This window comes from Eretmochelys imbricata, chromosome 1, assembly GCF_965152235.1.
Source record: "Eretmochelys imbricata isolate rEreImb1 chromosome 1, rEreImb1.hap1, whole genome shotgun sequence".
NCBI classification, from domain to species: domain Eukaryota; kingdom Metazoa; phylum Chordata; order Testudines; family Cheloniidae; genus Eretmochelys; species Eretmochelys imbricata.
The window spans coordinates 209,109,893-209,398,250 of NC_135572.1; the positions used below are offsets into that span (position 1 = coordinate 209,109,893).

The 288,358-nt window shown below is 43.2% G+C and overlaps 2 protein-coding genes across 4 annotated transcripts; both read right to left on the bottom strand.

Annotated features, from left to right (window-relative positions):
- Positions 1–42,048: 42,048 nt before the first annotated feature.
- TBX15 (T-box transcription factor 15) lies at positions 42,049–173,837 on the bottom strand. Of its 2 annotated transcripts, XM_077807349.1 has the most exons (9): positions 173,130–173,837; positions 111,472–111,494; positions 90,925–91,138; positions 81,644–81,745; positions 80,153–80,324; positions 79,536–79,703; positions 73,754–73,818; positions 62,263–62,360; positions 42,049–42,833 (listed from the first exon to the last, which is right to left on the bottom strand). In XM_077807349.1, the coding sequence occupies exons 1-9, from the start codon at positions 173,309–173,311 to the stop codon at positions 42,049–42,051; spliced, it is 1,809 nt and encodes a 602-aa protein (XP_077663475.1). In that variant the 5' UTR covers positions 173,312–173,837. The 2 variants fall into 2 exon arrangements, with proteins under 2 accessions (XP_077663475.1, XP_077663476.1); XM_077807350.1 differs by lacking the exon at positions 111,472–111,494 and having other exon boundaries at positions 173,110–173,837.
- A 26,606-nt stretch (positions 173,838–200,443) lies between these two features.
- WARS2 (tryptophanyl tRNA synthetase 2, mitochondrial) lies at positions 200,444–279,698 on the bottom strand. 2 transcript variants are annotated; one of them, XM_077823264.1, is made up of 7 exons: positions 279,567–279,698; positions 270,365–270,550; positions 243,692–243,949; positions 210,538–210,618; positions 207,360–207,445; positions 204,071–204,189; positions 200,444–202,395 (listed from the first exon to the last, which is right to left on the bottom strand). In XM_077823264.1, exons 3-7 carry the CDS (start codon positions 243,938–243,940, stop codon positions 201,947–201,949), a joined length of 984 nt encoding a protein of 327 aa, XP_077679390.1. In that variant the 5' UTR covers positions 243,941–243,949; positions 270,365–270,550; positions 279,567–279,698; the 3' UTR covers positions 200,444–201,946. The 2 variants fall into 2 exon arrangements, with proteins under 2 accessions (XP_077679390.1, XP_077679381.1); XM_077823255.1 differs by lacking the exon at positions 270,365–270,550 and having other exon boundaries at positions 279,567–279,677.
- Between the last annotated feature and the right edge of the window lie 8,660 nt (positions 279,699–288,358).

Consider the following 288,358-nt stretch of genomic DNA (forward strand, 5'->3'; position numbering starts at 1 on the left):
TGTTTGGAAGCCGAAGCTACATAGATTTGAAATAAAGTTCAAATGTTAACAGTGGGGGTAGCTGAACATTTGAGCTACTTAGCTAAGGATTTGGTGAATTCACCATCACTTGACGTCTCAAAGTAAAGATTGCATGTCTTTCTAGAAAATATGCATTAGTTCTACCACAAGTTATTGGCTTTGATGCCAGAATCACTGGATGAAACTCTCTGGTCTGTGTTATGTAGGAGGTCTGACTTGGTCGTCATAATGGTCCCTTCTGGCCTCAAATTCTTGGAATCTATAAAGATTATTTTTAGAGCTGACCAGGAACAAATTTCAGCCTATGGTTGTTTGCAAATAGCTCACTGTGCATTGTCACTACTGATGATGTGTGATTGGTCACCTGAATCAAAAAGGACCAAATGTAAATTTTCCATAAGAGAGAGTACAGTGTGTATGTATGTGTGTGTGTCCTCTGATAGTCTGTACTCTCAAAACAAAAATGGCTAGTGAATTCAGCAGAGGAAAAATACTGGAAACGTTGAAGACACAGGACCCAGAAAACAAAAGGCCCCAGTTTCATAACTATGTACACCTGCCAGGGACAGCTTTTAGCTCTGGATCATTTGAATCCAGGGGCACTACACCCACTGAGAATCTATCCCATTGTGTCAGATTGTGTGCAGATTCTGAAAGACAACTTTTCATTTGCTTTAACTCAGTTCTTGTTAAAAATGAAAATTGGATTCTACTGTACAGTTTCTCTGAAGCAAAGAGTGGAGTCTATGGCAAATTCTACAGCTACAGATTCTTGGAATACTTGGGCCCCTGCTTAAACCCAACTGTTCCATGATGTATTCTAGCTACGATGACCCTGCACAGCACAAGCCATTGGATTGGGAGCCTTCTAGTCTAGGTAAATTTGTATTTATCTGGCAAATCCCTACTGCTATACAGAGCCACTTACATCTACAGAACTGTATAAAATCAAAGAATCATCGAAATGTGGGGCTAGGAGGGACCTTAGGAGCTCATCTAATCCATCTCCTCATGCTGAAGCAGGACCAAATAAATCTAGAGCAAGTGTTTGTCCAATCTGTCCTTAAAACACTCCAATTACGGGGATTCCACAATCTCCCTTGGAAGCCTGTCCAGGGCTTAATTATCCTATTAGTTAGAAACATTTTCCTAATATCTAACCTAAATCTGTCTTGCTGCAGATTAACCCCACTAGTTCTTTTCCTACCTTCAGTACACGTGGAAAACAATTGATCACCGTCCTCTTTATAACAGCCCTTAACGTATTTGAATACTCATATGAGGTTCCTCCTCAGCCTTCTTTTCTGAAGCCTAAACATGCCCAATTTTTTTAACCTTTCTTCAGAGATCACGTTTTCTAAACTTAGCATTTACAATTTGTCCACAATTTCTAAACTTAGCATTTACAATTTCCTGAAGTGTGGCACTCAGAATTGGACACAATACTCCAGCTGAGGCCTCATCACTGCCAAGTAGAGGAAGACAATTAGCTCCCATGTCATACCTTCAACATTTCTGTTAATACACCCAGAATACTAGCCTTTCTCGCAAGTGTGATACTGATAACTACTCTTTGAGTATGGGCTTTCAACCAGCTGTGCACCTACCTTATCGTAATTTCATCTGGAATCCATTTCCTTAGTTTGCTTATGAGAATGTCATGTGGGACTGTGTTAAAAGCATTAGTAGAATCAAGATATATCACATCTACAGTTTCTCCCCTACCTACTTGGCCAGTGACACAGTTAAAGAAGGAAATTAGGGAGCCAGAAGATAAGAATAATAATAATTAATAATAAAAATTATTATTAGGAGAACCAGGTAGCGGAGTTATTTATGTTAGTTAGTTCATAAATAACTCCTCTACCTGATTCTCCTGTTCAGCTCCTAATCTGAACAAAGCCATTTTGTGCTGTTGCTGATCAGTCCCTCTGTCTGAAATGGAAGTTCATGAGCCTCAGAAGTCAACCAGATAGCAGGAGAATTCCCCACTTCTGTCCAATTATCCCCATTCCCCTTCACCCTAAAATCTGACCACCTACTGTCTGGGGGAAATGTGGTGTTATGCTGGAATCCACAACTCTTGCATTCCAACATTTGCTGCAGAAAAAAATGATATGCCAGTCCCCAAGTCTTTTATGTCGAGCTCCCCAGGTTTCCCAGAGAGTGTCCAATCACCTTTAGATTTGGACTCCTCATTTTAAATTTTAGCAAAGGCTCAGTGATTTGCCAGAGGTTTTGCTTTTTCAGCTTGGGCAAACATGCCTGCCAGACCTCTTGAGAGAGGATGTAAGATTTTCCAATTTCTGAATAAGCCAATGAAGCATAAAAATATTGAAACATAAAATAAATATGTTTTAAGAAAAGATTTTGTGTTGTTAGAGAGGGACTGGCAGGCACCTGAGGGCCCAAGGATCTTTTCTCCTCTGTGACCCAAGCCCGCATAAAAATAACCTTTACCAGCCTGAGGACGTAGGAATGCAGTGGTGCCAAACTTCCTAGTTTCATGCCCGGGAAAACTTTATGGAAAAATCTGTAACTGTTGCAGAATATTCTGAATTCAGACTGTCATGAATTGTTATGATGATGATTGCTAATTTTTCCAGATATAGCTACAGACTCTGCATATTTTATTTTCTATAACTACTTTTTTAGTAACTTTTTTTTACTACTGTAAATCAAGGTAAGAAAGATCTGAGGTGTTACGCGTACAAGCAGTACATAGTGTCAATGGTTTTGCATAGTAGTTTGAAGAGTTATAGTTACATTGCAATGATACTTCTACAGCTCTTGCTAATTCCTGCTTTTCCCCATATACTTTCTTTGGTCTCCCTACCTTCGTTGCTTGAACATTCCCAGTCTGTTATTCCTCTATCCAAGAGCTGCACAGTTACCATACAATTACAATTTCATATATTTACTCTGCATTTTATGACCCAAGGCCAGATTCTCAGCTGGTGTAATTGGCATAGCTTCAGTGCTTTACAGCAGCTGAAGATATGCCCTCCAATTCAAAACACCTTAGTTGGTCGTCCAGATTATCCAAACAAGGATCAGTTTCTGTGTGTGTCTTTGCCTTTGTTTCTGTCTCAATCTTGCTTTCTATTTCCATCTCTTTTTGTCTCTAACTATTGTTTTCCTCCTATATGTCTCTTTCACCCCCCCCCCACACAAACCCACTCTCCTGTTGGTAATAGCTTATCTAAAGTGACCACTCTCCTTACAATGTCTATGATAATCAAGGTGGGCCATTTCCAGCACAAATCCAGGGTTTAACAAGAACGTCTGGGGGGGAGGGGTAGGAAAAAACAAGGGGAAATAGGTTACCTTGCATAATGACTTAGCTATTCTCAGTCTCTATTCAAGCCTAAGTTAATCGTATCCAATTTGCAAATGAATTCCAATTCAGCAGTCTCTCGCTGGAGTCTGGATTTGAAGTTTTTCTGTTGTAATATCGCAACTTTCATGTCTGTAATCACGTGACCAGAGAGATTGAAGTGTTCTCCAACTGGTTTATGAATGTTATAATTCTTGACATCTGATTTGTGTCCATTTATTCTTTTACGTAGAGACTGTCCAGTTTGGCCAATGTACATGGAAGAGGGGCATTGCTGGCACATGATGGCATATATCACATTGGTGGATGTGCGGGTGAACGAGCCTCTGATAGTGTGGCTGATGTTATTAGGTGTCCTGTGATGGTGTCCCCGAATAGCTATGTGGGCACAGTTGGCAAGGGGCTTTGTTGCAAGGATAGGTTCCTGGGTTAGTGGTTCTGTTGTGTGGTATGTGGTTGCTGGTGAGTATTTGCTTCAGGTTGGGGGGCTGTCTGTAGGCAAGGACTGGCCTGTCTCCCAAGATTTTTGAGAGTGTTGGGTCATCCTTCAGGATAGGTTGTAGATCCTTAATAATGCGTTGGAGGGGTTTTAGTTGGGGGCTGAAGGTGACGGCTAATGGCGTTCTGTTATTTTCTTTGTTAGGCCTGTCCTGTAGTAGGTGACTTCTGGGAACTCTTCTGGCTCTATCAATCTCTTTCTTCACTTCCGCAGGTGGGTACTGTAGTTGTAAGAATGCTTGATAGAGATCTTGTAGGTGTTTGTCTCTGTCTGAGGGGTTGGAGCAAATGCGGTTGTATCGCAGAGCTTGGCTGTAGACAATGGATCGTGTGGTGTGGGCAGGGTGAAAGCTGGAGGCATGTAGGTAGGAATAGCAGTCAGTAGGTTTCCGGTATAGGGTGGTGTTTATGTGACCATTGTTTATTAGCACTGTAGTGTCCAGGAAGTGGATCTCTTGTGTGGACTGGACCAGGCTGAGGTTGATGGTGGGATGGAAATTGTTGAAATCATGGTGGAATTCCTCAAGGGCTTCTTTTCCATGGGTCCAGATGATGAAGATGTCATCAATATAGCACAAGTAGAGTAGGGGCGTTAGGGGACGAGAGCTGAGGAAGCGTTGTTCTAAATCAGCCATAAAAATGTTGACATACTGTGGGGCCATGCAGGTACCCATAGCAGTGCCGCTGATTTGAAGGTATACATTGTCCCCAAATGTAAAATAGTTATGGGTAAGGACAAAGTCACAAAGTTCAGCCACCAGGTTAGCCGTGACATTATCGGGGATAGTGTTCTTGACTGCTTGTAGTCCATCTTTGTGTGGAATGTTGGTGTAGAGGGCTTCTACATCCATAGTGGCCAGGATGGTGTTATCAGGAAGATCACCAATGGATTGTAGTTTCCTCAGGTAGTCAGTGGTGTCTCGAAGGTAGCTGGGAGTGCTGGTAGCGTAGGGCCTGAGGAGGGAGTCTACATAGCCAGACAATCCTGCTGTCAGGATGCCAATGCCTGAGATGATAGGGCGCCCAGGATTTCCAGGTTTATGGATCTTGGGTAGTAGATAGAATATCCCAGGTCGGGGTTCCGGGGGTGTGTCTGTGCGGTATTTTTTCATGCTTTGTGTGTATAAAAAGATCTTCTACACTTTCCACAGTATGCATCCGATGAAGTGAGCTGTAGCTCACGAAAGCTTATGCTCAAATAAATTGGTTAGTCTCTAAGGGTGCCACAAGTACTCCTTTTCTTTTTGCGAATACAGACTAACACGGCTGTTACTCTGAAACTAGTTACTTATGTTTCTGCCTCTTAGCACGCCCAATGCAGTCCCATGCCAGGTGTCCAGATGCCCCAAACCCCAGAGTGATGCAGAATGTGGGGAAAACACGCATTGCTCTGCCTAACTCACCTGTGGGGCTCAATCTGGTGTGCAGACTCACAGCTTGCCTACCAGAGTATGCCCGATATGTGAACACACACAAAACAGCCTCAGGATCTCCCTCATAATTTTTCGCCCGGTGGCTAGGGTCCTCTCTTGGAAAGTAAGACCCCCAGTTCAAGTCCCTTCTCTGTCTCAAGGGGGAGGACGACTGCAAGCAGGAACCTGCCACCTCTCAGGTGAGTGCCCTAGCCATGAGGCTATGCTGTATTCTGAGGTGGGCCTCTCTCACTCTCTCCTGTTGAAGCTGTTTCATTGGGAATAAATAATTTAAAAATTAGTTGGAGCAGGGGGACTGGAACCTCCCACCTGTGAGTGTGCTAACCTGAGGGCTATAGAGTCATTCTCATGCTTCTTTGCTCTTGCCCACTGATTCTCATTATTTATCCACGTGGAACAGCTTCAACAGGAGAGACTGAGGTAACCCACCCACCCCCAACAAAATATCCCATAGCTCAGTGAGTGCACTCCCCTGAGAGGTAACTGATACCTGGTCAAGTCCTTTCCCTCCCTCAGGCAGAGGGTAACTTGAACCAGGTGTCTCCCATTTCCTGGGTAAGAGTCCAGTAGGCGGGAGGTCCTTCCCTGGCCCACATCTTCTATTAGCTGGTTTAAGTGAAGAGCTGCCTAGCATGCTGGCTTTTGTGAATTCCATTCACTGTGTAGGGAACTTGTGCACCCAACCCAGGCTTTGTGAATCCCAGGGATTTTCTAGATGATTTTGTGAATTGAATCCTAAGTGCCTGGCCCAAAGTATCAGAGCCTTAACAGCCTCTTACACTGCTGCGGATAAGATATGGGCAAATCTAACTTGAACGGCCTGAGAACAATGCCGTTTGTTCCAAAGGTGACCTTGGAAAACACCAAGGCTGTTTTGCACTTTGGGAAATGGCCTTTCCTCTCCCCACCTTGAGAGTTGGTGCCAACTGTTCTTTCTTCATGGCAAGTGGAGGGAGAGACGGTGACATTAGGCTACTCTCAGCAGCTCCCTTTTCACAAGGAACATGCGTTCAATTAGAGGATTTTAATTAAAACGCTTTGCTGTCGCATCCTGTTTCCAGTCCCTGCTGTAAATTCAGCTTGACATTCTCCCTTTAACAGGTGGATGGGATTATTCTGAAAGCTGCCAGATGGAGGGAAATAGAAACAGGGCTGGAGATTGAGGTACAGAAATAGAGAGGCAGGGGTGTGTGTGTGTGTGTTTATGTGCATACACATGTTCTTTGGTGCATACCTTTCAATATGTGCTGTACGTAATACTACCCATTTCTACTAGGGTTCCATTTTTTCACAGGCCTGTCACTTTCTGCAATTCTCTCTTGTGGCTGAAATTCTCCATGCCCACTATCAGCCTAGAAGTGAATTGTCTTTCTTTTCTGCTGGATGAGATCAGTATCATCTAATGAGCTAGTAAACCGGGGCTTAGGTTCAGCCAGTTCAGGTGCACACTTTCAGCAGGGTGGCCTGACATGGAGGCTGTCAGTCAGCAGAGCAGCTGCAAAGGGCAGCCAGGTAAGCCTGAAGGCTTTGAGGAGCAACTACAGCTGTATCAGCACCATCTTATTGGTGCACAGAGAATAAAGAGCTAAGCATATGGGGATAGGTGGTGGTGATGTTACTAAGATGGTAAAGCTCAGAAGAAAGAATGGGCAGGGTTAAGGAGTGAGAAGGGTGGCCAGCCTGGAGAGAGGGGCTAGTGGAAAGCAAGATGGCTAAGAGGCAGAAAGGGACGGGACAACTGGAGCCCAGGAGAAGAAAGGGGAGGGACCAAGGCAAAGGAGAAGTGAAAGAAAAACTGAGGGGAGAAGGCAAGGGAGGAGCTCAGGAGGTGAGCAGAAAGGAGTGGAAATAAGGAAGGAGCAGAGAGAGGAACAGTGAGAAAACACAGGAAGTGAAAAGGGGAAGGGCAGATTCAAGGTGGGAGGATGAGGAAAAACGAAGCTTCTGATTTTTGTCTTTTCTTTAAAAACAACAAATGCCAAGGAAATAAAAAATAAAATACACATTCAGGTAAAGTGGTGTTGTGTGCGGATCATCGCTTTGCCTTGTGGGGCTGCCTTTTAGTGCAGTCATGATGTTGCTAGGTGTCTGCTACCTGAGGAAATGACTAAGTACTTCCAGTTACAGGAGAGGTGGAGATAAAGGGTATGTCTATGCTGCGTTTGGGGGTGTGATCGTAGCACAGGTAGGCATCCCCACGCTAACTTTAATCTAGCTAGTGTGGCTAAAAATAGCTGTGAAGTGCAGCAGCAGAGGCTATTGTACGGGCGGGACAAGCCCTCCCCAAGCCCTGGGTACATATTCATGTTGCTAGCTTGTGCCAGGGTCAGTCCCACTGCATCTTCACTGCTCTTTTTATCCACGCTGGCTACGTGAGAGCTCATGTGGGAACGCATACCTGAGCTGCAACCACACCTCTGATTGCAGAGTAGATGTACCCTAGGAGACAGTCACAGCTAGCATAGGGATGGGTAATTGGAGGATGATTATGTGTAAGCAAGGGTGTCATTGCAGACCCTCTAAAGGGTGGCAGTCAGGCCTCTCAACTATTTCTCCTCTTCATGGTGAAAAATGTTCCTTGTTTCAGGGCCGTTTTCCTATCTGCCCCACAAGAGCTAGGAAAGGTCTAAGAGGACTATCATTTATTGCACCTAGCAAGGAGTCTCTGATCTGGCTGAGGCCTTCAGAAGACACCACAATATAAATGTTCAGTAATAACATAAGAGAAATGTCTGAGGCAAAACCTAATTTGAAACACATGAGGTAGGACTCTCCTTGACACACCATGCAACCCACCATTCAGCCTCAGTCATGGACTCTGAGGAGGAGGCTCCCTTCATAGGAGCATAGGGGTCACTGTACTGAATCAGACCCACAATCCTTCTATTCCAGTATCCTATCTCTGACAATGGCTAGGACCAGCTGCTTTGAAGAATCCTGCAGTATGCAGTTACAGAATAACCTGTAAATATGGCCTAGGAACAAATATCAATGAATTTGCATTTATCTGTATTAAAACACATTCTGTTTGGCTGGGTCCAACTTACCAAGCATTTCATACCCTTCATTATCATAGATTACAAAGCCAGAAGGGGCAGTTATGATCATGTAATCTGATTTGCTTAATAACATAGGCCATAAAATTTCCTCAGAATAATTCCTTCTGAATTAGACCATACTTTTAATCCAATTTTGACTGAAAAATGGAGAATCTGCCACAACCCTTGGTGAATTATTTCAGTGGTTAATTTTCCTCACCATTAAAAATGTACTCCTTATTTCCAGTCTGAATTTGTCCGGCTTCAACTTCCTGCCACTGGATTGTGCTATATCTTTCTCTGCTTGATTGATGAGACCATTGTCAAATATCTGTTCTCTATATACATACTTATAGACTGTGATCAAGTCACTCCTTAACCTTCTTTTTGTTAAGCTAAATAGATAGAGCATCTTGAGTCTATCACTGTCACAATTCCTTTCTCAACTGTGGACATCAGAACTGGATCCAGTATTCCAACAGCTCTTACATCAGCTGCAAATACAGAGGCAAAATAACTTCTCTACTCCTACTCAGGATCCCACTCTTTATGCATCCAAGCATCACATTAGACATTTTCACTACTATGTTACACTGGGAACTCATGTTCTGCTGGTTATCCACCACAACCCCCAAATCTTTTTCAGAGTCACTGCTTCCCAAGATAGTCATCCATCCTGTAAGTACGGCCTACATTCTTTGTCCCTAAATATATGCATTTACATTTACATATATTGTTTGTTTATTCCCATTTTACCAAGTGATTCAGATCACTCTATCAGTGACTTGTCCTCATCATTATTTACCATTCCCCCAATTTTTATGTTATCTGCAAATTTTATCAACAATAGTGATAACTAAGTCAACGTAGACTTCTGTAACATGTTTGACTTTGTACTGCATGACACTTTGATTAAAAAAAATTAGAATGATACAAAGTTAACTGTTGGTTTAGCATATATAGACTTAGTACTATTCTTTAAATCAGAATGGCATATGCCACTAAGTCTACATATACTAAACCAACAGTTATCTTTATAACCAGACTTCTAATCTTATAAAAAAAGGATTTCAAATTTGAAAAGACTCATAATCCCATCAGTGTATCTAGCACTGAGATGAGGAAACTGAGGTATGGACAAAGTAAAATGACATTGACAGATCAAATATGGACAAACAGTTTATTTAAAAATGAGGTTTTACATCACTCAAGACTCATAGAACAGTTTTCATTAAATTGATTATTTAAAAAATTCCACTGGAAATTATATGTTATTTGAAACACAACAACTCAAACATAGCAGTGTTGGGCTAGTGCATGAAAACTTAAAAGTGAAAATGACTTGAACTTGACTAGAAACAAAGTGAAACTGATTGGTTCATTGTCTAAGTGTCATTGTTCTGCATCTAGTTGCACTGACTGCACTATATTACAAAAAGTAAACAAAGAGCATTCATGATGAAAAGTGCATTAGGAGCCAGATCCTCAGCAGGTGCAAATCACTGTAGCTTGCCCATGATTTTTAACCGCATTACCTGTATAACATTGTAGGTGTGCATGGTGCTTTACAGATACAAGATAAAGATAAGATCCTGCCCCAAGGAGTTGCAGTTTAAAATAAATACACTGTGACAAAGTTCCTCCTCTACCTTGGTGGATTTGCTCACCTTGGAGATTCATGGCAGCCTTCAGTTTGGCCGTTTTCGTGAACCCACAGTCCAGGTCAACTCCTCCTGTGTCTGACCAGGAGTTGGGAGGTTTGGGGGGAACCCAGGCCCACCCTCTACTCTGGGTTCCAGCCTAGGGCCCTGTGGGATGCACCTGTCTCGAGTGCCTCCTGGAACAGCTGTGCGACAGCTACAACTTCCTGGACTATTTCCCCATGGCCTCCTCCCAACACCTTTTTTATCCTCACCACAGGATCTTCCTCCTGGTGTCTGATAATGCTTGTAGTCCTCAGTCCTCCAGCAGTACACCTTCTCACTCTCAGCTCCTAGTGCCTCTTGCTCCCAGCTCCTCGCACGCATGCCACAAACTGAAGTGAGGTCCTTTTTAAACTCAGGTCCCCTGATAAACCAGCATTAATTGATTCTAGCAGTTTCTTGACTGGCTGCAGGTGTTCTAATCAGCCTGTCTGTCTTAATTGTTTCCAGAAAGTTCCTGATTGTTCTGGAACATTCCATGTTGCCTTACCCAGGGAAAAGGGACCTACTCAACCTGGGGCTAATATATCTGCCTTCTAGCACTCTCCTGTAGCCATCTGGCCCAACCCTGTCACAACACTTTTAACAATCGTGTATTATGGGGGTTATGCAATGGACTGAATTTGGACCTGAATGTAAACTATATTAGTAATTTTTCAAGAAAATCAAAAAGATGATAGCTAAAGAATGAGAGAAGGAAAAATGCAGCTGCAAACGTTAGCATGGGTCCTGAATAGTATGCTCACACAGAATGCCAAGAACATCCACTGTGGCCCAGTTGATATCAGGCAAATAATCTGAGGTATAAAAGATAGTAACTTGTGTCAGGGATCAGAAAGGCTGCTGTTGAAACAGGATGGCATATATAAATATCAAAGTGAGTTTCATTTTAAAGGAAGTTTTAAAAAAATAAAAGGAAGTGAGCTGGCTGGAAACTGAATTGAAAGCTACAAAACATTACACAAAATTGCTGATGGGGGCTCAGGGGTTTTGGTATGGAACAATTCACCTTCTAGTTATGGGTTCCAGTGCAGACACCAGCTAAGGGAGCCTGTATAGCTCAAAAGTTTGGGAATGGCCAATGACTCTTTCACTTCTAGGTCCTGAGTTAAAGTTCAGGTTTATATGGGAATTGACAAAGATTCCCCTCCACTCCAGTTTGGTGGCTTATGTAAATTGGGGGAAACGGGTCCCAGTTCCTAATTGACAGGCATCCACAGCATGTAACTAGCACTACTGCTGCTTCTTATGGTGGTCTCAGCAGTGAGGCAAAGGGCTGAGTGTACCATGGAGGCTGAACTCACCCTCTCATTCTAAAACTAGCCACTTCAGGTTCGTCTTGAGGCTGAGAGGTGCTGGTTGGGGCAGCATGTGCAAAAGTGTGGTCAGCTCACCCTGCCACTGCTCACACTGCATCAGCTCTATGAACAGGGGACTTCCCTTTTCAAAGCCCCTGCCTAGTACTTTTCATGAGTGCTATATTCACAAACCCTCTGAGTGCAATGTGCGTTGCAAAGAAAAGACTCCCCAGTGCACTGAGCCTAAATCACTGTGATTAATAATGCCACTCGTGGCGTATTTGTGAGGTTAAGCAATCGTGAGTCACTACGTTCAGAAAATTATGATATTACTTTTTGTGAGAAATGGTTACATTTTGCAAGCTCTGAGGCTTATTTCTGGAAATACCCATCTAATGTGAGTGGAAGTTTCTGAGGTTTCCTGTAATCATATTACTAAGTATGATCCACAGAATAAATTTGTGCCAAAAGTTAAATCAAAAATGGCCCTTGCAATCACACATGTTCTAAACAATTTGTTTCACACCACTAAACAGTTTCTTCAAAAGTCAAAGTCCACAAGCTGAATCTGGATCAGCGCCCAGTGCTAGAGGGTACTAAGGGTTCGTCTACACAGCAAACAAAGAAACCCACAGCAGTGAGTCTCAGAGCCTGGTCAACTGACTCGGGCTCGCTCTACTGGGCTAAAAATAGCAGTGTAGAAATTTGGGCTCAGGCTAAAGCCTGGCTCTGAGACCCTCCCCCTTTGCTCAGTTTCTGATCTGGGGTTCCAGGCCAAGCCCGAATATCTACACTGCTATTTTTAGCCCCAAAGCGTGAGACCCACATCCCTGAGTCAGTTGGCCCGGGCTCTGAGACTCACTGCTGTTTTGTTTTCTGTCTAGACATACCCTAAGTTGCTTGGGCATTCTGATGTGCTTGAGCTCTGAGAAGTGTGAACATACTTTACATCGCTTAACAGGTCATAATACTTGTCCCAAAAATGTAACTGGAGTTCCCAGTGGGAGATGATGCCACAGGTTCCCATTTGACTGCTTTAGGGGTAGGAATCGTAGCTGCCTGGAGCCAATCATTGGGGGATACAGTAGCAGCAGCAGCATCCTGAGTTTGGAGATCTGACAATGTAGGGGAGAATCACAGCTGCCATTAAAAGAAGAAAATTAATTTTCTAGCCTTTTTCCTGGCAAAACAGTCTTTAAAATATCACTGATATAAACTGGTCACTGCTGGAAGTGTCGCCAACTTTTCTTAAAGCTCTAGGTTATTCCTTGTCTCCTCCATCACTGCCCAGGGTTGGCCTTTGGGACCTGTCAGTTCCAAAGCCACATGTCCCTTGATTTTAGATAGCCTCACAGAGCCATCCATAGCTGTGCAGGATGGCACAGAGCTGGGTACCCCAATGCCTTTAGGGTCCTCTCAGTTAGCTGCTTGAAGCTGAGCTAGCTCTTCTGCAGTGCAATCAATGTGACTGGCAGCTCAACAACATGGTTTAAGAACATAAGAACAGCCATACTGAGTCAGACCAATGGTCCATCTAGCCCAATATCCTGTATTCTGATGCCAGGTGCTTCAGAGGGAATGAACAGAACAGGTAATCATCAAGTGATCCATCCCCTTTTGTCCATTCCCAGGTTCTGGCAAATAGAGGCTAGGGACACTCAGGCCATGGTGTTGCATCCCTGACCATCCTGGCTAATAGCCATTGAGGGACCTATCCTACAGGAACTTATCTAGTTCTTTTTTGAATCCTGTTATAGTTTTGGCCTTCACAACATCCCTGGCAAGGAGTTCCACAGGTTGACTGTGCGTTGTGTGAAGAAGTACTTCCTTTTGTTTGTTTTAAACCTGCTGCCTATTAATTTCATTGGGTGACCCCTAGTTCTTGTGTTATGCGAAGGAGTAAATAACACTTCCTTATCTACTTTCTCCATACCAGTCATGATTTTATAGACCCCTATCCTATCTCACCTTAGTTGTTTCTTTTCCGAGCTGGAAAGTTCCAGTCTTTTTAATCTCTCCTCATATGGAAGCTGTTCCATACCCCTAATCATTTTACTTGCCCTTCTCTATACCTTTTCCAATTCCAGTATGTCTTTTTTTGAGATGGGGCGACCAGATCTGCACACAGTATTCAAGATGTGGATGTACCATGGATTTATATAGCGGCAATATGATATTTTCTGTCTTGTTATCTATCCCTTTCCTAATGGTTCCTAACATTGTATTAGCTTTTTTGGCTGCTGCTGCACATTGAGCAGATGTTTTCGAGAATTATCCACAATGACTCCAAGATCTCTTTCTTGAATGGTAACAGCTAATTTAGACCCCATCATTTTATATATTATAGTTGGGATTATGTTTTCCAATGTGCATTACTCTGCATTTATCAACACTAAATTTTATCTGCCTTTTTGTTGCCTGGTCACCCAGTTTAGAGTGGATTAACCCCGACACTGAGGGTACGTCTACACGGAGGTGGGGGGGTCTGACTCTCAGCTTACATAGACATACTTACGCTAACACACTAAAGATAGTGATAATTTGGGTAGCAGTGAGCAGCAGCATGCCCCAAGTACTTGTAAAAAAGTGTTTCATAAGACAATTTGAATGCCTAACACGCACAACAGCTATACTTTCGTAGAAGGAGACTGGAAGGTGAGTGGGGTGGTGGAGAAAGATACCCCATTTGATATAAAATAAGTTTGTTACACCGGCGAATGCGCTAAAGAATCAGTTCCCTGCCATGTGATTAGGCTGCATTCAGTCCAGGTGCTGGCCTGGCTTGAACCCTCTGTTCCCAGACTCCTAAGCTAACTTATGATCATATGGTCCAGGTGCTGCCTAGTCTCTCTAGACTGTGTAGTCAAACTAGTGTAAGGGACCAGTTTGGCCTAGCAGTGACAGCTGGGACAGGTCAAGAACAGCCACAAGGTGGAAGTCAGTGAGCAGGGATGAGGGTAGTTGTTAAAACCAGGATTGATAAGTAAGAATCAGGGGCAGAATGAGGTCACAGTCAGAGACCAGAGATCCAAGATAGTATCAGGAGGGAAGAGTCAGGGTCAGGCTTGGTCAAAGACGGTTACCAGACTGAAATCAGAGGCTGGAGTTAGGGTCAGAGTCAGGCTGGGATCAGAGACTAGAGATCAGAAAGCAAGGTGAGGTCTGGAATCACGGAAGGCCAGAAATCTGTATGATTGCTCACACAAATTCCTGGGGTGCTCCCTGGGTTTAAACAGTGAGCATGGGTGAATCAAATGGCTGCAGGTTGTTGTCACTGTGTACCCTTTGGGCAGTGCCTAATCTCCACAGTGTACTTTAGATACAGCTCTCTATGACCTCCTGGTAGCAATGCGAGAACATCAGCGGTCCCAGGCTTTACTGACCTGGGTTCTAGTCTCCTGGAGCCTTATAACTAGGGTTGGGCCCCTCTGCATCTTTCAGCAGTAAACAGCCATCTTTTTCTTCAGTGGAATCGAGCCCCCAACCTGGGGGCCCTTTTAAAGCTTAGTTAAACTGACTCAGTGGCTGAGCCAGCTTGACAGAGTGTATTGCGTGAGATCGGCCCATAGCCAACCAGGTCAACAAGAAGAAAAAGAAGTATTCGTGTCCCATTCTAAGCGCTAAAACAGTGTGAGTCAACACCACTCAACCCCTCCCCCCTGCGAAAACTAATCAGGACATTGGCTTAAAAATCACAAGAATAAATAGTTTTTCCAGCTGCCTTCTAATTTTTGAGCCTTAAGGGACAAGATGCCAATACCTAAACTGTGTGGGATTATTTTCGGTTCAAAATTAATCATCAGTGCACATGTAAAAATACAGGCAGGCCTCACTGCTTGAAGGGGAATCCACATACCTTCTCCTACCTCCAGGGAGTGGAGAGCGGCCATTCTATCTCTCTTCTGTCTCCCTCCATACCCCACTCAGTCTCCTGCATCACATTCTCCTGTCATACTGCACCCAAGTTTCCTGATCCCTATCTACTCCCTACATTAACTTACCCCCATGTTTCCCTCCCCTTCCCTTCAGTCTCTTACTCACATTCTCACATTCCACCACCCCATTCCCGTGCTGTCCCTCAGCCTCCTACTACACTTCACATTCCCTTGTTGTCCCCTCAGTCTCCCTCCTACACCCCACATTCCTTTTCACCTCTCAGTCTCCTCTTACACTTAATATTTCCCTGAATCTTTTATGTTGTTCTTTGCATTAAAGCAAGGAGAGCTTTTAGCAATTAAATTATACATTTATATAACAGAATAACCAAAGTTGATGCTTGCTGCATTCTACCATTCTCCGATCTCCCTGTAGTCCTGAGGCCTATCTTCCAACATGGAGGATGAATCCACATTCTATATTCTAATATATCCTATAACAACTGTTCCACATAGCACTTCACTCTCCCTCCTAATGCCCACATTCCCCTGACTCCTCATACTTTCCTGTCCAGTTTACTAACACAGTCTCATTCCTTACCGCCCTCTCAGGTCTCATTCCAGGCTCCTCTGGTGATTAAGAGGTTGTCATCTTCTCTTAAGGACAGCCTGGTTTCAGCCCCATTAGAATCATGGGAATCTGATGGACATCTTTACTTGGGACAGCCACAAACTCTTGCGAGACTCATGATAAAATCATGAGAGAGTGTATCATGGATGTCCTTCCCCTTGTTCTCCTTTTAGTTGCTGCCTCAGCCTTCTTCCTCCCCCAACCCAATGGATGCTCATTTCTTCCCCTGTCTCTGGTGGCTTCTGCTTTTATTCTTCCCTGGTGTCTTCCCCTTCAGTCCCTGGCTTATAACTAAACGAGCAAATGGATGACATTAAGAAAAAAAAATAAGACTTGGAAAATCAGGCATAAATTCCTGATGGTGAGAAGTTTATCATGTTTCACAAACTCTCCTAAGGAAAGACATGACAGCTCATTTAGGGCAGTGGACAATGCACTGGAGAAACCACTGTTAGGAACATTGATCACAGGGGATATATAAAATGATCTCATAGGTCTTTTCCATCGCTAATTTCTATGATAGCCAACCACAATGGATGAGCATACTACCGTACCGTTTCTGCTGAAATGATGTGCAGCAACATAATGAACAATGGAGACATTTAAGTCACCCTCAATTGGATTTAGTGTTGATACCCATTAAGATGGATGGGAGCAATTCATGTCTCTTAGAATTAATGTTCAGTCCTTATACAGATAGAGGAAAACAGCCACAAATTTCTTTACCTTGGGCTCACATTTGGAAGTTTTTAATTGCAATGACAAGGGCTAGAAACTTCTTTTTAAATTAAAATTCAGGTTCCGTGGAAACTGACGGAGCCGCAAGAGAATTTCTGAAACAGCATTCCTGCCTATCGCTACTCATTTTGAGTCCTGCATCTAGTCCCAGGTAAACAGGGCGAATGTTCCTCCACAGCACCTCTGCCTGGAGTAGCTTTTCCATTCTCCAAGACTAGTGCTTAATTCTAGTATCCAAGCCACATTCCATCTCAGATAAGAACATTCTGCCTCCCTGCAGTTTCAAATGGATGCAGTATTCTTCTTCTGTATTTTACACTCTAAACTGCGGTGCAGCATTGCTGTTAAACAAGAAATGCCTTCTACCCCAGAAGTGGATGGCTGCATTTCAGTAAAGAATGAAGTGATCCCCATATTAAATTTGGAATCTTTTGGAATTGATGGTGATATGTTAGTAAATTATTTTTGCCATTATAGCTGTTATAGTGATCATTTATTTTAATTACTCATGTTTTTATTGTTCAAATACCAACAGGTTGGAGAGAGGGTCACAATTCAAGCTCAATGCCGTGAACCGATGAAAAGTTGTATAGAACACAGTTAATCCAGTGGGTGTATTTATAGGTCTAAAGCAGCAGATCAATTTAAGTATTTTAGTCAAGATTGTAACAAAGTACTGACACCAAAGTTCTGATGAGAATCCTGGATAAAGAACCCTCAGAACCAACAGGCATGTCTGACTTGGAAAGGGAGGGAGGGGTGCGAGTGGGGAGAAGAGGAAAGTGTATGAGAAATCCATGTGAGGAGCGCCAGACAGCTTTTGTCTGCACAGAAATGGTTTTATGGGATTTTCTACAGAAAAAGGAACCCAAAAAAAAAAAAGTTTGAGTTCAAAAGATCAAGTTGCATTTTCATTGATCTCAGACTTGTAAGAGCTGCTCCATCAATCACAGTTGTTTAAAAATTCCTATTAATGACACTGAGTGCTAGGGCTTCCCATATGGTTTGTCTTTATAACATTTGGGCATCTCTCTGGAAGCAGTATGAGAATCTGTCAGTGTCAGAGCCAGACGCCATGCATTCATTCTCACTTCCCTGCCAATGGCATAGGGGAAATGTTAACATGGGAGACCAAAGGGTCCTGCGTTCACTAAAGCAGCAAATAACTTCATATCAGACACGACAAAAGAATGAAGAAGAAGGAAACAAAAGGATGAAGAAGGCAGCAGGACATGTCCTTGAGGAATACCAGGGGAAGCAGGAAGACAAGGGAAAAATTCTGCCACATCCACTACCTCAATCTGCTCATTCCACAAGGTACAGGCTAGAACTTCAAGAATTGATGGTGTGTGACGTGGGAGCAAAAGTGAATACCTGCTTGTTCAGAAGAAACTGATGAAAACATGAAAAAGCAAATCCGTTCATGAGCAGAAAGGAAATGTAAAAGAAGAAATCTCTTCCTTACACTTGACAATGTGTTACAAACACAGAATGGGAGTAAAAAAGATTCTTTATATTACACCTGAGCCTGTTCTGGTAGTGAACAGTAAAACCAGCACTATGTTGGTAACCAAGTTACCATGTGGATGGTGGTTTTAGGAACCGCAACGTAGGCATTTGTAGAGTTGTATTACTAACGAAGAAGAAACTCATGCCAGACTGTGGCGCATCGGTGTAGGAGAAAGGCACACATCTGTGCATCACATTGTGTACTTTTATAGGGCTAAGGCCTGATGTCTTTACTCAGTCTTTATGCAGGATTTGGCGCATTTATTTACATACTAATATGTGCTGTCAACAATATGCTTGTTGCTGCACAAACTTCTAAGATGACCCAGTCCATATATCAGATAACTTACAATCTAGTTCCAGCTAGCCTAGCCTGGAACAACAGTTCTAAACTCTTATGCTGACAAAACTTGGAGGAAACTCAGATCTGGATCCAATCTTCACCACTCAACCCTGTCTCTGTAATGAGCCAAAACCTCTCCAAAGGGCTGTAAAGCTCACCCCACTGAACTTTGAAGAAGTTTTCATTCGGATAGATTTTTGGATCTGATCTTCACTATTCAAGTCTATGTCAGGTTCAAACAGAGACAAAATAGTTCAGACACATGATAAAATCGGTTGTGATACTAGCTTCAGAAATCTTGGAGTCTTGGGTAGTTCACAGCTGGAAGGCTGCACAGAATGTGTATGATGTGTGTGATATTGCGTATTGTGAACAATTATTTATTTAATTTAGTTATTAAATAACTAATGCAGGACAGGGGTGTCTTACCGTTAATATAGAGTGTTATTTCTGTGTAGCCAAATTCTAGTAGCAGCTACATAATCTATGCCAGTGGTTGCCAATGCATTGTCATGAGCTCTAGTTATCACTCACTGCCAATGTCAGATCCAATGCTGAACACAGTGACTGACCTTCCCTTTCTGCTGCCTGGTCGAACCTTAAACCATTCAGAGCCTGAAGAGCATAGATAAGAGCTGTCCTAGACCATCTTGTAGCCAGAAATGAGGCACTGCCACCTCTCCTGGCTGCCGGGAGGTGGAGGAGTCCACCCTCTTCTTGGCCACTGAAATGTGGGAAGGCATCAAACACTTTCTGCTGAGATGCTGGATGCACATTAGAGGTTGATGGTCATGTCATAATAAATGTGTTGCAAGTGTGTGTTATTATTTATTACTAGTGCCATAGATGTGCATGGCACTTTACAAAACATGACAGAGCCCCTGCCCTGGGGACTTTGCACTGTACAGAGGGAGAGGATGTAAAATATGATAAAATGACGATTGTCACTTTGCTTGCAAACCACAATATTTAAGTCCAGGTGGTTGGAACCCTAGAATTGTAAGGAAATTTAAGGGCTGATTCAAAGCACATTGAAACAAACAGGAGTCCTTCTAGTCACTTCTCGGAGAGGATCTGGCGTCCCTCTTGGTGTAAGCAGGTAGCTAAAGGCCAGAGAATCTCCATACTTTTACCTGGGAGTGAAATTAAAGAAACCAGCAGGATTAAACATGGAAACCAACTTAGTCGCTTGCACTCTCTCTCTCTTTAAGGCTATTTACAAGGGGAATGCTCAGGATGTTGTCCAAGCCTACTGCTGAAGATTACGCTCACCTCCTCCCTAACTAGGATCCTGGTGCTGAGTACATTTTTGGAATCTTTTTTATTTTTAAACTAGATAAATGCAGACTCAAATTCAGGTATACATTTAAGTGAACCACATGCTTAAATACTTTGCTGAATTGAGGTCTAGATCATGCTGCATATACAGGGTCTTTATTCCTACTCTCATATGCTTTTTTTTTTAACAACAAAAATCTGCAAGTAAAATTTAAGTCAAAGATAGTAATTCAATTGTTCACATGTTTCCATATGAAAAATGTTCAGTTTTCTGGATTTTTATGAAAATAATTTTAATGGGTAGGAAATAGTGAAAAGGTTGTACACATTTTTATAACTTTTATATTTGCCAGTTTTTCACAGCTCTATTTTGTAGCCTTTATTTAAGAGTCTGTTTATTTTGTCATTGTCAGTTTCAGTATGCAACCCATGTGTTCATGGGCACATATGCACTTTCTCCGGTGGCAGCCTTGGAAGCTCAGCAAGATGCCATGATTTTTGATGAATGCTCTAATGAATAAGGGGTCTAGATTTTGGTCTTCTAGTTCTAAATCCCACTAGAGTTTGTGTTTTCATTTCAAATTCTCCCCAAAATATGTTTTTCTCCACGGTACTGTGACTAATGACTTTATGCTTTGCCTCCTCTGATTAGTGTTCTATACAGAAAGACATGAGGTCACCTAATGCATTTGAAACTCACTCAAAAGACGAGAAATGAAGTCCAATAGTATGAAAGCGTGAGCTCTCCAGAAATAGACAAAGCACAAGAGAGTTAGACATAGGTGCTGGAACTAGGGGTGCTGGAGATGCTGCTCCACCACCTGGCTTGAAGTGGTTTCCATCATATATTGGGTTTACAGTTTGGATCAATGGTTCTCAGAACCCGCACTATACAAATTGTTCCAGCAACCCTGGAGTTAGGGCTATTTGACATGGCCAAGCTAAATAAGACAGAGAGCGTAACTTGGTTCCTTCCCCACCCTGCCTGAGGGCTCCCAAGTGTGGACTTGTAAAACGCCTAGGAGGTCCAGTTGGACGCCATTGTAGCTTGTTTAATTTGGCCATTAGAAGGACTAAATCTTTTGTGACTTGGCTCTTCCTCTAGCTCTTATACCTTTAGAGAAATGCTCTTTCCATTTCAACCTCTCCTTTTCAAGAGCACTGTATAGGTTACTGACTGCATCGGTAGCGCTGCCTGCACACAGACATGGTCACTGGCATGCATGCACATATCTTCGCATGCAGAAAAAAGGTAAACAATCTGACAAGAGCAAAGACACGTAACATACGTTTTAAACAGAGAGAGGTTGCTGGTGAGATGGTCCTAATGAGGAACTGGCAACTGCTGCCCTGAGTTCCCTACTGGCCAGCAGCATCGTTGTTGGTGTGTCTGTGAGGCAGCATAAATTAACAAGAGAGTTCTTCAGTCTGTGCCAGATACAACCTTGGCAGACCGAATGGGAAATGTGTGGTAGCTGGTAGTAATAAGAAATGTTGCCATGACTCTCTCGTAATACGATGAGCTTGGTGCCACCGATGTTGCACGTCTGACTAGTAAAGTAACAGCTGTGTGAAAAATATGTTCTTTGGTGGCTCTTCCCTGCTACTACCAAGTAATGTATTGCAGTAGCTTGAACAGGCGACTGGGTGTTGGGGATGCTAATCTTGGCTCTGCACTAACTCAGTGTGTGGCATTGGGCAAATCACTTCATCTTTCTGTCTTGCTTCCCCACCTGCAAAATGCAGATGACAATATTTACCTTCCTATCACACAGGGCTGTTGTGAGGATTAACTAGTTAATGATTGTCATGTGGTTTGAACATTTAAAGCACAATATAAAAGCCTAGCACTATGAAAATTATGCTTTAGGCCCTTCACAATCAAATAAAGCAACTAAAATTATCATTAATATTTCCTCAGCATACAATCAGAACTAGATGAAAATATGAAATTTCATACTTCTGCCATAGGAAAAGATTTTCAAACAGACCTCTCTAAACATTCTGTTGAAAAGCAGCTAATTCTACATCTATGGACTGGTGGGCAAGCATTCCACAGACACAGCACCAAGAAGCAAACATTTCATGGTTCCTGTCTGAGACGAGAAAAGTCAATGGAAGGTCAGGGCCTGGTGGAGGTGGGAAGCATGCCAAGATGGAAGGAACTTCAGATGACAGGGCATGGAGAGATGGTTGTTAGAAAGTGTCCTCATTTGTGCAGCTGCACATTTTGCACACACCACTCAGCTTCAGTCATTCTGAAGGTTTAGCCTTAGTGATACTCGCCAGTAGGCATTTTGTCCCCTTCCCCAGTATACTCTCCTGCTCTCCTCTTTGGACTGCAGTTGGGACAGAGCCTGTGATCTTTCAATCACACGCTACAAAGTTTCTCCAAGAAGACTCTCCAAGACAAAGCTCTATCTGTCTTCTGGGATTGAATGCCAACAGCCAATAACATTTTCATTTTTATTATTGCCATGTTAAAAAAAAAATCCAGAAGGAAATTTAAAGAGTGAAGTGTGAAGCTAGTGAGTTCAGGAAACGGAAATGAATGGATGGACACTTTGGGATTGTTACAGGCAGCTTCGGTTCATTGAGATTTGCTTGGCTGCTACTCTGCTAGCCTGGGAGATGCATTAGAAGATGATATTTAGAAATCATAAATAATCTTGTAATATTGCAGCTGTTAGAGCTTTAGGAAACATGGATAAAAGTAGCAGAGAACTGAATTAAAAAACCCCCAGTGGCATAACTGTGGCTGCAGTTGAAGGGGAAAAAACATAGATATTACGGCGGGGTGAACCTAAAGAATTTCTGGATTTTGGATTCAAGTTCAATTGAATCTCAACTATTTTGAGAAATTGTAAACTCCCAAATATCCATGTAAGGGCAGTCCAGTGGACTCTGTATGATGCTCCCTCTGCCAGGAATGGTAGAACTTAGAAATGGAAAATATCATTAAAGTTGGTCATCTAGACTATCTCCCAGCCCATGCACAATTGTTCCCATAGCACATTTGCCAGTGTTTTGTCCAGCTGAGTTTTAAATGTCCCAAAGCATTTTGGGAGACTATTCTGCAGCGTAATACAACTCACAGCCTGCGGATTTTCTCTGATGACTTAAATTTCCCTTCTCTTATTCCATCCCCTCTCCACAGCCTTGCCTGTGATACAAAATTGAACTGTTGCAGATAATGGGTGTCAGCAATAGGTGCAGCTGAACTGGTGCTGAGCGAGTATAAAGTGACTGTCTATAAGCACTGACACATGGATTGGAAAATGGCTAAAGAACCATGGAAAAGGATTATGATAAATAACAAAGTGAAAAAGCAGAGAGATGTAGAGAGGTGAGTCTCTTATAGATCCATGCTGTTTATTGCTCATGGTTCCATTACCATTTAGATGCTTAGCAATTTTCTCTCTTCATATTTGTTCCATTATTTTACTACTTATTAAAATTAGATTGACCAGATGGCAGCTGCCAGAATTACTGTTTTGAAAATCAGTATATTGTTTCCTTTTTTACAAATCTCTGGTTCTTCCTGAATTCACTGTGACTTTTCAAAATAAAGATCCATGGTTCAGAAAGTCTACTGGGTAATTCCGTTAGCATCCTACATATCATCCACACCCACAGATTCGAATGTACTATCATAGTCCCCCAGTTCCTTATCTGTTTTCATCCATAAAGTTTTTACACAGTCTTCACTATTTTATAATTGTCCAAACTTATAAAAAAATAATAATTTAAAGTCAGATTTTACAAAGCATTCAGATTTTTAGTAAAATAGGAGTTGATATTGATTTCCTTCCTTATTTCTAATTTCCACATTAGTGGGCCTACTTTATTTCTAATATTTTCTCCCATATTCACTTTCTCCCTTCTTTCTGTACTTATCTTTGACACCCTTAAATAATTCAATTCTCTTGTTTTGCTGCTTTCCTTTTTCTATTTGCAGTATACATTTTTTTAAAACATCTTTGAACAGTCTCTCCTGAATCACAGTTGGCACTGCAGAAGCCCAGCCTCAAGGTGAGAGATGAATTAATAACATTCTGCTGCAGCTTGTCAAAGGCTTTGAGCTCCTTGATTAAAGGTTATGCTCTATCTGTAAAGTAACTTATTATCTAGTCAAGTATAATAGCTTGGTAAAGTACAAAAGAAGATTAGAAATTTATTTGAATAAGAATAGCATCTGCAGGAAAATTAGCTAGTGTAAAATTACACACACTATTAATCCTTCAGCTGTGGGGCATAAAATGATCCCCAGCTGGGAGTCAGAAAAAAAAAATCCCTCACCTCACCAGAAGAATTTTATTAAAGCTAATGTTAAAAAAACTATATAATACATAGGTTGGGAAAAGAGTGTCTGTACATCTGGGTATAGTGCTTAGATTATCCACAAAAACAAAGTTTGTTTTTAAGTCATATGATACATAGAGCACATAATCAGCAATAACCCACATTTAGGTGAATTGGTTCAGCTTAGATATTAGAATCCGAATACTCGGGTACATCACTCATGAAAAGTTGTACAGAGATTTGGTTGTGGAAAGCAAACTATAACAATGAGTGGAGATTGTCCCTCAGTAATTGAAAATTAGATAGGTTGTCCATTTAGAAAATACAATCCATGAGGAAAGTATTTCAGTTACTTTGTACAATTTAAATTATGGCGGTTTTATGCTTTTCTTTGAAGCATCTGATATTGTCCAACATAAAGATCATATTGACCACTGGTCTGTTATGGTATGGTGCTTCCTACATTCCTCTGGCTGGGATGATTTAACTGGGAATTGGTCCTGCATCGAGCAGGGGGTTGGACTAGATGACCTTCTGGGGTCCCTTCCAACCCTGATATTCTATGATTCTATGATTCTATTTTCCACTCCATTCCTCAAGTCAGGAATTTTTGATTTTTTTATAATTGGACTACATACTGAAAGAGATATTATCTCATGGAGACCTCTCTTACAGTTTCTGATCACATAACATCCCTGTGGCAACAACAGTAGTTGTGTACATGGAAAAGTAATATTTGGAAAATATTTCATGTATTTTAGTTGTTTTTTAATATGAATTTCCAGCTGGAAACTAGGAGAAGCACTCGGAACACTATGCAGCCAGCTTTGTGCAGACCACCAGGAAAGGCTCTATGGACCACAAGTGGCCCACAGAACCTCTTCCCAAACAGACAATGGACCTTTATAGTAGTGTTCTTAATTAACGGTCCAAAACACACCATTTATAACCTTATTCCTTTCAGCCTGAGTGGTTAGCCAATGTATTCGAGGTCTTGCAGATTGTCTTATGATGATAGTCAGGTATTTCTTGGATGCAAGCGTGTGTATTTACAAAGAATGTGCACAAAGCCCAGTTTCCCTGAACAGAGAAGGACTCAAACCACAGAAGGCCGTTTCTTTGCTCACATTCCTAAGTTTCCCTTCAGCCAGGATTCTGCCCCAAAAATGCTTTCTCTTGGCTCGCTTCTTCTGCTGCTGTTCACTGGCCTTTTCACTGCTTCTCTTTGCCTGTTCTCTGGGCTGTTTCGGAGTGGTTCTGCTCACAGACACACACACATCTTCATCAAACAATACTCAGGGAAATCCCTTCTCTCACACATGTCTGTTTCTGACCAGCTTTGCATTGGCCTGTGTTTTGGGAAATGGCTCCTATTGGTTCACCTATCTAACTCCAAAAAGGAGCTTAACTACTTCTTATGCTTATCTTGAATGAAGGGTCATGCCATGCCCACTAGCTTCAAATCACATTCCATCATAACAATGCCCCCATCTTCAGAATGATAATGCCCTGTTTGACCCTCCCAAACAGAAAGAAAATAATTTGTTTACCAATTACAAACAACATGCTTACCTATTTACATATTTACATAGTATTTTTTTTGTCAGGACACTTTCACATCACCAACCCAAATTGGCTTTACTCCCATCCAAATATCCTTGGGGGTCTTTCTCTCTCTGCTCAATTTCCTTGCACATGGGAGGGGGGTCCTCTATCATGGAGCCCCTGAGGAATGACTCTTGTTTCTGTGAAATTGCTTTCTGGCACTGACTTTGGCCATTTTGTTCTAATGAACAACTCATTACTGTCACAACTCTCCCAGCCTCAGGCTCCACAGTTCTATTTTTAGTGTGGGGAAAATTGCTGTTAACCTTGCTGTTGAACTGACCCCATTCCATTCTGCTGCAAAATCTATGCACTATATGCAACATATGCCAAAACTGTAACGCAAGAGGCCTACAGGCCTGTATCCTGTAAGACTTGGCTTAAGCTAAAGCATTTACGTATGCTAGGCTGTGGCACTTGACCCAGATAATGGAGTAGGCCGATCTCTAACTAGAAAAGAAACAAAAGGGCCTCCGGAAGAGTCCCTAGCTGTCCATTACATGCACCCTCCACCCTGCAAAAGTCCCTAGTCAAAACGCTGCCACAGCAAACCACAGATCTTGATAAAATCTTGATAATAACACGGTACGTCAGCACTGTGCTAGTTATAAAACTGCCCTTCCATTAATTCCTTATAAGGCTTTATTAATAATACTTGAGTGGTAAGGAAATGTATCATTTGGCTTGAATTTGGACCTATATAAGTCTGGTATTATAGGGGCAGGGCAGAGAGAGACTAGGGTGGCACCTGCATGTGACCATCTCTATCTCCCTCTCCTTGCATGCTTGTATTCAATAAATGGACCTCAGACTGTTTGAACCAAACAGATGGTGTGACTCATTTTCCACAACATTAGTTTCTGGGTGCAGCCACACTGAAATTCTGTCCCCCTGGTAAACTCTTGATACAGTCCTTATGGATACTTGGGGTTTAGTCCTGGAACCCAGCTGTATCCTATATGCCACTTAATTTATTTGGGTCTGTACTGTCTAGGGTTCCTCCCAAGACTGACCAGATCAGGACACCTACCCTTCTTTCTCCCAGGGAATGACATAGGGGGCTCTGGGAAATACTGTAAGAGAATTTAAGACCTGACCAATACCATTGTTAGAATTCTTTTTGTTTCTAATAGACTTCAAAAACTCCTTCTTATTGTCCTTACCTCTATTGGCCATTGATGTTTTTGCCTTGTGTCTCTTTGCTTCCCTTATCAGTTTTCTAAAACTCCTAGCTTCTGATTTATATTCATTACTATATGAACTTCCCTTTTCCTTCATTTGTTATACATTATTCTTTGTTATATATTATTTTTATTTTTTATACCTGCCTTCACTTCCCCTCTAAACCAGGGTGTTTTTTTTTAACCAATATGGCCTTCTTCCACAATTATAGGATTCAGAGTAACAGCCGTGTTAGTCTGTATTCGCAAAAAGAAAAGGAGTCCTTGTGGCACCTTAGAGACTGCTCATGCTCAAATAAATTGGTTAGTCTCTAAGGTGCCACAAGAATTATAGGATTGTGGCTTTTGGGCCTCTAGTAAAGTATTCTTAAACAATTTCCAATTATTATTCATATTTTTCTAATTAAATTCTTCCTCGAGCTGAGTTGGCTCACACTTGTTTTCAGCTTTGTGCTTTATAGCACCATGTATATATATTACTGGTCTGGATTTTATTTCATTTGCACATAATAAATCTGATCAAGCCATGATCACTTCTCCTAAACTACCAATAATTCTTAGTTCTGGATCTGTTCCTCTTTATCTGTGAACATGAGCTTTAATATAGAATTCCCCAATGTTGTATGCAACACTTTTTGAGTGAGGAAATTTTCATCTATAATACTGGCAATGTGAGACCTGCAGCATACATCACTCAAATTGAAGTCCCCCATGATTACACAGTTTCCCCCCCTACACATTATAGATAGATGTGTAAGGAGCTGGTCATCATATTACCTAGTTTGATTTGGTTGTCTGCAGAAAACGCCAACTAATATCCCACCTTGTGCTTTATCTGTTAGCACATTGATCCATAAGAATTCAAAATCCAAGTTTTCAGTGACTCAGAAACAGGTAATGTCATTTTCTATGTAAAGTCCCACTTCCCTCCTCTTTTGCCCACTGGATCCTTCTTAAATAGGTTATAACCATTGATTTTAACATTCCAATCATGTGAATCATCCCACCAAATTTCAGTATTACCAAATAGATTGAATTTATGCTCATACACAAGCAATTCCCATTCCTCTTTTGTTACCCTGGCTCCTAGCATTGGTAAATAAACAATTAAAGAATGTCTTCTGTTCATGTCTTTGATTACTTGATTAATTTTGTCATCGGTATCTCAATTTTGTGCTAAATAAGTGCTCACATCTTACCTCTTTTCACCCTCCTCTTTTGTTATTAATGTATCACCCTCCTGATTACTCTAGACAGTCTGTCCCTGAGGAGATTGGTTCCCCTTCTACTGAAGTGGATGTCATTCAAACTATACAGCCTCTTCTCCCCATAGAAGGTGGGCCAATATTCCACAAAGCCAAAACCCTCCACCATTTACCTAGCAAGCAGTTCACTTCCAGAATCTACCACCTCCTGTCTTCCTTCACTTGTGGGACAGAAAGGATCTCAGAGAAGATCACTTGGACATTCTTCTTCTTCATTGTGCTTCTGAGTTCCCTGAAGTAACCTATTATTTGTGAGACATCCTGCAATGCAGTGCCATTACTGCTGATATAAACCATCACCAATAGATCCTTGCCAGTTGATTTCAGAATCCGAGCCAATCTTAGAATGAAGGGAGCACACCATCCTGTTATCCAGCTGTTGCTTGCAGAATGTGCTTTCAATTCTTCTGAGTATTAAATGTTTCATACAAAGTTGAAGCTAGACAAATTAAGACTGGAAATAAGTCATACATTTTTACAATGAGAGTAATTAACCACTGAAACAATTTACCAAGTGTCATGTCTTCACTGACAATTTTTAAATCAAGATTGGATGTCTTTCCAAAAGATATTCTCTAGGAATTACTTTGAGGAAATTCTGTGGCCTATGTTATATAGACTAGATTATCATAATTGTCCCTTCTGGCCATAGAATCTATGAACAAGGACCATCTGTCTTCCTTGGACATTTGGAGAACTCTTTATGGGCAAACTTAATTTTCTTAGAGGTTGGGCCAAACTGCCATGCACAGGTATGACCCCATATATCTCTCCATTCCCTTGGGCCAACTGGATCTTGAGAGCTATCTTCCACAGTTTCCATGTTGAGGACCTGCTATTGATTGGAAACTTCTAGCAGTGTGGAATTCCTCCTGGTACTCTTCTCTCTGGTGGCCACAGTCTGTCCTTACTCATCTGTCTCCAGCTGTGTCGAATGCCCCCATGACCTCTTGCCTCTGGTGATTGCAAACTGCCAGGCCTCCTCTCTGACTCTTTCTTTCGCTGACTTCTTGGTGTCCAGCTCCTTTCTTCCTTGAACCTGGGGTATCGATGTTTTCCAAACCTAGCTGCTGAGGAACTCATCAGCTTTTCTGATTCTCAGTATCATCTCTACTTGCCACTCCAATCTAAGAATCTTTTTCTTCAGTACAGTTACCAATTTAAACTTCATGCAAAGGAAATTCCTTCTGACTTCAGGAATAAAAAATAACATAGCACATTCATTGTAGGTCACCATTGCTGTTCCATTGCTGGTGTAATCATATGTATTATCCACACCATACATATATTAGTATGCATTAAGCACAAATGGCAATAAGTACAAATATTATAGCAGTTATACAGCCTAAATTGGTCTATAGTTTTACTTTAATCCTGGTCCCTTATCCTGAGTATTCTATAACACCTTGAATTAGCTGAAGTAAGTAAGGATAGCAAGAGGTAGAGCGTTATTCTCGCAGGCCTGTACTGGAATGTCCCAAAGGAAGAAGACAAGACATAGGATTGTCCTACCCTAGTATGAAGTAGGAGGTGCCTCCATGCCCCTTCATACCTGGAATGCATGTGTTCAGAACAAATTGAAAAGGGGTATACCATGGTACCAGAAAAGCAAGGTGGAAAGCTGATTGATTAAACCTAGTTTTGAATGACATACACTGTACTTATAAACAGGAAGGTTATAAAAAGATGGCTTTAGGGGTGTAACTTTGGGGAGCATACCTTCAGTGTAAGGTGAGTGTAACAATTCTGCATGAGACAGCATCCCAGAGATAGGTATTATATTGAACCTTTTTCCTATATTATATTATTATTGCCTTATAGCAATAAATCTGACTAATACTGCTATTTGGTCTCTTGAATATATTTCATAACAAATGAAAATGTGATCAAGCAATTGACTATACAATTTATCAACAAAATGGAAGGAAAAAGCAACAAAGGTTACAGGAGCTCATCAACATGCCACACTTCAGTGCCACAGAGAACTTCAGCTTTCACAGACCTTCACAGTGGACATAATGGCAGCAGTATTTTGCATGATTTTGAATTGCAAACAAGCTCCACAAAGAAACTGAGATATACTGGTATCTTCTTTAATTTATGCTATGGGGAAGCAAGCATATCTTTAAATCTTTTACTTTTAATGAAGACAGAAAAATGACCATGAAAGGGTTGTGGCTATGATTGATACATAATTTATACCTCAAAATTTTGGTTTATACAATACCATGTTTTCAGCAGATAATTCAAGAACCAGGGAAAATGCTGAATGTTTTATAAGACGTCTGCATACACTGGCTGAAAACTGATTTGGAACTGCAAAATGTGAACATATCAGAGATAGGCTGGTTATAGGGTTAACAGATTAAAAACCTTCACAGCAGCTATAATTAAAAACAGATTTAATCCTACACACAGCTAGCTAGATAACAAAGCAGTCTGGACTAGTCAAACTTGAAAAACCTGAAACAAGCTTAAAAGTTATAAACAGACACTTGACTGCTAAAAGTCCTTATCATAAAAACCCCTGAAGCAAAGAGAGAGAGCTCCCAGGTTAAAAGGAACAAATTCTAGTCTACAAGCACAAAGTGTGGAAAAAGTCATATCCCAAGAGATGATGCATGTCTAGCCAGAGGCACACAAAGTAATAATTGAACAAAATATTTGCTGTTTACTGCACCACAGTAGGAAGGAAATTGACCCATATTACAGATACTCAAGAGCTATTGTTTCTGGATGTATCACCTGGGATGACACGGAGCCTGCCTTGAGAGTGAAACTGAATATTCATGGCAAGACTATTGATTTTAAAACTGATATAGAAGCTGGCATCACAGTCGTCTCAGAAGGGACTTATACATACTCACCTACAAACCTTCCTAGAGCTGAAATCATCGGACACAGCTCTGATTAGCCCTGGAGGTATTCTGAACTGCATGGGTCAGTTCACCGCTGAAACAACTCATGAAGACAAAAGCTTTGCATTCAGAGTGTATGTGATCAAAGAACCACAGACCAACAGCCTTCACAGCCACAGTGAAGCAGCCAGGATAGGCCTAGGGAGAAAGGTGGAAGAACTTAATGGAATATTTGGTGATACTGAACTTCTGAAAGGAGATCCAGTAAAAATAACCTTAAGAGACAATCCTGAACAATATAGTGTACCTACACTTGGTAGAATTTCTATCCTATTACTTCATAAAGCAGAAAAGAGTTAAATTCCAACACATCTTGGCTATGGAGGCCAAATCTAGATAATGACTTCAAAAAGGTAAATGACATGATCTTAACACTCCAGTTCTCAAGTACTACCGTGTGAACAAATCCACAATAGTCAGAGCAGAGGCAAGCAGCTATGGTCTAGGTGGTATATTTTTGCAACAGCATGGATCTGAGTGGAAAGCAGTTGCATTTTACTCTTGCACACTCCCAGAAGCAGAAAAATGACATGCACAGATTGAAAAATTGTGCCTGGAAAGCTTATGGGCATGTGAGAACTTTTACAAAAATATCTGTGTGGATTGGATTAATTTAAACTGATATCCAGCCATAAACCACTTGTTATCTTCATCAACGGAAAAGACCTGGATCAAGCACCAATGAGATGCCAATGTCTATTGATAAGATTAATCTGATCTAATACAATTGCTAAATAAGTTCCTGGAAAAAATCTGGTAGTAGCAAACTCTCTGTCATGGAGCCCAGCATTGCATGCAACTACCCTTGAGCTTGAAGATGAAGTAAAGGTGTATGTGGAGGCTGTAAACACATACAGACTAATGCCAGAAAAGAGACTACTCCAGCTACAAAAAGCAACCTCACGGACATGCAATTTCAGAAAGTTCTAAGTTACCTTAGGGCTGGCTTGCCCAAGTATTGAAAGGATATGAAGGAAGTGAGAAGAGGCTACTTTGTGGTACAGGATTAAGGACAATTGCATCCTAATTCTAAATGAAATGAGAGGAGAAGTCTTAAATCTCATCCATGAAGATCATCAAGGATTAACTAAATGCTGTGAATGTGCCAACCAGTCAGTATGGTGGCCAGGCATCAGCAAGGCCATAAACAATGAAGTATCTGCATGTGAACATTGAAGAACTAACAGCCCAACACAAAGAATCTTTAATAACACCCCTACCAGAGAGACTTTGGAAGAGACTAGCTGCAGGTTTATGCAAATTCAGAGGTATATAGAAGTAAGATATAACATATTGCAGTGTTACAGAGAAATTGAAGTGCATGTTTACTCTCTTTGGTATTCCAGAACAACTAGTGACAGACAACTGACCACAATTCATTGCAGCTGAATTTAATACAATTTTGATCATACTACCAGTAGCCCACATTACCCACAACTGAATTGAGAGGCTGAGAGAATAGTACACAGAGCCAAGAAAATCCTACTGCTGAAAGATCAGTTCCTTGCTCTTTTGAGTTACAGAACAACACAGGACTGTAAGAACAGCCATACTGGGTCAGACCAATGGTCCATCTAATCCAGTATCCTGTCTTCTGACAGTGGCCAATGCCAGGTGCTTCAGAGGGACTGAACAGAACAGGGCAATTATTGAGTCCAGCCCTGTTGTCAAGTCCCAGTTTAGGTCAGTCAGAGGTCTAGGGACACCCAGAGCATCGGTGACCATCTTGGCTAATAGCCATTGCTGGACCTATCCTCCAGGAACTTATCCTGTTCTTTTTCGAAAACTGTTATACTTTTGGCCCTCACAACATCCCCTGGCAACAAATTCCACAGGTTGACTGTGTGTTGTATGAAGAAATAATTACTTATGTTTGTTTTAAACCTGGTGCCTATTAATTTCATTGGGTGACCCCTGGTTCTTGTGTTACGAGAAGGGGTAAATAATACTTCCCTATTCACTTTCTCCTCACAAGTCATGATTTTATAGACCTCTAGAACATCGACTCCATAGTCGTCTCTTTTCTAAACTGAACAGTCCCAGTCTTTTTCATCTTTCCTCACATGGAAGCTGTTCCATACCCCTCATCATTTTTGTTGTCCACCTCTGTACTTTTTCCAGTTTTACTATATCTTTTTTGAGATGAGGAGACTAGAACTGTTTGCTGTATTCAAGGTGTGGGCATACCATGAATTTATATAGTGGCATTGTGATATTTTCTGTCTTATCATTTATCCCTTTCCTAAGCGTTCCTAACATTCTGTTAGCTTTTTTAACTTCTGCTGCACACTGAGCAGATGTTTTCAGAGATCTGTCCAAGAAAACTCCAAGATCTCTTTCTTGAGTGATAACAGCTAATTTAGATCCCATTATTTTATATGTATAGTTGAGATTATGTTTTCCAATGTGCATTACTTTGCATTTATCAACATTAAATTTCATCTGCTATTTTGTTGCCCAGTTTTGTGAAATCCCTTTGTAACTCTTCGCAAACTGCTTTGGACTTAACTATCTTGAGTAATTTTGTATCATCTGCAAACTTTGCCACTTCATTGTTTACCTCTTTTTCCAGATCATTTGTGAATACGTTGAACAGGACAGGTCCCAATACAGATCCTTGGAGAACTTCTTGCCATTCTGAAAACTAACCATTTATTCCTACCCTTTGCTTCCTATCTTTGAACCAGTTACTGATCCATGACAGGACCGTCCCTCTTACCCCATGACTGCTTACTTTGCTTAAGAGCCTCTGGCAAGGGAACCTGTAAAAGGCTTTCTGAAAGTCCAAGGACACTATATACACTATATCACCTTTGCCCACATGTTTGTTGACCCCCTCAAAGAATTCTAATAGATTGGTGAGGCATGATTTCCCTTTACAAAAGCCATGTTGACTCTTCCCCAACATATCATATCATATTCATCTATGTGTCTGATAGTTGTTCTTTACTATAGTTTCAACTGTTTTGTCTGGTATTGAAGTCAGGCTTATCAGCCTATAATTGCCGGGATCACCTCTGCAGCCCTTTTAAAAAAAAAACATTACATTCACTATCCTCCAGTCATCTGGTACAAAGGCTGATTTAAGCAATAGGTTACATACCACACTTAGTAGTTCTGCCATTTCATATCTGAATTCTTTCAGAACTCTTGGGTGAATACCATCTGGTCTTGGTGACTTGTTAGTGTTTAGCTACTTTGTTCCAAAACCTCATCTAGTGACACCTCAATTTGGAACAGTTCTTCAGATTTGTCACCTAAAAAGAATGGCTGAGGCATGGGAATCTTCCTCACATCCTCTGCAGTGAAGACTAATGGCCTTATCTTCCTTGAATTCTGTATTAGTACCTTGATCATCCAGTGGCCCCACTGATTGTTTGGCAGGCTTCTTGCTTCTGATGTACTTTAAAAAAAATTGTTAGTTTTGTATGTCTTGTTATTTGCTATTCAACTTCTTTTTTGACCTGCCTAATTATTGCTTTTCCCCTTGACTTGCCAGAGTTTATGCTTCTTTCTTTTTCCTCAGTGGGATTTGATTTCCACTTTTTAAAGGATGTCTTTTTGTCTCTAATTGCCTCTGTTATGCTGTTGTTTAGCTATAGTGGCATTTTTAGATCCTCTTACTGTTTTTTTAAAAAAAGAAAAGGAGTACTTGTGGCACCTTAGAAACTAACCAATTTATTTGAGCATAAGCTTTCATGAGCTACTTTATTTAGGGGTATACATTTAGTTTGAGCCTCTATTATGGTTTTTTTTAAAATTTGTACATGCATCTATGAGAAGGCATTTGACAGCACAGAGACTAACCCCGTTCTTGAAGCTCTTTCAGAATAGTGCATCAGTGCGAAATATATCACATTACTAAAGGAAGTGAACTCTGGCTGCAGCATGGACATATCGCTGTTCGATATTCCCCTCCGAATCCCCATCGAGAAAGGTGAGAAACAAGGAGATACAGTTTCACCAAAATTATTCACAGCCCGTCTTTAACTGGTTTTTCAATGAGCAGACTTGAAAGGCGGAATTAATATCAATGGCGAGCGGCTAAATCATCTCAGGTTTGCAGATGATATAGTGCTAATAGCTGAAAAAACAGCCCAGCTTGAGAGAATGCTTAAAGAACTGAATGGGAAAAGTAGTCAAGTCAGATTAAAAATGAACCAATCAAAAACGAAATACATGAGATCAGATGTTCTGCCAAGAACCCAAAAAACTCTTGGAGGAGAGCAGATCCAAGAGGTTGATAAATACGTTTATTTGGGCCAGGAAATCAACATGCACCATGATCAGAAAGGCAAACAGTTGTGCAGAAAAAAAGCTGGACTGTGTGCATTCAATGACATCAAGGACATCCTCCAAGGAAAGATCATCAAAAGAACTCATGCGAATCTTTTTAACTCAACCGTGCTTCCAGCGATGTTATATGGCAGCGAAACATGGTCGCTGACAAAGATTGAAGAACATCAACTGTCTCTCACACAGAGGGCGATGTAATGAACATTTTTGGGCATTTCACTCTGCGATCACATTCCCAACGAAATAATTAGGCAGCAGTCTGGAGTGCGAGACCTTGTTGTTGAAAGCAGGCTCAGCAAAATGCGGCGGGCGGGTGGCCTGACTCAGTGACAACAGATGGACCGCAGCTATATCCGAGTGGTATCCACAAGAACAAAAATGGCCACGTGGTTGGCCTCCAAAGAGGTGGGATGATTTCCTAACAAGGAGATATGGACAAACATGGCGAAGGATGGCCAGAGTGAGCGAAGATTGGAAGATGTGTTGTGATCGGCTCAGTCTCAACTGATGAAGGACCGACAGTCTACATGCATCTTGTAGACATTTCACTCTTGTGACTTTTCCTTTTAATTTCCATTCAATTGGCTTCCTCATTTTTGTGTAGGTCCTCTTTTTGAAGTTCAATGCTACTGTGCTTGGTTTCTTTGGTATTTTTGCTTTTGTAAAGGGAAATCAAGCCTCACCAATCTATTTTGGTATTTCTCCCCACCCCCCAAGGATGTTAAATTTAATCACATTATGGTTGCTATTACCAAGTGGTTCAGCAATAGTCACCTCTTGGATCAGATCCTGTGTGCCACTTCCTTGTCTTCTGTCCAGCACAGCTATTGGCTATAGTGCAGCAGAACTCCTGATGGGAAGATAACTCAGAACTACAGTTCCAACTTTGGAAAAGAATCTGTCTCCAAAGTAATCAGACATGAAGAGAGTAACCTAGTTGGGTACAAAGGCTAAAAAAGCGTATGAACACATTTACAACAGATATCTTTCAGTTAGAGAACTGCTGGGTCTAGACCTTGGTGACTGTTCATGTCAAATGGGATGGAGAAAAAGGATGGACAACTCCAGCCATTGTGAAGAAAAAGAATTCAGGGTCCAGATCATATGCGGTTGAGACTGACAGTGGAATGTTCAACAGAAACCATCATCTTTGGTTTGTTCCTCAGAAAGAACAATCAACAGAGCAAACTCCACCGATATCAGAAGCAGAACAAGAAGATGACCCAAGGATTCCAGACTGACCACAGTCAGTAGCTGCAACTAATGAACAGCCAGATGACCACGTTGTTATGCATTCAGGTCGTGTAATTAGAAAACCAGTACGATTCAGAGACACTTAACAGATTGATAGGTAGTGAATTTCAAAGACAGTGTAAATAGTGTAAATGGTAGGAATGTAGAATTTAAAGGGAGAGATATAATGGAATGCTAAACTATAGCATACTGTTCAGTCAGTAAGTGGCGCTGTATTTAAGCTAACCTGAGCTATACCTGGCAGTGCATTAAAAGATCTTATGATGATCTGGTGTGTATCTTGCTCAGAAGTTAGCTCCATAGTCAGTGTATTTCTGATACAGGAACATAACAGCTGGCCATCTTGAAATTGCAAGTAAAGCTGAACCTAGAAGGAAAGCCTCTCACTCCTTCTCTAAACTCCCTCCAAAATTCTCCAGTTAGCTTTCTGTGACTCTCAAGTTCACCTAGAAAGTGACTTTTTACACTAAGTCTCCCTGCTTAGATCAGCTCAGCTCCACCCCTCACCACCAGAGAGAGATTAACCACTCAAAGATTTCAAATAGCCAAGCTGATCAAAACTCCAAGGCACCAACAAATAAACCTGTCTCAGCTGTTCACTCAGGGGCCCCATGCCTAGCTATGCAGCTCCTACACAGAGACGAAATAAACAGTCAAATAAACAAGCCACAGACAGACCGAGTGCCCCACTCACCAAGTCCCGCTACCTCCAAGCACAGTGAGCAGCTACATCCTCCAAAACTGTCCTGCTAGCTGCCTCTGTTTGTGTATACTAGAATCTCTGCTATTGTCACAACCTCTTGGTTCCTTGTTGGGTAAAGCTCAGGCCATTTTGTAAAGTAGTCCATGGCTACCAATAAATATTGATTGCCAGAGTCTGTCTCAGGCAAGGGCTGGGATCCAGCAAATAGCGCAGACAGGGACTAGTGTGTGATACTGGGGATAAGCCATACTTGGGCATGCCGCCTGCACACCCCTCCCCTCCTACACCCAACGCAATACTACATACACACAACCCCCACACACACTCCTCACCACACACACAACCCTCCTGTGCACACCCCTCACCACATACACACATGCAAACAACCCCCTCCCCCGGTCCCCTCACCACACACACAACCTCCCTGTACAAACTCCTCACAACACACATACAACCCCCCTGGGCAGACACCTCACCACACACACAGAAACCCCCTCTGCCCCACACAAAATCCTCACCACACACACAAACACATTAAGTTTAATGGCAAATTGGACATCCAATTCCTCTATGTGATTTTTGAAAGTCTCAGCCAAGTTGCTGTGGTTGTCTGTGGCTGTTGTCTGGAAGGTTAGATATTGGGTTTCCAGTGCTGTTTTTTTGGTGAAATTAGGTATTTGTTTAAATCAAATTTAGAAGATATATATTTTGGTTTTTACAGTTTAATTTTTTTAAATCAATGTTCAAGGCACTTTCCCTTTTTATCAGTTAAAAATGCTAGCTTACCAGGGGCTAAAGGGAGCAATTAAGTAAGATAAGGACTTAGCTTTTGAGCCATATGATGTTTTTGCATCACTCTTCATCACAGAAGGTATTGGAGACATATTCACGCCAGACCTGATCTTTTCTGGTAATAAGGGTGTGGTACATTCAGAGATTGACATGTAAGAAGAAATCATGCTGGAACAGACTGATAAATTAAAAAGCAGTAAGCCATCCAGCCCAGATGGTGCATATCCCAGAGTACTGAAGGAACTGGGCTGAGCTGGTAGAATAAATATACAGTCTCTTATTAAATACCGCTCCTACAGTGGAGGGTTGGTGGGTAGAAAATGTTGCACCTCTATTTTAAAAAAGGCTTTAAGGGTGACCCAGGAAATTACAAACCAATAAGCCTGACATCTGTACCTGGTAAACTGGTCAAAACTATAATTAAAGAATAAAACATCTAGAAGTTCACAATATGACAGAGTCTAACTAGCACTGTTTCTGCAAAGGAAAATTATGCCTCACTAATCAGTTAGAATTCTTTGAATGTATAAATAAAGTAAGGGATAAACAAGGTCAGGCTGACATGATTTTCAAAAGGCTTTGGATAAGGTCCCTCATAAAAAGCTACTAAAACCTATGTATTTATGGGGTGAGAGGCAAAGAATAGTCACGTATGGAAAACCGGCTATGAGACAGAAAACAAAGAGTATGCATAAATGGCAGCTCAGTGAAGACCTTGGCACAATGTGCAGCTGCAGTCGAAAAAGCAAACAGCATGTGAGGCTGGATAAGGAATGGGATTGAGAATAACGCATAAAATATCATCATGCCATTATATAAATACATGGTTTGCCTTCATCTAGAATGATGAGTGCAATCTTGGTTACCCTGTCTCAAAAAGGATATTACACAATTAGGCTTGGTCTACACTGGGCCGGGGCAAGCAAATCGGTCTAAATTATGCAGCTTCAGCTATGAAAATAGTGTTGCTGAAGTCGACGTACTTAGAGCTACTTACCACAGTGTCTTCACTGCGGTAGGTCGACCACTGGCGCTCCCCCGTCGACTCTGCATACGCTTCTCGCTCCGGTGGAGTACAGGAGTCAACGGTCGAGCGCTCGGTGGTCCATTTATCGCATCTTCACTAGACATGATAAATCGACCCCCGCTGGATTGATTGCTCCAAGAGAGTTCATAAATGAATGATGAAAATGATTAGGAGCCTGGAAAAACTGTCTTATGAAAAGAGATTGAACTTGTTTACTTTACAGAAGAAATGCATAGGACGGTCACGATCAAAGAACACAAAATAATGAATAATATAGAGAAAGTGGATCTATTCTTCCTGCTTCACAACACAAGTGGAAGGGGACAGTCACTGATACAAGAGTAGCAAGTTCAAAACTGATTATAGGAACTACATTTTCAGACAGTGCAAATTTAGACTGTGGAACTCATTGCCACAGGTGCCATTGAAGCCAAGGATTCAACAAGATTCAAAAAGGGATAGGAGATTTATGGAAATATTTAAGAGTTTTTGGAAAGGATATAAACCCCACTAATTCAGGGATTAAACCAATAGCTAACTATTGGGGTTAAGAGAAGAAACCCAGAGGAGATGCAAATATCCCACTTCTGTCTACTTGCACCTTCCTTTGAAGCATTTGGTGCCAGCCACTGTCAGAGACATGATATTACACAAGATGGACGACAAGTCTGACCCAGTGTGACAATTCCTATGTTCCTCTTTTAAAAATGTTTAGAGAATTAACTTCCAAGTGTTTTCCTCCTTCCAAGGAACAATCTGCAATTCAGAGAACATTTTTCATTTAACGTTGGAAAAGCTATGAACTGCAAAACTGCACTTTTCAGCTTTTTTCATTGCTTGAGGTATTATTTAACATGTCAACAACATAGGTGGGAATATAATGTCACAGAAAAGTTGACAAATGAAAAAAAATTGAAAGTTCAAACTATTTACAATCTGTCATTTTCTGTGTTCATTTAAAAATTAACCTTAAATACGGTCTTCATAAGTTCAAAGTTAAAACTGGAAACTCTTGTTACATGTAAAATAATCCTTCCTATCAGCACAGACAGCTCACAAATCCTATATGTTTGACTTTTGAAATCTTTTTGTAGAGCTCCAACATTTAAAAACAAAATGTTTATTGAGAAGTTTTTATTTTGTAAAGGAATTCCTGCTGTATTCCTATCTATCAGCTTATCTCATGAGACTAATAAATTCTTGGAGAAGTTCTAGTAGTTAATAAGAATCTGACTACGTCAAGGTTCTCATTTGTACAAAATTTCCTTGTTTGAGTGGAATCTTCCACACAAGTTCTTTATTACAATGACAGCTGCACAGCAATATCTTAACTTTGCCCACACTTCTCCTATATTCAGAACCAGTCATGCAGATGTGTGTGTGTATATTTGAACCTCCTTTAATTTCCATGTGTGGCAACCTTGTGTTTGCATTTGTGTCTGCAATTCCTGGGTTTTGCCCATAAAAGCATGTCAGCATTTTTAAAACTTGATGACCGCAGACTATGAATTGACTCTCACAGACAAACAAAAACAAAAGGAACAATTGCAAAGATTTATTTAGCGCAGTCTGTGCTTGGCACTTAGAAACAAAGTTCCGTGCATAGGGCAAATCTTTATACACCTTTTATTCTTCATACATATTTTACATACACTTTTTATTGCCCTCTTTTATATTCATAATATTGAATCCCCCACTAGGCACATAAATACATTTATACAACACTTCAAAACAAATCTCAATAATATCTGTATTCTGTTACTTGGTATTCGCATTTTCACACAACTTAAATGCTTAGCTCGCACCAAGCTACAATTGTTTTCTTATTTTTAAAGGACTTGAAGAAAAAGGAGAAAAAAACAGAAAAGAAAGAAACTTCAAAAGGCAATGATCTATTTGGTAAAACAGAGATCTAATGGCAGGCTGGGTGGAGAACACCTGTCCTTATCATTACTTAAATGCTAAAGGTTTTCTATGGCAACTCTTGCATGCAAGATAGATGAAGTTGGCCATACTATATATCTCAGGTCTGCAGAAAAGCAGAGCTCTCTTTTCTTGCCACCATTCACCATGAGCTGAATCTGGAGCTTTTTCTCTTGTTGAGTTGAATGCTGTGGGGCATATATGTTCCAAGCACAGATTTTCACTTCTTTTTGGCTGTGCTACTCTGGGTGACATCCACAGGAGTTGCACAGCTGAGACACCTCTCCCCTTCGGTATCATTCTAAAAATGCCCCCCAGCATATGGCAGAGGTTCCACCTCTGCTGACGAGGGTGTTCAAAGAAACATTTAATTTATGAGTTAAAAATCCTTGCTCTAGGCTCTCTCTCTTTGTGCAGGCATGGCACCATTGTGATCTAGACCCATGCAAAGAAAACTGCCTGCCAGGCACAGCCAGACTCAGAAAGTAAATATCTTTTGCGGGAGAGACGTTCCAGTTCAGCAATAATGTTCTGTTACTACAGCGGGGAGAAGGGACCACAGGACTTGTGTTAACTTCAGCAATATGCTAAACCACTCAGGCAGCAAGGAAAAGTCAGGGAAGGGTGAGGCCCTTAACGCAATGGCCTCTCATGGGCAGTGCAGCTCTGTAAGAGGAAGTCTTCAGTGACTTCTTTCCTTTGGTGTGGCGGAGATAGCACACGTACAAGACTCCCTCAACATCAAGAGTTCACGCTAATTGAGAGTTAATGCATATACTGTATTTTCTCAGATTCACTCCAGCTTCTCTTAAATGAGGCACTTCTCTCTAAAAAGCCCATTTGGCGCAGACGCTCCATTGCAGATGCTTAGGCCCCGGATTACAATGAGCAGCAGAGGCTGTCAGATCAGGGGCTTTCCATTGGATTCTTTGGAGTGTAACTTAGATGCCTTGTGTTTCCATTGATAATTAAACTACTAGTTCCATTATAAGTTTAAAGGCAAAAAGGTATTGAGACAGGATCGCCCATGGAGACAACGAGGGTCTTGCTGCCTTCAGTTCCAAGGAGACAAATCACGGGTTAAACCATGTGCACGGACATCTGTGAAGATGAGCCTGGAACAGCACCATATTGTCTGTTGTCACAGGCGTTGGCTGTTTGCTGGTTGCTGGATGGAGGACTGATCATGTGCATCCCATGATCCACCCCTGTTGAAAGGTATTGCCTCTCTCCAAAAGCCCCATTGGAAGGGGAAGAACAGAGTAAAGTGCTTTGAGGGGTGGTCAGTTTCTCTGGGCTTGCTGCCAGCCTAGGGGAAGCAGGGAAATTGTATCCATACAGGTTGTAAGGGTTGTGAAGGGAGAAGGCATTGTAGGAGCTCTGCTGCATGTGGCCACCACCAAACATATGTGAAGAAGAAGAGGTGGAGGCAGGGTTGCCTGCTTGCATGACATATTGAAACTGAGAGGCTGGGAACGACCCCAGCTGGCCACCAAAGGCTTCCATCTTACCATTGTTAGGCAGAGAGGAAGGAGTAGGCATTCCTGAGATCAAGGATGGAGTCCTCTGAGGCATGAAGGTTTCTGAGGGCTGAGTGGCAGAAGCAGTGCCACTTTGGAGTCGGTTGTACCCACTGTCACTTAGCCCTGGGTAGCTCTGTAAGGCAGCCATGTTGCTTCTGGCACATGGGGGATAATCGGACAGGTTGAGATTGCACAGCTGGCTCTCCCGGCAGCCAACGTTGAAAGTGTTGGGGGCCAAGTGAAAGGTTGGAGGGGAACAGGATGGAGAGAGAAGATGAGAGGAGGCAGAGGGCGATGGGGTCCCGGTGCTGGAGGTTGTTGGGGAGGTGCCTGTGCTGCCCCCTGAAAAACAAAACACAAAAGAGGATTTTAAAAGCTCCACAGCACATATGCAAAACAAGATGGTCCCCTTACAAACCAGCTTCTCTTAGTAAACAAACATGTAAGGCAAAATGGCCACCGTAAAAACTAGCCTCTACTAGCTTGCATCTTAGTTTCACAAACAAAATTGCTTGCTCCTTCTTTTGTTATTATTTGATTTTTAAACAGGTTTTCTTCCCTTCTGCAATAGGAGAGAGAAGCACCACACCTTACAGCAAATTCCAGATCAGTGAAAACAGCTGTGGGCAAACCCAGCTCCATCTGTCAAGAGATCTGCATTTTACAGGGATATTAATCTAGTGTGCTCTTATTTAAAGTCTTGTCTCACTCTCTACTAGTTTCCAGGAAGACCACCTATTCAGCAGTCTGTACTGCACTGCTGCACACGTGCTTTATCATCAGCACTGTGGGCCTGAGGCAGGAAGTGGCTGAGGGCATGTAGGATTTTTACAGCGTTCCATGATTTTCTGTGATGGCTCATTGTGGAGTCAATAGTACTGATTTAAGCCACAGGATAAATTACACTAAAAATGGACAATGGTTACAAGCTACAGTGTGTTCTGCACAGCAGATGAATGGCTTGTTTGAATAAGGTTCTTCCATCATCTGCTTTAACTTTAAAACGGTACTGGATTGCATGCCCTCATTTACTATTAATGATTATTATAATTTCTATTACAGTATTAACTATACTGCATAATAAGCATGTGCCTGGTGCCATACAAAGAAATAGAATACCTTTCCCCTTTGAGCTGATAATATGAAGAAGCTAAAAACACAATAATATGAGAAGAGAACATACCAGGAAGGGATGTGGGGAAATGGGTGAAGAACAACAGAGGCATGGCTTTGGGGAGTGCAATTTTCCACTGAGCACAGACTGTAGAAGATATTTTCTTTCAAATGCTTCTTTTTACATTTTACATATTTCTTTCTTTGCGGGGTTTGCATGGAAGGGCTTTGCTGAAGAAGTATAGGGGAGCTGGAGGAGTAATATGGTTAGAGGTGTGATGAGACCAGAGCAGAGGGAGAGGAAGATGATTGTAGAAGCTGAATTTTGGTCAAGCTGGAAGGGACCAGAGAAGAGGCGGGGGCACCAGAGAACAGGAAGACACAGTAGTCAAGGTGAGAGCTGACTAAGGTAAGGAGAAGGATTTTGGCAGTGAGTTTTAAAAGGAAAGGACAGATTCTGAGGTACTGTCATGGGAAAAAAATAAGAGGAGTTGGAGACTGCCTGGACATGGTATAAAAATGACAGAGGATTGAATACAGCCCTGAGGCTGGGCACCTGGATAATGGGGATAGTGTAGCTATTGTCAGTGATTGAAAGACAAGTTCTGTTTTCACCATGTTGCATCTGAGTGAGTGGTGGGACACTGATGATGCTACGTTAGAAAGTGATCGAATATTTGAGATGAAGCTGAGTGGGGGAGGTCAGAAGGAGCCATAGATTTGGAAGAAATTAATAAACTTGTTTCTGTTTTCACATCTATTTGGAATGAGAACTAGAAATGGTGAAATACAAGAAGAAAGGCTGGTCTTAGGTATTTCCAGCCAAGACAGCAAAGGAGGTTATGGAAATATTGAAGTAAAACCTGTTCTCATGGGATCTGCAACCTAGTTCTACAAACTCAGCCTGGATAGCTCTGATAAGCATCCAAACTTTTGGGTGATTATCAGAATTAAACTACAATTCTGAATAATTTTAATGTCCTCTTATCTGAAAATGCCTACCTCACTCTGAGTAAACTGCAGAAAAAAAGTGTCCTCAAATATTTATTCAAATTCAAAAGTAAATTTTGATTCAACAGCATTTAAGCACCTTCACTTTCCAAGAGCATTCAAGTATTCAAGCTTTCCTAGCATGTATACTCATGAAAAGCACATTTGAGCTTGAATGTTCAAAGATTCACTGTAAGTGAATTCAGAATTTTGTATTTGGTTGTAAAATTTGCAGTTCTTTGTGTGTTTGTTAGTTAAACAAGTCACTCAGTTAGGGAACAGATAAAATACCATGTGATATGTAATGAACCAACACAACACAAATGTCAAAATGTGATGAGCTGAAATGAATTTTTTGTGAACAATCCGCAGGCCATTAATTATATGATGATAGCATTTGGGAATAAATATGAACACAAATAATTTCTATGAATTTTGTGAGAATGTTGAGATCCATTTGTAGGAAAATTTGTTGAATAAATTATTCATTGTGACTAATTCAGTGACCTCTTCTTCTTACACTATGATGAACCTGAGAAAATGGTGTAGGAAAGCAGCATAAACTACTGGCTGCAATATAGGCTAGGCTTGAAATGTTTGTTCAGGAAATTGGGATAGAATCTTAACCAGAGTAGACATTCTGCTTCCTCAAAGCAAGGATGTAAAGATCTATATAGTGGTATTACAAAATGTAATAATTATATTGTACACCTAACATTGCACCTAAACAGGAATTAAAGTGGTTCCACCCCAGTCATCCCCATCCACTGACCAGCAGTGAAAATCCAGTAATTAAGACAAAGCCAACCTAAAAAGTTATTTTGCACTAGGCCCTAAAAATGGCCACGATCTGATGGACACAACAATGGAAGCAATTCCAGAGCTGACGACCACTCACCTCAGGAGTTCAACCCTAAGCATGGAACTCCAGAGTTTTCTGGCAAGTCCCAACTGCTACAGAAGGCATGAGGCTGAAGTAGTCACTTGAGTAGTGAGGTGCCAGGTGCTTTATAAAGGATAACCATTGAATGCCATCTGAAGCAGGATGGAAGACAACGTAGGGCATGGAGTACAGGAGTTATGTATTCATATCAGCTTGCCCTGCTTAAAAGACAAGCAGCGGGATTCTGCACTAGCTGAAGTTTCTGAGCTGTCCTCTAGGGTAGAACTCAAGTTAACCCCTACCAGCCAGATACTGTTAGTATTTTCCTAGAGTTGACATTTGTAGTGTCTGGTTCTTGGAAAGATGGTTAATACCCACTTTAGAAAGCACTGAGTCCAGCAAATGCACACCCATCAAACTAAGGCCTTGTCCATGCAGAGTTTTGCACCATTTTACTAAAGACATGAATTTAAGCCAATTTAGTTAAACTGGTGCAAAAGGCTGTGTGGACATTCTATTTCATTTTAAATGAGGCATAGTTTGGTTTAGCTTAAATCAATTAAAAATAGGTTTAAATTAAACCAAAATAAGTGATTTTTAAACTGAAATAAGAATGTCCACACAGGGATTTGCATCAGTTTAACTAAACTGGTGTACATTTGTGTATAGACGAGGCCTTACTCACACTTGACCTAAACCTTAAGATTTGGCAAGACAATTCTTTTAACACATTTTCTCTTCTAACAACTCCTCCTCTCACTTTTCAGAAGTTCCTCATGCCAAGACACCTGGTTTGCACTGAAATACATGTTTAAACAACTTTTTGCACTGGTTTCACTGAACTAGTTTCAAATGACACCTTTAGGGCATGTTTACATGGGCAGGTAATGCTTACTATTAAAGTGCACTGATGTGTTACACACTAATTGGTCCATGTAGACCCTGCTAGTGCACACTGCAAATTCCCTACGGTGGTTTAAAGTATCACTGTTTGAAACAGCACTATGCATACCAGCAGGGTCTACACGGACTAATTAATGCACAACATGTTAGTGCGCATTTCCCCACCATGTAGACAAGTCATTAGTCAAACTGGTGCAAATCTGCATATAGATAACTCCTTCGGATACAATTTTCAAAGACACTTGAATGACTTAGCAGCCTACTGCCCAGCTTCAAATGTGACACAGCTGTAGGAGCTAGCCAAAGAATGCATTTCTCTGGGCACTGACACTATTTGTGAATTCAGGTTGAATTCAAAATATAGTTTTGGCTGAAAAACATTCATTTTTTTCCCCTTGAAAAGTCAAAACAGTTCATTTCAACCATTTTGGAGTTCATTTCAAAATGGAGCGTTTTTTTTTTTTTTTTCAAAATTTAGCTATATGCACTTTTTTTTAAAAAAAAGGTGAAATTTCTGAAATTTTCCTCCCGAAAATTCCATGAAGCCTCCCCTCTCCCCACACCGAAATTCATTTCTGATCTAAAAACACCCTGAAAAAAACAAAATTTAATTTTGTTTCTGGTGGGTTTTGGTACAAAAAAAAGTTTTGGGGTTTTGTTTTGGTTTTTCGTTTTGGCAACAACACAAAACAAAAACGTCTGTTTTGGTTAGAAACAAACTGAATTTTTGTTTTTTTTGTTTTGGGGTTTTTTTCAGATTTTTTGGTTCAGACCCTGACTCAGAAAAACAATTATTTGCTCAGCTTGACTTAGGAGCCTAAGTCCCATTGGCTTTCAGTGACACTTAGGCTCCTAGCTGCCTAAGTCCCTTTTGAAAATGGGTTTGGGGCCAGATTTTTAAAGGTATTTAGGCATTGAAAAATGCAGATAGGAGCCTAATGGGATTTTAAAAAGTTCCTGTTTGCCTAAGTCCCATTGAAATCACACTAGATGCTTTTCAAAATTTTACGCTTTTAGCTGTGACAGTCATTAGACGACTGCATACATACAGGGAACGGATGTGTTGAGTAAGAGAACATAATTCCCTTCCCCCCATAAACACATGTGCATAGATGTGCACACACACACTTTTGACTAAAAAGGGCTCGAGAGCTCTTATTTCAACTTTCCAAAGCACTTTGCCTTTGCACAGAGAACAAGACTGAAAATGATAACCCAAAGGTGAACATTTCAGGAGGTTATGTATGGGTAAGTGAGGGCTCATGCAGACTTAGGTAACTTTAACCATATTGGTCACTTCTGAGTGGTTGCTATTATCTACTTCTAAAAAGAGTACCATAGTTAATATTTATTCTGCATACCCTCCACTGTTCAGAAGCCTTGCTGACAAGTAAGATTTTTTGTTTTAGCCATCCATTTATGGAGTATAATCATGTATAATACTGGATTCCTGCATTAATCAAACCCCAGTGGAGGACCTGAAACTAGTAGTTTAATATATGACAGATTTTCACTTGCTGTAACCGAAACTCTATACTGTGCATAAAAGGTCCTGTCCTCCCTTTCTGTTGTCCTTCCAAACTTTGCATTACAAATATGACTGACAAGCAACAGATTTCTCCTTCTCTTGCCCTCTCTGTACCTCCGTCTGCTTTTCCTAATTTTCAAGAACTCAATTGCATAGAAATCTAAAAATGGCAGAAAGCTGGGAAGAAGCGAGTCACTAGAGAGTTCTTCATCACATTACCCCTGCAACCTCTCAGATTAGTTTCGTTTCTTCTTTACGCCTGCAATACCTCCCTGTCAGTGGAGATGTTCAGAAACTACATAGCTTTGATGCCTCTTTCAAGGCATCTCAGTCCCAGCAGGTGCAGTGCTATGTGACCTTCCAATGGAAAAGAAGTCCGGAGTGTTCACAAAAAAGCAATGCCCTGGGCTTAACCGTTCCATCAAGGCTGTCATTCCTGTGCTGATTATCCTCACAATGCTGAGTATTGGATTTGTGAGTAACTGGAATCCAGTCCCACATTTCCTGAAAAAGTCAATGGAATTTTCCACCCATGGTTATCAGCAAGCTAAGAATGGAAGCAACACAAATTGCTTCCAAGATGTGCAATGTGCTCGACTCCATCCTGTTTCTTTCTTGGTTCCGGGAACTATATCTTCCCCTTTCGTGGGGTGATGAGACGGATCTATTTCTCCATAAAGATTTGCTCCATAAGAACATAACTGCTTGTTTCCTCACTACAATTTTTGGGCAATCATTGAATTATCAATTCATGGCACAATCTTCAAAAGGATAGAGATGAGGCTGAAAGGCTGTTTGCATAGTTGTTGCAACAGCCAGGATTTCTCAGAAGCTCTTTTCAGTCTCACGTATGAGTCTATTAAAAGGTCCACAGAAGGGCAACAAAGATGGTTACAGAGATGGATTTAGGAGGAGAAGGGACTCATTAGAGGACACACAAATACAAAGAATTAGACATTAGACATTCAGAGTTAGAAGGGTATAATGAAAGCTGAGCTGTCACTTCTTTTAAGATGCCTCCAAGTCTGAGAATCTGTAGAAATATTAGTAAATTTAGAACCAGTTACAATAATACTTTCCATTTCTATAGCATTTCTGAAGGGTCCCCCTATAGCTCACCTCGACCAACCGACATGTTAAAGCAACAACTTGCCCAGTTTACACCAGGATTTTAAAATGTGCTAGCAATCAGATGTTTAGACCAAGACCAAAAAGGGGATAAGAACCCACAGTGCCAGGCACCCAGTCATGCATGCTAATCACTAGGCCATGCTTTCTTAAAGGAAAAGAGACAATAACACCCATATGGATAGTCTGTCACACAATGGCTTGTGTCCATCATGACAACCATAGGATTTTCCTGTACTGCATCTACACTCACTCAACCAGATGCTCATTGCACCAGATTGTCAGCCTTCGGCATAGCCAGCAGTAATGTAGTAAATAGATCTCTTTCCTGGACCATATATCACCTACAGAAATTAGTTTCCTACAACCTCAATTCAGATACAGACGTATTAATCTGATTCATCTCTGTGGGCTGTTAGATCCAGTGAGCTTCTAGGACACCCTAGAGGAGAAACTGTCTAGCAGCAAGAATAGTTCACTGACCACTACAACAATCATTTGGACACAACCATTGATATACTGGCCACAAAATGGCCACTGCCCCAATGAAGTATATCAAACAAAGAATGGATGCAAATAATGAACACTTGTGGCACCCCTCTGTGTCTGATATTGAAATATGCAAGGAAATCCTGCAGTTTTGCTGCTAAGATTAATCAAATCTGAGATAGTCTCATCAGCACCAAAGAAACCAACCCGAGACAACGACTTGTGGCCCTTCCACCATTCTTGATAGAGTTCGGTCCAGTCCAGCAGAGACCCTGGAAACTCTAGGCCAGTACATGCTAAGCAGATCCCTGCCTCCAGGCCTACTGCTAAGCAAGATTTTTGAGTTGTGGGGAAAAATATATACTAGTACTATCCCAAGCCCAATACACAAACCAAGCTCCGCTCATACTGAAATGAGATGCCATTCACAGTAGATTGTGCAATTCTTCATAATATGACTATCCCTTTTCTCCCTTGTGTGATTTGATTAGCAGTGAAACTGATAACATTTAAATTCTGTAATAAGGATTCAGAGTTAACACCAGCGGTTCACCTGGAGACTCTGGTCAACTCAGGGGCCTCAGGTAATTTTATAGAGCGGGATGTGGCTAAGGCCCACGGGATCCCTGCAGTGTGTAAGAATTCTCTGGATCTGGCGGAAACCATTTCTGGGTTGCTCCTAGCCTTGGTGCTGGTCATCCACCAGACCACCCATTAGCAGTAATTACTCTTCTGGGGCACTGAGACCCTCTTCAGTTCAGGTTGATTCAGGGTCCCCCATGCTCTGGTCATCCTCGGAATGCTCTGGCTTGTTGCTTATGACCTCCCACAAACGGCAGCCTCCAATGGTCAGCTGTACCCTTGAGCTTTTTACTAGTGCAAGCTCACCCCAGTGGAGCAAAACTATGGCTCAGATCAGCCTTTGAGGAATGGCAGCATCTCCTGGAGGGTGCCAGATTCCTATCCATGTCCTCACCAACCACAAGAACCTTGAATTTCTGAAGATGGTTCAGCACCTAAGTCGGCGCTGGTCCTGCTTCTTCACACAAATCGACTCCATGGTGACCTACCGCCCCGAGACCAGGCATGGGAGGGCAGATGCTTTATCACAAAAGACTGACAAAGGTGGCGCATTTTATGCCACGTTGCAGTCTCCCCACTGCCCAGGAAACAGTCCACTGTTTGAAGACAACGTCTTTCGCCTTCATGGACTGCCCACAAGTGTAATATCTCACCAAGGGTTCCAGTTAGTTTCCTGCTTTTGCTGGGAATTTTTGCATCTACTTGGCACCGAACTTTGCACCTCGACAGCTTACCACCCTAGTATCAATGGCCAGGCAGAGAGAGTGAATCAGGTCCTGGAGTAACACCTATGCTGCTTCCTAAATTACCACCAGGTCAATTGGCTGGCACTCATTCCCCAGGCAGAATTTTCCTACAAGTCCACGCATGCCATCACCCACCAGACCCCTTTCTTCACAAATGCCCACTGTTGCTGACCTCACTGCACACATCCACTAAGAACATCAAGAACTCAGGCACTGGTTAGCACAGACTTACACAGCATTCAAGTGCTGACTGACACTGTCAGCTAACCCTTAACTTCAAGGTACGGGATAAGCTTTGGCAATATGTCCAAAACCCTTGCTCCCACCTGTCTATCCGAAAATTGGACCACAAATACTTGGGGACCTTTTGCAATCATGGAACAACTTAACCTGGTAGCCTTTCAACGGCAGCTGTAAGAATCCCTCAAGGTCCACCTTGTGTTCTCTCTACTGAAACCTTTCACTGAGAATCCCTTCCCACAATGCACTATTCCTCCCCCTCTGCCGATAACCAAACAGGGCAAAGAGCAAAACATGGGCCAGCAGATTCTAGAATCCCACCAAGCCTGGGGAAGACTCCAATATCTGATTGACTGGGCGGGATATGGCGTTCATGGGAAACCATAGAACACATTCATGCCCCAGACCGCCTGAGCACCTTCCACCAGACCTACCCCAAGAAACCTGGCCCAGGGTCTCCTGGGAGGTGACCCAGAAGGGAGAGGGGTGCTGTCAGGCACCAGACCAGCTAGGAGCAGCTGCTGGCCTTCTCCCTCACTAACTGCACTGCTAGGCAACCAATGAGCCCAGCTGCACTGCCTCAGAACTCTCCTAAGGGCCACAGCCCCTGATTGGCTGCTGGTGTAGCAGTCCTGCTTATAAGCCTGGCCCCCACAGCTGGTCAGTGACTGCTCAGCACACACCACGCCTGCAGCTGCGCTTGCCCTTCCTCCAGCCCTTCTTCCAGTCTCTGCTCCAGCCCCTGCTCCCCTCTGGCTTTGACCCCCAGCTCTGCCTCTGGTTTATGACCCTGGATGACCCTCAGGTTCTGACATTCAGCTTCCATCTCTCCAGTACTGATCCATGGCTCTGCCTCTAGTTTACAACTCTGGTTTACCCTCTCCAGCTCTGGCATTTGGTCTCTGCCCCTCCGGTACTGACCCTCAACTCATTTCCTGGACTCCACCCGCCCTGGATCCAGCAGGCCAAACTCTCACCTTCACCACTAGGCCTGATCGCCCACGGCCTGGTCAGCAATAGTATTGCACTGCACTACACTGGTTACATTTAAGTCACATATGGAAGGTTATCTTAACTTTTAATTATGAAATTATATATTCTGGAGTACCATACTGCAGCCTCCCCAAAAAGCAATAGTTTGTTAAGCTACCAGAAGGTGGCCCAGTTTGTCCTCATTTAAAGGAAGCAATGCTGGCCATATGAAGTATACAATAGTCTGACTTGCACTTAGGAAACCAGCACTTCATTTCAATAACTCTGCCAACAATTGCCCTGTTTCTAACATCTCTTTCTAGGGCAAACTAGTCAAGATGATAATGGAGACCAAACCCTAACATCTGACTGCTCCAATTATCCTAGACCACACACAAGTTCTAAATCTATTTCAAGCTCCCAGACCTAATCTTGAAGGCTATTAATGGGCTGTGGCATGGGAGAGAGATAGTCTCTCCACCTGTGACACAGAAGACAGCTGAGATCAATGGGGATACTGCAGTTATTGGGGATCAGGAGCAGATGGTCCAGTGTTCTCAGCAGAGGCCCATTTCAGAGCAAAGATATTCCATTTGAAAGGAATGGTGCCTTAAAATTCATTGTTTGGAATTAAAATTTTGAATTTTTATGGATTTTTAATGTGAAAATAGCTCTTTAGTGGACAAGTGAACTTTGAGGGGTACAACATAGTTGGAACACCATTTCACATGAATATTTTGCCAGCTTTGTGATTCTGCTCAGGAGGAAATCTCTCCCAGCAAGTAGAGTAATGCACAATTGGCTGGGTGCGTTAATTTTTACATGTTGCACAGTTTGTTTGATTTGATATGAAGCATCAGGTACTCATCATTACCACAATGCTGGTGAGATATGGGATTTACTGGTCCAATCCAGTTTGTTTAATCCTATGTTCTTACAATTATTGTTAAAGATCGGCTCATCTTAGTGTTTTGTGGGGACCAGACTAGTATAGAGGAGCCAGCAACAGCTCTTTCAATGTTGAAAAGTGACATAATCCAGAGTTATTGGAACTCTTATTTTATTTATTATTTGTTTTATGTTCTTTGTTAGAGTCAAGAAACCAAGCCACGTATTTTTTAATAATGAGAATCTGGCTCAGGTTCAGTCTAAATTTCAAAAAATATATTCCTATTAAAGAGTTTAATAGATTCTTGGCTTTCCCCCCATCTCTTTGCCATATGCATTCAATAATCCCAAGTCTTTTTTCCCCTGGTAATAAGTAGATTTCAGTGATGGTAACATCATGCTTCAAAAGTTCAGCTGGATGGAGATCTGTTGTCATTGTGGCAAACTCCACTTACTGAAAAACTGGGACTCATTTGGACTCTCTGCTGCTCAGGAAACATTCTGTGCTCAGCCCTGAAAGACATACTGGTTCTTGGACAGAAGCAGCATGCCCCTCACTGGGAGGTCCATGTGGTGACCTCTAAAGCACCAGTCCTGCACAGGCTTCCACATGCACTTAGCTTTCCTAGTGAGTAGTCCCAATGAAGTCAGTCAGACACATGTGTTTGCGGTATCATTTGTGTGATTTCAAATGCAAACAGAAACCTGTTATTTTTTTAAACTACAGTGTTGCTCAGTCCTTGAGTAGCGTAATGGAATCCACTGCACTAGATGTTTGATTCTGGGCAATGTCACTGTGGGCTCTGCTCTCAAAAAAGCAAACAATCCATTTTGGAGTGGGATGGAGAATTGTATACAGTAAATATTATAATGCCTTTATATAAATTAATGGTGCGGACCCATCCAAATACAGTCAGCAGTACTGGTCACCCCAAAAAAGTTATTGAAGAATTAGAAGCGATGGAGAGAAGTGCAATGAAAAGGATCCAGGGCCTGGAAAAATTTTCATATTAAAAGAGATTGAAAAGATTGGGATTGTATAATTTACAAAGGAGAAGACTAAGAGGGGAAATAATAAAAATTTATAAAATAATGAATGCTATAGAGGAGATAGATCAGCAGCTTCGGTTCTCCCTGTCTCATAACACAACAAGGAGACATTAAGTTAAAAGTGGCAAATTCAAAACAGACAAATGGAAACACTTTTTCACACAATGTATGATTAATCTGTGGACCTCACTGGCACATAAAGTTGTTGAGGATCTGCTAGGTTAAATAGCCCTGTAGTACCAAGTATTTTCTCCCCGTGAAGGAACCTCAGGAAGGTCTGTCATCAAGTCACCTCTCAATCTTCTTTATGATAAGCTAAGCCTCTCACTATAAGGCATTTTCTTCAGATCTCGGACCACTTTTGTGGTTCTTTCCTGAACACTTTCCAATTTGTCAACATTCTTTTTAAAACGTAGACACCGGAACTGGATGCAGTATTCCAGCATTGGTCTCACGAATGCCATATAGAGAGGTAAGATCACCTCCCTACTGCTACATGTGACTCCAAGGATCACACTATCCCTTTTTGCCACAGCACTCCATTGGGAGCTCATGTTCAGGTGTTTGTCCAGTACGACCCCTAAATCCTTTTCAGAGTCACTGCTTTCCAGGATATAGCCCTCCCCCACCCCTGGTATAGGTGTGGCCTACATTTGTTGTTCCTAGATGTATGACCTTGCAATTGGCTATATTAAAATACATTTTGTTTTAATAGGCCCATGGTACCAAGGGATCCAGATAGCTCTGTAGGACTTCCCTGTCCTCATCAGTATTTAGCCATCTTCCAAACATTGTGTCATTTGCAAATTTTATCAGCAGTGATTTTATGTTTACTTCCAGGTCATTGATAAAAATGTTGAGTAGCATCAGGCCTAGAACTGATCCCAGTAGCACCCTGTAAGAAACACAATGATTTCCCCATTGACTACTACTTTTTGGAGTCTGTCAGTTAGCCAGTCCTGAATCCATTTAACATGTGCTTTATTAATATTGTATAGGGTTAATTTTTTCATCAGAATGTCATACAAGTCAAAAGCCTTACAAAAGTCTAAGTATATTACATCTACACAGCACTTTTTATACTTTATCAAACAAACTTGTAATCTCATCAAAGAATGAAACCAGATTTTTTTGACAAGATCTATTTTGGTAAGGGTCTCTGGCCTGGATCCCCAACGCCTTCTAGAAAAATCACAGGAATAACACTGCAATCCCCAAAGCCTGAGATAGGTGCATAGGCTCCTTACTCAATGAATAGGGAGACAAAACACCTAGGAATGGGATCCACAAAAGCCAGCACTCTAGGTGGTGAGCTGCCTAAGCTAGCCAATGGGAGATGCCACTGAGAGAGGTGTGTCCTGAACTGCTCCCCTCTGACAGAGATAGCCGTCTAAATCCAGGTTGCAGGGAGCACCTATTTTTGCTCATGATCCACAGATAGGAATCCATCTCAGGGAAGAGTATAAAAATATTGCTCGGGGATGCAGGAGTGAAATTAGGAAGGCCAAATCACACCTGGAGTTGCAGCTAGCAAGAGATGTTAAGAGTAACAAGAAGGATTTCTTCAGGTATGTTAGCAACAAGAAGAAAGTCAAGGAAAGTGTGGGCCCCTTACTGAATGAGGGAGGCAACCTAGTGACAGAGGATGTGGAAAAAGCTAATGTACTCAATGCTTTTTTTGCCTCTGTCTTCACGAACAAGGTCAGCTCCCAGACTGCTGCACTGGGCAGCACACCATGGGGAGGAGGTGGCCAGCCCTCTGTGGAGAAAGAAGTGGTTTGGGCCTATTTAGAAAAGCTGGATGAGCACAAGTCCATGGGGCCGGATGCGCTGCATCCGAGAGTGCTATAGGAGTTGGCGGATATGATTGCAGAGCCATTGGCCATTATCTTTGAAAACTCATGGCAATCGGGGGAGGTCCCGGATGACTGGAAGAAGGCTAATGTAGTGCCCATCTTTAAAAAAGGGAAGGAGGAGGATCCGGGGAACTACAGGCCAGTCAGCCTCACCTCAGTCCCTGGAAAAATCATGGAGCAGGTGCTCAAGGAATCAATTCTGAAGCACTTAGAGGAGAGGAAAGTGATCAGGAACAGTCAGCATGGATTCACCAAGGGCAAGTCATGCCTGACTAATCTAATTGCCTTCTATGACGAGATAACTGGTTCTGTGGATGAAGGGAAAGCAGTGGACGTGTTGTTCCTTGACTTTAGTAAAGCTTTTGACATGGTCTCCCACAGTATTCTTGCCAGCAAGTTAAAGAAGTATGGGCTGGATGAATGGACGATAAGGTGGATAGAAAGCTGGCTAGATTGTTGGGCTCAACGGGTAGTGATCAATGGCTCCATGTCTAGTTGGCAGCCGGTATCAAGTGGAGTGCCCCAAGGGTCGGTCCTGGGGCCGGTTTTGTTCAATATCTTCATAAATGATCTGGAGGATGGTATGGATTGCACCCTCAGCAAGTTTGCAGATGACACTAAACTGGGAGGAGAGGTAGATACGCTGGAGGGTACAGATAGGATACAGAGGGACCTAGACAAATTGGAGGATTGGGTCAAAAGAAATCTGATGAGGTTCAACAAGGACAAGTGCAGAGTCCTGCACTTAGGACGGAAGAATCCAATGCACTGCTACAGACTAGGGACTGAATGGCTAGGCAGCAGTTCTGCGGAAAAGGACCTAGGGGTGACAGTGGATGAGAAACTGGATATGAGTCAACAGTGTGCCCTTGTTGCCAAGAAGGCCAATGGCATTTTGGGATATATAAGTAGGGGCATTGCCAGAAGATCAAGGGACGTGATCGTTCCCCTCTATTCAACACTGGTGAGGCCTCATCTGGAGTACTGTGTCCAGTTTTGGGCCCCACACTACAAGAAGGATGTGGAAAAATTGGAAAGAGTCCAGCGGAGGGCAACAAAAATGATTAGGGGACTGGAACACATGAGTTATGAGGAGAGGCTGAGGGAACTGGGGATGTTTAGTCTATGGAAAAGAAGAATGAGGGGGGATTTGATAGCTGCTTTCAACTACCTGAAAGGGGGTTCCAAAGAGGATGGATCTAGACTGTTCTCAGTGGTGGCAGATGACAGAACAAGGAGTAATGGTCTCAAGTTGCAGTGGGGGAGATTTAGGTTGGATATTAGGAAAAACTTTTTCACGAGGAGGGTGGTGAAACACTGGAATGCGTTACCTAGGGAGGTGGTGGAATCTCCTTCCTTAGAAGTTTTTAAGGTAAGGCTTGACAAAGCCCTGGCTGGGATGATTTAATTGGGGATCGGTCCTGCTTTGAGCAGGGGGTTGGACTAGATGACCTCCTGAGGTCCCTTCCAACCCTGATATTCTATGATTCTATGATTCTATGATCTCCTGGTACCTAAGCAGTTTCTTGTCAGAAGGACTTAGGCACCTGCCTCATTCCACACAAAACAGCCAGAGGAGGAGGAAGTGGATGCGGTGTTGCCCCCCTCCCCCTCCATAACCTTTAGCTCAGTAGTTAGAGCACTCACCTGGGATGTCAAACACGCATGTGCAATTCCCCCATCTGCCAGAGGGGGCAAAAGGATTTGAATTGGGGTCTCCTACTTCTCAGGTAAGTGCTCTAACCATTGAGCTATGGGATATTCTGGTGTGGGGCTCCCTCAGTCTCTCCTGTTGAAGCTGTTCCATTGCGGATAAATACTTAAAAGAGACATTGGGCAGAAGAGAGAGCGCAAGAGAGCCTGGTGGCTGGGCACCCACCTTGGAGGTGGGAAACTCAGGGTCCAGTCTCCCAGATCTAATGACTCTTTCATTATTTACACAAAGTGGAACAACTTTAACAGGAGAGAGTCACAGCCTGAGAGCACCCCATATTAGAATTTTCCCAATCCCGTAGCTTAGTGGTTAGAGAACTCAGAGATGTGGGAGATCCCTGCTCAAATCTTTTCTCCCTCTCTGCCTGAGGGAGGAATTGAGTGCAGGTTTCCCACTTCTCAGCTGAGTGCTCTGGTACCTAGTAACAGGTGATACAGTGGGCACAGGCAGCACCACCACCTCCTCCTCTGGCTGCATTTTGAATTGTGCCCAAACTCTTAAAGATGCTCAGAGGCCGCCTACTGGAATGGGCCTCTCAGGCAAGAGGGGTGGATGAATGCCTATCCCACCCCACAACATGGATCACTCTGGTCGGAGATAGGTGTCCAAACACTGAGATGGAGGTAGCACTGCACATGGTCAGAGGCAGAACCTAGGCGCCAAGGGAATTTGTGTGCCAAGTGAGTTTAGGCACCTACAGGGTTGGGCAGCAGCTGAGCAGGATTTTCGCGGATTGCAGTGGAGTCTAAAACCAGGAATTAGGGGCCAAAGTACATTTGTGGATCTGGGGCTCTGAGGTTCTAGATACCATTGCCGTCACAAGAGGAAATAAGCAAATGAGAAGTTAAAAATCACGCTGCAGAACTATAAAATCCATTTTTTAAGAGGACAGGCAAGCAGTGATGTTCCAGATGCAGGTAGCGTCTCATATGCCAGTTTAGACCAACTGGGAATACTGTTTTTAAGGGGTTTTATGCTACCCTTAACATATCTGCTGATTTTGCCCCATCATTGTTGCTTTTCCTATGCTCTGGAAATCATGACTCTTAACTTTACTGAGCAGTAAGTGTGTGTTGCCCGGAAACCTTACATATTAAAATCCACTATCAGAATAGATGGGCAGGGTTCTTGGTTAATAGAATTCTGTGGTTTGTATTGCGGTGTAATGGTGTAGAACAGCCATGGCACTTGGAGTAACAGGAAGACTCTGTGCCTGACCTTCATTCCTAACAGGAAGCAGATCCTGCAACAGCCACACTTTATTGCAATCACAGTTCTTACAACACTCCTTCCACCTTCCTGGACATTGACAGCTCAGCATTCTTGACTTTACACGCCATAGCAGAAAGTGTACATTTCACTGGTGTCACAAAGGGCCCCATCCCAAAACAGGCACTTACATTGCATGCAAAACGTGCAGCTGTGGGAAGTAAATGGATTCCTGCAATTTGTCAGTCTCTCTCACAGATGCCATACAATCACCCATTTGAAGAGGCAACTGCACGCTCTGTGCACAATTTATGTGCACATTTATTAAAATAATGCCCTAAACTTTCCAAATCTTAGATCTCAAGGTGTATAACAGAACTGCATTCAGCCCAAAATTTTCACCCTTGGGGCCTAAAGTTAGGCACCTACATCCATATTTAGCCCCCTAAATTATCAGGCTGGCTGATCTTCAGAAGGGCTGAGCCCAAACAGCTCCTACTGAAATCAAGGATGCTAAACAGTAACCATGGACTTACCTGTCACAACATTTACAAAACCCAAGTGGTTAATAGCAAGGAAGTAAATAGTTAAGGACATCATGTGGCTTGCTCAGCAGAAGTCCGAGAGGTGGCTTTAAACCCTGGGTCCAGCAACTGGGTCCTGCAGTCTGATCTATTTGTGCTAGCTGCCCATGGCCCTCTGGGTCTGTTCCAGCTGCTGGGGATCAAACGGATTCACAGATGCCACAGCCAGGCCCCCTATCCCACAGGCTAGGGAGAGAGGGGTGTAGAAACCTCGGAGGCTCTATGCCACTTGAGGATTCCCTTTGGTAAGGTGAACCTTTAGGTAGTGGGATTCACCAGCTTTAGGGTTGCTTTGTGTTGCCAGCATTGTGCAAAGCAGACCTAATGCTCCAGAGAATCAGGACCTAACACCTTTAACATTTTCAATTTTGTTCAGACTTCGCATGATTCTTCAAAGTCTTCATGAGAGCCCCAAACCGGTCAAGGCTGACGAACATCAGTTATGTAGTTTTAAAGTTATTTAGATATAAGATTGGCAAATCAGGGGTCCCAAATGGGGACAACTTATTTAAGACCATCCTGAACCTAGTGGGCTGTAGAGCAGCTAGTGGTGGGCTGCAGGGAGCTGGCCAGTCAAATGGTGCTGGCTCTCTTCCTGGTTTTTCAGCTGCCAAATTGCATTAAAAGAAGCTAAAAATATATTAAATACTTTCCTTTCCTAACATTACTTCACCATGTAAGCAACTGCTGTAGTTGCTACTAGGATGTTATTTGATAACCAGTGGGAGGGGAAGTGAACAGTGCAATCACAAATAGGAAGCAGGTAGTCCAGCCAATTGACAGTGATGGGTGGGGGTGGGGGCAGGGAAGTTGCTTTAATGATCATGAGTAGAAGGGGAGGTGTCCATAAGGCAATCTTTTTATTAAAATGTGGTCCGTATAAAGAAAATGTTTTGGACTCCAGGCATTAAGCAGTCTTTAACTACATGTTCACAAAAAGAAAAGGAGTACTTGTGGCACCTTAGAGACTAACCAATTTATTTGAGCATGAGCTTTCGTGAGCTACAGCTCACTAGCTCACGAAAGCTCATGCTCAAATAAATTGGTTAGTCTCTAAGGTGCCACAAGTACTCCTTTTCTTTTTGCGAATACAGACTAACACGGCTGTTACTCTGAAACATGTTCACAGGTTTTCTTAGACTTGGGTCTCTGAGGTTGTAGAAAACCCACTCTCTCTTATATTTGTACTATTTGAGAAATGGTTTGTGATCAGGAAATGAGCATGTATAAGGAGACTGACACTACTGCCAGATTCTGGCTCTGTGCCACTGGAAAGCTGGTGCAACAGGCTACCTGGGGATTACGCCGGTGCAACAGGAATTCCCAGGTGATGCAGAGCCAGAGTAGCACCTCTGTGCCAATGCCTCTTCTGACCCGGCCCCAGCAGTGTGCATTCCCTGGAGAAAGGGTATATGGCATCACTGCACCCAGACAATCCCTACCTATCGGAACAGCCCCTTTAGGCCATAAATAGCAAAGCATAACTAACAGCAGGCTTCAAGATGCTCTAATTTATGCTGGGGCTAAGTCCGTTCCTGACCTAAGATCTTTGGACACCCTTTTTGGTCTTGCGCCAAGCACAAATCAGACTAGAGAAAGTGGCCCTAAGATTGTGCATTCAATCTCACCATTTGCATTTCTTTCCTTTTGGTTGCTTAACTGCACAACCTTAACATGAAAAGACGGGGGTTTTTTTGTTTGTTTGTTTGTTTTGCATTTATATCTGAATATAAAGGACCAGTTTGTGATACCTTTACTCACAGTGAATGGTACCTTTTACCATGAGTAGTCCACTGAAGTCAATTGTAAGAAACTACTCAATGTGAGATGAGGTATCACAATCTGGCCGAAAGCAATGAGAAACTTACATCACCACTGTATTCATAAAGGGGTTTTCACACTGCAGAAAACTTTTTTTAAGGGAGCAGTGATAAAGAAATGGCCATGGCTCCTTCTGTTCTGTATTTCTATTAGCTTGCAGGGAAATGAAGTCACATTCCTGTACTTGTCATATCACAGTCTGTTGCATGACAGAAGAGTCTGAGTTTTAATCCCGTGTGTTGCTAGTATTCTTATGCCACTGCAGAATCCAGTAAAGCCAGCCAGTAACAGCTATGTCTTCACTGCACACAAAAAATGGTGTGTTTTCACACTGAGATAGCTAACTCAAGATAGCTATGTCAGTGCAAAATCTAAGTGGAGACAAGGCACAGGAAGTTTTTACCTTGATGAAGCTAGAGATGAAAGCCCCATTTAATGCACCGAGAGATATGGCAAGCAGAAACTGTAGTAAGAAACAGTATGAAGAACCTGTGAAAAGGGTATGTCCGGTATACTGGACAATTTCCACAAGTACCACTTCAACACAAAGGATTTTCTTGAAAGTGAGACTGGGTTTCATATGACAGGTGGTGTGATTCTATTGGCATGTACATGATGATACAGGTTCATGGAATCTTCTGGTTCAGAAAAGGTCCCCAGTGGATCACGCAGTCCAGCCTTCTCCTTCCTCCCACCACATCAGAGCATGACTCAAATGGTAAACATGTAACAGTGCCCTTTTCTGTCACCTTCTCCTCAAGCAGGCGTGTCTCCACCACTTCCCTTCTGTACTCTCCTCACATTTGCTAAACTAATGTATTTATCAGACTAGTTCCCCATGTACCTGTGTTCCTCCTCATTCTAGCCCTTATATATCCCAGAGATCCAAGGGATACTCAAGTGGCTTCACCACATCTCCTAAATTATAAAACCTCCATATTTCTAGAGCTGGTTGCTTCTCTTTTCTGTTTTATATCTCTTCATGGCAGTCAACAAACTCTGTGACTCAGCTGGACAATATAACATGGCTTTTGCCTCCCTGCCACCATTTTTTGCCCTTTATACAATGGCTCACCTTGCTGTTTCTGCATGGTAGTGAAATCTTCAAAAGTGAGGGTGCGCACAGGGGGCCTCCAGAACGCATATGTTTCCATAATGGCCTCCAGGCCAGTTCTGTGGAATGAAAATAGAGCAAGGAAAGAAAATGTCAAACAGCTAGCAAGTATATCAGCTTCAATAAAGAAATAGTCCTAACCTCATTTGACAAACTGCCAATGGCCACTGTAAGGTCACCTTGACATCTGTGAATTCCTCAAGCAAGCCCTACTGCACAGGTGTTGTTCACAAGAATAAAACTGAATTTTCCCAGTCCAGGATAAGAATAGATTGTATCAGTATTCCAATTATTTTTCTTTTTAACCAGGACCCTAAAATCTCTGTACTTTTCATGGGCAAAAGTTTTGATGTTTAGTTCTTTGCTGCTGACTTTTCCAAGCTGTGCAGCATGAAATCTGTGTGTGTGTCTCTCTCTCACTCACACACACACGCAAGATGGGATTCAGCCTAGTGAACCTCAAGAAGATGTGAGGAAGGAGGATTTTTTATGAAATTCTCCCTCGCCCTTTCCCCCATATTTTGGATACTTATCTGAACCATGTTCATTTCAAAATCAGCCTGGAACCCTAGCCTAAGGAGGGGCTCTCGGGAGATCCCCACTGCTTTCTAGTTTTGCCTGGGTCAGAAATGCAGTGAGAGGCCTTTTCTTGGGATGGCTGGCACCTCCACTTTGGGTTCCTAGCCCAAAACAAACGCAGAAACAGACAGGAAAAAAAAGCAAGCTGAAATTTTCTTGGCTTCCTAAAGTGGTTGGGTTTTACCTTGAAGGTGTCAGGTGGGTTATTAGTTTACAGCTATCCCTAAATGCCTTGATTTTAAGTTCCTAGTATACAGTTAGGGCTATGAAGAAGAGTTAGCAGGAAAAGAACTGTATGGTCTTTATGGAATCCTCCTCCCCAAATATGTTCTCCTTTCTAGAGTGAAATCTGCTCAACTCATCCCACGATTGCTTCATTTCTCTCTGTCTTTCAATGGCACGTTGGCTCCCCTGTACTGATTAAGCACAGCTAAGCGATGCTTCATTAAATGTGCAAATGCATCCCCTTTCAGTGCAAGTGGCTCTAACATCCCCAGAGCCTCTCAGCCCACTGACTGCTGATACTGTAGCTGGCTTTTGCCTTTGAAAATGTCTTCCTGCACATGCCTCCACTCACTTAGTTAACTTTTCATAGTTGCCCCGGAAGCTTGGATGCTTTAAATATATTGGAGTTGGCAAACCAAACTCTCTGTATTTTAAGAGGAGGTTTAGAGGAAAGATTGTTGCCTGGTGTTTATTAGCTGCTAAGCTGTTAGAAGTAGGAACAGAAGACATCTCCACATAGCAGGCTCGCACCAGCACTGAATATATTACAACACAACTATTTGGTTAATACGGAGGCCTTTGGCAGCTCATGGAGCTCAGAGACAACAAGACAAAATAACCCGTGAACCGAAAAGCTAAGCCTAGAACTGTGTATTGAAGCTGCATGTAAGCTGCTGGCATCCCCCGGACCTTACAAATGTCTTCTCTCCTTTGCTGAGAAATCAGCTCCCGTGTCACGCCAGTGTGTTAGCTCTTTCTGCTTCTCACACAGAAAAGTGAAGCTGTGGAGAGACAGGTACAGTTTCTTGGCCTCATGAAACCATCAAAAGCCCAAACCCTGAGGGAAGATTTCCTGTCACATGAAAACTAAAGGGAATAAAGGTTCCAGCACTGTTAACTTGGCTGTTTTGAATGTCCCATACCAAACAATAACACGTCAACCCACATTACTCACTAGAAAAGAGGATCTATTCACAACTTGGCTGAGTTAATTGTGTTCTTAAACCCTTAGCCTTTTCATTCTCTGCGCCAGAACCTGACCTCCAGCGCCAGTGTGCCAATGTGGTCTCCAGTCAAGCTGTGGCTCAGAGGAGCAGAAATGCCCCTTCCCCATCCTGGGTCCTGCACCAAGCATGGCTCAGCTTGACCCCGGGCTCTAGCTCTCCGAGTCTAACTGTATAGCCCTTCATTGTAATTACACAGGTTTTGGTATTTCGAGGGAAAAAAGGGAATAATTTGGAACAAATGAAAAGCAAAACAGAACTAAAACGCAGAGCTCTTTGGTGAGTAGCGCTTTCAGTCTCAGAACTAAACTGTGCCCATTAGGTACAGCTCAGAGTAAAGGACCGTGTGGAGCTGCACCATACCAGGGGCACCATGGGAATACCCACCTGTAGGGGAAGTGAGCCCATCGATACACAAGGTCATCCCACTCTGTGTGCCAGTGTAGAGGGGTGGGCAAGGCCAGAGCCCTGCTTCCTCTCTGTCCCATTTAGTGTGCTCCAGTGGGAATAGGAGTAGTTGCTTATGCAATGCATCTAACTATAAATGCTCAAGTCATGCAAGCAGTGTGTGGCAGAAATAGAAATGTAACCTAGTTCTCCTGTGTGCTAGTTTACTGTCTGAACCACAAGGCCATCCTTTCTCTTCCCGTAGTCCCCTGCCTCATTCACTGCATAACTACCAACAACTGCAACAAATGAGATAGGATTTCTCCACACAACAGCCACATTTACTAAACAACTCTGCCTTATTCACCTTCCATTCTTTTCACTGAATGAGGTGGGGGTCCTCTGGAAAAAGTAGTATGTGATCGTGTAATTAAAGAGTGTATCATACATACGCACAAGGGGGCAGAATTAAGATTTCATGAGCTACTTTATTTCCTTCTTTCCCTAACTTTTGAGTCCTTAACTTTGCAACCTTAATAATATTGTTTTAGTGCGGTTTTTCTGTGTAGATTTTCCTATTTTTATTTTTTTAAGAAAACTGAAGAAAAAAATTCCATCATTAGCAACTCTAATGAACATCCCCCCCCAAGAAAAGATGATCAACTGGGTTTGACCCCAGGATCTCCAGAGCCATAGCACTGACCTCTACCACTGGAGCTAAATCAGTTACTTCATTAGCTACTATCAGTACCAGGCTTTTATTTTGTATGTGCACTAGCCACTAGAGGGGGAAATGACAGGCACTCTCTAAGCAGGTTACATAAATGTTTGCAAGAGGGCAGCGATAGGGGAGTGTTGTCTAGTGGTTATAGCGGGGGATCAAGAGTGCTATTTGTTAAGGATGCTTTTCTTTTACAAAGTGCTCTTTCACTGTTGGGTTGCAAAGCTCTTTGGCCTTGATTCAGCAAAGCACTTAATCATATACCCACATGTTATTAAAGTAAATGGGATTAAGACACACTTAAAATTAAACAGGTGCTTAAGTGCTTTTCTGAATTGGGATTACTCAACATGCTGAGCTCCTCTGAAATATCTAACTACTTATTTTGGTGCCTGAAGGGGAGCTGCTGTGCTCTTTTGAAAACCTGGCCCACAGAGCACTGGAGTAACCGCATAATCTCCATTTTCCTTTTCACAGGACCGCACTCAAAATTCCAACTCTCTGTCCAGCCACAAATCCTCCCCCTCTCACACCATCTTTATGAAGTAGCGGGGGGAAATATCTGAAGAGGATTCATTGCCAGCTTTATTTTAATAAGGTTGGACCCTTTAATAGGTATCCAGAATTTGCTCTCTTTTTTTCACTTGATTTTTTGATTTTCAGTGCTATAAAGTTTTAATACTGGGCAATAAATGAAAGTTCCATTGTCTGAAAAATGAAAAAAGATGTCCCAGCTATCTGTGTGTGTGTCAATAATCTATTCCATATGGCTGGCCCGGCCATGCCTGCTGCACACAGAATTCATGTCACCATTTCATTGTTCACTCAGGAAGCCAATCCATAGGCTCCAAGTATCCTTCCTGCGTCTCCTTCCCTATCCAAAGACTCCGATTGCTCCTGGCAGAGCCTACCCTTGTTCATCTCAGCTGCCAGAGATCTAGGTAAAGGGAAGAGCCATTGCATACCCATGGCTTAGGGTTTTCTTTCCTTTTGTCCTCTCCCCCTACATTTGTAGATTGTTACTTTTTAACAGGTAAGCTGCCTCTTGCTGGTTGCAGGAAATACCACATCCCAGAGGAATGAGGAGCCCATGCAAAAGGGATTCAAGCAGGCCTCCAAAATATGTCTTGCAATTTTGCATCTGTAGATTGGCTAGCTAAACATTCAGCTACCTGATCTGCATGTGCAATTCAGAAGCTATTTTAGAAAATTGTGGTTTCCACGCTCCTGCCACTTTTCAGGAAATCAACCAAACCATACCTGAGTCTAACTATTTATCTTAGGTACTTGTCTAGCCCCCATCACCCTGCTATCTGTTCACCTCACTTTTTTTCATTTATTTACCCTCACAACATACCTGTGAGGTAAAGCAGTATCTTATCTTATCACGATTTTACAGATGGGGAATTGAGGCACAGAGAGACTTGCCCAAGATCACACAGGCAGTGTGTGGCAAAGGAAGGAATTGAATCTAGGTTTCCTAAGTATTAGGTTATTCCCCTAATTGTCCTTTCAAAAAATAGTAAGATCACTAGCTACCATCAACTAATATTCTTTAAATGCTAAAATTTTTAAAGCCAAGCTCATCACACTGAGCTCTTGGGCACACCGTTTTTTCCTCCAAACTGTTTGTTCCTCTTCCTCCAAACACATTTCCTGGTAACCCAGGCAGTGAGCTGTACAGGGATCAGTTCTTTCATGCAAATGGCCTAGAACCTGAGGGAGACAGGCAATGAAGTAGAAAAGCAGGGAGCGAAGAACATTCCAGGCATACGGCCATGCTAACCCAAGTTTCACCCCATCCTCATTAGATCTATGGTTGGCTTGTTGGTTCATGATTTATAATCTGCCTGTTGTCTCATTGTTTCTGAGCTCCACAAGCAGCCAGAGACCACCTTACAAACCACAGAGCTTTGCTGTAATGTATTCAGCATTAGGGCGGGGATTTTATGAGGCGAGATCTTCCTCAGATGGATTTGGATAGTCATACAATCATACAATTTCCCCAAGGCAGCAATTAATTCAGTCTTGCCTTGCACTATCAAGCCAGGTTCTGCCCAAATGGAGAGTTTGGGGGGAAAGTTATGAGCAAATGAAAACCAAAGGTTTATAATGGAGACCCATTTTGCAGTTTTAACGGCAATATCTAGTCCCTGTGGATGCTGCAGGAGGGAATAAAAATGAAAATGGAACAGTGTAAGAAACATTAAAAAAAAAGTAAAGGGGCAGCTTCTATTTCACAGTCATGGCCCCACCGCCAAGCAGAAAGGCAGTTTCTATGGGGAAAAGCTCAACAAAAAGAGGAGGCAGAATATTTTCCTCTTTTCATCTTGTGCTAGTTTTCCCTTTGCTTTATTTGTTCTGCATCACCTGTTGAAAAACTTTAGTGAAAGACATGATAGCAAGATTCAGTGATGCTGACACAGTTCCCATGAAGCTTGCAGAGAGGAGCGCAGCTTCACAAGTCATTCTGTAGCTCCCACTGGTGTTTGTTTATTAAAAGGGAAAGAGATTTTAATATGAAATCTCAATGAGAAGCTGTGTGTATTCCTCCTTCAGAAATGGGCCTTTCTCAAATTATGCCAGTTTATTTTTCAAAAAAAGACAGCTACATTTTAAGGGAAATGTTTTCCAGCTGCAACCTGGATGCTGCAACTGACAAAAATGGTTGGGGGACAGAGGAGAAGGCACAGAATACCACATGATAGTTCTTCCTGTCAGCCCCCTCCAAGATGAGGCTGGAGCTGGGGGTTGAGGGAAGGAAGAAGACTTAGTTAGCATAGTTAAGAGCCCCACACACTCAAAGGATCCATTCCACACTGTGTTCACTCCAGTTCTCTAGTTTTCGCACAGTTTGGATCTGAATCCCTTTTTCTCTTGTGTGTGTGGGGGGATGTACATGTGTCTGGGTATGTGTGTGCAGGGAGCAGGTGTTTGTTTTTTGGAGAAACGTTCTAAGTGTTACAGAAAATTTCTCAACCTGGCTGAGAATTGTAGTAAAATCTTGGCAGGCCCAGCATTAGTAGGACAGATGCTTTCATGTTATATGTGCTCTCAGATTCCTTCCCCTGCCTCTTCTTTAAAACTCCAGGCTACTCTCTTTGATGTGTAATACCTTAAAGATTTTAATTCCTCTTTACATTAGCAGAGAGCGTTATGAGTTCTACCCACAGCTGCAGCCATGTTACAATTTCTTGACCTTCCTTAAGTCAATGAGCCACAAGATCCCAACCTTTTCAGCGAACTGTCCAAATTCACCAGACTAAGACCTTGTCACTGCCCTCAGTCTCCCATTCAGCTATGCACTGTGTCAGGCATTATTCTTGCCACTGTGAGCAACTCAACCTCCACTAAGCGGAGACATGAAGCAAGATTGCAACAGGAAAAAGGATAAACACTCATCATTAAGAAAGGAGACCAGGAAAACAGTCGCACTCCTGAAGTATCAGAACTGCTATGTGTGCCCTGACATGGGAATCTCTGATCTAAACAGGGATGGTGTTAGCTCACTTTCCCTAAACCTAATGTGAGATGAGAACATAGGAAATTACATATCTGATCAGACCTAAGATCCTCTTAGTCCAACAAGATGTTCTGTCTCCCCACAGTCACCAGCACAATGCTTACCCTATATATTATTATTAACTAAAATCTACATTCAAAGGATATTAAGGTTACAAAGTCAAGCACTAAAAAGTTAGGAAATGCCAGAATTAAGATTGCCTGTACCATCGTAATTTGCCACCCTTGTGCGTACGCATTATGATACAGTCTTTAATTACAAGATCACACACTGTTTTTTTCCAAAAATGACACACACACACACACCCCGTCGCCTCATTTAGGAAACTTGGGAACCAAAATTGTGTGGGCCAACTGGGGGCATTGAGAATGACTCATATCTTGTCCTGACAAATTTTCGATAAGACCCGAAGTAGAAGTGGCAAGAGAGGGAAGGCAAAGTTCAGATGGTCAGACCACAGAAGGAGGAAGGCATCACCCTGAGAGTGACGTCCTAGGGCTCCTGCGTAGCAGTATATTTTGCACTTCCTGTATGAGAAGTGAACAGATCCCTGGTGGGTGTTCCCCACTGAGCAAAAATACTGCTCACTGCTGAGTTATTTAAAACTCACTCTTGATAGTAAAGTGTCTGTTATGGGTGTTGACCAACATCTTTTGAGTCCCTGGAAGATAAACTGCTGATAGGGTGATTTGATTCCTGATGCACCAATTCCATAGGGTGACTGCTTCTGCACACAGAGGAATATATCTCACTGCTCCCTGTTTGTTGATGTCAAGGACAGTTTCATATTGTCCAACATTATGGGTATCTGGTGATGTTATATGAATGGGAGAAAGGCTTTGCAAGCCTCTCAGACAGCCCGCAATTCTAAAATGTTGATGGGCACCCTGGCTTTTCAGGGTATACAAGTGCCCTGTGTCTGTTCATGTGGGCTCCCCAGCCCAGGAGCGAGGCATCTGTGATGATCGTCCTGTCTGGTGAGAGGGAAAGGAAGGGAATGCCTACACATGCTTGATGCGTATTTTTCTACCACAGTAGATATGATATGCTTTTGTATTGCAAACACTGTTTGAAGCCATGCCTGCAGGCATCCAAGATGGAGTCTGGCAAATGGCAAAATGTAAGAACATGAAGCTATATGTCCCAGGATTGAAAGACAAGTTCTGACTGGCGCTCGAGGGTTTTGCGTGACCTGATCTATGAAATCGTCCATCACTTGGAATCTGTCCATTGGTAGATAAGCTCTTGCAGAGACTGAATCTAGAGACTGATGAAGTGTATAGTCTGTGTTAGAGTGAGGACAGACTTTTCCAAGTTTACACTGACCCCTAGGGAAGACAGGAGCTGAAGCATTAACTTGTAGACTTGTAGACTTCTTGATGTGTTTTGGCAATGAGAAGCCAGTTGTTGAGACAGTGGAAGACAGCGCAGTCCCCCGCACATGAAATGGGCAGCTACTACCAAGAACCCGGGGGCAGTTGCAATGTCAAATGGGAGTACTCTGTGAAACTGAGAAAATGTTGTGAGTGAGGCGAATGTTCACCTGAGAGTACGTGTCCTTCATATCGAGAGCTGTAAACAACATGTCCTTTTCCAGGGATGGGATTATAGATGCCAGCGTGACCTCGCAAAATTTCAGCTTGCACATAAAGCAGACCTCATGGCAGAAGGTGCACTCTTTTCTGAATTCGGCCAACGTACACGGAGGTCCCCTGATGTGGGTCCAACCATGGCTCATGGCTTTGTCCATGAGGTGATTTTTGAAACAAAGTTCCTGTCCCTCACAAGTTCAACTGGAGAAAGAACTGATACTGCGCCTTGCTGCAACACGTACTTCCCTGGGGCAGTATAGGGATCGTTGTTGCTGACCAAGAAGGAGCATGGGCAAGAAGCAAAGATTTTGAACCTTGGGATTCTGGGCATAATCAAATACCCATAATGAGGTGGGAGTTCCCTGGGATGGGGAATCTATTTAACTATATAACTTATCTAAAACTGTAGAGTAAAAAATTCTAAATTATTAGATGGATATAGATACGGATATAGATATATAGATGAAGGTCCAGATGCTGGAGGTTCCAATCCTGGCCATCAGGCAATAAGAAGGAACTGGAGAGGCAGTCAGCCCACTCTGCTATTTATGTCCTCAGCTGGATGCATGAGGAGAGCAAAGATGCACACATGGACCAACAAACGCTACTTTCAAGAATTCTGACTCAGGGCACATTGAGGCTATGCATACCCACAGAAGAATAGATACAGGGACCAGCACTCAAAGAAGAATCCCAAGTTCCATTACAGGAGCTGGAGAGCAGTGTGCTCTAGCGTTCAGAAACCCTTCTGCCCCTGCTTCCCTCTGAGCCTGACCTCTGCTGCCCCTACTTCCTCCAGCCTGTTCCTGCCCCAGTCCTGTCTCTTCCCTTGTCCCCAGCTCTCAGTTCCATTCCCCTCTGACCCCCAGACTCATTGACCAAGTCTCCTTGCCCAGGCAGTCCCAGCCTCACATATTCCCCACCCTGGGCTCCTCATTCAGTCTCAGTCTTCCCCTCCAGAGTCCTGCTCCCTGCCACTTCCCCAGGAGACTGGAGTCTCCTCCCTAGATTCCTTGTCCCAGTCTCCTTGTCCAGTTTTGGGTTCCTCATCTGATCTCAGTCTCCTTCATGATCAGGATCTAAATCCAAGTCCCCACCCTAAATTCCTTTGCCCATCCAGTCCCAGTCTCGTCTTACTGAATTCTCATTTAACCTCAGCCTCCTTTCCCCCTCACTGGCTCTTCCCCTTCCATCCCTGTTTTTCCCCCACACCGGGCTCCCAGTCCCAGCCTCCTTTCCCAGTCAATCCAAGACTTCCCACACACACTGCCAGGTCCCACTCCCAGTCTCCCTCTCAGACTCCCTTTCTCAATCTACCCCCTCCACTGCCCCCCAGACCCCAAGTCCAGCTCTTGTCCCTTTTGCATTCAGATCAGGCTGTTTCCTCCCTCTTACTGCCTGGGTGTCAGCAGAAGGAGCTCTGAAAGCACCAGAGAGACAATCTCCCTGTTCTCAGTTCTACTACCCAGCTCCAAGGAGGCCTACAGCAGCTAGGCGCAGCAATTACAGGGAAAGCCCTGTTCAGCCCCTGAAGTCTTTGGCTAGAGCATACTCAGAGCAAATGGAATCTTCAAAGATTTTAGCTGCCAAACTCTAACAAGTCTCTACTCTTATAATGACGTGTGTTCAGCAACGTTAATTATAGGCAGTGTTGTCCGCACCATTTATAATAACTGTGGATGGAATCCTACTTAGTTCTTGGCCTGAGTAATAACTTGTAATAATGAATTTCACAGATAAATCATGCATTGTATAAAAAGTATTTCCTTTATAGGTTTTTAATTTATTGCCTTTCCATTTCATTGAATATCCCTTGTTACGTTTTAGTGCTGGTGAAATACTGTTCTGTCAAGCATTCTACAATTGAAAAATGCAATTTCATTGAAAATCAAAGTATTTCACAGGGTTATTTTGATGAAATTTTTAACTGGAAAAAGTCAAAACATTTTATTTTGACTCTCTTATTTTGTTTTGATAACACTGAAACATTTTGATAGGTAAAATGTTTTGTTTCAATTTTCCCATTTTGATTAATTTTGTTTTGATTTTATAGGAAAATATTAGTGTTAATATTTGTCTAAATTGTATAATTTTATACTATAGCTACTATTTTAATATAAGGGTCTAAACAAAATGAACTGACATTATTGAATTGAAATACTGCCGTGTTTCCAAATCAAAACCTTTTGGAATTTTTGTTTTGCAGGAAATTTTGAAGTTTTGGTTTGTCATTCCAATTCTGAACAGTTTCTTTCCCCCAGCATTTTGGAATTCCCCACTGAATGGAAATTCTGGTTTCTGACCAATTCTAAGTATGACAAAGAGGAGATAGAACCACTTAGTTTACTCTCTCTGTGATATTTATTATTTTGCATGCCTCCATCATGTCTCTTCTAATTTGTCTTTCTAAATTTACAGTCCCAAACTTTTCAGTCTGTCTTCATTTAAAAGTCTCTCCATGCTGCTAACAATTTTTATCATTTATTTTTAAAAAACTCAACAATATTTTTGCTATATCTTTATTAATTATGGAAGGCCCTATATATATTATGGTACTATGGAAGTAGTAAATAATAGTTATAAATGACTTGGAAGAGAGAGCAAAGACCACAGCAATTGAATCAGTAGATAATACTAAATTGAGAAGAATGCAAACTTCAGAGAGAATAGAAAAATAATACAACAGTAGCTAAAGAATTTGATACATGACTAGATAATAAAAAAATAAGAATTAACTTGGAAAAACTCATTGCTAATATAGGTCATAAAAACTAATGTGAAACACAAACAAAATGGAAGGAAGTGCTCTTGGAAGAAGTAGTGCTGAAAGACGCAATGAGATGATAATGGACAGTAAATTAGACATGAGTTTAAAATCTGATATATCAGGAAAATAAACAATTGCACTTTGGGGCATAATGTCATGAAGCAGGGAAATGATATCTATCTCTCTTTATAGGGATCTTGTGTAACAATGCCTAGAACATTGCATTGAGTTCTGGACACCAAGTTACCTGGAAAATACTGACAAACTGAAATACATTTACTGAAAAGCAACAAAATGGAAGAACTGACTTGCGAGGAGAAATGTTTAATCTGGTTATTGTGTTTTCTACTGATGCCAGCAGTACATAGTGGGTGTGTTTAAGCAAATTAAAACAGCCATTCCAAAGTTCTGTGGTAACTAGTTTACAGCAAGTATCAGAGGGGTAGCCGTGTTAGTCTGTATCCCCAAAAACAGCGAGGAGTCTGGTGGCACCTTAAAGACTAACAGATTTACAGCAACTTTCTTTTGCTGTAAAACTGAATTACCCAACAAAGAGCTTTCCTGGAACTTAAAAGGGATTTTAAAAAAGGGAGTGTAAGGGGTACAAGGAGAAAATGAGCTTAACAGAAGGAAAGATAAATGAGATCTTCTTACCTGTTCCTCCCAGAATCTCTGAATCCTTTAGCAAAAGGGTTTCGGTCAATTTTTAATCGAGTGATCTGCAAAGGAAGGAACTGAGAATTAGCAGTTGTTTGAAGATTTTTATTTTGAGAGCAACTAAACTACCCTTAATGCCCTAATATATGCTGCCTCTATTCATCCAACATGTTTTTTATTTTCTACTTACTAACTTCCCAAACAATGCTAAGGAGAAAAGACAACAGCAAAGCACAGAGTACAGCCTCCAGACATTAGGCAGAGCTGCAAAACCCAGGATGGTCCCAACCAGAAGGGGGCTATTGTTAGCTCTGCTTCTTGGTGGTTGGTGATTCATAACTACTCAAAGTTGGGTTAGTTAGGTTCCCTGGCCATTCTGATAGCAACAGTCCTATTTGTGTTTGATAATTGTTTCAGGATAGAGATATCTTGGGGTTGCAGAGTATATACATATAATAAATCAACAGCACCCCAGAGCCAAACATGGTCACACTAGAATTACTGCTCCTGAATATGGCTCTTTGAGCCACAGTCAACCTTGTGTAACTCCATTCCACCAATTTCAATAATAGAGATGAAACTGACTCTTTCATTGTGCAAAATTAGGCTGTAAATCTCACAAGAATAGGCTGTGATTTGTGACACCCTCTCCTGAGGATCATTGCCTCCTGTACAGAATTTTGAGCATTTCCCATCTTGGCTGAAAATGAAAATGACAGAAACTTACCTGCACATTTCAGACCTTAGAAAAAGCTTTGGTGTGAGTTCAAGTGCCAGATGGTGAAGGTTCAAGGGGATGATGTACAGCTGGTTTCTAAACCAGTTCTCTGGTCCCTACCTCAAAGCCATTAATCAGAATCTTTTAGAAATTATTCAAGTTTGTGTCCCACTTTAGGACATTACTGTTACTTATATACTGTTATAATGTACATGGCACTGTACAATAGATTGAAGGAGTCAAAGATCAGAGACCTAGCCCCGTAGGACTGAAAGCACCCCTGTATTCACACCCTATAATTCATGTAATAACCTTTGTGCAAAATATGCCTTGTGAAGCATCATTTAAAAACTAGGAACACACCGATAATCAATATTCTTGTGTAATATATGTATGAAATGCATATTAAGAGTTATAAACATAAGCTGAAATTATTACTACAGTGTGTTTACCAGATAAGTCTGGGTAGTGGGTATGCCAGTTTCTCAAAGACAAAGAACAAGCTGATGCCTCTAGCCCAGTGTCATCAAAGGTGATTGTCAATCACCTGTCAAGTGGCCATTCCTTGGCAACGAAAGGGGGGAAGGAACAGATTGATGTGCATTTTAACAATCAACAACATGGATCCTCTTTCACCACAAGACCCCATGTCTCCATCCTCACAGCTGGAGTGAGCTTTATCTAGGGGTAACCTCAGGAAAATGAATTTCAAAGGGTGACTGGACTACAAAAGTGAGGGGCAAAACACCCCAGCTTATCTCTCTCTTTCACCTAACAAGACAAAGGAACCAGCCTTTTGATTTTTGGGGGAGAGCCTGACCTGAGAATTTGGTCAACCATGTTGCTGGGAGCCTGTGGTAAGGATTTTACCTTGAACCAAGTGTAGCTTAAGTTTGAACTACAAGAAATGTTTTACCTTTATTTTTTTGTAACCATTTCTAACTTTAATACCTTATACTTGTACTCACATGAAACCTATCTCTTTGTAGTTAAATAAACTTGTTTTATTTTTAATCTGAACTAATCCAGTGCTGTGTTTAAACTGAACTGTTTGGTAACTCCAGTTAAAGTAGCAAATTCTTGAATATTGAGCCTTTATGGGAGCAATGGACCTTTAATATATGAACTGTCCAGCAGAGGGCTGGACACTGCAGAACACATGTTTTGGGGTGAAATCTAGGAATGGGAGTGTATTGGGATCACCCAGCAAGTAGTAACCAAGGCTGGTGGAAGCCAGAGTGTGACTGGAGTGTTGCTGACAGGCTGCTGGATCAGGGCTGCAGCTATACACAGACACTCAGGGTGTGACCTGCATGCTGGTAGGCTGTTTGTCAGCAACCCTGATTGGGAGTTACAACAGCAAAGCACTGTGAGGCACGGCAGGTCTCAGGACAAGAAGTGACAGACCCCTCACTGGACTGGATTGCACCCTACAATGTGACATACCCAAAAGGTTCAAAATCAAAAGTGGGTAAAATATGAAATAAAACAGTACATATCCTTAAATTGTAAGGCCAGAAGGACTCATTATGAGAATCTAATCTGACCTCCTGCATAGCACGGGGCATAGAACCTCACCCAGGAAAAAAGCCAAAGATCCATCAATTATTAATTGTAGGGCTAGGGCCTGCCTGGGATTTGAATCAATGATCTCTCTCACCATAAGTGAGAAGCAGACCCGTAAGCCACCAATGTACCCTAAAACTGGTTAGGAACTGAACCTATCACCTCCTACACCCCAAGGCACTATCTTAGGGTGACCATACATCCTGTTTTGGCTGGGAAAGTCCCCTTTTTAAGCCCTGTCCCTGACATCCCGACTTTTTTGGTTGAACGGGGTATTTTTGCCTTTTGCTCTTGCCAAAAAAGTGGTGTGTGCCCCGCTAAGAGGGTTCAGAGGAATATTCTGGCGGAGGGGAGGAGAGACAAGAGATGACACCAGCCCCGCATGGCGGGGTTTGGCCAAACAGATCGGGCCAGCCCCACGCAGAGGTGGAGGGTCTCAGATGATCAGCTGGGATCAGCTCCTCGCTGCGTCCCATTTTCACTTTGAGAAATATGATCACCTTACACTATATTAACCCTACATTAACCAGTACACCTCTACTGACACTTACCATTTACACAGAGTGACTGTGGATATGGCATCAATCTGTCTAATCTATTCAGGATCCTACACCACACACATCACCTTGCAACTGGAAGGCTTCAAAGAAGGAGTGGGATTTGAGGATGGATTTGGGAATGAAAGGAAAATAGCCTATATTATAATGGGAAATCTCATATTCTGAAATTTTCTCCTGGCCTCCACTTCCCTTTTTTAGATTTCCCAACATACACAATTTTCAGATGGAATGAAAACATGCCAAAAGGTTGTAAGTTCTTTGCAGAAGGGAGTGTGTCCCTGTGTTCTCTAAAGTTCTATGGTGCTGTATAAACATTTTGTAATAATGAATTAATTAAATGTGACAAACTCTTTTGAATTGTTTTGACATGATATTGTCACTTATTTCAATGTTGTTTACTTTAACATATAAATTTGACTATATTTCATTGAAAAGAGAAGTGATTCCTAAAGATTGAGGTTACAATGTTATTGTCTGCAAAATAGCTAAGATGAGAAATGTTTTTTCATTACCATTCTTGATTTAAGACAAATTCTTTCATCCCTGCAATCTGTAGCAGCAAACTGCAGACCATATTTTCCTTTCAAGTCAGGCTACATTATCAGATTTTTCCTTTCAAGCTAATTCATGTTGTCATTCTAGTTTATGATGCTTGTTTATGATATATAACTAGACCACTATGGTATTGACACACTGCATAGGACTTTGTCTATTATGACATCTTACTTCACATGGCTGTGATAAATGCTGAGAATCTGCATTAACACTGACATTTTGATCCCAGCACATATTATTGTTTTCATGCAAAGATGGTGAATGGAGGATCCTTTCAATGAGTTGAGGATCCAAATTAACACTTTCCTAAGCATGCGAAGTATAAAAAATGCTCTCCAAAATCAAAGCATTTGAGAACCACTGTTCTACCGCCCCTGGTTCTGTGCCCAGCAAGTGCCCCCTCTCTGTGGCTTTCAGACTTCCCTGGACATTCAGGAACTGAGCTCACATTCAACTCATATTCAATTCTACCCAGCTTCCCAGAATCAGGACAACTGCTCCAAGCCCCTTTAAAGTTGTGTGACATAATATGTCCTCAGAACCAAAATGGTAGTGGCAGTTAATGTCATTTTCATCTCCTTCCCTGCACCAGCTGAACCTCCTGCACCTTGGGAGTATTCACTCTGATGAGGGCAAGCATTAGCACTGACACCATCTCTCCCTTGGGATTTCCACTTGGGAAGGGTAGCTTTAATTTACAGCTGGGACACCATAGGGATCAGCACATTACCCTGCTGACCTGACCTCACCTCCTCTCCCGACAGTAATCCCCGCTTTGGGGCTCGGTAAAGACTTGATTGAAACCACTCTCCACTTTCTGCCTTATGGGCCATGTGCTTGAGCTGCTGGTAGAAACTGCCGCTGAATCCATCCCTATGAAGGTAAAGTCTTTAGAAAGCAAAGTTGCCATCGGTATGGGATTTCTGAACCAGCTATCTCTTCGTCCTTTTACCTCTGGACAATTGGGCTCTTCCCTTTAAGCACAACCCATAGCTCTCAGGCACTGATTCAGACCAGAGTTCTGTAGTTACAGAAAGAGGACCAATTTTTTTCTACAAGCCATGGAAGGATGAAAGAGTGAATCAGACTTTCATCAGGGTATGTTTTAGGTAACACAGAACTGGCCATTCTACTCCAAAACTTCCTGTCTTGGTTAAAATCTCAACTACTTGCATTGTCTTATTTTCCTTTCGGTCTCAAGAAATTCATATCCTTTCAAAACATCTTTTTGAAGTCATTCCTAATTAGAACAGGTATGGAATCCTATATAAATAATTTATAATAATGTCCTTAGTGCATCTAGAATGCCCATTTACTCAGGTGAATAAATACAGCTCTCCATGGTAAGCTCTCTGGGGCAGGGACTGTCTGCTTCAGTATTGGTACAGCTCCTGGTTCGTGACTATTGTATGGCTACTGCAACACAAATAAATAATATGGGCTAAGATGCCATTTCTGGATGTTTAAAAGTCTGGATCAAGGAACGCAGTTAGTCCATAATCAAAGCATTATCTGTTCCAGGAATAACTAGTTCTCCAGATCGTAATTTCATGATAGCAATGCCTTTTTCTGAAGGTATACTGAGTTAATGGACGCACCTTCCTGTGGAAAGTGACCAGGTCCTGAAACACTTCTACTTGTCGTGTACTTGTAAGTAAAGTATTAAGCCATTAAGAGCTGCTATGCATAGTGGCCCCTTTCTCTCATCTATGACTTCGTTTTCACTGCCAAAAACCGGTGTGTTTTACCATGGGATAGCTATGAGTATGTCTACACTGTAAAGAAAAACTCACAGCACTGAGTCTCAGACCCTGGGTGAATTGACTTGGGCTCATGCAGGGCTAAAAATAGCAGTGTAGATGTTCTGGCTCAAGCTGGAGTCCAGGATCTGAGACTCGGTGTGGGTGAGGGTCTAGCCTGAGCAGCAATGTCTACACTGCTATTTTTAAGCTACTCCGTGAGCCTGAGTCAATTGACTGTGCTCTGAGACTCTGTGCCATGGGTTTTCCTTTGCAGTGTAGACATACCCTAAGATGTGTTAGCTTTACCCACTGTAAAATCCTAGTGTTTTTTACTACGAGGTAGGCAGGTGAGGTCAACACCTTACCCCTACCCACAATGATTGACCTCCCCTAGCTACCTCAGAGTAAAACTGCAATGCCCTGTGTCTACCTAGGATTTTGCAGCAGGATAGCTAGCCATCTTTTTTTGCAGTGACAACATAGTTTAACTGCCCATACAGTGCATCTTCTCTGTTAGCTAGCTTTCTCAGAGATTTAATTCTCACAGAGACACAGAACATGCTACTATTTTTATAAATACAGGGGAAAACACTGCAGGTGAAGGAGCTGATGGGTCTCAGGGACACACACTGCTTTACCTGCTGGTTTTGATAGGCTGTCACTGTGGTGAAGACAGTTTCAGGGAAGTTGAAAGTTTTCACTCCATCACCTGCAGGGACTGGTTTTGTAGGAGACAGATCACTGCTGAAGTCCTTGCGGATCACATGAACTCGAGGCTGGTACTTGTGCATTGAATGTAGAATTATCTTTAAATAAAGAAGAGAGGGGGAAATTATTTGCCTTCAAGTCTCCTATGCTCGGCTCATAACAACTACATGGGGATGGGGGCAGGCTAACAAATCCCAAGACTTAGACTATTGTGATACAACTGCACAGTCTTTACACTTGTCTGATAACTGAGTGAGATTCAGCCAGTGATCCCTCCGTGGTGCGTGTATACGTGCAACCACCCCAACAAAACTGAGCTCCTATCCAAAGGGAGCCCTGGGACTGGGGGACAAGGGTTTATACATTGATGTGGTTAGGCAGTGTCCCAGAGTGCAAGCAATGGGGCTGGGCAAGAGGCCTTTCTAGCTTGTGTGTGGAATGGTTGCATCCCTGGGCTTGGAGCAGCAGAGCTGAGAAGTGTTATATCTCCCTGGGACACGGTGGGGCAGGGCAAGGGCAAGGGCACTGGGATTAGCTTCTGACTTACGTGGCCTTGATCATCAAGCTCATTGTTGGTCAGCTTGAGTTTGTCAAAACTGACAACCTGCCTCATCCAGGTGTCGCCAGAAGCCAACGAGTCGGGATGGATATACACCCTGGGAGGCACTGGGGAGTCAGCGTTGCCTGCCACCATCCACTTGGAGCTGTGATACACATACCTGAGAGAGAGGGGTGAATCTTTACGGCTAAGGAACCCCAGAGCCAGTGAAGAAGGAACATTGCCAGAGCTCCCCTTCCCCACCACCCTGCCATACACGTGCCAAGGCCTCATGCACAGATAGGGGGAATGTGCTTTACTGCAACCTTTCACCTTGCAAATGCAAACCAGATAATTGAACTGAACACATGGACGAGGGATTCCTTATTAAAATCACCTTCCCAGTTCCTTTCAGCTATAAAGCTCTGCCATATGTGCTGTCCCGGCTCCTTAACCCTCTCTGTGCTGGAAAACAAGCCTGTGAAAATACTGCTGAGCACTTCATTATTACTAAAAGACAGACCTGTGCGGGTGGGACCTCTCACACTGGATTGTTCAGCATGTATTTTCAGGGTGGATTGATTTGACTCAAAGTGATTTAAATCACTGATTTTAAACATGTTTTAAATCAGCAAGCAAGAATTCCTCATTTCAATCATCTATTTTCATCTCGTTTTGCAGTTATGCTTTGTAGTTCTTTTCTTAAAGAGAAGATGATTCTCACTGGTTGGTGACCATTAAAACATGTTGATATGCAACTAAATATAGCCTTCACCCTAAATTGGATAGGTCTTTTTGCTACCAGGGGATAAACTGTATCTACACACATTTATTAAGCAATCATATAGTATCACATATGTTTATTCAGAGTCTTAATTTTTACATTTTTAGTTTATTATTTCTTATTTACTAGATGATGAAAATTTTTTTTCTTTTGATTTGTGTCCACTCTGCTTGGATGGAAATTCAAATGCCTGGGAGCATCAGTGCCTGTGTCACCGGCTACTCCAGTGCTGCATCCAAAACATAGATCTGCAAATAGCTCAGTCCTGACCTGCAGCACTCCCTGCTATTTCAGTCACAGGTTGCCCATCCCACGGCTCTCTTGGTGAGTGATTGCTAATCCTGGTTAATTGTGAAATGCACACAGACCAACAGAGACTAGAGAGAGAAAAAAATATTATTACTTGAATCAGAAGGCAGGGTTTGAATCCTGGTCTCCAGAAATGCAAGGGAGGGAATGTATTAATCCCCTTTCTCAGTGAGATCCTCAGTACGACGGATCAGATACTCAGATAGTTTAAATCAGCATAGCACTACTGATGTCAATGAAGCAATGCTGATTTACACCAGCTGGTGAATCTGACTCAATCTCTCTCTGATTGAAGCATGGACCTTTACACTTGGGTATAGTGGTAAATGTTTTTCCCAACCTCTCATTCTTTGGTATTCTGAGTCTAGCTCTCATGGTGTTCCTCATTGTGCCGTTGAAAGTCTTACCTGTATCTCTTGTTATCCACAGGCACAATGTCCATGGCTATGTAATACTGCTGGTGAGGGTCTAAGCCTGTAATTTTCACTCTCATGGCTGGAAACATTCTCCTAGAAAAATAAAATTAGAAATGAAGAAGAAAATGGTGAATGCAGGAATTATCAGAAAAGCTTGGGAGACTTGTTGGGATCTTGTTTGACAATAGGCAGCAACCATAAGAATATTGCCGCATGAAGGTCCTTTTGTAATGCAGGTCCTTCTTGTAGGACTGACTTATGGGTGGTTATATGACATCAGCTTAGTAAAGGTGCTATAGTTGTTACGTTGGTAGGTTGCCAGATACCTTCTTCTGTTCTAGTTTCCTAGTGCATAGTTCTTCCATAGCTACTTCAGGGTTAATTGTCTTTGACTCACCCATCTTGTTAGATATTGGCATTTAGATTTTTGTCCTTCTGCTCGTGAGTCTTTGAACTGGTAATGCTAATAAAGTATTGTGAGACATGCTTCAATAGTCCAAAAATACTAAATCTGGATCCCTTGAATCCACCAAGGCTGTTTTTATCAAGTTATTTGCTATTTGTACTGACTTTTCTGTTGAGCCCCTACTACCCAGAGTTAAATGAGTTGACATGGTGTACTTGAACTGATATATCAAAAAGTATTGCTGAAATGAGCCCCTCGTGAATTGTGAGCCATTACCAACTCAGCTAGAATCCCCCGGAAAGCAACTGTGATTTACAATGAGTTACTACATTGCTTTTCAATGTGCTGTGCAACAACTTACAAAAAATTAAATATTGGTCCACTGATAAGAGACAATCTTTTCTTTCTAATTCAAATAGCTTTGGCAATGAGGAATCTCCTGTGGTTTCAGGGATTGTTTTGCATTCTGTTCCCAATATGAGCTACAAATTTCTCACTTGGATACTTTACCTTCTGTCATAAATATAAAGGGAAGGGTAAACCCCTTTGAAATCCCTCCTGGCCAGGGGAAAGCTCCTCTCACCTGTAAAGGGTTAAGAAGCTAAAGGTAACCTCGCTGGCACCTGACCAAAATGACCAATGAGGGGACAAGATACTTTCAAAAGCTGGGAGGAGGGAGAGAAACAAAGGGTCTGTGTCAGTCTGTATGCTGTGCTTGGCCAGGGATAGACCAGGAATGGAGTCTTAGAACTTTTAGTAAGTAATCTAGCTAGGTATGTGTTAGATTATGATTTCTTTAAATGGCTGAGAAAAGAATTGTGCTGAATAGAATAACTATTTCTGTCTGTGTATCTTTTTTGTAACTTAAGGTTTTGCCTAGAGGGGTTCTCTATGTTTTTGAATCTAATTACCCTGTAAGATATCTACCATCCTGATTTTACAGGGGGGATTTCTTCATTTCTATTTACTTCTATTTTCTATTAAAAGTCTTCTTGTAAAAAACTGAATGTTTTTTCATTGTTCTCAGATCCAAGGGTTTGGGTCTGTGGTCACCTATGCAAATTGGTGAGGCTTTTTATCCAACATTTCCCAGGAAAGGGGGGGGTGCAAGTGTTGGGAGGATTGTTCATTGTTCTTAAGATCCAAGGGTCTGGGTCTGTAGTCACCTAGGCAAATTGGTGAGGCTTTTTACCAAACCTTGTCCAGGAAGTGGGGTGCAGGGTTTTGGGAAGTATTTTGGGGGGAAAGACGCGTCCAAACAGCTCTTCCCCAGTAACCAGTATCAGTTTGGTGGTGGTAGCGGCCATTCCAAGGACCACGGGTGGAATACTTTGTACCTTGGGGAAGTTTTGACCTAAGCTGGTAAAGATAAGCTTAGGAGGTTTTTCATGCAGGTCCCCACATCTGTACCCTAGAGTTCAGAGTGGGGGAGGAACCTTGACACCTTCAATGACAACATTCATAGCTGGCCAGAAACAGACATCACAGACTCTCTTCTGACACTTTTCAGTACCCAGGTGGGCACTGTGGATTATGCTTAGCATTTTTTACTTCACACTGTAGCATGTTGTGACACCAAGCCCTTGTAAAGAATCTGGTTATATGAAGCAATGTCATCTGGATAGCCCCAGAAAGGTTTTTATGCTTGAAGCCACCTGCGCTTTTTCTGGTGGCTGTTCATCTAGCACTACCCTTTCAAGCCACAGTAAAGTTGGGACTTTTTGTGTTTCTTCATTGAGCAGATCAATTTTAGTTCTGGGAACCGGGGTAGTCCTTAAGTCATATTTACCTCCAATTCCCCTTCCTGAAGCTCCTTGCTTTGCTGTTTATAGGCACTCTTAAAAGCACATCTCATATGAATTTGCTTTATTGGGCCTATATTTCACATTTAATGAGAACTTTTGCCATTTCATAATCATTCTCTGAAGTCTAGGCAGTGCTTTGCACATTAGTTTTTGTAATATAAATTCCAGTGACTTATGGACTGGTTCTGTCTTGATTGATTTCTACCCATAAACATACTCCTGAAAATGTTCAAACCCAAAAATCAGTTGTAAGTTCAATTTTTGTTCAATCTGAGCATACTGGGCATAGCTCTGTTGTGATTAGGAAGCATAAGCCACTGGGCAAGCATATCTAGACCAATGCCCAACTCATCCCTCTCCAGAGTGTATTCTCCAGGGCTTTGTTTTACCTAGTTTTAATGTTTTAAGTAATGGGTCCTTTACTACATCCCTTGAGGGACTATTGCACAATCTGGTAGACCTTACGTACCAGATGATTTTTCTTCTTTTCAGCAGAGAAGAGCGACATGCTTGAGAAAAAAAATATTTACATCCTCCTCCCCCCTTTGCTTATCCTTCAAACTGAATTTAACCTCATTAGAGGCATAGGATAAGTCTACACTGCAAACAGAGGTGTGACTGCAGCATGTGTAGACATACCCAAACTAGCTTTGATCTAGCGAGTTTAAACAACAACAGCAGTGAAGCTGAGGCAGGATGGGTGGCAGCACAGGCTAGCAAGTTGAGTACACATCCAGCATCCCGGGCAGGTTTCTACAGCTAGTGTTGCTGCCCATGCTGCTGCAACTCCACTACTATTGTTATGTCAGCTAGCTGGGGTACGTCTACGGGTGCTGCAGTCACACCACTGATGGTGTAGACATACACATAGAAGTTGGGTCAAAGTCCAGGGAGGTTGTAACAGCAACACAGCACATCCTCCTAGCAGATGCCCTGCCCCCCCCGCCCCCCCCCCACATTCTCACTTCGTGGCAAATTATCCAGAACTGGGGCCTGAGCAGGGAGTTAGGAAGAAGGAGACAATGGAAGAATTTAACTGTAATTATTCAAACATTTTTAAAGGCTCTGTTGTAGGGGTGTGGGAGATGGGAGGGTATTTTATTCTTTCCCAACCAGTTCACGCTTTCCAGCTGGACAGAGGGTGAGGAAGGAGGAAGTGCCAGTTCATAATCTCTGATGTGCTACTGAGTCACTGCTCCACCTAGTCACAGCTCTTCCACTTTATTCCAAAAAGAAGGAAAATGTAGATCGATTCATTATTGAATCTCATTTTACAAGGGGCATTCACAGGAGGAGAAAAGGAAAAACACGCTGTGGTCACTGGGGCCCAGCCAGCTAGAATGAGAGATATAAAACTGTCAGAAGAATTCTGTGCAGGTGCCCCATAGTGAGAATGTGGATTTATGCACTGGATGGGGTTAGTTTCATAGCTGAACAACTAAATAAATTAAAAAGGAATGATGGACTACCCTAGAGCGGCATTACCTTGTTTCTACCACAATGGCTCGTTAAATCTGTCAAGTCACATGGGTACAGGATGTGGCATTTTACAGCCCAGCTCTTCTTAATTGGAAAGAGGAGGCTATGGAATTGTTTAAAAGATAAGTCATGTTTCAGCGGATTGATGAGGAATCCAGGATTAAATCTGAGGCTCCTTGGGTCTAAATCTGTGTACCACATTGGGAAGATTGAATGCAGTGTATTCCAAGTGACTCTCTCCAAAGCTAAAACCTCAAGTGTAAGGTTGCAGAATAGCCAAAGGGGTTGGTTGCATATGAAATACCTTGTAAAAGATTACCACAGCTCATTCAACAGGCTTAAAGGATAATCTCTGAGATAATTGGAAAAAAGTTTATGCATCCCCCTGCCTTCATAAAAATGCTACAGCTGAAAAAATTCAGTTTATTTGTAAAGTTTTGTAGAAAATTATTGTTTTCTTTCACCTTGGTTGTAAAAGTAGCTCAAAGTTCTTAGACATAAGGAACTACCACTGTGGGCATCCAGCAGGGATTGATGGATGAAAAGGAGGAAATAGAAGAGAATGGGCTAATGACTTCATTAATGTTCAAGTACCCTTCATCTAGAATGATACCAACGAGCTTCACAATTAATAATTGTACTCACAATTGCTGTATGTATGTAAAGGGAATACATAAGTATCTGGTATGGTACAATATGGTGGTTTTATTTAACATGAATTTGGGATGAACAAGTTACTTACTACTCAGCAGTAAAGTGGTCTTTAAACGTAAGCTTGTATAAAATCTTCAAAACACACACATGCACCATATAGTCTCTCTATATACAAAAAGTCTGTGTGTGGGCATGGTAGCCTTCCGGATGAAATGTGCTTGAATTAAATCATCATCATTAGTTTAGGAATATTTGTGAGGGTTTTTTAAAAAGTATTATTGGCACAGCTGTTCATCTCATTCCTCCTACAATGCCAGGCTGCCATAATACCATGAATTCAAATGTACAGGACTCTTGGGGCACAGAAAACTAAACTAATATTATTTTTAAAATCTCTAATAACTACTTAAAATAGCTTTTGCATATACAACAACACAGTGAGTGTGAGCAACATCTGAGGATCTTTCAGGGCTAGAAGGAAGTGCTAATTTGGGGCAGCCAGCACATTTTCTTGGTTTCAACGTTTTTGTTTAATACAGAGACAAGGTCTCAGTTTTCCTTTGCGACAAGTGTTAACATACTGTGGTGACGGGGATCAGATACATATTCCAAAGTTGGGGACTTCCTCATTCCAATGGTTTAAAGCTCTGGTTTCTAACTTTGCTGAGTCATGAGATACTGGTCCATTATTCCATCACAGGAGTGTGCCCATCTAGACTTTGGTCAAATTTGATTTTGAGGGAAACACCACATCAGAGGGAAAGAAGGAAACAGTTCTCTGGCAGGTTGTTTTAAAACACAGTGGTAGTTGCTTGAAGCTTTTCAGATGTTGGAAGACGTCCCAGTGTAGGTGGATTAATGAGCAGAGGGAAGGCGAGGGGTTAAAAGTTAAATATAACTGCAATTAGAAAAAAAGCACAAAACAGTCAACTTTGAAACACCAAGCTTCTTGGCTACTCACATTTGCTTCAGCACCAGGCTCATGTAGGGCCTCCAAAACCCAAACTTTATTGGCAAGGGCCTCCAAAACCCAAACTTTATTGCCCACATATCTGGCACCCATGGCATACAGCAGAACTGCTCAGCTGAGCATGCTTAGAGCCAGGACATTGATTATAGGTAGGACCTCTCTTTTAAAGAAGTGAATAATAAGCAGTATGCTTCTGGTCCATATCCAAATCACTTTAACACTTTAATGTTGGTGGGATGGGAGTATATGTTGCTACTGAATGCTAGTTGCTAGTAGCCAGATTTCTATTAAGCAGAATCTTAATGTGTCACTTTGGTATTGCTCATATTGCACAAACTCACTTATGAACTTTGATGCCAAAATTCCTGTCAAAATTCTCAACACCAGATGGAGCTCTTGACTCCCCTCCCTTCCAAACTCATCTCCCCAGACCAGTGTGAGTTGATCAAGCCAAGTGGCAGAGGAGGTAGGGTAAAGTGCTTTTGCTAATGGTGCCCAGATATGAATGCTGGTAGGCTAGGAAGAGAGACTACTTTGTGGAATTTGTTTCTCCTTTGGTCAGCCAGAGCATGTGCCTGTTGACCTTCAGTACATGTACAGTGAAGGGTTTCTCTCTTCTTTCAATGCTTTTGCATGAGTGGACATGATTTGAGGATAGGAAGAAGTCTATGGTTTTGCTCAATAAATTGTGTGTATGGGGCCGGGGGGGTAATATATTTTGTATCATGCCCAGAAATTTTACACTTTGTTAGTGGAAAAATAAATTTAATCAAGGCTGGGATTTTCTAAAGCACCTGAAGTAGCTATCATTGGGATTGCTCAATGGGCTCATGGTTCAAAACAGAGAAAGAAGTGTCCCCTTCCCTACTAGACCTTTAAAGACTTAATATTTCCCCAGTTTTGTTCCATATTAAAAATGACTTAAATGAATGCCGTATCATCCTACTTACAGTGAAGATCGTTTTAAGACTCTTAACTATTTTAACATTTGCTGCTAAATATGTCAGACAAGGTGTTTCAGTTCTAGAGATTGTTGAAAAATTTGGGGTGAGGGGAGGAGGATCCATGGAAAATACTGACAAAAACAAAGATTTTCCACAGAACATTGACTTTTAAAGGAAAACCTGAAAACTGAAGACTTTCAGTTAAAAACTGAAAGCTCCCCTTGAGAAAATTGAAAAAAAGATATTTCATTTTGGATCATCTTGACCAAATCAAAACATTTCAGGCTGGGGAAATGTCTTATTTCAGGACAGTTCAAAGTTAAAATTGGTCTACCTTTGCTGCTATGGCACTTCATGTTCAGGTGCCTCATGCCCCTATTCTCCCCTAGTGGCCAGGTTCCTCCGCTGGACTACTCTCCCATGATAAACCACAGCCTCCTCTCTTGCTGACCCATCACAGAGCATCAAGGGAATCCCGTGAGTGTGGTGCATCATGGGAGATGTAGTCCATCTGGGGAGCTCAGCCCACAGAGCAGAAGGGATGTATGAAACAACTGAACTACAACTTCCATGATATCCGGGGCAGCTCCAGGGATGTGGTTTAATGTCAAACCAAGTTGAAATGAAATGTTTCAATCCAGACATTTTGAAATATTTTGTTTCAATAAAAAAATCTCAAAACAAAATGTTTTCACAATTCCAAATCGCAAGAGTCTGTTTTCAGCCAAAAGTTTTTGGCTGAAAATTTTCATCAGAAATATCTTTTAGTAGAAAATGCAGTTTCTGCACAAATTAAATTTTCCAAAATTTTTGGAGGAATGCAAAAATGAAATATTTTGTTTAGGATGAGTTTGACCCAAATCTAAATATTTCAGTTTGTTGAGCTGACCCAAAATATTTTGTTTCATTAAACTGTAGCTTTCTATGCTGTCACATTGTATTCTGGGAGTTTTAGTTCAGGTGCCTCATGCCCCCCAGACTCTCCTGTGGGCTGGGATCCCTGGCTGGACTACATCTCCCATGATGCAATGCAGTATCCCTCTGACTGACCCACTCGGTGCCTCATGGAAAGCACATGACTGCAGGCATATCTTGGGAAGTGTAGTCCAGCCATGCAGCTTCTTGTCCATAGAAAAGAGGGGGGGCATAAGGCAGTTTAACAGTCAGAAATGAAACATTTCAGTTGGGGGAATATCTACATGTTTTGTTTCATTCAAAAATGCCACACAACATTCTGCCATCAAAATTTGGTGGAACTTTTCAGTCCACGTAAAATTTCAGTATTTCAACTTTTATCCACATTTGGAATAAAAATAAATATTGCAATATCAGAAATTCCCATGGGACACGCCTGACGATGGCAGTGGAGACACACAGAGCTGACATCTCCTCATAGTAATCACTCATTCTAAGTATGGATCCCAGTATGCACAAACCTGAGGAACAAAACAGGATGTTAGCCCCTTGGTCCCAAAGCCATTACCCACTCTTGTTTCTCAAGATCAGTGGGAATGGGTCTTAATTTAAATTGTAGGAGATTAAGGAACTGCAATTCATCTTCCAAATTTTCTCAAGCTGGGAACTTCAGGACATTTGATGAATCCCAAAAGAGATTTCAGCTCACAAATACCTTTCTCTTGTGCATGCTACTTAGGTGACTCCTGCAAACAACTGCAGAAGGAAATTGTGCCATAATCCCAGCCACTGCAAGGTTTGAGATCTATAGATGGAAAATATTATATAAGAGCAAGTATTATTATTAAGTTATTCCTGTCACCCCTCCTCTTCTATTTGTGATAGGAGGGCATGCACTGCAGTCTGAAAGAATGACAACACAAAGAGTATTGATGATCCTCTAATGATGAGGGGACCTCAAGTTAATGATGAGAGAGCCTCAAGAGGTCCCAAAAGTCAGTTTGGTTCTGATAAGTTTTCAAAGGATGGATATTTCCAAACTTTTCCCAAGCTATCTGATCCTCCTGGAGCCACAAAACAATGGTGAATATCCCACAAGAATAGCCTAAAAGGACCAGACTAAGAAATATTTTAATCATTTTCCTCAAACCTTCAGAAAGGTTCTATTTGCGTTTTTGAAAAAGAGGCAGAGCAGCTCATATTTTAGCCAAACTGGCTCACTCATCTTTTATCATTTCTCTGTCCATGGTGCTGATTTGTTTTTAACACACTTAATTGGAATTAAAACACCAATAGTTGGAAACATACAGCATTAAATTAATGCACATAGAGTTGGAATTCTCCCTCCCCTCTTCAAATCTGAGAACTCTAGAAATGTTAAAGCTAATCTCAGCTTTCATTTTTGGCTAATATAAAATTTTAACTATTTCAGTGAGTGAAAATGTCTTCAGTTATGGCTGATGGTGTGACAGTATGAACTGCCTTTTTTTAAAAAAATCCCAAATTACTCCTGGTTCCTCCATACTCCCAACTGAAATGCAGCTACTTCTGGGGTGGAAGATGACAGCTGTGAGAAATCCTATGTATGTACCTGTTAGCAGAGGACGTCAAGAATATACCCAGCTGGAGCTGAAGGAAGATGTTAGATTGGAACAAACCTGAGTTAATTCCACTAGAATTGGGATTAACAGAGCTAACCTCCTGGGGTGTTATGGGATCTTTAAAGAATATGAATGGCACAGGTTTCAACTGTATATCTCATCTGAAAGACAGCACTATGGCCATTTTTTCAGTATTTCCTCAGAAAGAAGACCAGCATCAACCATATCTTGATCTTGCAGTGAATGAATTTCCTTTAGAGGTCTTCTTTCTCAACAGTAATCTGGCTCAGCCCTGTTTAACCTGTGAGATCTGACAAGATCACAGCACAAGGAGGTACAGCTATATAACTTCCACAACTGTTTGCTTCTTCTAATTCATTCATATATTCATTCTCCTTTAAAGAAAGAAAATTAGTTTAAAACCCATCCATAACCATATTAAAAAGTGTATCCTCTTTCTGTTTGTTTTTACTGGGCAAGAAGCCAGGAGTATCTTACCTGCCTGCTTTAGTGATGATCATCTCTGTCCCAATGTCATGGAATCTTTTCCAGAGGTCAGCACACTGCAGCTCTACCTGGATCTCCTCCATGGATGATGGAGGAGGAGGTTGGGGACCTGAGCCACCAGATGTGAGGTCAGAGTGGGAGCCAAATGAGCAGGATGTTCTCTCAGTCAACACCTCTGTGTCTGACCCAGTGCTCTGCTCTGAATCTGAAAAGTAAATACACCAGGTAAGACACTTCAGTTCTGCTGCACCAGTGGGGGAAGGAAGGAAAAGAAACAACAGTGAGAACCTCTGGAGATGGTGCAATGGCCTTTTATTGTTCTGATTTATGACCTGATTTCTGGATCTCTGTTTCCAACATGACATCTAGCATTTTAGTAAAGTTTTAGAAACAGCTGAATAAAATTGCCCATAACATAAAATATAAAACATCACCATGATGCCAAGAATGAAGCACAATGTATAGATTAAAAATAGAAAGGAAAAAAATAATTCAACCAACAGTTAGATGGGCTCACTGGAAAACTACATTCCATTTAATTGCACATCATCCCACACTACTATTGCAGAGTTAGCTATTTTTAAACAAAGTACTTTTTTCCTTTTAATACCCTTGTCATCAAAAATAATGAAGGGGTTTTTGTTTTTGTTTTTTGGCAGCACCACTTTGGAAATGTATTTTATTTGTTCCTATACATAGGCAGCTAGTTATATGGGCCCGTGGTGCCCGTGCTCTACCAATAATTCAGGAACGTGGGCCCGGTTCCACCAGTGTCGAGGCTTATATTTTCAGATCCATAGGACGGACCGGGGCTACCATCCCGGGCCCTATGCTTTGGGCGGCCCTGCACTTCAGGGGGACGCAAGGTCCAGAGCAGTCTGGGGGTTAGTGGGGGGCCTGGCGCTGGCAGCAGCTCTGCCCCACTTCTTCCTGCCCCTGCTCTACCCCCGCCCCATCCCCACTCCACTTCTTCTCCCACCCCAACTCTTCCCACCCCTGCTCCAACCCCACCTCTCCCCCATTCCACCCCTTCCCTCAAGCCCCCGCCCCGCCTCTTTCTGGTTTCCACACCCTCCCGCGAGCAAAGCCGGGAGCGGGAGGGCGGAGCAGAACGGGGTGGGCTGGGGCTGGGTCACTCACTGCTGCCAGCACCAGGCCCCCTGCTAAATCCCCAGGCCACCCTGGACCCTGTGTTCCCCAGAAGCGCGGATCCCTGCAAAGCGCGGGGCCCGGGGCAGTTGCCCCAGTCTGTTCAATGGACAGGACGGCTCTACTTGGACCTGTTCTGGGCACCAACAAAAATTATACAAACCTGGCACCCATGTTCCTATAATATAATTTTTGGAACAATGACATTTCCTGGGAAAACAACCATGCCGCTTTTGGTGAGGAAAATGCTATAGGCTACCAAAGGACAAGGACGAAGGATGGTAAACATATGGAATCAGGGGAAAGCAACTGAAGCAAATGGCATAAAGGATTTCAAGAGACCCCAAGATCTCTTTGTGGAGAAGGAAGGGGATAAAGGGGGCTAGCTAAAGAAGAGAGCTGGGACTGAGATCAACCAAAAGAAAAGCTGGCATGTTGAGCCAGATGTCTATACTGAAAATATCTTTTGTACTAACAAGCAAAAGCACAATAATCAGTATAGTATGAGACTACTGGGGTAAATTAAAGTTATGTTTAACAGTGGTGATTCCTTGCACCAGTATTCATACCATCTTTACATCGAAAGAAATTCATAACATTTTTTAAATAGAGATTGCCTTACAAGTTGGTTTTATGGCAAATTACTAATATTAATATTAAATAATCAAGTGCAATTGATAAATAACAAGCATACACAGAAACTTTCAGAGAAAAGGATTCCAAGGAGCTTTGCAAATTTAAAAAATTGATATACAAACTATATCCAGGGATGACCTCACCAATCACTCAAATGCAGCCATGTCCATGGGAGAATAAGACATCTGTTTAATTGTGTACAGGAATATTACATACTGTTTAAGACAGGAAATACTGCCCAAAGGGGTCATATAGGAAGGGCTAGCACCAGGGCTAGCATCTCTTCCATTGCAAAAAGTGTGGTGGAATCTTTAATAATCACAAGTGGTCAGAGTCTCAGGACAGTTTGTCTGAAAGACATACCATCAGCAGCAGAGTACACCTGAAGGCAAAAAGCACTGGTTCAGTAAAGACTCAGAGAGAAACGTGCCACCTACTGAACCACCCAACACCACTTCCTGAAGCACATAAGTGTTCTTGGAAACCTCCTAAAAGTAATAACATGGGCACAAACTGCTTAGCTCATATTAGCTGATGAATTTACAGAATAAGGTGTAATTCACAAATCTTTTGCTTCTGTAACAATCCTGAGTGAACCTGGCTCTGAACCTCACTCTGAGCAATTTTCAGTATAAGTCATCCCTGAGATTTCTCATTGGACAATCTCTGGCTTTAAGCAGATGCCTTAGAGTCAACAGCATTTCAGTGAATTGACTGGAACTGTGTGCTACCGAGATCTACAGATCTTGGGCCTGATCCGCCTCTCTCCCGTTTTACATTGATGTAACTCCAGTAACTCCAGTAGAATTACTCCTGTTTGACAATGATGTAAGTGAAAAAAGAATCAGATCCTTTTATTATAATTCACTGTCCAGGTGCAAACTGTTAGTCCATTAGGCCTTCAGCAGTGGCCAATATCTTATGTGTCAATATCTGACCAACTGTGCAATGTGACACATGGGAAAATCAAATCCTTCCTTACCCCTACGACTATCACTTTTTTGTGCCCTGAAGCATGATCTGCGATTATCCCTATATTAGACTTCAGAACAGCAAATGCTATTGTTCAGAAAATTACTCTTTTGTTTTGTTTTGTTTTTCAATTTGGGAGATGGGTGAGGAGGACTCACTGGCATTGCCAGTTCTTTGTTCTGTAAGCATTGGGACTTACTTAGCATTTTCCTTCATTTTTGCTGAGCCAAGTCCTCCAATCTGGAGTCAGCCTTAAAAAAAGATTGATCCGGGGAAGTGCTGAGCACCTCCTTTGAGATCCAGAGTTCATTCCAGTCCTAATGAATTCCAAATCAGTTGCGGGTATTCAGCACCTCAAAGGCAGCTCCTGTGATTGATTTCCTACTCTGCATCCTGCAGTACTCCAAAACCATAGCATGCTATCTTCGATACGCACTGGGATACTGAGGATCAGGGACTTTGCTGTCCCCAAGTGAGTCTGAAAATGTCATCATACATAAAGAGGAATGGCCAGCTTGTCCTGCTCTTTTTAGTTTTATGTCCTAACAGAAAGAACCTGCTGCCTCCAGCCCCTATAGGGTTACTCATTGCAGAGACCAGTGGCTGGCCGTAGCATACATCATTTTGGCCCATCTACTTGTTTGTAATGGAATATAGCAGCAACACCGCCTGAGTCACTTCTGACACTTTGATCTTCTGGGCTTGGTTCTCTTCTCTTTGAATTCAACAGATTTACTTCTGGTTTACACCAGTGCAACTGTGGGGAGAATCAAGCCCTATGATTCTGGCTATGGAAGGAGTGGTTCCTGATGCAGAAAAGTTTGTGGACATGCTCAGTGGTGAGCAATGGCAGGCACCAGTTACTGCTGCTGACTGAGATACTAACAAACGGGCTTCCAGATGAGAGAAGTCATATGACTTCTTCTATCTCCCACAGGGAAAGGCCCCGCCAGAGTGCTTCATATAAAAGAACTGCTTCATATAAAACACCAAGTGCCTAATCTGAGATCCAGAGGAGGTGCAGGACAAACAGGCAAGTGACTCCCTGTGAAGGATGGAACACTATAGTGATTGGTATCATATGAAGGCTGGCTACCTGCTTCCATACACAGCACTGATGGGGTGGGGGGTGGGAATTCATACTATTTGCTAAGTACATTTGGTTCTTAGTGGTTACAGACCTATTAGGTGGAGTCTCTCTTCCTTCCAGGACAGGATATAGTCCCTCAGAAAGGACACATCAAAACTGAGCTCTTCCATTGCTGACATTAGTAAGGGTGGGAATGGAGACAATTGAGGATTTTAATCCTTTCATATAGTATCCTTACCCTTTTCACTTAGGGCGAGCTCAGTTCAGAGCTGTCTTCCTTGTTTCTAACAGCCACCATGGACTTGCACCAGCTGACTTTATGGACTTTTCTCTAGGAACTCCCTCCAGTCAAACATCTACATCCAGGATGTCCCTTCCCAAAATCCCATAGCTTCTTTATGGCTCCTGTTGACTGGAACAACTTCCTGTACCCCTGTGTTGTTGACTCTCCCACCATTCTCCAATATCTTCTAAAAACAACCCTTTTCTCTCTTGCCTGTACCTCATATATTCTCTTTCCCTCTGCTGTTCTCTGTTGTTTAACTCAGCTGTGATATATGTAGTGATGTAACTGGAAGGAAATGTTGACATTCTGTTTTCTGTGCAGAGAAGTCCCCGCCTACCACAGGAACATGCTGCCCCTTCAGCCAGCCCAGGCAATCTTCTCTCCCCAGAGAGACTAGAGAAGGAAAAGAGAATAAAGAGTCCACAACCTGCTACCCCACATCACAAAGTGCCTGTAGAACCAGTGAGTTCATCCCATTTCAGATGATGGAGACTGTGTCTGACCTGCATAAGAAGAGCTGGTGCTGTTTGTGAGGAACATCTTGCAACAATATTGACAGTTAGGTTCAGAAGATGCCCTGGGCTTTTTTTACATGCATAATAAACATCCCTAGACCTGAAGCAATGACCTTCTGTCTGTTGGACTTGGTGTTTATAACAAGTTCTCCTCTTTCTGTTACCCTATTGTATGGATTTTTACTGTCATGAAAGGCCCTGAATATCACATTGACCACATATCCAGCAGTCTGCTAGCATTGGGCCAGAAGGAAAAGGGAACTCCTGGAATGGTTAACAGTGCCTGTGCCTATCACCAACACCATGAGGTCACTTTGTGAGTCCTCAGGGATGTTGGTGCTTGGGAAGGCTGGCTGGGACCGGAGGACAAGAGGGAAGTATTATGGTTTGTTTGATGTTATGATTGTTGTTTTGTTAACTTTACCAATAATCCCTTTTTAGATCTCCTTTTCCTGTTCCCTCCAAACAAATTGAACTTCCTTATGGCTTTCACCATGGTTTTCAGCATATATGCCATTTTTTGTCTATGGGCTCTACAGAGCTTTGTATGCACTACTGTGAACTGAAACTGTTCTCAGAGGCAGTGTGACGCCCAATAATGTGCACATTTCCCAAAAATGCTACAAACTGAGAGCCACCAGAACCTGTTGCCAATGAACTGGTTATACAACAAAAAATGTTACTACCGTCCCAACCATAGAACTCATCTCATTTCAAAGGCAAGCATCTCCTAGTGGACCAATAGTGTTACATAGACACTTAATGGAGGTTAAGGGGCATGCCTACTGTAACAAATCACTTTTAAATGGGTGTTAAATATGACATTGTCCCTACTGTTTAGTTAAAAAAATTAAAGTCTATCTATTTGCCTTCTGAAACAACAACCCAGTATCTCCTATCTATTTTCCACTATACACAAGCCCAGTGTCTTCCCCACCCAGGGCTAAATTCTGCCCCAGTTTCACTGTGCAAATCTATTGATATTCCAATCCCTTCCATAGGCATAAGCAAGAGCAGAATTTAACATAACATAAGAACATAAGCCCATAAGAATGGTCATACTGGGTCAGACCAAAGGGCCATCTAGCCCTGTATCCTGTCTGCCGACAGTGGACAATGCCAGGTGCCCCAGAGGGAGTGAACCTAACAGGTAATGGTCTAGTGATCTCTCTCCTGCCATCCAGCTCCACTCTCTGACAAACAGTGATCCCCTCTTTCCACAGCCCAACAACACAATGCCACCATCTGCATTATGTGGTGCACAACAGGGCAGCATCCCTGACCTGCTTTCTGCAGCATAGCCGCATATCCCTACTTGCCCTGGAGTCCCACTTTATACAACCACAACAGCCTACTATCTTCAAGTGCTTTCTATAACCCAGTTGCCCAATGTCCCCCACACAGACAACCTACCTTTCCATAACAGCCAACTTGTGACCACACAGCAACCCAGTGCTGAAGATGAAGCCATATCAGAGCTATGAAAGGTGCTGACTTTTTTCACTGATTCTACACATTGTTTTTCAGCAGGGCTTTATTTGTACTTGGAATACAATGGAAATATTGGGCCTTATAGTCAAGCATTAAGAAAAATGACCCGTGGTCATATAAGGTAAATCTTGCATTCAAGTAGTACAACTCGTGCACTCAAAAAATGCATTACTCTCAAGTACCCAAGCATAAACAAGGGAGTAGTGTGTAGGAGTAGGGGAGGTGATTTTACCTCTGTACATGGCACTGGTGAGACCAGTTCTGGAATACTGTGTCTAGTACTAATGTCCATGTTTTAAAAAGAATGTTGGAAAAAGTTGGAGAGGGTGTAGGAAAGAGTCACAAAAATGGTTCATGGAATGGAGAAAATGTCTTATAGTGAGAGACTTACAGAGCTCAGTCTGTTTAGCTTATCAAAAAGAAGATTGATAGGTGACTTGATTACAGAGTGTAAGTACCTTCAAGGGCAGAAAATACAATGAACTAAAGGGCTCTTTCATCTAGTGGGAAAAAGGCATATAAGACCCAAGGGATGGCAGCTGAAACCAGATAAATATAAATAAGAAATTAGCCATACATTTTAACAGTGAGAGCGATTAACCCTTGGAACAAACTCCAAAGGGAAGTGGTGGATTTTCCATCTCTTGATGTCTTCAGATTAAGACTGGATGTCTTTCTGGAAGATATGCTTTAGCCACAACACAAGTTACTGGGCTCAGTATAGGGGTAAGTGGGTGATGTGTAATGGATTATGATATACAGGAGGTCAGACTGGATGACCTAATGGCCCCTGCTGGACTTTAAACTCTATGAATCTATAAATCTTTGTTTTGGGAGTTGCACTTCTGTAACTCAGGGCAGAACTGGTCCACAATGACTGTCTTCAGATCTCCTAATGGGTTCTCCTATTGGTCACCTATTTTGGAGGCATTACTCATTATATTAGGCTTCAAAAATGCCTTACTGTAAAGAACTCAAGATACTAAACTACACAATATTAAAAATAAAGAGAAAAACCTTACATGTGTATAATGCCACTTCTCCAGGAACACTTTACAACCCTTAACACACACTCTCTCTCTCTCTGTTTGTGTATTTATATATACATAGTGTGGATTCCTTCCCACTCCACTGCAATGACGGTTTCTCTGGGCCAGAATGTGGCAGCTGTTAGGTTTTAGTTATTTATTTGCACAGCTTATTTCTGTTTGCAAGCTTTGTGAACATTTTGTACAACAGGTGGCCATTACTCTTCTTAAAGTACATTTGCTAACAATAAGAATCTATGCTCTAAATAGATCACGCAAAACCCTGCACACACGTAGACATGGCAAACTTGGGTGAGGTCACATATAGTCATATAGTGTCCCTTGTGGTAGAGACAGAACACAGCTGAAATGACTATAAAGGGAATTCCTTATTCAGGCTGCTGAACACAGACAGAGCCTGTGGTTCTCTCTAGATCTCTCACTTTCATATTAACTAATGTCAGCACAAGGGGCCTCCACAAAGTCAATCACATATAACAGACATGCATAAAAGGACCTTGTTATTGGGGTCATAAGTACAAAAGGTCACACACCTAGGAAGGCTAAGTGCTTGGAGGATATAGCAACCACATAGTGGCAGCTCAACCACATAGATCTCCCCCTAAGTATCCTTCACAGTAGCCAAATGCCACATAAACATAAAATACAGCTGGAAGATAATTCTACAGCAGTCTGTCATGGTGTACCAGAGTGTCTCACCAGAAAAACTATTTTTCATTCATTCATTCTAATGTATTAACTGTGCTCTCTCAAACTTGAGGTACATTATAAAAAGCATGCAGTCCCAATTGTAATACATTCATTATTATTAATATGTATTATATGTACTACACTAGCCCCCCAGATAATATTGGGCCTATTGTGCTAGCCAATGTAAAGACACACAGGGTCTGGTTTTCATTTACGAATGCCCCTTTACACACTCTGGCAGCAGAAAGGGGCCTTAAAATAATTTCCTTCCACTTTAAGACCTTTTACACAGCCAGAGCAGATCTCAACATAAATGAGAATTAGGTCCATAGGGACAGACTTTACAAGCTCAGTAGAGGAGACAGACAAAAAGTGGGAGAAAGGTAAGTATTATTATCATCCCATTTTACAGATGGGGACTGAAGCACAGGCAGATTAAATAGCTTGCCCAAAGTCACCCATGAAATCTATGACAGAGTCAGGATTTCAATCCAGAGCTCATGAGCCTTGTTCCAGTGTCTTAACCACAAGGATATCCTTTTTATCCTTCAATAAGTTTTAGAAGTGTGCTTAATGAGGGCTATACCCATCAGTAGGGATACTGAAATGCTCTAAAACTCATTGCTATGTTAATCAATAATAGAAAAAGAAGACTGAAAATATGCCCTAGAATGTTTGACAAATTGAGTGGTTACATATAGCCACATCAGAAATATTAATAAGAGAATCTAAAAGTGAAAACACAAAAAGTAAACAACAGTCACTCTAGTTCAAAATGTGGGTCTCACATCCACTGGACTGCTTATTGCCAGGCTCCATTACTTCCTCCTTGGTTTATTCCACACAAGACTCAGTAAAGGAACATGGGTCCGATCGAAGTTAAAAATATGTGCCTGATTCACTGGTATGCTTCATCTGCTTGGCACTGCTCCAGCAATGCAAAGTTGCTGTACACCTATTTTAATCCACAAGTTGAATTGGATTTACTGCTCCTCTGAATTGGTAGAGCAGTGCAAAGCAGATGATGTTTACCAGTGTATTTGGCCCTATATGTTTGTCTCAGAAAGCTAACTCTTGCTTCATCCAGGAATATGGGTATATATTCACAGTCTAAAACTTAATTAATTAGCCTCTTACAGTTTGTATGGCAACGTCCACCTTCTCTGTATGTATATACATATCTTCTTATTATATGTTCCATTCTATGCATCCGATGAAGAGGGCTGTAGCCCACGAAAGCTTATGCTCTAATAAATGTGTTAGTCTCTAAGGTGCCACAAGTACTCCTGTTCTTAAAACTTTAAAGTGGCTCTTTATCTCCCAATCAGTCCTCTTCTTCAACAGTGTTGAGGTCCCACCTAGCAGTGTGGAGGTAAAGAAAGCTTTTACATTTTGAAGATTACAGTTTGGGGCCAGATTTTCAAGAGAGCTCAGCTCCCATTTAGAGCTGCTCCAGTTGAGAATGGGAGCTACTGAATGCTGAGCTCTTTTGAAAACCTAGCCATTGGAATCTTCCTTGCAAAGCACATTACGCATGTGTGAAGCAGGGGACCAGGACTGTTGTATGTGAAGTTTCAGAACAGAATTTATTTGCAGGGTTTAGTCCCACGAACCAGTCAGTCTGGACCTTACCCAAGATTATCTGTCACAGTCAAGAAATTCGTCCATTCCATCGATCTGATGTTAAACAAGAGCCTATTATATCAACACTATCATCTCTGGATTTATGTATCTTGCTCTCTTTTATAGTCTCCTTTATCGGCATATCCTGGTGCTCCACAACTGCCCTCAGTATTAGTTTGCAGGGCAACTAATCCTGGTGATTTAAAATATTTCAATCCTTCCAGCTGCTGAGCACCCTCAACTTCCACTGAAGAAAATGGGGCTGAGGATATTCAGTATCTCAATGGATGGACCACTAGTGAGCAAAGTGCAACTAAACTTCCAGAATGGAAGAAATCAGGAGAATCTTAACAGTCACTGAGACATATTTGCAGCTTGTGTAAATTGGCATTGCTCCACTGACTCTGAAGGACAAGAAATTACCAAATTGACTTATAAAGAGACTGTTCAAATATCTGAGGTTAAAAAAGCCTGTACCTGAAATGGAAAAGGAGGAGGGAACCAGACAAGAATATAACAAATCAGTTAACGCTGCACAAAAAAAGAAAAGGGCAACATCCACCACCAAATGCAGAGCAAAAGAGAGGCTATGGGTTTTTACAAATATAAAAAGTACCACAGAGAAAGTGGCCCATAAATAAAAGAGGAGGAGGGTATGCAATTAGTGATCTCTTTAACCTGACCAGGATACTCAGCTGTACAGACTACAAAGAAGTTGTTCTACCAACGTCCAAGAGTCTATGTAAAAATTAAAGAGTGGGAACACACCTGAAAGGTAAGGAAAACTAAAAAAAAAAAAAAAGGTGAGACAGGTGGATACATCCTATGGTGTCGCTCTTACATAGGACGATTATAGATAAAATCACACCACAAACATTTAGAGTTTGGTCTGAACCAAAATTTTGGATCTCACTAACTGCAAAGTGTGCAGTTTTAAACCACGTCCAAGCTTTATGGCTGACCCTTCCTAATCACAGCCTCTGTGGCAGTTTGTTTCTGGATTCTTCAGCTTGCACTTATCTCTACCAGCAAAAACAAAAATTGGTGAAGAAAGGAAAAACTATCATCTCACTGCCACAAACTGCCCATAGGAATAATGCTAGAAATGTGTGATACTCTCCCTGAGATTAAAGTTCTCAAAATTAGCCATAGCCAAACTGAACCTACAGTCCATCAAACAATTCAACTCAAACAAATCAAAGATTGTCATTTTAAATGTTTATGAATACCAGTTCACAGAAATGTGGTGATTTATGAACTCCAAACAAGGGGCATTACATATGTCTCCCTATACCATCACTTTTTGCTGTGGCTATGACCCAGAAGTATTAGGGAGTCAGTCACTATAACGAAGAGTGTCTAATCCTTTCTTGAGTCCTGCTAAGCTCTTGGCCTCGAAGACATCATGTGCCAGTGAGTTCCACAATGTAATTACACAATGGGGGAAAAAAGTATTTCCTTTTTTCACTTTTAAATGTGTTTAAATGTTCCTTTTAGTTCAATTTGAATGTCCTCTTGTTTTTGTATTATGAGAATACATTAATATAAGCAACTGTTCCCTTCTCAGTATTCTTCATTATTTTAGATACCTCTACCATATCCCTTTTCTATGGGATAAATTCACCAATCCCAATAAGACCTGGCTTGAAATTTTCCATTTGAATGATTTTCTGGAAAAAAAAAAGTTTCCACAAAAATCAAAAGTTTGGGTGAGAAATTTTCCCCCCAAAATTCAATTTTTTTGTCAGGAAAGCTGAAATGAAATATTTTGTTTTGGGTTGATTCAACCTGAATTGGAATATTTTGTTTTGATGAACTGATCCCAAAATTTTAGTTTCAGATAAGTTCAGCAAAATATTAAACTGCATTTCCCTATCAGCACACTGCCTTATGGAAATTATATTTTGGACTCCCATTTCTCCCTGTGCACTTGGATCCCATAATGCAGTGCTATCTTCTGACTAAGCCACATGGTGCATCATGGGAGATATAGTCTGGCCAGGGAGCCTGACTCAGGCTCCTGAACTACAACTCCTATTAGGCAACGTGCCACAATGGGAAATGCAGTTTAATAACTGGTAACAAAAACAATGCAGGTCAGTTCAACAAACCAAAACAAAATGTTTCAATTTCAGAATGTCAAAATATTTCATTTCTCTCAAAATTGCAATATGTTTATTTTGGCATTTCTGAACTGGTTGGTTTTTTTTTTATATCCATTCTGTGGAAATTTTCAAAATTTCAACTTTTCATCCAGATTTGGGATGCAAACATGTGGAAATGTCAGAATTTCCCATGGGATGGAAATTCTGAATTTCTCTCACCTCCATTACCAGTCCTTTAAGTCTTTCTTCAGATGGAAGCTCTTCCATTCCTCGAATTATTTTTATCATCTGTCTCTGAACGCCCTTCATTTTAAAAAAATTGGGTTCCTGGAACTGTACTCAACATTCAAGATGAGTGTGTACCATTGATATATGTAATGGAATTATATTTTCATTAGTATTTTCTATACCATTTCCTTATGCAATTTAACTTTTTGTTTGTTTTTTAACCTCTTTTTTGCATAGTGAGCAGAAATTTTAATTGAACTGTCTATAACCATCCTCAGGTATTTTTTCCTGAGTAGCAAATTTATTGCTTTCTTCAGAGACTTCAGAGAAAGATTAATACCTTGTATCCAAACTGGATCATTTGTACTACTAGTGTCTGGCCATATAATAAGGTATCTATGGTTGAATGAGACAGCTCACCAGAAAACTTTGTATGAAATAGAGATTTCCTTTTTAACTTCTAGCCCCCAAGGACCACACAAAACTTTATTTGAAACAAAGCCTGCATTACTGTGTGAGACAGAACAGTGTCACAAACTAAAGGGGATAGTAATGAATATAAATCACAAGCTAGGAATTGTAAAAAAATTGACAAAGGAAACAAAATGATAAAAGGAAAAGCATATGTCCAGTAGAGTTAAGGACAATAAAAGAGTTTTTAAAAGTATATTTTAAGAAAAAAAAAGAAACCTAACATGGTACTGGTCAATTACTAGATGGAAATGGTAGAATTAACAATAATGCAGAAAAGGCAGAAGTGTTCAATAAATATTTCTGTTCTATATTTGAGGAAAAGCAAGATGATGTAATCATATTATATGACAATGATGATACTCTTTACATTCCAATAGTAACTCATGAGGCTGTGAAACAGCAGCTAATAAAGTGAGAAAGTTTTATATCAGCATGTCTGGATAACTTACATCCAAGAGTTTTAAAAGAGCTGATTGAGGTCACTGGAACATTAATGCTGATTTTCAATAGGTCTTGGAAGACTGGAGAAGTTCCAGAAGACAGGAAGAAAGCTAATGTTGAATCAATATTAAAAAAGAGTGAACAGGATGACCTGGATAATAATAAGCCTGTGAGGTTGACATTGACCCAAGGCAGAAAATGAAGCAGTTCACACGGGATTCATTTAATAAAGAATTAAAGGAGGGTAATGTAATTAATGTTAATGAACGGGAGCTTATGGAAAACAGATCCTGTTAATCTAACTCAATTTCATTATTTTATGAAATTACAAGTTTGATTGATAAACATAATAGTGTTGATGTAATAGACAGACTTCTGTAAGGCATTTGACTTGGTAAAGCACAACATTTGATCAAAAAACTAGCAAGATATCAAATTAACAAGGCACACATTACATAGATTAAAAGATGGCTAACTGATAGGTCTCAACGTGTAATTGTAAATGGAGAATCATCATCAAATGGGTGGAACAAAGAGAGAGAGAAGGGAGAAGAGAGAAGGGAGAGAAGGAAGGCTGAACTGGCAGCCTGCACTGATTGTGAATTTGTCTTACTTTGTTTTGTTTGAATTAACCAAACACTGCCCTGGAAGAAGGACCTGAAAGACTCTTGGTGTGGCAGAGACTCGTTCCTGGGAAAGTTAGGTGTGTGTGGGCAAGTGACGGGTCCCTGGAATTGAGCGGAAACAGAGGCAGCGGCTAATCTGAAGCCAGACCAGTAAGGCAGCCCTCCTATAGGGTGTAGGAAGCCAAGCCCCCTTGCTACCTTGAGCTGACTACCTTCACTCATGGTGCAGGAGGGGAAACAGGCTCTGTAGAGCCACTATGTTCCCCTTTAAGTGGGTGGAGAGGTAGGAATAGGTCGCTCCTTGGCTTCATCCCTGCTCCCTACATGCCAGGCAGCGTAGCTGAGCCAGCACCTCGACAGACATATACTGCACTGAGTCTATACCTATTTATTCCCTCCCCTGAGCAGCAGAGAGCCGGAAAGGAGTGCTTGACTCCGTATGTCACAACCTACCTCCTGGATTACTCCAGGACAGCAACAACAACACATTACCCCATGCTCAGAGCAGATTGTTAATTCACACTAGCCTATAGTAGGAACTGTCCTTCTCTAGTTAGGCCTGGAGAGAGGGGAGCTGGAATATTGTGTTCAGCTGGAGCACTTCAGTAGCCGAAAGATGTAGGAGAAACCTGGAAGGAGTTCAAACTAGAGGAAAAAATACTTAAAGAGCTAGATGGATTGATTTATGGGAAAAGATTTTAGAAGAACTATATATGTATAGTGATGCACAGGTGCACAAGATAACCATATATAGATATTTGAAGAGTATAAGCACTAAAGATGGATGCTAAGGCCAAGACTTTTTTAAAAATGTGTGCTTAAAGGTAGGCTCCTAAATGCATATTTAAACAGTGAAATAAGTGGTCTGGTTTTCCAAAGTTCTAAGCACCCAGAGCCCCTTGTAGATTTCAATGGAGTAACACCATCACAAAGCTAATGTAACAGAGAGGTGAACCAGTCTTAGTGAGCATTTTCTTTTTCTTTAACAGAAAACCTCATGGTTGCACGGATGGTTATTTGTGGCTTGGCTTTCTCTCTCTTGCATTACAAGCTATTTTTGGTTCAAGTTTCCAAAGCAGCATCCTTACACAGTGTGCCAGTCATGATCCCAGACAGCCATACACCCACAAGCAATCACGCATAGATTCCATCAGCCAGATCCTCAGCTGGTGTAATTCTGTTCATTTTGACTGAGCTACCCTGACTCACACCAGCTGAAGATTTGGCCCAAAGATAAACGCACATACAGTTGTCCCCTATCTGTATACATTACCAGTCAAACAGGAGGAGCACGCACATTCATACACACATTTTCAAACATCCTGGCAATCACAAGCTGAACCAAATGAACCTGCAAGTTCCTTTCATATTTATAGACTCACACATTCCAATCACACAGGCACTGAAGAGGTCCCAAACCTTTTCCCTTCATCGAAAGAAATCTTTGTTCTTGTCCTGATATTCAGTGTCACTCACAAAGAAATCCATTCAAACACCTATGTTCTATTCTGCCCTGACACACTACCTCTATATCTAGTCACAATTACCCACAGGTGATCAGACTTTGTACATTCCTCTTCAGCCATAGCTGCAGTCTCATGTACATACTATATACAGGCTACATACACCCCCTCTGTGCTATATAGACTGATTTTCCACTTTGTTACACCAGCTCTGTGCCAGCAGAGCGATACTGGCATAAAAATGGTGCATCTAAATGGAGAATCAGGCCTAAATGTCCAAGTCCTATAGCATTAGAAATTGATTCAGAAAGTTTGTGCTTGCATAGCTTCACATCTATAAATGCTAGAAACTTCAAAAAACAGTTTTTATTTTATGGCTGTCATGCAATGCTAAACATCAAGGTATGTATGTGTTAAGAAAAGAAGTGTCCTAATTTTAGAAGTTATGAATCTTTAAATCTGGCATATTCTCAAAGGTGCTTAATTCAGAAAGTTTGCATTCGCATAAATCCCAACTTACTGACATCAGAAATATCAAACCATCTCATTTTGTAGATCTCACCAAACCTTAAATTACAAGGTACGTCTGAAAACAGTGGGTCTGACGACACTACACAGCTTACCACGGCACAGCCGCACCAATGCTGCTGCACCGCTGCACCGCGGCTGGTGCGCAAGTTCTAAACCGAAGGGAGAGCGCTCTCCTGTCGACTTAATTACACCAGCCCCCGTGAGCAGTGGTGGAAGCTCTCCTGCCGACATAGCGCTGTCCACACTGGCGTTTAGGTTGATGTAACTTACGTCGCTCAGGGGAGGGGCTTACTCACACCCCTGAGCGACATAACTTATACCAACCTAAACTGTAGCTTGTATATAGCCAATCAATCTGGCAATGTTAAAGTTATGAAAGTGGCACATTATTAAGGACCTAATCCCATAGCTGTTGAAGTCAGTGTATTACATGCTATTGATTTACGGGGGTGGAGGGAGTGGCATAGGCACTTTTAGGATCCAAGCTATGTCACACACAGGGACATACATTTTCTACATACATGCACAGCTGTCCACTTTCAAACATTCATAACTAGGCTATTTCACAACCCATTTTTTTAAACTTTGAAAAGTATGTGCTCCACATGGAGAACTATGCCCGTGACAGACTTCAATGTTCCAATTTAGCTGGTTTTGCACCCTCTTCACCCTGCCAAAAAAGTCATTTTATTTATGGCAATAGGAAAAGTGGTTTTGTTCCATTGTATCATAACTCAAAGACATAATAACGTTCAAACATTTCAAAAGAATTCCTTTTGGGATAGAGACCAAGCATGATAGTTTTCAGATAAAAAGGTAAACATGTAGGAATCATATGAGTATCTGAAAACAGGGTTATAACAGGAACTCTATATTTATGGTATGATGGGATAACATGATTTTGGCAATTAATTGATCTTTAAATATTCATGGTAAATAGGCCTAATGGCCTGTGATGGGATGTTAGATGGGTTGGGATCTGAGTTACCCGGGAAAGAATTTTCTGTAGTGTCTGGCTGGTGAATCTTGCCCATGTGCTCAGGGGTTAGCTGATCGCCATATTTGGGGTTGGGAAGGAATTTTCCTCCAGGGCAGATTGGAAGAGGCCCTGGGGGTTTTTCGCCTTCCTCTGTAGCATGGGGCACGTGTCACTTGCTGGAGGATTCTCTGCTCTTTGAAGTCTTTAAACCACGATTTGAGGACTTCAATAGCTCAGACATAGGTGAGAGGTTTATTTCAGGAGTGGGTGGGTGAGATTCTGTGGCCTGCGTTGTGCAGGAGGTCAGACTAGATGATCATAATGGTCCCTTCTGACCTTAATATCTATGAATCTATGAATCTATTTCAGTCTTAACTGTAGCAAAGGAGCCAATTATTCCATGATTTCTTGCCACAGATACTGGTGAGGAATCTCCCTCACCATGAGTTTCTGCTTTAGTATCTAGGTTTTAAGTTGCAAAAAAACCTTCAGAATGTGAACTGAGAAAACCAATGTAATGTTGACTTCCTGAGACTACAGACAGCCTGAAACATTAGTTCTGAGAGATATGAATTGCCCCACTTATCTCAGCAGGGAGGCAACTCTGCAATCTAAAGATGACAATTTCAGTGGCAACATAGTTAACCACTTCACTGTGGATCATTTTAGCAGGCACAGATCATATATTTATCTCACGATCCCTAAATGCCTTCCATATTTTCCTAGGTGTCAAAACCCCCATTTCCCCTCTACTCAGCTGCCAAAACCTACAGCTTACTCATTGACAAATTCTATGATTCATAGATTCCAAGGCCAGGAGGGACCACTGTGATAATCTGGTCTCACCTCCTGTATAACACAGGCCACACAACTTCCCCAAAATAATATTTTAGAGCAGATATTTTAGAAAAACATCCAATCTTGATTTTAAAATTGTCAGTGGTGGAGAATACACCACAATCCTTAATAAACTGTTCCAGTGGTTAATTACTCTCACAGTTAAAAATTTACAACTTATTTCTACAAAAATCTGTGGCATAATGAAAACTGAAAATATAAGAGCGTAAAATAAATGGAATGTAATATTAAACTCATTCTCTCAGTGGCTACTGCACTCACTGAATTATTAATTTTTATATTTAAATAAATAAAAATCTCCACTTTTTAATTTAAGGGAAGGTGCCACAAAAATTTCCTGTCTGCCAAAGAAATCAGGAAGCCATGTCACAGAGTTTAGATCCAGCTTGCTGCAAAGTACAATGTATTGACTATGGGTCTGATCCAGAGCCCACGGACAGAAAGATTCCCATTGACATCAGTGGATTTTGGATCAGGTCATGTAACAGCACTACCTGTGCCAGTGATGATTTAGTACAGGAAATATACAATTTGTGGATACACAGATGTTCCACCTCATCCATCCCAGACACTGTAGCAGATTAATCTTTCTAGACAATCAGAATGCCTGACAAAACAGCAGGAAGGCAAAATATAGTCAAGTAGTGGTGCATATCCCAGGGTTGTTGTGAGGAATGGGGCCAAAGGCCAAGTGCACCAATAGCCAACTAAGGCACCCCTTACTGGGACTTGGAATAAAGTAAGGAGGCATGCTCAATCTAATAGTAATTAACTTAGCTCTTGAAACTGGATATTTGGACCTCTTCTTCCTCTTCCCATCCTCCATTATCCCAGCTATCCTGTCAGCTACAATTTGTAACTCAAAAGCCATTTCAGTCCTTCCTTTCTAATAGTGTAAACTGGCCAGAGGTCTGTACTGATCTGATAGAAAAGCGGCCAGCCCTTACCTCACAGTGGTCAAAAAACAGGTTCAAAATGTCAGTGCCTCTCTTTTCTCCCTGTCTTTCCACTTTCCCTCTAACTACCCTCCTGCTACCCTTCCATTTCCTCTTGTACAGTCAGTCAGTCAGTTTGAAGTGAAACGCATCCCAGCCATTTCTGTAGGGCAGCTGAGCCCCAGAGCCAGGCTGCAGGGGGAGGCAGTAATTTCCCTTCGAAGTCCCATTGTGAACTTCCACAGTGATGCTTCAAAGGGAATCTGTTACTCCCCCTCTCAGCCCATCTGCAGAGCTCAGCAGGGTCTGAGAAGCAGCTGGATTGCTTTTCAGGGAAGCTTATTGTGGAAGACTGGGGGATGGGGAGGGACGGGGAGGGGGACAAAGAGAAGGAAGGGAAGAGAAGGGAGGAAAGCAAGAAGAAAGCAGAGGTTAAGTAAAGGTGCGGATGGGCTGAGAGAGGAGGGAGGCTAGGGCTGTGTGAAGGGTTTACAGGCACGGGCTTCTTTTACTCCTAAAGGCTGTAATATTTACCCAGAAGACAGTCCCTTTAGCAAGAGCTATGTGTAGTCTGTGGCCCAAAGGAACCAAATTCTACTAAAACAGCCCCATAAACTGCACTATAACATTAATCCATCCCACCGCCATGCATTACCCTCCATTCCCATCTCACCACCACCACACAAAGTTATGGCATTTAATTGAAAATACTCGTTAACATGAAATGTGTTGATAAATAAATTTTTTAAATGAAGATTAATCTCGGGTACCTACATAGTAATGTGGGGTGCTCACAATCTGTAATGTGTTACCCTTACAGCACCCCTCTGAAGAAAGACAGTGCTATTACCCCAGGACAGTGCTGGTATCCCCATTTGACAGATGGGGATCTGGGGCAGTGAAAGCCTAAGGCCCAGATCTACAAAGAGACTTAGGTGCCTAAAACCCAGATTTAGGCACCACTGTGAGCCACAAAAATCATTGTTTAGCTGCTACCAAACCCTGTAGATGCCTAAACTCACTTGTCACCCAATTTTTTTCTGTAAAAGTCCCCTAGGTGCCTACGTTTCTGCCTCTGGGCATGCACACAGCTGCCTCAAGCAGGCTCCAGATGCCTAGCTCACACCTAAAACCCAGCGCAATCCACAAACCGCAGGAAGACGCACATTTCCCCACTTATTTCATTTGCAGAGCCTGCTCCAGCAGGCATGCTCAGAGCACGCCCAGCAACTCCACACAAAACATCTGAGGGAGTAGATGGTCTCCCTTTCTACCTTTAGCCCAGTGCTTATGTTACTATGTGGGAAACTCTGCTTCAACTCCTGCCCTGCCACCCCCACCTGTGAGAAGGGACCTGAACTGGAGTTTCCCACCTCTCACATGAGTGTCCCAACCACTGGGCTACAGAGCCAGACTCACTCTGGCTCACTTAACATTTAATTATTTATTCAAAGTGGAACAGATTAAACAGGAGAGTGAGAAAGACCCCCATCAGAATATCCCTGAGTCCGATGGTTAGGGCTTGTCTTCAGCAGAGATTTTTTTACCTCAAGTTAACTGATCGCCAATTTACTCAAAGTAGTTAATACCACTGTAAAGGCCAAGACACAAGGAATCAGCCTAGAGCAAGGGTAGCCAATTGGTGGACTGCAGGCCAAATCCAGAACACCAGACACTTTTGAACAGACCGTGAAATCTTTTTTATTTACTTATTATTATCATTATTGTTATTTTTTAAATTATTTTCTCTGGAGTCTGAACATTGACTATACGTTGGCCAAAAAATAACTGATGACCCCTGGCCTAGAGTAACCTACAAACACTTGTAACTTTGAACAAATGGGTATCAACTTTCCAGACTTGCCTTTGCAAAAACGTTTGCTATTCTGAGGTCAGAAATTGAAGTGAAGACAAGCTCTTGGAGCAGATATGCGTGCAAAAGAGTTACATGGTCAATGCACCATGCAGCGCTCCACTATTGCAAGTGACAACATGCAATGCACCGCCCACCTTCCTTCCCCACACACCATACCACTGCATTGCTCAGCACAACAAAGTGCCATGCAGGACTCCCCTCCCCTGCAGACAAAAGGTAGCACAGCACTCCATTTCCCCCAGGGGGCAACATGCTGTAAACATGCTGCTCCCCTCCCCCAGGAAGGAATATGACAACATTCCTCTCAGTCCTGGGAAAACAAAGCATTTCCTTCTTCCACATAACATGGTGCACTGTGCTCCTCCTCTCCCTACAGGATCATGTTGCTCCCATTATGCCATGCACCTAAACAAATTATATTACATTATACTGTCAGCTGAACATGGAAAAGGGAGAGCGTATGCCAGGCAATGCCATGAGGCAGCTGCTCCTGCCATTGAGCTCTGGCAGTGGTCCCCAACCTTTGTGTGGGAATAGTGTATTGCTATTCCCAGAAGACTGTGGCAGCATTTCAGCGGTGCAGTGTCCTGCGGCCTCACAAAAATGCCCTGGCGGGCGCCATGGCACCACAGTGGGGACCACTGAGCTATGGGATTGTTTTGTTTGTAGTTTTTTCAGCCTCCTCTCTCGCCATGAAACTTCTACAAATCAGAATTTGAAACCATTATGCACCAAAACTGCATTAGGAGCTATTCCAGCCCAAGTTCACGTTCCCCCCCCCCCCCCAAAGGTGAAAGTGCCACTGATCCTTGCATGGAGGAGTAGGGGAGAAAAGAGCTTTCGCCACCACTTCCTTATTTTCCCTCACACAACGACGTAGCACAATAGCGGTGCCAGTACTGAGGAGAGCACAGGGATGGCTTGCGCCTAATGGTCGCAAATCACCCCAAGTGGGGAGAGACAAGGCTATGGCCCCACTTTTTATCCACACCACACAGTAAAACTGCATGGGTATACCCATGGGAGCTGGCTGCATCACCCTCCTTAGGGAAGGTGGAGTTTGTGCAGTCCCCATGTATGCCAGGAAGCTCAGGGAGAGATTAGACCTCTTGAGATAGATCACTCCTGGACCTCCTCTCAGGTAGTGTGACTCCACACTGCCCCCATGGAGGGCCTGTTGCAGATTGGCCCACGAGGACTTGTGAGAAAATATTGCCAGGCTGAGAGTCAATATGTTGAAACTCATCTTCAGAACTAAAATACTCCTGCCTGGCTTTGACATAACTTGCATACTTCAGTCTCATACAAGTCTCTTCAGTCCCTGGACTTTTACTGGACCAGATCTTATACCAGATGGTATAAATTGGCTCAGGTCTATTGAGCTATGCTGATTGAACCGGAAGTATACAACCAGGCAGCACCAGAGACACACACACACAAAAAGCAAGTACAGTACAATACTGTGTTAAATGCAAACTACTAAAATAAATAAAGGGAAAGAAGCATTTTTCTTCTGCATAGTAAAGTTTGAAAACTGCATTAAGTCAATATTCAGTTGTAAACTTTTGAAAGAACCACCCTAACATTTTGTTCAGAGTTACGAACATTTCAGAGCTACGAACAACCTCCATTCCTGAGGTAGTTCATAACTCTGAGGTTAGTTTGAACTGAAGCTAGACGACGTATCCTTAGAAAAATCACTTCTAAGTCACAAAGAGTGATAAGAACCGTCCGCAGTGGTGGATGGAGAAAAACAACAGGGTCACAGAGCTGGGTTAAATGCAATAGTACCACCAACCCAAAGTTCAAACCTCATGGATCAGACCCTAGAAAATCATGTGATTGTCCTGAAAATCCTGATTTTTTTAAAAAAAGTTTTAATCACTTTTTGGTCTGTCTGCTGATTTATTAATTCCTCCTGCTCATCCCCAGTGTGTGGGTAACAACTGCATGGATGCCAGTTCCCACAGATTTCTAGTGGGTAGGGCAATTCTGGCCCCTGCTGCAGGAGCTCTAACTAGAGCATCTGCCTGTGATCAGGGGGCCACCAGGCTACACTCAGAACAAACACCCAGTCAGAGACGGTCCCTGCCCTGAAGAGACGACACTCTAATGCAAGGCACAGTGGTCAGTCTGTGATGTGGGACCTAGAACTGAGACCCATCTCAAATAGGGGCCACCAACCATCCATTAGATGTGAACAGCTGACAATCCGTGCTGAGCAGGGAAGGATTCAGACTGTCACCTATTTGCAATAGACTCTGAGCTGATAAGCACTGCCATGCGGCATCCAATCCCCATAAATGCTAACAACCCCTTAGAGAAGGAGAATTGGTTTCTGTAAAGAAACTGATTAAATCAAGTTCTGACCTTTTTGGAGCTTTCACAGGTATGGGCTTCCAGGCTCTGGATGTAATATAGAGAACATCTCCCATACAGAGCTCACAATCTCAAAGACTCTAAATCTGCCACTGCCTATCCTTAAAAGGGACAGCTCCCATTAACCAAATACAAATAATAAAAATGCACAGTAAAACAATTAGCACAACATACAAATTTACCTCTAAATACAATGTTTTACAATATAAAATGATTCTAACAATTACTGCAGGATCCCTACACGAATCTGTATACATATCTTTAGATCCACAGCCTAGACCTCCTCAGATATAGGAATACCTCATGGGTAAGAGCAGCAGGTGGAAAGCAGGCTGATACCCTCTATGCAGACCAGCCAATGCAAGGAAACACAACACTCACATTGCAGTGGTCTAGTAGTTACAGGCAACATAGCCAAATGTACCAACATCCCTATTCAGATTATCAGTTAGGACCTAACCAGGAATCTCTGGATGAATCTCTACTGCTTAACCTAGAGAATGTATAGCCAACATAGCAGATTGTGGTCTAGTAGTTACAGGCAACATAGCCAAATGTACCAACATACCTATTCAGATTATCAGTTAGGACCTAACCAGGAATCTCTGGATGAATCTCTACTGCTTAACCTAGAGAATGAGCTCACATAGCATGCCCACAGTAACAGACTTTAAAACCAGCATATGTGGACTACCTGCTAGAGGATGGCACAGAGCCCCTGTTAGTGGGTTACACGAGCACATAATCTGATGGCTGTTTTGAGAGACGGTGCGGCAAGGTAGGCGAATCAGCTCTGTTATGTTAGAGCCCTGGGTTCTCTTCCTAGCTCTGCTTGATGTAACTTTCTACAAACTACTAATTATCTTATCTATGAAATATGTGACTCATAGTGATACCCTGGGGTATGAGGCCATGGCCCATGAGGCCATGGCCCATAATAAGGGCTTATGAAAGGCACAGAAATGTTAATACTAGCCAGTGGATCTCAGGCACGCTGTGTGTATAATTCACTACACCATCCACTACTCTAGAGAGCATTGTATCTCAAACATCACACGGAGGCTGCAGGTTTCCACATCATCATGACACTAGATGCACAGGGGCCAAATTTGTGTGAATTGGCAATACTCATGTTTGACAACTGCAGTGTCCTCTTCTCTGACTTCGAGAAATGCATTCTTGCCCTGCTCATAGCCATTCAAACATTGCTCCAAAGATAAGCTTCCGGTCTTGTCACTTTGACCATGTCACCCCTTTTTTTGCCTGCCATCATAACATCAAACAAAAGCTACTTGTCTTCTCTTTCAAGTCCCTTCCCAGTCCCTTCGCACCTAGCCCCACCACACCTACTATCTCTCAATATGCTACTGAGAAGTCAGCTCCCACCTCCAACTGGCTAATGATGCCAGTCTTCATCATCCACTTGTTAAATTTTTGAACTAGAACTCTCATTCCATCCCTCATGCATGGGGAGTACCCCCATAAGCTTCCGTAAAGCTACCTCATTATCCACACTCAAAACCCTCCTTAAAACTCTCCTTTGCTGTGATGCCTACAAACAACTAGATAACTGTTAGGCTGCTGTTGTGCTGTGACTGCAGCCTATCATGCTGACCAGAATCATCTCAAGGCTTGTCTACATGGGGAAATTTACCAGCATAATTATACCCCTATAGTTATACCTGCATAACTCCCCATGTAGACACTCTTATTCCACACTGAGTGTCTTTTTTCAATTTAGCTTATACCACTTTGAAATAACAACAATTGCAAATAAAGAGCAGTACTTCATGTAAAGTTGTAAAAGTCATTTCACTTTGTACTAAGTGACAAATAATGTGCAGTGATTACAGATTATACTCTGATGCACAAACACAAGGGGGCAGAACTGAGATGGAGCTTGCAAACCTTTACCCTGCATTTCTTGATTTTTGCGCTTGATTTCCTTCCAACATTCGATTTATGATTTTTTTCATTAAATAAGACAATTTCTTTAAACACAAATTAATAACTATCTAGTTGCCCCCATTAACATTGAAGTTAACAGGCCCCCGGGATTCCCTTTGTGGGTCCCCCAACACTTCTGCACATAGCAGATCAAGCACAGCAAAGGCCTGAGCCCTGATTATGAGCTTAGCAATAACTCCAAACACAGAAGTATTCATGCTGAGAACGTTAGTGCTGTCCCATCCATCACAAACGCACACACACAGAATTGTAAATAGCACACAGGCACTTTCCAGAGGGACCTTGTATGACTGTTTCACCCTCACAGCAACGGCGGCATAGTGCTCATCTGCCCAGGAACTAGTGCGTATATACCTCCATATGTAAAGGAAGCTTGCTTTATTGCTGCTTTGAGCCACTGGACCAGTGCAAAGCAGCTTCCATGGGGCTTAGGTTTTAGTTCACTATTTTTAAGGTTTTATTACATATCTTTGGCAGTGTCACTGCTATTTCGTATTTTATTTCCTTCACAAACCTCAAATTGTCCATGCACTCCTGGTGACTTACTGCATGTGTCTTCCTTATGTTTACCTGTGTGCTCCTACATACTACACAGACTTTTGTTTCAAACGTGTGGGGAAGCGCTTCAAACTAAAACCCCAGAAATATGAAAAATTTGAGGCAAGAAACACAGTACAGCCCATAACCATAGACATCAGTCAAAAGATCAACAAAGTTCATCATTGACCAAGAATCAAAAAGGCTTTCAGACTTTATAAAGCTGTATGGTCTAATTGGTAGCACAGGAGTCAAGAAAGCAGAAATCATGTGTTATCATCCCTGTCTATCACTCACTTGTAGTTAGAACTGGTCCAAAAATCCAGTTTTATTTCCACACAAAAATTCAACCCAAACAATTTTGTTCAAAAATTTTCACAGAAAATTTGAAATAAAATTGTATTTTTCAGTCAGCTATAGTTATTTCTTACCTATTAATATATTGCAGAAATAGCTCATGATTTGGGGGATTTGGGCAGGGGCTAAGTATGCACAAGTGCAAAGATACTCATATACATCATCTTCCATGGTATCTGTAAGTTACAGTGCACTCAAACAATTGCAAGTAGAACTTCCCAATGCCCCTACTGCATCATGCTAGAACTAGCCTGAATGGAACAGCCAAGCAACTCCTGGCTAAATCCAAACAGACCCATACTTGAGGGAATTGTACAAATCAAAATTATCCACTCCCAGGTGCTATGATGAACTTCATAGGTAGCACTAGGTGAACTAAGATTAACCAAAAGGGCCAGATAGCTTTAGTATCTAGCCATGCAATACTATAGCACAGAGGGCAAATTGAGGCATTCCAGGCCCTGAACAGTCTTTGCCCAAGCAATGTCAAATTACTGTCCCTACTCAACTGTTATTGACTGTTTTCTCGGTGTTTAAGCTCCTGAGAGGACATATGATTATGAAATTTACCAACTCATCCCAATTGGTAATTAACAGGAATGGACATTGAAAATAATTATCTGGCCTTGGAATCTAGGAAAAACAAATAGACATGAGAGAGAGCTCCAAACACACTGTAAAACCCATCCAGCATAGACTGTATCAACCCACCTATGACAAATCTGTTACACTTGGGCAATACTTGTCTAGCTTGTCATGCCAGTAAGTATGATTGAACTGACTAACATGAATCACCAACCTGTGCTCAGAAGGCTGGTTTAAATCTCATCTATACACAAAATTGCACCAGATTAACTAAAGATGTGATGTCAGTAATAGTGGTACATGTAATCACAATAATTATAGTGATGTATATTATCACTAGAGTATCTGAGTCCTTCATAAATATTAATTGATATATTTTCAGAACCCTTTGAGGTGAGGGGGGTATTATTATCCCCATTTAAAAATGGGGACCCAAGGCACAAAGAGTTTAAGATCAAAAGTGTCCACTAATTTTGCATGTCCAATTTGACATGCCTCAGGCCTGCTTTTTCAGAATTCTTAGCATTATATAGCACTTCCTATGTTCCAAGCACAGCTCTCATTTACTTCAATTACAGCTGTGAATGCTCAGCATGTCTGCAAATTAGACCCAGAGTTTCATGTTGGGCACCCAGAAAATAAGGAACTTCGAGTTAGTGACCACCTATGAAAAGTCTGGCTTAAGTGACTTGCCCAGCATCACACAGAAACTATGGGGCAGAGGCAGGAATAGAATCCAATTCTCCAGAGCAGAATTCAGCTCCTTTGCCCATGAGACTGTCCTTTCTCTTTCTGTAATCTCCTGCCTCATTCCCTACACACTACACAACTTTCAAAGGAAAGGTTTCAAGAATTTTGTAACATGAGCAAAACAACGTATTTTTCACTCAGTTTGTTCTCAAAAACAGCTGAACTGTTTTGGCTGAAATTTTCCAGAATAATTCAGCCTGAGGCCTATAATATGTACTCTTAATAAAACAGCTGAACGCAAACACATACACAAGTTCAATAGCTTTATCTTCACATGTTTCCATGGGAGATGAGCTGCTTTCTCTGCACAAAGCTTATCCAGATGTGGAAGGATTAGCCTACACTGAAATTGGGAGGTAACCTGAGAGTCCAGTCTGGGAAACAAGACCCCAAATGAAGTCTCCATCTTTCCAGAATGTTCCCCCTTGACACCCATTTTGCCCATTCTATTCCCCATTCTGTCTCTGCCAGTAAGGTCCTAAAGCATCTAGCTTCTGCTTCCTCCCCGCTCCAGGAAGCTCCAGACTAACTGAGCACCAGCAGGTTGAGGAATAGACAGTCTCTCTACCCTGCTGCCAGCACTACTCTTAGAGCTAGGAAAAAAAATTCCGATGAAACTTTTTCAGCAAAAAAATGCAGACTCAGTGTCACTAAAAAGTTTAGTTTGTGTCAATTTTTTAGTGAATTGTTTAGGTATGAATTTTTTTTGAGGTACAGGAGAGAGAAGGACCCATAAAGAGTCAAGCTGGGGAGAGGGAGGGATTGGCCTCATGTATGACGATAAAGATGTGGGACTCTGGGCGGGTGGGGAAGGGAGGGCATTAAGGACAGACAAGGATGAGCAAAGTGAGTAGGGACAATGAGAGCAAAGAGGAGAGAGAAAGAGAAAACTGAGTAAAAGGAGCACAGAGGAAAGAGATGACTTCAGAGTGATGGAGGGAAATGTAAAAGGAAGAATATGCAGTGACTATGAAAGACAAATAATGAGAAGAAAGGAAAGGCTGTCTTTCAAATGAAGAAATAATAAAGGAGAGAGCATACTAAAAAGAAAAAAAATTGGCAACATGTGTACAAAACCTTTTGATGGATGGTGGCCTATTGATGAATAAACTAAATTCCTAGTTTATTCGGAGAACTATCCCTTGAAAATGTTTTCAGACATTGGTTACTGTCCATTATTGTCAATGCAAGCAGATGGGAACCACTTCTTCTGCAGCAGAAAAGGCTACATCTGTAGATCAAGGATTTATTATAATTATAATTATATTTATTACTATTATCATTATTTAAAATGAATGTTTCAGTTTTAGGGGCCAAAAAGAATCACTAAGGTAACACTCCCAAAAAAATCTTATGGCCAGCCCTCAGTGATAGACTGGGGAAGGAAGAGAATAAAAATATTAAGGAAGGAAACTAGAACATGAAGAAAAAAGGAAAGAAAAATTAAGAGACAGGGAAGAGAGACCAGGATAAAAAGAGAATGAGTAATAAAAATGAAAATGGAGAAGACATACTAAAGATGTAATCCAGGATGAAGAAGGAAAGCTGCTGTAGAAGCAGCTGGTTTTCCTATTAAGCAGATAAGTATGTTAGTGATGTGTGAGGTTCAGAACTTTCCAAGGATGCTGAACTGGGACAGCCTTGCTCTAAAGGACTGTGAAACACTTACAAATATTGTATCTAAAAAAAAGGGAAGCTGTTTTTATTGTTACAGAGGAGGTAACAGGATTAAGGTTGGTAGTTTTCAAAGAGATACTAGGTCTGATTCACTGGAGAGGGTATGGGCCCCTTACCACCTCCAGTTCTTGGCTAGCCTTTCCCATTTTGACTTATCCAGCAAAGGGGAGGCTCCATTCACTTTCTATCACTTCAAGCTACCATTGTGGACTTTCTGCAAGCATCTGTGTTCCTAGACAAGAACATGGGCCCTGAAGTAAATCTGTCCCATTGTAGGTCACAGTTTCTACATTTATAAATTGGAGAGGGTTCAGAGAAGAACCATGAAAATGATAAAAGATTAGTAAACCTGCCTTCTAGCAATAGATTCAAGGAGCTCAATCTATTTAGTTTAACAAAGAGAAGCTTAAGGGTTGCCTTGATCACAATCCATAAGTACCTACATGAAGAACAAATATTTAACAATTGACTCTTTAATCTAGCAGAGAATGATCCAATGATTCAATGGGTGGAATTTGAAACTAGAAAAATTCAGACTGGAAATAAGGCATAATTTTTTAACAGAGTAATTAACTATTGGAACAATTTGCGAAGGGTCATGGTGGATCTCCATCACTCACAATTTTTAGATCAAGATTGGCTGTTTGTCTAAAAGATCTGCTCTAGGAACTATTATTTGGAGGAAGATCTATGGCCTGTGTTATACAGGAAGTCAGACAAGATTATCAAAATAGTCCCTTCTGGTTTTGGAATCTATGATTATGCAAAGTATGGGGGTTTTGTGAACTCCCATTCTAAATGTGTTTAAATACATTAAAGAAATAGAACCTTTCATGAAGGCAGTTTAAAGTATGTTAAGGTGAGTATTCCAGGCTTTCTCCTCAGAGCATATTCTGTGGTATCTGAATGCTTCACCTCATGTACATCACATCATGGAATGGGCCCCCCAAATACCCTGAGAGAACATGCTTCAATACAGAAAGAAACCCACCAATTGCATTCCTCTAGTTGTCTCCTACCACCCCTGTCATAAATATAAAGGGAAGGGTAAACACCTTTAAAATCCCTCCTGGCCAGAGGAAAAACCCTTTCACCTGTAAAGGGTTAAGAAGCTAGGATAACCTCGCTGGCACCTGACCACAATGACCAATGAGGAGACAAGATACTTTCAAAGCTGGAGGGGGGAGAAACAAAGGGTCTGGGTCTGTCTGTGTGATGCTTTTGCCGGGGACAGAACAGGAATGGAGTCTTAGAACTTAGTAAGTAATCTACCTAGATATGCGTTAGATTCTGTTCGTTTAAATGGCTGAGAAAATAAGCTGTGCTGGAGGGAATGTCTATTCCTGTTTTTGTGTGTTTTTGTAACTTAAGGTTTTGCCTAGAGGGATTCTCTATGTTTTGAATCTAATTACCCTGTAAGGTATTTACCATCCTGATTTTAACAGAGGTGATTCTTTTTTACTTTTTCTTCTATTAAAATTCTTCTTTTAAGAAACTGAATGCTTTTTTCATTGTTTTTAAGATCCAAGGGTTTGGATCTGTGGTCACCTATGCAAATTGGTGAGGATTTTTATCAAACCTTCCCCAGAAAAAAGGGGGTAAGATTTGGGAGGATTTTGGGGGGAAAGATGTTTCCAAACGAACTCTTTCCTAATAATAATAATACCGGTGTTAGACGTGTGGTGGTGACAGCGAAAGTCCAAGGGCAAAAGGTAAAATAACCCATACTTGATGGACTATTTCCTGAAATAAATCTTTCCAGAAACCCCCTTTTCTGGCCTTCAAACAAACCCCCAACCTCTCCAAGCTCATCATCAGGAGCAAGCTCCCCACAGACCAGGACACACCAACTCAAAGAGGCACCAGACCCTGCCATAACAACAGAAGCAAAACATGCAGACATAGCTCCGCTACTCAAATGTCAACACCCCCCACAACACACCTTTCAAAATCCATGGGTCTTGAAAAGTGCCTATCATAACATGTGGTATACTCACCAAGTGCATCAAATGCTCCAACTGTGTGTTTCGTGAAACCAGACAATCACTACACTGTCATAAAAAGAAAAGGAGTACTTGTGGCACCTTAGAGACTAACCAATTTATTTGAGCATAAGCTTTTGTAAGCTCAAATAAATTGGTTAGTCTCTAAGGTACCACAAGTACTCCTTTTCTTTTTGTGAATACAGACTAACATGGCTGTTACTCTGAAACCTACACTCTCATATTAACTCACACAGAAAAATCATAAGACCAAAAACTCCCGATTACCTGTGGGTGAACACTTTTCACAAAATGATCACTCCCTGTCTGACCTCTCAGTCCTCATCCTCAAAATAAACCTATATAGCTTCAAAAGATGAGCCAAGGCAGCTTAATTTCATAATTTTGCTATACACTAAAAAGCATGGTCTTAATAAAGACACTGGATTTATGGCTTATTGCAAAAATCTGTAATCCACTAACCCCCCTTTTTTGTTTTATGACTGGAGAGGTGTTAACAGGCCACTTTACCTTGAATGCTCTCTTAGTATAAGTACTAAATGCATATTCTAAACAATCTGTTCCACCTTATATTTTGTTGTGACATTCTGAAGAAGAGCTCGGGGAGCTCAAAAGCTTGTCTTTTTCAACAACAAAAGTTGGTCCAATAAAAAATATTACCTCACCTACCTCGTCTCTCTATTATTCCTTCTGTTTGCCAGAAGCTGCGAATGGGAGACTGGGAATGGATCACTTGATGATTACCTGTTCTGTCCATTCCCTCTGAAGCACCTGACGCTGGCCACTGTCAGAAGACAGGATACTAGGCTAGATGGATCTGACCCAGTATAGCCATTCTTATATTCTTCTGGCATTTCCAGTTCCTCAAATTGTCTCCCCTGCCTGCTGAAGTACTTTGGTTGCTGCAGGGGCAAAAGGGAAAGGACAGCTCACTCCCGGGCCATGGAGCTGTTCTGTAGCTATTACTCCAGCATAAAAACATGTAACAGCTTTTTCACCTCACCTGATGGTGGGGAGAGAATGATCTGTAGTACATCCCATCTGCCCAGTTGTTATATGCATAGACCTTTTAAAGAGCTTTTCTATTGCACAAAAATGAATAAGAAGTGCTTGCTACTTTCTGGGCATATTTTTGCCCAAAAGTTTTCCTTTTGAATCTCTTTGCATTGACAGTTAATGCCTGTAAACAGACATAGGGTAAAAATCATGCAGCTGTGGAGAAAAAAATGTCCTTATACATGGTCCTTACACATTACCAATAGCACCTTAGATTAAGAAAAATGAAGAAAAAAATCTATTTGTCACCCTACTAACTGTTAACATTACTTGCTGCATTTCTATCAGCTTGGACAATGAAAATAAACTATTAGTTAGATCTTATTATCCCTATTTTACATACAGAAAATCTGAGGCACTTGTCAAAGGTCATGCAGTGATTCCATGGCAGAGCTTGGACTAGAACCCAGGAGTCTTGTACATAATGATCTAAATAACTGTATAATCTTATTGTAAGCCTCATTGTTCTTTTCCTCATTCCTCCACCTCCATTTTCAGGTTTAGGCCTCACGGTCCTCCTAACAGATAGTCTGAAAGATTTTTCCACACTGAATTATCCCTGTGTGTATTGGTCACATGTATCACATGTATTATTTCTGTAACTTCTAAGCACAAACACAAGAAGTATGGGAAATGAGAAAGAACAACACGTAAAGGGGATGGCATCTGGCCTTCTGTCCCCTGATGAAGACTCCCTGGCACTGGGCACTCCTCAGTGTGTTTAGAGACTGCATAGCTGACCCTTGTACCAAACTGCTCTCAGCCTCCAGGGCAGGGGATGTGTCAGAGGTGGGGAGAAGGCATGGCTAGACCATACTGTGCTGCAGCTATCCTCAGATGATTGTCTCTTGAAGACCATAATGGAGGTCAGCTAGATAGTCAAGGAGCTGGAATCAGAGACCCATAACTGGTTGCCTGGTGGTCCTCTCCCCGCCCTCTATTGCACGAAGCAGAAACTCAGCACAGCAGAGAATTTGACCTGAAGAGCTTTTAAAAGATGGTGATCATTATTATTATATTGCAGGTGCCAGAAAAGCTCCTTAGATCTAATCACTGAGACCCATCATCAGGAAGTACATAATTATGAACTGTATTGGTCACGTCTGCATAACACAGCCATCCATAGGGTACTGAATAAACTTCAAAAGTCCTGGCCTGGTCTGGTGTCAGTGTAAAACCTGAGATGGCTACTCTTGCAGCTGGTCTCTTCTTTGGCTTTTCCAAAGTCCTGCTCAAGTATTCTGTGGGAATGAACAGCCTTTTCCTTGCAGTTCTCCTCCTAGCCCCGCAGGATGGCTGTGAAGATGGGTCTGAAGGCAGATGCCTAGCTACTCTCTGGTCCTTCTGCAGGCTCTGAACAGAGCTCTTGGCAGCAGGAAGCATCAGCAACTGGCTAGCTGCCTCAGTGCCCTACCTTCAGGAGACGGGAGGGGCAATAGAGGGAGACAGTGTGAGGTCAGAGACTAAAGTCAGTGGGATGGGACTGAAGAGACAGGGTCAGACTATAGCTGGCAGAATGGGGGCAGCTAATGGGAAGAAGGGGTAGAATGGGGGGACTCTCCCAGTTGTCCCACTGCCTAACAATCGCCCTCTCACCTGGCCCCACCCCAGTTCACTCCAATAACCCCCAGGTTCCACCTTGCCCAAGGCCTCCCACCTCCAGTTTTGAGGGGTGCAAGGAATAAGCTCCTGTCACGCCCCCACCTCCTTCTTCCACTACTTGTCATCACTGATGAGAAACATCACAACGAGCTGCACAAAACTGGAGCACAAATGAAGAATGTACTGAGAACAGGTGGGTAAAAGTCCAGTTTACCAGCACTTCATCTTGTCTCTTTTTTCCCTGCTATTCTGTGCCACATAAGAAAGCAGCAACAAAATGAAACTGTCAATATTAGACCTGGTCAAAAAAATTGAGACGGAATAGTTTTCGGTCAGAAGATGCAGTTTTGTCAAAATCCAAACATTTCACACAAGTGTGTTGCTTTCAATTAAATTTTCAATGTGAAAAAGTCAAGATGAACCATTTGGGTTTTCTTGTTTCAATTTTGATAGCATCAAGACTTTTTTTACTTTATTGTTTCTATTCATGTAGTTTCAACTATTTATATTATATTGTAATAATGTGTCAATATTATTGAAATGGAACAATCCAACATTATCAAAATGAAACATTTAAATAGTTCTGAATCAAAAGTTTTAAGAAATTTTGTTCCTTGGGAAATTTCAGCTTTTTGTTCCCATTTGACATGAAAACAATGTTCAAAATGTCAGACTTTCCCATGGAGTGAGAATTCCAGTTTCTGACCAGCGATACTTAAGGTCTTTGAAGGGGCAAATATCTTGGCCCCACTTCTCCATTTCTCTCTTCCTGTGCCAAGCAGAGGAATGGAGGGAAAGCAAAGATGGCCTTAACTCACCTTCGTGTTCCTTTACCTTTAACTGTCCAAATACTGAAGGGGCCCTCAGAATAAGTCAAAACAGCCTCAGTGCTTCTTATGCTCTGGCTACAATAGCCTCATATGAGCTGTCTGCCAGTTGAAAAAGAAGGTGCACAGTGCCTTCTGTCCATGCCCCCTCACGCTCACTGACACACTGTCATCATGCCTCCTATGCCAGTGGCTGGGATAATGTTATTCTGGGAGCTTTACCCAGATCAGGAAAACCTCTTACTTATTTCCCACATGGTTTACTGCTCTCTTATGCAACTGGAGAGGCCTTTGGATGTGATAGAGCAACTGAGAATTGGGCTTCTCATCAATTTAGCTTTGCTGCTCCACTAATACTTGGAATAGAGCTGTGAAGTGGGTACTGAGCTGAGCAGCAAGGTCAGAGATTGGAATGACTCATTGCAGTGCAAAGGAAAATTGAATAGCTCTTGCTCACTCTCCATTATGATGCTCATTTCTCATTTACAACTTTCATGGAATATGCTGCTGACAACATTCCATCCCTTTCCCTTGTTAAGGGATTTTATCTTTTGATGTTTGAGTAGTTACAAAAAAGGGAAATAATAGCTGGTTTGTACCCTGTTATGTTATACTCTCTGTTTGGGTGTGGGAAGAAGGTGTGCTTGACCATTTTCCAGACACACATTGTAATATTTTTAGAAGTTTTGCTCTGAAGAACTGATTGTCAAAATGGCATACAGGTGTCCCATGTTCATTTTCCCTCTATCATTTCTGGATCAAATCTGCTCAATTTACAAGTAAAAGGATGTGTTCAACTGCCAGCCTTGCAAATTTAATCTGGGATCTGAGAGTCAAGCTGGGCTCTTTCTAAGACATGCATCCTCAACAATAAAGATTCTTCAATTGTAATTTAGGTAACAATTGTGTTGATGGAAACTCTCTTTTAATTGTGGCTCTCATTGACTTTAAAGGGAACAAGATTGGCCCCTTAAATTGTAAATTAAGACTACTTTAAACTTGATGCATAGAAATGGCAATATGGCTCAGGCCAGTGGTTTATATAGTCTAGTAGTGGCCAGTATGCGATGCTTCAGAGGACAGTATAAGAAATGCCTTAGAGTACAAAAACCACAAAAAATGTATTATAATTAGTAAAAGAGACAGAAATTACCGGTACTCTGAAGAAAAGGAAGAGACTTTGAGTAATAATGTAACATAGTCATGTTTCAGATTAGAATGAAATTATAATCTGACACCATTTAAAGTTTTTTTAACTTGTATAGGTATAACCTGTAAACAGCAGCTATACTCTCTGTCTAAGAATCCTTCTTAACTTGTGTACATGCTATAACCACACAAGTGAACAAAATTGTAAATGGTGCGAAAACATTATAGCTTGGTTCTAATAGGGCATGTAGCGAGGCGGTGTGGCTCCCCGCCACCCCAGAGAGGGTCGAGCCCGTCCAGACACCAGAGTGGGCGGAGCCAGGAAGCTCTGAGCCCGCCCTTCAGAGGGACAGGCGGCGACCCGGAAGTAGAAAGTCGTGCCCTCAGAGCTCACTAGAGGACCAGCCACCGGGGAGGCCAGACGCAGCCAGCCTAGCCCGCGACTGGGAAAACCCCATGGCCCCAGGTCCCTGCCGGGACTGGCCTGACCTGCCCTGCACCCGCTCTCCAAAGGAGTTACTGGATCTGCCCTGTGCCCGCTACATGGAGGATTTATCGGGCCTGCCGCTTGCCCACTGCCCCGAGGAGCCCATGGTGCTGGACCCCCCGCCGTGACCCAGGTGCCAGAAGGAGGGGAGTTAGGAAGCAGCCTGGGGCAGCCGACCCTAGTCTGGCTGTAACTCTGCCGGAGCCCACATCAGTGTGTTGCGGTCAGGATCCCCACTGACCCAGCAGCGGGTCATTTGCCACTGCGAGGGCCCTGGGCTGGGACCCAGTGGAGTGCGTGGGCCTGCGTCTCCCCTGCCACCCAACTCCTGGGTGGCAGTCTCCCCCTCTTCCAGGTCCTTGGAGGCCTGGGCTAATTCACACATGCTGTGTTGCTCAGCCCCTGCCTGAGGGCCTGAGCTATTGACTGTTGCCCCACCCTGACCCAGGGCCTGGGCCTGCCTAATCTTGAACTGTTTGCTCTGTCCCTGCCTGAGGGCCTGAGCTACTGACTGTTTGTTGCTCCGCCCTGACCCAGGGCCCGGGCCTACGGTGCTCGTTCCAGTTACTGCAAGGGCTGCCGAGGGAGACTCCGGTGACCGGACAAATTCCCCAAAGTCAACTGTGTGTAGCGAACCGGTGTGGCTCCCCGCCACCCCAGAGAGGGTCGAGCCCCGGCCTAGCCCCTTTACAGGGCAGAACAGACTTTACTGGCAAAATGTTTAGCTTCTAAAAAACTGTATTGCAGCTGACAATACGCATTATCCTAAGACAACCATGTAATACTGTCTGTAAAAGTGCCATTTGATGATTCCTTTTCACACAAGACAGAAAGAGAAGCAATTCATTGTGTACATGTTGAAATGCATCCCAAAATTTGGTGTTTCAATGCTATCTCTATACAAAGCTCCCAAAGCCAATAACTCAACTCATTAATGCTCCTACTATGTAACAGGCAGGCATAAGCCAGCTGAAAGCCATGTTTGTAGTAATCTCCTGCCCTGCTGCCTTATTTCTGTTTGAGTTAATAATGTGGGGGGGGGGGGTTAACAAGAGATTTCAACAGAACTGAAAATATCTCATAGCGCTGACTTTGCAGCATGCTGTGAATAATTTAAAGCTGCCAAAACTATCTAAATCAACTCCCAGAAGGGATTCTTCTTTCTTCGAACCATGCACGTTAGAAAACAAAGATGGCCAGCTGCCATCCTCTTCCTCCTCAGAGCAGATTCCTGCAGCTGGAACATTTTCACCAGAGGCTACCCTTATGGATTCCAAACCAGCAGACACGCAAAGTTTAAAAATGGTACACAAGCAACTAGACACAGCACAACAATGACTTCACTTTTTTTTTTATTACCAAAAACAGGAAGGGAACTCAGAAAACGTAAGAGGTACTCTGTGGTCTAAATTCTCAGAACTGTGTAGTTTGTTTACTCTCTGCAGTAATTTATATGTACAGTTGCCATGACTGCATGCACAGTCACAGGAGAACTGCAGATTAAATAAATATTTTAACTGGCCATTTGTGTGTGCAGCTATCATGACGGCTTGCAATTAAAATTAATGGGTTTTATATAAAAATTTTCATACAAAAAACTATGCACTTAATACAAATAAATTATGGACATGTATTTTTTTGCCCATAATTATAGGATCAGAGAAATGTAGGGCTGACCTCAAGAGGTCATCTAGTCCTTCTCCCTGTGCTGAGGTAGGACCAGAAAAACCTTTCCTACCCCTGACAGATATTTGTCCAACTTGTTCATAAAAACCTCCCAATAATGGGGATCCGCAACCTCCCTTGGAAGCCTATTCCAGAGCTTAATTACCCTTATAGTTAGAAAGTTTTTCTTAATATCTAACCTAAATCTTTCTTGCTGCAGATTAAGACCATTACTTCATGTCCTACATTCAACAGACAGAGAGAACAATTTATCACAGTCGTCTTTATAACAGCCCATAACATATTTGAAGATTGACATGCTCCCACCCCCCAGGCTTCTTTTATCAACACTAAAAATGCTCATTTTTTAACCTTTCTTCTTAAGTCATGTTTTCTAAGCCTTTTATCATTTCTGTTGCTCTCCTCTGGACTCTCTCCAATTTGTCCACATCTTTCCTACAGTATGGTGCCCAGACCTGGATACAGTACCCCAGATGAGGCCTCACCAGTGCTGAATAGAGCAGGACAGTTACTTCCCAGGTCTTACATACAACACTCCTGTTAGTACAACACAGAATGATATTAATCTTTTTCACAACTGTCTCACATTGTTGACTCATCTTCAATTTGTGATCCACTATAACCCCACATCCTTTTCAGCAGTACGACCACCTAGCCAGTTATTTCCCCATTTTGTAGTTGGCATTTGATTTTTCCTTCGTAAGTGAAGTGTTCTGAACTTATCTTTATTGAATTTCATCTTGTTTAATTTGAACAATTCTCCAATTTGCCAAGGTTGTTTTGAATTCTTATCCTGTCTTCCAAAGTGCTTGCAACCCCTCCCAGCTTTGTGTCATCTGCAGATTTCATAACCATATTCTCCTCTCCGTTATCCAAGTCATTAATGAAAATATTGAATAGTGCTGGAGCAAGGACTGACCCCTGCAGGACGCTACTACATATACTCTCCCAATCTGACAGCAAACCATTGATAGCTACTCTTTGAATAACATCTTTCAGCCAGTTGTGCACCCACCTTATAGTAATTTCACCTAGGCCGCATATCGCTAATTTGCTTGTGAGAGTGTCATGAAGGACTGTGTCAAAAGTCTGACTAAAATCAGGATATATCAGATCTACTGCTTCTTCCCATCCACTAGGCCTGTAACCCTGTCAAAGAAGGAAATTATGATGGTTTGGCATTATTCACCATATAGTTCTGAAAAATGTGTGCCTAGTTTTACTGATTGAGCAAGTTGTTTCGAAGGAGACCTGTTGTGCTACTTTCCAAACTCTCAGCTTCCAGGGAGAAGCCCCAGGGCTGTTATTATGCACGCTAGCACCTACATTATGGGTGAAAGGTCACCATACATAAACTGAAGGAGAACTTCTGCATGAAAACCAGCAAAAGAGTCAAGGCCAATGTGTTGGACCAGTTCTTGGCCAATCAGAAGGCAGAGAAAAAAGCTCAAGGCTGACAAAATGCTGGCTGAGGGACATAACCAATGTGAAAAAGAGAGCTGAAGGCAAAGGAGTAGGAAAAGATGCAGGAGGAACATCTCATGAAGGATCAAGAACTTTTAGTATTTTAGAAAAAAAATTCCAATTCCATAGAAGCCGTGGCTGAGTAATAAATGAAATGTGTTTTATGGCTTTAGGGCAAAAAAATAGCCCCCAGGTGCAGAGGCACCCTAGACAGCAGAAATGGTATGATTCCTATGTGCAACTGGGGCTGGATGTGGAGCAGATGGGGGACTTACAAAGCTCAACTCAGCACAGGCCCCTACACAGCAGCACACCAAGGGCAGAGGGGGTTGGGCATAAGTAGGCAAAAAGTACCAATAGGGCTCTGTCATCCTCCTCGTTGAGGGGTAGGGATGGAGTGGAGGCCATGGGCTGAGGTAGGCTCTGTGGAGAGGCTTCAAAGCTGTGGCGTGGAGAGAGAATTCTTCCTGCCTGTCCTTCTCCAAACTCACCTAGCCTGGGCCAGGCCAGGTGCTAGAGTCTGGATTTGAACCTGTGTGCCCTTTGCTTGTTCACTGCACTTAGTCCATATTGCTCTTCCTGCTTCTGACAGTCAATAATAGTCACTCCGTTGAGGCTGACAAAAGTGCTCTGTTCTGAAACTCTGTAAGGGCTATAGGCTTTATACTGGGGCTATAAGTCATTGAGTTCCTGTTCCTCGGGGGATAAACTGGCTTGCCTGAGTTTGGCCTTGTGAGTGGCCTTTCCCTTGTGGTTTGTCTTTTTCCTTTTATTTGATGAGTTTGTATAATATATAATCCTATGCAGAACGATTCTATTCTAACACTTCACTTTATTGTTACAAGCCCTTAAGTCGTTATTCCTTCCACTTCTACGTTGAAGTTAAATGTGATGCATCATTCACTGTTTGCATTTATCAATCCCCAACAACAGACAGCTATAGTGGTCAAAATCTTGCTTGAAGACAAGGTGAACTGCAAAGCACAAATGTAAACTGAGTTTCCCTGATTTCTGTACTGAATGATTCCCACTAACCAGGCTCCAAGGGTGAGTCCACGCAGATATATAAACAACTAGCTTTTTAAAATCTTGTTTTGCTTGTTATTTGTTGGTTAGCCAGCGGTATTCCAGAAAATATTGTTCTGTGGCATCACAATAGCTGGGATTGTGTGAGTTGCAGTGCAACTTCAGGTCCTTAAGATTTCACACTCTGAGATCTTCAGTGTACCAGGCAAATGTCAAGGCTATTTAATAAAAGATGGGGGGGAAAGAACTAGCAAAATATTAGCTAAAACTTACTTCTGCTTTTAGTGCATCCTTCCATCCGGCGAGTGTAGAAAACCATGTTTAGCTCAAAGCTCATTATTGCCATTGCTATATGTGGAATGAATTTTGCTTTGAATGTGCTTTCCCTGTGTACTCCATGAGAGGAAGCAAATTATCTCTGCAATCGTCTCAGCATTTAGTGTTTTTAATTATTTTAATGAAAACACATTGCTGTTTGTGTTGGTTTTTCATGCATCATGCCATTTCCCACATGATTTTCATATTAAGGTATTGTACTTTTTTTATTAGCGCGCATCACAAAAAAACTAATGTGGGGTAGGGGGTTAATATTCCTATTTTCATCTCTCTTGCTCACTTCATTAGTCTCCAACAGGATGGTTTTCTGTTGAATCTCCCTTGGAGTCTCTCTTTCATCTTCCTTCCTCAGACTAGTTTCTGTTTCAAACCTCCAGAGCAATTCTCTTGCTTGCTATGCCATCCCTCCATAGATGACCTGAAGCATGACTGGATATCATCTGTGTTTTTAGGGTTGTCTACACAAATTTGCATTGGTTTTGTTATAGTAGGTTAGTTTGTTAAAGTGGGTTAGTTAAATTCTGCCTTTGGCTCCAAAAACCCATTTTAAACTTAAACCAATCTACCTCCTTGAGCTAAGGAGAACTATCAAGTAATAACAGTAACAGATTTCTTTCAAGATGGTATCATCACAGGATTCCCTATTTTAGTCCCTGTGTTTCCATTGTGAGCCGAATGGAACTTCCCTCTCTCTGTGGTTTTTTAGTTTAGTGGCAATAGTAGCTGACACCTGAGATCCCACATATACACTGGTCATTGACTTTGGCCAACACCCAGAACAAACTGCCATTGACTTTTTGGGAGCTCAGCCCTTCTGAAAACCAGAGCGCTTATTTAGGTGCCCAAATGTGGATTTATGTTCCCAACTTTAGGCTTCCAAGTGTGAACACTTTCCATCTTTAACACTGTAAATCATTTAGCACAATGAGAACTCTATACAAATAATAAGGAATAACTTGCTATTTCTGCCATTCACTCAATGCAACAGCCTGCTCCCTTCACAACTTTCATCTCCCCCATCTCTCACTCACTTTCCTATTTCCTTTCACTGCTTTAAGCAATAACACTTCACCATGCTCTTCTTCCTCTTCTTCTACCCTCTGAGTTCCCCATGCCTTCTTTATCCCTCTGGTTTGCAGTTCTCTCACTCCTTTATCCAGTCTCTTCTGTGTGTTTGCTATGTAACTAGACCTTCTTTTAGTCATACTAGCCCTCTTATTTCTCATCATTTTCTCAATGTAATGTCTATCTCTCATCTCTTTCTCTTGTAAAACTCTACCTACTCAACCCTGCTCAGAAAAGGACGCATTCTTATGAGGTACTGGGAATCCAGATCAGCTCCAACTCATGTCAATGGGATTTGAGGAAATTTAGCTTCTCATAGGATCACATCCTAATTTCTTTATGTTCCTAAATGGCCTTGTGGAGGGGCCACTCACCTCACGTGCGTGCCCCTGCCAGCCAGGGGTGTCTGCAGCTGCACTCTCTCTCAGCTTTGCTCTGCTTGCATGACTCCGGTTGATCGTTAAACTTCTCGAGCAGGTTTTCAGTGACTCAGGCCTCTGGCTGAGTCACACATAGTCTGCAGGCATACAAACAAAACAGACCCCTTCCGCAGTACAAGTCCAACAGAGCTTCTCATGGTGCCCTCTGTAACCTCGGTCTGTAGCCCTGTCTCCGGGCTCGATTCTAAGTCAGTCTAACAGGCCTATCACAGTACCCTGATTAGCTTCAGTCCCTCCTGGGCTAGCTTCCAATGGTACCTGCTCTGTTGTGGAGCAGTGCCCAGACCCCTCCTCTAGCTGAGTCACTAGTTCAAAGTTTGATCTGCTTCTGGGGTTAACACAGTTCAATTAAATTCTAACCAGAGCATAAGAATGGCCATACTGGGTCAGACCAAAGGTCCATCTAGCCCAGTATCCTGTGTTCTGCCAGTGGCCAATGCCAGGTGCCCCAGACGGAATGAACAGAACAGGACTTAGGACCAGGCGAAGCTCCTGCCCTTTGTCTCCCATTGGATGGGCTGGTTATGTCTCAGTGCTGCAGCTGGCTGGGTAGCAGCTGTTCCTGTTGCTCCAGCTTCCTGCACAGCCCACCTCACTAAACCTGGGAAAGAGTGGGGCAAGTGAAGATCCTCCCTGTGCTGACTCCCGCAGAGTTAGAAGGGAGGGAGAAGACCCTCCCTACATTGCCCTCCTCCTCTCATGGTGAAGGAGGCAGAGGAAAGATCCTGCCTGCTCCCCACCTGTATATAGGTGGTATTTGTGTGTGGAGAGGGTGTGCGTGCGTGAAAGGGGTGGATTTTAGGCAGTGTTAATTTCTTAAATGAAATGGGTGAATTTGGGTGGATGTGTGTATGGTTTGGGGTTTGTTTGAAAATTAGTGGGCTTTTGGAGGGTTTTTAAAAACACGATTGGCTTGGGGGAGTGATAGTATTTTTTAAACTGAGTGGGAGGGGAGTGTGTTTCAAGCATGGCATTTTTAGGGGGAGTTTGTTTTTAATAAGCACTTTTGGGGTATGTGTTTTTAAATGTAATTGTGTCTTTGCGGGGAGAGGGAATGTGGTTTTGGAGGGGCTGTTTTTGGAATGAACTTGGTCCTGGGTAAAGAAGAATGAAACTCTCTGACAGAGAGGGAAAGAGGGAAGGGAACTATTATTTATTATTTGTATTACTGTAGCCTGTAGGGGCCCCAGTCTTGGGCCCCATTGTGCTAAGAACTGCACAAATACATAGCGAAGAGAGTCCCTCCCCAAAACAGCTTAAATTTAAGAAAATGAATGAAATGCTCATGCTGAGGAGAAAAAGGCAGGAGAAAATGTAATGTTAGAGACTCTTTGCCCCCCTCGCACTCTCATCTCCTTTTCTCTCCTTCTTTCTAGATGTGTGCAAATATATGCAAATTTATTTAAATGGCTGTAAATTCATATAGATTTATGCAAACCTTCACTCCACTGGTTTTCACTGTGAGGATGGTGGCCAGTATCCCGGAACCAGGGAGTGGTAGGAGGAGCGCTCCTTCTGCTGTTTAGCAGAGGACAGGAAACTCTGCTCTCATCCCTGCTCCTCCTTACTTTAACTCTTGCCTTCCATAGGCTAAAGGGGCTACGGTAGTTGCTGCTACTGCTGCCTTTCCTGAGCTCCTCCAGCTCTGTGCCTGGGATCGTGCTCAGGGAAGTTGTTATGCAGGGAACTCTGTAAGGCTGGCGCATGCTTAGTGCTCCTGGACTGTTCAGCGACTTTTAGCAATAAGCCCGTAATAAGCTTTTCTGAGCACGGCAACTTTCAGAGGCTTCTCACTGAGTCAAAAATGGGTGGATTTTCATGGGAACAAAAGCATCTTCCTGGAAAATTTCAGATTCCTGCTCTGAACCTTAGAGATGTTAAGAGATCTGAATAGAAACCATTGCGGGGGGGATTAATATAGGCAAAGCTGCTTATTTTTCCCTAAACTCATTCTCAGAAACAGCTGAGCAATTTTTGTTAAAAAAAAATGTTTTTAAAGGAGGGGAATGTAGGGAGAGAGGAATAGAGAGACAAATAAAGAAAAGAAAATCAGCCTTAGGCAATGAGCAATCATGGAAAGTTTCAGCTCAAACAGTAAAAGTTTGTCAAAGTTGTAAACAACTGAAAACAGGGGCTTGTAATGGAAAGTGTTAGGCAATCTTAAATATAGGGGTTGTTTCCAGCTCCACTTATAATTCCCAGTAGAGACCACGATGCTTCCTATTCAGATACCCATATAGCATGACATAACATGCAGCAGGGTGCCCGCAATTCAAACCACTCCAAATGGAAAGAAGCTATTTTCAAAGTTTTGGAAACAATATTCAAAATTCAACCCTTCAGACATTTTCTTTTCACTGCTGATGGCAAAGGACTCCTACACGTACCCAGTGGCTATCTGTGATGATGATCCTGCAGCTGCTTGTGCACTCCCACACCTTCTGTGCACGTGCCTTCCTAGCCTCAAACCCCAGGAATGGTGGTGCAAGACACTTCATCCCTTTCCCCACAGATCTGCCGGTGACCAGCTGGCCTCAGGCAAGTCACTTCACCTCTCATTACTGGGGTTGTCTAGTAATGGTACCATTGTGGAAGTGCCTAGAGACTTCAGCCCAACTCTGCTTGGCATTATGGGCTTGTCATAAATATAAAGGGAAGGGTAAACACCTTTAAATCCCTTCTGGCCAGACGAAAAACCCTTTCACCTGTAAAGGGTTAAGAAGCTAAGATAACCTCTCTGGCACCTGACCAAAGTGACCAATGAGGAGACAAGATATTTTCAAAGCTGGAGGGGGGATGGGGGACAAAGGGTCTTCTGTGTCTGTGTGATGCTTTTCCCGGGACCAGAGCAGGAATGCAGGCCAGAACTCCTGTAAAGAGTTAGTAAGCAATCTAGTTAGATATGCATTAGATTCTGTTTTGTTTAAATGGCTGATAAAATAAGTTGTGCTGAATGGACTGTATATTCCTGTTTTTGTGTCTTTTTGTAACTTAAGGTTTTGCCTAGGGGGATTCTCTATGTTTTGAATCTGATTACCCTGTAAGGTATTTACCATCCTGATTTTACAGAGGTGATTCTTTTACTTTTTCTTTAATTAAAATTCTTCTTTTAAGAATCTGATTGCTTTTTCATTGTTCTTAAGATCCAAGGGTTTGGGTCTGTGTTCACTTATGCAAATTGGTGAGGATTTTTAGCAAGCCTTCCCCAGGAAAGGGGGTGTAGGGCTTGGGGGGATATTTGGGGGGGAGACGTTTCCAAGTGGGCACTTCCCCTGTTCTTTGTGTAACACTTTGGTGGTGGCAGCTTCTAACCTAAGCTGGTAAGAATAAGCTTAGGGGGTCTTTCATGCAGGTCCCCACATCTGTACCCTAGAGTTCAGAGTGGGGAAGGAACCTTGACAAGGGTTGTATGAAAGAGTATTTCATTTTACATTTGCTGTTTTTCAGTTTTGTTGGAAACCCCTTTGTTTTTGTGTTATGAAACTGTAAATAGAAGCACCTGATTCATCTCCTCTATCCCATCCATTGTTTTGTATTCCCCTTCTCTCTAAATTGAACAGACCTAATGATTTCAGTCTCTCCTTGTATGGAGGCTTTTGCACATAGAATCATAGAATATCAGGGTTGGAAGGGACCTCAGGAGGTCATCTAGTCCAACCCCCTGCTCAAAGCAGGACCAATCCCAAATTTTTGCCCCAGATCCCTAAATGGCCCCCTCAAGGATTGAGCTGACAACCCTGGATTTAGCAGGCCAATGCTCAAACCACTGAGCTATCTCTTCCCCTCCCCTCCTCTAATCATTTATGTGATTTGCTTCCATTTCTGCTGTATACTTTCTGAGATGGGGTGACAAGACCTGAATATTCATCCCCTAATTTTATGTGGCTGCAAGGAGAAATTCTCTCCCCTTTCTTCTAACTCTGTAACGGTGGAGTCACTTCAAGTCAGCGGCACTGCTATGGGTACCCACATGGCCCCACAGTAAGCCAACATTTTTATGGCTGACTTAGAACAACGCTTCCTCAGCTCTCGTCCCCTAGTGCCCCTACTCTACTTGCACTACATTGATGACATCTTCGTCATATGGACCCATGGGAAGGAGGCCCTTGAGGAAATCCACCTGGATTTCAACAATTTCCACCCCACCATCAACCTCAGCCTGGACCATTTCACACAAGAGATCCATTTCCTGGACACTACAGTACAAATAAGTGATAGTCACATAAAACACCACCCTATACCGGAAACCTACTGACTGCTATACGTACCTACATGCCTCCAGCTTTCATCCAGACCACATCATACAATCCATTGTCTACAGCTAAGCCCTAAGATACAACCACATTTGCGCCAATCCCTCAGACAGAGACAAATACCTACAGGATCTCTATCAGGCGTTCTTAAAACTACAATACCCACCTGGGGAACTGAAGAAACAGATTGACAGAGCCAGAAAGGTACCCAGAAGTCACCTACTACAGGACAGGCCGAACAAAGAAAGTAACAAAACGCCACTAGCCATCACCTACAGCCCCCAACTAAAACCTCTCCAGCACAACATTAAAGATATTCAACCTGTCCTGAAGGACAATCCCTCACTCTCACAGACTTTGGGAGACAGGACAGTCCTCATTTACAGACAGCCCCCAAACCTGAAGCAAATATTCACCAGCAACTACACACCACACAACAGAAACACTAACCCAGGAACCAACCCCTGCAACAAACCCCGTTGCCAACTCTGTCTGCATATCTATTCAAGGGATACCATCATAGGACCCAACCACATCATCCACACCATAAAGGGCTCATTTACCTTCACATCTACCAGTGTGATATATGCCATTATGTGCCAGCAATGCCCCTCTGCCCTGTACATTGGCCATACCAGACAGTCTCTATGTAAAAGAATAAATGGACACAAATCAGACATCAAGAATTATAACATTCAAAAACCAGTAGGGGGACACTTCAGTCTCCCTGGACACTCAATAACAGACTTAAAAGTGGCCATTGTTCAACAAAAAAACCCTTCAAAAACAGACTTCAATGAGAAACTGCAGAACTGGAATTAATTTGCACCATCAAATTAGGCCTGAATAAAGCCTGGGAGTAGCTGGGTCACTACAAAAAATAATTTTCCCTCTGTTGATACTTACACCTTCTTGTCAACTGCTGGGAATGGGCCACATCCACCCTAATTGAATTGGCCTCGTTAGCACCACTCCCCCCCTACTTGGTAAGGCAACTCCCATATTTTCATGTGCTGTATATTTATACCTGCTTAGTGTATTTTCCACTCCATGCATCTGATGAAGTGGGTTCTAGCCCATGAAAGCTTATGCCCAAATACATTTGTTAGTCTCTAAGGTGCCACAAGGACTCTTCATTGTTTTTACTGATACAGACTAAAACGGCTACCCCTCTGATTCCTCTCCCCGTTCCTTCAAGTGTGTGTGGCTGTAGGGGGACACCCCTCTTCCCCAGCTGTGTTTGACTGTCCATCCCTTCTCCCGAAATAAAACAGCAACAAATAAATGCTTTCACTAAGCAAAATTCAAACTCACAGGTGCAAAAGCCCCAAAAATCACCATGACTTACCCAGTGTGTTACTCTGTAAACACCAACACTGTGGCACAGGTGCACAGGCAGAGCAGCTAAAAGTGACAGCCGTGTGCATGTGTGAATGATGGTGAGGCGAAGAGCTTACGCGCTGTCTTAGCAGCTGCAGTACTAGTGTTAAAGCTGACTATTAGCATGCACCAGAGTTTCCTGCTAGCAGGTGTGACTGCTGCTTCCATTAATATGGTCATTGTCGTAGATATGCTATATAGAAAAAAAAAGAACCACAAGAAAACAATTGACAATTTAAGGGCCAACATCTGTCCTCACACCAGTGCCACTGATTGACTTCTTTGGGGTTGCACAGGGGTACCTGAGGGCAGACATTGGTAAACTACATTCACATTAAATATGATTCAGTGACAAGTAATTCAGTCAGCCTCCAGTTCAGTTTGAGTTTGATGCAGAGAAAAAGGGGGAACCCATGGAGGGACCTGAAGACGGAGATGATACAATTGAAACAATGAGCTAGGAAGGTGATTTTGGCAGCAGCGTTTTGAATGGACTTGAGTGCACCAGAGATATATTAGCGAAAGCCAGACAGGGTGAGGTTGCATTAGTCAAGATTAAAGAGCACCTGGGAATTTACAAGCATTAGATCTTCCACCAAAAGGCAACAATATGCATGCCTCATTGGTGCAAGAAACTCTGAACGCTGCAAGTTTAAAAAATTACTACTAAAAACTTGACCTTTAAGAGCTAGATCCACAAAAGGGACTCAGTACTGCGCCACCTGATGTTAGGGACTAGATTCACAACTTGCGCATGGTGACACTCAGCATCCCCAAGCCTAACTTTTAGGAGCCTAGAAAAATCACTGGGATTCACAAAGCTGAAGTTAGGCACCTAACAGCCCTATGCAGTGAATGGAGAAAGACAGGCACCTGAAAACAAGATTCACAAAAGCCAGCATGATAGCTGATTCCTTCTAAACTAGCCAATAGGAGCTGGCAAGGAGAGGGATGTGTCCTAAGCTCCACCCCTCAGGAAGTTAGGCATCTGGGCACCTCGTGTGGGAGCTGGCACTGCGTGTGTGCAGAGGCAGAAAGATAGGCGCCAAGGGAATTTTACTGCAAAAATGTACGTGCTGATTGAGTTTAGGCACCTACAGAGTTCCGTGGCAGCTGAGTGAGGTTTGGTGAATCTGGGATTTAGGCCTCTAAAGTGACACTTAGGTGCTCAAGTCATTTTATGTCTCTAGCCCTCGGTGCTCTGCTGCCCAGTGGAATCCTGAGCCTGAGTTAGGCACGTAGGGTCCCTATACAATGTATGGAGAGAGTCAGGGGCCTAAACAGAATCACAGAAGCCAGCAAGCAGAACAGGAAGCTACTGAAGCTAGCCAGTAGGAAATGCCAGGGTCGGGAGCCTAAGCCCCATTCCCTCAAAGAGATTTATTCGCCTAACTCTGGGCTGGAGGGAGCATCAGGCACTCCGCCTGGGATTCACAGCTGCAAACCGTCTCCCAGAATTAGCTGCCTAAGCCAGGTCAGCCCTTCCTCACAAAAAACAAAGAGGTGGTGCCCCAACCCCACTCACTCCTAATGGCCAATAACCCAGTGGTTTGAGCACTTATCTGGGAGATAGGAGGCCTGAACTGAAGTCCCCAGGCTAACTTGGGCACTTCAATTTGTATTTCCACTTTGTATGAAATACTTAAATATACAATGGAGCTGGAACCTGGATTTCCCAGGGGAGTGTGTGGGCTATAAAGCCATTTCACTTTGGGAGTTGATATGATTGAAACAATGAGCTCAGTTCAAGTATGAATCTATACGTAGAATGCCTAATTCATATTTGTATATAGGTGTATAAGCACCTTCAGGGGGAGAACATACCATGAACTAAAAGGCTCTTCAGTCTAGCGGATAAAAGCATAACAAGAACCAATGGCTGGAAGCTGAAACCAGACAAATTCAAGTTAGAAATTAAGCATAAATTTGTAACAGTGAAGGTGATTAACCACTGGAACCAACTGCCAAGAGAAGTGGTAGATTCTCCATTTCTTGATGTCTTTAATTCAAGACTGGATCCTCTCTGGAATAGATGCTTTAGTCAAATACAGTACAAGTTATTGGGCTCAATACAGTGGTAACTGGGTGAAATTTAATGTCCTGTGGTATCCAGGAGGTCAGACTAGATGATCTAATGACCCCTTCTGGACTTGTACTCTATGAATCTATAACTCTATGAACATGAGTTAAGAATGTAGATAAAACCTAATGGATTTATACCAGAGTAATTGAGAATAGTACCTGGCCGAAAGATTGTTCCCAGCCCATCCATTGATACCATAGGTCTACTCCATGGATACTATATATCATGACTTAATACTGCAGTTTCACTACCTGCTCCAGTATTTTTTATTAAATGATGAATCTCTTTGGATTAAAAGTATTTAAACGAAAATGTTGGCACAACGTTTAAAATGCAACTCCAAAAAAAGGTAAACTTACTGGGCTTCCAGCTACAATCAGTCATTTCAACACAGTTCTGCAAGTGCAATGGAGGCAAAACATGACCTGTGATGTTAGGGTTTGCCTTAGCTGCAATCATGGGAATGTACATGAATTACCTTACCTATAGGAGGGCTTCTCTGCCGTGCCCTGAATGCAATGGGAATATAGCTCAGTAAATTATTGGCTCTGGGCAGTCCCATTGATTTCAGTGGTGTTGCATGGTGAGTTAATCAAGACAAAATGTGGCCCATGAAAAATTAGAAGAAAATAATAATTTCTAAATTAAATATAAGAATTATGAAGCTCAAACATAACGTATCCCCGTCATTCTGTGTGGGACAAGCACAGAAACTGCTCACGCCACCCATTATGCTGATTGAAATATAGAAACTGCTAGCACCACCTATTGATGGGAATAGAAAACTGTAAATTATACACTGATCATTCGCATAACGCCACAGACAGGTAAACGGGGGGAAATAAGCAGGAGTTATTGCTCTGTCCTTGTGAATTATTTCTAATTGATACATATGAAATTCTGTCTTGGAAATGCTTTAATGTAAGCTGTTTCACATACATCTATTACCTTTCAGTTGCAGGTGGGTAGATGGGTTGGAGGAAATGACTGTAAAGGAAAGTTAAGCTGATTGGCAGAAGAGCTCCTGAAGAAATAGTCTGGGAATATGTGAGCTTTCCGTTTGACTCCTTGGCTGAGCTGTTCATGCTGCCATTACTTACTTTAAATATAAGCTTTGAAGCAAAGAAGCACCTGCTTTGGGATCAGAGAAATACCCTTGGAGGACTGTACAGGTGTTTGGTGATAATACCAAGATTTAGGCCAACACAGCATGTCTGCAAATCAGGCATCATTTACTATGCCCTGGAACTTCTCCTCTGCAAGTGCACATTCCCAGTCTGCACAGAAGGTAGATACCACATCTCCATCACTCCCAGGAGTGCCCACGTCTCTCTAATGGGACTCTCTGAAGAAGGGTCTCTGGGACATTTGAGGCACAGAGCAAGGAACTGACCATGCTTCAGCTTCACCCACCCACTGCAGACCCAGCAGTATGCAGAGAAATCCAGGGGCAGTGAACACAACTCAGCTCTATCAGCTGTAACTGGGCCCCTTCCACAACTGCTACTGAGAAGCCACAAGCAGGAACAGGCCCCAGGAATTTTGCCAGCTGGGGCAGAAAAACGTTTTGGTGACCCTCCGGAGCAGCCAAGCAAAAAACAAAAACAAACCAACAACAGCAAAAACGTCCGGCTGATCAGTAGAGCAAATAAATAAAGTGGCCAAGCAGCACAGCGGTATGGCAGCCCTTGGAAGATGGCTTCCAGAGCGAGTGCCTGGCTTGCCCACCCCTAGAAGCAGCCCTGGCCCCCCGGGAGCCAAATTAACGGCAGCATGAATTCTTCTGGATCCCTGAGTGGGAAATCGGGCCACTGGAGCCAAACAGAGACAAATGGCTCCTGACTCCATGAAGCTAAGGGTGCCCTTCCCCAGGAGTCCCCCAAATCCTTGGATTTGGGAAGCCTTGTTCCCTCCCCATTCCATAGTCCCAAAAGAGAAAGGAGATGAAAGGGGAAGAGACGGAAGGCAGAGAGCTCAGTTACACTGTCTAGAAAACTGAAATTGAAGAGAAGATAGCTTGAAAAAGGCAAAGGAAAGCGTGAGACTCATAGCAGAAGGCAGGAAAAAGGAAGAGTACAGGCAATGGAAAGAGAAAAGAACAAATACAAAGAAACCAAGTCAGATGTTTGGTTTTACGTACTAGAAAGTGTACCTGTAAAAGTTATTGACTGTAACATTTTTCAAAGCTTTTAAAAGGGGATTTTGTTCAGATGCACTGTGGGAGTTGGGCTAGAAATCTGCAGAGGGCCAGCCCTGCCTCGCTAGCCACCTTTCTCCCAATTTTGTCTTTTTTCGGTTGGATGACGTTTTCTATGGTCCCACCGATGAACAGCCAAAATGGATCAGCATCAGCCTTTCCCCCATTCTCTTTGGAATGTGCACAGGTCTGGGAGATAAGAGACCATGAAGTCAAGACTTTTCTACTGATAGATGCTCATAGTTCTGTGCCATTCATAAACCTTAATCCTGAGGAAGGCCACGTGCCCCACTGAGAGATTACACACGCTGGGAACAGAACCCAGAAGCCAAGGAAACTTAGGAGTAGTGCCATTCAGCAGCACCATGCCTATCTTTTAGGGGCCTAGAAAATCACTGGAATTCACAGAGCCTGAATTAGGTGCCCAAGCTCCTATACAGTGAATGGGGAGAGATAGGCACCTTAGATGGAATTCACAAAAAGCCAGCTTGCTAGGCAGCTCCTGCCCTAACTAGCCAATGGGAGATGCCAGGGAGAGGGGTGTGCACTAAGCCCCACTTCTCTCTCTCTGAAATGGGCCTGACTCTGGGATTTAGGCACCTAAAGTGGCGGTTAGATGCCTACATCCTTTTGTGACTCTGAAATGCCTGTAACATGGAGAAACTCCTGCATTTGTAACCCACTGGTCAGTGTGTTGTGCATCCTCAACAGGGAATAATGACGTACTCCTGCTGCCAGCTGACTTTAGCTCAAGTGGAAAGGTGTGTGCTGCAGTGCGAAAGGTCCCGTGTCCAAACCTGGCCACTATTACACATATTTCTTTTAATTTTCTTCTTTAAAAAAAACTAGATTAAGGAACGTTTTTCAGGTTGCAAAGTCAAGCACCCAAAAGTCAGCAAAAGCCCCAATTAAGGTTACCCAGACAACTATAATTCAGCCCCATTGTGCATATGCATCATGATAGTCTTTAATGACATGATCACATACTGTTTTTCCCCCAGGACCCCTGCCTCATTCAGTGCACAGGATGGATGGTGTCCATGTTCAGGGGCCAGCTGTGCAACATTTCCTTTTATCCATATTCTTTTCACTGCACAGCATTAAAACCCTGCACTGAATTTGGAATTATTAACATCCTCAGGGGCTTTTTTAATGTTATCCCTACCTCACAGGTGGAAAACTTCCTAATATGAGACACCTAGGACCTAATTTTTCAGAGTATTTAGCATTTTATAGCACTTTACATGTTCCCAGAACTGAATAGACAGTAACTAATTAGCCCTCACAACACTCTAGTCATGAGCCAGATGGGCATTGGAGTCTCCATTTTACAGGTCTGGAATCCAGATAAAGTGACTTGCCCAAGGTCAAGCAGTGAAATCAGCAGCAGAGACGGCATCCAGATATTGTTGAAGAAATGGTTTTTCAGACTCGGGTAAATCAGGGATTTGAAGCTGGAATTCTGACATCCTAGGTAAGTGCCCTGCCCACTGGGCTATTGGGCATTCTTGGACTCACTTTGTTGCTTTTTTCATTTCCTGGGCTTGTTCTGGTATGAAATGAGAAAATCTTTGTTTTCCTGTCTCATGAACATTTTTGAGATTTCAGTTTGCCACCCATCTCTAGTCAGAATTTATGCCTGCCTGGCTCCCAAACCTGTGCTCATTTCATCAGACCAAGTGGCCTCACTGCCAGAGGACGTGCAGCTCCCATTAACTTTGGTTGCAGTTGTGAGCACTCAGTACTTCTCAGAATCACCTGTCTGAAGCTGTGCACCCAGAAAATGAGAAACTCACAATTAGTGGCTACCTCAAATTAATTGGTTTACATGACTTGCCCAGCATATCACAGAAAGTCTGTAGCAGAGCAAGGGACTGAGCCACCTTCTCCAGCATGGCATGCAACTGCCATAACTACAAAAGCCATCCCTTCTTTCTCTGACCTGCCTCCTGCCCTATATACCCTCCAGCTTTGGCTGCAAATGAGGCCAGGGTCCCAGAGGTAGCCTCATTCATTACTAATCCCTGATTCACTCCGGAGCAGAGTTCTTTCAGGGCACTGAATAAGGCAGGGGTCCTGTGGGCAAAATAGTATGGGATCCTGCAATGAAAGACTATCATAATACATATACACAAGTAGGATTGGGTGGGCACCTTTAATTCTGGCATTTCCTAATTGCTGAGTGCTTGGTTTTGCAACCTTAAGAGCATTATTTTAACATAGTTTGTGAGTGTGTGTGTGCATATAACATATCTAAGTCTAACCCAGACTCTGCCTTTGCAAAGAGGGTCTCTACTTCTCAAATGGGTGTGCAGCACTTCAGGGGCCTGTGGGAAATTAGCTGGTGAGTCTCAGTCCAGTTCCTATTCCACAGGTTGCCCCATCACAGAACTAGCACCAAGTGGCCGTCTTGTTGTCAATCTCATCAAAGCAGCTCAGGACTGAATGAGACATGATGACTGAACTCTCTTCCTACTCTTAGAGCTGGTCCAGCCAGGGAGGTGCTAAGGCCACTGGTGGGACATATCATAGGGAGGCTTAGTACCTGGTCTGGTGGGAAACAGAGGATTTCTGGTATTATTGGTATTGCAGTAGTGCCTAGAGGCCTGGGCCCCACTGCACTAGACCTGTAAAAATATATATCAAAGAGACAGGCTCTTCCCCAAAGAGCTCAAAGTCTGTTCCAGGGCTTTCAAGGCAGCACCTTTTGCCAGCCTGAAATTCCCTTTGAATTCGCCATTTTTTTATTTAATTGGATTTAACTAAAAGGGGGAAGGGAGCTCACAGGAAAGGCAGGTTTCTCAATGATCCGCTCTGTCAGATATCTGCCCCCAAGTAGCTCAAAACCAGGGGCAGTTTGAATGGTAAAGACAAATCAACCCAACCAGAAATACAGCTGAAGAAAACGTCAGATGTAGAGCAAGTTCCCTTTTCCTTCTGAAGATGTAGGCCCAGATTCTGATCTTTTTTGCAGTGGTGTAGATCTGGAGTAACTCAATTGATTTACACCAGTGTAACTAAGATGATAATCTGGTCCCTTCAGTCTTGAAGATGGCTACTAACTCAATACACTTGCTGTAAAGCTTTACAATGCAAAGCGGTACAGGAGATTTTTGCTCTCGCATTAGGCCCTGTATTTGGCTGCTTTGTGATTTCTCTTTGCCTTCCAGAGTCCCTGCTTGCTCTAGCTTGCACTGCAGGCTCTGCAGGCTCATATGGAATGAGCCAATTGACGGGAGAAGGATATTTCTCCGCCTTTGCATTTGGCAGCCTTGCATCTTGCAATGTTTATGGCCCTGACGTGACTTTTCAAGTGTGGGCAAATTTGCCACATTCTCCCTCTTTCTTATTTCATCCAAACCATACCCCAGAAGCTCTGGTTTTAATATCCTCCTGCATGTTTTCAGTTGAATCACAGAAAAATCAATACACAAGAAAGCATCCCCCCTCTAGAAATATGTCGTTTCCTTGTTAAATTACCATCTTCAAACCCTCTTGATCATATCTGATTTCCTCTTTAAAACCTTTTAAATCTCTTCTAAGCCCTGGATGTCCTTGTCAAGTGTATCCTGCTTTCAAAAATGCTTTTGCAACTGCTCACGGTTTCAAGAGACTTAATAGTAAGCAGCATTTCCCCCGTCTGTGCACCAGAAATCAATCGTTCTCTAGCTAGGCAGGGTGCCTTCCTTGCCTTGACTTGCAAAGAGAGCTGATACTCTGGGAACACCCATAGTCTTTCTGCATTGTCAAACTACCAGGACCATGAGGGCCACCCCTCACTGGTATGGCATTGAACTGATCACAGACACTCTCATCTTTAAGATGGGCATGCTGAGTCTCCATTTGATCTGAGCATAGCGCCATTCAGATCCAGAGGGAGCATTTTAGGTTGGGACCTTTGAATTATCTGAACAGATCCTTCCTATGTGAGCTACATCTTGTTCATCCCGTGGACTATCCTACAGGGTAATGAGTGATGAGTTGCCTGGTCCTGCAGGACTTTTAGGAGAATGGCTCTTAACCACCTCAACTTCATCTGAACCAACCAGTGGCCACTGCCTCCAAATCAACTATGCCCACTCTAACTCGCAATAGTGTCTGAACTGCAAACTGATTGATTAGCAAGGATTTTAACATGGCTTAGAGCACGCACAATGGAATGGGATGGGGCAGCAGCAGTGCACTGGGGCCTAGCGTGGAAACTCACCATTAAAGTAAAAAGGGGAGCACAAAATACTCTTCAAAAAAGCCTGAAGTGTTGGTGTGTGGGCCAGTGGATGGAAAGCACGCTCTGGGATTTCTGTCATCACAGAGCATCTTGGTCCCTTCATAGTCTAGCTATGGCCTATCCTTTCTAAATCAGGACCAGAACTCAGACATGGCTCCAGTGAAGAACAAAGCCTGTACAGGCTGCAGAATTATCATCTCTCTTTGTCTTCTGATTTACACTAGTGTAAATAAGAGGAGAATCAGGCATATTATGGGATAGATTCTGCTCTGAATTACAATAACGCAAAGCTAGAATAACTCCATGCAGTCTGTGGGCCAGATTCTGAACTGAGTTTCCTTGGTGTAAATCGGGAGTAATTCCATTGAATTCAATGCAATTAGTCCAGATTTACCCTGGTGTGACACATAATTCGCACTTAAAGAAGGACAAACTCCTTAGAAAGACTTTCTCAAGGGAGTGCACCAACGTCATTTATTTGATCTCATCAGCAAAACAATCTATTCTCCCCCTTCCCGCTCTTGCCTCTCCGTGTCCCCTGTTCCTTGTATTTCTTAACCCCTTTACCCCCATATCATTTTTATCTGTAGCAAAAATATGTGCTCCTCTGTGAACTCTTGGGCATCCTGCAGTCTCCTCTGACTGCAAGATTCGTCAGAATCAGCTGTTTCTCCTCCCTGTGCAGAAAGAAGGCTACAAACTCACAAAACTATCAGGAGGGAAAAGGCAAGTCTCATTCTCCTTCCTCTCTAGTTCATCACAGGCCATTTTGTCCTACTTTGCTGGATCTGTCCTGTATTTTGGTGTAGAGCCAATATTGCAGACCTACCCACAGAGCCGACACTTGGTGCTGGACATTATTAAAATTCACAGTCACATAGGGTACGGCTACACTACAAAAAACAAACCTCTGCAGCAGCAAAGGTCAGAGCCCAGGGCTACAGAAGTCGGCTCCTGCCCGGGTGCTAACAATAGCACTGTAGACATTTCCGTTTGAGGTGGCGCTCGGGCTCTGAGACCCACTCCCCTCGCTGGGTTTCAGAGTCTGAGATCCAACCTGAGTGTGAATGGCTACACTGCTACTTTTAGTACCATAGCATGAGCCCGAGACTGTAGACCCAGGCTCTGAGACTCGCTGCTGCAGGAGTGGGTTTTTTGCAGCGTAGTCAAACCCATAGCATAACCACCAAACAAACTGACAAAGACAATGCCACCGGGCACTTACTTTCCTCCGAAACCAAATACAAGTAAAATACTGTTTTTCCTCCGCACGTTTCCTTCCACTTCCCGGTCAATGTAGCGCTTGTTTCAGGTGTCCCCAGCCTGTCTGCTTGCAAGGACATATCCACGGGGTATGTCCAAAGTGGAAAGGACAATATTCTAATAACATTTCCAAATGCAGCAGGCCTCAAAAGGTGATATTTGCTCTGGCTAAAAAAACTAGCACCCACAGAGGATAAACAGAAGAAGCAACAAGAAGTGGATTACACCCCAAATTACTTCCAAAGGGACGATGAAAAAATGCATGTGATTTATAGACTCAGACTGAAAATGGCTGAGGATAAAAGCAGGGGAGGTGCGCTAAGGACCCCTTGTTTATCCTCCTTTCCCCCCAGGTGGCCGTGGTTTCAGGAGAATGGATTGTGCCACTGCCTGAGTGAATTAGGGAACAGACTTGCCTTTGGCTTGTGTAATGGGAATGGAATTGTTCCCCGCTGCTTCCTTTTGCTGTTCACGTAAACATGTCTGGGTTTGGATGAAACTTGCATCTGTAGCTGAAATCAACTGTTTGCAGGGAGTGATGGTTACAGAAACGGGTCCCATTTAGTTCTGTCATCTCTCAGAGCTCAGTCTCCAGAGAGACTGCATGCTGACTGGCCTGGCAATTGGGAAACTGGGATTTTATATCTCTTTCTGCTACTAAGTTTAGCTCTGATCCAGCACTCTGATGACCATGGACGGACCCCTGAATCTGTTCAGAGACTCAGGGCAGGTCTACTCTTACAACACTGCAGCAACGCAGTTGGGCTGGTGTAGCACTTCAGTAAAGGTGCTACTATGCTGAGGGAGGAGCTTCTCCCATCAGGATAGTTAATCCACCTCCTCGAGGGTGGCAGTTATGTCAATGGGAGGAGCCCTCCTGTCAACATAGCACTATCTATGCTGTGGATTTGGTTGGAATAACTACATCGCTCAGGGGGATGGATTTTTCACGCCTCTGTGTAAAGTAGTTATCCCAATGCAAGTTTGTAGTGTAGACCTGGCCTCACTGAAGTCAGCAGAATTTTCACAGGTCTGACTGTGTGGTACAAATTGCAGGAGTGGGGCATCCATGTGTGATCTTGGCCAAGTCATTTCTCCTTTCTGTGCCACAGGTTCCCACTCGGTAAAATACTCCTTTGTAAAGTGCATGGAAAGTGCCTGCTATTAGAGGGATTCAAATTTAAAATGAGACAAGCTGTTGAACGAGGGAAAGGGCCTAGGAAGGAGAGCTGACTGTCATGTGATTCTGCGTGCTCGAAAATGGAAGGCTGTTTCCATGCTGAGAGGGTTTTGAGGGACAGCATGCATGATCCACATTTTTGTTAGATTTTTAGAGATTTTTTTAAATTGTAAAATAAAGTTCTTGTCCATTCAAATATGCCCTGAAAACACAAATAGAATAATACGTAAGACACAGACAAGATCAAGTGGGTGAACATATGACACCTGTAAATGACAGGCCTTTTTTTTTGGTAACTTTTTTTTAAATCAGTCAGATCCTCAGCTGGTATCAATCACACTTGGCATAAATATAAATGCTATCCTACTATGTCTCTCTTTATTCTTATGACCGTTGTAAGACAGATTGGGTTTTGTCATCATTACCTTTGGATATATATACATTCTGTGTGCTTATTAATAATAATTAATTGGGCTATTATCTTTCAGAGCTCTTTAGAATCCCCATCTCTCTATCTCTCTCTTTTTCTCTCATTTCCAGCCATTCTTGTAAAGTATTTTGCACGTCTGAATATAATTGAAGCCAATACAGCATGCTGTCGTGTTGAATGAAAAATCTTTTTTCTTCTCTCACAACAAAGAGTTTGCCTCTATAATTTGTTTACACCTGATACTGCACTTTATTAATGATATTTTATTAATAAAAATGATGTTATTCCTAACTGTCCCTGGTCTAGGTGCCTGCGGTAATGCAGAAAACAAACCCAAAGTATCCAGGAAATAAGTCTTCATATGTAGCTGCTATTCCAATTACCGTTCACTGTTAAAATGTTTACTCAATTTCCTTTTTCGTGCTGCCACATTGTGTTGCTCTTTATTATTTGATTTTGTTTTTATATGAATTATTTCATGATATTTTAATTGGGTGTTTTATTCATCTTGGCTATGAGTACTCCCAACAATTCAGTGGGTGGCCACTTTATAAATAACAATATTGGCATTATTGTAGTTATGAAATGACCAGATATGTATTGCTGTTAGTAATTTTAGTACAGAAAGGCCCATATCTTAAGAGTCCTAGTCCTGCAAACTTACTTTGTTTGGATACTCATTGTAGCAAGTGCTATACCTGGCAGTGCTTGCAGGGCTGGACCAATCATTTTTCTGTGTCCTCATTCCTTGATATGACGCTAAAGAAATCTGGAAGCACTTTAAAGAGTGTAGCTGTTGATCCTCTAGCTCCTGCTACTTTAATGCTTACTAACAAGTAGCCCCTCTGGCACCATTTATGTGAGTAAGGATTTTTTGGATCCGGCCCATAGATTTCGGGAGGTAGAGCAGTAAAGCCCAGAACCTTGACATGCACCCGAAACTCCAGAGGCAGTTACACAAAATAGAGAGGAGTTTCCTGTACTGGGCAGCAAGGCTGCAGTTAGCAATGGTTTGTATAAAGTCTATTTGATCTCAGACCACCCCCACTATAGCAGCACAAAACTTACCGGATTTTCTGATGAAAGTTGGTGAAAGTGCCATTGATTTCATTGTTGTAAGTAGAGCAACAGAGAGGGGGAAAGAATTTTAGCTGGCACCAGCTGCTCTTTGACTCACTGTGACCAACCCCCAAAAGCAAAAGCTCCAAATTATTAGGAGATTTTTCCTTTTACTGGACAGACAATGGTCCCGTCCTGCAAACGCTTAAACTGTAGTGCTTAAAATTGTGACCAGACCCACATGACTAAACACGAACACTCACAATAGTGAAAGCTACCCTCAGCACTAAGGATTTGAAGCCACGTCCAAAGTCACCTTCAGTCTTGTACTTTTAGCCTTTTTATTTATTTGTTTTTACTGTGTTTAAATCAATTCCCCACATCTACGTAGCCTAGGTAGATAGAGCTACATGTAATTTTAAAAGCCTTTATTTTCTTTCTGTTTGCAAAGGTACCTTTTCCTGTAGTACAGAAAATATTGGGGTGGGGTGTGGGGGGGGGGAATTCAGAGCATAAACTGATGATTTTTCAAAAATCTCATCAAATACTCCAAAAAAACCACAACCCATCTGAAAATGTGTGGAAAATATCATTGCTTCCCTATAGAATCTTAGAATATCAGGATTGGAAGAGACCTCAGGAGCTTATGTAGCCCAATCCCCTGCTCAAAGCAGGACCGACCCCAACTATCTAGGCATTTACGCTGCATTAATCACCTCAGTCTCATTGTCACGTCAGCATCATGCTGGCTCTGAAGATGTATCAGTAAAATGCACTAAAATGCGCCAGGAGGCAGTGCTGGTGGATGCAATCACATGAATTCATCACACCACAGATATGTTAAGACACTATACAGTTCAAAGACCCAGTCCTGCTTCCATGGACATCAATGGGCCATTGCTTACAGTGAGAGCAGGAGTGGGCTCAAAGTCAGCACAACTGTATGAGTAATAAGTTGCTAAAAAATAATATTATTCATTGTTTTGGTTCCATTTACATTTTAGTTCATCTCATGTATATGTCTTCGTTTTTGTTCTCTTGTATTTATTTCTGTTATTCCCTGGGCTTTGCAAGAGAGAGAATGGGAGAAAGTGAATACACATTTTGTCTATTAATACACAAACTAGAGCCAGATCCTGCATTCTTTGTACCCCCAAGACTCCCAGGGCATGCAAGGAACGCAGGGTCAGGCCTATACATATTACCTCATGCTTCTTTGTCCACTGTGTGGTGGTGGTGCTGTTATTTTAATGGCACATCTTTGCTTCTGCTGTTATTTTAGCATCAGATTTTATTACTTCCACCGACGTAGGTACAAGCCCCAAAGCTGGGTCAGGGACACAGAGGTGGTAGGCATATGGTGAGCCGAAGGAGCTTGGGCAATGCTGGGAGCCTGAAGTAGCTATCTGTACTCTGGGTAAAATTCATACCTGAAGCTCCACACAAGGGACCAAACTGAACCCTTCGTACAGGATGTAAATTGGTCTTATATGGTAAGCAGGATCTTATGTAAGGCCTTCACACCAGGGAGGATTTCACCTGGAGGCTGTAGCTATTTGCATCAAGCCAGTGGAAAGTTTTACAAAAAGCTAATTCTGTATTAATTTTATAAGAAAACTATTAACATGTGCCACTCAAGCAGAGACCTTTCCTACAGTGTTACAAGAGGTTAGAAAATACCCAGGGTGAGAAAGCATGGTACTCAACGCTCTAAAAACGTTCAGTGAAGAAAAGATATTGTTACAGTTGAATATCTCACTTACATGTACAATGAGGCATACCTTGTTCAAAATAATCATAGTGAAATAAATAAAAGCACACATATTTTAACACTATTTTAATGGATTTTTTTATCTTAAAATATTTTTACTCTTAAAACCTATGATTAATAATAATACTTTGTATTTACATAGTGCCTTTTATATGAGGATCTCAAAACATTTTCTACAGGAGGGTGAATTTTGTATTATCTCCCATTTTACAGGTGGGAAAACTGAGGCACAAAGAACTTTGTGTAAAGTTTGGGCACCCAAACATTGAGTCACACAAAACTAGTAAATCCTTGAAAAGCTGGGGCTAAGTGACTTGCTTAATGTCACACAGCAAGTAAGTAGCAAAACCTGGAACAGAACTCAGGTCTCCTGAATCCAAGTCCCCTGTTCTAACCATTAGGAAGTGCTGTATCACTTAAAATAATGTTTCCCGAAGTGTACAACATAAATTCCTGGATGGGGATTACAAAGGGCTAGCTAGGAAGCACAGATACGCTTCTCAATTGTTCTTCAACATCTCACTTCTCATTTAAAGAAAAAGTCAATCTCTAGCAGTTACAGTTGCAAAGAGAATCTTCAAAGTCTGACACAAGGGTAACCAAGGCAGAGACATCTGCCTGAGTTTGTAGAGAGCCTGAAAGAGTAGCTCTGAGTTGTGAATGGCACTGATCATTTCGGTGGGTGCTAACTCAGATGCTGATGATGATATTTTGTATGTCCACATTAACTATTTCGCTGCTCATCGCATATTGTAAGAAAGGAGAGGAAGTGTGATATTATAAAGATCTACACTAGTGTTTCCTAAGATATGGAGGGCATCCTCCTGGGGAGAGGAGGGAGAGGAAGGACTAGTTGGGAGTGAGAGGGCACAGAAGGTATATAAATTAGCATGAGTAAGCCTTTAACAACACATTCCAGGGCGGCAGGGGTATGTACAATTGGATTCATTTTCCTGGACTGGGGCTCAGCTTCCAAAAGTTTGGGAAATACTGCCTTAAATTATGAAGCAAATTATATGAAATTCAAAAGCCGTGTTAAAATAACCTTCACTAAAATGGAGCAGAAACTTCCCCAAGGCACGGTAGTGAGGTCATACTGAACCTCTATCATAAAAAAGGGTTGAGGCCCCTTTGAAAACTTGGGTGTAAAACTAGGGGAGTTTACCTCTCGGCGCCACAATTTCTCCAATTACCAAAGTCCGTCAGAGTCCGAGGAGTGGTAGGAATGCAACCTGGAGACCTCGGAGTGTAAAATGTTGCTACAACCTTCCAAATGCACTACTCTCGAGTTGTTTTCCCCACATGTGTTAAAGATCAAACTGCTGACATCTCCCCCTGTGCTGTGCAAATGGCGCGCAGAATAAAAGAGCTGCCCGATTGTGCGGGAAACAAGGGCTGGGAGCTGGAAGCAATAATTGCTTGTCTCCGTTGCACATTCTCTGCAATCAAAATCCAAAAAGCAGGGGGACAGCAGACCCCTTCTCTTCCTTTTAGCCTGTATCTCAGATAGATAGTTGGAGAGGAAACAAACTTTTCACCAAATCCTTTTCAATCCCAAAATTATTCTGACTTCATTATTTTGGGCCTGATCATGTTAACTTCACTTTCCTTGTCAATAGGATTTAAGGTGTGATGTCAGGGCCGGGGGTCCCTAAGCTTTAACTCAACCAGTTTAGCATGTGCCAAAAGCAATATGCCTTAGCTAGACTGGACTTTTAAAACATGTTAGTTAGCACACATCAACATAACCCTTTAAAGCTTGGCCTAGGCAGCGGATCAAATATTCAAAAACAGCTAAGTGACTTAGAAACCAAAGTCCCATTTTCAAAAGTGACACAGGCACTTAGGAGCGTAAGTCTCTACTTATATAAATTTTAGCCAAGCCATTACCCAGTGACGTTAGTGGGACTAGTCATATGAATAAGAACTCAGAGGACTTGTGGCTTGATTTTATTTTCTATTGTGGCATCTGGTGTCACCATAATGGGAGCGCACTAACAACATCAATACCTCTGAATGAAACCGTCCCAAGCTCCGGAATCAAAAATGCTAAACGTACCAAGAGACATCGTAAGGCAGGTGAAATAAAACCAAGGCTTCTTCCTCACTAGATTCCAATGAGAAGCAACCAAACAGATCAACAGTTTTATATTAAAAAGATTTTTTTTTAAAGAATCAGATTTTGTCCCCGCCCGCTCAGTTCTAATACGAATCAAGCCAATTATTTCTTAATTACAATGAGCAGTTCTGTTTAAAAGGACATACTTGACGTGAAAAATCATATGCCTCTCTGAAATTTGCGTATCTGCTGGAGTTACTAATAATATCCAAGATTCCTGTGATCGGGGAATGGGAGGACAATATTTTACTCTGTGTTCTCCATGTGTTTAATTTGTGCCACTGGCAGCACTTTGTGCATGGGCAGTTTCAATTTCCCCTGTACAGCTGGCCCTGATCCTGCAACCGTTCTGAGTATGGTTACCTTTACTGCCACGAATGATTTCAGTGGGACTGCCCAGGGTTGCAAAGTTAGGCACATGCATAAGCATTTGCAGGTTTGAGGCCTTAGCTATCAAAATGGGGAAACTGACTAACTGAAATGACCTTGATAAGTATGAACAGAGAAGCAGAAAAGCTCTAATCAGAAATGTTTAAGGCATTTTTTAAAAAAATCAGCCCGTAAAAACTGAGTGATTTTGAAAATAGGCAGTATCAAAAAATTCATGTTGACAGCGTCCCTTTTGGACTGATGGCAGGATACAACCCCAGATTGCTTTGTTTGGCTTTTACTAGACTATTATTGTCTTTTGCTAAAAGCACCAGCAGTTCAAAGTCCAGTTTTCTTCTCCTTACGTCTGTTTTGCAGTTGCTCCTGAGTTATTCAACATTAAAACTTCTTTCTATTCTGCTTGGCCCACGCCTTGCTCACTAGATGTAAATGCTTCAGGAATTTCTCCAGCTCTGCTTCAGTTTAGCAGAGTGACAATCTTAGGCAAATGTTTTCAATGTGTCTTTCAATGTGTTGTTGGTTTTGAGGGGTGGGGGGTTGTTGTTTTTTTAAAACCTTCTGTTTAACACTGGGGAGTTTTAGAATTACCCTTTTTGAGAGAAAATTTCACCCCGACGCTTGTCTTCTGGGAAGCCCTGGCTGTCACAGAAACAAATCTATAGTATAAATGGGAGAGGTGAAGATGCAAAGTGGCTCTGATTAAAGACAGGGGAAAATTTCCTTCTGTTTCAAGATTTCTAAATAGCATCTTTTTTAAAAAGTTGTGAACTTCAAAGGACTAGTAAAGATTTAATCAGATAGATAGATAGATAGATTAGTTAGATAGATAGTACCAAAAAGACTATAAAAAATCATTAAGATAGACACACACAATTAAAACACACACTGACCAAAACTGCAGTTATCACTGCTGAAATAACAAGAACAATGGGAGTTGCTTCTAGTCAAAAATCCCCGTTATTAAAGGAGTGATAAATCTAAAAAATACAGAAAAATAAATTATATCCATTAGAAACAGGTGATGCAAGTGGCTCACTCCTGCAAGTTGCTGAGCTCTCTGACCTGATCCAGCAATGTTCTTAGTATGTGCTTAATTTTAGGTATGTGAGTACTCCCACTGAAGTTAATGGGACTATTCACATACTTAAAGTTAAGCATGTGCTTAAGTACTAATGAGTATCTAACCAAGTATGCAAAGGAAGCCATCATTATAAATGTTTTTCCAAGTTTCTTGCTTCTTTCTAATTAGTACGTTTTTCTTTTCTCTGCCACTACAACTTGGCATTTAATTGGAGGGAAAAAATAAGCAGTTATTGCTCTGATCTTTGTAAATTCCTCCCTTAAAAAACTAAACTCTGTCTTCTCTCTTCTACATCTTCCTTACTAAGATATTTGGATCTGATGATTCTGAAAGGTGACTCTTTGCTGTGTTTTAATCTGATTTAAAACTTTATCCTGATCATTGCAAAGTGGGCCAGAAACAGAAAGGTTTGACATGTCTCTGTTAACCAAGCCTTCTTACCTCAGCAGCGCTTGGCATGCAGAAAGACAAAAAGCCCTTTCTTTCTATCATTTTAATATGGGAAAACTTTATTTTTAAAATTTCCTCTAGTATGCTAGGTAGGATAAGCAGAACTATTATGTCAGGAATCTTTTCTTTTTCATAAACTAATTTCACTATAAAATCTATGATGGTTTAATCTGTGATGAATCCTGAACTGAAACAATGTGGGACTTGCATTCTATTTCACTGCAACTGTGATTTCCACTCTTTCCCCTTCCTCTCTAAGCAGGTTCCACTGTATTAAGGTGTTTGGGTTCCTGTGTTTTCTATTAGATCAATATCTACAACAATCCTCTATTACTGATCATGAAATGATGCCGCTCTGAGACCCCATTCACACACACTTAACAACTTTCTGCTTCAAGGCCCTGTTCTCCTGCTCACAGCAAATGCAAAGAAGGGGTAACAATTCTAAGATTGTCCAGCTGAAAAAACTGTGAAAATGATATTAATAGAGGGTCACGATTTAATATGCCTTTAAAAACATCTGTTTCAACCCACCAATATGTAAATGGGTGATGGGCTATACAACCTACTTTTTGGAAGGCATCTGATCAACTCCACCTTCATATTATTATTTCTTATTGTATTACCGTAGCTTCTGGGAACCCTTACCATGGGCTAAGACCCCATTGTGCTGAGAGTTGTACAAACAGAACAAAAAGGCAGACGCTGCCTTGAAGAGCTTACAGTCTAAGTCACGGGTGGGCAAACTACTGCCCGCAGGCCGGACCCAGCCTGTCAGGGCTTTGGATCGGGCCAGCGGGATTGCCACCCCTGTGGTGCCGCAGGCCCTGCGCCACTCCCGGAAGTGGCCGGCACCACGACCCTGCGGCCCCTGGGGGAGCAGGGGCAGAGGGCTCTGTGCACTGCCCTCGCCTGCGGGTACCGCCCCCGAAGCTCCCATTGGCTGCGGTTCCCTGTTCCCGGCCAATGGGAGTTGTGGGGGGCAGTGCCTGCAGGCGACGGCAGCACACGGAGCCCTTTGCCCCTGCTCCCCCAGGGGCCACAGGGACATGGTGCTGGCTGCTTCTGGGAGTGGTGCGGGGCCAGGGCAGGCAGTCAGGGAGCCTGCCCTGGCCCCAGTGCGCGCCGCTGCCATCCCGGCACCACTCCAGGTAAGCAGCACCAGGCCAGAGCCCGCACCCTGAACCTCTCCTGCACCCCGCACGCCAACCCCTGCCCTGAGCCCCTGCCGTACCCCACACCCCTCCTGCCCTGAACCCCCTGCTGCACCCCACACCCCTACTGCACCCCAAACCCCTGCCCTGAGCCCCCTCCCACACTCTGTACCCCCTCCCGTACCCCAACCTCCTTCCCTGAGCCCCCTCATACACCCCACACCCCTCCTCTGCCCCAACCCCTTGCCCTGAGCCCCTTCTTACACACCGCACCCCGTCGTACACCCTGCACTCCCTCCCACACCCCAACCCTACATTCATGGCCCTGCATGCAATTTCCCCACCCAGATGTGGCCCTCCGGCCAAAATGTTTGCCCGGCCCTGCTTTAGCGCATAATGAATATGGAATAATTCCCTTTCCAGGACAATTTTGGGCCGTGTAATCACTCATGCTACAACTAGTGACAATTTGGGAATTCACAAACATTTTCAGGAATACCCAGCAGTTGTCCAAATACTTATAAATAACCAATAAAAAGGCCCCATCTGTGTGAATTCATGAACCAGGTTTTTCCACTATCCCGTGGTGGTCTGTGACAGTGTGATAAGGAAGCAGCCTTGTTCAAAACATTTCAGATGAATCTAACTGGCCCTAGCCAGCATTCTTAGTCGATACTTTACCCATCTGTCTTGTACAATATATTGAACTGATTTCCCATACCTGCATAAATGACATTGGACTGTAGTTAATAGGTTCTGTCTATTCCCTTCAAGAGCCAGGCTTGTCCTTATGTGCAAAAACCCACCAAGGGGAGGAAAAAACATCAAATTCCCATTCATGCATCACATAGTCTGAGGATGTGGTGTGCTCAGGCCCCTAACTCTCCCCTTCTCTTTCTTTCTCTCTGTAGTCCCTCTTCTCTCCCTCACCCATCAATCCCCCCATCTCTGTCTTGTTTCTTACTTTTGTGCTCCTATTAACTCCTCTGTTCCTGATTGCCCCATCACTCCACCCGGGTCATGATTTTATAGATCTATATAATCAAAACAAAAATTTAAAAATATACCTGATCGTTGATCACTTTACTTGTATGTTGCACCCTTTGCCTCCCCCCTTTGTCTATCATGCCTATCTCGATCGCAACCTCTTTACAGCAGAAACTGTACTCCCAGGAAGCTTGACCCTAACTGAGGCTGTTAGGCACGACAGCAACAAAAACAATAATAATAATTGATCATTCCTGTGGCTCTCAGGGGTCTCTTTGATCTATTTCCCTAGCACAGCTTCTCAGCCTGGAGTAGCTCAGCTCCTACAGGAGCCCAATGGACCCCCAGTCCAGCTGCTATCTCCAAACTCCTCTTCAAGGGACGGGTTGATATGGTGGAAGGGGACCATTAGTGCCCAAAGCCTTCTTTTCGGTAGATTTGATTTGCTAAAGGTTATGATGGTATTGGATCATTTGCTATTGTGTCCTGTAGGAATTTCATTGATCCTGTCTTCATTTTTATAAAAAAGTGACTAATTCCCCAAATTTTCCTGGAAAACCACACCCCCCTCTCCCCCCCGCCCCAGCTTCTTACCGCTGATCAAACAACAAATCTGGATCCCCCCTGATGAGCCAGCACTTCAGCACACATTCCTTAATAAAGGAAATAGGTAAAGCCCTATCGTGTAAGTATAGCCTCACAAAGTCTATTCACCAACACCATTTTCTGCAATATCGAAACAAATCACTACAAATCTCCACAACCATCCCAGCTCTTTGTGAGGGTTTTCTTGAATCCAGGAGCAAACACAGCTACTGTTTCAGGGCTAACCTGAGCAGTCGCTAAGAGGGCAACACAACCTTTCTGCCACCCAGCCAGAAAGTTTCAAGATTTGCACAGCAGACCTGCCATGCTACAGTCTTGCATGGGTATCAGTAGCATTAAAGTGGATAATATGCCTGCAGTGCTGGGGAACAGACAGAGCCTTTACCTGAGTTGTTTGATGGACACTTTTTTATTTGCTCCAAGCAGCCTGGACAGGAAACCCCAAAATCCTAGAACAATAAATCTTTTGTTTATTTTTTAAATTTGAGAGTGAAATAAAAATGTTTAGGCAGCTAGGACTATGTGCTGTACTATATGTTTCCAGGCCTTCCCACACACCTTAAGCACACTGCTTTGAAGGGTAGATCCAACTTCTTACGTTAAAAGCACAGCCTCCGAGTGGTCTTGCGTTACGGGCTGTGAAGAAGTTACACCATAAAGAGGTCACATGCTAAAATGCCACAATGATGGGCACGTTATAAAAAACCTAAACTGACAACCAAATAGAAAGCATGAGGAGCATTACCGCCTGGTAACTTTACACTGGAGGCGGACTTGATTCCTTCCATTTGCAAAAAGCAGTCAGCCGGACCTAGAGCCACAAAGAGACGTAAGCATTGCAACACATAATTTTGGGCACCCTGCCACCCAGTGGAATCCTCAGCCTAGAATTCCTAGGCACCCCGAATAAAATGCATAAGGAGAGTTAGGTGCTTAAGAAAGGGATCCTCAGAAGCCTGCAGACTGAGCAAGAAGCTGTCTAAGCTAACCAGTCGGAAATGACAAGGAGAGGGGTGGGGCCAAAGCCTCATTCATCAAAGGGAGTTAGGCACCAAACTCTGGGCTGGAGGGCCTTGAACTGGGATTTCTTATATCCCAGCAGAGGTACCTGACTACCAGGCTATTGGGAGTTCTTAGCAGGAGGAAGGGGTTCTTTATGGCCTCTCTCAAGCACTCATTGAAGCTGTTCCACTGTGTAGAAATAATTTTTGGTGCAGGGTCTTGAACCCAGCTCTCCCACATCCAAGGGGAGTGCCCAAGCTCTGGCCTATTGGGTATTCTGTGGATATGTATGCATACATACATGCACAAGCCCCCAAAATTCCCCAGCTAATCACCCCTAACCATCTTTTGTGGGGGTTAGGCACACTTTGAACACACCTGCCAGGTTGGGCCATGCAGGTGAGGGAATACCTACTCTGAAAATCCCACCAGGGCTTAGGTGTGAGCTAGGGTGCCAAGCAACTCGGCAGCATCAGGACTCAAGTCAGCTGTGCACATGCCCATCGATGGCAACTTCTTTCGGTGATGTGTAGAATATGTACTTGGACAGCCCCCAGCACAGGTTTAAGTAGCAGTGTAGACGGTGAGGTGAGTAGGGCTGTGGGTATGAACCCGAGTACATTCCTAACATGGCTCTCTACAAGCCCAAGCCAGGCTTTCCCATCTACACTGCTATTTTTAGTACATATTTTAATACAATTTTTAATATTTTTAGAGGCTATCCTGCTGCTTCCCTGCTGCTAGAGCCTTTCCCCACTGCAGGGAAAGAGTCGGGCACCAGGGAAAGGCTCTGGCAGTGGGGATACAGTGGGGAAAACCTCCCTCCTGTCCTGCCAGAACTTTTCACTGACACGTGTAGCTACACATAGCAGTGGGGACACGGTGCGTTTTTCAGTATGGCGTGTAACTACGCAGCCCCTCCATGCCACACAAAGTGGTGTGTAGTGTCAAGGTAGCCTTAGGTACCATCGGAATTTAGAGGCCTACAGCATTAGGCAGTGGCTGAGAGGGGGCTTTGAGAATCTGAGGGGCATAAAGTGCATCTCAGCTGCATTAAGTGGCAGTGAGGCCCCTAAGTCCCTTTGTGGATCTAACTCTCTAGCTTTCCTCTAGCTTTCTCTATGATTGATCCAGCATCTCAGCACATCAGAGAGAGATGCCAGTATAAAAATCAGGAACACCTGGTGACTCCACAGATGGGGTGGATGGAGGGCAGTGGCTGGCGGTGAATGCCTGACTGGAGTAGCTGAGACCCCAGGTAACTGCCCAAGGAAGAGGTCATGATGATTTCAGTGGGAGTTTTGGATGATCAGCACCTCTGAAAATTAGGCCACAAAGGTTCAGACCTAAAAGGTCAGCACCATAAAGCCACTGTGCCTGGTGGGTGCTCAGCACTTTACAGGATCTGTCCCTAATACAGTAGCTAGCAGGTAAACAAGACTTCAGCATAACTTTAGGTTTATCATCTTCCACAACATGATAAAGAATAGGCACTTTGTTACTTCATTTCATTTTTAAATGTTGTATGTCATAGTCAGAGTTTAAGGCCAAAAGGGACCACCAGATCATCCAGCCTGACCACCGGTATATCACAGGTCACCAGCATCACTAAGCCACCCACACAGGAAACCCAACAGTCAGAATTAGACAAAAGTATCACAGCCTTGTGTGTGTCTGGTAAATACATAAAAAGAGCAATTTCAGAAGCAATTGCTACATTTGCAAGAGGAAATGTTGCCTAAAGATTTATGATCACCCATCTCAATTATCTCACGGAGGTTTATTTAAGCTTAGGCAGCATTTAGTATAATGTATGGGCTAGACCTTGCTCCCACGGAAACCAGTGGGAGTGTTGCTGTTAGCTACTGTGAGAACATGAGCAGATCCTATTCATTTTATTTCCTGTACTTTTCTCACCCAGATGCACAGGAGAGCTAATGGCAGAATAAAACCAGGCGAAATGTAATGCACATCCGAATGCTTTCAGACGCACCGACTAAGATGTAGGGATAGCCGGACAGCACTGGGAAGATCTGGGAGCCAAGTTACACAAAATGTGATTTGTAAAGGTCATAAACAAGCCAAAACAGCTGGATATTTAAACTAATAACATCTTTGATCTTATAAAAGGATTTCTGAATGGGATTGAGGCTCATCAAAGCACCAAGCTGATTCCTAGTAACTGTGAGAAAATCACCTTCAATCTAATTTTCCTGGAAGAAGCAAATGGGATGAGGCAATGTACAGAACTTTCCTTCCTGAGCCCCACACTGGACATCGCTAGCTAGAGCCCAGGAGAGTTGCACAAGGTAAATACACTTCGCAATGTGAAGTCCTCAGGAATTGATGGTGCTGTGAAACTGATCGAAGAAACCAGAGCCACTCTGACATCTCCCGATCGTGAGCTTTGGGTTGGTGTGCGGCAGTCCAGATCAGTTCAACAGACAATCTGATAATACTGATTATAAAGATTATTAATTATGGGGCTTGTGAGACCACAAAGAGGTTTATAAAATGTAACCCTGAGTTTGGAACTGTGATTCCTCCCTGCCGATGGAACTTGTGCCGCTGCACTTGTGAGATAATTATCCAGCCACTCTCTAACACTAGTTTTATTTTCTTAAAATAATGTATTGATTAATTGAAAATCATAACAGTGCTAGGTTCTAACAATACGGCCTTGAGGCAATATAGTGTATGCAATTTGCTATGCAAACTTCCACAAATAGCTCTGCTGAAGCACCCTCAGTCCTGATCTGCATCCCTATTTCAATCCTGGGACATCTTCAGCAGCTCAGCTGTATAAATTATATGGAGGTTTTGCAATGTGTGCAGATGTTTATTAGAGTTTTTGATGAGAGACCACCAAATTTATGTTCCCTTGTGACCTGGTCTAGAGTTGAATGCAGCTCTCCAAAGGTAAGGTGAGGTGCTGGTGCACTAATTCACTGAGCACCAAGGCCTCAATATTGGGACCACATCCACAGAAATGTGCTGATTATTAATATAACTTGTATCAGTTCCTAACCAGTTTGTAAGCTACTCTTCAGAAACTGTAAATCCGTTATTTTAAGGCTGGTTGGCAGTAACTGCTTTCCAAGCTATGCCCACCAGCTTCCTGCCTGCTGTGGATATCACTGGTGATGTACATTTGACAACGCTCTAGGTGTTTCCTATGTGCCCATCATGGAAGGCAGAGCCCTTGTCAGTGTGGTGGGGAAACAGAGACAGATTAGATGTGAACATGGAAGTAAATCTTAGGAAGACAAACTGTTAGTGGCTGGGCTGAAGTATTTGCTGGCCTCACTCTGGCCTACATTACAGTCATAATTTACATTTACAAATATAGATTTTAACATTTTAACAAACATTTTATATCTTACATTGTCTCTGGAGCAATCTTTGGACAACTATTTTGCATCTGTCACTGGATCTTCTTCACACCATCTTCACAATATTGTCAGATCAACAGGGCTACTTAGAAAATGGCTCATGGAGATATTCATTTATCTAATCCTTTTGTCACTTCTCTGAATGATTTTGTAACTCATCATTTTCTAGTCTGCCAGTCTACTCAGTTAAAATATTGGTTTTGGTATGAATACTGCTGATAGAGCTTTAACTGGACCTAGGTTTTCTGATCATGTTACAGTTGTAAAATATCTTTACTGGCTTCCAGTAACATTTCAGTTTAATTTTACAATAATAATACTTTGCATTTTTCTAGACACTGTCACTGTTGGGCCTTACAAATATTACCAGAAGAAGAAGAAGTATTTTCTACCCAGGGATCTCAAAGTGCTTTACCAATCAGTTAGGTTAATATTATTATCTATATTTTACAGAGGGTGAAACTGAGGCTCAAAGGCCTTGTCTAGACTGACATTTTTTTCTGAAAAATATCCCAGCATTGCTAACAACGTGCAGTGCATCACTATTAGTGATAGCAGTTGAGAAAGCTCTCCTGTAGATATGGTACCGGAGAATGCCAATATTTTTAACATTGTGTTGTGTAGAGGAGCTCTAAGCAGGGTTAGATGACAAGGCGCTTTAAAAGACAAGGGTTACCTGGAGTCCTGTTTATACTATGCTTCCCATTGTTCCTGCTGTCAGCAGAGATGTACCATTTTTAGCAAAGATGGAAGTGTTTTTTCGTTCATTTGTTCATTTAAAAGGCTACTGTGGTTCAACCTAAAAGATTAAATGAAAGCTGGGAACACCATGCACCCTGACTAGCAAATTCTCATCATTTCACCTCTGCTTCTACTATTGAATATTAAATGCTTCCCTTTCCCCTGCTGCAAACCATACAATATCATTAAAAGTGTTTGCACAAGATGTTTGAGCACTAATATTTGGTCACAAACTAATAAAATTCCATCGTTAGGTACTGAGAAACCCAGGCCTTCTGGGAAACTATGATAATCTCAGAAGCCTTTTTTATAGTATACTAATACTTAAAGGAAGTATTTTTTCACACAATGCAGTCAACCTGTGGAACTCCTTGCCGGAGGATGTTGTGAAGGCCAAGACTATAACAGGGTTCAAGAAAGAACTACATAAGTTCATGGAGGATAGGTCCAGCAATGGCTATTAGCCAGGATAGGCAGGGATGGTGTCCCGAGTCTCTGTTTGCCAGAAGCTGGGAATGAGCGACAGGAGATGGATCACTTGATGATTACCTGGTCTGTTCATTCCCTCTGGGGCACCTGGCATTGGCCACTGTCGGAAGGCAGGATGCTGGGCTAGATGGACCTTTGGTCTGACCCAGTATGGCCATTCTTATGTTCTTATAGTAGAAAATCCCACCAATGTAACTAAAAAGTTGATTTAGTTACACCAGCATAAATCCCTGCTATAGATGTACTTAAACTGGTTTACATTGCACTTAAACTGATTTAGCTTAAAGCATAAATTGGTTGAAGTGCTTTTTGAACCAGTTTCAGTAAATGTACATTAGGGGTTTGCCCCTGTGTAATTGCATTGATTTTAATGGGTTTTGTTACACCAGCACATTTTATAATATAGCCCAGGGCTCAGAGAGAGACAGAGAGAGAGATTTCCTTGAGGGCCCAAGACTGCAAACCTTGTTTCATACAAGAAATCCATTGACTTCAATAGGAATACTTGACTTGTGTGAGTAATTCTTACTCATGTGAAGAGGGGTTTGCAGGATCAGGCCCTACAGCAATAGAAATGTTCTTCTCTGGAGGTACCAGACTTACAATTGTAGAATAATAGAAACGTAAGGCTCGAAGGAACCTCAAGAGACCATCTAATCCATCCCCTGCACTGAGCCAGGGTCTCACAATCTCGCTCTTGCTTTTCCATCTGAAAAAGGCATCAGTTTTCTGTAAAGACAGATATAGATAGACCAGGACACCTCTGCCTGAGGGAGACTAGCTAAGCTGATATTTGATATAAGAGCTCAGCCTGAAGTGGGAGGAAAGAGATGTGATGGATGGTTAGTAGGAAGTTACTTGACTTGTGCCTGTAATTGAAGCTCTTTGGATTTTCCCTGAGATCTCGTCACACACAAGAATGTCCTTTGAATTCCTGCCTTTTCCCACTTCATGCAGATGGAATAATTTTGGACAGTTTTGGATATTCAAAATAAGTAACAAAGAAAGCAAAACATTGTTTGATATGTTGTCTCCTTTCTAAGACTCTGCTGTCTTGGAAACAATTCCTGGATTTTTTCATATTATTCCATTACCTGCAGTCTTAGTTCAGTGTGAGTAATTCACTTCCCTGCAGGAAGAGTTTAACAGGCATGACAGCGAAGCCCACCAATTCAATAAGATATAGATTACTATAGAGATAAACCCTTCTCATTCACTCGCTCTTTCCTCAAGAATGAAAGGTCAAGGTTGGATGAACTTGAGCAACACAAACCTCGCCTGCGCTCCCACACTGTACTCCTGGTTCCCATCTAGACAGCTCCATCTCCTTTTCTCTACCTTCTGACAGCAAGAGCCTCCACTCTATGGGCAAAGTGCAGGGGGAGCATACATGTCCTGGAGGTTACATTTTTATTATTTCCTCAAATTATCAAACACAGCACAGACTATCACAGTCTCAGCCACTTCTGCTCAAATACACATTTAGAGCTTTCTAGCTAACACTTAATTCTAATACAACATTTGGGATCTGCAGATCACAAAGGGGGAGTAGTTTTCATACACCCCATTTTACAGATGGGCAAGCTGAAGCACAGAACGGTGACTTAACCTGTATAAGGTTCCACACCAAGTGAGTGGCAGAACTAAGAATGGAACTGAAGTTTCCCAACTCCTCTTCCTCTGCCCTGGTTGTCTCACCACACTCTATCAGATAGGTCTTAACCAAAACTCAACTCTAAACAACCAAAGCTGGAACCATATTTTGCAGCTTAGGTCCATGGGGGATATGTCCATCAATGGCTATTAGCCAAGATGGTCAGGGATGCAACCCCGTGCTTTGAGTGTCCCTAAGCATCTGACTGCCGGATGGTGGGACTGGACGACAAAGGATGGATCACTTGATAATTGCCCTGGTCTGTTCATTCCCTCCGATGTATCTGGCATTGGCCACTGTAGGAAGACAAGATACTGGGCTAGATGGACCATTGGTCTGACCCAGTATGGCTGTTCTTATGTTCTTATTTCTAAACTATATACATTATACATAGATTCACATACATGAATAGGAACGTACGTAATAATGTATATACATTAAAATAACAAATAAAGTGGTGATTATATCTCTAGGATCAATTGTGAAAGCATGTGGCAAACTGTATTTATTGTTGCAGGAATTACCAGCCCTTTGACTCTCTTACCTGCTTTCTGCCCACTAATCCCTCTTGGCCAGGATTACTTCCCAGTTCTAAACCTCTGAGCAGATTTAGACAGCCGCTGTTTGTTGTAGTTATTTTAGACATCCTTGCTTTCTCCTTTCCTCAAAGTCTGGAATTTCTCCCACAAAATTACATGATGCTAAAGTGCAAGATGGTCAGTATTCAGTCCAGGGGCAGGTTTAAGATGAATAGCTCATGAACACTTAGGTCTAGGCATAACAGCTTTCTACCAATGGAAAGGCCCTGGGAATTCCCCCCTAGCCAAGGGTGTAACGCTTTTGTCTCTAATCTTGGTAGGACACAAGTCATCACACCATAAAATTAGGACAGTGTGGTGGAGCTTTTTTAGATCTTTCTAAAATGTATTATTTTCTCTCCCTCTAAAGCCCCACAGTAACTAGGCTGTATGCCGTGACAGGAAGAAGGATATGAAATGCTGATCGAATCTGACAAAATGTAAAACTCTCAAACATTTTCGTCTTTAAAATATGTGGCATAAACAATATCCTGGAGGACTGTGTAGCATCAAGGTGTTACAGGCATTTGTTTAGGGAAATGTGCATATTTCACTGGTGGCTTCTCTGCTTGTAGTATGGCTATCTTAACCTCAAAGAATAAAATTGCTTACCACACCACTGTGATCCCGCTCCCTCGCTGTCTAATACAGATAATGGGCCTGCCTATCTCTCTAAAAGTACAACATTGGCAACTGAGAGAAGAGCTGTGCTTCAAAGGAGAATCCAGATTTCAGGGGTTATCAGTCACCATGAGAAACTTCAGTCACAAATTTCTGATGAGCTCACGAAACTCTCCCCCCAGCCTGCTAATTTCACTCCGTCACTGATGAAAGATACAGCTGTAAACGATGATGAATAAATTATACATAAAGGATTGAAAGATACAGTGATTAGGACACTGCGAACTTTAGCGCTGATCATACCTGGAAACCCAGAGACACCAGGGATATGTGTTAATTGATTGACGGTCTAAAACCGTTACGGGGCTGGGCATTGTAGTGTCTGAGTTAACCCACCAGCTAGTTTTCCCCATCTCTGAACTGCGGCTAATATTCACCCACTTCCCAGAGGCATGGGACGCTCCGACTCATTCGTGTTTGCAGCGCGCGTTGAGATCCGCAGGTGACAGGCAGCAGCGCGGAGCAGAGCGTCATTACTGCTCGGGCAATAAGCCCCTGGGATGGGAGTAGCCTAGGCGAGGCCGTTCCGGGCAGGTCAAGGCCAGGCCCCTACAGCAGTTAATCTGCAGCACTAGGGACCAGAGTCATTGCTCCCCTCGGCCGCGAGCTCAGCTCCGGAGCCACTGCAAACCCTCGGCTAGGGAGGCCGCAGTGGGAGCAAGAGAGCAGGAGGCTCGCAGAGGGTGGGAGGCTCGCGGATCCGGGTGCTGAGCTTCCCTCTGGCCGCCTGCGGCTGCTCGGCTCCCGGCAGGGTCTCACTCAACGCCTGGCACCTACGTGTCAACCTGGCCGGCCCCCGCTCCGCCGCCCCCGAGGGAAGCCCCCCGCCGGAGCCGTGCGGCGGCGCAGACAGAAGGGCCCTTTCACTCAAGGCGGTGCATGTGCCGCAGCCCTGGTCAAAGGAGATTTCAGCGCCTGCCTCCTGCCAGGCGTGGGCAGACTGCGTCCTCCATTAGCTCCCAGCCCCGCGGCAGCTCCCCGCACCACTCCCCTGCGCTCCACGCTGCCCAGGGCTGCCGCGGGCTTTCCTTCATATTCGCCCCTCATCCTCGCCCAGCCGCCCGCAGCGGGCCCTGCACACGCCCCCGGCCAGGGCCAGCCCAGCCCCCGCGGTATTCATAGAATATCAGGGTTGGAAGGGACCTCAGGAGGTCATCTAGTCCAACCCCCTGCTCAAAGCAGGACCGATCCCCCATTTTTGCCCCAGATCCCAAATGGCCCCCTCAAGGATTGAACTCCCAACCCTGGGCTTAGCAGGGCAATGCTCAAACCACTGAGCTATCCCGCCTACCAAAAGAAACCCGAACCTGCGCAGGGAGACCCCAATGGATTTCTAGCCCATCGCCTTAACCCCTGGCCCAGGACTACACTGCTGCCCCAGGCCTAGCCTGCTCCCTGCGCCCCACCCCTAGCGCTGCTGCGGGCGGCCTGGCAAGGCCAGTTCTGAGCCCCAGCCGGCCTCCTGCTGCTCCGGGCTCCCCCCAGCCGGCCTGCTCGGCCCAGCCACAGCGGAGCGGTGGGGATCCGGAACCACCCCCGGTTCTGGGCCTAAGGCCTGGGCTCCGGGCCCTGGGCAGAGGAGCGGAACTGGGCTTCGCTCCCCCCCGCACGGGGGGGGGGGTCACTGCCTGGAGCCAGGGCGCATTTTTAAGGCTGTATTGACACTTGTGGGGCGTTTTTCCTTTCGAGGACTCTGCGCTGACCACGTCATTACAGAAAAAGCCAGCCCCTGGCGCCTCACCCCGTGCGCACCCATTCCTGCAGGGCCCCGGCCCCGGCCCCTCACGCAGCGACAACCGGCACCGGCCGCCGGCTCTCTCGGCGCGTCCCACACACGCGCTTAGAAAGTCTCCAAACAGCCCCGGCCACGCCGTGTGCACATTGCACAAGACCCCAGCTCACCCGCGAGGGGGGCGTCACCCCGAGTGCCTTTCGCCTAGCGCTGTGATTCAAATCCAGCTTCAGACCTGCCTCAACCGAGCCTCCTAAAGCCGCACGGTCACTCTGCCGGCGGGAGGCATGGCTGAGGCATTAGTAACGCGCACCTTTAGAAACCCCGAAGCTTTCTCCAAGTCATTCTCCCCCGCCACAGAGCACATCCGGCCAGCAGCCATGGCCCTTCACTTCGGGAGAAGGGGGGGCTCTGTCCGGCTCAGGCTCTCAGGTCTCGTTCCTGTTGAATACACCCTCACGCAAGGCCTTGGGCATGGCCGGGAAGTCCCAATACTCGGCGGTTTGTTTAACCCAAAGGGAGACGTGTGGACCTGCCGAGGTCCCGTCCCCCCCCAGGTGCACGCGGTTTTGTGCGGAATGGCTCTGGCCCGATGCAGCGCGAGAGTCGCCAAAAGGGCGCTGCCAAACAAGACTGAAAAGGAGACGCAGCGTCCGGCAGCCACACCGGCATGAGCGTGTCCCAGAACACGCAATTCACCCGCAATTCCGACAGCATCCAGTCATCCCGCTCGCTCGGGCAGGTCCCCGGGGAGAGGCCTTAACACCTCAGCTACCCCCTACTAAACCCAAACCCCAGTCGCCTTGATAACAAAGAGAAAACTATGGAATTGAAGTAGCAAACGAGTCCCAGCTACGCCCGGCTTCCATTACACAGTAGTCTATACAGACAGACGTCGCAATATAGTAGCATGAATTACTATTAATGATTGGTTATTAAGTATTGGTTACTTATTATGCATTGTTATTATTTAGAATATTTTATGCTCGGCCTAATTGTCATGATTCTAAAACCTCTCGGTATCCAATTTTGTTTCTTTAATTTCAATTTAATAAAATTAAAATTAAACCCTGGTAGGTAACGGAAAACTTTTAACAAAAATTGGCTTGAAAATATGGAATTGATGGGAAGTAATAAGAATAAATCCACTGTCGACGTACAACATTGTTGATTATTTGCTGTAATATTTGGTGCAAACACTTTGAATTTGGGCTATTATCTTTTTTGTTTATCTTCTAATGCACCTTTTGAGATTTATTAAGATTTAAATACTTTAGCTTCAAAGTTTGCATTTAATTGGTAATTTTGTTGTTGTAAATAAGCATGGTATATGGTCTACATGTATATGTATATAGATGTTTGTATCTATATCAGCTAATCTGTTTTCACCCAGTAGCAAAGGAAAACTACAGTAGATTTGGACTGAGTTGATTTAATGAAGTGATTGTGCAAATTGCACTCGCGGATTTTTTTTATATTTATTCTAGCATCCTAAAAATGATTTTAAAATCTGGTCTTGATTTGCTGTGCTTTATGAAAACACTTTGCTTTCCAATATTTCAGACGTTAGCAGCCGTGTTTACCCGCTTTCCAAGTCTGGCGCTTTGGGGTGTCTCTCTTTATTCCAGATTCATGCAGAAATGGACAAGTTAAACAGTCTTATGTTTTGTGTGTAACCTCCAATAAAGGGTATTAATTGGAAATTAAAATAACAAAAAACGGGATAACACGCAGATCTGCCAGATTACTGAAGAAGGGATTTTATTGGTTGATTGATTGATTTTCTTGAGGAATAATTAGTAAACTAGGTTTACTTCTCTCTCTTTCTTTTTATTCTTGTCTCCACTCTTTCTCATTGCTAGGGAGCATTTTCTTCACAGGGAATTCCCTAACCATAAAAATTTTAGGCAGGTCTCTTTGGGTTACATAGGGAGAAGAAACTGAAGTTGTCGCAATTCAGATAACTATTATTAATCATAAAATTCCTTGAGAGCTGGAGGGAGGGGGAAAGAGTCTCGAGAATTTTCAATATTTTCCCACCTTCCTTTTTTTAAAATCCTTTTTTACAATTATAAACTTTTGACCAGTACCTTTCTGTCCGATTTTTATGCTGGATTTGAGAAAAGCGATCTTTATTTAGTCATTTAAAATTGTACGAAAAATTACGTATTTGCGTCCCAAAGTATCGTGGGTTCAAGTGAGTACAGGAGGCATTGATTTTTTCAGCGAGGAACCGAAAACTCTTCTTTCCCCAGACACAAAAAGTGATTTGGACATTATTTAGAATTCCCTTTCGCCACTAAGCATAATAATAATGGTAATAATAATTGCTGTAATCGCATTTTAAGATATTGTGTAGCCGCAACGAGCCGAAGGCAACTAGCCTAGCAAGACGGTTGTTCATCGGGTGAAAAGGAATAGTTTTCATCCAGTGTCTGTTTTCTTTCCCCCCGTAGCTCTAGCCGTGGCATTGATCCGTACTTCTGTGCTCCCTGAGAATATTTACAGACAGGGACTTCTGTGGAATACATTTGCTTTTTAAAATGGAAATTAGGCATGAGTCAAATCACCAAGGAGCAATAGTTGAATTTTTCACTCAGGCAAATCTCTTAATTAAGTCAATATTTTAATTCTTTTTTAAAACAAGTAAAAACTGAGTGAGAGAATCCAGCCTGTTCTCCCAGACAATCCTCAGCAGGAATCCGAGCTACGGCCAACCGGCCTATCTTTTACCTTTTGTGTTGTTACCCCCGGGGGTTGTTTTCCACATATTACCCAGTATCTGTCATTGAATGCACGTAGGCAGTATTGAATCTAGGACTGTAATTCAGCCGTCTTTTAATGCGTTTCATTTCTTTCCCTTTCCCTTTCTACCGGAAAGGCTGGAATCGAGGAGGGCCAGGCCCAGGGCGCAAGCGGGGAGATCACTACAATTACAAGGGGCCGCCTGGCTGGGAGCAGAGCTCCCCACCGAACGTAAGGGCGAGCCCCGCTCAAAGCCGGACAGGCTCGTACGGCCCGGGGCTGTCGGCCTGAGCCGTCAGCTGGCTGCTGCGGGCCTGTCACTGCGGCGCTGGGACCTCTCTCCCCAGCACAGAGAGCTAGCTCGGCACGAGAGCCAGCTCTCTCCGGGGCCCGATCCTGCCGCCTTCACCCTCAATGGCACTTTGCCCGTCGGCCTCCCCGGGGTCAGGATCAGGCCCCAGCCCCCTGGGGCCGCTCAGGGCGGGCTTCGCTGCACAGGGCATTTTACCCACGCCTGCTGCTCCCTGCGTTTCTGTGCTGCTTTCACTGGCCAGCCCCAGCACGGGCGTTTCTCGCAATCCCCGCTCCGTCAGGCCGGCTGGAGCTTTCGCCTCCTGCCAACAGCTGTTCGCCCCGGACTGGGCGCTTTTGTTTTCATGGGAGCCAAGTGCCTGCAAAAGCCGGGCGAGGCGGCTCACAGAGCGTGCTTGGGAGTCCGGAGCCGGGGGGAGCCACCTCGCCGCCCAGTATTGACCCCCCCTCGCACACTCACACTCACACACACACTCTCTCCAGTGCTCAGAAATGGCACTAGTTGCTCGGCGCCCTGCAAAGCGGCGGCGCAAGGAAAGGCGGGTGTCCGAAGCCAGCCGGCAGCTAGCAATGCCCAGCGCGCTAGAGAGACCTGGGGAGGTGGGGGGGAAGCAGCGGCGCCGTGCCCCGCCTGGGGGCTGTCAGAGCCAGAGAAAGGGAGCGGGAGCCAGTCCCCCCTCCGCCAAGCAGGAGACCGGGGGCTGGGCAAGGCCCGCGAAGGGGCCCGCGGCTGCCCGGAGCCGCGCACAGGCGGCTGCGAGGGGCTCTTTGGGAAGCGCGGTGGGGATAGAAAAGGCGGGTCACTAACCGGGGTTGAGGTCCAGGCACTGGGTCGGGTCTTCGTTCTCCCCTAGCTGGCCATTGGGGCTGAGGCTCTCCATGGACAAATCCAACCCCTTGTCCTCCCAGTCTCGCAGTTTCCGCTTTTTATTTGTCCCAATCAAGGCTTCTACCGAGAAAGCGTGAGCCCGGGAGCTGAGGGCTACTGCAGATCTTCTCCGCTCACTCATCTTAGCCCCCAGCCCGGAGCCGCGCCAGAGGAGCAACCGGGGGCTCGGACGGCAGAGCTTGGGGAGCAGAGGCAAAGGCCGTCGCCTCTCTCCCCACCAGCCCCTCCCCAGCTGCGCCTCCAGAAGAGCCCTGAGTCCTCTACATGAGGCAGGGCCGGGCGAGAGTGGGCAGCCCAGGTCCTCAGCACTTGCTCAGAGGGGTTGCAGGCTGGATTGCATCTTTTTTCCCCCCCTCTCTCTCTGCTTCCCCTTCTGCCTCCCTCTGATTGATACAAACTTCTGGGAATTTTTTTCCCAAAGAGTTAGGCAGGCTGCTTGCGCCTGTCAAAAAAAAAAAAAAAAAAAAAAAAGTCCCTGGCCAATAGGAGGAAGGGAAGGAGAGAAACCCAAAAGCTGAAACCCAATGAGGAGGGGAGAGAGACTCAGGCTTGAGGGCTAAGAATTTGGCCTGGTGGGTCCTGGAACCCTGGAGGAGAATTAACCCTTTGAAGAATGGAGACGGGCAGGGGAAAAAAGCTAGCTATAAATGCAGCGCGGTGACAACGCCAACGCTTATCTAATCCCCTCCGCACCCAGAGTTTTTAGCGACTTCTGGCCACTAAAGCACCAGAGTATTTGGAAGGGCCTTAAAAGGTGGGACTTAAAGATAAGGGACTGTTTGCAGGACGCCCTCAAACGCCGCGCTGGTGTCTTTGTTGCTGCTGCTGGTGGTGGTTTCCCTTTCAAAAATAAGGGCTTTGTGTATGAGACCCGTTTTCCCTCGGAACGATGTCAGTTGTTTAAGTGATTTTGATAACCATCGGGCTGTGAAATCGGCGCTAAACTGACTGCGCCATTTTGCCCTAAGTTTTAAATATTTGCTACCATTGGGACTACCTTATATTTTGGCATTTGGATTTTTTCCATGTTCTTTTGCTAGTGTATAATTTTATCCCGCCAGAGAAAATCCGCTCAAGGCCAACTCTGGCACAGGCAGTTGTCTGGATATTTATTCAAAACCTTAATTATGGATTTTTCATACAGCGCTGTTTGAGATTTATATACACATAAATAAATAATAGTATATATCTGTATAACCACCTGGGTAGTGAGTTCGTAGTAAACAGAAAAATAGCTCTATTTACCAAGAAAAAAACCCCACGATATGTTTCCGCTCATGTTTTTCTTTCAGCAGGAAACGTATTTTGAATGATTAGCTAGAAAGATAAACACAACGCTGAGCATTTAATGAAGTAAATAATAAATGAAACATGGAAAATATATCAACAAAATAGAAATTAGAAAAATAGAAGGCCGACCGACATAATAATTGGATCTTCCACATCTAATAAATTAGGAGGAAAATGTAATAGACACTTCAAATTCAGTAATGGATTGATTGATTGATTGATTGATCGATCGATTTATTTATTTATTTATTTTGATGGTTACAGAAGGAAAAAGAGAGAAATGGCTGACCTGGAGCTGTTTTCAAAGTAGGTAGAATGGCTGGACATGGTTAAGCTAATTTTAAATTAACCTTTGCGATGGAATCGCCATCCCAAAGACTTCTGGGCAGAAATCAAAACTTTGAGCATAAAAGTGCTGGAACTCTGAGCATAAGTGCTGTTGCACCTCCTGGCTTGAAGTGGTTCCCATCATATACAGGCTTTACAGTTTGCTTCAGTAGCTCTCCGCACCCCCATTGTACACATTGTTCCAGCGCCCCTGACTTTGGGGCAGCCGTGGATCAGTTTCTGGGGCTGAACGCACACACATCCATGTCTAGGTGTGTGGTATCAAAGACGCTTTCACAGCTCTCTTTCCATCCCAATACTCTGAAGTCCTCTGGTAAAGTTAAAGCAATAACCTTTTGCGAGGAAGAGGTTTTAAAGATAAAAGACCTGAAAGGTGTGATTTCAACGGCTGAGTAACACGGGGAAACTCGATGCAATTTTCCTGAGCGGGAACTGGGAATTGTTTTTTTCAAAATATATCGCTTTCGACAGCTCACTTCCATAGACACCGGGCACATATTCAGCGACAAACTGGGGTGCACTGGGGTATTTTTGCCTTTCCCTGCATCGCAGGCCATTTGGGGCTTAGGGCGTTCTCAGCTAGCCCTGGTTACAAAGGGACCATTCGGAAGGGAGGTTTTGAGGAAGCTAGAATTATTATTATTTATTATTATTATTTACATTCTTAGGGAACTGGAAAGGTCAGACTTATTTAAATACGATTGTTTTCCAGGGGTTTTCGCTCTAAACCTAATAGAGAAGAAATTTCCTGGAAAATGATCCCCTCTTTTCTGCACTCCTGATAGCATTCTTCTGCGAGACAGACACAGCCAGGACGATTTTACAGGAGAGTCGCAAGTTAGGAGGTAGATTTGAAGGGGAGGGGGGGGAGACCAAGAAAACACAGAATCACTTATGAAGTTCAGCAAAACGGAATTGTATTTGAAAAGCAGTGTATTTAAATCCCATGTTGAGTTTATATTTCCTTCAGATACGTTTCTCAGGCTTTTTAAAAAGTGTTGGTTTAGTAGACAATAGTTTTTTTAATTATCTACCAATTTTCATTCTAATTGTTAAGATATATAGATTTCCCCCCCCCCCACCCCCCCGCATGTGCTATACAACCTTTAGTTTCAAAGGTTCTGATACAGGAACAGGTTTTTTAATAAAATGTACAAAACCTCTAGCATATCTAGATTACATCCCATAATCATACAACCGATAATTATAGATTCAAAGGGTCACAGAGTTTGTCAATAATTGAGAAGAAGCAAGATTTTCAGATACTAATTTCCATTTGATAAAGTTTTGGGGGAATTTGGATGCCATCAGTATATATTACTATAGGGCTGTGTTTTACATTTATTATCTCGAAGACACAGAAAGAGGTCAAAATTCCCTAGTATCATTGTGACCTGTAGAATTTACGTGCCTAATGCAAATGGTAGATCTAATGAATGTTGAAAATTTGACCAAAGTTGTGACCAACAACACCCGACCTGTTAGCAGCTTCTCATTGACTTTAAACCAAGAGCAAAAACGCAAAGCAAAGAAATGCCTCTGTTTCTCTGAAATGTGGCCACCGTTACTGCACACGACAGAAAGTAGTTTAATAGGCTTGTTGTTGTTGTTGTTGTTGTTGTTGTTGTGGGAAAACAAAGGCTGCCCTCTTGCAAAGATTTCTTCTTGTGTGTTAAGAAGTGTTGTCTGTGCGAGTCCTCGCTAATCAGAAGCAAACATAAAATGGAATCTCCACTCAGTCTTAAAAGTCTAGGGCCAAATCCTGGTGCCTTATTCACACCACGAGGAAGTCAATAAGTCAAACTCAATGGAGTTGCCCCAGGGATTAATTTGGCCCATTGGAGTTCTGCTCGGGTGAACTAAAAGCGCAGTATTTGGGACTAGCATCTTGGTTACAGCTGTGTAACTCTGGAGTCACTTCACTGAAGTCAGTTTGGAGTTACTCCGGATTTACCCCAGAAACTGGTGTCAGAATTTAACCTTGCCTCATTAAAAAATAATGTATCTATCTCACAGGAAATTCCTGGTCCTTAATCCAGGAGCGAATAGCCCTGATTTGCAGGAGTAGCCCGCATCGTCAAGGAAACTGCTCCGCTGAATAAAAGACCCAGGGTTGCAGGGTACGGTCCGAGGGTGTATAAAGAAATCAGACTCCAGCTTTCCAGTCGTCGCAGTGCAAGCCTGGAGATATTCCTTTCTCTCTGGCAATATTAATGCAAGAAAGAAATGGGGGTGCCTGCTGCGGGGTGGGAGAGCTGTGCAGATGTTCTGCTCTCCGAGGCGGAAAGGAGCTGGTTTCAGACATTCTGCTACACAAAACGAGAAACGTTAACTAGAATCCTGTAGCAGCCAGAGCTAGCCTGGGGATTTTTCGAGCTAGTAATTGAAAACAATGTTAAAGCTAGTCAGCGGGTGTGGGCTGAAGGCTGCCTTATAATGTGAGCGAATGATTTACGTGACTTTAATACAATTTAGATTGTCTTTAAAGCGTATTGGAGTATGTTTATACCGGCGCTTGTTTAAGAGGCGAGATTAATTTAGGCAGAATTGCAGTTTGCCAGTGGAATTTCAGGAGAGGTGAATTTCCTGTGCTGTGCAAGGTCATTTATTGTGACTGTAAAAAATATACCTACACTTTCTTTTTATGGCCTGCACAAACTGTATTGTTATTTATTATTAGCTAATTAATAACTATGCCCCCATTTTACACCCGACTCATTCAACCGCTTCTCCTGGGTCCAACGCAGGCTTTGAGTAGTGAAGCACCGCAAAATGTTTACAGTTCCAAGCGTTTTTAAGTGGGCTTTTGTTTGTTTTTTACAGAATAAAAATCTCTATTAGTATTTTAAACAAACACCATGCCAGCCTCTTAAACCTTCCAGATGTTTGCAATAAAATGTCAGGTTTTGCCTTTGGGACTCGAAATAAAATTTAACTACTTTCACCCTGTAATTATTCTCTTAGCTCTCCCTCCATAAATTTATCTGCTTTCTATCAGGAGAGAGAGAAAAAATCTGATTATATACTTGGACTATAAAACAAGCCACCAGCTCCCCTCCATTTTACCAGGACTTCAGCCGGTTGGCTTTGGGTTGTAGAGCCCCAAAGCCCGCCCATTGTTCCGGGCTTGGTTTCTGCCTTGCATCCGATGAAGTGAGCTGTAGCTCACGGAAAGCTCATGCTCAAATAAATTGGTTAGTCTCTAAGGTGCCACAAGTCCTCCTTTTCTTTTTGCCTTGCTTTTGTTTTCAGGGCCAAAGCTAAAAATCACCAAAGCAAGGACTAGGCAGGAAATTTCCTTCTCTAAAGCCAGCCACGTGCCCGCGTGCCCCCGGCCCCAAGCCACCAGAAGGCGGCACCCCTCTGGAATGAAAACTGCCCCTGACCTTCCACCAGCTCCAGGCGTCGCTTCTTCCCAGGCACTAATCAGACCTGACTGTCCTGAACTGCAGCGGCGGCGCAGCCGTGTCCGTCCTAGGATATGGGAGAGACAAGGTGGGTGAGGTAATGTCCTTTATTGGACCCACTTCTGCTGGGGAGAGAGAGAAGCTCTGGAGCTTACTCAGAGCTCTGCGGAAGCTGCAAGGCTGCTCTCTCTCCCAAACAGAAGCTGGTCCAGGACACGAGTTCGCCTCACCCACCGTGTCCCTCTGACTGTTGTGAAATATTCCCGGGGAGCTTTTTGGAAATAGTTACGGTGGATAATTCATACCCAATAAATTTCCCTTACTGATCAAGCGCAGAGTCCAAACGAGGCTTGCAAGGAAGCCTCTTTGCACACTATCTCCCAGCTCAACAAACAAAGGGCTGGCAGACCTTTATGTTGCATTTTCGACATTAAACCTCCAAGCAACGCCGAGCAACGGGAGGGTTTATTTGTATTTTAAATCTAAAACTCACTGCTCCGGGCCCTCCTGCCCAGAGTGTCTGCAGAGTTTTAAGCCTTTTGACATCGCGACCCCCACGGAGTCGCACATCCGCGTCCACACACTGATTTACACATTTTAGCACCTGGTGTTAGCACCCCAGTCGTAAACACACAGCTTCCACACAAACACACGTCGGTACACAAAATCCCCCCTCACACGGCTTTCTGGTGGAGTAACTTTCTTTTGAAGTTCGCTACCTGCTCTTGCTGAGGTCTCTGTTGACAGGTGGTCCCTGGACCCAGATCATTCGGGCAAAAGCGAGCTACCCGAAGGGCACCCGAAACACACGGGAATGCAGCCGAGCTCGCTGGTTCGAAAGCAGCGATTGCAAAAGCAATAGGGTTACTTAAGGCTGGCCAGTGTTCTCGGCTTCTCTGAACCCGAGGGAAGGCCAAGGAGAAAGATAAGGGTCTAATCAGCTGGGCCAAAGTGCCCCGTCCACAGCTCACCTTATTACCTTGCTGGCCATTGCATCTGCCCTGCAGGACAGAGCCGGCACGGAGGGTGCTGACACACCAGAGCCCAGGCTGGAAAGACTAGGCGTGTGCTTTGTTCCTCCCGTTGTTTTTATGTTTTCATGTGGGCTCCTACCTCAGCCGCTTTGCTCCTGGCTTGCAGGTGTATTTGTTTTTCCACGGAGAGGAAGGATTATAGAATGGGATCGTATATTTTAAAAGCCTCAACTGTCCGTTTCTACAAACAATTCAGAAGAAAAGGAAAGCGAGTGAAGAAAATGGGGAAGGTGGAACCCTGAAATGATTGGGATAAACTGAGAGCAGAGGCGAGACGGCAAGTGGGTTTACCTCTGACCGGCGCTTAACCCAGAGCGAGAGCTTAAGGCAGGTCTATTGTAACAGCAACAGCAGAAGTACATGAACATGTATGTGTGTGCGTGTGAAGATTTATTTCTGCGATCGCTTTTTGTACTGCACATTATATACGTAATAATCAAGCCACAAAACGACAACCATCTCCCAGAGGTTAGAGGACAGGCTCAGTTTTCTCTCTCCTGTGTATAAGGGGAAACAAAGAATATTCTTATTAAGTAGCAGACAAAATAAAACAGTAAAACATGATGGTAGTGACGGTGTCACTCTTAAATGCTGATGATGTTAACATGGTTATCTGGTAATTGGGAATAAAAAGATTTTCACGAAAGCATTCCAAGTCTATTTGATAAAATATAACAACCATGGAACAATATCGCGTTGTTGGAAGCAAGAAGTTAAACAGCTTTTAATAGAAGCAGCCTGTATGCGGCCATAAAATACAATAGTGTAAGAGTGTTACATTGTTTGCGCCAATGGGTAAACACTGTAGTCCAGGGAATCAGACCTAGGAGAATCAGAGAAGCCAAGGAAAATGGATAGTTTCTTTGCAAACTGATAGCAGATGAACCTTCTTTGCTATCATTTTACTCCGTGTCAGACTCATGGAGAGTAAAAAAAAAAAAAAACTGTCTGTTGCTTTATGGCTGGCAAACTAGATTTAAACGCCTAAACATATCGTTTGGTGATGTGACCCTATTTTAAAGTGTTCTGCCAAATTCTGAGATCCTTTGCTCAGTCCCTAGGCAAACTCCCACTGACCTCACTGGAAATCAGGTCTTCACGGTTTGACTTGCAATTCATAAAAAGGCAACTCTTCACAAAATTGTTGGCAAAGTCATACATTTGTTAGCTTCCCACCCGCTGCTTTTTAATTACTTGCGGCGTGAACGTGTCGGCGGGAGAAAGTCTGGGCAATAATAACATGATCTGGAACAAACAGGGTTCGGTTTTTTTGTATAGAACGTGTGTGATTCTTCCCCAAAAGCCTCGCTTCGCCCTGTAACTCAGAGCGATTTGCCGGCTCTGGAGAGCTGTGAGTCCAGGGAGCCCACCCCTGGGACAAGCGCGCCACAGGGAAGCAACGGTGGGTTTGCTTTTGAGAGGCGAGTCTCCACAAGGGAGAGGTTAAAGCTGGCCCAGGAAACCGCCAGAAGGTGTCTGAGCAAATCTGCTTCTTTTCCTGAAGCTGGTTGATGCCAGGCAGGACACACAGCCCAGCCTGGCGACCTAGAGGCCTTCTCCTGCGTAGCCCTATTCCTGCCAACGCTCCTTGCTCGCCTTAGGGAGCGTTGCAGGGTGCAAGTGCATTGCCATTGCCCCCGTGACTCAAGAGTTGGGGTCTGCGGGGGCTTTGAAGGAGGAAGACCGGGTTTGACAGGGTCTGTCTCAAACCTGCGTGAAAATTCCCAGGGCAGGGCAGGGAGAGCGTGCGGAGTGCTCAAAGCCGGGGGCAGTCCAATGGGGCTCTGCAAGCCTAGGAGCGCCTTCCTGGGTTTATTCCTCCCCTAGTGGGGAACGGAGCAGGCCGCTGAAGACTCCCCTTCTATTGGCTAGAAGTGCGAACAAGCGCTCGGCCGTTTTTTTCTGTTCAAGGGAATCAGGGCCATCTGGCTGGTGAGAGATCCCTTCCCACCCTGGATCAGAGAGGGGAAGGGATCTCTCTGGGCGCCCCGCAGCCTCCTGCCATCCCTACCCGGACAAGAACTAAGCAGAGAAAGCAACAATCTCCTTAGAGCGGGATTTCAGAGGCAGGAGAGGAAAAGTCCCCGGCCCAGACGGCGGGTACCTAGCTTTAGGAAGATGGGTTTCAGAGTAGCAGCCGTGTTAGTCTGTATCCGCAAAAAGAAAAGGAGGCCTTGTGGCACCTTAGAGACTAACCAATTTTATTTGAGCATAAGCTTTCAGCTGTAGCTCACAAAAGCTTATGCTCAAATAAATTGGTTAGTCTCTAAGGTGCCACAAGTCCTCCTTTTCTTTTTAAGAAGATGAGAGCTATTAAGGCAAAGTGGAAAACAATGGAAACTGTGAGCCTCCAACGGGAGGTGACCCGCTTGCATCCCTCATTTGCCCCCTGTGTGCATGGCCCGCCTTGCAAATTCAACTCTCCCACCGCCGTGCACTCAAAGCCGGAAGCTGCACGCTTTAAACGTGAATCGTTTCCCATAAAGTGCTGGGCTCACACACACACTGGCTCTCACATGACCTACTGCACCCGGACAGCCACCCCTTGTTACAGAAACAGGATCCAGGTTGGACTACAGAACTATTTCCCCGCTTTTTCAGGGTATAAAGTCTAACTTTGCAGGGCATTTCCAATGTGCGTTCAGCCAAAACAATAAATACAAGAGCGTTTTGTTTGGGGGATGGGGGGGGGGGCACAGCTCTTGTGAACCAAACATTGAGTCTGGAAAGGCCCTGTGCGTTACCCATCCCCACACATGATGTATATTATGTTGTAAACATCCCACTTTAGGCCTGACCCTAAAGCATAGCAGACTTCACTGGGACTATTCAAATAGGGAAGGGTTGCAGGGTATAGCCAGTACAATAACTTTTTGTATAGCTACTGTAAATGCAAGGCATGCTTGTAAAAGTCGTCAAATGGGGATTATGCTTTTATGTATTCCAAATTACATAAAACTCCTCCATTTAACCAAGATAAGTTATTGAACAAATATAAGTGAAGTTTGTGAGATAAATCAGACTCCAGCATTTACAAAATTGCCAGGATTAATTTCGATCGGCCAGCCATGCAAAGCCTTTTATCGTATTACTACGTTTTTATTAATATATAGCTGTTGTACCTTTTTGTACCGAGCTGCTTAATTTATTAGTTGTCAGGAGTATTCATTGCACATTTAATCCCCTTTGCAGTTTCTAAGACACCTCTCCCGACTTCTAGGAAATAGATTTGTTTATTTATAAAAATCGGCTGTTGATTTTTCTGCCTATTCGGACGACTCAATCCTTTTAAAGAAGAAAATACTGATTGATGGGTCACTAATGGCACACCTTCTGATACAGAATGTCAGGCCAGTCATGTATACTAAAATTTTCTAAAACTTCCTGCATTTCCAGGAATGTGAACATTCACAGCCTCACTCATCAGAGTAATCGGTTCTGGTCGCTTTTCTTCCTGACTCACTTCTTGTGTTATTTCGCCTGTTCTGCTCCCAGACTTTGATCCCAAAGGTTTATCCTTAGGACTGAAGGAAGACAACTTCCCCACCAGGTCCTCAGCCTTAGTAGTGAAGATGCAGACTGAAGACCCAGGAAGCTGTGCGGGCCACGTAGAAAAGGGAATGATGTGGCACCCAGCAGCTTGGTATCTGAGCCCCCCCCCCCCCCCTGCTCTGGGAAGATTTAGCCTTGCCCTCAGGCTGTGAGACAGGGAGGTGTTTGGGATCAGAGATTAGCCCAGGGTCAGGCAGAAAGCTGGGGTTAGAGCTCAGAGCTGAGAGGGTCTCTGCAGTGGCAGCCTAGTACCTGAGCCGCAGAGCCGGCAGGGGAAGACTGCAGCGCAGAAAGCCTGCCACTGGCCTGGAAACGAGTGGCCTGGCTTGGCCGCTGGGAAGGGAGGCGATGCTTAATTGCCCATCATTGTGAAGGGCTAGCAACCTAGGCTTGTCAATTGGTTCAGTGTCTGAGAGCCGAGAGCTCACACAGCTACAGAGGCAGGGCCTTGGCCAGAACTGGGAGATGCCACAGGCCCAGCCTGCGAGTCCGCGGCCACCTGGCCAGCTAGTGACAGCTGACATCCCCGAAGGGGAGCGAGCAAGCTCCCGGCCCGCTGGGTCCCGGGCCCACCAAGGCGCTGCGTGGCTGACAGCTCTGCCTCCTCCTGGAAGTGTTTCCGGAGGGGCTGGGAACGGCGGCCGGCTCTGTTCTCCTCCCAGGCGCCTGTGTGCAGCTCAGTTGCAAGGGACCTGCTGCCTCGGCAATGGGAAGGCTGGCGAGGGACCGCAGGCCACAGGGGTCAGGCTCGCGCCTATTGCCATAGGCCGGGAGGTCAGACCCCGAGGGGAGCTCGTGCCGGCAGCATTGGGGAGAGGGAGAAAATTGCTGACGGCAAAAAGACCCAGCAGAGCCTGCGCCACTGTAGTAAAGTGCCTGATAGCCCAGCTCGAGCCGGGGGAGGCATCCCGTGCAGGCAGCAGCTAAGCAGCCCTGAGACAGGGAGCTCGGGGCTGGGCTCGCGGCAGAGGGTTGTTTTTGTGTGGTGGGCGGCGCACGGCTAAAGAGGGGCTTGTGTCGGGCTGCTCGTCCCTTTGCGACAACTAGACGCCGGCTGTGTGCCAGGCGGCAAGGGCTGATTGCAGAGCTGCTGCCTTTGGGAAAGGCAAAGCCGGACACAGTGACAATCAAACGGCCTTTAGCGGGGCTTGTTTGTCCGGATGCGGACGGGCTCCCCATCAGAGCATAGACTTGCCCTTGCCTCTCGCCCTCCCAGTGTGCCGGGCACCCTGGGGCGGCGCTTTCCAGTGGCCCCCGGTGAACACCGATTCCACACGGGCATCTCCGCGCAGAAGACCTCGCCGTCCCCTGAGACCTAAACCTCAGCCCGCGGTGCACTCCGACACCGGCCTGGGGGCGAGGGTCTTTAGTTTAATTGCAGGGTATGACTCATTTCTTAGAGTAAAAATCGAAGCTTTCTTCTGGACAGAGGTGTGGCCACAGATCAGTCCATTTCTTACCAGCCTGATGTGCCCGAGCAATTCTGCCCTGCTGCATCTAGTCCTTATCGGCTGGCGTGGTTTCTCCTCTGGCTCTTCGAGATAAAAATCTCTCTTTTCTTCCCGGACTTTGGGGTTCAGGGGAAGGTTGGCAAAAACTCCTCCTGTGCTGCTTTCTTTCCCCTCTGATGGCAAAGTCAGCGTCACGTGTGCACTTGCCCAAGGCAAACAGTACAGTAAAATGTATTCCGAGACATTTTGTTGTCGCTCTGCAATTCTTTGATGTGGTTTATAAGCACCAAATGTTGATGTCTCCCCATGACTCTTCCGTGTCCGCGTCAAACAATTTCTGTCGCTTTTTTTTTTTTTTCCTCTTCATTTTTCCTTTCGTCTTTTGACGGAGCCTGGTACATTTTTTCTTCTCTACAACTTAATTTTGCGATCAAGCTATTTGTCTCTTCCTCACACTCACACTCAGGCAGACTCACACGTCTCGAGCTGAATTCGGATGCTGTTTTATTTGTTAGCGAACGGAAATGTCCCTCGGGCTCGTCCATGAGGATTTGGTGAACGATGAGTGTGCTAAGTGATGCGGCTGCATGCCAGTGTGTGTGTGAAATGGGGCTCTGTGTGCGAGACATTCACATTTTGGGTCCATATAGATGTGCTCTGTACGTGCACACACAATAATGTCTATTCCTGCCCCGAATCTGATTTTGGGGGGTTACATTTGGTTAATATACTATACGTGGGCCCTATTCTGCAAAGCTTTAGGAAGGTGAGATGAAAAGTCCCTTTGAAATCATTAGTAAGGACTAGCTCCTAATAAGGAGTAAGGACTACTCGTGTGAACAGGGGGCTTGCAGGATCGGGTCTGCAATTGTATTAACCTGGCAATGCGATATATAAAACCAAGACATCCTGCGCCAAGCAGCAACCTTCACTTTTTGTTGTTCAATTAATATATCCTTTTTGTGGGTGTTTTTGTCCTGTAATTTTTATTTAATCTCATTAATTAATTTGCTTTGCGGGACTATAAGCAACTCTACCAATTTCGTTTCATTTATTTATTAGGTGCAGTAGAAATATAAACGCGAATATAATTATGTTCCGTGCATTGCGTCGGCGCTGGAGCCTTTCAAAAACACCCCAAAACACTCCATTACTGAAAAGGCTCTTAGCTACTCCGGATTAACTCCATGTGTGGACACTCCTATTCCGGAATAAGAGTGCCTCGTTCCATTTTCATTTAATCCACTTCCACAGTGACAGTGACAACCTTCAGTTCCTAGGAAATCAGTAACGCTTGCTCCCGCGATCTCTGAGACGTCTAGTTCAGAGGAATAGATGACTCTTGTGTAGCATCCTGCTCCCAATAAAGCCAATGGCAAAGAGAGCGGGCTAGGGTATAATGAAAGAAAGAGAATATGAAGAAAGTGTATTTAATAATTCAGACAGACTTTAAAAGTAATTATTGGATTACATCTTTGAAAGGCAAAGGGTTTTAATAATTAAATAAATAAAATACTAATAGATTAATAAAGTAAAACATTAATCCTAATAAATATCATAATAAATAACACAGCAACTATGTCCCCTCTAGCACCAGGAATCTGAATATTGTTAGTAGTGACGTGGAATTCACCGCAAGTTTTTACTTTTATATTAAAAGAGCCCTGAGCACCGGACACTGCCTCTGGGATTCTCTTGCGTTTTACTTCTGGATTCGCTACCCTCTCCCAAAAGAGCAGCGAGCGGATTTCCATCACGTCTTGTTTCCTGCTCCAGTATGTCAGGGCCAGACACAAGTCCGGAGCGGGTTGGCTGATGAAGCCCCTGAAATGATCAGAGGCTCTGGACAGGTGGAAGGGGCCATCGACCCGGCTCAGGATTTTAGGGGGGTGTTAATGGGGACTTTGAGCACGGCGCTTTAGGGGAAGCAGGGCCAGATCCCCGGATTGCCCAGCTACAGGCCCCTGAAGCTGCCCAGGGTCTCTGCCTTGCAGCACGCCCTCTATACGCCCCAGAGACATTCATTCACTGCAGCCTGAGGGCTGTGGCAAAAGTGTGTGACTTTGCTGGAGCCAGATCTGGAGCCTCAGGAAATGCAGGGCAACCAGAGCCTTTGCCCTCCTGGTGAGGGGTAGGAGGAATGTAGGCGGCCCCGGCTCTGGCTCACATGATCCTGCTCTTTCCCTAATCCCCAGCCGCTCTGGGATTATGAAACTAACTCCACGGACACAAAACTGCACGAGCGGTCTCGTTTCACTGAGCCCCTTGCAAGGGGAGCGAGTCAGGACGGCTGGAAGGGCTGTGCCCTATTCCAAAGCAAACGAAATCCCTTCTCCTGTTCTCTCTGGAAGGACGTGGGCCCCTTGCAAGTGGCTTTCCCTATGTTTCAGAGTAGCAGCCGTGTTAGTCTGTATTCGCAAAAAGAAAAGGAGTACTTGTGGCACCTTAGAGACTAACCAATTTATTTGAGCATGCTCGGGGGTCGCATAAGGCCACAAGTACTCCTTTTCTTTTCCCGTATGTGTGGCTCCTGGCCCTGGCCCCCCAGCCCACTTCAAACTCCCGCGTTGTTTTTATACGAACTTTCCCGGTTTCAAAAGATCCCGGGCTGTTTATAATCCCTGGGTGTGAGCCACCTCCCAGGCACCCTGCCCCAGTTCTCGCAGTCCGCGAATAGACCCGTTTACACATAAAGGGGAGCGCATAGCATACGGCAGCTACTCCCATATGCACTGGCGGAAACTTTTCTTCTGTGAACAAGAATGGCTGTAAAACGGGCCGGGAGCAGATGTTCCTGTGGAGCCCGTGGATAGAAAACCCGTCCCTGCATCTTGGTTCCCCAGCTCCATTAACCGTCTGCCACCGCCCCGCCCCATGACCTCACTCCCGGCATGGTTGCCATCATGCTCTCAGCCACTCAGCCATTTTTTGAAAAATTAAAAAATATAAAACGTGGCTTTGTGAGATCAAAGTCAGCAGTTCTGGTGCATCTGGAGACTGGCGGGGGGAAAAGTGGAGCTGCAACAGTTGGACGACTTCAAAGCGTTTTCAACCATGATTTTGCTCCCTCCCCCCAGCCCCCAATCTTTCAAGCATCAGATAAAGACAATGGATTCGGTGGCTGGGCTCCAAAGAAATAACCTGCCTAAAGAGCTGCACAAAACCTCAAGGCAGGAAACGCCTCGCGCAGCTTTCTTCTGTCCATAAAACGGGAGGGATACAAGACTGGTCTTTCTCTCTGCCTTGCGCCATCTCCACAGTTGTTTGGCGGAGTATGAAGGCTGCAGTTTAATAACACGCCGGAAAACGAGTTTCAGAGCCAGGCTGCGCCTTATGCTTTATTCTTTTATAGGAGGTTCTAAAAAGCAATCACATTCCTGCATGACACAACAGCCTAACACAACCCAGTAGCATGCGGTGCAATAATACAAGGTGGGGGGGCCAGGTTTAGTCTGTTTTAATAAACCAGCTCCCAGCAGGTTATTCTCAGGTGTGGAGGACCGATGCAGTCAGGTCCTTAGTGGTGCCAGAGAGATGTTTATTTCCTTGTATACCAAGAAATGAAACGTACCCACCGGATAAGAATATCCATAACAGACAGGCCTCTAGAGTTAGTCGATAGGTAGGCAGGTGTACCTGCGTTTAGCCACTCTCCTTGCTTGGCTTCCACTCCCACGGATCTCCTGGATTTCGCGGTAGCAATTTTCGCAGGATCCTGCCCGTGATCCAGGGGTGCTGGGACAAGTTGTACAGCGAGGGTGCTGAAGGCCATTGAACCAAATTGAAAACCCTGTACGTGATGGGAACCACTTCAAGCTGGGGGTGCGGCAGCGCCCCAGCCCCCCTAATTCCAGCACCTACGTCCAGATCTCTGCATCGACAATACACAGTTATATAATCAATGTAATTCTCGCCCCCTCTCGCAGTGCTGGTCTGTCAGAGAGTTTCCTGCAAAAGGGGAAAAGCCGGCTGGGGGGACTGTACCTCTGGTCGGTAGCCGAGCCCGACAGAGAGCTCTAGGAACAGACCCCTTTAGAAAGAGTGATTGCGACGTTTATAGAGCAGCGCACACACTAGGAAGGGAGAAGGAATCGCCTGGCTGGGCTGCGGAGGAGAAATGACAGCGCCCAACCGGCTGTGGGATAAGGAGCAGTTTACAGCCCTTCCTCCAAGCCATCAAAGGGGGACAGCAGAGAAGGCGGCCTGGGTCAGATTTCGGGGGAGAGGCCTGGGACCCCCGCCGCAGGTCCCTGTTGTGAACGTTCCTTATCGAAATCATTGTCTTCCCAGATTGTTCCTCGTTAATACCTGAACACCGCAAATATCAGACAGACTCTGGCTGCGATCTGGGCCTCTGTTCTCCCAGCCCCCAGGCAGGAAGAGGAGACGGGAGCAGAGGGAGAAGGGTCACCCCAGCCCGTGGGTTGGACTGCTGGCTTCATTCTGAGCTCTTGGTCCAGGCATGGATCTAAAAGGGGTTTCGCTGCAAAATAAAGGCCCCAGCCAGGCCTGTAACCCCTCACTCCTGTGAGCAGGCGAGCCTACTTGATCGAGCAGATTTTGCGGGATTAACGCTGTGACCGGTACCTTGCGGGCTGGCGGAACAACTATCTGGCTGCGAAGCAGAGACGACAAACGTGCCACGAATAATACCGATTCAATCCCCCTAAAGATAGTCTTGCGACTGCACTTTTGGGCGGGGAGGGGAATCCCTGCTACTGCAAACAAACGCCTTGGCGCAGTTGTATGCCCTGGTCACCCTTCGTTGCTGCCTTGTGTGTATCCCGGGGGGCAGGTGTGTGGTCTCATAGTGCTCCTCCCGTAACCAGCCCCGCGTACAGAGAGCTAGAAGACTCACGGAGCGATCAAACCCATCGTCCTGCCCATCACCTCGCTTTTACTTCTGCCCTAGCTGGGCTGCTCGACTGACCTGCTTCGTTACACTAAAGAGAAGCGCAGAAGGGACACAACTGTTCTTCCACACAGCAATGCAGAACACGATATCTGTCAAACCTGGCACTCGCCCTTTTCTTTCCCCTTTCTTCTGCATAAACATACGATTAGACATGCAGGCTGACACGCGCAAACCAGATTTTGCATATCCCTCTCTATGCCAGATTTGCGTTTTTCTTAGCTGCTTCCTTACTGTAGTTACCATATTTATCTCCCTTATTATTCTTTAAACACAAGACTCAGCACCGTACTGACCAGCTTATGCTACACGAGTCCTCCTTCTCTTCCAGCGCAGGATTTTCGGGTTACCTATACCAGCTTCAGATTTCATAATTGGTCCCCTGGGGACTGTGAATTTTCAGGGCTGCAAAAAAAAAGCCTTGGTTAAAAAGTTTCTTTAATTTTTTGGGAGACCATTTAGCAAACTACTACCCCCAAGAGATCACAAGAGAAATCGACCACAGGTGGTAGAAGTAGCCTGGGGGAGGACACCTGAACGATACAATATGGATCATGGGCAGTTGCTGCAAAATACTCTCCAAATGCAGCCATTCCGAATCCAAGTCATTAAATCAGCTGGGTTTTTTGTTTAAAGCCTTCGAAGGTCCGTATCCATAAATCTTGCAGTAACCGTCAGTTCAGCAATTCCTCGGTCAGCTCTAGATCCTGCAGCCTCCCCACTCGGTGTGTCTATTGGCTCGAGTAGGGAATAATTTTGACTTTTTAGATAGCAAAAGTTGCAGGATCGGGACCTGTTTAGTTTCTAGATTCACAACGGTGTTCTGCTCATGTGTTCACTTTGGGGCTCACTTTTAATGATTTTTATAATTTTATTGCCATTTTCCAACGAATGCCCCCCTCTAGTAACAAAATTGGGTTGTAGCCATTATCTCTTCACATTTTAGTCGGAAGGCAAGACTCCACCATTGCTGATTCCCTTGTTTTCTAAGGAAGAGCAGTTAAAAAAATAGAAGGGTTGAAAATCTGAAAGGAAAATTATTAAGAAAATCAGAACTCGTCGGGTTTTTACATTTTAAAAATAACGTTTATGCTTGAAAAGTAGCAATAGACTGTGAGAGGACTTTGATGAGCGCTGAATTTTGTCTTTTTTCCTATACAGTTATTCCTGTTTTATGCATTGGCATAATTTTGATGGCCTGAGAGTTTGTACGATATTGCTATAGTCAAGTCAGATAAATACATTTCCGTCATAGAAATCTCGATCAGTCAAAGTCCCTTGCTTTTCTGGCTGGTGATGGTGGGGTTTTCTTTTAAACGTCTTGAATTGTTTTGTTTTTGTTTTTTAAATTCCTTGCACAAGAAACAGACCAGCCAAGGGAAACTGTATACTGAAGTGAGGGGCACATTATCATTTATATCGAACCTAACCTATTGTATCTATGTATCTAATTTATAATGACAGGTAGATCTGCAAGTTAGAAAAGGGGCAAGAGTTCACCTTGGAAAGGAGAGGAGACTTTAAAAGAATAGGTGTGACTTTTATGTATTTATTTGGGTGGGAGGCTCAATTGTATGGATCCCTTGAAATCATCACTTCCCACAAAACACGTTTCACCAGCATCTTTCTGTTGCCTCCCTACAAATTCAGGACAGGGAGGAGAGCTGAGAATAAAGCGTTGCTGAAAAGTTGAAGATAAAAGAAACCAAACCCCAGAGTAGAATGGGTTAGGAACGCAGATATTCCTCCATTCCAAGGCTAGCAGGACCTTTGTGATTCTCTAGTCTGACCCCCTGTATAACGCAGGCCACAGAACCTCCCCAAAGTAATTCCTCCAACATCTGTTAGAAAAAACATCCGAACTTGATGTAAAAATGGTCAGTGATGCAGAATCCACCGGGATCCTTGGTAAATTGTTCCAAAGGTTAATTACATTCACCCTTAAAAAATGAACCCCTTATTCCCAGTCTGAATTTGTCCAGCTTCAACATCCAGCCCTTGGATGGGGAATTGAAGTGGAGCTCCCTTATATTGGGAAGAGAAGGTCAGAGCCATGGGGCTGCGCCATTAATACTCAGGGACTCCAGCCTGCCCACAGGAGGGTGTGAAAGCCAGAGAGAAATCAGAGATACCCTTCAAACTTACAGAGCATAAAGTTCACGGAAACACTGGAAACACAGGCTAACACACAGGCATACACCAAACCACGCACAGAGCAAGTTGCTCTCCGGAGAGAGCATGAAGCCAGGGTGACTGCCACTGGATAGCATGTCCCAAGATATTAGACATCAAGAAAGGTGCGGCCCTCCAGGGTTTCAGAATATCTACAGCTCCTGCACTCAAAGGGGTCCCTCCGCATCTGCGGTGGCTAAGGGGGTGTTTGAAAAGCACCTTCCTTTCCGAGAGGGGTTTGGAAGAAGTCTCCAAAATATTTTGCAACTAGTGAAAAGATCAGTCTCCCCGGGCTTTCAACATTGCATTTCAAAACATTAAGGTTCTTACTTCATCGTGTGCAGCCTGCTCGATAAGAGGAAGCGCCATGGGAGGAGAAGACCTGCACGAGACCCACGGCACCATGGCTCCAGAGCCTGAAATGGTATTTATTTCAGAGAGTAGACTCAATGAGTCAATCGAGTTACCGGGCTGAGAAATGACTGCTTTGGTGAGGTAGAGGTACCTAAGGGCAGGCAGTATTTACAGCGAGAAAGACAGCGCGCGTATGCGTGTCACTTTCTGACAATCACATTGCGTGTGTAGCTGTTTCCCACTGTGTTATTGTTCGCTTATGCTTTACACACCAAATCTCCTGTACGCAATCTGTCTCTTTGTACACCCATACAAAATGCATATTCCCACGGACTATGCACCCACATGCTGTATTTTCTATGCAGAGTTCTATGCCTTAAATGCAGAGTCTCCTCCCTGAAATCCTCTTTCACGTGTGTTTGAATAGGACTGTATCCAAATGGCTCTCCAAAGGCGCAATATACATTGTATTGTGCTAGAATGTGGACACAGTCAGACACCTATAAATACTCATTTCCTAATTCAAAGATGACCGGCTCTCAAGAATTAAAGGGGGGGACGACCCTAAAGCACATGCGTACAAGACCAAACACTGCATTGCACTACAAGATAAAGAAATGCACAGCGAGTAAATAAAAAGGAATCTGTCCATATTTTGAAGAGAAATGTTTGTTCAGAAAAACCGACAAGCAAGGGAATTTGCAATATTCTTTGAAAGAATTTGGGACCCAGGATTTTTTAAATTGAATCACGGATTTACTCGCTCCGAAACCCGCCCCCCCCATATAAAAAAAGATACTTTATGAAGTTGAATGCTGAAATCCCAGAAATGTGTGGTGTCAGAGAGCTCCTTGCCCAGACTTCATAACAACGGGAAGACAGGCGAGGGAGCTAACTAGAACTGTATCAGCGTTCAGTGTTCGCTGTTGTACAATGTTCTAGACGCTGAATTCTAGTGTTCAAACGAGAGTCTTTGGTGAAGTCCTCTTTTGCATGCATGGCTCTGTAAATCTTTACCGGGCGTGGAGGGAAGGGGGAGGGCATTAACAGAGAACTAAAGGACTCTATGCAGGGAATTTTGTCAGGAGTTTGGGATTTAACTTCTTTAAGGAAATCAGGTCTGTAATTGTTTTGTGCTTTCATGTTTCTTTTAAACTTTTTTCCCCTTCCTTGTGAAATCACTTTCATTCCCCCCTCTGAGACGCTTGAAAAACGAGGACCCTTGCACTTCAGGCAAAGTGTTTCTGCCTGCCAGCTCCAACGCTTGGTGTGTTTCCCGGATGGGTTTTCATGTAAGGGTAAAGTTGACCTCGTGCTCAGCCAAAATGGTTCGAATGCGCCAGGGCTGGAAATGTTCAATTTTGGGGCAAGTCGCAGTTTGCAGGCTATTCTTTGTCTTCCAAAAACATACACACTTCGGTGGACCTCTGATCAGCCTGACGCAGACTCACTTAAGCCAATTCTCTTAATCGGGGAGAGGGATAGCTCAGTGGTTTGAGCATTGGCCTGCTAAACCCAGGGTTGTGAGTTCAATCCTTGAGGAGGTCATTTAGTGATCAGGGCAAAAATGGGGGATTGGTTCTGCTTTGAGCAGGGGGTTGGACTAGATGACCTCCTGAGGTCCCTTCCAACCCTGATATTCTATGATTCTCCTAAAAGCCACTGGAATAGCGATGCAATTAGGGTGGGTGCAACAATTCTGCATTTCCCAGCTACCCAGTCCTGATCTAGATCTGCAGCCCCAGGAGGACTTTATAGATGAAGGGTTCCAGAAAATGCCCCCACCCCCAACCCCCGAGGCTGCTCCCAGCCTCCGCCACCTTCATTCGCTCAATGGCAATTGTTTGGAGACGTGGTTACTAAACGCGTGGCAGTGATGCAGAGCCCTTAGCAGCATTGAACAGGCAAGTGCAGAGAGGAAGAGCCCGCAGTTTGGGCGACTGCCTTTGCTACTCACTGAGGACCAGCAGTCTCTTAAGAAGAAGGAATGTTTTTAGCCATCCTCTCTTAACCACTGGTATAGATCAAGGCGAAGAACTGAATCAAAGACAAACCAAGAGCCGGGTAACGTACTTAAGTGACACATCCAAGTAGCGGTCCTTTATATATGGATGCATTCACCGGGCTTCCAACAGTGGTTAGCAAGATGCATGGGGGAAATACCTTAACGGAATATTTAAAAGCTTCCAGTGAAATCGAGCGTGCGTCTCCCCCTACGTGCCTTAGACATTCAGGGAGGCCCTGCGGCCCAAGCTGATCCTTGGCCCCTCTCGCGTCGTGTGTGTGTTTAAGAAAAGCAGAGCGGTTGGGGCACCGTTTTAATCTCATCTGTGCCTCAGCGTCTCTGCTCCAAAGAGCAACACGCGTCTCTCACCCTGTATTAAACTCACTTTTGCTTTCGGGCACAGGCTCGCTTGACCGCCTTAGGTTGCCTGATCCAAGTGTCAAACCTCCTCCGGCCAAGGGAGCGAGATTGTGCCCGAGACATCTCTGCTCTGAAATCTACACGGTAAGGGGGCAGGCCACAGGGTGTAATATTTCAGTGCTGCAGGAAGGGACCCCCCCACCCTCACTCCCAACACCCGGATCCTAACGTGTTCCTCGGGCTCCTCGGAGCTGAAACTGGGCCCGATCCTGCACTCCTCGCTCCGGCGCTGGTCCCTCCGCGGCCACGGGGAGTTTCCTGCAACTTGATCTCAAGCGACACCTGCCTTTATCGATCCGTGACCTTCCCAGCGGCGGTGGGACCCCCGGGGGCCTCACAGAAAGCGGCGGAGGAGCCGGGTGGGGCTGGGGACCTGCTTTCTGGCTGGCCAGGGACCAGACCGCTTGAGAGCGGGCTTTGCCCCGGCACAGAACAGGGGTGGTGCCGCTGGGACCCCCCCCCCCGCGCCTCTGGCGCTAGGGCCACTTCGTGGGTCGGCGCTTTGGAGGGCTGCCCCCCAGCGCCGCGGGCCCCCAGGGAAGATCACCCACCACCACCGGCAAAGCCAGGCTGGGCTCCTCCGGGGAGCCGGAGCTGCGCCCTCGTCTCCAGCCCGGTTGGCTTTTCGCCTCGCACAGCGCAGCGGCAGGAAGCAGCGCCGGGCTGGGGGGGACGCGTGGGGGACGGGAGCGATCTGTGCCGCGAGAAAGCGGACTCAGCAGTTCCCGGGCAGCGCTTTCCCCGCCCCAGCCCTTTCTTCCCGTTCCCCTCCGGAGAGTAACCCGCCCCCCCGCCGCCCGCCGCCCGCTGACCAGACTCACCGCGCGGCAGCCAAGTCACCACGCTGCCCCCTGCTGACCGTCCCGAGCTACTACTGGTCCCCGGGCCCTTTCTCTCCCTTGGCGCTCCCGGCGTGTGCGGCTGCGGGGTTCTGCACTGGGGCGGTGGAATTCCCTGCAGAGAAGGGGAAGCCGCACTGGAGAAACTCCCTCCTGCCCACGGACTTTGAAGCATTCATTCAATTTGTCCTGCCAGGCCCACCGCTATTAACGTTTATGATACTTTTTAAATCAAACTTTTTTTTTTTTTGGGGGGGGGTGGAGAAGCTGCAACAATAGCCCAAACTGCAGCAGCCAGATGGATGATATAACTGTGCAGGCATCCACTAGGGCCCAGCTAGAACGCGTTCAGGGGTTTTAAAGCTGTTTACTATTCAGGAAATTTGGTAATTACTCCCCCCCTCCATGAAGTGGCATTACCCTTTCCCTTTTGATATTAGATCCTCAGTGGAGGCCCTCCCTTTCAAGCTGCCAGGAGAGAGGAAAGATGAAGGGGCTGCAACAGTGCAGGGCCATGCACGTTTCTTTTAGGCCAGCTGAGCCCTTGGAGCAGAGAGCAAGAAAACCAAGGTAGGAAGGCCCGGCCTGTAGGTTTTTGAAAGACACAAAGGCATAATGCTTTCATTGGTTTCCTTATTTATTATGCAGGACTGAAATGTCTGCCCCCTGGCATGTTTCATTGTTTGTCTATGCCATGCACTCCCCTAGCAGAGTGTCAGGTTGAAATGCTACACCTCTAGGTTGACAAACAGTAGTTTACCTCTGGTTTCAGAGTAACAGCCGTGTCAGTCAGTATTCGCAAAAAGAAAAGGAATACTTGTGGCACCTTAGAGACTAACCAATTTAGGAATTAGCCTCATTTTACAGCTGAGGAAACTAAAGGCACAGAGGGCTAAAGTAACTTACCCAAGGTCACACAGGAAACATATGCAAAGCCAGGTCTTCAGACTCCTATTCCTGTGCTTTCACAAGATCAAACTTCCTCCCTCCAGAATACAATCCAATTCAAGGAGCAGGGAACCATGGCATGTAATAAAGAGCCATTATACACCAGGGATAAAACTCTGCCCTTACACTAATGCAGTTGTTTTCTGTGCAGTTGCAGGAGCGTATCCTGAAGGGAGAATTTGCTCTTTATTTACTACAATTTATCAGACTTTTCTTTTGCTCCAGGCCCTATGGGGATTTTGTTAAAAAACACATCAAATGTCCCAGTATCCATAAAATCTCCCCAGTCCACTCAGAATCCTGAGAGGCAACCTGCACACATCAGCCACTAAAACTTTCTCCTAAATCACAAAGACATTGCCACTTCAGCTAACCTCTTCCCTCAAAAGCAGCTTGAGAGTAGTTAGGTTTAGGAGCCAAAGCTCAGCTAGATTAAAAATAAATAAAAAGGTGGTTCTTTGACCATCAAACTTGACAGTGTGTGATACCAGCAAGATGTGTGACAAATGAGCACGTTGACTGCTATTGTATCTTGTGTGTTATGCTGTAACTGACGGATTATGATGTTTTTTTAACTATAAAGCCTATTTAAAGGATATTATTTCACTGTGTGAATTAAATAAATCATTAACAAACATACAAGCAAACAAACCAACCTACCCCAGAAAAACAAGGCTATCTTTTGTGAAACCACACCCCACACCCAACAACAGAATCCAAATCTTGGACCTCTAAATCCGCATCACAGATTGCTGAACTAGTTGAGCTACTGGGGAAATTGCTAGCCTTATGCCGACCAAATATTACAGGGAGATTTGACATACACTTTCCAGTGGGTTACACAACTCTTTGATGACAGTAGAAGCACACTGGAGATCAAGAATCCCAGGTTCTATCCTTAGTTGCAGGCAGGGAGCATGGTGGAGTGGTTACAGATAGGATAACTACAGCACATAGATTTGGTTCATGCAGTATGAAAGGAAGCATGGATAACCTGATGAAGTTTAGCTCTGCTGTATTAGAGAGCAGGGGTTCAATTTTCAGTTGGTTTGAAATGACATCATACAATTTTGTTGCAAACCTATATGTAAAATAGAGAATGGATTAATATTTGACTGCCTTCTAGGGTTGGGGCATAAAGCTTTTTTCAGTGATAGGGGCTAGGAAGTATGCTGAAGCATAATCTAGCCGTCATAAGGCTAGCTAGATTTGTGAAACCACAAATCATGGCTCCTAGCTCAGTAAATCTTCCTTTATACATTACGGTATTTAAATGAAAAGACTCTCTTACAACAAGCAGCCTGATAGTTCCACTGTGGAACATTCTGCACAATCTGGTACAGTCGAGCACTCTCTGTAGTATTCTCCAGCTTCGTCCATGGAAATGAATCCCATTCACAGTAGACTGGGCAAACATTCATAATAGGCTCTTCCTTTGTGTGCGTGTACTTTGATCAACAGTGAAATAGTAAATAATGTTGACAGTTAACATTAGGTTTCAGAGTAAACAAACCTATTGAGATGAATGGGACGGTTCACACTTCCTTCCTGGTTATTTTTTTAATCCATGTGTGGACTAAACTGCATTGGTTATATATGCTGCACAACTGGCCTGTGCTAGGGTGGAAATCATACTTAATGATTTCTCTTCTCCACTTGGCATGTGTGAAATATAAAATACCTACCTCCAGCCCCCAAACAAAAAAAAAACCCAGATTTTTATCATACTTTTAGGTTGTCCCAAAGAAAATAAAATGATCAACATGTTCTATAAAAATGTGGTAAAAGTGTAAAATTTGTTTAAGGGAAGAAAAATAAAATAAAGAAATAAAAAGGAAAAACCAGTTCTCTTAAATACAAACAAAAGGAAAGAAAGAAGAAAATTTTCCAGAAACAGGGGTAAACCCTTACATTTAATAAAGCCAAATTACAGTAGCAAGAGACCTTCGTCAGAACCACTCTCCCTGCCCCAAGCAGAGTTTTTGGCTTCTCAGAAAAATCTCAGTGACACCTCTTGGAGACTGGTAGAGACGGTCTGTTCACAATCCACTCTTCCAACATGCCAGGAGTTTCTCTCTTTTGTCCCCATCTCCTCCTTATTTTACTGGTACGAAAGATTTCTATTTTAAGAGCACACTTGCTCCTGTTTCTTTGCTTGAAAGGGAGGAATATTGAACCCCAAGCCCATATGGAGCTAAAGCAAAATAATTCAACAACATTCATAACACAATGCAGAGTGGCTGCAGTCTGCACATCCAGTGCTTGTGTGAATTTGTGCAGAATTTGTATGCTCTGATATCTCAGAGCTCTGAAATCTCTCTTAAAAAACAAACAACTTAAAGATTAAAACACAAAACCAAACCCTAGGAATATCAAGATTTGTCTTGTCTTTCTTGATTTTGCTGGAGGTCCCCTTTTGAAAGAGGAAGAAATGGATTGGGAGCCTTTAATCTTATCTGATGTGGTACAGTATAGAATTTTTAACAAATATATTTTACCAAAGTGTTTGTTGGGCATTTGAATTAAACAGGTGTCAACAGAAATCAAGAGAGTGTTTTAAACAGGCTGAATAAAAATCCCTTCCCTTGCCAATTAATCAGGTTTATCTTCCTGGTACCTCTGACGTCATTTGTAACCATATGAGTTCTCCAGTCTTTCATGCTGTCCCGTAGGAAAAATACAGCAGATGAGAGCTGAATTTCTAATGTAAAAAACAAGCAGGGAAAAACATTAAAAAAATACCTGTGGGCCTTCTGCATACATCATTAAGAAAGAAAAAGTATACAACATTTTTGTTTTCTTTTATAGGTCATTTTAAGACTGGCCAGCTCAGTTTGAACAATTCAGAGCCAATAAGTTATTTTGTACCAGTGAGAAACATCTCCATATGTGACTGTATGGCTATATCTGTGATAATTGAAGAACTGTAATGAGCCTAATCACAGTGTCTAGTGATGGGCAGCTTGGTTAATCTAAGCTGCTTCAGTTAGTGGCAGGTCCAAGACCCTCCCAACGCTTTCCTGATAAAATTGGGTGGATTTGAACTGAATTGTTTCTGTGTAGAAACAGAAATAGATATAAACTGTGAGCTAATTGCTTCAGACAGTCCCAAATCAGAATTTTGTTGCACAGAATTCCCTTAGAAATACAGAAATTGCCATTCTGGATGAGGCTAGTTGTCCATCTAAGCACCAAATGCTTCAAGATGAAGGTACAAAAATCCTCACAATGAACAGATATGGAATAAAGAGCCCACAGTATAAGTTTCTTCTTAAGCATAATCAGTCAGTTGCTTATAGTCCATGTCTAATACTTTGAAGCATATAGGTTTATATTCTTTATTCATATATGTGCAAGTTTTTCTGAATACTTGCACTTTAATATCTTGTGTAAATGAGTTCCACAGGTTAGCCATACATTCTGTAAAACAATTTTAAAAAAATCAGTTTTTAAGTTTGTCGTCTTTTACATTTCATTGGACACTTCTTGTTCTGATATTATAAGACAATGTACGAATGTAATCCACCTTCTCTTTATAATGTTTATTATATATACCTCTATCATGGCTCCCTCTTCTTTTCCTTGTAAAGAAGACAGTCCTAATCTTTTCAATCTCTTTGTCTCTCATTTTTATTCCTCACCTTTTGACCATCTTCTATTTCTGCTACAACTTTTTTAACCTGGGGCATCCAGAAATGAACAGTATGTCTTTATCTTGAGTATTATCAATTTAGAGTGGTGTTACAATATTTTCAGTAGCACTTTCTATCCCAGGGATCGGCAACCTTTGGCCCGCAGCCCGCCAGGGTAAGCCTCCTGGTGGGCCGGGCCGGTTTGTTTACCTGCTGCGTCCACATGTTCAGCCGATCGCAGCTCCCACTGGCCGCGGTTTGCCACTCCAGGCCAATGGGGGCTGCAGGAAGCGGCGTGGGCCGAGGGATGTGCTGGCTGCCACTTCCCACAGCCCCAATTGGCCTGGAGCAGCGAACCGTGGCCAGTGGGAGCTGCAATCAGCCAAACCTGCGGATGCAGCAGGTAAACAAACTGGCCTGGCATGTTATGGGGCTTATCCTGGTGGGCTGCGTGCCAAAGGTTGCCGATCCCTGTTCTACCCTATTCTTCATGAAACCTAACAATTGCTTTCTGTCCACTGCTGGCCACTGAGCAGAGATTTTCAATGAGCTGTCCATGACACCCATGTCTTTCCCTGTGTGTTAATTTAGAAACCAGCAATGTGTATGAATAGATGCAGTTAATCCTTCCAATGTACATTACCTTGCACTTGTTTTCTAACTGACATCCTTGTGTCCATTCATATACCTTCTCTAGTCTTGACTAGCTTTAGTAACGGTCTTACCTGAAAATTCTCATCCCATTGTCCTCTTTCTACAGATCCTTTATATATAAACCCAGGTCTTAGCTTGGATGGTAGGGACATCCAATTGTGAATTTCTTGCTTTGCAATACACAGGAGCTAAAGGATTCTGAGCCAGTGAACACTCACCATTTCACTCCAACCAGTAAACAAATTCATCAGCTTTTTATTGGTCTGTATCACACAGAAAAAAGATCAGTTCATGTTGATTCACGAGAATAAAGTTGCTCTAGTTTCTTGATATAACTTCCACCTTTCCCAACTCAGGAGAAAGAAACAGTGAAGACATGTTTCAGACACTTTTAAATTTGCGTTTTCCTCTTTGCAGTACCTGCCATGGTTGTGATATATAAACTTAGTTTAAGTTTTAATACAGTGGTTTCAAATGTGAAGCATCAACACACTGATGCAGCAAAATTCTCCGCAACAGTACAATAATTGCTTTTGCATTGCTTTAAACACTTCTCTACCCTCTCCATTCCATTGCCTTTAGAATAGTTTATTCCTTTTTGCCAGTTTCTCCCTTTCCTTCTGCTCCTCAGCAGCAGCTCACTCATTCTAGGCTCTCTCACTGGGGCTTGGGAGGAATAAGATCTGTGGAGGCTGAGTGCAGCTCTCATTACTAGGCCTATTCATTTTGAGAAAAATGCTTTGATCATAACCATGGCTTTGTATTCAGCTAGTCACTTACACAAGCAGTTTTTGTTAATTTGACAGCCAGTTCTCTGGTTTCCCAGCCGAAAGTCATTTCCCTGCTGGACACAGATTCTATAATGAATCATGTAGTTGGTGCTGGACTGACAGTGCTGAAGCCTTTACTTCTCTACAGAATAGCTGCAAAATGGACAGCTGCAGAGCAAGCTTCTCAACACAGACAGTCCCCTGCCAATGTATCTTAGCCCTGACCTACTAAGATGACTTAGAAGTGAGAGGGGGTGTTCAGGATAGAGGGTACAGGTTCCATTCAGTCCATGAGTTCTTTACTGAGACTGCCAAAAAGAAGCCGAGTTTCAATGGTCATGGTGGTTTCTGTAATATAGACATTTATATATCAGGAAATGGACTAAGAGACCAACTCATTTCATACAGACTAGATGTCATTACCAAACTAGGCTGCATTTGAACTGGGGATTTAGAGGTGAAAGGCTCTCTTTCCTACTACCAATGTCCTGGGCATTCCAGGTCTCTGGTATGTATTTTTATTCTGGTTATCCAGAAGCACATTCTGCCATCACATTCAGCATAGTGTAACTGTCTTTCTCTGTGGGCTTGTGTGTGTAATAGGGGAGGATTTTATGAAGCTTGTGACTTCCTCTCCTTCTGGAGTAATCAGGAATGCAGCAACTCTGTCATCCCAACGATCGTGGCTTCTATTTCAACTTTTTATGTTGCTCTATGAAAACAGGCAATTCATTTGGTCAGCTTCACTGTTCTGGTTTTGTGAGTTTCTTTGGAAATTGTGTGTCCTTCCTTTGGCCATCCAGAATGGCTCCCATTAGATGGTATCACAATCACATGAAAAAATCATCTCTGATTGTTCTTGTCTGATATTCCAGAAGAAAGAAAATTCTCTCTCAGACTCTGAGATGGGAGATGATGAACAAGAGCTATCGCAGGAAATAAGAAAATTTGCAACTATTCAGTAGGTTCTATTGAAACCCCACTAATCTCCTTATTTCTTGATACACAAGGGAAGCTAGTTCTTTGGCTTTCTCTGCTCCAGCCTGTAAAACCTTCTCCAAGTGGGATTTGTCCTCCTGGAGCTTCTTAATTTCGTTCCCAATTGGCGCAAATTTCTGAATAACTGCCTCTGCCACTATCCCTTTGTAGTGTGCAGTGTCAAGACCAATACACTGGTGCACCACTTCCTTTATGCTGAGTCCTGTTACTGCAGCATGAATGGTCACCAGATTGGAGACACCAGGACGAGAGTCTGGGTCATAGGTCACCTCGGAGGTGAAGTCAGTCACAGCCTTGCGTAATTTCAGAACTATCTCCTCTGGACTGTCTGTGATATTGAGTGTGCCTAATTTCTGAGGGTCTGACTTGGACATCTTGGCTGTTGGATCCCTGAGAGACTTTATCTTCTTCGTTGTACCTAAAAAGACAAACAGATCATGGTTTTCTATTCATGCTTATTTGGCACTTTTCTTAGGAGAATACTACAGCCTATAGCAGGTTGCCCTGGCTGCTTGCCTTGCTTTAACAATTACTTTCTCAAGCATTACAAAATACACTCATCCTTAATCTTCATTCTCTCCCACCAAAAGCACCCCAGCCATTCTCCTTTCTCCCCATAATCACCCAAAGAACCTGAACCTAGTTCCCCTTTCTCCCCATTTACCTACTGCTTCTGGGATGATTCCAGCCTGCTATGGCTCTATGCTGATTTCCCTACCAATCCACCTCCTCCTCTAGGTACCTGGTATTAGCGAGGCAAGTAACCCAGGGAGCACAAACTAGAAGTGTGTGAGGGATCCCGTAACAGTGGGGAGCTGGGTCAGATCACACTCCAGGGTCCCAAAATGACCAGCCTCCTCACCATGAGAAGCTGCCCCACACAAGAAGCCCCTGAAACTCTCCTAGAGCTCCTTAGAAATTGCTCCCTCCCAGGTGTTATCTACCCAAAAACTAGGCAGGGGAAAACATTGCTTAGATTTTGGCAGGGTGATAGGTGCCTTAGAAATAACTGAGACACATGCACGCATGCAAGACAGGATACCAGTACTATAAAGCACGTGGCAACATTCATCTAGTTACACCACTCCATTAATTCACAGTCCCTTCCCATTGTTACTATTATACACAAAATGCAGTGTGAGCCATTGAGCTAATGACTAGAATCGCATAGCACAGAATCACTGTTGCATAGACATCACAGTATTGGTGCTCAAACTGCTCACAAGACACTGCACCAAGGTTTGTAACACCCTGTATTCTCATGGGTGACCTCTCATTTTTAACTGGGGCTTTAAAGTGGAAAGAGGGCTACTAATGATACCCTGGCAGTGTAATCTTTTCTAAGGGGAGAACTCCCTGCCCCTGGGGGCTGCACATTCCTCTAGATTATGAACTAATGCAAAGATACCACACTTTTTCTGTACTCAGCTGCTCATGTTTCCCGCCACATGTGCCATTTGCTCTACAGAAAGATTCAGAAATTTTTCATGGCCTCGTAATGCAAAAAATGGCTGAACACATTTTCCTCAAAATCTCCTAAGCTTTAGGCTTTGACCAAGAATGGAAAGTTTAGCGCCAATGAAGAGCCTTCTTGAAATTTACAAGCATATGTCAAAGCACCTAGTGAACTTTTGGGTGCTATGGTAATGAAGGTAATAAAACAGAAACTGCTTTGCAACTTCAATTACAGCATTTACTACAAGCAAACACTATAGCGTTATGCTGGTTGGTGGTCTCTTATTCAACGCCCTAATGGGCATCACAAATTGCTCCTTAATTGGCACCATCAAACATGCTCTCTCCTCATGAGAGGCCCATGCCTGCAAGAACAGACAGGGGCTGCAACCAAGCAGGATTGAAAGGCAGTAGCAAAGCATTGTGGGGGGCCCCAGGACTGGAATAGCAGATACTGTACACATTCCTTTCTGGGGCTTTTCAAAGCCCCATATTCATTCTTTTCTATTAATCTACTTTGCCATCAGTTTGCCCCCTTTCCAGTTGTTCCCACATAGATTCACCCTACCTGCAAGTCAAACCTCAACCCTTAATAACTCACTGCAATCTAGTATTTAACCACACCTCTCCCTACTCACTTAAAATGGCTTTGGGCACAGGAAAGAAGTTTCCATATTTCTTGTTAAAGTGCTGTGCTATATCTCGAGCCAGTTCCAGGTGCAGGACTTGATCTTCTCCAACAGGAACATGTGTTGACCTTTTAATAAAAGACAGATACAGGAAACTCAGCAAAATTCTCTAGTTCTATTGAAATGTTACCTGAGACTGTCACAGCTCCTGCCATAGTTGAGGGCCAGATGGAGCCAAATGTTCAATCACAGCTAACTTGCTCTCCTCTGGGTGAACAAGATTCCAGACGGATCCTGTCTAATACGGTTCTGCTGTGTCTGATGGGATGAAATGCAGAATCAGCAGCAAAAGAACAGCCTTTTACCAAAGTTTGAATGTAAATGGGAAATATACCAGAAAAAGTAACAATATTGGCACGTACACTTGTATTCTGCAAGCATCTACCACTTTCCATAAGATTTCTACTACCCACTGTCTTCTATTCATTCATGGATTTTAAGGATAGAAGGGACCGTTAGATCATCTAGTCTGATTTCTTGTATAACATAGGTCATGCAAATTTATCCAGTTACTACTGTGTTGAAGTCCAATAACTTGTGTTTGGCTAATGCATATCTTCCAGAATGGCATCCAGTCTTGATTTGAAGACTTTAAGGGATGGAGAATCCATCACTTTCCCTTGTGTTTTTTTCCTATGATTAATTGCCCTCACTGTTAACCTGTGATTTTTTAGGTGAGATATAGACTTGAAATCATGTCCTCTTTTGTTTATTAAAGCTTCCACTGCACTTTTAAAGAGTTGGTGTATGATAAACCAAGTCCTGGCCAAATTCTAATTTAATTCAAATTCTGCGTCTCTAAATACCCAGACAATTTCAATTCAATATGGTATTCTTTACTTCTGATCCTAAATTACAGGGGGTCAATCTCTTCACCCCTCTACCCACCAAAGAGTAAGCAAGACAAGCTAAAAACTGTTACAGTAGCCCATAGGAAATCACAGTGTCTTACAACACAGAAAAAACAGTTACCTTAATCAATACACTTAAGCAGGCCAAAAGGAACATTTCCATATGCCAAAATGGTACCAGAATCACAAAGTTATCCGACTAACCTGAAAACATATTGTGTTTCTATAAACGCCTCAGCATGACTCTTTCTTTCTTATGTTAGTTTTCTTGCTGTCTTTGCTCCTGCTTCTCACATGCTATTTATTTACCTTCTATTAATTAACTTTTTTTTCTTCTTCCTAATCCTCTTTTTTCTCCAAGGTCACTTCAGTTGGTTTTATTTCTCCCTCACTTCCTTCTCCTAATTCATTTATTTTGTTTGTGGTATTTTATTTGCTGAATCTTTTCTGCCACTTTTATGAGTTCTTATTTCTGCAGTTAGTTTTGCTTTGTACCATTTCAGCGTCTGCTTTTCCTGCTCTTCCTTCTATGACTGCTGCTCCTTTCCTAATTATCCATTTTCTCTTGCCTCTTGTCCCATTTCCTAACCCTTTCAATATAAAAGAGCTCTCTTGTTAAATATATATCTTTTAACATATGTGCTCTCTCTCTCTCTCTGACACCTCCTTATTTTGTCATCTGTTTCCAGTCAGCCAGCACTTAATATGCAAAAGTTGAGCTAAAATGAGCTGGAAGTACAAATCAAAAGTACAGAATCTTATTACACAGAGATGGAAAAGATCTAGGTAGTTCAGTCCATCCCAGGGCCCAGTGCAGAATGGTTTCTGACAGTGAAGTTGCCAGTGTTTTGTTTATTAAAATTACTTTAATTGATGGGGCTTCTATTATTCCCCTTGGGGAACTATTCAACAATCAAACAGATCTCAGTTAAGAATTTTTTTCTAATATTCAAATTACATTTTCCCTCTACTTTTACCCCTATATTCCTAATTATGATACATATAAACTAGCAATATCATCCCTAAATCTTTTGACATGACTGTTTCCCCTCCCATTGACTCTATGCTTTGGATTATTTTACCCAAGATATATTTTTCCAGGTAGAAGCCTTGTTATTCCCACCTATTCTATATTCCCAAACCCTCCATGCCCTTTTGTATCATTTCTCTGTCTTCCCAGAAGTTGATGAACCCACACAACTCAATATAATCTGCAAACATAATGTACTATTTACTCTGTCTTTGAGATTCATTAATTAAGATTTTACATATTACCCGACTTAACTATGCTTCATTCACAGATGCAACCTTCCTCCACATTACCAGCTCTTGATCTCAGCCTCATCAGACAGCCTAGGAACTAATAAAGGGCTAATAGGTCAGCCATGTATGGGGAGAATGGGAGCGTGGAGTGGAACCATCAAGCTGCTGGAGTGGAGTGGTATAAGCATGGAGTCAGGCTGCTAGCACTGGGTAGGTGGGCAGGGAGAAGAAGAGCAATTAGGTTTACAAGAGACGTGCGGGAAGAACCAGGAAAAAAAGAACGAGTAACTGAAAGAAGGATATTGTCTACATTTCTTCAGTATAGGAAACGTCCCCTCAGGGATGTAAAAAAGTTAAAATGTGGGGGAAAAAAAAAAGAGACTTCACAGTTTCCCAATTTGCAGAAGACTTCTTCAAACACTGTGCCATATGGCTACACGACATCCTGATGGTGCCAGTCATTACACCTCATGTCAAAGCTGGGACCTCTGCTAATCTTACACCAAAGATAATTGACTAGTATAGAACTATGCTTCTGTAATGGGTCTCAACTTTCTCATGGAGGCAACACATGAGGTTTGGCTACCCCTTTGTGCAGAAAACTCTTCACCCATTGACACAGCATAATCTATACCAGAACCTGAAAAAAATGTAAGTGAATTTAATAGTGGTGTAAAGTGCCCAACTGAAAGGTCTGGACACTAAATCTTTCTAGCTTCATAGCAGGTCCATCATGGGAAGTAACAACATGACTCAGCCCTGACCTTGAGGATCCACAACTAGTTTAATCTCTGTGGCCCATTCAGTCAATCAATCCAATGCAACTGCTGAATGGGTCAACTGGTGTTAGTATTATTGGTGATTTTAGGGACATGCACTAAATTGTTCTGAGGTGACCAACTCTTCTTAGACAATACCATCCAATGGTTTTCCAGTGGCCTGATATTTAATCACTATCAACCTGAGCAAGATTTTAAACAGTGACTGAAAGATGAAAGTGTGCCATCCATTCCCAGTCCTCTCAGCTATTCACGCCCCTTGATATTTAACATGTTGACCCATAGAACTTTAGTCTTACAGCAGTTGAACAGACGTTGCCTGTGGGCTCACATTCTGTCTCTTACTTGTACAGCAGAATATCTGCAGCTTGAAGCACAGGGTATGTGAATAGACCAACGGTTCCTTCAGAATTCTGGCTGGCATTCTTTACCTGTTTGCAAAAGAAAGACATACGGAAATCATCCATTTGGCTGATGTTAACATCTGATTTTGATTTTTTTTGTTGCAAGTTTTACTTACTGAGTCTGCTTCGTTCACTGACTGTCATTCTAGCAAAGAAGCAAGCCTAACAGAATTTGTGCTTTTTCAATGCCCAGTGCTACTTACTGCTCATGGCTCAGTTATTTTCTAGAGATATTTATAGATCTTGTCTCATAATATTATTCTATTACTTTACTAGGGAGAGATATTAGATGTGTGGGACGGTAACTGCCAAACTCACTCCTTTTTTTGTTGTTTGTTAGAAGACTGGTATGCAGCACTTGTTTTTATCCAAAGTCCTGATACCCTCCAGATTAACCCACCTTTTTGTAAATAATTATCAGAGGTTCAGAAGTTCAATACCTAATTCCTTTAACACCCTAGATGCATATCATCTGGACCAGCTGGTCTGTAGATGTTCAAGTATCTAGTTTCCTGCTTTTTGTTTTAACTGTAGCTACATTTAAAAAAATCCTTAAAATCTGTCCAGACTTCTTTATATTTTCCTGTATCTTTTTACTCTCCCCGTCATCCAGATCACACTGTCTTGTCTCCATCTCCAGGCTCTTAAATACGGGGGGGCCTGATGCCAAGCACCTGCAGCTACTATTTGTGGGTTTTAAAAGTCCAACCACTTATACTTAGATGTCTAAATATCGCTTTACAAGTCTAACTTGAGAAACACAGGTTTGAAAAGCTTGGCTTTAATCTAAGTTTTGCATTAACACTATTTGTTGCATTTAAATTTGAATGGGTTTATTTAATTAAGAAGAAAAAACAGGAAGGGAAAAAAAACACCCAAAAACATCTGGAGGTATTTAGCCCTCTCCAGTTGTGAACTCTGCAAACCAAATTGCTCTGGATTTTTTTTCTTCTCATTGTTTGTCTCTCTTCTGACTCCTTGTAAAACCGTCTTTCGGGTTCGGGGCCCCTTGCCACACCCCAGTACCACCACAGGGGCAGCCCAGTCCAGGCCCCAGCCTCTTAGCCCTTGCAGTGGACCCCACCACCCCGTCCTTGTAGGCCTTCTTACTTTGTTTATGGGTGACGAAAAGCAAAAGTTCAAACTCAACAGAGAAGCCCCTTCTGTCAGGTCAGTGACATCACCTTACTTCAGGGTTGCCCAGAAAGCAGGTTTACTGGAGTCCTTCCAGCCAGGTAGCCCAATAACTCTCTCCCTGCCAGGCTTGCCTCTGGGGCTCACTGGACTCTTCCCAGAGAGGTGGTGATATCTAAACAGTCAAATAAGGCCTCTATGACCCTCCTATAGTCCTGGGCTGTTGCCAAATCAAGTTCATGGCATTCAGCTTGAGCCGGTCCTGACAGATGGCACCAATAACATGGTCCAGTGCTCTGAGGACCACATCACAGCAGATGCCACCAGCTCAAAAGGAGTGAGAAATGCCTTGGGGTCATTGGTGGTGCCCATCTTAGACAGCTTCCTCAGGGATGGGTGTTGAGCTGGGAGGCCCAGGGTTAGTGGTCACCACAGCCCTAGGTGACCCTAGAGGTCGGAGAACTGACAGCATCTGTTGCTCCAGGTTCTGTTGTTGCTGTTGGCATGTGGCTAATTCCCTGTCAGCTAGTGCTGCTGGTGCCCCAGCTGTTGCTGGATTGCAAGCTGTTGAAGCAGCTGCTGCTGTTTTTGTTGCAGGATGGCCTGGTGCTGCTGGTTTTCTGTGACCCATTTTAACAGCCATTCCAGATCCATTACAAGGTTGTTTCTGTCAGGATTTTCTCAGCCTCAAACCTCTTTTCTCCTTTTCCCCACTCCCTGCTCCCTTTTCCTCTCCCTTTCAGCAGAGCTGACCAAGTGCCCGCATTCTCCACCACTTTTAAGAGATTCTTTCTGGGGCACTTCTCTAGCTCGGTCGGGGACCCTTGCCATGCCCAGTGACCACCACAGGGTCAGCCCAGTCAAGACCACAGCCTCTTAGCCCTTGCAGTGGGCCCCACCCTTGCAGAGTTCAAAGTCAACAAAGAAGCCCTTCCAGGGGTCCAAAAAAAAAAAAAAAAGGTCAGTGGCACCACCTTATTTCAGAGATGCCTGGGTAGCAGCTTTACTGGAGTCCTTTGGGCTAGATAGCCCAATCATGCTCTCCCTGCCAGGCTTGCTTCTGGCGCTCACTGGACTCTTTCCAGAGCTGGGGGTCTCTGGCATGGTGGAGGTTCCTCCTGCTGCTTCAGGAGACTCTCCAGCTGCTCCATTCTCAGGGATTCCCCCTTGCTGATTGCAGCTTCCTCCTTTGAATGCCTTCCACCCTACCATGCATAGTTGGAAGGGCCAGAGAGGTGGGGCTACCTTAGCGCTGAACCTCCCTAGCCCCTTCCCTGTCAGCGTGGGGTTTACACATCCCAGCACACTTCTGATTTCTCTTCTTGTTAAATAAAGAAAACCCAGGGAAATTAAATGCAAAAAACAGTGTTGATGTAATACTAAGAAATTAAGCACATATGTCATGAATGGCAAAAGGGAAGATTTTTCAAAACATCAACTCAGCCACAGTCATCTTTAGTTATGTTTATTTCTGTATCCCTTTTAAAATGTAAACCTTAATATATCCCATACCATACAACACACAGAATGGCCAACTAATGTTGCAGAAGACTTACTTATGGAATTTCCTTACTTGTGACTGCTTGATTTTTTAGCCTTAATGTTGTGCTGTACTCATTGCATTTTATTATGTTATGAGGCTTGAAATAAGAACTTTAAACATTTTGATAAATGATTAAAAATACCAGTCTATAATTGAAAACCTTCTTTAACTGCCTCTGTATTCTCTACTTTTACAGGTATGCTACTTTGTAACCTCCCAGAGCAGCAGCCTCACTGACTCACAATATACAGTTATGTCTCCTATAGTAATAGCATTGTATGGGGTTGTTTTCTTTCCTCTTCCTGAAGTGACTCCATCACCTTTTAGTAAGAATGACTGGCCCAGTGTTTATGGTCCACAGGCAACAGAAAGGACAATACTGTTTTTATTAAATTCCCTTAAATCTCCTTTTAGTTTAATATGCTGATCATATAAACCTTACCTTCCACTGGGGAAAGCTTTGTATACGTGGCATACTAGTTAAGCACCCAAGAATCCAACCGAGCTCTGCATGTTCAGGCACCTAAAAAAAAAAAAAAAAAAAGCCATAAGAAATCGGAATAGATTTAATGTATTTTCACCTGCACACATCATGTCTAGAGAAAGTACAGCCAGTAAAGGCTATCAAACCAGAGATTAGTAAGATTAGTTTATTTTTGGCTAACATTTTTTCAGTGAGTTTAGTGCTGGTGAGAAGTAACAGAGAGCCCTAGTGACTTAGGAACCTATACTGATCCATAGTACAAGTACAGCTCCTGCAACAGCACTACAAGCTTTCCCACCCTACCTGATCAGCCTACCCTAACTGACCAAGAAAGAAAACTGCAGAGATGAGACGGGTGTTTAATTTTCATGTTCATTCAGATCTTGGCCTTTATGCTGAGAATGCCAAGTACCTTGAGGCAGTGGGCTAGGGGTTACAGCACAGGACTGTTAGTCAGATTCCCTTGCTTCTAGTCCTAGCTCCAACATTAATTTGATGTGGGAGTCAAACACCTCTCTGTGCTTCAGTTGTCCTGTCTGTAAAATGGGGACACCTAGACCTCTTAAGTGTTCTGGATTTTGTGGAATGTTCTACATTTTGGGTTAATCAGCCTGCCTGTTCTGCAGCACCAAAGGCAGGAGATGTTTTGCAAATGAAAGAGGAAGACTGACTCAAAATATCCATTGACTTAGGGAAGGATGCATAGGGCAGATAGCCAGGATGCGAAATCTAATGTGGGAGACTGCAACCACCAAAATGCCTTCAGGAAATGAAATGATTAACACATTTTAGCATTTGTAAGACTAGATTAGATTATTTTAAAATATGTTTTAGATTTTTTTTCCTTCCTAATGGTGTCATTCACTACAGGGCAGAGTTAAGGTTGTTTGGTGCCCTCATATTTCTACACCTTAATATGTTAGGATTCCTGTTAAAGTTTAACCTTAATTCTGAATTTCCTGGGTTTACAATGCATGTTTTGGAAATAATTACATCGCTGTATTAACAAAAAAACCACCATGAATCACTGATGTGTACTCTCAATCTTAACTCCATTTTAACTGTTTTTGTCTGGAGGTAATTTATGAGGTATAATGTGCAACAAAACAAGGGTCCACTTCTGGTCACTTGCCACACATTTCAGTTGCCTCTGTCACATGCTGGCAGGTATGGGTTCAGAGGTATGATAATACCTAGGACAGAGGGGTTGAGAAACTTAATGCTTGTGTTTCGATCTGAGAGCTCAGATAAAAAGCTTTAAAAAGTGCTTATTAACAACAAGTGGGACAATTACTAATATCATCTGCAGAAATCATTTTGGTGTTGTATGTAGACTTGGAAAAGGACCGATTCCATAAGTGACTAAATTTAATATAATTAAATAGCCCTAAGACTGTAATTACTTTTGGTCACTGATGATATGGTCCACAGCTGAACTGATGACCTGAGGTGAATAGCTCAGGAACTGATTACAATGACATGAAGCCTCCCAGACCCTCTCTTTTTTGATTCCCTCATATTCATTTGCCTGCCTGGCTTTAGTACACAAGGCAAAGTGTGACAAGATGGCGCCAAATGTGTCCTCTATGCAATGTAAACAGAGCTGGATGGAACTGACTTAACCTATGCCTATTTCATTTAGGAGGAATCACCATCTGGTACAAAACAATTTATCGTTTCTTTCTTCTAGTCACAAACTAAGAGGGGATGTTGTTCTGCAGCATTGCTGTTGACAAGGCCTCTCTTTCAAAGCTACAGATTTCACTATATGCCTCTGTCATGCCTCCCTCCCACAACCAAGGCTGCATGTGCCCATTGTGCCAGTTGCTTTGACATCCCATGTGTTACTGGAATACTGAGCTGTCAGCCATTCTGCAGCTCTGGCTCTAAGCAGCGAGTTAATTCACTTCCAGCCCCCAAAGCCAGATTCACATGAAGCACGGTCCATTATTAACAAAGTGATAAGAGCACATGCTAATGTAAAGAAAAGCTGCCAGGGAGGGAGCACAAAGAAGCATGGAAGAAACAAAGAAAAACAATCACACAGGGTAAAATAAATAAAAAGCTTGTTAACTCATTGCCCCAATGGAATTTAATTCATTTAAAATTCTGCAGGAAGTCCTTCTCTATGCTGCTAAACAAGGGACTGTGGAGTTAATTCATATAATAGAAAGAAATAGGCAAAAGTAAAAAAGACATGCCCCATCTCTCTATCACTCAATTAATTTTCAATAGCTTTGAATAAACTTTCATAACATTTATCATGCTAATATTAATGAAGAGCAAAACCTTCGAAAAACAAACAGCTCCTTCCACAAAGGGCAATAGCTTCAAAAAAACTCTTTGATGAAGGTCCTGTTCTTTCTGAAAGAAGTAACTGAAATGCTGAGGATCCTATCTGAAAACCTGGGAAACTAATACACAAAAACACAGTGTTGTGTATCAGTTAAGGCTGTTCTATACATAATACTTCACATAAAAATCTAGGGCTTAAAGCAATTAAAAAAAGCAACTAAAAATTAATCCTGATTAATCGCACTGCTAAACAATAATAGAATACCATCTATTTAAATATTTTTGGATGTTATCTACATTTTCAAATATATTGATTTCAATTACAACACAGATTGTACAGTGCTCACTTTATATTTATTTTTTATTACAAATATTTGCACTGTAAAAAACAAAAATAGTATTTTTCAGTTCATTTAATAAAAGTACTGTAGTGCAATTGCTTTATCATGAAAGTTGAACTTACAAATGTAGAATTATGTTAAAAAAATAATTGCATTCAAAAATAAAACAATGTAAAACTTTAGAGCCTACAAGTCCACTCAGTCCTACTTCTTGTTCAGCCAATCGCTCAAACAAGTTTGTTTACATTTGCAGGAGACAATGCTGCCCACTTCTTGTTTACAATGTCACTTGAAAGCGAGAACAAGAGTTCACATGGCACTGTTGTAGCTGGCGTCTCAAGATATTTACTTGCCAGATGCGCTAAAGATTCATATGTCCCTTCATGCTTCAACCACCATTCCAGAGGACATGTGTCCATGCTGATGATGGGTTCTGCTTGATAACAATCCAAAGCAGTGCGGACCGACTCATGTTCATTTTAATAATCTGAGTCAGATGCCACCAACAGAAAGTCGATTTTCTTTTTTGGTGGTTCGGGTTCTGTAGCTTCCACATTGGAGTGTTACTCTTTTAAGACTTCTGAAAACATGCTCCACACCTCGTCCCTCTCAGATTTTGGAAGGCACTTCAGATTCTTAAACCTTGGGTCAAGTACTGTACCTATCTTTAGAAATCTCACATTGGTAACTTCTTTGCGTTTTGTCAAATCTGAAGTGAAAGTGTTCCTAAAACGAACAACAGGGTCATCATCCGAGACTGCTATAACATGAAATACATGGCAGAATGTGGGTAAAACAGAGCAGGAGACATACAAATTCACCCCTAAGGAGTTCAGTCACGAATTTAATTAACACATTTTTTTTTAATGAGCGTCATCAGCATGGAAGCATGTCCTCTGGAATGGTGGCCGAAGCATGAAGGGGTATACGAATGTTTAGCATATCTGGCACATAAATACCTTGCAATGTTGGCTGCAAAAGTGCCATGCGAAGGCCTGTTCTCATAGAATCATAGAATATCAGGGTTGGAAGGGACCTCAGGAGGTCATCTAGTCCAACCCCCTGCTCAAAGCAGGACCAATCCCCAATTAAATCATCCCAGCCAGGGCTTTGTCAAGCCTGACCTTAAAAACTTCTAAGGAAGGAGATTCTACCACCTCCCTAGGTAACGCATTCCAGTGTTTCACCACCCTCCTCGTGAAAAAGTTTTTCCTAATATCCAACCTAAACCTCCCCCACTGCAACTTGAGACCATTACTCCTTGTCCTGTCCTCTTCTACCACTGAGAATAGTCTAGAACCACCTCTCAGTTAGTTGAAAGCAGCTATCAAATCCCCCCTCATTCTTCTCTTCTGCAGACTAAACAATCCCAGTTCCCTCAGCCTCTCCTCATAAGTCATGTGTTCCAGGGCCCTAATCATTTTTGTTGCCCTTCGCTGGACTCTCTCCAATTTATCCACATCCTTCTTGTAGTGTGGGGCCCAAAACTGGACACAGTACTCCAGATGAGGCCTCACCAATGTCGAATAGAGGGGGACGATCACGTCCCTCGATCTGCTCACTTATACATCCCAAAATGCCATTGGCCTTCTTGGCAACAAGGGCACACTGCTGACTCATATCCAGCTTCTCGTCCACTGTCACCCCTAGGTCCTTTTCCGCAGAACTGCTGCCTAGCCATTCGGTCCCTAGTCTGTAGCTGTGCATTGGGTTCTTCCGTCCTAAGTGCAGGACCCTGCACTTATCCTTATTGAACCTCATCAGATTTCTTTTGGCCCAATCCTCTAATTTGTCTAGGTCCCTCTGTATCCTATCCCTGCCCTCCAGCGTATCTACCACTCCTCCCAGTTTAGTATCATCTGCAAACTTGCTGAAGGTGCAATCCACACCATCCTCCAGATCATTTATGAAGATATTGAACAAAACCGGCCCCAGGACCGACCCCTGGGGCACTCCACTTGACACCGGCTGCCAACTAGACATGGAGCCATTGATCACTACCCGTTGAGCCCGACAATCTAGCCAACTTTCTACCCACCTTATAGTGCATTCATCCAGCCCATACTTCTTTAACTTGCTGGCAAGAATACTGTGGGAGATTGTGTCAAAAGCTTTGCTAAAGTCAAGAAACAATACATCCACTGCTTTCCCTTCATCCACAGAACCAGTAATCTCATCATAGAAGGTGATTAGATTAGTCAAGCATGACCTTCCCTTGGTGAATCCATGCTGACTGTTCCTGATCACTTTCCTCTCATGGAAGTGCTTCAGGATTGATTCTTTGAGGACCTGCTCCATGATTTTTCCGGGGACTGAGGTGAGGCTGACTGGCCTGTAGTTCCCAGGATCCTCCTTCTTCCCTTTTTTAAAGATTGGCACTACATTAGCCCTTTTCCAGTCATCCGGGACTTCCCCTGTTCGCCACGAGTTTTCAAAGATAATGGCCAATGGCTCTGCAATCACAGCCGCCAATTCCTTTAGCACTCTCGGATGCAACTCGTCCGGCCCCATGGACTTGTGCACGTCCAGCTTTTCTAAATAGTCCCTAACCACCTCTTTCTCCAGAGGGCTGGCCATCTATTCCCCATGTTGTGATGCCCAGCACAGCAGTCTGGGAGCTGACCTTCTTGCAGTCTGGGAGCTGACCTTGTGAATCTCACATTGGTACCTTGTGACCTCAGATGACATTGTAAACAAGAAGCGGGCAGCGTTATCTCCCGTAAATGTAAACAAACCTGTTTGTCTTAGCGATGGGCTGAACAAGAAGTAGGACTGAGTGGACCTGTAGGCTCTAAAGTTTTACATTGTTTTGTTTTTGAATGCAGTTATGTAACAAAAAATAATCTATATCTGTAAACTGCACTTTGACGATAAAGAGATTGCACTAAAATACTAGTATGACGTGAATTGAAAAATACTATTTCTTTTATCATTTTTACAGTGCAAATATTTGTAATAAAAATAATAATATAAAGTAAGCATTGTCTACTTTGTATTCTGTCTTGTAATTGAAATCAAGATACCTGAAAATATAGAAAAACATCCAAAAATATTTAATAAATTTCAATTGGAATTTTATTAACAGTGCGATTAAAACTACATGTAATTGCAATTAATTTTTAAATCATGATTAATTTTTTTCAGTTCATCACATGAGTTAACTGCAATTAATCGACAACCCTAATAAAATAAAATGACATGGAAAGTTAAGTCTATCATCTGCTTAAGAGAATGTACCACAACCTTAACTCTGCCCCAGCCTGGATGTCAGATTTCCAGCACTGCCTTCTCCGAACACTTGAGTGTATGCAACTTTACAGAACTGCAGAAAAGGGATGGTGTAGGGACTGAGGGAGTATGGCCTGTTTGTGGTGGAGATAAGATTGTGAATTTGGGGAGGAGGTGATGGAAGGTTGGCATCCCATTCTCTGTCACATCATCACCTGACCTGAGCTACTGACAGGACCCTGTCTATAACTGTAACAGTTAGAAAATTTTAATTACACTGTCCTTTCACTTTGCTCCTGACCATTGACTATCAATCTTGGCTCTACCTCCCAGTTCTGACTCTGTCAAGGTTCCTTCCCCACTCTGAACTCTAGGGTACAGATGTGGGGACCTGCATGAAAACCCCCTAAGCTTATTTTTACCAGCTTAGGTTAAAACTTCCCCAAGGTACAAACTATTTTACCTTTTGCCCTTGGACTTTTTTGCTGCCACCACCAAGCGTCTAACAAATATATATAACAGGGAAAGAGCCCGCTTGGAAATGTCTTTCCCCCCAAAATCCTCCCAAACCCTACACCCCCTTTCCTGGGGAAGGCTTGATAAAAATCCTCACCAATTTGCATAGGTGAACACAGACCCAAACCCTTGGATCTCAAGAACAATGAAAAAAGCAATCAGGTTCTTAAAAGAATCACCTCTGTAAAATCAGGATGGTAAATACCTTACAGGGTAATCAGTAAAAAAAGTAAAAAGAATCACCTCTGTAAAATCAGGATGGCAAATACCTTACAGGGTAATCAGATTCAAAACATAGAGAATCCCTCTAGGCAAAATCTTAAATTACAAAAAGACACAAAAACAGGAATATACAGTCCATTCACCACAACTTATTTTATCAGCCATTTAAACAAAACAGAATCTAATGCATATCTAGCTAGATTACTTACTAAGTTCTAAGACTCCATTCCTTTCTGTTTCCGGCAAAAGCATCACACAGACAGACAGAACCTTTGTTTATCACCCCCCGCCCCCTCCAGCTTTGAAAGTATCTTGTCTCCTTGTTGGTCACTGTGGTCAGGTGCCAGCGAGGTTATCCTAGCTTCTTAACCCTTTACAGGTGAAAGGGTTTTTCCTCTGGCCAGGAGGGATTTTAAAGGTGTTTACCCTTCCCTTTATATTTATGACAGACTCAAACTCTGGCTCAATCCTTTGCTCTGGCATTTGGTATCTAACCCCAGCTCCAATCCTCAGCGTTGACTCCCGGTCCTGACTCTGGCTCAGCTCCCTGGCTCTGGTACTTAGCAGTTGATCCCAACTCTCCCACGCACTTCTGTTCTCTGACCTGGATACCTGCTCTGCCCACTAGACATGACTCCTGCTCTGCCCACTAGGCCAGACTGCCCACGTCCTGGTTCCTGACATTTTACATACATGAAACAGACTGAAAAAGCATATGTCTCATCTGCCTCTAGGAGCCAGTCCACATAGAGGACAACAGCCTAATACTGCTACCAGTTATTCCATCAGTTCAAAGTGATATACATCTGTCTGGTGATAGAGAGGTTCCTTGCCAGTAGCTGGCATTCTTCAAGTGTATTGCACCTGCATATTTGCTATGGAATCTTTCTAGAGAGTAGTGTGTATTGGGGTCAACTGCCTCTCTCTACCCTTCCCTTGTGGAGGATTCAGAAGTTATTAAAGGGGCAACCAAAGACCCTAACCACCTTTCAGCTCCTTCCCTAATTTTGGAATTATTTACCTTAGACTCTGAAGTGGTGAGGGTGAGGTGAAGAGTGAATATGCAGAGGCAGTGCATTCAAAGACCAATAGTTAGTTTTAAGTAGCCTCTTTCCTTAGGGTGGCTTCCACATATTCCCACCTGTGGGAGATTAGTGAGCAGTACCCTTCCCCCCACGACCCTGGAACATGGGCTGAGTTCTAAGTGAACAAGGACTCAGAATTGCCAAAGTGAGCATCAGCTCTGGATGGCAAGTCAAGAGATATCAGAAGGGACCACAGTTTTGTTCTCCCAGATCAGAATGCAAGGGACAACATTTTATTTAGTTTATTTTTTTGGTGCTTTAAGTACATATAGAGCTTCAAGTAACAGCTTTTCAAATTCTATGAAGACAGGAGCCTACATGGATGTTTCTTTGGATTAGTTGAATACTTTTGATATATCCAGGTGAATAAACATCTGACAAGTCTTAAGCATGGGTGTAAAAAAGACTGCAGAAATAGGCTAGTTAGCAGAAAAGGAGAGGACTTGAGACTGGAAATGGGGATGAGAACACTGATCATATCACACTTATCATATGGACTACTGTTTATAGAGGACTGGCCATTAGGCTGGTATCTCGAAGTCTAGCACGTAGCTACACCTATGAGGAACATCGTCTTCCCTCCAGCAAACTCCAACAAAACAGACAAGAGCTTGGTGAAACAAGACTCTAACCCCAAATCAAAAGAAATATATGCACTAGAGAGAACACTCCCAGGACAGCTAAGTGAGTATGTCTCCCTTGTGGTATTCACAGTACAAACAAATGTGCTGCTGTAAAATAAATCCTGTAAAAAGATTCCTTGGACACAGGCATGAAGGACAAAGCAATTATCTCCAGAAATCTTAGTAGTGCACAGTGCAGCCTTTCTGCAAAGTATGGTGTTGCAAGTGTGTGAGCACTACTAACCTAAGCACGTGAGGGTGGAAACTGAAATCATCACCCAGAAAGCTTGATAGAACTCAAAACACGGTTCTGAATGTTCAAAGTGTAATAAACAGCAATGTTAAAAGCAAGAGATTTGTTTGGTCAAAGATTGCTGCTTTTTGATAAGAACCATTAAACTTCCAACAAACTCTCTCATCAAGCCTGTTGGCAATCCAGAAGTCCAGATGTCAGTCTGAGAAGATGCAGGGGCAGAAGATCCAGTACATTGTAAAGTAATGCTAACAACAGATTGCAGATTTGTCTTCAAACATCCTACAAGACCTGGTTATGGCTACTAACAACATCTTGGTTCCGTCCCAAATGATCTGCAGACAGATTTCCTGAACCAATGGAAATCAGAGGGAACGCATAGAATTCCTGATTCCAGTCCAAAAAAAGAGACTCTGCCAATGACAATGGGTCTTGCTTGACTCTGAAGCAGAACTGGAGACAACAGATGTTCACCCTGGTAATAAAGAGACCTGGTTGGGTCTCCACTTGCATAACACATAAATATCAGCCAGAGGTAAGACATTTATGCTGTTGTATGAAAACTGGTAAAAGAATTTGCCAGTTCTGATCAAAAGAAAGATTCACTAGCTAAACAAACAGATTTCAACTCCAAACCCGTATGTGGAGCTTTTATCTCTTGCAGAATCCATAAATCTCAAAAGGGCTGGGAAACAAGGTGAACATCCCATCTAGAAATATTACTGCAGATTGTAAGAAAGGAGGGAAGAGAATTCCTTAATAAGCACGTTATCTTCACCTTCAGTTTTTTGAATGACTTGATACATAAATAGCTCAGGTGTAAGTATCAAGATTCCTTCTGTAATCAGTCTCATGGAGCTACAGGCATAGCCTGAGTATGCAAGCATTTATGCTGTTATGGAACCTGTCTGTGGACCCAAGTCTAGATGAGTGCCCTGTTGATTGACAAAGATCAAGTCAAGATAGCAGGGTTCTCTCTCTCTCATTTATGTGCTGCTTAAAAGAAAAGCATTTAATAGATACTTTCAATGAGGTGGACAGGTGTAGCAGGCTCTGGTGTTTGTCCTGTGAAGAGGTGATACAATGTCAATGTCACCTTATAAGTACAGGTTTCAGAGTAACAGCCGTGTTAGTCTGTATTCACAAAAAGAAAAGGAGTACTTGTGGCACCTTAGAGACTAACCAATTTATTTGAGCATAAGCTTTCGTGAGCTACAGCTCACTTGCATCCGATGAAGTGAGCTGTAGCTCACGAAAGCTTATGCTCAAATAAACTGGTTAGTCTCTAAGGTGCCACAAGTACACCTTATAAGTAGCAATTTTCATGTACTGTGTGTTCAAGGAACAGCACTAACAATTCTAAGCAAATTATGTTTCATAGATTCATAGATATTTAGGTCAGAAGGGACCATTATGATCATCTAGTCTGACCCCCTGCACAACGCAGGCCACAGAATTTCACTCACCCACTCCTGCAAAAAACCTCACACCTATATCTGTGCTATTGAAGTCCTCAAATCGTAGTTTAAAGACTTCAAGGAGCAGAGAATCCTCCAGCAAGTGACCCGTGCCCCATGCTACAGAGGAAGGCGAAAAACCTCCAGGGCCTCTTCCAATCTGCCCTGGAGGAAAATTCCTTCCTGACCCCAAATATGGCGATCTTAAACTCAGCTGAGAATCCCAGATTTATAAGTTAAATTCTTTCCCACTGGGCATAGTTACTTCATAAGCAGTCAGGTTCAGGTAAATCTAAAAGTATGTAAGAACATTTCTGAGGCATGTGCACCTGAAATAGATTGTTTGCTAAACCCAAACCGAGAATGTAAGTCCAAGCTCTTCCTGGCACTGCTGTAAGAATAGGTTCCAGAACAAAAGCACTGGAGATCTGGCACTGGAGGGCACAATCTGATCATAAAGACCTTCTGTGCCAAAGCAGGAGGGGATGCCGAGATTTCCTTTAAAAATTTTCTTTAAAATTGTTATTCACTCAAAGACTTGGAAATGTCAATGCACACTTGCTTGTCAAGTTGGTCCAGTAAAAGATATTACCTCACCCACTTTCTCTAGTATCCGGGGACTGACATGGCTATAACAACACTGCATACATAAAAAAGACATGCAGATCCAGTAATCCAACATTAGTAGATAAGGAGTGGACTCCAGGAGTCAGAAATAAAGCACTGATACAGGTGTTGGGAACCTAGATATCTCCAGGTAATCACAGCCTTGGATGTTTTCAAAGTCATTTTCAGAGCCCATACGTGGCACAGAATGGAGACTCAGGCACTGAAGCTACCTCAGCCCAGGCCTGGGAACAGGTTTCCAAGGTTTCAGTGCTGAGGGTGTCTTAGCACTCAAGGGCGCCTCAGATAGGGAACCCAGCTGAAGGGTTTAGGAGCCAATGAAGGCCATTTTGGGTTGTATGCAGAACCCCAGCATGGTATGTGAACAGTTCTTCTGGTTTCCCCTGGAAGGACTCCCACAAAAGGAATTCCTACAGTTTCAGCTGACTATTCTTGCAAGCTCTGGGTGTAAGCCCTCAGTAGACATCACCTATCAGTAATGCCTACTTGAGACTAGGCATCTGGCTATGGAAAGGCTCTATGACAGTAGAGCCAGATTTAGGGGTGTTGATGAAGTAGGGCTCAAAGGATCAGGAGACTATGGTGCCACCTAGATAAACAGAGTCAATTTCACTCAGCACCAGACTCAGTCTACTGAGTTAAGTTTTGGGGCTTGTGAGCCACTTATACTAAATATAGAACATCACAGTATGTGATTCACTCTGAACCTGTGGTTCTGGAGCCTCACCACCAATCTGCTAAGCAGCATTGATGGAATAAAAAAAGGTGCGGGACCTTTGGCATCACACTCATCTGACCTTGACAAATCAGGAACCTTGGTAATACTGACATACAATCTAATACTCTCCTAATAAATGTCACTTCAGAGACTTTCAGCATTGGACCCAGTTGACCTGAGCACCAGAGCCCTGAGTACTGCAGACATGGGACAAACAACAACTTTGACTGGTGGCTTATCCAAGCTAATGGTGCTGAATCTTTGCCAGCTATGTTGGTTCAGATGAATCCATGGATCCTATTGTCACCTGAGCTGGGTACCTGACTTCAACTAAGGTCGACCTTAGTGCCAGTTACAGTGACCCATAAACTGGAACCAGGCCACTTCATTAAGTAGGTCACCAGGTCATGATTTTAGATCCTAAGCACTGAACTCAGTCAGCCTGGATGGATCCAGGGAAGTCTACAGTGTGGGAACCTCAGAACACATAAGGTCAACCTATAAGGATCCAAGGACCTTAGTGCTGGGAAGTTAGTGCCCAATTAGGTCAACACAGAGGAATCCAGGGACCTTGGCATTGCATTGACGGTGCCAGGCTCACCCAGATAAGACCAGGGAGGCAGACACTGCTTAAGCTGGGCACAGTATCTTAGGCTAGCAACGTCCAGACGAAGTTCATACTGGATTTAGATACTGCAAGAATAAGTTGACTGGGCCTGAGAAACATGACATAGGTAGAGGAGAGGAAGCCCTCTTGTTCCTGAAGGTCATTCAGATGATACCTGTGCCCAAGGGGTACCATTTTCAATTTGTTCTTCTAATAAAAGAAAAACTGCACTAAGAAAAACAAAGAAACTGATGAGCAAAGTGTCACAGGCACTGCTCGATATCTGAGCTTGCTGTACCTTTGGTGGTTAAAAAAGGAAGTGAAGGGTAGTTAGGGGCACTCCCCCTTTACAGCCTCTGAATCCTCTTTGAACCAAGGGGGAGGAGAGGCAAAGTGGCCCCAATGGACACTGCTCTCTAGAAAGATTTCACAGCTCAATGCCAGGAGGTAATAATCCCAGAAGTGAGAACACACAGAAGCCGCTCGGAGAACTAAAAGTTCCAACCTTGCTGATGATCCATGTGGGGGGTCAGTATAATTCCACATGGTGAATTTTTGTCAGTTTTCTCTTCTAAAATGTAAAGTTACATTTACACACACACACACACACTCATTGACAGTTATGTAAGAGGTAAGTTAAGGTTGTAAAATCAAACACTCAAAGCTTAGGAAATGCCAGAATTAAGACTGCATATATGAAATGGGGCCAAATGAAGGCTACAGGGGCAACCTTACTTCTGGCATTTCCTATCCAGAAAATGAAGGAACATGCAATAAGTGACCACTTGTGAAAAGTCTGGTCTAAGTGACTTGCCCAGCATCACACAGGAACTCTGTGGCAGAGGTGGGGACAGAATCTAATTCTCCAAGGTGGCATTCAACTGCCTTAACCATGAAACCATCCTTTCTCTTCCTGGAATCCCCTGCCTCATTCACTATACACCTACTAACTTCTTCAACAGACGAAGTGGGGGTCCCATAAATGCTAGCTTTATTAACTACATAGTTCTGATTCATTCCCCAAGCACCATCCATCCTGTGCACAGAATGATGCAGGTGTGCTGCAGGCAAAATAGTAATTAAAAGACTATTATAATGCATACGCACAAAAGGTCTGAATTAATGTTGCACAGGCAACCTTAAAATTGGTATTTCCTAACTTTTGAGTGCTCAACTTTGCAATGTTAACTTTTTAAAATGTAGTTTTGTATGAAGTTTCTCAAGTTTTAAAAAAAGCAAACTTAAAAACAGAAATTCCATCATGTAGAACTATACTGACTCCCATGTCTATTGACTGGTAGTGTTGGAATCTTTAGGTAAAGTCTACACTTTGAGCTGGGAGTGTGAAGCCCAGCTCAAGGAGACATATTTGGGCTAGCTCAATCAGATCAAGTCTGCTAAAAACAGAGTAGTCATGAGCATGCGACTGGTGGGAGGGGCTAGCTGCCCTGAGTACATGCCTAAGGTCTTGAACAGGTACGTAGTCGGAGTGGTTAGTCCCTCTTGCCGGTCACATCACTGCAGCTACATTCTATTTTTAGCATACTAGCTGGATAAGAGCTAGTGCAAGTATGTTTCCTTGAGCTGGGCATCATACCCCCAGCTTGAAGTTTAGACATACCATCAGATTCACATCACAGACCTCTACCACTCGAGCTCATTCATAGAGTTTAAGGCCATAAGGGACAGTTACACCATCTAGTCTTACCCTCCTGTATATCACAGGCCAATAAACTTTACCTAGTTAGCCCAATAACTTTTATTTGATGAAAATATAACTTGTATTTGGCTAAAGCATATCTTTTAGAAAGGCATCCATCCAGTCTTGATGTGAAGATATCAGGAGATGGAGAATCTACCACTTCTCTCGGTAGTTTCTTCCAGTGGCTAATCACTATCACAGTAAAAAAATATATTTAAATTTTCATTTGAATTTGTCTGGCTTCAGTTTCCAGCTATTGGTTCTTGTTATCTTGCCTTTTTCTGCTAGATTAGGAGCCATTTTGTATAACAGAGTAACTGATAGCATTTGTAGGCTATTAACCACTATGGGGAGGAGCTAGTTTCACAGCTATTTGCTGGACAACAGAGGAAACACTGGGACTCTGTGTAGGAGCAGGATTTTATATTTGTACTATAAGAATTAATGTACGATTTGATCATCCTACCAGCCACCCTTTTTGAATAGCAGAAAAGAATGACCCCCTGGGACATTGGTAGAAATGCATCTGACAGACTGCCAGTGTCTGTACTGATGTTAAGGCAGGGGCAGACCAGAACAATCCTTATGACTGATTATGGTCACCCTTTTGTTTTAGGATAAGTTATAATGTCTACTATGGTTTCCTATATGTATTATAAATTAGGCACGCTGGTTAAATATACATTTATTTGTTTTGAGGTTTAGTAAGTAAAAGACAGGATCTTGTATTGTGTCTATGTTAATAAGATTAGAGGAATGTTGAAGGCCCGGGCCACAATGTGAACTGTTTTGATTACAAGATTTAGTAAGGTTTAATTTACAATGCCTTTCTTGCTCAACATAAAAACTGCTGTATACCTTTAAAGGTCTCTGTAAAAGACTGTGTGAATGAGGAATGTATGCATCAGGAAAAAATAAAGTGTGAAGGCCATTGTTATAGCCAGATAGTCAAGGAAGAAGGAGTGAAGAGACTTAAGGACACCGGAGAACCATCAACACGCATGCATGATTGAGGAAGGGCAGACTGATGACCCTAAGGTGAAGGCTGGCACCCCTAAAGACAAGACAAGACGATTTTGATTAAATCGAAACCAGGGCAGGATGACCCTCTTGGAGGTGTTTTGAAATGTTAACATCAAAAGATAAGACCAATTAAGGAGTAACCATAGTAATTTGTAAACACAGACAGCAAAGTCCATAGATTTCAACAGAGAAAAAAGACTATGAAAACAGGGTGCTTGGCCATGGGACACTGGGTACATCTCACCACAACTCCAGGAGCATCGGATGGCGACCGACAGAGCCTGGCTCCCCTCTGCGACCAATCTGGCTGGCCACCAGATTGATCCAGACTCTGGACTGGTAACTATAAATATCAACTGGCAGGACTGTGTGCATGGTGTGTGTGTGCATGTGTGTGTGTGACTGAAAAGCATATGCTAACTGCTGTATTCTCAATCAATGCAGCGTATTGCCTTTTTTCCCTAAAAAAGATCCCGTGTGCTTCTTGTAAGCATAACATCTGGAATTCTAAATTCTATTCCAGGTTGTGGAGAGGAATGTGCTCAGTGATTCTATCCCCACAGCCTGCCTCTGTCACTCCTCTGAATTTGAATCAGGCTGCCTCCTCCTCCACTTTGCCTCAGCATCAGCATGGGAAGCCCTGATCACAGGCAAGACAATCTCCTTGCTCTTAGTTCCAGCACCAGGTACCACAGTGGGCCCCAGGAACCAAGAGGTACAACCATAGGGAAAGTTCTGCTCAGCCTCTACAGCAGTGGGCTGGAGCATGCTGAGTGCAGACAATCTTCAGGTAGTTTAGATGCCAAACTAAACAAACCTCTATTGAGCATGTACAAACAGTGATTTTCAGAGATTTGTAACTTGGCCAGATATGGATGGATTTTCATGGGGATAGCAAAAAGGCACTTCTCTCACCCTAGGTGACAACACCCCTCGCCACCATCCCTCCGCCTCATACACACTCCAAATTTCAAGACTCTGCTCTGAAGCAGTAAGGAACTAGATCTTCTCAATTAATGGTTGTGAAATTTACATTTGCAAAACAACCTATTTTTACCAAATTGCATTATCAAGAATGACCGATGCTTAAATTAAAAATAAAAATAAAAATCAGGCATCTGGAATGAAAAATTTCAACTCCAATGATTAAAGTTGTGCAAAATTGCAAGCAACTGAAAACAGGCTCTTATAAGAGAAAGTGTTTGGCAAAGTTAACTAGAGATGTAACTGTCAGCGCTGCTTATAGCAAAATTCATAAGAGATTACATATGCACAAGGTGATGTAAATTGATCAGAAATTATGGGAAGAGAATGGCGGTTCAAAGGGCATTCTTGCAAATTGCTAAATTTAATAGGAAAGAGTAAAATCTTCTCTAAGCTTTCCACAAGTCTTGCAGATTATTTTAACAAGCCAATATAACTAGAGTTCAAGCAACTGCATGAAGGAGCAGTCAGCAGATGTGTGTGCTGGATGGAGATAAAGAAAAACCAAAAAAAGTCCATACATGGAGCAAAGCAAATGCATATCTTCCAACTCCCAAAGCAGCGCTCAAGGATTTCTTCTGCAATGAGCAAAACCGCAATTTAGGAGATGTCACTGACTGCATGTCAAGTCAACCTACTAGAACATCACCATTAGAAACCCTAAGTAGCAGCTATCTAATCTAATCCATTAAATCCTGCATGTCAGCTCCAGCTGCTTTTGTGTCCTCAAGGATATAAATATCAAAAAATACTTCCTGCAACTTGGCTCAAGATATTTTGAAGACTTACAAATCCCCTATTTACTGTTTCCCTTAGGAAACTAGCTCTCTCTCATTTAGTAGTTTTCACATCCACGATGAATCCCTCTATTTGGCCACCTAGATCACACCTTTGCTAAATACATCAAGTTTGTGCTGTTGGTCTGTTCTGTATGTTTGTGTGCTCAAGTTCTAGTCTTCCTGTTTCTCTTCGCCCACTCCCACATTTTTCACAAGCCAAAAAACTTCTTAACACCTCTCATCAGGTTGAGACTGTCGCCTCCCTACTCCTAACAGTGATGTAGAGGTTTCATGTCCCCGCACCTTCAATCTTCATTGCATCAAATCAGCACAGCAACACGAGAGTACTTCCTGCTAATCACTGATAAAAGTTATTTCCAGTGCAAACTATTGAACCTTTTTCCTGTGGGGCTCACATTTGGTCTGTTTAATCTGTTTTCAGACTTTTAAAAACTTCAGTGACATTTACAGCAAACATGGTTACATGTGGATGATCCAAGCACTTCCCTGGAACTCCAGCATATGTTTCCCTTCTTTCATCCAAAGGAAACTTGTGCTGGTTTGCTGCCCAGTTTGTCCCTCCATACAGACAAATGGCTTTTCAGTTGTCTACTCTTCTCTCTACACCTTAGGATTCTGTGATCATTTGCAATTCCCATGCTGCTCTAATAAAGCACCCTCTTTTTGACATTTGACTTTATTAATAAACTAACAAATTGAGACCCAAACCTTATCCCAAAGCTTGATTGTTCCTAGAGCTTCTCCTGTGCAACAATTTCTCTCCTAGACTCTAGCTCTCTTCTACCAGCTGACTGCTGCACTCCTCTGATCGCTACCCTTGTAGTTTCAGTGGAATGTACGATTTTGTCAGTTAAACCTGGCCAGTTGGAAAATACCTGCCACCTGTGGTGTTGCAGAAGGGCCAGTGTCTCCTGCTTTTGGGTGGGTTTCAAACCCTCCCATATATCAAGGCTCTCCAGAGGGATTTCTTTCTTACTCTCCCAAATCAATTAAAGGGGCACTTAACATTCCCTGATCAGCACAACAAATCATATTCACTCCCTTCTCCCTTTTATGGTAAGCCTTCATTCTAGCAACAAGTGCTGTTTGCACAGACTCCCCTGCCACGGGGGTTCCTTACATTGTAAGTGACCTCATTCCCTCTATCAACTCAAAAGGTCCTTCCCAACAATCCTGCATTTTGTTCCTCCTCCCTGGAATCAACACCAATACCAAATCACCTATGTCAAAAGCATGCCTGCCGTATCAAACTTTTTGAGTCACCTGATTTCTTTCAAGGTTTTGCTGCACTAAATTCATCATAGCCTTTAAATTCTCTTTAAAATGAATGACATACTCCCCTATAGGCTGTCTTGTCTCCTTTGTACTACCCTCCCAAGAGCCTCAAATCATCCCCTCACATGTGTTCCATAAAGAAGATCAAAGGGGGCAAAGCCAGTAGATTCTTGCGGTACATTTCTGTGTGCGAATAACACATAAGAGAGTAACACATCCAGTCTTTCGCTTGCCTGATAACATACATCTTCAGCATAGCTTTCAAAGTCCCATTAACTCTTTCCATCAGACCATTAGTTTCTGGATGATGAGAGCAGCCTTTATAAGTCTCACTTCACACAATTTCCATAACTTAAAGTTTGCACTGTGGTCTGACAAAATATCTCTGGGAAAACTTACTCTGTTAAAATGCTGAATAGGATAGTGGCCATGGTCTCAGCTTCTATGTTAGATAGAGCTGCGGCTTCAGAGTACCTGGTGGCAGAATCCACCACAACAAGAATGTATTTCTTTCCAATCCTGGACGCTATGGACACAATATCCAGAGACACTCTGGCAAACACCACGTTAATGATGGGAAATGGCTGCAACGGTGCCTTACAAAGTCCTTTTATTTTCTCATGCTTCTAACACAAATCACAGCTCTTACAGTAATTATTTATTGTCTCACACATGAGGCCAATAGAAAGTCTGTTTAAGCCTGTCACCAGTTCCTTTTACTCCTTAATGTGCAGCTTAAAAAAATCAGGGCTTAACTGCAGAAATTCTGTCCTGTATTTATCAGGTACAAGCACCTGCTTGCAAACCTCAACAGCATACCTCTTTTTTCCTATGGAATCCTCTTGGTACAACAAAACTCCTTAAAGAAAAAAATCTACCCTTTCCTTCTCCACCTGGCATATTATTCTGAGCCGCAACCCTCTCCTGGTCCAGGGAAGGATCAGCCTGTTAAGCCTCAGTAAAGTCCTTTGGAGTCTCACTTACATTCACAGCAGACTCTGGCAAAGCAGTGGAATTTTCAAATTCCTCCTCTGAAGACAAAACCCGCTGCTCTCAGCTGACAAAGGACTGAGGGCATTTCCCTCCTACTTGCAGCCCTTCCTGCTGTCCACAGACAAAGCAGGTGTGGTTGAGCTATACTCTTTCTGGCTGCGAGTTATAATATCAACCTGCTTAGACATGGCTAAAATGTTATTACCTATTAAAATATCAGCAGGGAGCAGATTTCTAATGCCCACAATATCATCACCCTTAAAATCCTCCCACTCAAGGTGGACCTTAGCCAGAGGCACAGCTACAGAGCATTCAGCCAAAGCTAATATATTTAAACTCTTACCAGTGTCTTTCTCCCTTACGAAACTTTCCTTGACCAAAGTGACTTGGGGTGTTGTGTTCCTCCAGCCCTTATGATCTATGTTATTTACCTTAGCATCCTTAATAAATCTTCACTGCCTTCCCAAGACTCAGTCCTTACATAGTTCACTGGGTCCTGCACCTTCTCTACTACTGTCTCACTGTACCACTGTAGCGGCGTCACAATGGGGGTTGTGGATCATAGGGTTACCTTGAGTTTTGGGCAAGTTAATTTTATATGGCCAGGAGCCCCACAAAGTGATGGCAGATTACCTGCCTTCCCTTAGGGTAGAGGGTTTCAAAAGCTGGGCTCCCCTGGGGTTTCTTATCAACACTGGGTTTAGGTTTACTTCCAATCCCCTCCTCCCTCTTAACTGGGGTGACAGGGAATTTCCTTTCCCCTGGGATTTGCATCCTCCATGGACCCTTGATTCAACATATTCATCAGAAATTTCTATAGTCTATGGAACGTTTTTTGTCACAGATGGCTACCTTTACCTCTTCTGTAACTACCCATAACAATTGTTCTTGGGCCATCAGATCAAACAGTTTTTCATAATCACCTTCAGCCCTTATCCCCGTTATCCATTTTCTCATAAAATTAGACATTTTGTGTATATATTCAACATGAGTAATACTGTCAAACATTTTTAAGATTTCTGTACTTCAGTCGATATGTCTCAGGAGTGATCTTTAATTTTTTCAATACACTTTCTTTAAATTTCTTCCACACCATAGCATCCGCCTCTTCCATATAATTAAAAACTTGTCTCACTATCCCAGTTAATCTGGTGAAGAGGATAGGCATCCACTTATCCTTTGGGATCTTGTGGATTTCACACAGTCTCTCAGAGGTAGACAAGAACTCTTCTAGAGCGACAAAGTAGGTCAGGTAATATCTTTTATTGGCCCAACTTCTGTGGGTGAGAGAGACAAGCTTTTGAGCTACACAGAGGTGTTCTTCACGTGTGGGGAAGGTACTCAGAGTGTCACAGCTAAATACAAGATCTAACAGATAGTTCAGCGTAAGTAGTTAACATTGGTCCCTTAGAACAGGGGTAGGCAACCTACAGCACACGTGCCAAAGGTGGCACGCAAGCTGATTTTCAGTAGCACTCACACTGCCTGGGTCCTGGCCAATGGTCCAGAGGGCTCTGCATTTTAATTTCATTTTAAATGAAGCTTCTTAAATATTTAAAAAACCTTATTTACTTTACATTCAACAATAGTTTAGTTATATATTATAGACTTATAGAAAGAGACCTTCTAAAAATGTTAAAATGTACCACTGGCATGCAAAACCTTAAATTAGAGTGAATAAATGAAGACTTGGCACACCACTTCTGAAAGGTTGCCAACCCCTGACTTAGAATATGTGCTAACACCCCTGTAGTCATAGGACAAAAAGTGGGGACAGTGGGTTACAGATTGTTGTAATAAGCCATAAATCCAGTGTTTTAATTAAGTGCATGAATTTTAGTGTCTAGCAGTTATGAATTTAAGTTCCCAGGCTTGTCTTTTGAAAGCGTTGTGCAGACTTCCTTTGCAGATGAGGACTGATTGTCGACATATAGAATGATCACTTTGTGAAAAGTGTTCTCCCACAGGTGATATGTTGTTTTTGTCTCATCATTTTCCTCTGAGTTCATTCAAGAACTATTGTCTGGTTTCATGCACACAGCTGTTATTGGAGCACTTAGTGCAGTGGATGAGGTATACCAAATGTAGTGATAGGCAAATGTTGGATCCATAGCTCTTGAAAGGTGTGTTGTGTATTGATCATTGCAGCAGTGGAGATATATCTGCATGTTTTGCATCTGTTGTTCTGGCAGAGTCTGGTGCCGCTTTGAGTTGATGTGTCCTGGTCTGTGGGGAGCTTGCGTCTGATGATAAGCCTGGAGAGGTCGGGGTTGTCTGAAAGCCAGAAGTGCAGGTTCAGGGAAGATGTCTTTCCCAAATGAGTATGAGTTGTAATTAACATAAGAACGACCATACTGGGTCAGACCAAAGGTCCATCTAGCCTAATATCCTGTCTTCCAACAATGCCAATGCCAGGTGCTTCAGGGGGAATGAACAGAACAGGTAATCATCAAGTGACCCATCCCCTGTCGCTCACTCCCAGCTTCAGGCAAACAGAGGCTAGGGACACCATCGCTGCCCGTCCTGGCTAATAGCCATTGATGGCTATCCTCCATGAATTTATCTGATGATACCCCATATGGATTCCAGTGTGGATGGCAGTGTGATAACTAGTGGTGTGTGGTCAGAGACGGTTTTATTTCTGTATTGAAGCAGCTTCTCTCGGGGTATTTGGGTGGCCCATTCCAGGATGCGATCTACTTTTCTGGTGGAGTGTCACAGGAACTCTTCTATGCAATTAGTCTCTTTGCTACTGTGGAGGAGGGAGAGGGTGTAATCACTGGCTGAGGAAACTCCTTTTGCTGCTCCAGTACTTTGACCTGCAATGTGTGAACTTCCATCTGTTTCTGGTGTGCCCTCTCCTCAGCTTCTAGCTGTTCCACATGTCTTCAGTGGGCTTTCTCCTTGACCTGTTTGTTAGCTATGCATCATTGGTGGGCTCTCTCCTCAACCTTCTTACTGGCTTTGACTGATGCTTGGATTGCCTCAGTCTCCCTGATCCGCAGCTCTACCATCATTCTCTTGTGCTTACGTTCTTTCTGGGCTACCAAGTACTACAATCAGGCCAGTTCCCCAACTGTATCTAGAGCAGCAGGGTCCTTGGATGCCTGGTCAAAACTTATGAGCAAAGCTCTCAGTTCCAGATTTGGGGCTTTCCTTTTAAAAGATATTCCCCTCTCCGTGCGTGACTGTTCAAGGTCTTTTGTGACAAGACCATCATATAACGGTGGCCCACTTACTGTGTCTATTCTTTAATCCTTAAAACTCTCAATATCAAGCTTAAACTTTTAACAGCACTGGGTTATGATCTATAAATCCAACTGACCAGTGGCATGTGAACTGGGCCAAGATTACACCAATGTCACACTGTCTGGAGTAGCTCATGAGCGAGAATACCAATCTCAGGGCAGATTGTGAAGAAGCAAGCACAACTCTCAAACTTGTTGTGTGTTCTATACATAGATTTCACCAACCAAGTAACAAGTGTAAACTCCTCAGGCACTACACAGCCGTAGCATGGTGTCAGAGTCCCCTTGGGCATTCCAATCTATCTTGCCACCCAGCAAAGCTTGACTCTGATAGATGGTCACTTAACATCAAAGATCACAAAATAAAATGGATCTGTGTGGGCATTCTGGGATATTTAGGGGTTGGAGTTGTGTAACTGAAGAGACACAAATAAAGGTGAGACTATCCTAAGTTTCAAAAAAGTGAAAGATTTGAGGGTTTATACATATTTCAGGAGCACCTGCTAGTGCTCCCAATACTCTCAAAGAATTCAAGAGACCTCTAAGAGCGTTTTCCATTTTTAGGCTGAACTACAAAGAGGTGCAAGGTTCTGTCAAAGTCTAAAGCCTGAGGCAACATTGACAAGGTTGCTGATAATGCACCTCCATATAATAAGCAAATAGAGAAAAATCACTAGTGTATAAAGAAGAACAGAACCATGAACAATAAGCAGCAAGTCAGATTGCTTCTTTTCATAAATTCACAGAAGTTACTGGGTGAGAGCGAACCAATAGTAGTACTATCTGGATTTTAGGAAACTTGATATGGTATCTCAAATTCTTGCTCATGAAATTAATACAACTTGGCTTGAATACGATCATTGTTAGATGGACAGTAGACTAGCTGAAGGACCAAAAATAAAGAGCAAAGTATTGAGTTGGGGAAGATGGCTTCTGGATTGCCACAGGGATTACCTGTTATTACTTAGCAGAGGAAAGAGAAAAATATTTGCCTAACTTGATAATTTATGTTCACCTAATATTTAGGAGAAGCTTGTAGCATTTAAACAAGTGAAAGATCAGAATAATCAGGTGCGGGTGGTGTTTTTCTCTCTCTCCTCTTTTACAAAAATGCCATGGAATATTTAAAGGAGAAGAGAAGGTTACTCACCCTATGCAGTAACTGAGGTTCTTTGAGATGGGCGTCCCTGTGGGTGCTTTACTTCAGGTGATGGTGTGTCCTGTGCCTTTCAGCAGCAGTGCCCATCTGGTTGTGCCTGCGCTGTCCTCCTCTCAGAGACATACCATCACCTGAAGTGAAGCACCCACAAGGGCATTCCTCGAAGAACTATGAAATTACTCCAAACTGCAATATTAATTCAAATGCCCTTCCGATGTGCCCAGATAATTTATGGGGGAGCTAGACTGACAGACTTGAATAATGAGAGAAAAAAATCCCTCTCCCGTTTAATCACGACTTTCAGTTCCACTGTGTGATATAAACCGCTGTGAATATCCTAGGGAGGGACAATTATCTGAATTAAAATAACTATTCACATATTTCTTCTTATTAAATATAGTCTTTCTTGGTCCATGCCAGTTGAGTATATTTTAATGGATTTAGAAGTTACCAGTTATGTTTCTGAAAATGATCAGCAGTGAAGTAATTTGTGTTATCATTTAAACTGTCATCTTTTGGCTTCAGAATTGAGACCACACTGAGATGAGTAGGTAAATTTCCACCTTCTGAGTTCTGCTTTAATTTACCTGCAGATTGCAAGAGTGCGTCCAGTTACATTCAAAGGTGTATCACAACCAGAAGGGCTAGAAACTTAATTCTCTTTAGAAACTGCAGATTTAATTCTGCAGAAACCGATGGAGCTCTCAGAGAAGTGGTGCTATGACACCAGTCAGTACCTGCTGAATCCAACCTTTCAATAAAAGTGTTGATTGCTCTTTAGACATCAACCATGCATCCACTTCGACAGCTGGGTAGACTGATCTTTCAGCAGGATATCCTAAGATCTCCGAACAATATTTGGCTTGGGAACAAAGACAGGATTAGTCCATAAAATCATGTTGTTTTTACTGTAAGTGCAACAATGGGACAATGTCTAGAGTCACTAGTTTTGAAATTCTTCTAACAAGTGATCACTGTGAAAAAAGGCTGCTTTAATGGAAAAAAAAAATAAGGAAATTGAGCTCAGGTGTCGAAATGATGAAAGGGTTAGGGCTCCAAGGGCAGAGTTAAGGCTCCAGACTTTGAACAAGTGCCTTTGACAATTTTCTTACAGGGGGAATAGAAAGATATGCCCTGGTCTGTCTCATCCAATTATATTGGCAATTACTGAGACAAAGCCCTTCAAGGAACTAGGTTTATCCCTAATAATCAATTTTGAATACATTATAAGAAGTGATTATATTAATATAATCTGCTCATTTGAACCCCAATGTATTAATTTTAGTAGTAATTTTAGTAGCCTGGAAAGTAATATATTGGTTGAGTCCTCTCTGGGTGCCATAGCCGTTTCAAATGGCCATTTTGGAGTTCCCTTGCTAGGTCAGTCTTCCCCCTTTAAGATTTCAAGGTGCTAGACACGTCTTCCTGGCTCACAGAGAAAGATCAGATGCTGGATAAACGAGTCTGATCTTATTTAATTCCCATTAGTTCTGATCTTAGGACAATAAGGTTTGAAAAAACAGGGGCTCCTTGACTTGTGAGGTGCAGTGAGAAGTATAATGGCTTCCTCCTTGATTTTCCAGACTACCATGTTTTGACAAAGCTGAGACATAGCTTTCCCTGGACCACCCTGTCCAACCTTGTGATTGTTTCTTGATGTAAAATGGTCCATCAGCTGGATTCGACAGAACATTTGTAATTTTGTTCCCTATTTCATTATTTACATAGCCCATGAAGTTGTGTCATCTGACTAGAATGTGACAGGTTAATTGTGTCATCTCACTGGAATATAACAGATTAATTGGGAATTCTGTATTTTAATGCAAACTAGGACAATGGCCATGAGTTCAAGGCAATTGATACTCATGATTCACTTGAGGGGCGATCATTGTCCTTGTGTAACTGGAGATGAAATGCAGACACAGCCTGGTCTGAGATGCTTGTTCCCATCCAAATAATTGGGAACAGTTTTGTTTTTCGGATTATCTGGGCCTCAAATTTTGGAGCTGAGCAACAACCTCAACTTTGTAAGTCAATAAAATAAGTCTGAACAAATGTCATGCTCATGATTACACCAGACTGGTTGAAAAATAGGTAGAAATTTTCATCAAAATTCTCAAAAAATTGTTTAATCAAAATTCAAAATTTTGATGAAAAATTTCATATAAATTGTGAATTCATAAGTATTTAACCAACTCTATGTGGCACTAAGGAGGGCTTTAAAGTGAGCAGTTGATCTCATATCCTATAGAACAGGAGTTCTCAAACTTTTTCATAGTGTGGACAACATTTTAATACAGAGATTGTGAATATGGGGAGAGGTGGTCTGCACAGCTACAAAAAAACCTTGGAGCAAGTGTTGCTATGTGGAAGCATTTAATATATTTTTAGCTTCTTTAATGCAGTTTAGCAGCGGGAAATAAGGACCAGGCAGCACCACACAATTGGTCACCTTCCTGAGCAAGTGCTCTGTGGATCACAGTTTGGAAACCTGCACTACAGATTTGATCTGTAAAGGGGGGATTAGGAAAGTAATCTTCATTGGCACTAACTTTTCTTGTTCCCCAAAGACATATGAAGCCAGCTTAGCATTTTTGGTAGAATACCAGACTCTAAAGATTGTGGTAAAATGGCTGGCTGAAGAGCAAAAAAAAGTGATGGAGAGGGTTAGACAGGGCAACACAAAGCTGCAGGAAAGAGACTGCAGTGGCAGCAACCTGCAGTGGATGATGTCTTCCCTGAGCTCACCCAGACAGTCTGAATGCATTTCCTGGTGGGATTCAAAGCCATCCAGAGGAAGACTCTCACCTGCACAGAGTCTTTCAGATTAGGCCAAAGAGAATAAGGGCCTGTGAAGAGTCCAGGCATAGCCTCTCAAAACTGGTAAGGAATCCACATTCCAGGAGGCAGTGATGGATTCTGTCCTGGCTTATCAAGAAAGGGCAAAACTGTCCCAGAACAGTCACATGCTTAGATAGGGATAAATGTGAAAACCTTCCTATCAAAATTTGGCAGCCACCTCCATGCAGACTTAGGGCTGAGTTGAGATTAAAGGGATAGGTCAACCTATCAGCAGGGAGTTAAACACACCATGAACATGAGATTAGGTGAGTACTGGGGAAGGATCTAATGGTATGTGAAGATGACCTCAGGAACTGAACACAGGAAATCTACCTGCAAAGAAGTGCAGTTTTCTCGGCAGAATCATACTCTCTGAACAGCCTGGGCATCAGGTGTCAGAGTTTGAGTGGAACCTTTCCCAACAGCTACCCAGACCAGGAAGCAATGGGTGCAGAAGTTGTCTGATGAATGAAAAAAATGATCTGCTTATTAGTGATTGAGACACTTGCAGGTCTAGGGTCTATCCTCCGTCAGAGAAGAAGCTAAAACGGAGAGGGACAAGGATGGGAGCAGAATTCTATATTACCAACGTCGCTTCTACCCTAGTAAATCGAGGAATTGATCTAGCTCTCTGCAAAGAAGTTATAATGGAGAAAGGAGGTGAGGAAAAAAGAGCAGAGACAGGGCTGATATTCTTCAAAGAGTATATGTCAATGGCCAAGGGCTTATACTAGGAAAAAATGTTGACCTGAATGTTCCTATCTGGACTAGGCTGCACAAGATGGAGTCCATTCTCTAGAAGAGGAGACATAGAGGAAAAGGAAGACATGGAAAAGCTCCTTCTGGAGAAGAATCAGGGCAGGATTTTACAGCTGATTCGGTTGTTATGAGAGAGGGTATTTCTAGGAGTTAGAATTGCTTTTCCCCTTAGACAGTTTCTCACCTTTATGAGGAGGGCAGAAATTTTTGTCCCACTAATGGTCTGGATATTCCAAAATCACAGCGAAAGTAGGAATGCCCCAAGGTGGAAGTGTCTATAGCCCTAGTCTCCAAGAATTCCCATCACAACAAGGCACAGTGAAAGCAGGCTCCATCCTTACAAACCAAAGGAGAAACTAGTCCTACAAAGAGCAAAGTGACGGACAGCCTCTTACCTCCCAATTCCTGGTGATAGTCATCTTCTTCCACTTTTATTCTAATGAAGAAAGAGGGGACAGTTGTCTTTCATTTCACATATACCTCTCACTGGAAGCCCTAACAAAGTTATCAATGACAAAAAATCCATTTTCCACAATTATATTTAATTTAATCTTTCTTATGGCACTTTCATCGTATGTGGTATGCATCATTACTCCATTACATATCTTTTAGCATAACAGGAGAAGAATGTTACTGAAAGCATATTTTGAGATGATTTGGTTTTAGGGTAAACAGCACATCACATATTGACACTAAAAGCACATACCAAGGACAACACCATCCTGATTTGGTTTTAGGGTAAACAGCACATCACATATTAACACTAAAAGCACATACCAAGGACAACACCATCCTATCCCGTATCTTAGAAAATGATTAATTGTAATCGAGAGAAGTCATCGAGCCATTAATTTACATCTAGACTCCATGTCAAGACTTATTAACTTGTGTAAATTCTGAAACAAGCACTTTTGTTTTACAGGAATTTTTATTACTCCTCTGTGACCTGTTATTTTCCTATTAAATTCTTTAACCTGGCCAGGCTGTAATTAATAGTACCTGGTTTGTAAATAATGGTGGGACTTTTACTTCTTTCCTTCAGACTCCATTCTAGTGCCTAACAGATTTTACACTAGGAAGTTTTTCTAAATAGTCATCTTAAAAATTTCCTTTGCTTAATTTCAGTCTATCATAGCTAGTTATACCGAACCCCCTTGCACCACCCTAAATAATTATTTGGGATCCTAGATAATTATACATTTCAAATACTTGTAGACTATCATTATGTCTCCTTTTAAGTCACTACTTAGTCAACCTACATAGATTTTGTTTTCATATAGCAATACCTATACTGGTATTAGCAAAAAGAAAAGGAGTACTTGTGGCACCTTAGAGACTAACAAATTTATTTGAGCACATGCATAAAGCCTAATATTTAAGTGTCTCAACCCAGCCTCCATTTGTACCCATGTAATTGACACGCTATCACTTGCACATGCAAATGATAGAATCTCCATGCACAAAACCTGTTTTCACCAAACCTACCCTGGATTTTCATGTGCAAACGGACTGTAAGTGTGTGTTTATGTGCACAAACGAAGCCTAAATTTGTAGCCTTTAATTTCCTCAAATTAAGCAACATATTGGCCTTAATTTCTTTAAAAATCAATCCGTTCACTGCTACTGCACTGACATATTTATTAATTTTATCCATTCTTGAATTTTATTTCTTCCTTGCTGAGTGAATTTAGTAGTGCAAATTATCAGACTGAGAACACTGGAATCTGCACAGGTACAGAACAGGGTGTAATGATGATCTTGTCAGTACTATGAATTCTCCTTGTCTTTTTTGTGACACACTTTTTCGTAATACATCTCGAAATATACACAAAGGTATGACACTAGGTTTACATGACTGCCAAATGCCATTTGTTTTCAGCAAGTCTAAATATTGTTCCAGTTTAAACAATTTAGTGCCAATCTGGATAGCACAAACAACTCAAATACTCTTTCTCTGACTGTCCATCAGTGTTCCGATGGCATTTTAAAATCTCCCAGAATCCACTGCTTCTGAGAGCTGTGCTGGCAACTATGGACTAGGTACTTCTCAAAGAGCACTGCAATTGAAACAGTTTTGAACATCGGTAGCGTGGCCATGGGCAAAACTGCAATGATTCAGAATGTGAATCAGCACATCCAGATACAGCGAATTGTTTGTGCTTCAGCTGTTCTATCCCTCTACTTCAGTTAGGAATTACTGAGATCACTAACACAGACAAGCCCTAGATAACAGTGGTAACTTTGAATGTTTTTCCATCAATGGATAATTGAAGCATATTAATAACACAGGTCAAAGGTACCAGAATCAATTTAATTTAGGCCAGTCTACCCACTGCATAATGTGAAGAGTCACCGCTGGCAGTAACTTTATGTTTGAGAATGCTTCCTTGTTAATGTCAAATGTTCTTGAAATCCAGAGGTTCCTATTAAGATGCTGACTCTGTACCATGGCTCTGTAATAACAATTAAAATTTTCTTGAATTTGATACCCCAAAAACCGGGATGCACCGGGGGAGGGGTCTGAGCATTGGCCTGCTAAACCCAGGATTGTGAGTTCACTCCTTGAGGGGGCCATTTAGAGATATGGGGCAAAAATCTGTTGGATGATTCAATTGGGGATTGATCCTGCTTTAAGCAGGGGGTTAGACTAGATGATCTCCTGAGGTCCCTTCCAACCCAGATATTCTATGATTCTATGATCATTTATAATTTGGCTTAATGATAAATGAAATATAATGGATAGTTTGTAGTGTATAATCTCTATAGTTACTAAGAGAATACTAAATACTAAGGACCTGATCCTGCAAGGTACTGAGCATCCTAAACCCCTAAGGATGGCAAAGGGAGCTCACAGACTGCACTAGGAAATTGCCTTCTCAAGGGACTTTGAAAGAATCAACTTCTGCATTGCTTATGTTGTGCAAGATGCATAAAGCCTTCCACCATCAGCTAGAGACTAGTAGCCTTATTCAGACACTCAGCTGAAGTCAAGAGAATCTTTCCATTGCATTCTAAGACTTGATTCAAGGCAGACTGGACCACATTAGCTCAGCTTTCAGACTTCTGTGATGTCAACAACCCAATCCTCAAGTTGCTGCCCAAGTCTTCTAATAAAAAGTTAGAAGACAGGACGCAATATTCATTTTTAATGCAAATAATACAAACAACCCTTAAAACATTATGAAAAGTCATCTTTATTATAAAGGAAAAATACGATAAAAATATGTATTGGTTTAAATTTCACATTTATAGCTCTGTAAGTAACATTTTTACACCTGTTTCCAAATTGCGGAGATTCAAGTCAAAAATTCATACAATAAAACTGTGAAGGGGAACTTTTTGCAAACATAATCCCAGTTGCTTTACATTTGAGATCAAGAGAACACTGAACCGGCTTCAAGTTTACACCTAAAGACTGAGAAAAAAGAATGTAAACTGGTGTAGCTTTACTGGCATAGGGTTATTCCTGGGTCACCTACTTATCTCAAGCCTCCTTTGGCTGGAGGCCTCCTATGGCTAAGTTGAAATCTTACAGGTTTTAGCCTGTAGGCCTTGCATTACAGCCTTACCTTGTTTATATACCTAATACACACTCATCACTCAAAAATACTTGTCAATAAATTGAATTGATAGTTGAATTCATAGTTCTGTGTGAAACCAGTGTCCCCAGTGAGTGAGTCTGGCTTCTGTGTTGCTACACTTTTAAAATCAACAGGTGAAAATCGCCTTTAGCAATTTTCTTAAGTTGGGACACCCTAGGAGTACATAAAGAACGAATAAAGTGACCACAAACACAGTTACAATTAAGAAATCTTGTTTGCATTATAAATTATAAAACAGCAGCAACACAGGAGCTGGAATCACTCACTAGGGACACTGCGGTTTAACACTGAACTATGAATTCAATTTAATTAGCAGCTACACTGGCTTCCCAAAAGAATTCAGCTATGATGCATACAATCACTTGGGCGAAATGACGGCTCGTGACAGACTGGTTTCTGGTCTGTCAATAATTCAAATTTCCTATAAAGGAGAAATACTGGTAAAAAGGAATCATGGGCAAAACATAAAACCTGCCTCAAAAAAGACAATGAGATATCTCTTGATCAACACCTATGGTCAGGGACAGAAAACATCTGAAGCTATTTAGCATCCCAAACTTATTTTTGATAACAGTCATTCACCCAGGGTAGGTCTACACTGGAGGAAATTTTAAACTCGAGTTAATTGGCAAACATGTACGTACATACTAATGACATTCTACAAAACACATGTCCAGACTAGCATGTACAAATGTGTTAGCTAACATGAGCTAGTTAACAGTCCATTAACGGAAGTTAAAAAACGTGTGTAGACAAATTTCCAGAGGATGGTATGCTGTAAATGCGGGTTGAAAAGTTAACTAATAAAAAATAAACACACCAGAAAGGAAAAAAGGAACCTCTGAACTGGTTTACCAAAAGAGGATAACTAGAGCAGTGGTTCTCAACCAGAGACCTGGAGGGCTGCAAGCAGATTTCAGGGAGTCTGCCAAGCAGGGCCAGCCCCACTGCATGGGTCTGAAGCCTGAGGCCCTGAGCCCTGCCACCCAGGGCTGAAGCTGAAGCCTGAACAATGTAGCTTTGCAGGAACGCCTGTGGCATAGGGCTCCAGGCAATTGCCCTGCTTGCTACCCCCTAACGCTGGCCCTGGCTTTTACGTGCAGAAAACAAGTTACTGTGGCACAGGTAGGCCGTGGAGTTTTTATTGCTTGTTGCAGGGGGGCGGCGGCGCGCTCAGAATGAAAAAGGTTGAGAATCTCTGAACAAGAGAATGACTAACACACAATGGACATTTAATAGATAGACAACAGTCTCTCTAGGGAGGTGGTTTTCTGCATAAATACCTTTATGAGGGACGCCAGATATTATAAACAGGCAGGCTGGCATGTTTAGGATCAAAAGGATCACAGTGTATCCATATCTATATTAGAAAAGTTTCATCACCCATTTAAATCAATCTAGTGAACTTGGTGCCAGCCCCACTGCACTTAAGCAAGGGTTCAGTCAGTTCAAACCATGAGATAATTTCTCAAATAGAAATAAACAGGTTTAGTCAAAAGTTGAACTGGTTTAAGTGCATCTACAATAGAAGTCTTCACTGGGTTAACTAGACGGATTTAAAATCCGTTTAGTTACGCCAGTGGAATTTTCTAATGTAGAGCAGGCTTTAGTAGTCACAGCAGTACTAGCGAAGGAAGGCTATATGAAATCTATCCTACTTAAGAATCTCACTCAAAAGGGCAGGGAATTAAGAAGTCCTCTAAGGTTTGTCTTCTGCAGCACTTCTGTTTGACAGATGCACAGGAAACTCCAGACAAACCATGGATAAGAACCATGTTCAAGGAGCAAGATAATGAAAACTAGGACTTGTCTACAACTGGTAAAATTCAGACCTTCTATTCAGCACCTCTGTAGCTCCACTGGTGATTGCAGGAGTGAACTCTGCCCTTCTACACTACAAGCTTCCACTCTTGTTACCAAGGGTGGAGCTGTATTCAGGGTGAATTATGGACGCAAATTTTCCCAGCATAGATGCAATCATAAAAAATTAACAGGACCAGACAGATGAACAAAGTTGTATTCTGAAGTTTCTGAGCACACAACAGAATAAATAGAAATAATTTAACAAGGATAGTTAAATAGTCCCCCAGGAGGTGAGCCAGATAGAACTTTGGAGTGGGAACAAATATTTCCTTTACAACTCATCAGGTCAAGTGGGCAATGGAAGTCTCCGAAAAGGGGGAGCGCGAGAAGGTGGGAAAGGTGAATAAAATGGACGCACATATGGGAGAAAGGGAAACACCTGATCTCAGAGAAGACAGGAGAGACAGATGTCCAGGGCTGGACCTGTATGAGATTTGCCATGTTGACTGTTTGCAAAAGAAGCTGAGAAACTGGCAAATTTGGCAAAAAAAGTATTTGGTTGACAAATACTGACACCAAGAGATCAGAGTGCATTTTGTTTATGTAAGTTACACAAACTGACTTTATGCAGCTAAGCTTTTGTTAGTTTTACAGGAGACTTGCTTCTAATAAGACTCACTGTTTTCTAATAAGTTTGACTTAAGATCCACAAAGTCCTAGGCTGTTTGGGAAATATATGTATCTCAGGATGGACTTTGTGAACAAATCTTTGACCTTTGCAGAGAGTTAGTGAAGGCAGGAGCTTGGAATCGAACACTGCTAAGAATTTCTAGGACAGTCAGTACAAAAGAATAAAAGACTTGCACAGTGCTATGTGTGCTCAGCAAAGTGCATGGGGAACACCAGATGGCCATGTCTGAGAATCAAGTTTTAAATAACTGGGACGCTGACCTGTGACTGCTGAAAAAGGAGGCACTTCTCTGGATTGATACCACAGGCGAGGAGAGTGGCAGTAGTATCCAGGATGCTTTGACGCAAGACTGCTGGCTCCCGTGGTATGGTGAGAGCGTGCAGATCTACAATGCTGTACAACACGGAGTTGTACTCTTCCTGAAGCCTCACCCAGTTCTGGATGGCTCCAAAGTAGTTGCCAAGGTGGAGCTTCCCAGTTGGTTGAATACCGGAGAAAATGCGATCCATACCGCTATTCTGTAACGAAAACATTTAATAATTTATACCACCATTGCTTTTTCACAGCTTCTTTCATCTGTGGCTGTCAGTGTTTTTCAGACATTGGTTACGCCTCACCTACGCCCTATTTCCTCCTACTCTTCATTTTGCAGTGTTTGCTGTCAAACTGGAAGAATGTATATGATGGAGATCTCCAGGGATCTGTCCTGTGTCTGGTATTATGAAATATTATCATCACTGACTTCAGTAATGGAGTGGAGAGAACACTTATAAAATTTGCAGATAACACCTAGCTGGGAGGAGTTGCAAGCACTTTGGAGGACAGGATTAGAATTCAGAAAGATCTTGACAAATTGGTTAATTGATCTGAAATCACTAAGATAAAATTCAATAAAGACAGTAAGGTACTATACTTAGGAAGGAAAAAAAATCAAATGCACAAATACAAAATCGGAAAAAAGCAGAAGTACTGCTGAAAAGGATCGTTGTAGATCCCAAATTGAAGATAAGTCAACACTGTGATGCAACTGACAAAAAGACACATAATTCTGGAACGTAACAATAGGAACATCATACGCAAGACATGGGAGGTAACTGTTCTGCTGTCACTGGCATTCGTCCAGTTTTTGGCACCACACTTTAAGAAAGACATGGATAATAAGCACTGGAATAGTTTACCAACGGAGGTTGTGGAATCGCATCATTGTAGGTTTTTAAGAACAGGTTAAACAAACACCTGTCAGGGATGGCCTTGATATACTTGGTACTGCTCAGTGCAGGGGGCTAGAAGGAATATATAAGGTCTAGAGGTCTATTTCCCACCTTAGACATCTATGATTTCCTCCTGCAAGGTATGTATAATTGTTATATAAAATAAATTCTCGCTCGTGATTGCCCAGAAACAGTTATTGTGATCAGTCATTAAAACTTCCTATTGTTTACCTCAAATAAATATTGAAATCTAGAATAATTTTAACCAGTCAGATTACATGTAAAAACAAATGCACTGGCTGAAATTGAATTCTGTAAGGACTACTTTTCAACAGAGGCAAGGGAATTTTTCTTTTAGCATGTTAACCATACTTATACAGAAGCTCAGAATGACAGCGAAGGGAATTGCAGACATTTCTCCTGAAAATGTTCCAAGTATCAAAAGAAATTGACTTCTCATTCCAGTGAACATAAAAGGTTTATCCCTATTGATGGGAAAATATTGACAGCAGTGTTCTATTAGAAAGATTAAAAAGAGTTAATATAGACAGTTTGGTTAAATGACAACTAACATTTTTGGAAAGTTCATTTTCCTCTGTCCCAGCTCTCAGGCTGATCATTCTCTCAGGGTACATCTACACTGCAAAAAACTCCCAGTGGCAGCAAGACTTAGAGCCCAGGTCTATAGAGATGTTCCCACTCAGGCTGGAGCCCAGGCTCTGACACCCACCCCCATCACTGAGTTTCAGAGACTGAGTTCCAGCCCAAGCAGAAACATCCACAGTGCTATTTTTAGTGCTGTAAGGCAAACCCAAATCTGTAGCCCGGGGCTCTGTAACTTGCTACCACATTTTTTCCCTTTTGCACTGTAGATGTACCCTCAGAAACTTAAGCTGGCAGGGTTTGATCAATTACCTCCAAACTTACCAGAAAAATTCCTGGGTACTTTGAAAATAATTAAACAATGTTATGTGCAAATACTTTTTGTAAAGTTAAGAGTGTGCAAATGTAACCCTGCTTTCAATCTTAACTATGGAACGAACCACTACAAAGATTATTCATAACATAGGAAGTTTACATGTTAAAAGGACATCAAATTAAAAGAAATCTTTCAAATAGAAGTGTGATTATCTACTACTGTTACAAGTAACATCTAAGATTCCTATAATTAAGACAAGAAAAAATTTCTCCCAGTTTTACTTTGAGGACTTGATGGCATTTTGTTTATAACAGTTTTCATTGTTTCCCCTTCATGACTAGTTAGATGGTCAGTTTCTCATTTGTGGGAGGTCTCTCCTACATGTGTGGACTTTTTTTTTTTTTTTAAAATAGGAAAAAAATGTGATTGTAAAACCACAAAAAATAACGGGGATACTCTCGGGCAACTGTAAAACCTGAAATTAATTTTTTAATTTTTTAATTCACTAGCTTTCAAATTGACTGTGTCCCTTTAATAACTAATCTAATCTAGATGGGCGTAATGAAATACAAAATTTTAGGTAACATTTCAAATTGGTACTGGTTTTGTTTTTTTTTAAATGACCAGCAATTCAAAAGAACATTGCGATACAGTATAAAGGAGAAGGTGACTATAATACTAATACGGTCACCACTTTTACAAAATTGTGATAATTCCTATACAAAGTATGCTTTCTGAGGTATCACTGGAAAAGTTATAATTTGCTGTATATTGGTATCTCATTATTATGTGTGTATCAACACTGTGTATGTAGTTATGAAATTCTGGCTATGTGTTTGTAACTCAAACATGTGAGTCTAGGAAACGCCCACAGGTTAGCCCTTCAGGAATAACAAATGAGCTATCTACATGTCATTTCTAAAGACATCTTAAGCAGCATGTACCACGCAGAAAGTGGAAGCAAAATTTGCAATTCATATGAAGAACTGTTGGCCCAGGGGAGCTGTCTGATCCAGCACATAAACACTGGAGCCATCTGACTCCATGACACAGCCAGGATTTTTCCAGAAGAGGGGTCAAGATATAAAAGGCAAGAACAAAGGCTCCTGACCCCCTCTTTCCTACCACATCTCTGGACTGCTGAACTCTGACAAAGGAAATTTTGAACAAAGGACTGAGGTCCCCACTGTTATTGGGTAAACCACAGACTTATAGAAAACTAGCAGATATAACATCCCTGCTAGAATTTTGGATTGACAAACTAATCCCTCGGTAATGTATTTTACCTGATTTAAACCTCTAAAATAACTCTCATTTCTTTTCTTAGCTAATAAAACTTTAGTTAATTTACTGAAGTAACTGGCTGGCGGCATTGTCTTGACCTGGTGGTAAGTGACCAGCTCTTTGGAGCCAAAACTTGATGTGTGGTGATTATTGGTTTTAATAACCTTTCATCACAGTAGTCTAGTTTGTCTGGATGGAGGCTTGAGAGTGAAGTGGACTGTCAGTGGCTTTATGATGAGATAATAAAGGGAGGGCTTGTCTTCACTAACAGGGTAAGTCGACCTAAGTTATGCTTCTCCAGCTATGTGAATAACGTAGCTGGAGTTGATGTAGCTTAGGTTGACTTATCCCAGTGTCTTCACTGTGCTGCATCGATGGGAGACACTCTCCCGTTGACTTACCTTACTCTTCTCGGGGAGTTGCAGTACCGGGGTTGACCAGAGAACACTGTAGTCGATTTAGCGGGTCTTCACTAGACCCACTAAATTGACCCCTGTTGCAACAATTGCAGCAGCGTTGATCTCCCTGTAGTGAAGATCAGGCCTGACCCAGGAGCAGGCATATACTGCTGGCTTGGTTAAATCTAAATATAGAATATGCCACCTGTTTGGAAGTGTCTGCCAAGTTTTGCCAGTCTGATCTAATATTGGCACTCACAGTTGTGACCCACACTAGACACAAGTGACAACCATAACCAATTTTCTTCCTACTTTGATAAAAAAATTTCCTTTGCCTTCAGAATAAATTACCACTCTTCAGGTCAAGTCAATTTTCTTACTTAAAGTTAGAGCAAGCAAATACAGGACTTCTAATGGAGCCTTTTCTGCAATCTTTAACATCTGATCACAATTAAACTACTATATACTAGCAGAATCTGTCCCAATTACCATTAAACCAGTTTCCTGGGAGATGTGCGAATAAAACAATTATTCTGAGGTTACAGTACACTCTACCCAATTGCACCACTCTAATATTTTGTGTTTACACAACACATTTTGTGTCCAGTTTTTGGCCCCACGCTACAGAAGGGATGCGGACAAACTGGAAAGAGTCCACAGGAGGGCAACGAAAATGATTAGGGGGCTGGGGCACAGGACTTACAAGGAGAGGCTGATGGAACCGGGGTTATTTAGTCTGCAGAAGAGAAGAGTGAGGGGGGATTTGATAGCAGCCTTCAATTACCTGAAGGGGGGTTCCAAAGAGGATGAAGTTAGGCTGTTCTCAGTGGTAGCAGATGACAGAGCAAGAAGCAGTGGTCTCAAGTTGTAGTGGGGGAGGTGTAGGTTGGATATTAGGAAACACTATTTCAGTAGGAGGGTGGTGAAGCCTGGAATGGGTTACCTAGGGAGCTGGTGGAATCTCCATCCTTAGAGGTTTTTAAGGTCTGGCTGGACAAAGCCTTGGCTGGGATGATTTAGTTGGTGTCGGTCCTGCTTTGAGCAGGAGGTTGGACCAGATGACCTCCTGAGGTCTCTTCCAACCCTAATATTCTATGATTCTATGATTTCATCCCAAGACACTTTGCTAAAGCAAAAATAATGTATCAATGGCAAACAACTATGTTCGTGCAGAGTTAATGGTGTGTGGTGGTAAGCAGTCCCCTTGAAGAATGCTGAGCTGAGCACGGGCAACCTTAACTGAGGTCAGACTAGATAATCATAAGGGTCCCTTTTGGCCTTAGAATCTATGAACTCTGCATTTCCCGGTTTTCCGAAGTTTGAATTTTGCTCAACAAAATGATCTGCAAGGGGATGACATGTCACCAAGCAACCTTAACTCTGTGTTAACACTGAGGTTTTTGGCATTGAATTTCCTAGATATATAGTTGTTAGGAGTTAGTAGTCATTTAGACAGTTGTACAGATCATGTCTCACAATTAGCATTCTGAGTCAGCCTGTCCCCCCACCTCTCTGGCCCTATCAGCCATGCTTCTGCACTCTTCTCTAGCCATGCCCTTAACCCAGGCAATGTGTTCCCCCCTCCTACCCAGCCCCTCCCTGACTACTATGCCATGGCCTCCCCTGCGCAAGCAGGAACCACATCTTCCTGAAGTCTTCACTCCTAGTATACAAATGTTTATATTGCCCTTCCTTCCCTTCTCTTATAACCCAATTCACATGCAATACCTGGAGCAAAGGACAACTGTGTTACAGTGGAATAGTGTTCCTGGTTGTGGCTATTTTTTCCAGGGCTTACATCTGTAGAACCCCACAATCAAATGACCTCAAATGGGGGTCATAAACATTATCTACTCTGCACCTTTGTGAAACACACCAAATTTCAAAGAAATCCAACTGAGCATATTGATTTTAGAGGACTTAGAAAAGTTGTCCCTTAAAATGATATCATGATGTACCACTACAATACGATGTTGTACCACTATAATAATGTAGTAGTGCAACACTGCTCAGGGGTACCCAGGATTGTGAAGTTTTGCTACTACCGATCCTTAGCATGAGGAAACCTTTTTTGAGCCTCCTGTGGGTCAGCTCCCCACCACCACTAGCCTCTGGTAACACAAGCACTGTTTCCATTATGGCCCTGTTTTCAATCACTCAGAAGTTGGCACAATTTTTAGCTATTGGGCTGAAGTTTTCCAGGACTGATTTCTCTTCAAAGTTGAATTTTTTGGGGGGGAATTTTTGTCTTGTAGACACTTCCTCTCTTATCTGCCATCCCGCAGCTCACATCTCTCCTCCCATTATCAAATCATATGAAATCACTGGGGTAATGACCAAAAAGGAACAGGCAGTCTTAACTCTCCCCATGTTTACTAGTTATATTTCTATGTGTTTGGATCATTAATGCAGCACTGTCGTGTCTTTCTAAGTCATAGTGTACATAGTTCTGTACTTGGTTTTGTATTGTGTGCATAAGCGAGAGAGAGACGGTGTTAGGTTGAGAATGGTGTCCAAGAGACTTGTTTATCTATAATGTTTAGGAAAGCCTGCATGAACAGGACTGTTAAAACACACATTAGTTAGTGTCATAGTTTTTATATGTTAGACAAACATCCTGCCTCAGCGAGGGGAGATGGAGTAGAGACCTCTCAAGGTCCCTTCCAGTTGTAAATTTCTATGATTCTATGATTTTCTCCTGCGAGGCAAGAATTCTTATGTGAAATACCAGCTTATGATTGTCCAGAAACGTATGTGATGGAGTCATTAAACAAAATCTGTATGTGTGCACACTGGCATAGCATGTTCACAGCTGGAGCTCCAGATGCACTTGGTCTGTGGGCAGTGGAAGAGAGGTGGCTGAATCTGAAGTGGAGTTTAGAATGACTTAACTCTTAATTCCTTGGTTTTTGTGATTTGCACTGATAGATTATGTAGTCTTTACCCCAAAGTTAAAGCTATGTAGGAATTTCCCAGCTTAAAGTTAAAGCTGTGAAGGAATTTCCCAGCTTTTTAAAAAAATAAGTGGGTCAGTATCAACAGGTATGTATGTTTTTCATGTACCCTGGATTATCACTAGCACCACTGGTACAAATTAATCTTCAGAGATCTAAAGCTGATTTTTGAAGACTAGAAAAGCACCACGGGAGTGGGGATGTTGTTGGGGGAGGCCTGGATGGGTTAGCATGGGTGCGCTAGGTGGAAGTAATGGAGGGGAGCATGAGAAAAAAGTGGGACTTGTGGGGTTGAAAAGTTGAGGGGATGGGAGAGAAGCTCTGCTCTGACAAGAAAAAGGAAAGCTGTTACTTGTAATTGGACTCTGCATAGTCACACTCACGGGTTGTGCCAGCTGCTGGAGCCTAGAGTGTGGAACCTCCTCCAAGCAGTACCTGTTACAGCATTTATGTCCCCACTCCTACTTCTCTGCTCCCAAACATCCTGGGGGCAAAGTTATAGAGAGGAGTGTGATGCCCTTCTCTGCCTCAGTTCCTTCCAATAGTTCATCAGAGAAAGTGTTCATTAGACCTCTGAGGAAGAGGGGAAGATTGGTGGGGAGTGTGACTATGCAGCATTCATTTCTAAGAACTCTGGTTACAAGTTAGTACCCTCCATTTCTTTCAAGAGTCTCCTGCATATTCCCGCTTATGGGATAGTTTGGCAAGTAATACTCCAACCAGGAGGAGGGTTAAAAAAGACTGATGTACGGCTCTAACAAACTGTGCATCAGTTTGAGCTGTCAGATCTGACATGTAATGTTTTGTGAAAATATGTAGAGTTCCAAGTGGCAGCTTTACATGACTCCTGATCAGACACATCTAAAACACGCTATGGCCATGCAATCTAATACCTAGAGGGGAGGAGAGTGCTGCTATATATAACTTTTCTGAATACATTGTTCAATCCATCTGGAAATGGTTGGAGATGATCCTGCCTGATTCTGAAGAGCGTCCACATATGAAATAAACAATTTACTGGATTTGTAAAATTCCTGAGTTCTATTAAGATAATAGGTGAGGGTTCTTTTAGCATCCAAATCATGTAAAGTGGATTCCCTAGTGTCAGGAAGGAGTTAAAATTCAGCCAGCAGAAAAGACAGAAACTGCTGAGAAGCAAGGACATAGTTTCTGTCAATACCTGATAACTTAGCTCAGCTTATATGGTCAATGCCCGCCCAGTAACTCAGCTCTTAGAACAGTGCTAACCCTCCCTTCACAACCCACCGGATGTCTGTAAGCACTCATCCCTACCCTCCCTTCCACCCAGCCTCTTTCCCCCGCAAGGTAGCCATAGATGCTTGATACAACGGGATGACCTCTATACCTACGTACTGTTCCTATTTTTATCTTTGTTTAGGGTTCTCCCTTGATTTGTAACAATGTCTGTCTCTGTATGTACAGATAAATGCAAATAAACTGATAAGGGAATATATATAACTGGCCACTATGGCACCATATTTTTGAAGCTGCTTGTCAGTCTTCCCGGTACCGTGAATAAACCCCTTCAGTATTGTCTGTGCTTGCCTGATTCTTGGGGAAAAGAATCTTTTTGCCTAACACCAGTTTGGGAAAGAAAATTGGTAGATTTCTAGTTTGATTAACATGGAATAATGACATAATTTATGGTAATGATCTAGGGTATAGCCTGAGAACTACCTTGTTTCTATGAAAGATAGTGAAAGGAGGGTGTGATAAGGACATGCAATCCACTAACTTGTCTAGCAGAAACTCTAGCAATAACAAAGGCAACCTTAACAGACAAATGAAATAATGAACACTCCACCAAAGGTTCAAGCTTTATCATTACAAGTTTATTAGGCCAGGTCTACACTTCAGACCTATATCGGCATAACTATGTCACTCAGGATGTGAAAAAGCCACACCCCTGAGTGATGTAGTTATACTGACCTAACCACACCCCTCCCCCCAACCCCCGTGTAGACTGTGCTATGTAGACGGGAGAACTTTTCCTGTTGACATAACTATCGCCTCTCGGGGAGATGGATTCACTACACTGAAGGGAGAAGCTCTCTCACCAGCATAGTAGTGTCTTCATTGAAGTGCTACAGTGGCACAGCTGCACCGGTACAGCTGTGCTGCTGTAGCAATGTACCCCAGCACTAAAGTGAGGTCCCATGCAGGTACAGGACCTTTCACTGGTAGATACAGATTTGCAAGTCCCTTCAGGAACCTTTTAACTGAACCATGTATAAATACCAATTTATTATCTAATTATGGTCTGTCAATATAGCCACTAAGGGAACCTCTCTGAAGAATCTGAAAGGCCCTCAGAGGCTTCAAATGCAATAAATACTTTAAAATATATTGAAGAGAAGCCAGTTCTGAATGCTCTGGTTTGATGTGCATCCAAGTCATAAATCTCAACCATTTAAGCTGCTAACATCTACTGGTCAATTGTCGTTAAGGACGCATGGCCAGGAGCCTTGCAGAGAAGGCATCACCCAACCATCTGGCGATGAACTGGAAGAAGGGGACCAGACCAAATACTGCCTCCTCCACCATAGCAGGGCAGAAACCAATAGAATGTTGCCCTACTGAACCTTCTCAGCTTGAGGATTAATTGAGGGAGAAGCTGGCTAAGGGCCTCCAGTGGATTAAATTACACTCCAGCTCCAAGGAGGAGAGCTTGGGTACTCCTGGCTTAAGGAGAAAAGTAGTAACTGGCTGAATTATCCAGCTCCAGGAGGAGGGCTAGTGCTCTTGTTTAAGGAAAGACAAAGAGACTGAAAGGTAACCCAGGAGGTACTGGGAACAGAACCCAGAAGGCTGGCTTCAGAGAAGTCCTAAAGGCCAGAATATCCTTTTGTTTATTTTGGACTTTTGTTTGGACTTATTATGCCGAAAATGAATTGAACTCAGAGTGATCCAGCCAGAGGGCCCAGGTGAACCAGAAAACCTTGGGGAGGAGGAAACTGAGGCAGGGAGTGCCTGGAGTGCCACATTCAGACAACAGGGCAGGCACACCCTGTGATACAATGGAAGGGGAGGAAAGCACAGAGTAGGTCTTTTCTCCAGTGCAGAAGAAACACATCCAATATGGAGTTTCAGATGCTTCCTGACCTGGAAAAGAAGAGTCTATACTTTGTGTTGTGACTTGTTGCAACCAGGTCTATAGCTAGACAACCCCATATTCTAAAGATCTCATGTATCACTTCCTTCTCTATAGACCAATCATGCAGCTGTACAGCCTCTCTGCTCAGTGGGTCCACTAGGTTGTTTTCCTCTCCTACAAGGTGCAGGGCTAACGGATAAATCTTGTGCTAAATGGGATGTTATATGTGGTGGGATCTGAGCTACTACACAGAATTCTTTCCTGGGTATCTGGCTAGTGAATCTTGCCCATATGCTCAGGGTTCAGCTGATCGTCATATTTGGGGTCGGGAAGTAATTTTCCTCCAGGGCAGATTGGAAGAGGCCCTAGAGGTTTTTCGCCTTCTTCTGTAGCATGGGGCACGTGTCACTTGCTGGAGGATTCTCTGCACCTTGAAGTCTTTAAACCATGATCTGAGGACTTCAATAGCTCAGACATAGGTGAGAGGTTTATTGCAGGAGTGGGTGGGTGAGATTCTGTGGCCTGCGTTGTGCAGGAGGTCAGACTAGATGATCATAATGGCCCCTTCTGACCTTAGTATCTATGAATCTGTGAATCTATGAAAATGCACCAGTCCCCTAGCTTGACTGCATACTTGAGATGAGTGAGCCTCTCTCCCTGCTTGTTCACAAAGTACATGACAGTTGTATTGTCAGTTATCACCAGAACCAGTTTTCCTTTGACAAAAGCCAGTTAAATTGCCCTCAGCTCCAGTAGATTTACAGGCAGTCTCTTCTCCTGATAGCTCCAATGTCCTTGAACTATCAGGGAATTTAAATAAGCTCCCTAACCATTGCTGGATGCATCCAAAATGCTTGTCATTTATTAGGTTGCAGGACTGAATAAAATTTCTCTTAGAACTTTTATTCAAGTTCACCATGTCAAGAACTTTAGTACATTCTGTGGTATCGCTGGAAATTTCTGTATGCTGTCTGAACTGGGTCAGTAGTTTAGAGATAGCCACTGCTATAGAATCCTCATTATGAGACAAGCACATGGTGCATGACACATATTCCCAATGCCTTTAGGCCGGTAAGTATTAGGACAAAATGACTGCCTTCTGAGAACACTGTCAAGGTTTAAATCTGAGAAATCTGTCATCTGGAACAAAAGCGCTACCCTACAGAGAATTTAGGATTACACCTATGATGGAGTCCTCTGTGTGGTGCATAACTGAGATTTCTTTATATTTATGAAGAGACCCAGGTTCTTTAGTAGAAACATGATATACTGAATTTCTCTGAGGAATCCCTCGCATGATGTTGACTTCAGAAGCCAGTTGTTTAGTTATGGGTAGACAAACAAGTCTTGTATCCTCAAGGGAGCTGCCACAGCAGAGAGGCATTTCATAAAGACTGTGGGGGCCATAAACAGCCCAAGAGGGAGGACCCTATATTGAAAGTGTCTTTGACCCACCATAAACCAGAGGTACTTGAGGTGAGTTGGTCTTATAGCTATGTGAAAATAAGCATCCTTGAGGCAGAGAGCTGCAAACCAATCTAGGAAATAAAAGGGATGTACACAGGTGTCAACAAACAGAAGCAAACATTTTTGATAAAGGTGTTGATCTTTCTTAAATCCAGAATAGGACAAAGTTCACTTTCCTTCTTTGGTATGAGGAAGTAATTTGATTAAAAATCCAAGCCCCAGAATTCTTTTGGAAAACTCCTCTATAGCACCTGAGAGCAGTAGAGACTGTATGACCCATAACATCATATGCTTGTGAGAGGGGTCCCAGAACAAAGAAAGGGGACGAGGGGGCTGGATGGAGGCACAGTATTGAATTGAACTCCATACTCTTCTTCTATAATTTCCCATATCCTTTTGGCAGATGTTATTGACATCCATTTGTTGATAAAGCGAGACAGTCCATTTCTGAATAAGGAGTGGCAAAGAGAATGACAGGTAAAATTGACGGTGGTATCTAAGTGTAGACACAGACGGACTTAATCCCAGGGACCAAGCAGTAGATTTTGGATCTTCTAGTTTTTCTAGCAGCTCATTTGTTTTTCTAGCAGCTCCTTTGCTAAATCGACCATCCCCTTCAAAGAGGGGATCCTCTACTTATACCCTTGTTTCAGTAGGAAAAGTAGATGATTTTAACTAGGCAGGCCTTTCTATAATAATAGCCAAGGCTACTGCTCTGGCTAACAAATCAGAAGCATAAAAAAACCTTGCGCTTAGCATATGTTTAGCCATATTCTGTCCCTCTGTCAAAATGGTATAAGCCAACTTAAGTTGGCCCTCAGGCAGTTCGAGGTGGCCACCAGGCCGCACTTAAATAAAGGTAACCATCTTTTCCCAGAAGTGAAATTGGTAACGAGATATTACTGCCTGATAGTTTACTACTCTAATCCCCAAGAAAAGTAAAGAAAACAAAAAAAGTTTCCTTCCCAAAACATCCAATTTTTAACCCTTTTTGTCATATGGTGGGAAATGTCCTTGTCTACTCTTCACCTGCTGAGAGCTGCTGCTTCCACAAGAAGCAGGATGTGAATGAAAATAAGACAATCCTTCATAGGGAAGGTGGTATAACTTAACAGCCTTTCTGGAAATTGGTCTACACCAGCTTCTCAGCCCAACATATTTGGCAGGCTGTAGTAACTCATCCAAAATGGATAAAGAAAACTTGCTCTTCGATGGTGCTCTCCATATGTCAAAAATTGGATGGGAAGAGACAATTAGCACAGCAGGCAGTTTTAGAATTCCTGACATTCTGTTCACCAGCTTATGAAATTGTCGCGCAGTCTCTGAGGGAAAGGAAGCTGAAGTTATTCCCATGTTTTTATCAAATCAATCTGCCTCTAATTCTATGTCAAGATGCTGAAAGTCCATTTGTGGGGCTAAGCATTCCTCCTCCTCAGAGTGTCTGGTACTACCATCGGGAATTGTTCCCTGAAGGCAGGGGAGGTAGACTGATCTTGGAAACTTGAAACCATTCCACAGTCTCCTCCTGGATCCTTATTAGAAGGGAGGTTCTTCTACCACACTTAGGTGATGGCATAAATTCCCTTGCTGAATGTCAAGAGGGCCCTGCAGCTCAAGGAGGCCAACCTTACCAATATCCTCCCATCCAGTACTATTTTACAACTAGGAAGGTAGGTAGGTCTAAAGGCATCATCTCCTGGATTATATTCCATTCCTGTAGAATAGAAGCTAGGCAGTGCCTCAGGTTGTTTAAGACTTTCCTGCTTTGGTTCCTCAATGTGGATGCAACCTTGGATTTGTAGCTGAGACAACTGGAGGCACTACCAAAACTGGAACATCCGTATATTCAGAGGATCTGAGGGTGTCTTGGGAGGAGGTAGAGAAGACTTTGGATAAAAGCAAGATATTTCGTCCACTCTACCTCACTTATTAGAGGAACTGATCCCAACAGACATTTCTGAAGAAGCTTTTCTCTTCCTTTCCCTGAAGATACCTCTTGCAGATCAGTAAATCATTCCAGTTGGGGATCCATGTAGTGCAGCGGTTCTCAAACTGTTGGTCAGGACTCCAAAGTGGGTCACGACCCCATTTTAATGGAGTTTCCAGGGCTGGCTTAGACTTACTGGGGCCTGGGGCCACAGCCAAAGTCCTGGGCAGCAAGGCTAAGGTTGGGCTTCAGCTTTGGTCCCCCCACCTGAGGCAATGGGGCTCGGGCTTTGGCCCCCCTACCCAAGGTGGCAGGGCTTGGGTGGGCTCAGGCTTCGGTCCCCCCTCCTGGGGTCATGTATTAATTTTTATTGTCAGAAGGAGGTCACAGTGCAACGAAGTTTGAGAACCGCTGGTGTAGTAAATTTCAGCTACCATCCTAGTACTATTCAGTTCCAAAGACAGCACTGTTATCTGTTCTGGTCATGCCTTTGCCATAACCTTCGGATCCATATGAATCATAGGTTCCCCTAACAAAATGTCTTGTTTAGTTTTCAGTCTGGGAACTGATACTAATGGCCTGACTGATCTGAAGAGTCTCTCATCTGGGATCCGTCCCTGCTAACAGTGGCTGCTCTTTCCTTAGCCACCTTCCTTGGAATCAGACCACATGGATCTAATGGTCTTACACATGGCCCGTCCTTTGATGGATCCAAGGCACGTGGTGATGGGACCTCAGGAGTTTTCAGTTTTAACAGATCCCATATCCTGTGTGCCATGCATACAGAAGGTTCTAGAGTTCGGTCCTATGCCATTTCCTGAGTCTTCATAGTCCACGTAGTCTTAGAACTGAACCTGAAGCTAACAGCAGTCTCTTCTCTGTGTTCCATGCTCTGAGAGGAGTCAGACCCTATAGGCTGAACTGCCAAAGCCTCTTGAATCAAGGGTGCCTGTAGCCTATTTCATCTACACACTCTTAGAATAAATGTGTAGTAGATGGAACATCTGGATTGACAATATCCTTCACCAAGATACGAGAGGCACCTTAGACGAGAGTCTGATGCCAGGAACACTGCCAGACATGAGGCAGGTCTCTTGAAGCCTGCTCTTCTGTTCTTCTGATCCACCATTACAGCTCTGATGGAACTAAAATTAAAATCACTTTTCTAACAGTAACTAAATTTACTAATATAGCACCCAATATAACTAGCTTCTAATACACTTTACTACTGACCTAACTAATGGCACTACAGAAAAGCAAGGCTCCGGATCTAGGAGATCCAAAGAAGTTTGCTTCTGTGCCCAGGAGTCGTAGAGCACAGAGAAGCAGAAGTGGCAATAGTATAAGAAAAGCTCCAGTGCCAATGCCTTGGCATGAAGACACGGGGCTCACCTCCACAGACTCAGCACCCCAACCCACAAATCTCTTCACTCCCAGGCCTCCCACTCTTCCCTGCTAACCCCCACTCAACACTTCATGCCTCTCCATGCTAGGGTCACTTTGCCTGCTCCCTAGCTCCCCCACCCCCTCGAGCAATGCAGTTAAAACGACCTAACCCCCCTACACTGAAGCACTACAACGGTGCAGCTTCTGCGGCGTAGATGTACCACTAGAGCATTTTAAGTGTAGATGTACCCTAAATAATTTAAGCATGCAATCAATGCAAATCAACCTAGACTTTACTATGGAGTCACTACTGACCCCTCCATACCACAAATAAATGTGACAGGTCCTTGTGCTATAGATACTGGAAAATATTGAGATCTTAAAGGGTACATTCCCCATTCAAATACAGATCCTGTGCTATTTATTGATATAAATATTTGGAGGAAGATTACAGATGAGCTCCAAATTAAATATGGGCTTTATGTTCTATTATACAGTGTAGCAGTGCAATAGGCAGCATATTCTTCAAGGCAAAGCCCAAGCATAGCACAATACGGATTGTGGATAGAGTTAATGGATTCATGGCAAATAACAACACATCTGTGAATGGACAAGATATTGAAAATGGGCGAAAAGAATTTTAAGAAAGGGTTGTTTATTTTGTTGGTATGTACAAATGGTAAATAGCTAATGATACAAGGTTTGCTTAGTACATGAACAATGGTGGAGTCAATGAGAGAATTAAATGGTAGCAACACTAAACTGGTTCTGAGTTCAGCAATTATCCAACATAAAATGGGGAAGTTGCAAAAAAGATGCCACAAAGCCAAGCAAGCAGAATAATAAGAATTAGACTAGACTGGAACTGGATACAGCACTAGAGAATACATTGCAAGGAACAATCTTCCTTTGGCTTCCAGCTGAGGGACCAGTTTACTAGAAACCTTTCATCTTTAACTCCTTCGATTCTATCCATTAAGAAAGAAATGTTTCACAAGTAGGGGAGTATGAAATATTCCATTGTGTTAGCAAATGTCTGTATAAAAACCGTTATATGCATCCCTGATTCATTGCTACTTCTAAAAAATATACAGAAAACATTGCTTCTTTGGATACAGTTTATGTTTCTCGTCTGAACACCCTGTGAGGATTAGTAGGTAGCATAGCAGCATGGCAGGGGAGTCCTGCCAGGTAGTATAAAATCACAGGGCTGGAATGTGCTTCAATGGAGTTGTGAAATCAGGGGATAGGAGTTGTGTATTCTAAAGTACAGAGGTGAGAAAATGACAAAACTGAAAGGAGTGAAGACTTCCCAATGGAGCAGAGTGAAAGCCACAAGACACGTGTCCTTAGCCCTCAGGCTCTCGCTAAGGCATCTGTAGTATGTGCAGCGTGAAAGTCTGTTATGTGTGTGTTTAAGTCTACATGGTGAGCATGTAACTCCATAAAGGTTGTGTGTGGCAGATTAATCTATATACGAGTCTACAGTGTGTGTCAGAGGAAAGGGGAACCTTTTCAGACACTTCATTTGCTTTATCACATTTTCCTTCAATAAGGCTTCTGCATTCGGTACTACTTATTACTCCCTGGCATTCCCAAAGGAAAAAATTCCAAACCTCAGACTTTGGAACTTGCTACTCAACCCAGGTGTGGTGGTAGGTCTTGCCATTTAAATAAAATGTGAAATGTGGCAAGGTTCAGCTATTCCTTCACCAAATCCTATCTTTCATGAGAAGATGAACAGCTACCCCTCCTGACAAATGCAAAAGCGTAAGCCACTGACTTCCATATCTCTTGCTCTTAAATGATCATAAGCAGGCTTGGTATCATTTGATATTTTTCCCCAATCTTAATAAAAAATAAAAATCAATATTAATTAACTATTTTTACAGTTGCAGGAATTTAAGGGAGGGTAGGAGTGGGGCAGTGCTGACAACAGTGCTGCAGGGGGTTCCCAGCATAGTGCAGGGGCTCAAGATCCCTGGGTGCAAGGTGTGGGGAAGGATACAGTCCTGGCCTACAGGAACAGAGCCCTCAGCCAGGCCTGCAAGGAGGAGAAGCCAGTGGTCATGGGGGAGGCCACCACACTGTTGAACAATTCCTGCCTGGGATGGCCTTCGCACTCCAGGCTGGTGAGTGAGAATGTGGGTCCGTGACAGCGAAGCTGTAGAGGGCTCTCTGCATGACTGAGGGGCCAATAACACCCCATCCCTTCAAGGAGGCATTCAGCAGTGGAGTGGCCTCCCTTGTGGCCAGGGGGTTCATCTGCCTTCTGGCTGTGGGGTAGTCTGCCAGGACTGCAGGCTCCTCTGCAACTTGTGCCTGCAGGGATCAGGTGTCACGACCATGTAGCTGGGCAGGGAGCCCTCTACAGCCCTGCTCACTCACTCCCATGACAGCAGGGCTGCAGAGGGCTCCCTGCATGGCCGCAGGGTCGGTGACACCTGCAAGGTGTGAGGGGCAGGCTGCACTCGCCACAACTGTTACCAACATCTACTGATTTAAATTGAATCCTTCCAAGACTAATCATAACTAAAACATCTGTGCTTACCTTATTGTTAGGGCCCAATCAAATTCACTGCCATGAAAAATGCGGCATGGACTGTGAAATCTGGTCTCCCCTGTGAAATCTGGTGTTTTGTGTGCTTTTACCCTATACTATACAGATTTCACAGGGGGAGACCAGTGTTTCTCAAATTGGGGGTCCTGACCAAAAAGGGAGTTGCAGGGAGGACACAAGATTATTTGAGGGGGGTTTCGATATTGCCACCCTTACTTCTGCACTGCCTTTAGAGCTGGGCGGCTTGAGAGCAGCAGCTGTTGGCCAGGCACCCAGCTCTGAAGGCAGCACCCCGCCAGCAGCACGCAGAAGTACCATACCCTGCCACCCTTACTTCTGTGCTGCTGCCTTCAGAGCTGGGTGGCTGGAGAGCAGCAGCTGCTGACTGAGGGTCCAGCTCTGCAGGCAGCAGCGCAGAAACAAGCGTGGCAATACTATCCCATGCCATCCTTCCTTCTGCGCTGCTGCTGGCAGCGCTCTGCCTTCAGAGCTGGGCTCCTGTCCAGCAGCTGCCGCTCTGCCGCTGCCCAGCTCTGGAGGTAGCGTCACCACCACCAGCAGTGCAGAAGTAAGGGTAGCAGTACTGCAACCTCTTCCCCCCCACAACTCCTTTTTGGGTCAGGACCCCGACAATTATAACACGGTGACATTTCAGATTTAAATAGCTGAAATCATGAAATTTACAATTTTTTAAAATCCCCTGACTGCGAAACTGACCAAGATGGACCATGAATTTGATAGGGCCCTACTTACTGCAGGACAACCAAGCATGGCCCACACCAAATTCTACTGTGTGACTCATTTTTAGAGTGTTCTTTAGAGACCGCCAGCCCCTGCATGCAATGTTGCCTTCTTTTTGCCATCAAGATAGAGCACTGCATGCAGCCACCCAGCTTCTCAAGAGGCTACACCTCCATGTTAAAGATAAGGATGCATACAATATCTGGACCTCAGCCTCCAAACTTGGTTTCCATAAGAAATCCACCTGTTGAAACGGGAGAATGTTGTGTAATTGCTGGATACGAGGACAGAAAATCCGAGTGTTCCCCACACTATTGTCATAAACTGCATTTTTCAAGCCACAATGGCACTAGCAGTTGGCTTATATTGTTTACTTCATAGAATAGAATCATAGACTATCAGGGTTGGAAGGGACGACAGGAGGTCATCTAGTCCAACCCCCTGCTCAAAGCAGGACCAATCCCCAATTTTTGCCCCAGATCCCTAAATGGCCCCCTCAAGGATTGAACTCATAACCCTGAGTTTAGCAGGCCAATGCTCAAACCACTGAGCTATCCCTCCCCCCGAAGGGTACACTTATATTTACTTCTGTTGGGGGTGTACAAACACACACACGGCATATAGATTCTTCATACCATTATCAGGCTGATTTTGAACACCCACTGCTCACCAGGCACTTCAAAGGTCCACTTAATTTGTCCAAACATTTGCAAACAGGGCCCTCTTCCAGAACAAAAATTTCCTGAAAAGGTTGAAGCAAATAAGAGAAGACATTTCCAAGATTCGGGAGTGCCAAAAATGAATGGAGTGTTTGACTATGAAAAGTTTCCTCATTTGTTTTTGTCCCTTCACAGATCAAAAGTGGTCTGACCTAGGAAAAATGGCCAGACCGCCCTGGTACGTTTTCCTGAGCTGTCCTTAGACATCAAGGAAGAGGGCCTTTTGCAATTTCCAAGGAGTCTGGAGATGGATTATCTATTATAGGAACTAAAACAAATACTTCAAGATAAGGCATGGTCCCCACGTGCCATTCATAATGTACATGAAGAAACTTCCAAGCTCTTGACCAGCATGGCAGCCTGAAATCCTCATCTAAATGGCTATGCCATTCAAACTTTAGGATGCTGGCAGACATACGTGCTATGTTTTATGTTATCTCTAATGCTTCGTGCACCATTCAGAGTAGTGTGTCACATGCTCCATTAGACGTAAACAGCTGCAGGCAAAGTTTCACAATAAAGTTTCTCTATTGCATTCTATGACTTGTAACTGACTCAAGTTTATTTCAGCAAACTGAAGAAGAGCCCTGTGTAAGCTTGAAAGCTTGTCTCTTTCACCAACAGAAGTTGGTTCAATAAAGAATATTACCTCACCCATCTTGTCTCTCTAATATCCTGGGACCAAAGAGGCTAAACACTGCAAACAAGTTTATTTTGTTAATGCCTCTCCAAACTGTACAGATGTCCAAATCAGTATACACAACTTTTAGACATCCCTAACAGATGTCCAAGTGATAGAAACGGCAATAAAATGCATTCAAAAATCTAAAAAAAACTCTCAGGCAAAACTTTAATCTTTAAATAAGTTTGTAAATACCTATCTTGTAAGGAAAAGGCTTGACAACATTGTAGTTTTCTCAAATTACAGTAACATTATAAGTTTGGAACTTCCAAGGTCACGTTACATAAAAAACCCCCAAAAAGCAAACAGCCATGAAAACCTAACCCTAACTCTGACCTGTATCTCAACCCAGAGAACAACTGAAAGGCAGTAGATAATCCCATCTTCAAAAGCACATTTAATCATTGTGTCAGTGACTAAAGTTACTGTACTGTTGTTGATTAACTGAGCACTACTGCTGTAGCATATAAACCGAAGTACAACTGTCTTTACATCACTACAGCAAAATACTTCCGCCTTCTTTAAGGCCATAAGCAGTCAGTCACTGAAAAAAAAATACAGATTTAAATCTCTTGACCAGAGGTGAACACTTTTTAGGAATTATCCTGAATGATATTCTATGTAATTTCAAATATGAGTGCTGTCATACTGCAAAAGTTAGTATAGGCACATGGACCAGAGATTTTCAAAGGTGACTATTGATTTGGGGTGCCTCAGTTTGTATGTGCTCATTAAGACACCTTTCAAGGATCTGATTTTCAGAAAGTGCTGTGGATACACTTTCTGACAAATATCAGGCCAATTAATGCACCTTCAGTGAGCACCCACAAATTGAGGGACCCAAAAATCACTACTCACCTTTGCAAAATTTTGACCATGGCTACCATGTCTAGGGTTATGAACTTCATAAAGGATGAACCCCAAATTAAGTAGTTTTACACATCGAGATTATAGCAGGATCACATATATCAAACATGTATTACTGTTCCTCTGCTCCTCGGACAACTTAAACTATGTACATAAAGTGGATTTAAAGCTCAGTTCCTATCAAAAATCCTCCAGAAGTCTATAAGAATATCACCATCATATACTCAAGGTGCAATAGAAGAGTGGAAGCAGACAAGAGCAGAGTTAGGGTTACCTGGATGCCCTTAACTGCGCATTTCCATTCTTTCCAAATATTTTGTTGTTTTTAGCAAAATCTTAGCTTTGAACAGACAGGCCAACAGCTGCTGAAGTTTTGTAAAAACTACTAACGTTCCTGTAAGAGCTTTCTTTTTAAATAATTGAGAAGCATATTGCTTACAACCTTAACTCTACCAATGCCATAAACAATTTTTTTTTGCCTAGAAAGTTTATTTATATACAAGCTTGTAGCCCAGTGGGCCAGCTTACCTCTATTATATTCATGGCTTTGCATTATATTCTGCTTTTTATATTCAGTAGTAATACAAGGAACCTACAGGCTTGTATCCTGTAAGTCACTGGCTTCAGCCGTTAGCATGAGGCTTGAGGCCTATGAACTTTGGCACAGATAAACTTAGGTAACTCATAAATTTTGGGGAACTGGAAATAGAGTGCAGGGGGAAATTCTGTCCATAAGGACATCAGCCAATCACAGCACATGAACTCACACCAGCTTCTGGAAGGTTTTGGACGGAACATCCGACCACAAGAGTGCCATAGTAATGAATTGACATATATGTTAATGCGGTGAAATCATAAATACACTAACCTGTGGAAGAAGAACACCTTAACATTGGTAAGGGGAGGAAATACACATAAGGAAGCGGGGGAAAACCCCTAATGAATATGCATTAGAAATGGTAACGTCAGCGTAAAATATTATAAAAGTGGCATCCCAAGGCAGTAGTGGGGAGAGATGTAGCCCTTGGGAGAGGCCAGAATGATGGCCACTGGTGAAGATGAGGAGGGTGATGGTGATGAGGAAGATAATGGTTAACATTTCAGGTTGTCTTGCAAGGGATGGTGTGAGTGTGGATGTACTTTCTGTATTATCTCTATCTACCTTACTGAGTTAGAGTGTGGGAGACTTTGCTAAATGTATTAATAAATTATTTATTTGTAAATATAAAAGAGTTCCTACAGTGTAAGTGTTGCACCTGTGCACATCGGGGTTCACAATTATATAATAATTTTAAAAATAAAGGGTCTGATCTTTGGACAAGAACCTGTCAACCCTCAAAGTGATAGCTGGGAATTTTATTCATAATCTAGATCAGGCTACAAGCTACACGACAGCAAGAATAAAGGTTTTACTTGGCCACATTATTCGACAGAGACAAACTGATGAGATTATGGAGGCACCAATCTATTAGTAGCCAAAAGAGGAGGGGATGGGACTTCTAATTTTCAAAACACCCACTAGCGAGATGCAGATATCAAGACCAAGCCCAGGGTACAAAAGCTTTTTGATAAGAACCCTCCCAGTAGCTGAGCATAAAGACTGGGCTTTTAACCCAACTGTTGCCTATGGACTTACTTTGCAGGCTGTCTCCAACCCTCATCCATTCACCTGCTATATCTGCCTCTAGCTCAGCGGCAGGCAAACTTTTTTGGCCTGAGGGCCACATCAGGTTTCCAAAATTGTATGGAGGGCTGGTTGGGGAGGCTGTGCCTCCCCGAACAGCCAGGCATGGCCCATCCCCTGACCCCTATCTGACACCCCCCGTCTTCTCGCCCCCTCCGCCCCCCCGGGACTCCTACTCCATCCAACCGCTCCCGGTTCCCTGTCCCGACAGCCCCCTCGGGACTCCTGCCCCATCCACCACCCCCTGCTCCCTGTCCCCTGACCGCCCCGGAACTCCCCCCCACCGCCCCATCCAATCCCTCCTCTCCTTCCTGACTGCCCTCCCGGGACCGCTGCCCCCTTCAACCCCGTTTCCCATTCTCTGACCGCCCCGATCCCTATTCACACCCCCTGCCCCTGACCACGCCCTCAAACTCCTCTGCCCCCTCTGCAGCACAGAGCACCGGGTCAGGCAGAGGCTTTGCAGCTGCGCTGCCCCAGGATCTTGCAGCCCCCCCGGCCCAGAGCATTGTGCCGGCAGCGCATGAGTCGAGGCTGCACGGGAGGGGGAATAGCGGGGGAGGGGACGGGGGCTAGCCTCCCAGGCCAGGAGCTCAGGGGCTGAGCCGGAGTTGGCCCGCGGGCCATAGTTTGCCCACCTCTGCTCTAGCTAGTTTAGTCCTCTCCTGAGAAAGTGCATAATATATATTTCAACCTCTGCAGATAATAAATGGCTAACTAGAGTTTTGTAAAACTCTCAAAAGTTCATCACCGGGCTGAAGTGAAAGCAAGCAGCGTTTCAGCCATAAGAATGAACGTTACACAAAATGGAGAGAGTCACAACAGATTATTATAAGGGAAATTATTTTACAATCCAAACTCAAGCCGTCACTCCTCACAAATGCTATAGCAGTATGACCACTTGCTATTTTCTCGGAGCAGATCAGGTAAGGACGGGAGTGAGATTAGTAGAATCAGAGCTAATTCTAAACGCAGGTGGTGAGCAAGACAGAGAGAACAGGAAGTGGAGAGGGGAATCACTGTTGGCATGTGGTGACGGGAAAGATTGATGGCTTCCCTCTCTAGTTTTCCCCACTGTGTAGGCAGGCAGGGGGTGGGGGAAAGGGACTGAGGAGCTGCTGTGCTGGCGACATAACACACCACCCAGCCTCCACAGCACTAGCACTGATTAATGGGGCTGGAATGACTCAGGAAACAGAGAAGAATCACTCTCAGACTTTTCTCCTTTTTATCATTATTTTATCCAAGGCAGGTCACATTTCCAACCAAAACATCTTGAAATTTGTCAAAAGAAGAGAAACATATAAGATTGAAAACCAGAGTGTCAGAAGGAAGAAAGAACAATATATAAGTGAATGCAGTCAAAAGAAAAGTGCCTGACATTGTAAGTGCCTGATCAAACATAAGTAAGATCTTCCCGAGGGGGTTGGAGAAGAAAACAAAACAAAACAAAAACTCGCCTCATCTTCAGGGACAGGAGAAATTCTCTGGCTATAAATATGAACTCTTGCATCTTTAGGGTCTGCACATAATTTTTACTTCCCTTATTAATATTTTGCAAATAAAAAGCTTTTGTTTTCTAAATGATATGCTGGCCTGTTAACATAGACTTACCAAAAAAAAAAAGTTTGAAGCAGTAAGAAAGGTAGGAACTTACCCTAACTCATTAAACCCCTGCATTAAACTGAGGTATACATTTTAAAACCTAACTGGGGCTATTGAAGTGCTATCATCATCAGGTATAAGCATTTGTTTCACTTTCTTTTTAAAAGGAACAGGGAAACCAAGGGCTGGTTTAGACATCAATTTTTTTGTGCTGATGTAACTAAATCAATTTAATTACATCAGTGCACACTCCTAACGTAAGATGTACTTAAACTGGTTTAGCTTAATCTGGTAATCAAAATAAAATAAACTGGTATAAATGCAGTTTAAACTGATTTAAGTGCATTTAGAGTTAGGGGTTTGCACTGATGTAATTAAATTAAAGATTTATTCCGTGCAAGTTTTTGGATATAGACATGCACTAAGAAACTATATTAATGCACTGCCCCAAAACTTAGTTAATGTAGAGGTCAGGTTGTCCAGCAGTGCCTTGTACCCTTCCAAAATGCCAAATGCACCTATACTTGAAACTCTGAAAACCAGGAAAGAAAGATTTAAGATACACAACAGCCACGCCCCAAACCTGGAGCTGGCAAGTACTGAATGTATGAAGTAAATGGGCCATTTTAAGTGATGTGCTGGTCCCACAGAACTGCATTATCTTATTCATCTACAAACACTATAACTTTACTTTACTTTGTTACAGACAGCAGTATTGATTAGTGCAGGGATTACCTGCAGCAGGTTGACACAACTAACACTGCAGTAGCAGGAGAGAGACGTGCACCCAAAGGGATCACAGACCCCTCGTTTCTGTGCTGAGTTATGCGGGTTGTGCAAGCATAGGAGCATAAAATCTATTCTTGCCATGCGGATCTGTAGCAGTCTGCTAGCATACATAATAATGCAGACATTGGTGCAAGTATGTTGCAGAGAAAGCCCTTAGGACAAGGGTCAAAGGATGGTAACATCTAGTAATTTTGGAATGGTTTGTGAAAAGCAGGTGAAAGAGCAAAAGACAGATGTAGCCTGCTGGTGCCACTAAGCCTGCCCTAAACACAACTTTTCCCTTAGTGAGGACAGGCGCTGACAATTCCTCCTATCACACTCCTGTGCTGTGTCCTCACAGATGTCTGTTGGAGGGACCGCACTGGTATATCACACAGAGAACGCACAGTTATTGTTACAGGGTAGGGACGGTATGCTTCCTGGTTTTCAGAGGTTTAAATATAGGTTCATTTGACATTCTGGAGGGTTAAGATGCTCTGCTGGTCAAACTTAACTCTGCACTAAATTTTTAGTCAGCAAATTCCTCTTGTGTTTTGAGGAAGTGGTGGCAATGAGGGGGATAGGAGGTGGCATCCTGGGGACACCTCACTGCCACTCAGCTACCGATTCTACCCTCCTCCGAGCCCCTCCACACTCCCAGCAGGGCTGCAGGGGCCATGAGGAAGAAGGTGGTAACCAATGGGCTTTGAGGAACACATCCACTAACTGAAGATAGAAAAGCGGAGTTGGGGGGAGCCATAGAACACTTCGAATACTACAGCAGGGGAATTTTTCCTTTTCCATATGGGAATAATTGTACTGATATAGAGCACTTTTACACTAGTATAACCATGTCCACACTATAGGGCTGTACTGTTTTAAACTACACCAGTCAATTGAAAACTGCAACTTTCCGGTGTAGATAAAGCCCCCTCCCAAAAAAAACCCATTGTTGTGCAAGAAATGACAACGAAGCTCAATGGATCATGTGATCTGAGCCTGTCTTATTCTGACAAGTTTTGGGAAAGCGATTATAAAAACCCATTATAGGTAAGAATTGAACACTGACAATTTTGCAACCATTCTGTGTTCTACCTTGATAGAGATGTTCTGGAAACAAGGAAATGTGGCTTAGTATTTAGTACTTATAGCCTCGTGTGTACTATCATTCAGAAATAGAAGAAACCTCCATTTATTTGCACCAAATAAGACTGCTGGAAAGAAGTCTGATTTGTTTCCAAAAAGAAAAGTGATTTTAGAAATGAGGAGTAAGCAATACAGAGGCAAAACTTATTTTCAGACTATGAAAAGACAGTATGTAATTATTACCTTTTAACAATAATGACAATTGGACATACAAAGGGGTAGTAGCTAATTTATTGAATGCCTCCTTTTTCTGATCTCTGACTTATGTAAACACTTATTTCATTTATTTGTAAAAAAGACTTCCCAGTTTCTCTTTAGGAGAGGGCAACCAAATTCCCAACTGCCTGCTTCCTTCTCAGTGAACTAGCTAGCTAAGTTTTTATATTGCAATCATCACAGTAGTATCTAAATCCCTTACAAACATACAATCTCAGTTTCTCCTTCTCTGACCTTCAGGTGAAGGGAACTTTTTATATTTTATTGCATTTCTGGTTCAAGTGTGTAGTTGTATGCTAGCAAGACTAGCCCAAAAAAACACAAACAAGGACAAACAGTATCAAGTCACATATAGAGTGGCTTTTTAAAAACGTGTGTTTTGGGTTTTAATTATTCAATTGTTCATAATACATCTTAAAAACCAGAAGATGTATTTTTCTATTGGTTATTTTGTTTGGCAATTGCCTCAAGGCTGGAAAGGTTAGCTACTTTGTATATGGCGTCAAAATTAACACACCTGTTTAAGAACTTTCACTTTGTGGTCTCTGGCTCAAATCTAGCTCGGGTGGAAATGAAAGTTTACACCATTTGATGGTACTGTGAAGTGTGTGTGAGTTAGGAGTCTCATAGTGGGCAAATGTGCACATGACAAAAAACACAACTGGCCCTTCTTGCCCATTTTAGAAAAGTTATACCAATTTAAATGGATTTAAAATGGAACTAATTAAATCAGTGTGAACCCCTCACATAGACATATTTAAACTGTTTTAACCTTTACTTAATCAACATAGCTTGTGTTGCAACATTACTGAACTAAGATTTAAAAATCTTTTCTAAAGTTGACCAGGCCTAAATCTCAGACACACCAAAGACTGCATGAGCAACAGAAGTTGCATTCCCCCCCTCAAGAAGCCCAATCTACGTTGGGGTTGAAGCTCCCTAGTGGAGATCGGGCAGATGGGAGGCTTTCACCATCATTTACTGTGTTGGACCTATTCTTCAGATAGACAACTCTTCAATCTCTACTTCTGTATATATCCAAGAATTTTCACCAATGCTGCATTCACTTAAAACATTGTAAGAAACTAACAATTCAACCTAGCACCCTCTCACATCTAGAAACCTAATATATCAGCATATTTAACAGACACCAGCATAACTAACAGTTGTTTTTATGGCTGCTGCAAAAGTGGAAGCCATATTTTCTTTAATGTTACAATGACTAAGGGTAGACTTAAAAGAAAACTATTAGTTTACAGGTGAAAATGTGAATTCCACCCTTACCAAGTGCCAGGGTATTTAGCAGTGTGCCACTTAATAGAGTTCTAAGATATTTAAAATCCAGAGGACTCTTCCCATAAGACCAGGATGGCCAAAGTGCATCTCATGAAAGTCACAGTCTTATTTGTTATTTCTCTTAAGCCAAGCAGCATCACATGATTGGGTCTGTAGTCTTCATGAGCCATTCCCCTGCAAGAAAGATGAGAGGCCATTTGCGATCTGCCATGTTTTATACAAGTCTGGTATGGATGTGGTGGGCAACCTGCAGCCTGTCAGGGTAATCCACTGGTGGGCCACTAGACAGTTTGTTTACACTGACCATCAGCAGGCACGACCGCCTGCAGCTTCCAGTGGCCACGGTTCACCATTCCTGGCCAATGGGAGCTGCGGGAAATGGCGGCCAGCACGTCCCGGCAGCCTATGCCGCTTCCTGCGGCTCCCATGGGCTGGGAACGGCGAACCGCAGCCACTGGGAGCTGTGGGCGGCCGTGTCTGGGGACGGTCAATGTAAATAAACTGTCCCGCAGCCCACCAGTGGATTATCCTGAAGGGCCACATGTGGCCCACAGGCTGCAAGTTGCCCACCACTGGACTATAGGTTCATTACAAATTACCAAAACAATTCTCAGTATGGTAAAGTTTTGGCATCCATCATTAGACTACACCGAGTTTAAGGCCCCAGAGATGTTCACAGCCTTCTGTTTAAATGCATAGTGCATTGCAGGAGTCAGGAGGTGGCAGAAGCAGGACAGGAGGGGGAGTGAGGGGAGGTACTAAGACTTGGCCAGCATGGAGGCAGGAAGGAGGGTCCCAGGCTGGGAAGGAGGGTCCCAGGGCTTCCTACCTGCTCCCGGGCACATTCTAGCCCCTCCATTTCCAGCTCCCTGGAATGAGCCCAGGTCCTAGAGCAGCTGGTCTCACTCTCACCTCTCCCCCATCCCTTGCTGTGCATGAGTTTACAAGGAGACAAAGCCCACTCCCCACCCCCATCCCTCCTGGTTCTGCTACCCAGGCAGGAGTGATCTCATTAGAGAGACAATGAGGTTTAATTCCAAGATACAATTGAATACATAAGTGAATATTTAGGGGTGGCAAAAGAGAAAAATCATAAATTTTGGCAACTCTGATCTCATTCTAGGATGTCTCATAACCATGTTTTTTTAAAAAAGTCAATCCCACAGCGTAGGCACCACTTCTGATCTAGCTCTTTGATGCCCAAGACGTTATTTTCTGGATAGTATCCAGTAAGCCAATGCAAAAATATCATCCCTTCTACTGTATCCAGATGGTAGAAGATCAAATTCATCAGTTCATTCAAGGTCTACACTTAACTGATGTGAAATGCTGGCTTCTCAGACAACTCTTGGGGTTGGACAACAAGCAAAATCCTTTGAACAAGTCAAGAAATCACTTGAGAAGCTTTTTTCTTAACTTAACTGAACATTGTAATCAAGCTTGTTTAAATCAGTCCTCAGAGGGGATGCAAAACTGATAATCTGACCACACTGGGTTATTAAAGATCCTATGGCACTTTTTGTAAGGCTTGGGCCATTAACAGCAGCATCCTGGTGAAATCTCACCTCATATTACATCCTGCCTCACTAAATTCCCCCTGCAGTTTCAGCTGGATACAAAATTCTGCTTCTCTTCCTGTCCTAAACAGTTGCACAGTTTTGCTGTGCACCAAAGACTTGATGCCCAATTACATCTCAAGCATGGCAATGATCTTTATGTAGAATAATTACAGGAAGATGCTCAGGCACCACAGTGACAGACATACCTTTTCAAAAGCGTCTTAAGGACTACAAGTCCCACTGAAAGTCAGTGGGACCATGGGCTGGTCTGCACAACTTTTGTTCAACTATAACAACATGAGTTTAGAAAACAATAACCAAAGCAATGCAACCCCCTAGTGTGGACAGTTACACCAGCAGAAAGGTGCTTTAAGCTCCGTTGTGCAGGCCAGCCCCTAGTTCCATTGATTGTCAATGAGAGTTAGGTTCCTAAGTGACTAAGTCACTTTTGAAAATGGGACTTTGGCACTTTTGAAAATTTTAAGTCTAAGAATCTAAGCAGTACATTACAGTTTAAGGTCACAAGGTGCTTTTGGAATCCTTCAGGTTAAAAGGAGCTGTACAGAAATATAGGATATTACACAGGAAATCCTCATTTCCTGAATCCAGCCTCTCTAGCATGAATTGCTGTGTATACGCATGGTCTCTTCATTAAAACAGATGTCCCCTGAACTGCTGACTTTCCAGTAGTGCATCCTTGAGACAGACACTACTAGAGTAGTGGCAAAGGTGTATCCCAAATGCCAGCTGTAATTTTCTCTAACTTCCTGGAGGAAAAGACAATGCAACACAGCAATGTGGTGGTATAATGGATACAGCTACTTTTGAGCATCTTCTCCTGGATACAAGAAAGCATCTTAAACCCCGCCCCCTCCCCCCCAAATAATAAGTGTTCCAAAATTTTCACTTTCTCCTGATTATTAATTATCTTATAGCCACACTTCTATCCTGAAGAATCCCAAAGTTATTTACAAGCTTAACATTATACACAAAATATACATAGGAATCACTATGATTCAGCAACCTCTAAGGTGGAACATGGCAGCTGTTTAACTGCTTGGGACAGTAAGTGAATACCAAATCCATATAAGAACCTAAGTTTTTTCTTACTTAGTAGATAGCACCTCCAGCAGCACAATGTACTTCCCCAGTACCACTCCAGCATTGGCTCAATACTGACTCACAAAGTAAGACTGTACTTATCACAAACGCCATATCAGGCAGAACATGCATATTCTCCGGACTTCTCCAGTCCAAGTGCTGACCCATCCCAGCAAGGCACATCTTGAAATATGTGATTGGATCATGGCTTGAGGTGGGGGCACAATTGCTTATACAGAGTCACATGTTAAAAGGAGTTACAATGAACTGCGTTAGCTTTGGGACAGTCATACATCAGAAGTTGAAAGTAAGAGTTTCCAGATCATTTGAACTGGAAAATGTGGCAGATTTTGGAGTCCAGACAGACAAGTGCACTAGCCTCTGGAGAGGAAAGTTCAAATCCTATTTTAGGCCTGGCGCTCTCACCTTAGCTCTTACTGGACAACAGTCCACATCACAAAAGACGCTACACTCTCAGAAACCTCCTAGTGCAAATCCTTATGTATGTCAGTACGCATTTGCTGTAACAAGAGGTGTGTACACGGGAAGGGTGCTGAGTATGACAATTGTAGATATTAGTGTCAATTCTAAACTAGTGGGATCTCCGTTTTACGAGGCACACTAAAGTGCTACCACTGGACCAGATTAGGCTTGGCAAGCCAGTCAATTGACTGGCCAGTTGAGCACCTATTATTTGACTACAGCCAAATATTGTCAAATACTCCAGCAAGAATATCCTGATATAAGCAGTTGCCTCCCTTTTTGATTGCACCATTCTTTCATTTTTTATCTTAATTTCATTGTGTTATACATTTTTCTGCATTAAAATAACTCTGTTTCATAAATGTTTTTTGTTATTAGGCATAAGTACATAAAGCTAAGCCTATTGGAGACCATAAAGTCTTACTCTTTTTTTGTTACTGTTGTTATTGTTCTAATAAATTAATGCTTTAAAATATTTGACCATTTTTGACATTATTTGACAATATGTGACTAATATGTAATTGGTCAAATGACTAGCTATTTTCGGACTGGTCAAATGCCCAACCCTAGATAGTAGGAGACCCAGCTCTTTAGGGTGGCCAAAAAAGCCCAGTGTGAAGATTGCATAAAAAGCAAATCATTACCCTCAGGGCTTGAAAACTCCACTCCTACTAACTATAAGCTCTCATTTAAAATAAAAAAATGTGTATAGCCTTTATAGTCTAAACACAAAATGTTGTAACTGATGTGGTTCTACTTCTGCTGCTAATCACCAGGTGCATTATCATGAAAACTGACCAGAGTACTGCAAGCTGTCCCTGCTGCTATTCAAAGTCCTGCAGGAATCAGTGAAACGAATAAGAATCTGGTCCACTTCATTCTGCTGCTTAGAAAAGCTCAGAGAAATAGCAGCAAGCCTTGGAAGAACCATAGAAATAGAAGCTGGGGGCTAAGAGTAACAGAGACCTCCCCCACCCTTGTGGCAGCCAGTCGGAAATAGTGTGGGACTGGTCAAAGACAGAAAATATTCCTCCTTGCAGCAGAGATTTGGGAGCACTTTCAAGCTGGACACCTGTTTGTTCTGGCTAACAGGTATTAGGTAAATCTTTTAAACCCAACAGAAACAAGTGAGGCTCCTGAAGGCTGTTCATTGGCCTGTCTGAATAGAGGGGAAAGGTGTCAGCCCATTTCCTAGTGAACAGATGCTCAACTCACTAAAAACCACCATGATCAGCCCTCTTATATGCAACCTCAGCTGAGGTCAAGGGCTAAATGGTCCAAGGAGACTTAACTGACCTCAATCTTCAGGTTTGTCAGAACTTGAATTACAATAGGAGAACAAAGTCAATTCCACAAGTGTTTGTCCATCTAACCTTGGAGTCCAAGGGTAAACCAACAATTTTGGTGTCCTGTAACAAAGAGCTGTGGAGTGTCTCAACTTGCATTTATAATCATACTTTAGTTAACCTGAGTTAACTAAATTGTCAGTTAAATTCAGTTAATACAGGACTACACACTCTACTCTTGACATACCCCAAGAGGTGGTTCTCTGAGGGCAGGCCAGTTTGGAGGAAGTTTTCCACTGCCCCATTGTATTTGTCACAGGTCTGGCCAAGCTCCCCCTACGGCAGACTTGCCAGAAAGCTGTGAGGGGATCTAAACACTGAAGACACATAACATGGGCTCAGCCCCAGCAAGATGAGCTTAGGCACTGTCCCTGCCTTTGGGCCTCTACGCATGCATTCCAGGTGCAGACCTTGCATCTGATGCCACTCTTGGCAATGAGGACCACACGCTCCAGTTGCTAAGTCATGAAACTAGAGCCATCTTCCCCAAGGCTCCCCAGCAGCTCTTGCACATTCCCCAGAATACCTTGTGAGCCTGCTGGTTGTGGAAAGCAAATAGCAAAAGACAGTCTTTCTAACTCAGTCACTCTTTACTTAAGAGAAAGCATAATTCATTTAGAAAACAAGCATCCTGAATGCAACACCCCTTACTCCAGCTCACCCAACCCTTAAGTGTCTGTCTGTTCAGACAGCCAGGTCTCCCCCTGCCTCATCAAGGCTCCTGCAGCAGCAGCTCTCTTCAGCTTTGGATGGTGAAAATGGCTGGAGATGCAGAATAGAGCAGCTCCTGCCCTTTTATAACCTTCTAGTCTCCTGTTGTGTGATGACAGGTAGATACTGCAACACCAGGCAGTATCTTTGGGGACCAGTGTACTAAATGTATTCATGGTTTATGTATGACTACGTTCTACTTCATGGGAAGGGTTACCACAGGTCCTTCAGGAACTAAAAACAGTGCGTGTGTTTGGTGAGGGGGGTGATTAAGGTGAGTCACTGAGACTAAACTACTCTACAGCGGTATCATCCCCTGGAGAGATCTGCATATATTGGTTCGCACTGTGTTTTCCAGAGACTCAAACAAATAAAGCGCTTTTGGTATAAACAGGCTGAGTTTATACCAAAAGCCTGGGACACAGGGCCTTCTTTCTGACCCAGTAAACAGAAAGGACCCTCTGTCCAAGGAGGAGGATCCCCAATCCTTGCGGAAGGGTTGGAAGGCTGCTTGGTAACTGGTATACACTGCTGTAGCCCCTGGAGAAAGGTTAACCATAGGTGCTAGAACCTAGTCACACCTGCTGAGAAAACCACAGTGAAGTGCAGAGGGACTGCTAATCTAATCTCCCAGTTTGGAGGGAAAGAGACACAGGTCTCTGCGAGCCTGAAACTTAAATGGATGTCCTCAAGGATGACCGGGGGTTGGGGAGGCAGAGGGAGCAGTTAACCTTGAAATGGTGACAATTACAACCTGCTCTGGGGATATTTACAGAGAACTTTGGCATCTGGAACTGTCAGTTTAACATCAGGCTCAACGAAGAGATTCAATTACGGGCTAGAGAGGGAACGAGTGGTAGGACTCTAACCAAGCCCTGCCAAGACACCAGAATGAAGGCCACTGGGAGCTGCGGGCAACTCTGCAAATGTAAACAAACTGTCTGGTGGCCCGCCACCGGATTACCCTGATGGGCCACGTGCAGCCCACGGGCCACAGGTTGTCCACCACTGTCCTAAGGGATATCTGAAAGGGATATTCAATCCTTAGCGCAAATGGCTGTAAAGCTACCCAATACGCTATATCAGAACAGAAGACTGGTAAGAGAGGCCTAGGAGCAAACCCAACACTAACAGTTCAAAGGCATAAAATTAGGAGAAGGATAACAGTAATAAAAAAGAAAACTGAGGTAGAATATCATGTACCAGCTCTTCTGTGTACAGTCTTTTAAGGAAGCAATGGAAACAACATTTGAAGTAATTTAAAACTGGACTAAAAAAAAAAAAACATGAAAATTACACTGTACTAAACAATCCTGCACTGGCCCCCACGAGATGGTCTGGGATCAAACAGACCTTTGCCGCTTCCAACTTCCACCTCACCCAGAAACACTGCATCATCCTCATGTCTCTGCACTCTCAAGAACAATGAGATAGGCCGCAGTGTAGTGTCCACTGCAAATCACAGCATCCAAACAATCTTAACTCCACCTTGTCACATTCTTCAAACTTTCCATATAATTAAAACTTAGTGCAGTCTTAGGTATAGGCTACGTTTTGATTTTTATGATTAGTGGCCTTTTTTCTAACATTATTCCTCAGAGGTGAAAAATTTTTGTTCAGTAGGAACCACCCGGTAATGCAGGGGTGGGCAAACTTTTTCACTGGAGGGCCACATTGGGGTTGCAAAACAGTATGGAGGGCTGGGTAGGGAAGGCTGTGCCTCCCCAAAGAGCCTGGCCCCCACCCCTTCCCCACCCCCTGACTGCCCCCCTCAGAACCCCCGACCCATCTAACCCCCCCCCCGTTCCTTGTCCCCAGACCCCCCCGCCCCTAACCACACCCCCCCCCCCGGGACCCTGCACCCTATCCAACCCCCCCCCCACTCCCTGTCCCCTGACTGCCCCCCCAGGACCCCACCACCATCCAACCCTCTCTGCTCCCTGTAGGAGCATCTTCGCTTAAGCCAGCATTCCCCAAACTTTTGAGGGTCACACCCCCCTTACCTCTGTCTGCACTCCCCCACTGCTCCAGAGCCGGAAGCGGGGCTGCAGCTGGGGCGGGGGAGAACACAGTGGCGTGGGGGGCTGGGAGCAGGGCCATGGCCAGGGGCCAAGGCTGGGGGCAGGAGCAGAGCCAGACCCAGGCTGTGGTGGGGGCTGGGACCAGAGCAGACCGAGGGACAGGGAGGGGCTAGGTGGTTCCCCACCCCACATTCCTCTCCCTGCTTTGGGAACCTCTCACTTAAGTGCTATAGCAATGCAGCTGCACTGATGCATTTTAAGTGTAGACCTTCCCTCAGAGCATCACAGCTAAATACAAGATGTAACAGACTGTTTAGCATATGTAGGGCTCCATGTTTGTCACACAGGTTGCGGAAGTTACAGATTCCATGACTTCTGCAGCAGCCAGTGTGGCTGATCTCAGGGTGGCCCGAGCAGCTGGCCCCAGGGGCTACACCGATTGCTCGAGCAGTGGCCGATACAGCTGGCCCCAGGGGCCTATTTCTTCATAACATTTGTGAGCTTTTTCTTTAAAAAGATTTTTTCTACAAGAGGAAGACAGGTAAAACCTTGTACTATTCGTAAAAAAAAAATCTTATTACACATACTTTTGGATAAACTGAATTATTCCCTTCCACCCTTATTCACATAACTTTGCTGTAAACAGTTTACCAGTTTTCCAACTATGCCACCTCTGGCTGAGAAGAAGGTTGATAAATTTCAGCCCAAAGGGTTTGTTTTGAAAAATTCTAAAACGCACATATAAACACAGTAAACTATGGAAAAACAGGTTAGAAAGTCAGGCTCTGGCTCCCTGTCACCCTGAGAAAAACTATTACCAAATACTGTCTAGACTAGGATTTCATGGTGTGATGTTAGTGACTACCTTTCAAGAAGAAAAGGAGTACTTGTGGCACCCTAGAGACTAACCAACTTATTTGAGCATAAGCTTTGCATCCGATGAAGTGAGCTGTAGCTCACGAAAGCTTATGCTCAAATAAATTGGTTAGTCTCTAAGGTGCCACAAGTACTCCTTTTCTTTCTGCGAATACAGACTAACACGGCTGTTACTCTGAAACCTGTCATTGAGACAAAGTGGCCTTCCTTTAACATGCTAAATTGGACTAGCTCTCCCTAGTCCAGACAAGGCCAAAGGCTTTGTCTGGACTAGGGACAGTGGATGAGTGTAAAGTAGGGTTTAGCTCACACATGTGCCAGCTAAGCCTAACTTAAATTTGACTTTTCTTCCTACACTAAATACAAGGTAACATGACAGTACAGTCGTGCATTGTTGCAGCACAGCAGGAAGGTGGTGATCTGGTAGAGTGGTGCAGGCAGGACACGCAGAGCAAGGATGCAGTGTAGAGATGTGGCACAATGCTGCAGAAGGGCAGGGCAATACAGAGCGCAGGTGCGCTGATGTGCTGCAGAGCAAACACCAGGGCGGTGATGTGGTGCAGAGGATGGGGCAGTGCAGGGTGGGAACGGGGGGCAGCAGGGCAGAGGACAGCGTGGTGTAGGGCAGAGGGAGGGACAGGGATGTGGTGCAGAGAGCGGAGCGATGCGATGCGCTGCAGAGCTGGGCCGGGATGTGGTGCGAGGCAGAGGCTGGTGGGGCAGGGCACGGGGCGGCGTGGGGCGGGAGGCGGGCGCGGCGATGCGCTGCAGAGAGGCACAGGAAGGGCCGGGAGCAGCGAAGTGAGGCGGGGGCGGGGCCCGGGGCCAGACGAGGTGCGATGCGGGGCAGAGAGCGGCGGCGCAGGGCCGAGCCGCGCAGAGGGGCTGGGCCCTGGCCCGGGCCCTGGCCCGGGCTCTGGCCCACGCACCGGCTCCCCTGGCTCCGGCTCCCCGCTCGGGGCGGCTCCAGGGAGAGGCCGGGGCGCAGCGTGGGGCCGGGGGCCGGTGCCCCCAGGGCGGGGCGCCCAGGGCGGGGCGAGGAGGCGCGCGGGCCCCGCCCAGGAGGGTCAGGGGAGGGGCCCCGGCCCGTTACCTGGGTGAGGGTCCCGCGGTGCAGGGCCCGGATCACGCCGCGCGGCGCCGCCATGGCTGGGGGAGGGGAGAAGCGACCCGGGGAGCCTGCGCCTGCGCACGTGGCCTGACTGACTGCTAGCGCCTGCGCGCCCGGCACCCGCCTTCAAGGGGCGGGGCCAGAACATCATCGACCGCCCGGCCCAGGGGCGGGGCCGGCAGGTTCGTCAGAGTCCCCCGCCCCCACCTCCCAGTGATGCGGCCGCCGGCGCGTGTTGCCTCCTCTCCCGTTGCGTCATCCCAGCCTCGGCTTTCATGCCCCGCCCCTCCCGCGCAGCGTCCGAGCTCCCCCTACCCCCCCGCCCCCGCGCCTCTCCCGGGGCCCGTGCCCGCCCCGGCGCGTGCACAGCTCCCCTCTCCCAGCGCCTCCCCCGTCCCGTCCCACGCAGACTCCTGCACAGGGCCATGTCTCCGCACAGAGATGCGGGTGTCCAGCTCTCCTCCCTCCCGGCTCCGGCCCCAGCCCAAGAGTCAGACTGAACCTCCCCGCCCGGCCTTCCTCCGAGGCTGCTCCCAGAATCACCCCAAAGTCTCTTCCCCGTCCCCCCAACACTCCAAACAGACCCCACCTACACAGAGCACCGCCAGCCCCATCCCTGCCAGAAATCGGCCACTTCTCCCCCAGGCCATCACCTCTCCCTAACCATCCGGCACGATCTTGCACCCCCGTCCCCTCGCGATGCTCGGGATAACAGAACCAAGAGCAATACACATCACTGGGGTTATAAAGAACAGGTGATTTGTTCCCTGATAGCTTTGTGATCAGTTAGCTCAAGCTGAACCGAGATGGGCAGGCTCAGATCCAGGACTGGGAACCTGCGCGGTGCTAAAAGCAGGGGTGGATTATTGCGGGATTTGTGTAATTCAGACCCAACAGTTAGGAAGAGCCAGATGTAGCAGTGGACCAATGGCAGAGCAGAAGATGACAGCACGTAACACACAGGTGATTGCTTCCAGCTGCCTGTAAATTTTCGAGCAAGACGACCAGTCTACGGGGGAGGGGGTCTCCCACCGTTTTGGTGGCTCTAGCTACTGTTTAGCCATAATCCACTTCTGGCTGGAGGAAGTGAGTGGCATTACTAATTCAGGAGGGGGCACTCTTCTCTGAGTCAATACTAACCCCAACGTCCTACTGTGGGTAATATATTCTAGGCTTTACTAGTATGGGTGTCAATCCATAATATGCTCCCACAGATGCGCAACATGAGGCATTTCTGCCATTTGATAGAGTTTACAAAGAAACATTAGGTGGAAGCTCGGCTTTTATTTTCAACCTCAGGTCATCTGCACACATTATGTTTTAGTGCAGGTTAGATCAGATTAGTAGCCTGACGTTAGAACAGAGACATTCAGCACACATACAATACTGCTTAAAAGTTAATTTTCACAGAAATACTTTAATTTAGAGTAAGATTGTTGAAAAAATTAATCCTTATGCAGTCTACTTAATTAAAATGTTAATGTAATGAAGAGAAGAGGTCACTGACAGAGTCCTCTGGATCACTTGGTAAACTAGGCACAAGCAAATAATATGTGTTTTAAAACAGCTAAATGTATACACCTAGGAACAAAGTATGTAGGTTGTATTTACTGGCGGGGGGGACTCTATCCTGAGGAGCAGTGACTGAAGAAAATGTGGGGGCATTGGTGGATAATCAACTGAATGTCAGCTCCCAGGCTGACTCTGGCCAAAATGGTTATTGCAGTCCTTGAATGCATAGACCAGGAAATTTCAACTTGTATAGAGGTTATTTTATTCTCTATTTGGCAATGGTGCCACCACTGCAAGGAATACTGTGTCCAGTTCTGGTGTCTACAGTTAAAAAAAAAAGTTGATAAATTGGAGAGAGTTCAAAGAAGAGCCACGACAATGATTAAAGGATTAGAAAACCTGCATTCTAGTGAAAGACTGAAGTTCAATCTATTTAGCTTAACAAACAAGGTTAAGGGGTGACTTGATTATATTCTATAAGTACCTAAGGGGGGAACAAATATTTAATAATGGGCTCTTCAATCTAGCTGAGAACAATATAACATGATCCAACAGCTTGAAGTTGAAGCTAAACAGCTTCAGGCTGAAAATAAGGTGTACATTTTTAAACAGTGACAATAATTAACCATTGGAACAATTTACCAAGGTTCATAGTGGATTCTCCATCAATGGCAATTTTTAAATTAAGACTGGATGTTTTTCCAAAAGATCTGCTCTAGGAATTATTTTGGGGAGGTCAGACTAGATGATCAAAGATCCCTTCTGGCCTTAGAATCTATTAATAGTTTTAGTCTTCTGAGGATTGTAATACCTTGGTCTAATTCCAGTTGTTGGGTTCAGTTGGAGATTTGCTTTGAATATATAATGTACTTTAAAAAACACTAAGTACTCTGAAAAATCAGGGCCTAAGGCTTGTATCTACAGAGAGACTTTGTGACAGTGAGTATCACAGTGTCTAATTTATAGGCACCTAGAAAAAAAAAATCACTGGAACAACACTGATCCACAAAGCCTGAGTTTGGCTCCTAAACTTCCAATACAATAAACAGGGAAAGATAGGTGCCTTAGAGTGATTCACAAAGTCAGCATATGAGGCGGGGAGCTGCCTAAGATAGCCAATGTGAGATGCTGCTAAGCCCCTCCACTCTCTCAGAGTTCAGTGCCTAGGTCCAGGCTGCAGGAAAGTGCCTCTCTCTGCTAACAATCCATGAACTAGAGGAGCTAGGTGCTCCTCCACCGACCTCACATGTGGAGTCCAATCCAGTAGGTTTGCTTAGAGGCTGCCTCCATAAAACAGTTGGAGCCAGAGGAGGGGCTCTGAAACTTTAGCCCAGTGGTTAGGGTATTCACCCAGGATGTGGGAGAGCCTCCTCTGCCTGATAAGAAGGGATTTGAATTAGGGATGTAAAATGTTAACTGGTAAGTAGTAGTCTTACTGGTTAACCCGACTTAACCATTAACCCTGGGCTGACCGGCTAGCCCTACTGGCCCCACACCGCTCAGCTGGAGTGGGGCCAGCTGTGCTGCCTGGCCAGAGCAGGGACCAGCCATGCCACCCAGCTGGAGCAGCCCCAGTCATGCCGGCTGGCTGGCAAGATCAGCCTCAACTGTTTAATTGGTTAATGGTTTAAAAGAAATATTTTTAATAGTTTAAACAGTTAGGCATGTAAATACTGTTTTAAAAGTTAATCTGAATAGGGATCTGCCACCTCTGAAATGAGTGCTCTTACCACTGGGCCATAGAGTCACTCATTCTTTCTCTGCCCAAATAAATATTTAATTCATATAAAGTGGAACAACTTCAGTGGGAGATTGAGAGACAACCACATCAGCATAGGTGCTGACTCTGTGGGTTCACCAGTTATCAGTGGCTCACAGTCAAGCTGGAAGGGCATATCGAGCCGGGTCCTGCAGGGATCAGTTCTGGGTCCGGTTCTGTTCAATATCTTCATCAATGATTTAGATAATGGCATAGAGAGTATGCCTATAAATTTTGTGAATGATACCAAGCTGGGAGGAGTTGCAAGTGCTTTGGAGAATAGGATTAAAATTCAAAATGATCTGGACAAACTGGAGAAATGGTCTGAAGTCCCAACTCTACATATAAAATGGCAGAGGTCTAAATTAGCTGTTGCTACTCAAGAAAGATCTTGGAGTCATTGTGGATAGTTCTATGAAAACATCCACTCAATGTGCAACAGCAGTCAAAAAAACTAACAATGTTTGGAATCATTAAGAAAGGGATAGATAAGACAGAAAATATCATATTGCCTCTATATAAATCTGTGGTACACCCACATCTTGACTACTGTGTGCCAATGTGGTCGTCCATCTCAAAAAAGATATTGGAATTGGAAAAGGTTTATAAAAAGGCAACAAAAATGATTAGGGATATGGAACAGCAGCCATATGAGGAGAGATTAATAAGACTGTGACTTTTCAGCTTGCAAAAGAGATGACTAAGGGGGGATATGATAGAGGTCTATAAAATCATGACTGGTATGGAGAAAAAATAAATAAGGTAGTATTATTTACTCCTCATAACACAAGAACTAGGGGTCACCAAATGAAATTAATAGGGAGCAGGTTTAAAACAAACAAAAGGAAGTATTTTTTACATACAACCTACAGTCAACCTGTGGAACTCCTTGCCAGAGGATGTTGTGAAGGCCAGGACTATAGCAGGGTTCAAAAAAGAACAAGATAAATTAATGGAGGATAGGTCCAACAATGGCTATTGGCAGGGATGGTGTCCCTAACCTCTGTTTGCCAGAAGCTGGGAATGGGCAACGGAATGGATCACTTGATGATTACCTGTTCTGTTCATTCCCTCTGGGCACCTGGCATTGACTATTGACAGGATACTGGGCTAGATGGACCTTTGGTCTGACCCAGTATGGCCTTTCTTATGTTCTTCTTAAGTAAATAGAATGAAATTCAGTAAGGACAAATGCAAAGTACTTCTCGTAGGAAGGAACAATTAGTTGCACACATACAAAATGAGAAACGACTGCCTCGGGAGGAGTACTATGGAAAGGGATCTGGGGTTTATAGTAAATCACAAGCTAAACATGGAGTCAGCAGTGTAACACTGTTGCAAAAAAATGAACATCATTCTCAGATGTATCAGCAGGAGTGTTGAGAGCAAGACATGAGAAGTAATTGTTCTGCTCTACTCTGCGCTGACATGGCCTCAGCTGGAGCACTGTGTCCAGTACTGGGTGCCACATTTCAGGAAAGATGTGGACAAACTGGAGAAAGTCCAAAGGACAGTAACAAAAATGATTAAAGAAACATGACCTGTGAGGGAAGATTGAAAAAATTGGGTTTTTTGGGTCTGGAGAAGAGAAGACTGAGGGGGAGACATGATAACAGTTTTCAAGTACATAAAAGGTTGTTACAAGGAGGAGAATGAAAAATAGTTCTCATTAACCTCTGAGGATAGGACAAGAAGCAGTGGGCTTAATTGCAGCAAGGGAGATTTAGGTTAGACATTAGGAAAAACTTCCTGTCAGGATAGTTAAGCACTGGAATAAATTGCCTAGGAAGGTTGTGGAATCTCCATCATTGGAGGTTTTTAAGAATAGTTTAGACAAACACCTGTCAGGAATGGTCTAGTCTAGTTATTACTTGGTCTTGCTTTGAGTGCAGGGGTCTGGTCTAGATGACCTATTGAGGTCCCTTCCAGTCTACACTTCTATGATCTTTGTACATGTGAATGTTTGAATATGTATTTGAGAAGTACATGTTGAAATGTCTTTGTCGGTACAAAAAGAAATGGAGTACCCACCTGCTGAAGTGAAGAAACAGATTGACAGAGCCAGAAGACTATCCAGAAGTCACCTACTACAGGACAGGCCCAACAAAGAAAATAACAGAACACCACTAGCCATCACCTTCAGCCCCCAACTAAAACCTCTCCAATGTATCATCAAGAATCTACAACTTATCCTGAAGGATGACCCATCACTCACAGATCTTGGGAGACAGGCCAGTCCTTGCTTACAGACAGCCCCTCAACCTGAAGCAAATACTCACCAGCAACCATACACCACACAACAGAACCACTAACCCAGGAACCTATCCTTGCAACAAAGCCCGTTGCCAACTGTGTCCACATATCTATTCAGGGGACACCATCATAGGGCCTAATCACATCAGCCACAATATCAGAGGCTCGTTCACCTGCACATCTACCAATGTGATATGTACCATCATGTGCCAGCAATGCCCCTCTGCCATGTACATTGGTCAAACTGGACAGTCTCTATGTAAAAGAATAAATGTACAAAAATCAGATGTCAAGAATTATAACGTTCAAAAACCAGTCGGAGAACACTTCAATCTCTCTGGTCACTTGATTACAGACCTAAAGGTTTCCACGGTATGCATCCGATGAAGTGAGCTGTAGCTCACGAAAGCTCATGCTCAAATAAATTGGTTAGTCTCTAAGGTGCCACAAGTACTCCTTTTCTTTTTGCGAATACAGACTAACACGGCTGTTACTCTGAGACCTAAAGGTGGCAATACTTCAACAAAAAACTTCAAAAATAGACTCCAACAAGAGTCTGCTGAATTGGAATTAATTTGTAAACTGGATACAATTAACATAGGCTTGAATAGAGACTGGGAATGGATGGGTCATTACACAAAGAAACTATTTCCCCATGTTAATCCCTCACCTCCCCAACCCCCACTGTTCCTCAGACGTTCTTGTCAACTGCTGGAAATGGTCCACCTTGACTATCACTACAAAAAGTCGTCCGTCCCCCTACCCCGCCCCCCCGCTCTGCTGCTGGTAACAGCTCACCTTAAGTGATCACCCTCTTTACAGTGTGTATGGTAACACCCATTGTTTCATGTTCTCTGTGTATATAAATCTCCCCACTGTATTTTCCACTGAATGCATCCGATGAAGTGAGCTGTAGCTCACGAAAGCTTATGCTCTAATAAATGTGTTAGTCTCTAAGGTGCCACAAGTACTCCTTTTCTTTTTGCGAATACAGACTAACACGGCTGCTACTCTGAAACCTGTATTTGTGGGTACAGAGTTTGGGAGCAGGCCTGGCCTAAGGAGTTAGAGCAGGGCTGGAGACTGGCTGAGGGGCTAGGGAGTGGATCAAATAATCATATCTGTTCCATTAAAAACTTTACACACATAAGAAGAGGAAGCTTTAACAACTGATATTTCTGTTTTGTACTCAGAGCTTTTCACATGAAGCAGTTTAGCGGTTTGAAAAGAGCTGAGTATCTGGCAGAGACAGTAAATGTGTATTGTGCACAAAAACCAGATATATTCGCACAGTACTATATGGCACAGTTTGGTAAGGATTATTTTCTCTGAAGTACATGAAAAACATTTGCATTGATAACATAGCAGAAATACATACACCTAAAATCTACTGGAATTTTCTTTCTCTACTATTTTGGGGGAAGGAGATCTTTCCTACAAGTTCTTTTGTATTATCACCCATTGTGGTGACTCTGTTCTTACATTCATTTTGAATCTGTGTTTCCTGTCATGGGTAGATTAAAAACAGAGGAGTGCAGGGTGAAAGTTTTCTATTGCAAACATCTGTGTCTGAAAAAGGATTGTGTTTCCACGTCCTGGAACATCAAGGGGAAAAGCTCTCCCTCCCCAGACACACACCTTTAGTTTGTAGCAATAAGGAGTTTCTAGACCAGGTTGCTTTACTATGGTAAATAAAAAAAGCGATTATTTCCAGTAGTTTGTCCAGTCTGAATGTCTGAAGACAGCTCCAATCATATTCAGGGCAGGGCCCTGTCTTATCTCATGTCCGTAAAGTGCCTAGCACATTTTTGTATGCCACAGAAATAATAATTACATTTTCATTTCTCCTGCTTCCCAGATTCAGTTTGTAGCAGTGTTGCTGTTTAGATGCTGATAATATGAATTAGTAATAAGGGGGGATAGTGGAAATATCTATCTACTTAAAATGACATGAATTCCCCAGGCTGAAAGAAAAGGATGCATCAATATCCAAATCAGACAATATGAAGAAAAGTTTTAGTGCTGATCTGGTACCTACTTTTATATGCTTTTCCAGAATACAAGAGAGGGATGGGAAGGGAAGAAGAGTGTGTGTGTATGAGAGAGAACTATCAGGAGGGGGGGCAGATATATACAGTATTTCCTCATATTATACAGCAATCTTACAAGAACGTGACCCATAAGTGTATGGGGGTGGGGGGACTGAATGGCTGGGATGTCACCTCAACTGCTCTCCCCCTCTCTCCCACACACTTCTTCCTTTTAAAACTTCCAGGTACCAATGTAGCTTAACAAATTAAAATATTATCCAAAGTAGTTTCCACCAGAGTCACAGACTCCTCCCTACACTGATCCACAGAGATCAAGCAGGCTTTATAATAAATCAGTACAGTTCTGACAGCAAACATTTAAATTTCATCCTCTCCGCTAGATCCCCGGTCATCATTCTCTTCTTGGGTGCTGAGAAGGTTCTGTCATGTGGAATGGCAATATGTGCAAAACATCTGCAATGGGCCCTATATTATTTTCTTGGATTAAATTAATATACTCTGCACCATCTGCTTAAATAACTATTCATGGAGTAGAGTTGAAGGATTTTACTCTGAAGAGAGTTAGTAGATCTTATCTCCTTTACTCTTACCTATGGAACCTGTCTGCAGAGCATCCAAACTGACAGTGATATTCCCAAACAAAAAATATGCTAAAATAGTGCTAAGATTGTAATACATATTTATAACATAAGAGAAAAATATCTGTCTAATGTAGTTAGATGAACCCACAGGTGCTGGAATTAGGGGTGCTGGGGGAGGCCTGCTGCACCCCCTGGCTTGACATGGTTTCCACCATGTACAGGGTTTATTACAGTTTCGTTCAATGGCTTTCAGCACCCCCACTATAAAAATTGTTCCAGTGCCCTTGGGTGAACCTCCCTCTGAATATGAATGAATGAATTTACTCTCACAACACACCTGGGAGGTGGAGAAGTATTATCCTAATTTTACAGATGTGAGATTGAGGCACAGAGATATTAAGTGATTTACTCAGTGTCACACAGGAGTCTGTGATGGGCCCAAGAATTCAACCCAGACCTCTTTACTTCCAGTACAGTGCCCTTACCCCAGGGAGGACAGATGGCTGTGTGGTGTGTTCCATCAATGTGATCATAGATTATTCTCAGATTCACCCTTCATTGACAAGACATCAACATCTCACCATATACACACCAACAAAGTATCCAACACGCATCCTA

Excerpts from the sequence above, each read along its gene's own strand:
- TBX15 (XM_077807349.1), bottom strand. The coding sequence starts at position 173,311 with ATGAGTGAGCGGAGAAGATCTGCAGTAGCCCTCAGCTCCCGGGCTCAC. Across the intron at positions 80,325-81,643 it reads GTGGATAACAAGAGATACAG|GTATGTGTATCACAGCTCCA; the intron begins GTAAGACTTTCA and ends CCTCTCTCTCAG. Across the intron at positions 79,704-80,152 it reads AGCTTGATGATCAAGGCCAC|ATAATTCTACATTCAATGCA; the intron begins GTAAGTCAGAAG and ends CTTTATTTAAAG.
- WARS2 (XM_077823255.1), bottom strand. The coding sequence starts at position 279,620 with ATGGCGGCGCCGCGCGGCGTGATCCGGGCCCTGCACCGCGGGACCCTC. Across the intron at positions 204,190-207,359 it reads GCAGATATTCTGCTGTACAA|GTCAACACATGTTCCTGTTG; the intron begins GTAAGAGACAGA and ends TTTTATTAAAAG. Across the intron at positions 202,396-204,070 it reads TGTGCCCAAAGCCATTTTAA|GTACAACGAAGAAGATAAAG; the intron begins GTGAGTAGGGAG and ends TTGTCTTTTTAG.